This window comes from Globicephala melas, chromosome 4 (assembly GCF_963455315.2).
Source record: "Globicephala melas chromosome 4, mGloMel1.2, whole genome shotgun sequence".
NCBI classification, from domain to species: domain Eukaryota; kingdom Metazoa; phylum Chordata; class Mammalia; order Artiodactyla; family Delphinidae; genus Globicephala; species Globicephala melas.
Window position 1 is genome coordinate 41,847,782 of NC_083317.1, and position 288,358 is coordinate 42,136,139.

A 288,358-nucleotide genomic window follows, 5' to 3' on the forward strand; every position below is an offset into this window, starting at 1 on the left:
CATCTCTAATGAAATAGTTAGTATTCCAACTTCCTTCAGACTCTTCAAGACTCTTGAACACTTAGCTCCAGTTGACACTTTGCTCATCCCCATAAATTTCAGAGGAGTATCCATCTGGCTGTACAGCAAATATTAAGGCAATTTAATGGTGATCCTTCAAATTTCCTTCTTTCTACCACAAAAAAATCTCAATATTATCACTTGTACTGTTTCATATGCAAAAGAAGAGTCTTTACATCAAGGACAAAACATCAAACTATATTCTTGATTCCATCACCTCCTACCCTTTTCACAACCTTACTGAAACCACTATCAAATTTTCGATTGCATTTTCAACCTTATAAATTTTGCTGACTCCTACCTACCTGTTTGGGAATACATTTATGTCTTTCCTTCCAGAAAGGGAACACACAGTCAAATTAATTGGAAGCATTAAATTTCTTTGTTACTTTTTCCTATTACAGAATTTATTGATCCCATTTTTCCCTCAATCTTCATACAATGAACATAAACATTCTCTTCATGTCGTCAAAATTTCTGCAGGTCTCAGATTTTAAAGATTTTTACTTCAAAAAATTTTTGTTAGTTTCATGTCACTATCTCACAGGCCTTATTTCCTAATCCCATGTCACAACCTTGTATCGAGATCACAGAGGATATTTTATTGAATTATTAAAAATAAAATCCATATGAAGTAGATACTATTATCTTCTAATTTTATAATTTAATATGTCAAAGATAAGTAAATTGTCCAACACAACCCTCCTGGTAGTTGAGCAAAGATTTATTCCCAATTTGTCTTGCTCAAGATCCTAAACACATCATTAGTCCTTAAACTCCACCAAAAAATAAACAACCTACTAATTGTAATTCACTGCAAAATAAATCTGAGCTAACAATATATTACAATGAAAAAATATTTATTTAATCTTAAATTACAATAATCAAAGTGCAATGTCACTCTCAAGGGATTAAAAATATATTAAGCTCTGTACTTTTAATTGGTCAAAAAATTATGGCAGATTTTTAAGATGACGCTAGTAAACAGGAGCTAAATTAGTGATAGTGAGAATGATGTAAGAGACTTAAAAATCATATCATATGAAGACTGTCTTGAGGGACTGAGAACATAGACCTAAGAAATATAGATTTATGGAGATAGAAAGGTATTTTACAAATGCCCAAAGGAAAGAAGTTAAATTTGATTTAGATAGTTTTAGGAGGGAGAAGAGGACGAAGGATTAACAGATATAGGAAACCAAATTTTTCTCAAAAAATATTAAAATTATAAATTTGGAAAGATCTAAATCATCATTAGTTAATTCTTATCACTGGAAGCATGTAAAAGTTGGGTGTAAAATTATAGCACGTTGTAGAAAAACTCCTTTCCTAAAATAAAAGCTTGCAATATAATTTAAAATAATTTACTTCTCACTGATAAAGCATGGCTACAGTAACAAACCATATTAGTTACAAAAAGATACATAATCTATAGAACTCTACTTTCCACTCTGTCCCTCCCCAGACCCTAGACCTGTTCCCTACAGAGTTACCTCTGTTCCAGTTTCTTGCATATTGCTCCAGAGATATTCTACTTCTATGCAAACTTTTTACATAATTGGTAGAACGCTTCACAGACTTTTCTGAACTTTCTCTTTTCCTTTACAGACAATTCCATACCAGTACTTAAGACACTTATTCTTCTAGTAGGTTCATAGAGGTCCCTTTAATACATGCAGAATAATGTCTAGGAGTGGTATTCTATTGTAATCATGTAGGTGTTTTCAGTCTTGCTCTGTAATAAACACAAAGCATCTCTTGCTTATATCTGAGTTTCTATCAGAATATCTATAGGATAAATTCCTAAACATGAAATTCTCTAGTTAAAGGGAATGTACGTTTAAAATTTTGATAGCTATTTGTCCCACATAGAAATTTACATTGTTCCACACAAAAAAAGAGCTGTTTAAACTTTCATAAACCTGTAGTTTTTATTTCATTTATCTTAACATGAAGTTGAGCATCTTTTCATGTTTTGAAAATCCATTCTTATTTTATTTTATGGTAACTTCTGTTTTCATGCCCCATACCATCTTTTTAATGTGTTGTTGATCTTTTTCTTATCTCTTTGCAAGAACATTTTATACACTAAGTAAATAATAATTGAACTGTCATAATTTTTGCAAGTATATTTCCAAAATTTTTCTTTGTCTTTTGACTTTGTTCATGCAATTTATAGGAGTTTTTAAATTAATTTACATTCATGAATTGTCTCTCATGATTTCTGGGTTTGATATTATATGAAATAATTCTACCTCTATATCTTAATTGTATAAAATACTTTCCCATGTTTTCTTCTAGTGCATTTGGGTTGGTTTTTATATTAGTACATGAGAAAATTTTTTGAGGAGTCAGATATAGATCTAAATATTTCTCAGATAGCTGCTTAGTTGTTAAAATATTATCAATTAATCTATATTTTCCTCTTTGATACGTAGTGACACCTTTACTATGTAATATATTCCCTTATACATGTTGGTCTAGCCATTCATGTGTCAGTATCTATGTTGGCATTTCAAATACATTTTCATAATTGTTCAGGCTAGTTTTGCACAATTACTTTTATTTTTTAGATTTCTTGTTACTATGATTACACATTTTCCCCATATGAGCTACAGAACCAACTTAAGCTAGTTGTGAATTTGTCGGAATCATACTAAAGTTTCAGATCAAGCATCAGCAAATTCCACCCCATAGACCAAACCTGGCCTTTCACCTGTCTTTGTAAATGAAATTTTATTAGAATACAGCCACATTTATTCACTTAGGTACTATCCAAAAATATTTAATATCTGGACCTACACAGAAAAAGTTTGTTGATCTCTGTTGTAGATTAATGTTTCAGTTTAATATATATCCAAATTTCCAATATAATCACCAATTCTCACTGGCTCAACATACTAAAATTGTATTTCTTGTGCTTACTTTTAATTCATAGCAATTTAGTGAATGTGGAAGGGGTTGTCAGTTCTTATAATAGCTACTCAGGGACCCCGGCTAACAGAAGCTACATCTTGAAACTTTCTACTATAAATCCTGTAGAAAAATATCATAATGGAAACATGTTAACTCATGTACTGGCATTTAAAACTCCTTCCTGGAAGTGACATATGTAACTTCTCATATTTTATTGGCCAAAGAAAATCACATGGCCATATTTCACTTCAAGGTAACATGAACATCAACTCTACATGCCCAGAAGAAAAAAAAAATGACAAACAATTTTTGGTGTACAGTGTTAATGTCTACCATAATTAATATAAGAAGAACTGTCATTTCTTGAATATTGAGGCATCCTATTAAAAAATATTATATGATTGGAAAATATATTAAAATGCTATATCAGATCTTTTCATAGTGTATTAATTTCCTTCAAACAGATCTTGAACAATTTTTGATATGTTGACTGCTCAGTCCCATCATTTTTGTTACTAATATAAATGGGATTTCTAATTGCTTATTGTTTACATGTTAAAAACTATTGACTTTATGTATTGCTTTTTTATTCCTAGCCATATTATTAAAGACTATAACTGTTCTTAGTGAGTTTTTAGATATTTCCCTTGGGTTTTCTCAGTACACAATAATTTCTTGAGAAAATAATTTTGCTTTTGACTTAGCTTACATTTCATTTGCTTTCAAAGGCCAAATTTCCATACTGTGCTTGACCTGAACTGATATCCTATAGTTCATTGATTCATTCATTTATTCAATCACTCATTTAACATTCAATTAATACTTAACATAAAAATAGTGTCTTATTATGCACTACAGATTGAAAGATGAGTAAAACAGAGTAAGTACCTGCTTTGAGGAACTCAGTTTACATAGCCAGAAATATACATAGATAATCGTACAATATGAAAATCCTATATGGGAGATTAAAAAAAGGTCGTGTGGAAAAACCTAGTAAAGTATGTCAAATTTGGTATTGAGATTTAGGAATGACTAAATGAGTAAGTCTGATGAGTAACTGATACTGTCCCAAGATCAGTTAGTGTCATTGTAAAACAATTACAGACTCAAAAATTCTTGAAAATAAACATGCTTGTAACTTGAAAGTTTTGTGTCATTTTTCAATGTACATATTTACCTTTTGAAAACTATTCATCTCAAAATATCAGGGGCTGTGTAAGTTCTTTTTAAATGTTTTGCTGCAGCACCTATTATTATTGCACCTTCAATAAACTCTTGATGAATTGTGACTAAATTCATTATTAGCAGCCTGGTTTGTACTCGATTGAGCTCAGGATATTTCTAAGACAAAGGAGAGGCTTTTGAGAGCTAACAAACATAAAAAGAAAAATATTAAAGAAATATCTTCACGGATATGAATAGGTTTTCAAATGATCAGTATCATGGTTAGAGACAATAATCATGATAATAACCATGGGAGAGATCATTTTATTGTGATCCAGTTGCCTAAGCCTCCTATGTTATGAATTTTATTTTTTAGGTTCATGACTGAAGTAGTTGACATGACAAAATTCAAGGACATTTCGAAATATTTACTTTGCCAGGACCAGTTTTGAAATATCTTCACTTGGGAGGAAGTGGCCTTTGCCAGTTACAGGGGACTCACAATTCTCCTGCTTCTGTTTCAGAGGCCTGCGGGTGATTTGATGACTGATTTCTTTTCAGTTCCCTAGAGAATCTAGTTAAATTGAGAATTAAACAATCATCATAAATCATACACAATGTCTCAAGACTTAACATTTCTTGTAGAACTCAGAGACTACTCTGATCATGACACTTCAATGGCATATAATAATAAGGTATTTGGACCTCCAATTATCAAATCAGGGTGGTCTCAGAAGAGGGTAGGGATTTTATAAATTGCAATATATTGCTAACAAATTGTGATTAAACACTGGATCAGGTTAGCAGGGAAACTATCTCATCTTGGCCATTTTCCATTTCATTAAGTTGAGATTCCAGCAAAATGTAACAGAATTACAGAAGAAATCACACAAACTGATTAATTAATGGAAAACACATACTGCATCAGATCTCTGCTTGAAGATTTTTTTTCTTTTTTCTCCATTATTTGTAACTTTATTATGGAGACACACATTATTGCAGAGGACCTGGTGGTACATTCAAAAGTAATAGCTCAAAATACACACAATTTTCTTTAGTTATTTAGGTCTCATAGACCAAATATTTTCTTCAACTGTGAAGAATTTATACATGTTGAAGCTGTATACATACATGCATTCCAAAAAATCCATTCTTGGATTTTGGTTACATTCCTACAATTAGATTTTTAGTAATAATATCATTAAAAATAAAAATATTCCTTCAATTCTTTGTTCCAAGTTAAAACTAGGGGAGGTAGCATCAATTGATAAATGTGATTTTATGGCCATTATCTGATAATTTGTGAAGGAAATGTAACTCAAAATTCAACCAGAGATTGAATCTCCAATGCCTTCTCTTTATGTACTCTCACCTGTCATTCCTGGATCTCCCAAAGTTTTCCTAAACTTACTCTCCAAACTTATCTCCACTGTTCTTTTATATTAACATTTTTGCTAAAGTCAAACTGATTTACTGTATATGCCTTAAGCTTTCTCATCTCTTTTCTCCAACAGTTTGCACAAATACAATAAAAACTATATAAAAACTATGCTCATATTTTATGATCCCTTTTAAGTATCTTTTTGTTTATGTAGTTTCACAAATTCATTCCAATCCATAGTGATCTCTCCTTAAACTCAGAACTTAGTAGACAATTCTTCTCATGGAATGGCTGTTCATGCCATGATAGCACAGAGAATCAATAAAATCATACAACACACTGTAGTAAACCAGCATGCCTTTTCACAGTATTGGAAGCAAACTTAACAGAGTGTCCAAAAGCCCCAGATCCAACAAGGTCAGTCAAGATTAAGAGTGTGGCACAGCTGAAATCTGGTGCACCTATAGGAAAGAGCTGAGTTGAGTTGTAAATCAATTTGTTAACAATATGTCAGATGCTGTCTTATATCATGACTTGCATCATTCTTCATTATTGGACTCCTGTTGCCTTGTTTCAAAAATACCACACACTTTTCGAAAGTAGGAATGATGTCTTCTAGTTGGTATTTATTCATTGGTAGGTTGATAGATTGATTGGCTTAATATAAATTTTGGTAAAATATATATAACATAAAATTTACTGTTTTGAATATTTTTAAGTGCAATTGACACTTTGGGCAATCATCACCACTCTCCATTTTCAGAACTTTATTCATCTTTCAAAACTGAAATTCTGTATGCCTCCCTCCACTAGTCTCTGGCACACAGGACTCTACTTTCTCTTTCTATGAATTTGACTACTATTTATTTGTACCTCATATAAGTGGAATCATACAGTATTTCCCTCTTGTGACTAGCTTATTTCATTAGCTTAATATCTTCAAGGTTCATTTATAATTGCTTTTAAACATGATAGTGATTAGCATCTTCACCCAGAAAAATATATATTATTTGTTTATTACTCATGTTTCTCTCTAAGCAGCTTACATTTAGTAGCACAGTTATGTATTAGAATAGTTTCTGATTACATTAGAAATTGTAAATCATCTCTAAGCTTTATTACATCTGATATCTTTGATTTCCTATTAAACTCTTTTAATGAGAATCAATATAGTCATTTGTTTGAAGGGAGTTATGACTGACTTAGTTACTAACTGACTTTGATGTATGGATTACAGTTTATCATACAAAATCACAGTCTTCACTTGACCCTAATAATTCAATTATTTTAAATTAGAGTATAATGTCATGGTCATTAATAAGACCATGTCTGTTGATATTTCTTGTTCTTTGAAAGATTTCTAATAAACTTGTTAAAATGCTTGTTTCTAAAATCTATCATTTTCCTCTAAATAATTGTTAGTGATTTACTGGTTTATATAATCAAGTTTAGTACAATAAATTTCTTTGTTATTGGTTATGATCTTTAGTCAAACTAATGGCCTCATGCCCTGAACAGGATTCTGCCTGTAACCTATGACATACTGACAAAAACCAACCAACAAAAAATGTATTAATATTAAAATAAAATAATTTTTATAACAAAGTAGATTTTTAAAACTCATGTGAGACAATTCCAAATTCCTACTTTTCACCTATGGCCTACATTGTTCCATATTTTATGATTTTTGTTGCTCTATTTTATTTTATAGCACAAGTCCTAAAAAATATTGTAAATGAGTTTGCTCATGAGTCCTGTGAACAATCTGGTTGAAGTATGTTAATTCAGAATGCTTTTTCATCCTGAGGTTTTTACTCCCTTCTTTCATATTTATTTTGAATATTTGTTGGCTATTGTACCTAAGCATCATAACTTTCAAAGCCATGATCTGATTTCATTTTAAAAAGAAAAAGAAAATCTAATATTGATTGTGCTAATTCATTGCAAAATATAGAAATCTTCAGATTTATAAACAAGAATAACTTCTCTAACAATTATGTGGATGAAAGCATTCTCTTCCTGGTAAACTTCGGGATTTTCTTTCATAAGTAATAATACAAAAAATAACTGCATATGTAATTTAAACATTGTAAGTGCATATAAAACACTGATGAAGGAAATCAAAGATGAAATAAATAGATGGAGAAATACACCATGTTCTTGGACTGGAAGAATTAATATTGTGAAAATGACTATACTACCCAAAGCAATCTACAGATTCAATGCAATCCCTAACAAACTACCAATGGCATTTTTCACAGAACTAGAACAAAAAAATTCACAATTTGTATGGAAACACATAAGACCCCGAATAGCCAAATCAATCTTGAGAAAGAAAAATGGAGCTGGAGGAACCAGGCTCTACAACTTCAAACTATACTACAAAACGCCAGTAATCAAGATAGTATGGTACTGCACAAAAACAGAAATATAGATCAATGGTACAGGAGAGAATGCCCAGAGATAAACCCATGCACATATGGTCACCTAATTTATTACAAAGGAGTCAAGAACATACCATGGAGAAAAGACATCCTCTTCAATAAGTTGTGCTGGGAAAACTGGACAGCTACATGTAAAAGAATGAAATTAGAACACTATCTTACACCAAACACAAAAATACATTCCAAATGGATTAAAGACCTAAATGTAAGACCAGACACTATAAACCTATTAGAGGAAAACATAGGAAAAACATTCTTTGACATAAACCACAGCAAGATCTTTTTTGACCCACCTCCTAGAGAAATGGAAATAAAAACAAAAATAAACAAATGGGACTTAATTAAACTTAAAAGCTTCTGCACAGCAAAGGAAACCATAAACAAGATGAAAAGACAACCCTCAGAATGGGAGAAAATATTTGCCAATGAAACAACGGACAAAGGATTAATCTCCAAAGTATGCAAACAGCTCATGGAGCCCAATATAAAAAAAAACAAACAACCCAATCCAAAAATGGACAGAAGACCTAAACAGACAGTTTTCCAAAGAAGACATACAGATTGCCAACAAACACATGAAAAGATGCTCAGCATCACTAATCATTAGAGAAATGCAAATAAAATCTACAATGGGGCATCACCTCACACCGGTCAGAATTGCCGTCATCAAAAAATTTAGAAACCGTAAATGCTGGAGAGGGTGTGGAGAAAAAGGGACCCTCTTGTACTGTTGGTGGGAATGTAAATTGATATAACCACTATGGAGAATAGTATGGAGGTTCCTTAAAAAACTAAAAATAGAGCTACCATATAACCCAGCAATCCCACTACTGAGCATATACCCTGAGAAAACCATAATTCAAAAAGAGACATGTACCACAATGTTCATTGCAGCTCTATTTACAATAGCCAGGACATGGAAGAAACCTAAGTGTCCATCATTGGATGAATAGATCAAGAAGATGTGGCACATATATACAATGGAATATTACTCAGCCATATAAAGAAACGAAATTGAGTCATTTGTAGTGAGGTGGATGGAACTAGAGTCTGTCATATAGAGTGAAGTAACTCAGAAAGAGAAAAACAAATATGGTATGCTAATGCATATATATGGAATCCAAAAAAAAAAATGGTACTGATGAACCTAGTTGCAGGGCAGGAATAAAGATGTAGACATAGAGCATAGAGAATGGACTTGAAGACACAGGGTGGGAGGGGAAAGCTGGGGAGAAGTGAGAGTAGCATCAACATATATACACTACAGAATGTAAAATAGTTAGCTAGTGGGAAGCACCAGCATAGCACAGGGAGATCAGCTTGGTGTTTTGTGATGACCTAGAGGGGTGGGATAGGGAGGATGGAAGGGAGGCTCAAGAGGGAGGAGGTATAGGGACATATGTATGCATATTGCTGATTCACTTTGGTGTACAACATAAACTAACATAGTATTGTGAAGCAATTATATTCCAATAAACATCTATTAAAAAAATTGGGGCTTCCCTGGTGGCGCAGTGGTTGAGAGTCCACCTGCTGATGCAGGGGACACGGGTTTGTGCCCCGGTGCAGGAAGATCCCACATGCCGCGGAGCGGCTGGGCCCGTGAGCCATGGTTGCTGAGCTTGCGTGTCCGGAGCCTGTGCTCTGCAACAGGAGAGACCACAACAGTGAGAGGCCCGCGTACAGGAAAAAAAAAAAAAAAATTGACGGTGAAATAAAGACATTCCCAGATAAACAAAATATGATAGAATGCATTGCTAGTAGATATGTTTTAAAAAGATATGCACAAGTCCTTCATGCTGAGAGGAAATGTCACCAGGCAGTAATGCTTATCCATACACACAAAAATAAAGAGCACTAGAAAAAGTAATTAGATAGGTAAATATAAAAGATACTGGAAATACATATTTTCTCTCTTCTTAACGAATTTATAAGAAAATTACATACAACAATAATTATAAAACTGTACGATTGAACTTATATAATATAAAGATGTAATATATATATAATCTGACAAATAATAACAAGAAGGTGGGCAATGAAGCTCCACGGGAAAAAAATTCCTATATTTGTTGAAATTAAATAGTATTAATCTGAAGAAATTATTATAAATTAAGATATATATTGTAATACCTAGTGTAACTACTAAGAAAATAACTCATGTACATTTGTTCATGTAAATGAACAAAGATAGTGAACTATACAATATGTATTTAACACAAAAGAACACAATAATGCAGGTACAGAGGGAAAAAGTGAAACAAAAACAAATAATAAAATGTGAACTGTAAGTCCAACCATAACAATAATTGCATTAAACATAAATTGATTTTAAAAATACAAACACAGGGATTTCCCTGGCACTCCAGTGGTTAAGACTCTGTGCTTCCATGCAGGGGGCACAGGTTCAATCCCTGGTCAGAGAACTAAGATCCCACAAGCTGCGTGGTACAGCCAAAAAAAAAAACAACAACAACAGCAAAAAAAATTAGAGACTTTTAATTCAATTAAAAACAAAACAAAGTCATGCTCTACATAGTTTGTAAGAAGAAAGCTTTAGATTCAAAGGTATAAATAGATTAAAAGTAAAAGTACAGAAAAATACACCATACAAACTAACCATAAGAGAGCTAGAATGGCTACATTAATACCAGACAAAATATTCTGAGACAAAAAAAGTTACAGGAGACAAAGATGAAGATTTTATAATGATAAAAGCTGAATTCTTCAGGAAGAGATGATGATTTTTGGGAACAGATCAACAGGATTGTTCCAAACAGATCAACAGATCCAAACAGGATTGATCCAAACAGATCAACCGATCAAAGGATTAAAATGGAATACTAGGAACCACTGCATGGGTATTCAATTTTGTATGCAGAAGGATGCAAAGCAAAATGGAATTTTTTTAATGGAAATATACTTGACATATAAGAGGCAACACTGCAGAAAATACATTTAAGATTTTGGGGGTAGTAGTTTTAAGTTTACAACAAAATTGAGAAGAAGGTACAGAGATTTCCCATATACTCCGTCTCCTCACACATGCATATCTTCCCCCATTACCAACATCACTCACGAGAATGGTACTTTTTTTTCTTTTGCCAAGAATGAACCTACATTGACACATCATAATCATCCCAAGTCCATAGTTTACCCTAGTGTTCACTCTTGGTGTTGTACATTCTATAGGTTTGGACAAACATATGATGACATCCATCCACGATTATCATATAATACAGACTATTTTCACTGCCCTAAAAATCCTCTGGGCCAGCATATATTTTTAAAACTTTAAAAATTACTTTTTGAAATGTATTTCCTCTCAGCTGACCAACACTAACATGGGGGAAATACGCTGTCATTTATAAAGCAGGATGCAGGTTGGAAGATGATATAATTGAGCCAAAGTGACATAGATTCAAACCCTGCCCAATCCCTTTTTATAATGGGTTGTTGAACTCTATGACATAAATCACACCAAGATCCTTTTTGTCACACCTCCTAGAAAAATGGAAATAAAAACAAAAATTAAAAAATGGGACCTAATGAAACTTAAAATCTTTGACACAGCAAAGGAAACCATAAACAAGATGAAAAGACAACCCTCAGAATGGGAGAAAATATTTGCCAATGAAGCAACTGAAAAAGGATTAGTCTCCAAAATATACAAACAGCTAATGCAGCTCAATATCAAAAAAAAAAACAAACAAACAAACAACAACCCAATGAAACAATCAATGTTGGAGAGGGTGTGGAGAAAAGGGAACCCTCTTGCACTGTTGGTGGGAATGTATATTGATAGAGCCACTATGGAGAACAGTATGGAGGTTCCTTAAAAAACTAAAAATAGAGCTACCATGTGACCCAGCAATCCCACTACTGGGCATATACCCTGAGAAAACCATAATTCAAAAAGAGTCATGTACCACAATGTTCATTGCAGCTTTATTTACAATAGCAAGGACACGGAAGCAACCTAAGTGTCTATTGACAGATGAATGGATAAAGAAGATGCGCCTGGAGGGGTGGGATAGGGAGGGTGGGAGGGAGGGAGACGCAAGCGGGAAGAGATATGGGGACATATGTATATATATAACTGATTCATTTTGTTGTGAAGCTGAAACTAACATACCATTGTAAAGCAATTATACTCCAATAAAGATGTTAAAAAAAAAAAGAAGATGTGGCACATATATACAATGCAATATTACTCAGCCATAAAAAGATACGAAATTGAGTTATTTGTAGTGAGGTGGATGGACCTAGAGTCTGTCATACAGAGTGAAGTAAGTTAGAAAGAGTAAAACAAATACCGTATGCTAACACATATATGTGGTATCTAAAAAAACTAGGTTCTAAAGAACCTAGGGGCAGGACAGGAATAAAGACGCAGATGCAGAGAATGGACTTAAGGACACGGGGAGGGGGAAGGGTAAGCTGGGACGAAGTGAGAGAGTGGCATTCACATATATAGACTACCAAATGTAAAATAGCTAGTGGGAAGCAGCTTCATCGCACGGGGAGATGAGCTTGGTTCTTTGTGACCACCTAGAGAGGTGGGAGAGGGAGGGTGGGAGGCAGACGCAAGAGGGGGCGGATATGGGGATATAAGTATATGTGTAGCTTATTCACTTTGTTGTGCAGCACAAACTAACACAACAATGTAAAGCAATTATACTCTAATAAAGACGTTATTTTTTTAATTTAATAAAATGATCTGTTAAAAATAAAAAAGAAATGGGTTGTTGAAAATATATTTTAGTTTTTCCTGAGTCTCAGTCTCTTTATCAGTAAAATGAGGATAGTAATATGAAATAAATATTAGAATTAAGAGGTGATATGTCTAAAGTGCTTAGCATTGTGCCTGACACCTAAATAGTCAATAAATAATTTTGGTACTGTTATGTGCTGTTAGAATTTGTTTTTAGGAGAAAAAAATCATTTATTTCTAAGAAAACTTGAATATCTAAGAAATTTCAGTTAGAATAAAATCCTATGTAATTATTTCATTTATATGACTTGTAAATGTAGTTTACTAGCAGATAGATTTCTAGGCAGAAAGCATTGCTTTAGAAAAATGTTGAAAATTGACTGTAACCACTACAGGTGAAACAAGAAACAATATATAATGACATTGTTCTAACTTCTAAAATTCTGTTGTGCAAAAGGTAATAGTTTCTATTAAAATAACCCTTGAGAATGTGAATGAGTTGGTAGTTGACATGTTATCTCACCTATTCAAAAGATCCTCCGGCCCTCATTTAGTTCCTCCCATGCTTAAGAATTTTCTGAAAAGAAATATCAATATTCTGAAAAGCTGAGAGGACGGTGAGTGCCAATTACAGTCCCAGTTGAGACACATACAATTCCATTCATCAGTAAGCAAGAACGTGAACCGTTCCAGGAGCTCCTTATATTAATGCTGCAGTAAATGTGGCAAGTCGGTCATGGAATATTTCAGTACATCGCGCATGTCATTAAAATTTACAAGCAACCCACTGAGAATGTGGAGACCATATTCATTACTTTCCTCTGCTACGATTTCAGTGCATTTTAAGAAACATTCCTAAATTGTATCTTTTCCCACAAATATTTGGTTCTGTATACTTTTCCGAGGTAATAGGAAGCATGCTTTCTCCCCCAAATTTAAAGGAAGGTATGTATTTCCTAAAATCATTAACAGGTTCAAGCTAAAGTTTACTGATTTTGCATTCACAAAAAATCAATCCTATAGTCTTCTACAATAAATAAACACACACACATAAAACAGAAGAAAAGAAAGACAGTCAAATATATAAGTATACATCCAAAAATGAAAGAATCTAAGTAAGCATTAAATGAAAACACTTAGGACAAGTGATAAATTTAATGTTCTTATTGTAAATTCAAACCACGATCCGTCGATAGTCCACCATAGATTTATGCAATCAATATAGCAGCATATTTTTCAGAAATAATGTAACTCTCACAAAGTAGCATTTTTGGAGGAGATATTAAACACCACTGATTGAGTTAATACTCTATTATAGTCAAATCCTCTTATAATATGTACCTGTTATGTGTATTAATGTTTTTTAATAATTTAAAATTATATAGTGTATCTGTGAGCTGAAGTGGAACTCTGATTGATTCTTTGTGGAAAAATAAAGTTGAAAAACAACCTAGCAGAGTTTTAATCAGGAAAGAAAATATACAGACATATCATTAAAATGATGTACAATTTTTGAAGAGAAGATATATTTTGTATCCCAGTTTGGGCTGTATCTGTCAAATGTGTTCAATACTTTCCAGAGCGGGTCTGTTGGAAGTGTATACTACTTTCATATGAAAGGTATCCCTGAGCAGAGAAATAGCACAATTTATTTCAGAGCATAATAGACATATAGTAAATTAAAGGAAAGAATATCTTCAACTTAACTTACCTTGCTGACACAAGTACATGGGCTTGTGTTTTGCCTGTAGTACATTAGCCTTTACTTGAAATATTAAGTGCATTTTATTCCTGGAGAATTAACAAGGCATAAGGATAAAGATTACGGTCAGTGGAGTCAAATTATGTGGATTTAAATACTAACAGACAAGACCAGTTATGAGGCAACTTAGTCTCTGTGTTTCATGTTCCTTATGTAGAAAGTAAAGATTCCCTACCCTAGAGACTTGTTTTGGGGCTACATATACAATCCATATAAAATTCTTATTACTGAACCTGGTCCATAATGAATGATCAAAAAGTATATATGTATTTTAAAATACATTCTTAGTTATTTTTTGCCTATTATTATCTATAGTTCTATTTATTCCGTCTATTAGTACATCTATAGGAAAGGTATAGACTATCACCTTTTTAAAGTATTCATTAATCAATATATTAAATCATTCAACAAGTACTTATGGAACATCTACTCTGTTTAAAGCACTGTTAGTCACTAATGAAATAATGGTTACAAAATAGATTTGTTCTCTGTTTATGTGAATTCCATAGTACATTTTAGAAAGATTTATATAAACATAAGAGCAAGATTTTCTATTTTATTGTAATAAGAAAATCAGGGACTTCCCTGGCTTTCCAGTGGTTAAGACTCCGCCTTTCCACTGCAGGGGGCACAGTTTCCATCCCTGGTCGGGGAAATAAGATCCCCATGATGACTGGCGAACCTCCCCCAAAACAGAAAAAAGAAAAGTAATATCCTACTTTTAACTGAAAGCATGATATATATAAGGATATATATACTTTAAGTCCAGCTACAGGCTAATTATTTAATATAAAGCTAAATATGGGTCAGATATAGATGTTGGCATTTTCTGTCTAGCAACTAAGTGCTGCCTTACACGAAAGCACTACATTTAGTCTTACAGCCATTCACCCACTGAACCAAATAGTTGTTGAGTCCTCTGTGCTGGGCTCTGAGAGGCACTCTGAACCAAAACACTGATAAGAAATTCTCATCCTTGATTTCTGAGAGTGGTGGGAAAGTAGAAATGTAAACAGAATGTGAATTTATTTACAGTTAAAGGTGTGAGCAAAGAGCTGTGGAAAAAAGAGAAGCAGAAAGAAGAAACATTTTAGATTTTAAATTTAAAAGTTGACAAATTAAATTTAAATATAAAAGTTGACAAATGCACGTACATGTATAAAAAGCAAAAGTTATAAATATAAAGAGTCCTTGTAAGAATGTTATAGTTCTTCATATAAAGTAATAGTAATAATAATTAATATACAACTAATATATTACTAAATATATAAGTAACAGAAGATATACTTGAGTGAAAGTAGAATTGAAATTGCAAAGATAAAAGAAGAAAATATGAAACAATAACTGACTTGTGGCTTGGAAAAGAATGTTATGAGAAAACAGTGAGTAGAAATTTTTTTTTATATTGAAGACAGTGCAAGGAGAATCTAGGTTAAGGCTCCAAGAATTCCCTCATAGCACTGGAATGTATTTCAGGAAGGTTATGGAATTGCTATTGGTGAGTATTCAAGAGTTACAATGTAGACATTTTTCTTTTTTTTTTTAATTTTTGTATTTTTATATTTTTATTGGAGTATAATTGCTTTACAATGTTCTGTTAGTTTCTATTGTACAACAAAGTGAATAAGCTATAAGTATACATATATCCCTATATCCCCTCCTTCTGGAGCCTTCCTCCCATCCTCTCTATCCCACACCTCTAGGTTGTCACAAAACATTGGGCTGATCTCCCTGTGCTATGCAGCAATTTCCCACTAGTCATCCATTTTCCACTTGGTAGTATATATATGTCAATGCTATTCTCTCACTTTGTCCCAGCTTCCCCTTACCACCCTGTGTCCTCAAGTCCATTCTCTATGTCTGCATCATTATTCCTGCCCTGCCACTTGGTTCATGAGTACCAATTTTTAAGATTCCATATATGTGCGTTAGCATATGGTATTTTCCTCTTTCTGATTTACTTCACTCTGTATGAAAGACTCTAGGTCCATGCACCTCATTAAAAATAATTCAATTTCATTCCTTTTTATGGCTAATATTCCATTGTATAAGTGTGCCACATCTTCTTTATCCATTCATCTGTCGATGGACACTTAGGTTGCTTCCATATTCTGGCTATTGTAAATAGAGCTGCAATGAACATTGTGGTACATGACTCTTTTTGAATTTTGATTTTCTCAGGGTATATGCCCAGTAGTGAGAGTGCTGGGTCATATGGTAGTTCTATTTTTAGTTTTTTAAGGAACCTCCATACTGTTCTCCGTAGTGGTTGTATCAATTTACATTCCCACCAACAGTGCAGTAGGGTTTCCTTTTCTCCACACCCTCTCTAGCATTTATTGTTTCTAGATTTTTTGATGATGGCCATTCTGACCAGTGTGAGATGATATCTCATTGTAGTTTTGATTTGCATTTCTCTAATGATTAATGATGTTGAGCATTCTTTCATGTGTTTGTTGGCAATCTGTATATCTTTTTTGGAGAAATGTCTATTCTGGTCTTCTGCCCATTTTTGGATTGGGTTGTTTGTTTTTTTAATATTGAGCTGCATGAGCAGCTTGTATATTTTGGAGGTTAATCCTTTTTCAGTTGCTTCATTTGCAAATATTTTCTCCCATTCTGAGGGTTGCCTTTTTCATCTTGTTTATGGTTTCCTTAGCTGTGCAAAAGCTTTTAAGTTTCATTAGGTCCTATTAGTTTATTTTTGTTTTTATTTCTATTACTCTAGGAGGTGGGTCAAAAAGATCTTGCTGTGATTTATGTCAAAGAGTGTTCTGCCTATGTTTTCCTCTACAAGTTTTATAGTGTCTGGCCTTATATTTAGGTCTTTAATCCCTTTGGAGTTTTTTTTTGTGTGTGGTGTTAGGGAGTGTTCTAATTTCATTCTTTTACATGTAGCTGTCCAGTTTTCCCAACTCCCCTTATTGAAGAGGCTGTCTTTCTCCTTTGTATATTCTTGCCTCCTTTGTCAAAGATAAGGTGACCATACACATGTGGGTTTATCTCTGGGCTTTCTATCCTGTTCCATTGATCTATCTTTCTGTTTTTGTGCCAGTACCATACTGTCTTGATTACTGTAGCTTTGTAGTATAGTCTGAAGTCAGAGAGCCTTGTTGCTCTAGCTCCGTATTTCTCTCTCAAGATTGCTTTGGCGATTCGGGGTCTTTTGTGTTTCCACAGAAATTTTAAAAATTTTTGTTCTAGTTCTTGGAAAAATGTCATTGGCAATTTGATAGGGATTGCATTGAATCTGTAGATTGCTTTGGGTAGAACAGTCATTTTCACAATATTGATTCTTCCAATCCAAGAAGATGATATATCTTTCCATCTGTTTGTATTGTCTTTGATTTCTTTCATGAATGTCCTACAGTTTCCTGAGCACAGGTTTTAGCCTCCTTAGGTAAGTTTATTCTTAGGTATTTTATTCTTTTTGTTGCAATGGTAAATGGGAGTGTTTCCTTTATTTCCTTTTCTGAGTTTTCGTTGTTAGTGTATAGGAATGCAAGAGATTTCTGTGCATTAATTTTGTATCCTGCTACTTTACCAAATTCATTGTTAGTTCTAGTAGTTTTCTGGTGGCATCTTTAGGATTTTCTATGTATAGTATCATGTCATCTGCAAACAGTGACAGTTTTACTTCTTCTTTTGAAATTTGTGTTACTTTTATTTCTTTTTCTTCTCTGATTGCCATGGTTAAAACTTCCAAAACTCTGTTGAATAATAATGGGGAGAGTGGGCACCCTTGTTTTGTTCCTGATATTAGAGGAAATGCTTTCAGTTTTTCCCCATTGAGAACAATGTTGACTGTGGGTTTGTCATATACGGCTTTTATTATGTTGAGGTAGGTTCCCTGTATGCCCACTTTTGGGAGAGTTTTATCATAAATGGGTGTTGAATTTTGTCAAAAGCTTTTTCTGTATCTATTGAGATTATCATATGGTTTTTATTCTTCAGTTTGTTAATATGGTGTATCACATTGATTGAGTTGCCTATATAGAAGAAACCTTGCATTCCTGGAATAAACCCCACTTGATCATGGTGTATGATCCTTTTAATGTGTTGTTGGATTCTGTTTGCTAGTATTTTGTTGAGGATTTTTGCATCTATGTTCATCAGTGATATTGGCCTGTAGTTTTCTTTCTTTGTGACATCCTTGTCTGGTTTTGGTATCAAGGTGATGGTGGCCTCGTAGAATTAGTTTGGGAGTGTTCCTCCCTCTGCTATATTTTGGAAGAGTTTAAGACGGATAGATGTTAGCTCTTCTCTAAATGTTGGATAGAATTCGCCTGTGAAGTCATCTGGTCCTGGACTTTTGTTTGTTGGAAGAATTTTAATCACAGTTTCAATTTCAGTGTTTGTGATTGGTCTGTTCATGTTTTCGATTCCTTCCTGGTTCAGTCTTAGAAGGTTGTACTTTTCTAAGAATTTGTCCATTTATTCCAGGTTGTCCATTTTATTGGCATATAGTTGCTTGTTGTAGTCTCTCAGGATCCTTTGTATTTCTGTAGTGTCAGTTGTTACTTCTCCTTTTTCATTTCTAATTCTGTTGATTTGAGTCTTTCCCTTTTTCTCTTGATGGGTCTGGCTAAGGGTTTGTCAATTTTGTTTATTTTCTCAAACAACCAGCTTTTAGTTTTATTAATCTTTGCTATCATTTCCTTCATTTCTTTTTCATTTATTTCTTATCTGATCTTTATGATTTCTTTCCTTTGCTAACTTTGGTTTTTGTGTTCTTCTTTCTCTAATTGCTTTAGATGTAAGGTTAGGTTGTTTATTTGAAATTTTTCATGTTTCTTGAGGTAGGACTGTATTGCTATAAACTTCCCTCTTAGAACTGCTTTTGCTGCATCCCATAGGTTTTGGGTCATCGTGTTTTCATTGTGATTTGTTTCTAGGTATTTTTTTCATTTCCTCTTTGATTTCATCAGTGATCTCTTCATTATTTAGTAGCGTATTGTTTAGCCTCCATGTGTTTGTGTTTTTTACAGTTTTTTTCCACAACTGATTTCTAATCTCTTAGCACTGTGGTCAGAAAAGATGCTTGATATTATTTCAATTTTCTTAAATTTATTGAGGCTTGATTTGTCACCCAGGATGTGATCTATCCTTGAGAATGTTCCATGTGAACTTGAGAAGAAAGTGTATTCTGTTGTTTTTGCATGGAATGTCCTTAAATACCAATTAAGTCCATCTGGTCTAATGTGTCATTTAAGCTTGTATTTCCTTATTTATTTTCTCTTTGGATGATGTGTCCATTGGTGTAAGTGAGGTGTTAAAATCACCTACTATTATTGTGTTACTCTTGACTTCCCATTTTATGGCTGTTAGCATTTGCCTTATGTATTTAAGTGCTCCTATGTTGGGTGCATAGATATTTACAATTGTTATATCTTCTTCTTGGATTGATCCCTTGATCATTATATAGCATCCTTCCTTGTCTCTTTCAATAGTCTTTATTCTAAAGTCTATTTTGTCTTATATGAGTATTGCTACTCCAGCTTTCTTTTGATTTCCATTTTCATGGAATAGCTTTTTCCATTCTCTCACTTTCAGTCTGTATGTGTCCCTAGGTCTCAAGTGGGTCTCTTGTAGACAGCATGTATACAGGTCTTGTTTTTGTATCCATTCAGCCCATCTGTGTTTTGGTTGGGGCATTTAATCCATTTACATTTAAGGTAATTGTAGATATGTATGTTCCTATTATCATTTTCTTAATTGTTTTGGGTGTGTTTTTGTCTTTTCCTCTCTTGTGTTTCCTGCCTAGAGAAGTTCCTTTAGCTTTTTCTGTAAAGCTGGTTTGGTGGTGCTGAATTCTCTTAACTTTTGCTTGTCTGTAAAGCTTTTGTTTTCTCCATCAAATCTGAATGAGATCCTTGCTGGATAGAGTAATCTTCATTGTAGGTTTTTCCCTTTCATCACTTTAAATATGTCCTGTCACTTCCTTCTGGCCTGTAGAGTTTCTGCTGAAAGATCAGCTGTTAACCTTATGGGGATTCCCTTGTATGTTATTTGTTGCTTTTCCCTTGCTGCTTTTAATATTTTTTCTTTGTGTTTAATTTTTGCTTGTTTGATTAACACATGTCTCAGTGTGTTTCACCTTGGTTTTATCCTGTGTACACTTTTATCCTCTCTACACTTCCTGGATTTGATTGATTATTTCCTTTCCAATGTTGTGGAAGTTTTCAACTATAATCTCTTCAAATATTTTCTCAGATCCTTTCTTTTTTTCTTCTTCTGGGAACCCTATAATTCGAATGTTGATGCACTTTATGTTGTCCCAGTGGTCTCTGAGATTGTCCTCCACTCTCTTCATTCCTTTTCCTTTATGCTGCTCCATGGCAGTTATTTTCACCATTCTATTGTCCAGCTCACTTATCCGTTCTTGTGCCTCCATTATTCTGCTCTTGATTCCTTCTAGAGCATTTTTAATTTCAGTTATTGTGTTGTTCATTACTGTTTGTTTGCTCTTTAATTCTTCTAGGTCCTTGTTAAATATTTCTTGTATTTTCTCTCTTCTATTTGCAAGATTTTTAATCATCTTTACTATCATTATTCTGAATTCTTTTTCAGGTAGTTTGCCTATTTCTTCTTCATTTATTTGGTTTTGTGGGGTTTTGTCTTACAGGCTCCTTTGCCTATATTTCTCTGTCTCCTTATTTTGTCTAATTTACAGTATTTGAGGTCTCCTTTCCCTAGGCTGCAGTGTTGTAGTTCCTCTTGCTTCTGTTCTCTGTCCCCAGTGGTGGGGTTGGTCCAGTGTCTTGTGTAGGCTTCCTGATGGGAGGGACTGGTACCTGCATTCTGGTGGGTGGAGCTGAGTGTTTTCCCTCTGATGAGCATGGCTGTTTTAGGTGGTGTGTTTTGAGGTGTATGTGAGCTTAGTATGACTTTAGGTAGTATGTGTGCACATGGGTAGGTTTGTGTTCCTGTCTTGTTTATTGTTTGGTGTGAGGCATCCAGCGCTGGGAGCTTCTGGCACTTGGGTAAAGCCAGATCTTGGATTCAGATAGAGGTCTCCAACAGAGCTCTTGGTGATTAATCTTCCCTGGGGCTGGGAATTTTCTAGGGGTCCAGCATCCTGGACTTGGTCTTCCCAATCCAGAGATTCAGACCCAACTTCTGGTTGAAGGAACAAGACCCTGCAAGTCACTCATCCCAGCAATAAAGGGGATTAAAAAAAAAAAAGGCTAACGAAACCCCAGACAAATGTTAAAAATTAAAATCTAACAAACAGGGACTTCCCTGGTGGCGCAGTGGTTGGGAGTCTGCCTGCCGGTGCGGGGGACATGGGTTCGATCCCTGGTCTGGGAGGATCCCACATGCCGGGGAGCATCTAAGCCTGTGCACCACAACTACTGAAGCCGGCACACCTGGAGTCCATGCTCCGCAACAAGAAGCCTGCACACCACAAGGAAGAGTGGCCCCGGCTCACAACTAGAGAAAACCCATGTGCAGCAACGAGGACCCAGCCAAAAATAAATAAGTAAATAAATTTTAAAAAGCAAAAAAAAAAAAAAAAAATCTAACAAACAGAAACAAGGAAATAGGCATACACCCAAAAGAAACAAAAACAGAACCAAATAAATCAAATAGTAAGGGAACAACCAGACAAACAAAAGAACCCAAGAATGAAATCAAACAATTAAGAAAAAAGTTGACAAAAATCCAAAAACAAAAAACAAACTAAAGCAGTGTGCCAACTGAAGAATGAAGCAAAGAAACAAAGCCAACTGACAAAAATGATATAAGAAAAAGAAAGAAAAAGAGAAAGGGTACAGACAGATCAACAGAAAAGCAATGTAGAAACAGAAAAAAAAAAAAAACCAGAAAATATATTAGAGAAAAAAAAAAATCCAGAGAAATGATAAAAACAAATCAAATGAACAAAAACAGAAACAAGGAAACACACAGACATGTAAAAGAAACAAAAACAGAGCCAAATAAAACAAAATGCAAGAGAATACCCAGACAAATAAAAGCACTCAAAAATGAAATCAAACAAGTAGGATTAAAACTAACAAAAACACATAACCTAAAAACAAAACCAAAGCAGTGTGCCAACTGAAGAATAAACCAAGGAAAGAAAACTAACTGATAAAAATGATTAAAAGTAATAATAATAAAATAAAATGAAGTAAAATAAAAAGGGAAAAAACACAGGACAACAGAAAAGCAAAGTAAAAATAGAAATGTATAAAAAAATAAAAACAAAAAATAAAAATTGTTATCAATGATGGAGATCCCAAAACACTAAAAAAAACCAACAAAAAACCCTAAAATAACAATAACAAACAAAAAAAGAAAGAAAAAGAAACCTCCCCCCCCCAAAAAAAGCTAGAATCAACAACACAATGAATCAAAACATAATAAAATTAATAGTAATAATTATGATTCCCTGGGGTCTCTGCTGTAAGTATCCTTGCACATGCAGTGACCCACAGCTCATCTCCTTCTCCCCAAGAGGCTCTACTCTGCCTCCGGGCTGCTCTCTGGACCTGCTGTGGGCCCTGTGGGGACAATTCAGACTGATCTGCCCCAGTTCCTGCGTGTGCTGCCCCCAAAGTCCACAGGTGCCAGAGCTAGACTGTTTTCATTTGTGGGAACACTCATTGTCTACTCAGATATTCCATAGACACAGGGTCTACCTAGGGATTTACTCTGCAGCTTGTACAGCTGATGGAAAGATTTTCAATCTTCTTCCTTAGTCACCCCATCCCTGGGGTTCAGCTTTGGTTTTATCCCCACTTCTGAGTGTGGTGCACACACAAGAGTCTGGTCCTGAGGCTGCCTTGGAGCTCTTGGGTCTGCCCCTGTAAGGACCAGGCACAGAGGTGGTATGACTGCTTGGATGGCAGGAGCCCTGGCAGCACCAAATGCACAGGGAAGCAGGTGGCCATGGGTGCAAGAGATATGGCCCTAGTGAGGGCTTTTCCTGGTGCCTGGCATACGGCATATGAGCGCCAGCCCTGGCTGGGGTTTTTCTGGCACCCGGCAGCAGGCATACAAAGGACAGCCCTGGGGGGCATTTTTTTTATTGCCCTGCAGCCGGTGGCACATGAGGGCCAGCTCTGAAGGGGCTATTTTTATTGCTCAGTAGCTGGCGCACAAGAGCCAGCCCTGAGCAGGCTTCTTTTATTGTCATCTGCCGGCACCAGCATGTGGGGAGAGAGAGGTTACAATAGTGGCTCCTCCCCCTGCGTGTGACTCAGCAGTAGCGCCCTGCTTTCATGGCAGTCCAGTCTTCCTCCATAGGCATTCCCTGTGGCAGATTTCCTCCCTCCCATCCCATCAGTCCGTCTCCCCACAGCCAATAGCAGTTCTCTCTCTGGGCCTGTTCTCCAATCCCCACACACCAGCTCCCAGCCCTGTTGCACACCTGTCGCAGTCTGGTGCACGTAGGACAAAAGTATGGACCGTCTGTGTATTTCTCACTCTGTCCCATCTGCCACAGATCTGCAGCTTCATCCTCTTCCAACAGCCTCAAATGCTTCCCTTCTGTCCTAGTCGATTTCCCTGTCAGAGAGGGGTTTTCCTTATTGGAGAGGGGTTTTCCCCGAATTTGGGAATCTCTCCTCTGCTTCAGCTCCCATGCCCTGGGGTGCAGGTCCCATCCCACTTCCTCTCCTCCTCCATCTTCCTTCATTTTTTCCATCCTACCCAGTTATGCAGGGATCTTTATAGTCCTTTCCAGTGTCCAAGGTCTTCTGCTAGTTTTCAGCTGGTGTTCTGTGAGAATTGTTGCATCTATAGACATATTCCTGATGCATCCATAGAGAGAGATGAACTCCATGTCCACCTACTCCTCTGCCATCTTGAATCTCAAAGATTGTTTCTTGAAGAGAGAAGGCAAATGTATGCATTTACATAAAACAAGTTAAGTCTTGCAGTTTAAGGTTACCAGCTACAGGATGCCTCTGAGGCTGGGCACTAACACTTGAATTTTACTCTTACCAACGGCCACATACAGCAGTCACGGCCACATAAGCTTAAAAAAGACATATTCCAAGTTCGACATTTTACATTCTGACTCACATGATAGCAAGGCCACCTTCAAATTTCTGACATAAGGAAATCTTGTTAAGAAGGGGAAAAGCCTTGATTGTTAGTCAAAAGAGATAAAAGAAAATTGTTTTAACGACAGATAAAAGGCAGATACCCTGTTGTTCTGAAGACAGGGCTATGCCCATTCTCTGTTTCCAAAGGTTCTTACCCCACAGACAAGGCCACAATGAGAGCACCTACCTGAGACTTTCAACTAAGGGTTTTAAAAGTAATCTATTCTTTGTTAGCCATTGACTGAAAGAATATCACATATCTGGACTTAGTTATGGCCATTTGAATGCCAGGATACCTAAAAAATGACCCAAATAGTCACTTATGTTAGTATGTCATCTAACCAATAGAGGATGAGCTCTGAATTCTCTCTCTTGACTGAAATTTTTAGGTTGGAATTTAGACTCTCAAGGACTTGGAAAACAGTAGAGGTGGATGTACTTGTGGAGGCCCTTCATATGTATTCAGGAACTGGTAGGAATTTTGTCTTTGGTTGAGTGGTGTACATTCCTGTTTTAACAGTTTTTCCGCCTGGTTAAAAGTAATAAATCTTATATTTATATGAGTTGGTTGGGATCATTATCTTTGCTTTCTACAAACCCATACTGAATAAAAGTGAAATTACATTGAGAAAGAAAGAAGGAGTCAAATATTTAGACTGAGACCTAGTCCCTCAGTAGCCTGACAAATGTTAAGAAATGAGCACTTAAGGCCAGAAATTAGGGAGGCCTGGCTGGTTCATACAGGCTAGTCTCTAAGTACTTCTGTTGGTTCATAAACTCACCCTGGAAGTGACTGGAAGAGGCAAGTCCCTCCAGATTGGTAGGTGGCAGGTTTAATAAGCAAGGAACTTACCTATGAGGCTTATCTTGTGCAGCCACAGGACAAGTAGATTCCCACACCCGCCCACCAGAATCTCAAGCGTGTATACAGAGACCTTAACGGGGTTCAGTTATATATACCATGCAGATGGTCTCAATGACACCTTACTTACTCAAAGTTATGTCCTTGGAACAGCTCCCACTGTGGGAATGGAGAACAGAATGCACATTCCAAGAACAGGGGAGGTGTGAGGAGCCTCTGATTATCTAGGTCTGGCTTACTGGTGAACCAGAGGTCATGTCCTCTTGCTGACCTGCTCCAACAGCACACAGCAGGTAGCAAAGCATGGAGAGTGGACCTGGAGATGGAGTGGAGCACATGGAGATTATTAAGTATATTCTACCCCTTTGCCAATCTTAATCCATTCCAGAGATTTGCTCAGAGGAAAAAATTCTCAGTCCAGGGGAGACACACTATCACTGACGAATAATCTCAATTCAATTATACTCCCCCATGAAAGCACAATTATAGCATAGCCATCACCTTTACTTTTCAGATAAGGTAGCAGAGAATGATCAAATAAGTTAGAACGGCCACGATGTTCAGGTGTATACCTGGTCACTAGGCCTAAAAACTGATAATTATAGCTTTTTTCTTAAGCCAATCATTCCATGTGCTATTCTCTGACAACATCTCTTACCCTTTGACAGCATCTCTACTTGGTAGAGTGATTCAAATATTTATTATTATCAGACCCAAGCCCTCACTGGACCAGTCTTTATTGGATGGTTACAGTTTCCCGTTGATGATTATGACTGGACATGGGAATAATAAGAGGCACCGTAGTGAATCTTCTGTATTCACTGAATCTGCCCCTGTGGTAGAGTAGCGGACCAATTCTCCCTTCATAATTGGGAATAAACACTGTGACCAGTGGACTGATCTTAATCACTATCCTGTTTCAGCAGCATGACGAGCCCCAAATGGTCAGCGAGTAGTCTCAGCTATCTAACTAACAGCACCATGACTATATATACACAACTCCTTCAGCTACTAGTACCTCCACATCCACCAAGGTCAAGGCTGTAGAGACAAGCAGCAAATGTTCAACAAATGGGTTCTTAAATATATCAGTGAAGGGGGCCTATCTTCACCTTGGTTCCTAAACTTACACATTCTAGTGGAAGAGAAATTGGAAGCATAAATTGGACTACATTGTAACTGGAGGACATAAGTGGATCTTCAATAGACCATAAAACTATCCCCTCAAACCCCTTTTTTCTGGGTGAGTAGGTCATGGTAAGACCAATGAAACCCTTGTACATGAGCTCATTGTTACATTTCTTTCACCATAAAATGAGTTCTTTGTTTGGAGACAATTATGTGTGAGATAGCAAGGCCATAAATAAGGCATTCTGTAAATCCGCTAATGGATGTTCTGGCAGAAGTATTTCAGACAGGGAAGGCAAGTTCTTATTTGGAATATGTACTTATTCTCATAAAAACAAATCACTGCCTCATACCTGAGGGAAAGAGTCAAAGCAGTTTAACTGTAACATCTATTGATAGGTTGGGCAGGTGGTAACCAGATCATCCTTGATGAGAAAAGTTCAGTGACTTTTCAGTCCATATCTCTAGGTGCCTATGTTCTTTGTACACAGTCACTGAGGTGACAGAGAGGTGTTTGGAGAATGAGGTTGAACTGACATCAACAGGATGGCTCATCTTGTCCATCTGATTATTGAACGTCTCTTCTGCAGTGATGTCTCTGGAAGGTATCTATTTAAAACATGAATTCATTCTCTTTTTGCTCATTCTGTGATGCCCATCCATATCTTCCCAATCCTCCTTGTCATAAATATTCCAATTTTATTTTTATTTTTCCAGTCTTTCCACAAGACTTAGCCACTACCCATGAATAAATATAGATCTATACCACACATGATTTTTTAAAAAAATATATTATATATAATATTATATATATATATTTATTAATAAGATATAAATTTACACATATAAATATTATATTATTTATATATATAAATAGGTACATTATAACATAATAATAATAAATATATCAATATAATTATTATAATAACATATATACACTGACAGTTGGTCAAGAAAACATTTATCTTTACCATTGTCTTCTACAACCTCCCCAAGTTGAGCTGTAATGTAGCAACTATGCATTTCCAAATGGAACATGCTACTTTGTAAACCCATCTGAAAACCAGGCAGGCCCATGCTTTTCCCCTTCCATTAATTGGTCCTAATAAGCTCTCCATGAATCCCAGTGTGTGGACTGAGTAAGAAATGGTGAAATTGTTAAGAGCAGGTATTTGTGAGTTGCCATCTGCTTATGCTTATTATTCTAGAGCATTTAGAGCTTGGCCTCACATATACCATTTCCACTTACAATGAAATGCTTTTGTTAATATCCAACATTATGATTTTATGAATAAGATAGGCCTAGTATGTGATGGAAGGAAGAGGTATGGCCTCTGCTCTTGATGTCAGCAGCCCCATCTAGCATCCCTATCAGCCACACAGATTTTCTTCATTATTAACTGTGCTGTGTCATTGGGTAGAAGCTTGCATCTCAGACTGAGTCTGTGGAAAAGTTTTCTTTTGCTCTAGATTCTACTCAAAACTGATGATGTCATCATGGATTTCTCAGTATATGAGACAGAGCAGAACAATCTAAAATTCAACAAACCCCTAAAGCTTTTTTTTTTTAAAAATAAAATTTTAGTGGAGAAAAGTAGAACCACCACATGCACAGGGAAAAGAGCACAAAAATTCAACTGATACAGAACTGAAAGTCACAATTATCCAATGTTGTTTGCGATTACTTTTCAATTTCTTAAACAGCTCCCCTCAATTTGTTTAATAGTCTCACCAATTTTTTCAGCTGAAATAGAATCAAGTTTTCAAAAAATTAAGAGCCTCAGGGAAGGCACCAGCTTTCAAGATAACAAAGGTGACACCAAGAGTCTCCTAATAGTACCAATTCTACCTAAAAATTCCTTAAGTCTGTTGGAACAGTCTACATATCTCACAGACCATCAGGGATGAGTTAGAACACTGACTTAGATGGTCCAGTATGGAGAGAGGGCAAACAAAACAGCTGCATTTCCTTGTCAGATAAGCTCATGTAAGGAAACCCGGGAGGCGCTAAGAAAATGCAGGCAATGACTGCTCAAAAATAGTTAGGCAGGCATTCTAAATACCACATACTGTTGGACAACAGTCAAACCCCCAAAGCTTTAAAATGTGGCTTATTTCTTCCGAATGGCAATATGTGTATTAAGTTGTCTTCCACCTTAAAGGAATAGCCCCACCATTCCCCACACACTAGAGAAAACCACTAATGTGGCAGCCTCTGAGGCTTCTCAGGGCTTCCTGTCTACACTCTGGTGTACATATATCCCATTAAAGCAGGGGTCCCCAACCCACGGACTGCTGATCGGTCCGTGGCCTGTTAGGAATCTGGCCGCCCAGCAGAAGGTGAACGGCGAGCCAGTGAAGTTCCATCTGCCGCACCCCATCTCTCCCCATCGTTCACATTACTGCCTGAACCACCACCACCACCCCCACCCCGTCCATGGAAAAATGGTCTTCCACAAAAACCAGTCCCTGGTGCCAAAAAGGTTGGGGACAGCTGCATTAAAGCATATGGAGAGCTTGCTAATTCCTCTTCACCAGCTCAGTTAGTAAAATGTTCATATGGTTAGAAATGGCTGATCAAGGTGAACATAATACATTTTCTCCAACATTCCCATTTCTTAACCCTTTGGATCCCTTTCTCTATATATCAATAGTATACCAGGAAAGTTATGGTATCTTAACCATATTAACTCTAGGCCATTAATGAGTCCAAGATTTCCTTCATCAGCACATCAAACTGTTGAGGTTCCTCCTAGGGGCTGGAGCTAACATGTTAAATGCTGAACTCCAAGTAATTGCACACATATCAATACATTTAGCCTAAAACAGCTTTATATTCCATCACCCTTTTTCTCACACAATTAAGATACTTCTTCATAAAGGATGGGAGGAGATACCTCAATGATAAGAAATTTAAAGGTTTTTTTTTTTTTTAAATTAAAATGTAGTTTCCTCAGATTGGGGGGAAGGTCTGATTTTGTTGCTAAGGGAAGTTCAGGGCAAATTTAGGGTGCAAGTTTCTCAGCGCTGCTGAAATCTTCATCTAACATTTTTCAATTTACTATAATTTGGCTTCAGTCTTAACAAGGTCATTCACATTTTCAATGAATATTTACTGACACCTCATGTCTATAACTACATTATTGAATAAAACAAACAGAAAGCTCTATATTCACAGTTACATTATTCTAGGAGATACAAATAACGTGGTAAATAAAATGTAAGTCTGTTAGTGATTAGTTCTAAGAAGAAAAATAATACAGGAAAGGGACCTGACGGAACATGTCAGTGACAGAGGAGTTGTAAGTTAGATAGGTGTCCAGGTTGGGTGCTCACTAAGAAGATGACATGAAACGTATGACCTTTCATGTAACTGAAATAACCTTATTTACAAATAAGGTCACTTTCTAAGGTACTGGAGGTTAAGACGTCAACATATCTTTACACGGGAGGCACAATTCAACCCAAGATATGGTTTTATTGAAATGCATTTATGGGCATGATGTATACCTAAAGATTGTTCTAAGAAACCAAATTAGACTGGAACTCGTTCTTTTCTCACAGAGCAGCTGATATTGTCTCTCTATGATTTTTAACTATTCTGCTTTTACCATCAGAGTTCAACAAGGAGCCAAAGGCTTAAGCAAATATTTCAGTTACAGGATTAGGGACATATTCTTTGAGACTAAAGATATTGCAATTAATGTAGCCCAGGCTTCCTCCACAGGCACTCTTTTATTATAGGTAAATAAAGTTAATTCAATGATCTTAACAAAGATATATCAAGTTTGTCCTTGCTTATAACATGGAAATCTTAACGGTGTACCAAGTTTTTACTCACCTCACCATCACTAGATTTCCCACCAGAGGTCCACTTTAAATCCAACTCCCCAGTGTTCAATAGTTTAAAACAGGTGGGCTTCTTATGTGTCTTGTGGGATAGATAGAAGGAGGCTGGCTTCCTATGTGTCTTGTGGACAGAAGGAGGCTACAGGATTCCATATGCATTAACATTACTGTCTTATGAAGCAGCATGTTCTAACGGTAAAAGTGTGGGCTCTGAAATCAACCCAGAGTTTCTCCAGTTCTTAATTTTGTCATCATGTGTAAGATGGAGAGAAGCTCCCATACCTTAAAGAATTCTGGAAAAACCAACATAATGCCATCGTATAGTTGGCACTGATACATATTGATTTCTATTTCCTTGCTTTCAGACTATGTGTAGTTGCTATTTCATTGAATTGCACATCAGGAAACCAACCTTCTCCTCTGATCTCCTTAACACTGTGGAAAGTGCCACAATATACCTTGTCAATAGACTCAAACAATAGTGTTTAAGAGTCTCATGAAAAAATACTGCTACGAACATCTAGGAAATGGCCAGGATAAATGTACATTATGTGGTGCTGACAGAACGGAGGGGGATTATGGAGCTCGGAAATGTGGATTCCATTACTCAAGTGTAGAGCTTCAAAAATTTACTTAAGAGATCCCAAGTGACCCCAAGTAGCCCCTATTTCACTGGGATCCCTGAGACAAGTTTTGAGAATACCTCTCACTCTCATTTTGAACACAGGCGTGTGATCAAACTAGAGATGTTCTCCTGGTCTTGCCCACTTATAAAGCTGTGCTCCAGGAAGGATAGGGGATATTTAAATAGAGGAACTATTATTGTTATATATTCAAAAGTTTCAAAACAAATATTCCTTGGGGATCAGTAAGGGCTTCCTGGAGGATGTGGGGGTCTCAGATAAATACTAAGGGAGGAAGAGTATTTAACTATTAAAATGAGATTGAGATTGAAGAGAAGATAAGCTTTATAAACTGAGGGAATAACAAAAGCTAATCTAGAGAGTAATGGATTGATTCAAGGCACAGGCACAGGATGTATTTAATTAGAACTGGATCATGGGGTGCAAGAAAGCCACACTTAAAAAATAAAGCTAGAGAGGCAAGAAGGGACCTATATTGTAGGGTCCTATAAAATGGAAGGATGTAGATTTTATTCTGAATAAAATTAAGGAGACAGGGAGAGAACAGACATGCTCAGTTTTGTGCTTTAGAGCAATTTGAGAATGGCTTACATATGGTCCAAACTGGAAGCTGGAAGACCCATTAGGATGCTGATTCAGTGAACAGAGTGCAGATCATAATGGATTTAACTATGGCAGTGATAGTGTAAGCAAAGTGAAAAAATAAAGATCCTCTAACACTACATAGGAAGTCAAAAAACATAGGACCCAGGGATCAATTTGATATGAGAGCAAAGAAAGAGTGGTATTTAAGATGATCCAAGGATTTCTGGATAGAGTGAAAGAGCAGGTGGTGTTTCTATCTTCAGCTCAGAAAGCACAGGAAGGGGAAATGGTGTGTTGGTGAGTGAGATGATTACGACTGATTCTGTGCCACTTTTGTGCATGAAGGTGATTATGATATTTCAGTACAAATGCTTAGAACTATACCCATTTTTGTATCACTATGAGTGGGTCAAAGGCAGTGCCTTGCATACCAATGTATCACTAATGCTATTATAGAGCTCACATTTAAAGGGCATTCAATAAATACCTTATTTATATGTTTGTTCATGTATTCACAAATATTTACTGAACGTCAACTATGTACTAGACATTAGTCTAGGTCCAGCAATCTCAATCATTGCTGCAACTGGAAATGTTTAAAAACCTCTGAGGCCTGAGCCCCTATGTAGACCCCTTATATCAAACTACCTGGGCCCAGCAAGCAGGTGATTATAAATGGAAGCCAAGTGGCCTCTAGAAAATTCCATCGAGTAACCAGGGTTAAAAATTATTATTTTAAGAGCTGGAGATACTACACACACACACACACACACACACACACACAGACACACACACACACACGAGAACCAGAGTCTCATTATTTGCAGCTTATGTGCAAAGATTTATCGAAGGCAGAAAGAAATAAAGGCAAGAAGTCAGAAATAGCTGCTATGCTAATTGAAACATTCCAGTATTTAAGTAAATACTAGTTAATAACAAATTATGAAATAATTTAAAACAATACAACCAAATCATGTAATGAAAAAATCACATCTTTTTTGTGGAGGTCACTACTAGAGACAACATCATCTTAGAATAGTCTTAAGCTTATAAGTAAATAACTAGATCATAAAGTTACTTCTTCCAAATTAAAATTCTTAACCCTCAGCCCTGTGTATCATCTGTGACACAGAATATATTTAATTCACTTTAAAACAGCCTCGGTTTCTGGGTATTCTCTGGTTAGAGAGTATACACTAGAACCTACAGAGGACAGTGATGGGTGTATGGGTACATATTAACTGCTGCAAAAAGGGACCTCAGGACTACCTGAAGGACTGTAGTAAAACTGCAAAAATAAGACAAAAAGAATCTGGGCTTGGGCTTCCCTGGTGGCGCAGTGGTTGAGAGTCTGCCTGCCAATGCGGGGGACACGGGTTCAAGCCCTGGTCTGGGAGGATCCAACATGCCGCGGAGCAACTAGGCCCGTGAGCCACAATTACTGAGCCCGCGCGTCTGGAGCCTGTGCTCCGCAACAAGAGAGGCCGCGATAGTGAGAGGCCCGCGCACTGTGATGAAGAGTGGCCCCCACTTGCCACAATTAGAGAAAGCCCTAGCACAGAAACGAAGACCCAACACAGCCATAAATAAATAAATAATTAATTAAAACTATGAATACCAAAAAAACCCCAGAATCTGGGCTTATTTTGAGTTAAACCAGTTATTTCTCTTATTCCAGATTTCAGTTATTGGATAAGGAGGTAGAATAACAAAATAAACTATGGGAAAATGAATAAAGGGAGTGTTAAGTCCAATTTGCCTTAAAGGCCCCTACAGGTTTCATGATGTTAGAGCATAGTACAACACCATTGTGCCTAATGTGACTTCTGAATAATCATTTTGAAAAATTGGAATAAAAAACTTAAAAGGTAAGAAATTATATATCTCAGAGCATTTACAAAACAATGATAAAAAGTAAATATTTTATTTCAGGGTTTAAGCATTAATTATCTGGAAATTTTACTTACCCTGAACATCTAATTTCCCAGAGGGTGCAGTATAAATGAAACATTACTAGCCTATTACAAAAGGTGATCCATTGTTGCCTATTACACAGAGCAAACTACTATTAATTTCATTTACCATTTGCCTTCAAGTAAAGCATGAGAGTCATTTCTCAAGAGATAATTAAAACATGGCTTCAGAATATTCATACAGAGTCAATAAGCACAAAATATCATAGAGCTCTTATGTATATATTTGCTGCCATAGGTAAAAATTATATACACAAATAATTTAATTCAAGATTAGTAGATAAAAATGTACATTTATTATTGCATTAGAATATTACATATTATAGCTTTTTATACATTTCCATTGGCTTTTCATTATTTATAGTTCAATTAATTTAATTGATTACTCAAAACATATTAGAATAAAAACAAGTACTGTGTATTCACATTTATCAAGTACAAGGCAATGTACTAGGGATTTTCTCATGAAATTTCACAATAATATCTACAAAGTTATTCAAGGTAAACAGAAACATCCTCATTCCAAAAAAAGATGAATTAATTAATAATTGATGAATTTTAATATCTGAATAGATAAATCTCTGAACATCAGAGGAATTGGGAGAATTACTCATGGTTCAAGGCTAGTTCAAGCAAAGTCAGGATTCTAAATCTAGTTATTCTGGTTCTGTAGTTCAGTGGTTCTCAAATTTTGTTCCTCAGTAGCATCAACGACATCTGGGAATTTGTTAGAAATGCACATTGTAACAGGGAGAGGTCCCACTCTAGACCAACTGGCCAGAAACTCTGGAAGGGGGTCCAGTTATCTATGTTTTTAGTCTTCTAGCTGATTCTTATTCCAGCTAACAATTGTCAACTAAAAAAATGTACAATGTGAGAGTTGTGAGTTAAGTTTCATTTGGGGCAAAATGAGGACTATAGCCCAGGAGACAAAATCTCAGGTAGTTTTGAGAAACTGCTCCAAAGAGGTGGAGGGGTGGGGAGAGGTCAGCATTATATATGACTTTAGTGAAGGAGGGTACATGCAGTCAAGCACACGTTTTGGCAGAGGCTTGCTGCTAGTGACGAGGAGCAGATGTCACTGTTAATGATTTTAGTGCTTTTCTAGATATGAGGAGATGGAAGAATTGGGCTTATAAAATCTTTTCCTGAAAATATCTATCTGAAGACCTCTTCTGCCAGTTTTTCCCAGAGCACAGAGTGCCTCATTCCTGATCTCTATCCTGAACTCCTTTCAGAGTGTGTTGAAGGTCAGTGACTGCAGCAGCTTATGACTTAATTCTTGTAGAGGCAGAGGGCAAGTACCAATTTTTAGTTGGCACAATTGTGAATCACTATAATAGTGAATGCTTCCTTCAACTCCCATACATACAAGGGAGTGCCATACGACTCCCCTGATCTCATGAAATTTTGGTCACAAAAACTTTGTAGGCTGTAGTATTTTCATGTACTTTTCCAGGTCCATGCTCACTCTTCTGCACCCAACTCTGCACCCAGAGAAGATGATCCATATAGATGACTGCAAAAATATCCCTTGACCTTGGACTTCTAGTTGGATTCTGTCAATAGATGGCACTGGTGGGAGATTTGATGAAGGGGAGAGAGGGCTTTCAGTGTGCTTATTACCCAAGTATTTTTCACGTCAGGGTGCTGTGGCCTGGCTTCACCTCTTGATTAATTTTAACAATTCCATTTGGGCAACACTCTCCAGACAATTTCTCTCTGTTCTATAAATGTCTCATCCTCTTGTGCCTTCATTAATAGAGGTAGAAATGCACCCCCCCTTCACTAATCCAGGGTACTGTTTTCCGGTTTATTGTTGAATAATAACACATTGTATGGATGTACCACATTTTGTTCATCAGTTGATAGACATTTGGGTTGTTTCCACTTTTGAGCTCTTAATAATGTTGCTATGAACATATACAAGTTTTCATGAGAACATATATTTTCATTATACACACACACACACACACATATGACTGTGAGTCATGTGATAACCCTATGCTTATCCTTTTGAGAAACTGCCACAGTGTTTTCCAAAGTGGCTACATCATTTTACATCCCCACCAGCATTATATGAGGATTCTGATTTCTTCACATGCCCACACTTTGTATTATAGCCATCCAAGTGGATGTGAAGTGATATCTTACTGTGGTTTTGATTTGCATTTCCCTAATGACTAATGATATTGAGCAACTCTTCATATATTTATTGGCTATTTGTATATCTGCCCTTGAGAAATGTCTACTTATACCCCCCCCCTTTTTTTTTTTTTTTTTGCGGTACGCGGGCCTCTCACTGTCGTGGCCTCTCTCGTTGTGGAGCAAAGGCTCCGGACGCGCAGGCTCAGCAGCCATGGCTCACGGGCCCAGCCGCTCCGCGGCATGTGGGATCTTCCCGGACCGGGGCATGAACCCGCGTCCCCTGCATCGGCAGGCGGGCTCAACCACTGCGCCACCAGGGAAGCCCCCTACTTATACCCTTTATCCAATTTTTAATTGGGTTGTTTGTCTTTTAGTATTGAATTGTAGGATCCTGTGTGTATCCTGAGTACAGCTCTCTTATCAGAGACATGAGTTGTGAATATTTTCTCCCATTCTGTAATTATTTTCTCCCATTCTGTGGGTTGTCTTTTTACTTTCTTTATGGTATCTTTAGAAACACAAAAGTTTTTCATTTTAAATTCAATTTATCTATTTTTACTTTTGTCACTTGTGTTTTTGTGTCATATATGAGGTTATTCCTAATCCAAGGTCATAATGATTTACTCCTATATTTGCTTCAAAGAGTTTTTATAACTTTTGCTCTTGCATTTAGGTCTATGAACTATTTTGAGTTAGTTTGTACTTATGGTACAAGGAAGGGACTCAACTTCATTCTTTTGTATGTGGATATCGAGTTGTCCTTAGCACCATTTGTTGAAAAGACTATTCTTTCCTTGTTGAATTTTCTTGACACTTTTGTTGAAAATCAATTGATCATAAGTGTGACAGTCTTTTCATGGAATTTAAATTCTATTCTATTGAAAATACATGTTGATCCTGTGCCAGTACCACATTGTTCTGATTCTGTAGTTTTGCAATAAACTTTGTTATAGTAAGGTGTGAGTCTTCCAAACTTTTTATTCTGTTTCAAAATGTTTGGGGCTTGCCTGCTTCACTTGAATTTCCATATGAATTTTAGGATCAGCTTGTCAATTTCTGCAAAGACTACAGCTGGTATTTATACAAGGATTTTATTAATCTGTAGATCAGTTTAGGGAGTATTGCTATCATAATAATATTGTCTTCCAATACATGGATATGGGACGTCTTTCCATTTGTTTGGGTATTCCTTAATTACTTTCAATAATATTTTCTAATTTTCACACTATATTTTTTTTAAACTTATTCTGTTAAATGTATTCCTAAGTATTTTATTATTTCTGCTGCTATTGTAAATGGAATTGTTTCCTTAACTTTATTTTTGGATTTTTTTATTGCAGTTATATGAAAATAAAATTGGTTTTTGTATATTGACCTTGTCCTTTGCAAACTTGAACTTTTTTTTTAGTTTCCATAGCTTTTTAAAGGATTTCAAAGGATTTTCTATATACAAGATTATGTCATATGCAAATAGATGCCTTTTATTTCTTTTCTTTCCTAATTGTACTGGCTGAAGTGTCCAGGAAAAATGTTAATAGAAGTGACAAGAGTGGACATCCTTGCTTGGGCAAGAGTGGAAATCCTTGCCTGGTGCCTGATTTTAGATGAAAATAATTCAGTCTTTCACAGTTAAGTATAATGTTAGATGTGGGGTTTTTTACAGATGTTCTTTATCAGATTGATGAAGTCCCCTTCTATTTCTAGGTTTTGTTTCATCTATTTTGGAGCTCTGTTTTAACGTATATACACTTATAACTATTGTATCTTCCTGATGAACTAACCCTTTGAGAGTTTTGAGCTCCTTGATTATGTAGATTAATATTTTGCATCAAATTTAGGAAGTTTTCAACCATTATTTCAGCAAATATTTTTTTCTGCTCCTTTCTCTCTCTCTTCTCATTCTGGTACTCCTATTATGCATCTTTTCATGTGTTTAATGATGTCCCACATTTCTCTAGCTTTGTTCATTCTTCTCATTTTTTTACCTCTCTGTTCTTTGGACTGCATGATGTCTTTAAATCTGTCTTCACATTTGCTGATTTCTTCATACATTAGTTTAAATAGACTAGTACATTTTTTTATATTGTTTATTGTGCTTTTCAACCTATGTTTTTGTGGCCTGCCTCACCTCCTTGGCAAATCTCTGACCTGCTGCTCTGGAGAGGGGTAAGGACAGTGGCCTTCTTCTCTCAGAATGACACCATTGGTTTACAAGACGGGCATTCAGCAGGAATGGCAACCTCTGGTCTTCTTGGCTTGCTTTTTCTGGCATGGAACCTTCACTCTATGAGGAAACTAGAGTGAAAGTAATGAGAGCCCCAGTATTCTTGGCTTGCCATGCCTGAGGTATAGCCTCTATATTATAAGTTATGGCTAGGTGGATGAAGGGAGACTGAACCTCTTGGCTGCACTCTCCTGGAGTTACATTCTGCAACACAGAGCTGAAGGAGGGTGAGAAAAGCTGGCAGCCTACCCCTCCCATGGAGATACCTTAGCCCTTGACTGGGAGCTGGGGAGAGAGGGGTCCCCACCTTCTTGGTAACACCCATCAGGAATGGAGCTTCTGTCATGCTGAGCTGAGGAATGGGAGGGAAGGAGCAGGTCCTTTCTGAAATGCCACAGAGTCTCATTCTCACCTAATTTGGTAGTTTTCTTGAATAAAGTGTCTTCATGTACAGTTTGTTCTTACAAAAAAATTTCAAAGACTTAACTGGTTGTGTTTTATAATTTTTATCCATTTATTATTGTTTTCCCAGGGAGTGGGTCTATGAAATTCCCCATGTAGCCATACTAGAAGTGTCTAAGGGTTGTTCTCACTGTTTAAAACTCCAATTAATTTCTCAAGAACTCGCATTTCTGATGAGTCAGAAAATCAAAATCTCTCTGGTACCCCATTATTCCATGAAACCCAGGAGTTTACTCAGTACAGGGGGCCATTCTTATTGCCAAGTTCAGATGGAGAAACAGGCAAAATCTGGAAAGTTCCTAGTAGCTATGGACTGAATTGTGTCCCTTTCAAAATCCATATGTTGAAGCTTTAACTTCCAATATGGTGGGATTTGGACATGGACCCTTTGGGAGACAACTAGGTTTAGATGAGGTCATGAATGTGGGGCCCTCCCATGATGGAATTAGTGCTCTTGTCAGAAGAGATACCAGAGAGCTTGTGGTCTCTCTCTCTGCCATGTGAGGACACAAGCAGAAGGCAACCATCTATAAGCAGTTGGCCATCTATAAGCAGGAGGCCATCTGCAAGCCAGGAAGGGAGCTCTCACCAAACCCAACCCTGCAGGCACTCTGATCTCTGACTTCCAGCCACCAGAAATGTGAGAAAATAAGTTTCTATTGTTCAAGTCATCCCATCTATGGTATTTTGTTATGGTAGCCCAAGCCGACAAGACACTGGTGCTTTTGGTCTTAGAATATGATATTGCTATTGGACACTATTCCCATGTATTCCAATATATATCAGTTCACAGCAAGGGTTCTATCTATGGTGACCCAGATCCCTCTACCAATCCTAGCATTGGATTTCAATGTTATAGCTCATCCTGTTCACTCTCATATGTCTAACTCATACTCCCATACCAGTGAGATTGACTCTAGAAAAGACCACTGCAAGTTGTAGCCATATATTTTCTGGAACCAGACCTTCCATTTAAAACATCCAGTCTTGATGGTGAGCCTGGATTAGCAATATAGATTTCTTCTTCTTCATGGTGAGTTTTTTGGATGTCCTTAATAAATTTCCTTCCAGTCAATATCAGTTAGGTCAGGGACATTCCAACAGACAAATTATTAAACTTCAAAAGAAAATGGTTATGGTCTCAATCTCTTTCCTTTCAGAAGGTTTATTTGCCCCAATTCAAATATGTCCACCTTCTAACTACTGATCAGCTCTGCATTCCAAGTAGCTTTGGGAGATATTCAAGGCCACAGATGTCTTATTTCACAATTCTCCAACCATAGTGACTTCCTCTATGTAAATATGTAGGGATCATTCCAATGATTCTTCTCTGAATAAACAAGTTCTCTTCTAAGATGATATGCTTTGTTCAGTGTCATTTTATAGAATTTTAAAGGCTTTTTAAAAATTTGCTTAGAAATCCCATGACACATTTAAGAACATTTTAGTTGAAAGGTTAGCAAACTTAAAAACATTGACAAATCATTGAATTCATTCTTAAACTATAATACATTCATATTTCCACTACATTTTATTTATTATCTCTATCAGTTCTGCAAAATGAGCAATACATTTAGCTCTTGCCCTCATGTGTACACATGTATTTTACAAGGACACTGGTGATATATTTGCTATACAAGTCACATGATATAGTTTACACACAGAGCTCAGGTTTTTATACATTTCTCCCCAAAGGGTATTCATATTTGATAAATCACTGATTGAAATCTGAGGCAATTAAGTTGTGATGACCTTGGCATACTAGTGGATGTATTTTCCATTAAGACAATGTCAGTCCTTTATCACAGTCTGCCTGAGTTTAAAAAAAAAAAAAAGCCACATCACATTTAATTTCTTATCCCTCAAATACATACAATATTTTAATTCACACTGATCAAAGCTACCTGGCAGCTCTTGCTTTATTAGGCCAAGCTGAATGCCTTGCTTAGAATTTCCACTTTTTAATTGAAATAAAAGCCGTTAATCTTCGTAAGGCAAAACAAATGTCTGACACTGCATTGATTTTTATCTCTTGTATTCTTATGTTGAAATCATGAATAGAAAATTCTACTATAGTCTACATTGTTATAAAACAGTATTTTAAAATATTTTTGTTATAAAATATTCTAGCAATATCCAAGTTTATAGGCCAAGTTTATGGCTCTTCACTTTCATGTTTTATTCCCACTCTCTCTTCTCCTCAGAGTTAACTTTTTCATTAGCTCTTATGTTTTTATATAGGCCTTTCCATTCATTTCTATACACAACTTATAGAATATTGAATGAGACTTTTTCTGTTATCTTTTATCTAGGGTAATCTTAGACATAGCACATAGTATTTAATCCTAACAATCTGGGCTTCCTGGAAATTCTGTGACCCATCTAATGCCCTTTATTAAATTCTTTTCCTGCTTATAAATTCAGAATATACTGTTATTGTTAATAAGAAATCTGAATGACACAGGCTTTTCTTGACTCTTTTCCTCTGAAGATGGACTGGATAATAAGTCCCTGAATTTCTGATTATCATTAAATAAATTTGCCAAATGATAACTGAGTACATTGCTTAGATGCTATTCTACTTTCTTCTATATTCAGGGTTACAGATAAGGCTGATGATAACACAGTTTCTTTCCCTTGTAGGCACTTAATTCTTTCTGCCTTGAATCTTACATGAAGGTCTTTTCTTGATTGTTAGAGTTCACAGATTTTACCAAGAAATCCCTAGTTCAGTGTGCCTTTTCTCATCAGCAGTCTTTTTTGTTTGTTTGTTTTTGGTTTTTTGCGGTACGCGGGCCTCTCACTGCTGTGGCCTCTCCCGTTGCGGAGCACAGGCTCCGGATGCGCAGGCTCAGCGGCCATGGCTTACGGGCCCAGCCACTCCGCAGCATGTGGGATCTTCCTGGATCGGGGCACGAACTCGTGTTCCCTGCATCGGCAGGTGGACTCTCAACCACTGCACCACCAGGGAAGCCCATCATCAGCATAGTCTTTAAATCAGTGATCTTTTTCTAGGTAACTTTTTAGTTTTTCAGTTCAGGAAAAATTCTTCTAATTGCTAAACTCCTGTCTTTCCATCATCAGTTTATATTTCATTTTATAAAACTTCTATTTTTCACACAATTCCACATGACCATATTCCCCAGTTTCCAACTTTGTCTTCATGATCTTGTACTTTTGCCCTTTGTTCTGAGGTATTTCTTGCATTTCTCCTTTCAACCACTAATTTGCATTGGAGTATTTATTATTTTTTCCTTTAATAGAGCTACTGGGTTGTTGTTGTTAGGAGGATAATTTTTTGCTGTTGTTTTGAGCTCTAGAAACCTTTTTTTGGGGCTTCACCTCAATTTCCTTAAGAACTCATCTATATTTTCTTGTTCAGATTGTTATCTGTCTCCTCCTCCACCTCTATTTGTCTGAACATGTGTTTGTTCTAACTGAACTTTTTTGTTTGGCTGCTGGACCCTTCAGATGGGATGTCAACTTTCCTTGTTATCTAACACAGCTAGTTGTTGGTACTGGAACAACTGTCTGCCATGCTAGTGGATGTGTGTGGTTATGTAGAAACAGGCAAGTTGCCACACCATTAATAAAGGAACTAGAGAAAGTCTCATTGCTTGTACTTGTATAGTTTCAGTGTGAGGGAAGATTTGCTTTACCGCTTCAGTTCCCACTTGACCATTTGGGGGACAAAGAAACCCAGCACGGGTCTCTCTAAATTGGATTTTTTAAAATGTAATGTTGTTAAAGATTTTACTAAATTTAATCAGAATCAATCAGAATTAATCAAATCATACCACATGGATCATGGGCTTGCCAGACTAATGGTATTTTAGCAGCATTTTAAAATATCTATAAATATATTAAATATTTCATTCTAATATTTTTGGTTTTTACATTGAAGCCTTTAATCAATCTGGAATTTATTTTTGTAGTTTTATGACTAGTGTGAGGAAGAGATCCAATTTCGTGTTTTTTATACAGTGAGACAATTAATCCCTCATGATTTATTTTTAAAATATCTATCCCTTTTGTACTGATTCTTATAACATTTTGAAAGCATGACTTTATATTTAGAACTATTTATTTTCATGTCAATTCTTGTTAACTGTTTCTAACATATTGGCTTTATAAGGTAAATGTTAGACTCAAGGAATTTTAAATCTAATGGTGACTTCTAGATATTAAAACAAATGAGGAATATTGTCCAAATCAAAAAGAGATCATCATTTTTTGGACTAAGTTATTTTTGTTAAAATAATCATTTCACTCACTTTAAATCAAATGGAAAATTTTCTTCCAGATAGATTTAAGAACTTGACAATGATTTTATACTTTGACTAGTCTCATGGAATTTCTGTCTGGTATGACTGAGTTCCACTAGGTAAAAATACCATGTATAGTACCAGCAAAATCTGAGAGATGAAAAGAAGGGATAATAACATGATATACACAAATATTTTTAAAATAGAAGAAATTGAAATTTGGAAAGTGATATTTGCATTTGGAGAAAAAGATTTATTTTTTACTCAGAACCAAAAAGCTGTCAATCACAAATCTGAACTTATTGTCTTGTTTAGATGCTGTGTTTTATTTTTAATTTTAGTACTGTTCTAGAAGCACTTTTTAGACTGGACATATTACTTTTAGACAGTTTACTGTCTGGTGCTAATTACAGCAAGGTATTGGAAAAAGCAGTCACATCTAATTATACAGACTGAAAGTGAAAAAATAACCTCTATTTGGAGGTCTACTTTCTTACATTAATTAATAAATAATTTAAGTTCTATAGACACTGGTAATTAGAGAAAGCTTTTAATGTCTCTGACAAATTAAAACATATATTTCAGAGAAGTAAGAAATTCTATATGAAATCAAGAATTTGCAAACTTCCATCCGTCAAGAATCTTCACTTACAGACTAGTGGAGGAAAAATAAGCAGATCTTACTTAGAAACTGATGAAATGATGTAATTTTCCTTAGAGTAGAAATGAGAATGTCCTTGATATTTTGCCTCAGGTAGTAGAGTATATTAACCCTTACATATGCAAGTATAACTTGAATTTGAACTTCTTATATTTTATTCCCCTTTAGTTTGAGATCCTAAAGATAAATGGAGACAGAACAGCTGCTTCATCCCTGTTGTAGCAAGTAATATTGTCTACTAGGGATTTGGCTCTCTATGATTACACTGGCAAATATATATTTCTCCAAGGAACCAGTCAATTGAGACCATATTTCAGACACATATCTCAGGTTTAAACTTAATTAACCAACTAGGTGAAGACAGGTCTAGCCATTAACTACAATTGTCGAGAGTTCCCATCTGCCAGGTGGTTTAGACCAGATCTCCAATAAAGGAAGAAATACATATCAGAAAGTTCCATTTGAAATCTAACTGTCCCCTTATCACATCTGTGAATACAAATGTATTATTTTTTTAATGCATTGTGTTATAAATCTCAAAGCCCTAAGCTTTCACTTGCATGATTAACAAAAAAAAAATCCAATATTTTTCTGGCATCTCCATCAATTACCCAGGTATCTGGAGAAGCATGTATTTGTGGGTAGGTAAGGGTTTTTGGTTACCATTTGATATTTTGTAATGCTTCCAACATTCTAAGTCCTTGGCCCTAGTTTCATTTATTCATTTATTTAACAATTATTGATTGAGCATCTACTATGAGAAAGATATGATTCTAGATACTGGACATAATTAATTAACAAGATTGTGAAGGTACCTGATCTCCTGGAGGTAGCTTTCTAGTATCACAGCCTTCACTGTTTTTCTGGGCCGTTGATACTGTTGATCTTCTGTCCCATTGCTACCCAAGTCCTTAGGCCCCACCTCCATGCTGCCCATCAGCTGCTTCTCTGTAGCTGCAGACCTCTTCTGGACTGTTCACTTAGGTGCTCTTTCTCTACTCAGGTCAGTGTAAAACTTCTTATGCTTCCTGGAACAAGCTCTTTCAAAGGAATTTATCACAGCAGAGCGTTTGCGCCCTTTAGGACATAATTCTTTCATTTATGCCAGTGGTTCTTAACCTTGGCTGTGGATCAGAATCATTTAGCGAGATGTTTAAAAGATAAAGATTTTCTGGTTCACTTCACATTTACTGAATTAGAATAGCTGAGAGCAAAACCCAACAATCTATATTCATTTTTGATTTTTTTTTTTTTTTGGTCACACCAGGAAGCTTGTAGGATCTTAGTTCCCCAGCCAGGGATCGAACCCAGGCCCGGGGAAGTGAAAGCGCCAAGTCCTAACCAGTGGACAGCCAGGGAATTCCCAACAATCTATATTCTTTAAAAAAAAACCCTCACATGATTCTGATGAAGGCTGAAGCTCAGCCTCATATTTCACCTGGTCTCATGAACCCCTTCAAATCTGAACCCTACTACTCAATTTCACTTGCTCTAGCAAATTCAATTCATGTGTTTGGTTTTGGCTCGTTTGTTTGCTTGTTTCAAGACCCTGATTTTCCTTTCCATCTTTCTGGCCCCACATGAGGATTCTCAGTTCATCAAGTGTTTGAATATGCCCAAACCCTAATTGTGGGTAAGTTCAAGTTCATTCTCACAGGGCTCTATAAAATTCAAAGCTGTGGTTTACATGTTTATGTCCCTGGGCTGGGACTAACATTCCACAATAGTTACAAGATTCAATATTTACTAAAAATACAAAGGCTGGTGTGCATGGAGAGCATAGAGAGACCCCAAGGGTGGTGGTGTCTAAAACCCAGGAAACTAAATGTCATCTTAAACTCAGCCAAATTACAGTTACTCATAAAATTTCTGTGGGAAAGAACATTATGAGAGATAAAGATGAATATTAGAACATTAACTTAACAAAAATGTGTTTGTTTTTGACTAACCTCTGCTTCTGGAAATACGAAGTTATCTCTGCAGAAGACGAAACGAGGATGGTGCTCAGGAGCTCATGCTGATGCGGAGCCACTTAGATTCAAGTCCTGGCAATGACGCCTTCTATCAGGGTGGTCAAGATAAAACGTTTAGTCTCTAAGGTCTAGTTTCCCATCACTGAGGCAGAAATGTTAGTAGTGCCTACCTACATTATAGGGTTACCCTAAGTTCTGGTTAAGACAAGGCACATTAAGTACTTAATATATATAAGGGTTCAAGAAACTAATGACTGATACTGATATCATTATTATTGATATTGTTATCATTATCATGAGTAAATTTATGAAGTTGGGAGTCTTAGGTAGGACTTCTCACTGGATAAGTTCTATAACCAAAGTTCTTATGGCATGTCCTGATAAGCATTTTCTTTCAGTGGTCATTACGCAAGAGTTATCATAAAATTTTTTTTCTCTTTTTTTGGAGCGAGCAAGAGTAACTGTCTCATTGTCTCTCAGGCCAAAATGAAGAAGCCTAATTCCTTTCTAAAGTAAAAAATTATCACTCTTTTTGGTTTAAATGTCAATCATGTTTATATTTTTAAAAATGTGTGATGAAACTACATCTGACAAGCTGTTTCCAGTTCAATTGGGAGATCTCAAGAGTTAACTGATTTTTTTTCTGGGATTCAGGCAGATAAAATTTTTTGACAAGTTCTGTTATCAAAAGGTACTTTCTAAATAAATTATATACAAATCAATATAAGGGATAATTTTATAAAAATCACATAAATTTCTGCTATGAAAACACATTTTTGAAAACAAAATATTTGAGGATTCTTTAAGTTATAAATCAATTGAGAATAACAGTAGAAATAAAAAAAATTATATGTGTATAAATATATGTATAATATACAATATAATGATCTGACTTCATTTGTGAAGATCATAAGGGAACTAGCCTATTTGACCCCTACCTATACCTAATTATAAAACTATTTTGCAAGTTATCATTGGTCCATTTCCCAATATCTAATTTAAAGTTTTCTTTATAAAACATAGGCATTGGGCTGAAAGAACATGCAATATAAATTAATGGAATCTAGTATACTTGCCTTCTTTCTTTTCACTTTGAATCAATTTTTTCATGAGAATAAATGTTTGTGATAAAATTCTGAGTATATTTGCTACAGGTGGCTATTTGCTTCATTCAAAAAATCTCAAAAAGATATGTTGATGTCACAAAGAAAAAAATAATATTATAAAACTATAGGTAAAAATTAAAACTTGAAAATTTAGTTATTTTATTTTTTGTTTCTTTTGGGGGTTTTTTGGAATTTTATTTTATTTTTTATACAGCAAATTCTTATTAGTCATCAATTTTACACACATCAGTGTACACATGTCAGGCCCAATCTCCCAATTCTTCACACCAACGCCCCCATCCCCCACGGCTTTCCCCCCTTGGTGTCCATACATTTGTTCTCTACATTTGTGTCTCAATTTCTGCCCTGAAAACCAGTTCATCTGTACCATTTTTCTAGGTTCCACATATATGCGTTAATATATGATAATTGTTTTTCTCTTTCTGACTTACTTCACTCTGTATGACAGTCTCTAGATCCATCCACGTCTCAACAAAGGCCACAATATCGTTCCTTTTTATGGCTGAGTAATATTCCATTGTATATATGTACCACATCTTCTTTATCCATTCATCTGTTGATGGACATTTAGGTTGCTTCCACGACCTGACTATTGTAAATATTGCTGCAATGAACATTGGGGTGCATGTGTCTTTTTGAATTATGGTTTTCCCTGGGTATATGCCCAGTAGTAGGAATGCTGGGTCATGTGGTAGTTTTATTTTTAGTATTTTTTGTTTTGTTTTGTTTTGTTTTATTTCTTGTGGTACATGGGCCTCTCACTGTTGTGGCCTCTCCCGTTGCAGAGCACAGGCTCCGGACACACAGGCTCAGTGACAGTGGCTCAGAGGCCCAGCCGATCCACGGCATGTGGGATCTTCCCGGACTGGGGCACTAACCCGTGTCCCCTGCATCAGCAGGCAGACTCTCAACCACTGTGCCACCAGGGAAGCCCTACTTTCAGTTTTATAAGGAACCTCCATACTGTTCTCCATAGTGGCTGTATCAATTTACATTCTCATCAACAGTGCAAGAGGGTTCCCTTTTCCTCACACCCTCTCCAGCATTTGTTGTTTGTAGATTTTCTGATGATGCCCTTTCTAACTGGTGTGAGGTGATACCTCATTGTAGTTTTGATTTACATTTCTCTAATAATCAGTGATGTTGAGCAGCTTTTCATGTGCTTCTTGGCCATCTGTATGTCTTCTTTGGAGAAATGTCTATTTAGGTCTTCTGTCCATTTTTGGATTAGGTTGTTTTTTTAATATTGAGCTGTTTGAGCTGTTTATATATTTTGGAGATTAATCCTTTGTCCGTTGATTCATTTGGAAATATTTTTTCCCATTCTGAGGGTTGTCTTTTCGTCTTGTTTATGGTTTCCTTTGCTGTGCAAAAGCTTTGAAGTTTCATTAGGTCTCATTGGCTTATTTTTGTTTTTATTTCCATTTCTCTAGGAGGTGGATCAAAGAAGATCTTGCTATGGTTTATGTCAAAGAGTGTTCTTCCTATGTTTTCCTCTGAGAGTTTTACACTGTCCGATCTTACATTTAGGTCTCTAATCCATTTTGAGTTTATTTTTGTGTATGGTGTTAGGGAGTGTTCTAATATCATTATTTTACATGTAGTTATCCAGTTTTCCCAGCACCACTTATTGAAGAGGCTGTCTTTTCGCCATTGTATATTCTTGCCTCCTTTATCATAGATTAGTTGACCATAAGTATGTGGGTTTATTTATGGGCTTTCTACCTTCTTCCATTGATCTATATTTCTGTTTTTGTGCGAGAACCATATTGTCTTGATTACTGTAGCTTTGTAGTATAGTCTGAAGTCAGGGAGTCTGATTCCTCCAGCTCCATTTTTTCCCCTCAAGACTGCTTTTGCTATTTGGGGTCTTTTGTGTCTCCACACAAATTTTAAGATTTTTTATTCTAGTTCTGTAAAAAATGTCATTGGTAATTTGAAAGGGATTGCACTGAATCTGTAGATTGCTTTGGGTAGTATAGTCATTTTCACAATATTGATTCTTCCAATCCAAGAACCTGGTATACCTCTCCATCTGTTGGTATCATTTTTAATTTCTTTCATCAGTGTCTTATAGTTTTCTGCATACAGGTCTTTTGTCTCCCTAGGTAGGTTTATTCCTAGGTATTTTATTCTTTTTGATGCAGTGGTAACTGGGAGTGTTTCCTTAATTTCTCTTTCAGACTTTTCATCAATAATGTATAGGAATGCAAGAGATTTCTGTGCATTAATTTTGTATCCTGCAACTTTATCAAATTCATTGATTAGCTCTAGTAGTCTTCTGGTGGCATCTTTAGGGTTCTCTATGTATAGTATCGTCATCTGCAAACAGTGACAGTTTTACTTCTTTTCCAATTTGTATTCCTTTTATTTCTTTTTCTTCTCTGATTGCCTTGGACTTCCAAAACTATGTTGAATAATAGTAGTGAGAGTGGACATCCTTGCCTCCTTCCTGAACTTAGAGGAAATGCTTTCAGTTTTTCACGACTGAGAATGATGTATGCTGTGGGTTTGTCATATATGGCCTTTATTATGTTGAGGTAGGTTCCCTCTATGCCCCCTTTCTGGAGAATTATTTTCATAGATGGTGTGGAATTTTGTCAAGACGTTTTTCTGCATCTATTGAGGTGACCATATGGTTTTTATTCTTCATTTTGTTAATATTGATTGGTGTATATTGAAGAATACTTGCATCCCTGGGATAAATCCCACTTGATCATGGTGTATGATCCTTTTAATGTGTTGTTGGATTCTGTTTGCTAGTATTTTGTTGAGGATTTTTGCATCTATATTCATCAGTGATATTGGTCTGTAATTTTCTTTTTTTGTAGTATCTTTGCCTGGTTTTGGTATCAGGGTGATGGTGGCCTCATAAAATAAGTTTGGGAGTGTTCCTTCTCTGCAGTGTTTTGGAAGAGTTTGAGAAGGATGGGTGTTAGCTCTTCTCCAAATGTTTGAAAGAATTCACCTGTGAAGCCATCTGGTCCTGGACTTTTGTTTGTTGGAAGATTTTTTTTTTTTTTTTTCTGTGCGTGGGCTTCTCACTGTTGTGGCCTCTCCCGTTGCGGAGCACAGGGTCCAGACACGCAGGCTCAGCGGCCATGGATCACAGGCCTAGCCACTCCGTGGCATGTGGGATCTTCCCAGACCGGGGCACAAACCCATGTCCCCTGCATCGGCAGGCAGACTCCCAACCAGTGTGCCACCAGGGAAGCCCTGTTGGAAGATTTTTAATCACAGTTTCAATTTCATTACTTGTGATTTGGTCTGTTCATATTTTCTATTTCTTCCTGGTTCAGTTGTAGAAGATTATAACTTTCTAAGAATTTGTCCATTTCTTCCAGGTTGTCCATTTTATTGGCATACAGTTGCTTGTAGTAGTCTCTTAGAATGCTGTGTATTTCTGCGGTGTCTGTTGTAACTTCTCCTTTTTCATTTCTAATTTTATTGATTTGAGTCCTTTCCTTCTTTTTCTTGATGACTTTGACTATTGGTTTTTCAATTTTGTTTATCTTCTTAAAGAACCAACTTTTAGTTTTATTGATCTTTGCTCTTGTTTTCTTTGTTTCTATTTCATTTATTTCTGCTCTGATCTTTATGATTTCTTACCTTCTGCTAACTTTGGGTTTTGTTTGTTCTCCTTTCTCTAGTTCCTTTAGGTGTAAGGTTAGATTGTTTATTTGAGATTTCTCTTGTTTCTTGAGGTAGGCTTGTATAGCTATAAACTTCCCTCTCAGAACTGCTTTTGCTGCATTGCATAGGCTTTGGACCATCCTGTTTTCATTGTCATTTGTCTCTAGGTATTTTCTGATTTCCTCTTTGATTTCTTCAGTGATCTCTTGGTTATTTAGTAATGTACTGTTTAGCCTCCATTGTGTTTGTGTTTTTTACGGTTTTTTCCCTGTAATTCATTTCTAATCTCATAGCGTTGTGGTCAGAAAAGATTCTTGATATGATTTCAATTTTCTTAAATTTACTGAGGCTTGATTTGTGACCCAAGATGTGATCTATCCTGGAGAATGTTCCATGCACACTTGAGAAGAAAGTGTAATCTGCAGTTTTTGGATGGAATTTCCTATAAGCATCAATTAAATCTATCTGGTCTACTGTGTCATTTAAAGCTTCTGTTTCCTTATTTAATTTCATTTTGGATGATGTGTCCATTGGTGTAAGTGAGGTGTTAAAGTCCCCCACTATTATTGTGTTACTGTCGATTTCCTGTTTTATAGCTGTTAGCAGTTGCCTTATGTATTGAGGTGCTCTTATGTTGGGTGCATATATATTTATAATTGTTATATCTTCTTCTTGGATTGATTCCTTGATCATTATGTAGTGTCCTTCCTTGTCTCTTGTAACATTCTTTATTTTAAAGTCTACTTTATCTGATATGAGTATTGCAACTCCAGCTTTCTTTTGGTTTCCATTTGCATGGAATGTCTTTTTCCATCCCCTCACTTTCAGTCTGTATGTTTCCCTAGGTCTGAAGTGGGTCTCTTGTAGACAGCATATATATGGATCTTGTTTCTGTATCCATTCAGCAAGCCTGTGTCTTTTGGTTGGAGCATTTAATCCTCTCACGTTTCAGGTAATTATCGATATGTATGTACCTATGACCATTTTCTTAATTGTTTGGGTTTTGTTTTTGTAGGTCCTTTTCTTCTCTTGTGTTTCCCACTTAGAGAAGTTCCTTTAGCATTTGTTGTAGAACTGGTTTTGTTGTACTGAATTCTCTTAGCGTTTGCTTTTCTGTAAAACTTTTGATTTCTCCATCAAATCTGAATGAGATCCTTGTCAGGTAGAGTAATCTTGGTTGTAGGTTCTTCCCTTTCATCACTTTTAGTATACCATGCCACTGCCTTCTGGCTTGTAGAGTTTCTGCTGAGAAATCAGCTCTGAACCTTATGTGAGTTCCCTTGTATGTTATTTGTCATTTTTCCCTTGCTGCTTTCAATAATTTTTCTTTGTCTTTAATTTTTGCCAGTTTGATTACTATGTGTCTCAGCGTATTTCTCCTTGAGTTTATCCTGTATGGGATCGCTGCACTTCCTGAACTTGGGTGGCTATTTCCTTTCCCATGTTAAGGAAGTTTTCGATTATAATCTCTTCAAATATTTTCTCTGGTCCTTTCTCTCTCTCTCCTCCTTCTGGGATCCCTGTAATGTGAATGTTGTTGCGTTTAATGTTGTCCCAGAGGTCTCTTAGGCTGTCTTCATTTCTTTTCATTCTTTTTTCTTTATTCTGTTCCACAGCCTTGAATTCCACCATTCTGTCTTCCAGGTCACTTATCCATTCTTCTGCCTCAGTTATTCTGTTATTGATTCCTTCTAGTGTAGTTTTATTTTCAATTATTGTATTGTTCATCTCTGTTTGTTTGTTCTTTAATTCTTCTAAGTCTTTGTTAAACATTTCTTGCATATTCTTGATCTTTGCCTCCTTTCTTTTTCTGAGGTCCTGGATCATCTTCACTATCATTGTTCTGAATTCTTTTCCTGGAAGGTTGCCTATCTCCACTTCATTTAGTTGTTTTTCTGGGGTTTTATCTTGTTCCTTCATCTGGTACATAGCCCTGTGCCTTTTCATCTTGTCTATCTTTCTGTGAATGTGGTTTTTGTTCCACAGCCTGCTGGATTGTAGTTCTTCTTGCTTCTGCTGTCTGCCCTCTGGTGGATGAGGCTATCTAGGAGGCTTGTGCAAGTTTCCTGATGGGTGGCACTGGTGGTGAGTAGAGCTGACTGTTGGGCAGAGCCCAGTAAAACTTTAATCCGTTTGACTGCTGATGGGTGGGGATGGGTACCCTCCCTGTTGGTTGTTTGGCTTGAAGCAACCCAACACTGGAGCCTACCTGGGCTCTTTGGTGGAGCTAATGGCAGATTCTGGGAGGGCTCACGCCAAGGAGTACTTCCCAGAACTTCTGCTGCCAGTGTTCTTGTCCCCACGGTGAGCCGCAGCCACCCCTGCCTCTGCAGGAGACCCTCCAACACTAGCAGGTAGGTCTGGTTCAGTCTCCCTTGGGGTCACTGCTCCTCCCCCTGGGTCCCGATGTGCACACTATTTTGTGTGTGCCCTCCAATAGTGGAGTCTGTGTTTCCCCCAGTCCTGTTTAAGTCCTGCAATCAAATCCCACTAGCCTTCAAAGTCTGATTCTCTAGGAATTCCTCCTTCCATTGCCAGACCCCCAGGTTGGGAACCCTGATGTGGGGCTCAGAACCTTCACTCCAGTGGGTGGACTTCTGTGGTATAAGTGTTCTCCAGTCTGTGAGTCACACACCCAGCAGTTATGGGATTTGATTTTACTGTGATTGTGCCCCTCCTACTGTCTCATTGTGGCTTCTCCTTTGTCTTTGGATGTGGGGTATCTTTTTTGGTCAGTTCCTGTGTCTTCCTGTTGATGATTGTCCAGCAGCTAGTTGTGATTCTGGTGTTCGTGCAAGAGGGAGTGAGAGCATGTCTTTCTACTCTGCCATCTTGGTTCCGATCTGCCCCAAAATTTTAAATGTACACTTTCCTTCTGGCTATTAGGAATTGTATGTTAAGAAGTCCAAGACTGGCCTTCAGAAGAAGCTGTATCAAGCACTCTGGGCCCCTCAGTCAGAGTTTGGGACTAGAGCTGTGTCCCAACCACCTTCTGCTACTAACTGGTTGTTAGCAGTGACTGTGGGCAAGTTGCCTCTCTGGGCTTCTCTGTCCTCATCAGAAAAATAAAGGGGTTGGATTCAAAAATTTAGTTATTTTAAATAAAACTATTTACATTTCATACTATAATGTTAGTTTCCAAAAGAAAATTTACTTATAAATTTCTACATAGGAAAATCCTAAGACTTGTTATCTGTCTGGAAAGAAAGACAAAGACATGGCTTGTTAAGGTGGTAATACAGAAAACCTATCATTGTGCCATACAGTGTTTCTTTTTTGGATGGCTTGGGCAAACAGATGGTTATGTGATTATGTTGGCAGAGGTGGCATTGAGGGGATATCTCCCTTGTGTCACCATGGCTCCCTTCTCTCATCAGCTATTATAACAATAAAATTGGTCACAGTTACTCCAACTATAAAAGCAGGGGAAGAATTAAGAGACTACAATCTCTCACATCTCAAGTTGCAATACTCTCCAATAATCAAATAATCAAAACTTAAGATATCAAATGCAATAATAAAACTTTTATCTTACAATTGATTCTAACAATCTGAGATGATCTTATATTGTACTTCATTATTATTATTATTATTATTATTATTATTTTGCAGTACGCGGGCCTCTCACTGTTGTGGCCTCTCCCATTGCGGAGCACAGGCTCCGGACGCGCAGGCTCAGTGGCCATGGCTCACAGGCCCAGCCGCTCCGCAGCATGTGGGACGTTCCCGGACCGCGGCACAAACCCGCGTCCCCTGCATCGGCAGGCGGACTCTCAACCACTGCACCACCAGGGAAGCCCTTATATTGTACTTTTGATTCTATGCTGGAATTGTACATTTTGTAGATAGCTATGACTTCCAAGTATGTTTCAATATGGGAAATAATAATTCTAATGTGAGACATAAAAAAATTAAAGTCTTTTTAGTTAATGAACTTATGCAGATTCAACCTCGGGGTAATGATGATAACGAAAAGGATAATATATTATGAGAATTACTATTCTTTTGAATGACAAGGTCTATTTTTTCCTTTTCACACAGAGAAACACACTAAAGAATAAAAATGAACCTATCTTTAATTCTTTTCTATATTTTGTCTGAAGTTTGAGGAGTTAATTTTTACCTGAGTAAAAAACATGCAACAGAGAATTCCATGCTGGCACTAAAACTCTTTCCCCAGCTTTTTCTTTTCTGAAAGCTTAATGAAGGAGATACTAGTTCCATTCTCTAACATCTTGGCATAGGACTTTAGGGATATAAACAATTAACTTCATCCAGCATAAAGCTGAGCTTCCTGGCTCAGGAAGCAAATGTATACACAGTTTGATTCTACTTATGCCATTCTATGCCATGAATTTCTAGGTTAGTTGGACATACTTGTCACTTTCCTTTACTTCCTAGTGTGAAAATCTAATTGGCTGGCTGTCTTATAGTTTACCCCCAAAATAAGACTGTATTACAAAGCAGGCATCTAATGAGGGAGAAAATCAGGATGGAAGTATACAATTCTTCCTTTATCCCATAAATCTCCAAAGACAATATGAATAAATTTGAAAGAAAAATAATATTATAAAAGGAAAACCAGCCTTACAATCTCATCCTAACGGGATATGCGGAAGTATGAATTGTACTTTACACAGCTAAGTTGGTAAGATGTTAGGTTGACGGATGTTTAGAGAAAATGTGTGTGCTTCCTCATAGGGAAATGTACATACTAGCTTTCATAGCTTCCCAGTATACTTGAATGATGTTTCCTTTGCTAGCTATATAATCATACAAAGTGGGCAAGTATATAATGATGACGCCTAAATTTTTGCTTGTTAGATTCATTCAAAATATTCAGATGCTGTTTTGTGAGTTACTCTCTAGTGAATGACAAGAGTAAATACAATTGACATTAGTACTATTTTATCTTTATTGCTGCCATGTTAAGGTACATACCATTTTTATTTACCTGTACTAACCCAACTTACAAATAAATTGCACATTGTTCAACTGCCCCAACATTCTACTCAAATTTTTTAGACTTGGCCCATTTTCTACTTTTGACATAGTAGAATAAAAATGAAGAGATTGGTTCTGGTACAGATCAGGTTCTTATCAAAGTGAACTGAGTTCTTTAATCAACAACATATTTTTAAAAAGAAATTAAAACCAATGTTTGGAGATTTCCTGATTTTCTAATGGTTTGCTTTTCTCATTTTTAAAGTAGCCTTAAGCCAAAGTAAAGTTGAAGTTGGGGGGTGGGGGAGGTTTAGTTATGCAATCCAGAAGTTTGTTGACAAAACTTTTTTGATGTCTTCCAATTTATTATAGAAAGTGAATTTCCAGAATAGTATGAAAAGCAAGTGAATCACATTATTCTCAGTCAAAAAATTTAAATGCAAAACAGTTCTGAAAATGTTTAAATTTTGTGCCTCTGTAGCAAATTCTTACTTCCGAGCAGTTTATTCTGTACAAAAAACAAATATCTAAACACCTACCTATGAAACTACTAAATAGAGTTGGTAAAACTAATTTCCATAGTAAGAAAAACTCAAGTTTCAACTTAGTGAATTGATCTTTTGTGTATGCTTCTGTACTTGAAATAAATTGAGGTCTTTAGACAGAACCAAGCGTAGAAGTAAACCATGTAAACTTTCCAAATTGTTTCTCTTTCAAAATCTTGTTTTCCATAATTAAAGGATCCACAGAAGAAGACTAAAATCTAAGACTAGACCGATTTTGTTTTTCCCCCTTGGAAAGAGAGTATTGGCGGTTATTTGACTCATTTCAGTTCACTCTATTTATTTTTAATCTGTTCTTTCATCTTATGGCAAATACTCCTTCTGTTTTACTGCAATATTGTAATTTTTCATTATTTTGATAAGTTTTAAAAATATTTTCTTGTAAAAAGTATTGTTTAAATTTCATTAAATTTAAAACTTTGGTTCTGCAAAAGACAATGTCAAGAGAATGAAGAGACAAACCACAGACTGGGAGAAAAATATTTCCAAAAAATACATCTGAGAAAGGACTGCTATCCAAAATATATAAAGAACTCATAAAATGCAACAGTAAGAAAACAAGCTCAAAAACATAATATAAAACAAATATTTTACAGTTTGGTATTAGCAGATATGAACTACTACATATAAAATAGATGAATAATAAGGTCCTACTGTATAGCACAGGAAACTATATTTGATATCTTGCAATAAACCATAATGGAAAAGAAAAAAAAAACAACAGAAAACAAGTAACTTGCTTAAAAAATGGACCAAAGATCTGAACAGACACACAAGTAAGGAAGATATACAAATGGCAAATAAAGTTATGAAAATTTGCTCTACATATATGTCATTAGAGAAATGCAAATTAAAACATTGAGATACCACTACACACCTATTGGACTGGCCAATAAATCCAGAACACTGACAGCACTTAAAATACTAGAGAGGACATGGAGTAACCGGAAGTCCAATTCATTGCTGCTGGAAATGCAAAAAGGTTTAGCCACTGTGAAAGACAGTTTTGTGGTTTCTTATAAAACTAAGCATACTCTTGCCATACTCTCCAATGTTGCACTCCTTGGTATTTACCCAAATGAATTGAAAATATATACCTACATATTGTGCATGTGTATGAATTTGGGGTATATAGGAACTCTCTGTATTTTCCATTCAATTTAGTTGTGAACCTAAAACTGTTCTAAAAAATAAAGTTTATTAATTAACAAAGCATTGTATGAAATATGTTTTTCCTTGAGCGTTCAAGGTGAGGCATCTTCTCCATTATGTTCCAATATTTTTAAATAGTTTTTTTTTCCCTCTTTCTCTTTCTTAACATTTTATGGGGAGAGATTTATTCAAATCTTCTTTTTGCACAAAAACATAAGAAGTAGGAAAGTTCTATAGCTCTTTTCACTGTTTGTTTGGATGTTTATAGATTTTCCCTTTCAGACCTTAACAATATATCAAGTTACTATTCTGTATAGCACCTACCTCCATCTGTGAGAGTACTCTGACATTTACTTAGGGCATATCTGCTCAAGATTCTTCTGCTCTCTTTCTGGCCATTTTAGATAGCCATATAAACAACCTGGACATGTCTAGAATTTTGAGGTTAGCTACTGTAGTCAGATACCCTTTTTTTACTCAGCAATCAATAGTCATATTATAGCATAAAGTATAATCCAAAATTAAATAAAAGTAAATTGGTATTAAGATTATAATAATCACTATTAATATACTTGTATAAATTATTATAAGAAAATGCTATAATTAGAAATCTTATTTATGAACTTGTCTTACATATTTAGTAAATTTAATTAAAACGTAATTTTGAATTTTCACGTATAATAAATTTATGAATACTTTGGTGTCAATATAAATTGAAAATATTGCTTCTCACAAACCACACATGTCCAAAAGTATAAAGTTATTGTTAAGAAAGCCTTTCAAAATCTTTGAACTCTATTTTTATTATATACTCGTGTAAGTCTCCTTTATTCTTAGAATTTGAGTGATGGCATTATCCAGTTATGGAATGTGTAAACAAAAATAAAAAATAATTTTCAATAATTAAAGTATGTTATAGAAATGTTTATACATAGTCAATTATTTTAAGTATAAAGAAAGGGATATATGTTTTTATTTACATAGAAACAGCTTATCTCCACTGTCATTTAATAAGTATCTAATAAAGTTGACAAACAGCTGTTTCAACTTCTGTTTCAAGACGGTAGGCTGGGCAGAAACTGCAGCCTCCCCTGGTCTCAAATCCTTAAACATGACTTTTTAAAACATATTTTTAAATTATCCAACAAATGAGAAAATCTGTAAGAACAATTTCATGAAATCAGAGACAATGAGAAATCCTGGGAAGACAGAGATCATGTCAGGTTTGTATTGAAAATGGAAATCACAACCCCAAATAAAAGAGAGTTCTTAAACCAATTTGAGACTGCTGTAAAAGAATTTCGCAGGCAGAGGTGAAAGATAAAAGAACATGCAGACTAAGGAGCAAACAATAAGGTAATCAATTGGGAAAGGGATTGGTGCAGCCAAGTGCAAGGATTTTTGCACCTCTTTGCTCCCACACCCCATTGGACAGGATAGCAACTCCAGGCAGGAACAGTCTATGTGGCTCCAAGGGTGGGGAAGTGACTAGAGACTTTCAGCAGACCTGGGAAACTTCCATATCTAGGAAAATAGGTCTTCCACATTCTCTAAGGTCAATGAAAACCACCTCCACTAAGTCCACAGCAACTGCTCCTGACCTTCCCTCAATCACTGAGCGGAAAAATATAGTGCAAAAAAATACAACATGGAATGAACAAAAAACACAACTTAGGAAGAAAATCTCATGATTAAGGATCATCAAAAAGCATATAGAAGAACTTATCTCTGAGGAAGTAGAGTAACCAGAGCAAAAAAATATGACTTTAGAATAATTTTAATTTTAATCCTCTGAAAGATGTTGACAGAGTGATATATAGCCTTGAAAAATAATTACAATAATTAGAATTTTGATAACCTAAGTTAAAATCTTAGCAAACAAAACTAAAAGAATTTTCAGAGAGAAAGAGCCAATCAGTGAGCTGCAAATTTGAGCAAAGGTATTCTCCCAGAAAGCAAAACAAGTTTGGAAGGTAAAACACTAAACATAAACCAAGCAGTGCCAACACCTAATTAGATCTTAAGAATATGAAAATCAAAAAGGAATAAAACATATTCACAATGATTTTCAGAACAGAAAACAGGATTATTCTATATGTAATATTGATCAGCATATAGATATTCAGGTGTAAATAGTATAGTCCAATTTAAACAAAATAATTTTAGAAAAAAATATGTTCAATATACTTGTGGTAAAATTGATTTTGTAAGAACAAAATATTTTGGTTTTGTACATATAGTATGTTCTATGCTGGAACTGAGTAGAAAACTCACAAGTTCTGAGTAACAGTAATAGCCCATTGGTCTTGAAACAGTCTAAAACTACAGATCTAGAAAGAAATTTGTTACCAGAAAATATTGATATACAGAAGATTAAACTAGAAATACATTTAACTGTAAAGTATAAAAGAAATAACTCCAAATTGTATTTTTAATTATTTTCCCATGACTTTTTTCTTAAGAAAATGACCAGTGAAGTATAAAATTTGAATCTCTTCTGATAGTTTATTGCCACCTTTTGTCATTAGGGGGTCTCTTTGGCGCACACTTTTTGTACATAAAATAAAAATATGACACAATATAATTTTGGGGGAATAGAAAGTACTGTGAGTTCATATAGCACATGGTCAAATACAGAAAAATTCCAGTGATGTCAACATATAAGATGGGATGGTAGGGAACAGAGCAGCTGTAAGTAAAAACATGCTTTATTCCACATTTAGTAGGAGGATAATAGATAGTGATAACTCTATCATTTGTTATTAAAATAGGTTTAAATAGGTACAATAAAAGTATGAGGGGAACTATTACGATAGAAGTAGATACATAACTTTAAAGCAGTAGAATAAAATGAACCAGACAAAAAATATTTATCGAAATCACAAAGGGTAAGAAGGGCAGGGAACTTGAAATATAGTAAAGAGAAAAGAAACTAACAGAGAAACTATAGGGTCACACAAATCAATAGCTACAATTAATGTAAATAAAAACTTACTTGAAATTTATTTAAAGACAAAGAATCGAGAATAGGCTCAAAAATAATTCACAATACACTATTTGCAGGGACAAGCTTGAAACAAAAAAGAAAAAAATAGATATTTAAAGTAAAGAGTTATAATTGCATTTGTCAGGATTCTCCAGAAAAACAGAGTCAGCTGGCTTTACCAGATATCAAAACCCAAAGCAATTGGAATTTAAAGGTATAGCTCTGGTGCCAGCAGAGAAGACTATACCAAGCCATGGGTATGAAATGTACAGTGTGGGGAATAGAGTCAATAATAATGTAACATCTTTGTATGGTGACACATGGTAACTAGACTTACTGTGGTTATCATTTTGTAATGTATAGAAATATCAAATCACTATGTTATGTACCAGGAACTAACACAGTGTTATTCCTCAAAAAACAAACAAAGAAACATACTCTTAGAAAAAGAGATAAGATCTGTGGTTACTGGAAGTGGGGGGGTGGGGGAGGGGAAATAGCATAAAGGTGGTCAAAAAGTACAAACATCCAGTTATAAGATAAGTAAGTACTAGGGATGTAATATACAACACGAGTAATATAATTAACTCTGTTGTATGTTATATATGAAAGGTGTTAAGAGAGTAAATCCTAAGAGTTCTCATTACAAGGAAAACATTTTTTCCTTTTTCTTTTTTTACTTTAGATGATGGGATGTTCACTAAACTTACTTTGGCAATAATTCCATGATGTATGTAAGTCAAATAATTACGCTGTGTACCTTAAACTTAAAACTTGTATGTCAATTATATCTCAATAAAACTAGAAGGAAAAAAATTAAGTGATAACAAAAATAAATAAATAAACATTTTCAATGAGTGATATGTGTCATTCTAAAACTAATAAATGAATTTTTCAAAATGATGATAAATAAATTTCCAGAATCCTTCCAAGTAATGTACAAAGAACAACACATAGACTGAGTCAGATACTGTTAAAACAGAGTATGCAATCAGGTATTCACTGTAAAATAAACCCTTATTAAATGCTAGTTCTCCTCTACAAAATTTTTTTTTAAAAAAGAAGAGATGAATATACCAATGAAACAAAAATGATGTAGGTGTATTTCAAACAAATGTTGGAAGGATGTACTATTAAATAAATCATCCCCAGAAATCTGCAAATCCATTAAAAAAATTAATTCTTATTTCACACAATTGGATAAAGTCTAAATAAGTTCCTAAATATATTGTTTTCAGAAAACATGAAATATGTTCATAAATTTGGTATTTGTGGAGCCTTCTTAAACAAGACACAAAAGAAAAAACAGTAAATTAAAAATCTGTACACACCTAATTGTAAAATATCTTTATGGCAAAAGACAATGTAAATAAGGCTGAAAGACTGTGAAAGTATTTACTACATATCAGTAAAGGATTTATATTTAGACTACATTAAGAATTATGAATGCAAATCATTAGAAAAAATATGAAAATGTAATAGAAGTCTAGGCATTTTGAAGGGAAAAAGAGATGCAATCAATAAATGAAAGAGGTCCAGTCTCACCAGTCATCAGGAAAAGGCAAATTAAAGCAACAAAAAACATAATGTTTACCTTCTGATGGGTACATACAGAAAAAAAAAATATTGTAGATATGTGTGGACGTATACATAAGTAATTTAATATAATACGGACATTTGGGGAGTCATTGTGGCAGTAAAAATTATAATTTTATACAATTCATCAAGTTTGCAAGATTTACCAGGAGAAACAGCTGCACACAAGGACTTTTAAATATTTAAAGAATATTCATTGATTTCAGTAGCAGAAATTAGGACAAGCTAAATATCCTTCCATATAGAGAATAACTGGATAAACTTTTACACACCCATACTATGCAATATTATACTGTAGTTAAAATAAATGATGCAAACAAATACTGATCTGGAAGGAAAGCAAATAAATAAATAAATTGCTAAACAGTATATATTCACAGTTGTATAATCACAGTATATATTCACAGTTGTATAATCACACTGTAGGTACTGTGTGTAGATATGTGTGTGTCTGTGTGTGGATAAACAACCAAAAATATGTTATATATTTTATGGCCACATATGCTTAAGTATTTACTCTGAAAAGCCTAAAGTTATACATTGAACTCATAAATATGCCTATTTCTAATTAAGGGAGCAGAATTAAGGTTAATCTTTAAAAGAAATTTTAGTCTTATTAATAATATTTAATGTTTTATAATGAGGATATTCATGTGTTACTTGTATAATTAAAATTTAATTTGAAATATAAAAAAATATGAGTGAAGAAGAGGACCAAATTATTAGTCATTAGCTGGCCTGGGGCATGTGTATTTTTCATACTCTGTCCCTATAGTAGCATTCTTATGAGCACTATATAACAAAATGCATGATAAAACATTGTGAAATGTAAACCATAATAGAGATTCTAGATTTTATTCAAGGATTTCTTTTAACTTCAGGCAAAATGGTTTTATCACTATCAGAGTATAATGAAATCTTTGCCAACAAGAATGTTAATGACCATTATGCTATTGGTAAATGCCTGGAGCTAAGAAAAAGAAATTAATTTCCTCTCAATTGCTTTTCTTTTCAGAACTGTGTGAATGCGAATCTTCTGATAGACAGAATAGACCTATGAAGAAATGGTTTGTCAGTGTATGGAATGGAAATAGGAGTGCAGGTAGGTGGGGAAAACAAATAACAATGATATAAATTAGGATTCCATTAGTAGAAGGAAAAAATGTTTTAAATAGGCATTTTTTTTCAGAGGAGAACAAAAAGAAAAATTGTAAAGGAAAGTCAAAGCTCAGTGGAAGACATCGCTTGTTGAATTAATGAAGGAATTGGCTATAGGTGTATTGTTAGTAGTGAGACAAGTTGAAATGCATGAGAATTACAGGTTTCAAACCTAGAAAGGATTATACACAAAATCTGATCAAATCCACCTATTCCACAGAGAAAGATTATTTATCTAAAAATAAACATGTTATATGGCTTTATCAAAATTACAGTTTATGAGGCAAAGGTAATATGAGAAACCACAATTTCATGCTACATTCCAATAAGATTTCTCCCCATACTTTAGGGAAAACTCCCACTGGTAAATATTTTTCTATTTATTTTGACCACCGACAATGACTTTTTTCAATGATATACTCAAATACATTTCTATCCAGTGGAATCTAACATTTCCTTCTAGAAGAGTTAAAGATATTAGCCCAACTTTCTAGTCAAGACAAATCTAGTTTTTTTTTTCTCCATGCTTTGTAACTCAGCAAAAGTTTCTACTAGCAACCTGGTTGTCCAAGATGGACACAGGGGATATACTAATAATACTTCTTTCAAACTCACTGACTTGCAGTCAGTAATATAGTCTAGTATATTTTCCCCTAAATATTTTTCAGGTTTGCTATACCTTCCTCTCTTCATTCTGACACAATTTAGGTTCCCATCGTTTGCAAGATACAGGAAAAAATAGACAAATCACAAGTATATAACTTGATGAATTTTCACATCATGTTGAACACACAAGACACTAGGAGTAGATAAACCGAATCTTAACAGCATCACAGCAGTCACTTCATCCACTTCATCACTACTTTCCCCACCCAAGGGTTAAAACTATTATAATTTATAACACTATTATTTTTGCCTGCTTTTGAACTTTCTGTAAATAAGACCACACAGTATTTACCCTTTTATGTCTGACTTCTTTGGCTTGGCATTAGATTTTTGAGATACATAGGCATACTATCACAGACATAGTTGTTCATTCTCATTGCTGTGTTGTATTCCTTTGTATGGGTATATCATAATGTATTTACCCTTCCTATTCTTAATTGATATTTCAATTGCATCCAGTTTGGAGCTGTAACAAATAATGATGTGAACATTCTTATACATTTCCTTTAATGAATATATGCTTGCATTCCTATTGGGTATATGTCTAAGAGTGGAATTGCTGGGCAATATAGAAGCCAAAACAGCAAATTAGGCAAAAAGAAGCAACAGAGGAACATGTATCAAATGAAGAAACAAGATAAAACTTCAGAAAAAGAACTAAGTGAAGTGGAAATAAGCAATCTATCTGTAAAGAGTTCAAGGTAATGACAATAAAGATGCTCAAAGAACTCAGAAGAATGGAAGTACACAGTGAGAATTTTAATGAAGAGTTAGAAAATATGAAGAACAAAACAGAGCTGAAGAATACAATAACTGAAATTTAAAAAACAAAATGCTAGAAGAAATCAACAGCAGACTAGATGATACAGAAGAGCCAATCAGTGAACTGGAAGACAGAGTAATGGAAATCACTCAAGCTGAATGAAAAAAAAAGAAAAAGAATGTAAAAAAAATGAGAACAGTTTAAGAGGCCTCTGAGACAACATCAAGCATACTAACATTCATATTATAGGGATTCCAGAAGGAGAAGAGAGAGAGAAAGGGGCAGAAAGCTTATATGAAAACATAATAGCTGAAAACTTCCCTAGCCTAGAAAAGGAAACAGACATCCAGGTCCAGGAAACACAGAGTCCCAAACAGGCTCAACCCAAAGGGGACCACACCAAGACACAGTGTAATTAAAACGGCAAAAATTAAAGATAGAGAGAATATTAAAAGCAGCAAGAGAAAAGCAACAAGTTCTGTACAAGGGAACTCCCTTAAGGCTATCAGCTGACTTTTCAGCAGAAACTCTGCAGGCCAGAAGTGATTGGCACAATATATTTAAATTAATGAAAGGGAAAAAACTACAACCAAGAATATTTTACTCCACAAGCCTATCATTCAGATTTGATGGAGAGACAAAAAGTTTCTAAAAGTTAAAATTATAAAGATCAGAGCAGAAATAGAGACTAAAAGAATAAATAAAAATAAATAAGACCAATGAAGCTAACAGCTGGTTCTTTGAAAAGATAAACAAAATTGATAAACCTTTAGCCAGACTTATCAAGAAAAGGGATCCCAAATATATAAAATCAGAAATGAGAAAAGAGAAGTTAAAACTAATACCACAGAAATACCAAGGATCATAGAGATTACTATGAACAATTATAAGCCAATGAAATGGACAACCTAAAAGAAATGGTCAAATTCCTAGAAATGTACAGTCTCCAAGACTGAACCAGGAAGAAACAGAAAGCATGAACAGACCAATTACCAGTATTGAAATTAAATCAGTAATTTAAAAGAAACTCCCAACAAACAAAGTCTGGAACCAGATGGCTTCACAGGTGAGTTCTACCAAACACTTAGAGAAAAGTTAACACCTATCTTTCTCAAACTATTCCAAAAAATTGCAGAGGAAAGAATGCTTCTGAATTCATTCTACCAGCCCAGGGTCATGCTGACACCAAAACTAGACAAAGATATCATTAAAAAAAAAAAAAAGAAAATTTTAGGCCAATATCACAGATGAAAATAGATGCAAAACTCCTTAACAAAATATTAACAAATCAATTCAATAATACATTAAAAAGATCATACACCATGATCAAGTGGGATTTATCCCAGGAATGAAAGGATAGTTCAATATCCACATCAATCAATGTGATACACCACAATAAGAATAAAAATCATATTATCACTTCAATAGATGCAAAAAAGAGCTCTTGAAAAAATTCAACATTCATTTACAATAAAAACTCTCAACAAAATGGGTATAGAGGAAACATGACTCAACATAATAAAGGTCATATCTGACATGCCCATAACTAACACCACACTTAATGGTGAAAAGCTGAAAGCATTTCCTTGAAGATCAGGAACAAGATGAGGATACCCACTCTTGCCACTTTTATTCAAGGTAATATTGGAAGTCTTAGCCACAGCAATCAGAAAAAATTAATTAATAAGTAAAAAGATCCCAAATAGGAAAGGAAGAGGTAAACTAAATGTTTGAAGAAACTACTAGAACTCATCAATGAATTTGGTAATGTTAGAGGATACAAAATTAATATACAAAAATCTGTTGTATTTCAATACATTAACAACAAACTATCAGGAAGAGAACTTAAGAAAACAATCCCATCTATAATCATATCAAAAGGAATAAATATACCTAAGAATAAATCTAACTATGGAGGTAAAAGATCTGTACTTTGAAAACTTTAAGACACTGATGTAAGGAATTGAAGACAACACAAATAGATGGAAAGATATACAGGGCTCATAGATTGGAAGAATTTATATTGTTAAAATGACCATATGATCCAAGGCAATCTATAGATTCAGTGCAATCCCTATCAAAATACCAATGGCATTTTTCACAAAACTAGGACAGATAATTCTAAAATTTGTATGGAAACACAAAAGATCCTGAATAGCCAAAACATGTTGAGAAAGAAGAACAAAGCTGGAGGTATCATGCTCCCTGATTTCTAACTATATTACAAAGCTATAGTAATCAAAATAGTATGCTACTGTCACAATAACAGACACAATGGAACAGAATAGAAAACCCAGAAATAAACCTATGCTTATATGGACAACTAGTCTATGGAGGCAAGAATATACAATGGGGAAAAAACAGCCTCCTTAATAAATGATGTTGGGAAAACTGGACAGCTACATGCAAAAGAATCAGACTGGATTACTTTCTATCATCATGCACAAAAATGAACTCAAAATGGATTAAAGACTTAAATGTAAGACCTGAAACCATAAAACCTCCAGAATATAGGCAAGTAAGCTCTTTGACATCTGTCTTAGCAATATTTTTTTGGATATGTCTCCTCAGGTAAGGGAAACAAAAGCAAAAATAAACAAATGAGACTATATCAAATTTAAAAGCTTTTCACAGTGAAGGGAACTATCAAAAATATGCAAAGGCCACTGACTGAATGGGACAAGATATTTTCAAATGACATATCTGATGAGGTTTAATATCCAAAATATACAAAGGACTCATACAACTCAACATCAAAATATCAAATAACATGATTAAAAATTGGGCAGAGGACCTGAATAGACATTTTTCTGAAGAAGACATACAGATGGCCAATAGGCACGTGAAAAGTTACTCAACGTCACTAATCATCAAGAAAATGCAAATCTAAACCACAACAAAGTATCACCTCACCACTGTCAGAATGGCTATTATCAATAAGAAAACAAATAAGAAATATTGGTGAAGATGTGGAGAAAAGGGGACCCACCTGCATTGTTGGTGGGATGTAAATTGGTGCAGCCATTATGGAAAACAGTATGGAAAGTTCTGAAAAAAATTAAAAATAGAACTACCATAGTATCCAGCAATTCCACTCCTCAGTATTTATCCACAGGAAATAAAAACACTAATTTGAAAAGATATTTGCACCCCCATGTTCATTGCAGCATTATTTACAGTAGCCAAGATATAGAAGCAACCTAAGTGTCCATCAGTAGCTGAACAGATAAAGAAGATGTGGTATATTACTCAGCCATAAAAATGAACAAAATCTTGTCATTTGAGACAACATGGATGGACCTAGAGGGTATTGTGCTAAGTGAAATAAGTTGGACAGAGAAAGAAAGAAAAATACTGTATGATTTCGCTTATATGTGGAATCTAAAAAACAAAACTAATTAATAAACATAACAAAACAGAAAAAGAGTCACAGATACAGAGAACAAACAGCCAGAGGGAAGGGGTACAGAGGGAAGAGAGAAATAGGTAAGCGAGATTAAGAGATACAAACTTCCAAATAAATGAAACATGTGTATGAAATGTATAGTGTAGAATATAGAGTTGATAATTATGTAATATCTTTGTATGGTGACAGATGGTAACTAGACTTATTATGGTGATCATTTTAAAATGTACAGAAATATTGAATCATTACGTTGTGTAACAGGAACTAACATAGTGCTATAGGTAAATTATACTTCCAAACAAACACACAAATATACAAACCAGCAGAAAAATAGATCAGATTTGGGGTTGCTAGAGGCAAGGGGTGGGGGGGCAGGAGAACTGGATGAAGGCAGTCAAAAGATACAAACTTTTACTTATAGGATAAGGACTAAGGATGTAACATACAATATGATAAATTTAAGTAACTGCTGTGCGTTATGTACGAAAGTTGTTAAGAGAGTAAATCCTAAGAGTTCTCATAACAAGGAAAAAATTTTTTTTATTTCTTTAATTTTGTATCTATATGAGATGACGGATGTTCACTAAACTTAATGTGTTAGTCATTTCAAGATGTATGTAGGTCAAACCAGTGTTTTATGTCAATTATATCTCAGTGAAACTGGAAGGAAAAAGTCAGTTATCAATATTTTGTTACTTCTTTGAGGAATATAATGTGTATTTTTTCTCAGACTACTTGCAAAATCTAGTTTGTCTACTTTTTTTTCTTTTTGATTTGAGCAAATTATCTGCGATGTGCCTCTGCATGTATAATGGTAGCTTTATATTTATATTGTTTGAGGAAGTTCAATGAGTTTCTTATTCTGTGGGTTATCTCTAACTTTTAAAAATAATCCCAAATATTAAATCTTGCAATGTTGCTTTTATCCTATTATCTCCTTGCTCTCTCCCACTGGGACTCCAATTACATGTATGCTATATTACATGACTGTGTATGTACTCGAGGTCTATAATAATTAGCTTTGATCATTTCTCTGTTTTTTCTGTCTGTGCTTGAGTTTGAATGTTTTCTATTGCTCTAGCTTCAAGTTTATTAATCTTGTCTTTTACCGTATCCATTCTGCTGTTAAATCCATACAATGAGGTCTTAATTTCAAATATTGTAATTTTAAAAATTTCTGAAATACCGTTTTAATTATATAGACTGTAATTCTATAGAAATTTCTCATTATTTATTTGCTTTGTCTTTTTTCTTTATTTTCTTTAATATATGCATAATAGTTTATTAAAGTTCTTGCCTGATAATTTGAATATCAGATTATTTCAGGTCTTTTTCTATCATCTGTTTTTCTTCTCTCAATTATCCATCACATTTTCTCTTTATTCACATGTCTTTTAATTTTTTAATGTAAGCCTAATGTAAGTCTTGTAGTGTCTAGAAGAATTATAGAGACTATGGTTATTATTCCCCTTCGTTCCTGTCTAGAAAGAATTCTACTTTTCCTCTGTTCAGCAGATTAGGTGATCAACTGATCACCTCAATCCAATCAAGGAATGATTTGGGTGGTTGGTAGAGGTTGCAACTTAGTAAACCTTTGTCAATTCTGGTTTATCCTTGCTCCTCTTACATGGCCCTCCCAGGTCTTTGATTGACTGGTGAACGACTATACATATACTGGAAGGTTCTGGTTTTTGATTTGCTTCGTTTTACCTCTATTAATTCTCTGCTGCTTCAATATCTGGCAAATATCTTGACCTGGAGACTACCCATTTATTTGAAGCAAGCCCCTGTCTCTAGTGGGATTTTATCTCCTAAGTGTCCACACATGGCAGAAGATTTTATTCTGCATTTTAGAAGTTAAGAAACTAAGCCTCTAGCCACCACCACCACCATCAATACCACAGACACAAACAAGTCACTCGACAAATGTCCGATCAGGAAGCTGTACTTGGGCTCCACTAGGTTATCCTCCAGCATACCAGCCTATGTAACAGTCAAAAGCTCTTCTGGATTCCTTTTGCCTCAGGAGAGTCCATGCCCCTTGTTTAAGCCCAATTTTCTGCTTGTGCTCAGAATCAGCAAATGATTCTAAGGCATGGCAGTAATTGTCAGATCATTTAAAAAGGGTTCTTCCCACTATGTAATTTTAGCTTCTCTAGTCTTTGTTGATATCACACTTTTTGACATCTTAAAAAATAGATTTGTGAATATTCTTTTATTTTTTAAATATTTTATCACAAGCATTGACCTGATAAAATACTGGCTAACTTTCAAACTTTTCAACAGAGGGATAAATTCTGCTGTGCTCTCCCCCTTCTCCTCTCCTTTCCTACTATTATTTATTGTTTATTATGTGTCAAACACAATCTAAATGCTTTACTGTTAGTAACTCCCATTAGATACAATAACTATTCTAACTTTCCCTATTTATTTTAGAGTAATTCAGGCTCATGGAGGTTTATACAGCTAGGAAGTAAGGGCATTTGGATTTTGTCACCGGCCATAGGACTGCAAAATGCATATTTTTTACATAATGCCATATACTATTGATTTCTCTCTGTCTCTCTTTGTCTCTCTCTATATATACACACCCACACAACAATATTTTTTGCATACTATGTATATTCTAAATTATAAATATTCAATATCTAATATATTCTATAAAATTCAATATCTATTATGGGCATATATATACATGTACATATATATATATTTCAATATCTTTCCCAAGAAATGGTCCATACACAGGTTTTCCATCAGAAAAATGGGTTTGTCCTCCAGCTCTTGCACTTTAAAGTGTGACCTTGGGCTCAATACTCAACTTCCCGAATCTCACTTTCCTCATCTATAGGTAGTAAGAATAATACCCCATTGAGCAGTTCTATGACAGCGGTTAATGATAAGGAACCAATTTTTAAACCATAAATCACTATAAATATTTCAGTTACCATTTCCATTAATGGACACGCACATTCACTTGACAAGCTTTTGGTTGTTCATATCTTTTTTGTAGTTACCTTCATCACATGCCAATTATAGTTACACCAAACAATCAACTTGTTATTCAATTGTGCAGGATAACCAGCTAATCTCATTATTGAACTTGGTACATTATGTTGAGTTATATACCTTAAGTGTCAAGGGAAGGTCCCTAAATAACCCGTCAGCAGTAATAGGATTTTAACCTATTGGCTTGCCAAAGACATTTTAATTGACTGCACTGTTAAGTCTGCTGAAACTACTAACAGAGGCCATAAGAAAACTGAGCTGCCAGTTGTTTAAAAAAAATAACAGGATGAAGGGAGAGAAAGTTAGACAGAACAATTTTTAAAACAAAGACAGATATTATGTTGAAAATCATTCAGGAATAAATAATGTCTGCACAATATATTCAGCCTCTATTTGGCCAAAATGCCTATAACAGAAAAGCATGAAGTAAGATTTTTGTTTTCCCTTTAAACAGCACCAAATACTGAGAAATTAGTTCTCATCATGATGGACTCTGATACACTGTCATCAATTTCCACACCATCTGTCAACTGAAATTATGTTCCACATAATTATGGTGTAATTACAGTATGATGTTTATTTGTCAAACAGTAGAGTCTTAGCACACACCCATTTAGTTTACACAAATATAACTACATACTCTGTAAAGATCATTGAAACTGGGAAAGGGAGAGAGAGAAAAAAGGGAAGGGAAATTGAGGAAAAAGAAAGAAAGAAAGCCTGGAATGAGAGAAACATCTCTGTGTTTAATTTTGTAGCCTTGGCTTTTCAAATTATTTTTCCAGAATTAACATGCTGAAAGCAAACAAGCAAAAACAAACTGTTGCGATTTTTCAAGAGTAATTTTGATTATATGAGCTTTTGTAATCTGACCCCTTTTTAAGATGTTATTCCACTCTGTTTTGAAATGGATAATTAATTAATGTGTTGTGCTTTTGAAAAAACTCCCTCCTCTTCTTATTATTTGAAACTAATTTACCTTATGAATAAATCATGGCAGATATTTCTCTCTCATAAAATCAATCTCAGAAGTTCAGAAGATTTATCTAACATCACACAGCAGTTATTTCCATATATGCAAGAGTACAGTCCTTATTCTCCACGTTTCTGCTCTTTTTATGATTTTATATTTCTTGTACACTACGCTTACACATGCAAGTATACATGTGCACACAAGCCACACACAGTTGGGTATGTCACAACACACACAAAAATTTTAAAAGAACGTAAGAAAAGTAGAATTTTTTAAAAAAGGGAAATGAAGTTTCCCCAAGGTTTTCTGTAACTCTTTAATTTTCAATAAACTGAAATTACTATTTTCATTTATTTTGTCAGTTGCCATGCTTTACTGTAGATTGTTCAAATTATATTAATTTTTAATTTATTAAAGGACTAGTGCTAAAAGCTACAGTTTATGTTTTCCATTTTCTCAATTTTTTTGACAATTTATTCCTAAATTTTTACAGGCTAATTAATGGACCTCTCCTTAAAAGGTAAAGTACTATGTGGAATGTGTTATAACACTTCATAGATGGCACTTAACCTCCTTTGTTGGCCTAATCTTTTCTAATTTTAGTCTTTGCCATTGGAAGGCAATGTCAGAGAAATCAAATCTATTGTCTACATAAAATGCAGGTATACCTAATAGAAAGCCTCACAATTTGACAGGTTTTTAATTAACCAGATGTTCACATACACTAAACACAGAATCAGACCAAGGAATGCATTACACATCCAGGTCCTGATTAGTGTCCGCATTTAGACTTCAGATGGATTATACAACTTACTAGCTTATTGACTGAGAGAAACCAACTTGATTAAAATATACCAGTAATAAGAAACATAAGTACTTCAAAAGAAAATGCACTTTAGAATAAGAAAATAACTTAAGCTATTATGGGATATGGACAATATTATGAAACAAAATATAAGATAATTTTTTAAATGACTATAAAATGAACTCTGAAAAAATAACTGAACTTTTTTTCTCAAAGAATATAGTATCTAGTTTTAAATTGACCTCTCTATGCTATGCCTTCCTGTGATTTGATTTTTAGCATCTTACCAATAAATGATTATAAAAATGAGTCATATCATGAAACTTTTGAAACACTTGATCTTAGCTGAAAAGTTGAGAAGCAGTTAAAACTTTTATATCTAGCACAGTTTAAAACATAAACAAGTCTAATGCAAACAAAGATAGTATATATCAAATTTCTTTATGAATTTAATGCCACCTTGGAAATTTAAGACTTTTAAAATTTCTTCAATTTGTACTTATAAACTTGGTAATAATTTTCACCTATTGCCCCTTTAACAAACTTTAAAAACCTTTTCTGTGCTAGGGGTTGTACTAAGCACTAAGTAAATAATTCTGAGGCATAACAAACAAGGTCCTCATGTCAAGGACCTTATCTCAAAGTGAGTAATTAATTATGGAGTGTTCCTGAACCTCCTACAAGAAACAGTAAAAAATTAAGGAAACTGGAGGGAAAAAAAATTGTAGCATATTCTCTGTGTGGTCTATTCCAGTCCTCAAATTATTTATAAAATCAAGATTGAAGTGGAAATATCCACTTCAAACTAGAGATGACTGGTTCAACCTGAATTTGGTCGATCTATGTTGAGTTAATAAAGAAAAAATAAAAAGATTTAATGGGGAATTCTTCTTGAAAAGAATCATAGCACCTTTTAAGCACATAGTTATGGGCATTTACAAAACCTCCTCTCCATTGCTATTAAAATAAGCATTGGTCATGCACAATTGGTTCTTACTCATGTTATTTAGGTTTTTCTTTCATTCTTTAATATATTTAGTCATTCAAAAAATAATGACTTTGGATATAACAGGTACCTAGATAAAGCCCTTACCTATGAAGACATTAATTTGTAATGGTGTGTGAGAGGTTGTCTTTTTAAAAATTGACCACAGCATATTTCTGGTCCCAACTACTCTTGTAGACCCTTCCCACATGAGCATCAGGAGCTGGAGTTTCTCTCCCTTCCACTGAAACTGGGTAGGCCTCTGTGACTCACTCAATGAATAAAACTTAGCAAGAGTTGTGTGCTGCATAAGGTCTAAGACAATGTCACAAAGGGCAAAATAACTTTTCTCTCTCTCCACTGGCTTTGGAATCCTGAGTCTCCATGCAAGATTCCTAGTTATCCTAACACTGCCACGCTGGGGAGAGAGCACAAAGATATATAGAGAGATGACTGAGGAGCCCCAGTTTTTCCAGCCCCCAAATATTCAAGTCTGCAGGTGTGGAAAATGTGAGGAGGTGAGTGTGCTTCTGAGCTCCAGCCATGTGTAACTGTGTAACTGCATGGAAGGCTCTGATAGAGAACCCAGTACTGTAGCTAATCCCACCCAACCTCCAGATTCATGAGCAAAATAAGTGATTCTTATTGCTTTTAAGCCATGGTTTTGGAGTGGTATGTTATCCAATAGATAAGTAGAATGTGGGAAGAGAGAGAAAATAAACAAATAAGTCAATGAATATAGAGTCCGTCACAAAGGCAAAGAAATCAAATAAAGCAGTATAAGAGAAATCAGGAGGACCAGGTAGGGAAAGGAGGTGTTCACTATTTTATACAGAGTTCTAGGGAAATCTTGGCCAATATGTTGACATTTGAGCAGAGACCTGAAGTGAGCTGACCCCGTGAGTGTTTAGGGAGAAACATTCTGTCAGAGAGAACAGCAGTGCAAAGGCACTGGGGTGAGAGTGTCCACGGTCTTTTGTGAACAATAAGGGACAAGGTGACTAAAGCAGAATAAAGGAGGGTGAGAATAGTAGGAAATTGGGTCTTTGAGTATAAATGGGCCAAAGGGATATAAAGGTATAATTGTTTGCATTACCTATAATTAAGGGAAAGGATAAAAACAAAGTATGGCATTAAAAGTCCTTACTGTACCAAGAATAACTCCATCTTCAAGGTCTTTGCCAAATTTTCACAATCTACTTTGATTAATGAGCATAGCCTCATTTTGCTTGGCTAAATTCAGCTCATATCCTATTTGCATACCAATGATTTTTAAACCACACAGAAAACAATTTGCCCCTGGTGTGGTTCATAAGCACTGGAAGGCAAATAAATCATAAACGACAACTATTTAAAGCACATATTGCGAAACATTCATCTTGTAGATATATGTTTTACTAGGATGCCCTAAATTTTACTGCCTATTCCAGAAAAAATGATTAATCCAATTTGTAATTTTGTTTGTGAGATAAATGCTATCTCAAAAACATAGCCATTGAGCAGGAAAGCATCTTTTATCCGTGGCTCAGATTGTCTCAAAGTGTTTTACCGTTGGCAGAAAGTATGCTTTTGTCTGTCGCTAGTGGAGTAATATAAACTCACATAAGCTGTGCTTAAGGGATTGTGTTAGTTGACATGAAGCACTGATTGAATCTGGATTTACGTACAGCTATCACATGGGCTGCTGGAAAATATGATGAGGTTTCGGAATTGGGAAATGATAGATTACCTAGATAAACTTTATGTGGTTCCACCTCCCTTTCCCGCCATCATCATGCAAACTTTCATGAAAGAGGATACTAGTGACATTTAACCGGTTTATGTTCAGTAGTCATAAAAAAAGGAAAAAAAATATGAAAAACTTAAATACAAGTAAAAGAAAGTTAAACCTTGGAAAAATTCTGCTAGGGTAATTTAAAAATGACTGAGTGACTGCTATTCAGTAGAATCACACACCAAACCCCAGGAGGTTATATGTAAAACAATGTTTATTTGCTGAGGCTTATGGGCCCTTACGGTTACCTTTTTTTTTTTTTTTAACATCTTTATTGGAGTATAATTGCTTTACAATGGTGTGTTAGTTTTCTTATGGTTACTTTTTGAAACCGATAGTAAATGGTTCATTCATTATGTTACCTTTCTGGATGCTTTTTATTCTCTCCTTGGAGCCATTACACTGTTTATGCTATAGTTGTTATTTTGTTTCCCAATGATTCTGGGGTTCTGTTTGTTTGTTTACTTTTCAGAAAATAGCAGAGAACTTTTTCACCAGGCAAGCTCCTGTGGTTCAGTGGCTGGCCCATTATCCCAAATTTGAGTTTTAAAGGATAATTGTGCACAATCATGGATCTTTCTTTCTTTTCATTCTCTCTGTGAGAAGCAGCTTGGCACAGAAGAAGGAACATAAACTTTGCAGTTAGACAAAGATTTGAACTCTGCTTCACCACTTACCAACCCTGTGGCCTGGGTCAAATTATTGAACCTTGCTAAACCTTTGTTTCCTGAATCTTTAAAATGGAGATATATAATACCACTTTAGAAGGTTTAATTGAGAAAATGTATAAAATGCACAATGTATAAATAGCACATGTATAAGTAGCACAATACCCAGTACACTTTCTTCATTCATTCAACAATTATTTGTTGAACTTTTAGCATGTTCCAGGAACTATAATGGGTTCTGGACATTCAGGGTTAAGTATTTGACTTCACCGAGGTTATATTTTTATAGATGCTTTTTTAATGAATTAATATTTTATAAGCTGTTGCTGTAAAAACATAACCCAAGAGGGAGAAAAAGACACTTGGTATCTATTTCTAGCTCTGATATTAACTTAGCAATGATATGTCCTTGGGCTTAAATATGATATGAGGGCAAACATGCAGGTGTGTCTGTATAAAATAAATTTTTTTTTCTAATTTTAGAGTTCAGTGTTTCTGAATTAGCAAATATTTAGAGTGGAGTACGTCTCAAGTTTGTATTAAAATATTATTAAAGATTTCTGATTCTAGGAACTTGGATTAAATGTAGTTTTTCCTATTTGTAGAATTATGTAGATTTAAAAGGTAGGGGACATATATATATATATATATATGTAAAATAAGAAGTCTGAAAGTTGGAGAGAAGAAGGCAGACCAGCTAGGAACCTAAGAACTTGGGAGACAGTGGTGGGTTTTCTGCATTTTCTTTGTGTCCCGTATATCCCAGAGTTGAAAATGGAGGACTCAGCAACTTGGAAATGCCAAAGGAAGTGGGGGGAAAAAAAAGTAACAAACGCCTGATCCCTTTAGCCAAAGGGCCAGGGAAGGAACAACACAGCAAGAGAGAAACTTTTAGATAACTGCTCCACTTCAGATGAACACCACAGAAAAAAATGTGGCTTCATTCCCACTCATGCCAGCAAAGGTCAAGTGGGCAACCTAGATATCACCTCTTGCTAGTCTGTAGTGAGGCACCCCAAGCCCTTTCATAGGCTCATGCAAGAAAAGGCTGCATTCTGAGTAAGAAACTGAGTACCAATCCATCATATGGTAACAAGACTCTTCCCCACCTTCCATCAGTATCAGTAGAGACGATGTGGGAAGGGAGGCTGCCTGTATTTCTACCCCTACCCAGTAGTAACACTCCACATTCCCACTGAAGTATTTTCAAAGGAGACCTAGTAGAGAGTCAGGACTTTCACAGTGCCCTCTGTGGCATCAGTGGAGGCCACACGATGAGCAGTAACAAGGCATTCCTACCCCTTCCCAGCCAGTGAAATACCAGTGATGACTTGTTGAGGAGTGAAAACTCTCATCCCCATCCATCATAAGGAGAAGCACCCCCTATTTCTCCAGGGTCAATGGAGGCAAAGAGGGGAAATTGGACATCTACCACCATCTGACAGTAATGAAGCTCCAGTCTCTCATTCCTTGCTGGAGCAGTGTCAAAAGAAGCCAGCTAAAACAGAAGGTTTAAATAAGATCCAGAGTCCTATAACAAAATACACAAAGTGTCCATGTTTTAATAAAAAATCACTTAGCATACCAAGAACCAGGAAGACCTCAGACTGAATCAAAAGAGACAATCAAAAGATGTCAACACCAAAATGACAGAGATGTTAGAATTCTGGCAAATATTTTAAAACATCTATCATAAAAGGCTTTAATAAGTAATTACAAACACATTGAAATAGAAATGAAAAAATAGGGTCTCAGCAAAAAAATAGAAGATATAAAGAAAAATCAAATACTACTTTTGGAACTAAAAAATAAAATAACTGAGTGGGAACAAGAAAGAATCAGTGAATTGGAAAATAGAATGGGAATTACTCAATCTGAATAACAGAGAGAAAATGGACTGAAAAAACACAATGAATAGAGCTTCAGCAACCTGTGTGAATACAACAAAAATCTAACATCGGTGTCATTAGAGTCCTAGAAGGGGAGGTGAAAGAGAATGGGGCTGAAAAAGTACTTATCAAATTTGGCAAGAGATTCAAGAAGTTGAGCAAACTCCTTACAGAATAAATTCAAGGAAATCAACACCAAAACAAGTAGAATCAAGCTCCTATAACTAAAGACAAAGAATATATCTTAATAACAGAGAAAGAAAAACAATCTGCCTATAGGGGAAATATAATTTAAATGGCAGTGGGTTTCTCACCCCAAACCCTGGAGTGCAGAAGGAAGTGACACACGTTTTTCAAGCGCTGAAAGAAAACAAATGTAAACCCAGAATCCCGTATCCAGTGAAAATATCCTCCAGGAATGAAAGGGAAATCAAGACATTCTCAGATAAAAGAAAACAAAGAGAATTTGTCACCAGCAGAACTACCTAAAGATTGGCTACAGGAAGTTCTTAAAATAGAAAGGAGTGTTAAAAGAAGGAATCTTGAATATAAGAAGGAAGAAAGAACACAGTAAGCAAAAATATAGGTAAATACAATAGATCTTCCTTTCCCTCATGTTGTCTAACTGATGTATGATAGTGGAAGCAAAAATTTTAACAATATGATTTGGTTCTAAATTTTAGTAGAGCAAATAGTTCAGGCAACTATATTATAAAAGGGGGAAGGTAAAGGAACATAAAGAGAAGTTAAGTTTTTTAAACTTCATTCAAATTGGCAAATGATGACACTGGTACATATGACTATTCAACACTCTTCTTTCAACAACTGATAGAAAAACTGGACAGAATATCAGAGAGTATAGAAAAACTAACTCCGTCAACCAACAGGATATAACTGACATTTATAGAAAACTCCACCCAAGGACAGCAGAATGCACAGATTTTTCAACTGCCCATGAAACTTATACCATGGTAAACTATATCTTGGAACATAAAACAAATCTCAAGAGATTTAAAAGGTTTGAAATCATACAGAGTGTACTTTCTGCCACAATAGTATCACATAGAAATTGATTTTAAAAAATAAGAAAATATCCAAACGCTTGGAAACTAAACAAAACACTTCCACATCACACATGGGGCAAAGAGGAAGTCTCAAGGGAAATTTTTAAAAATGCACTGAACTGAGTGAACAGTATTTCAAAATTTGTAAGACGCAGCTAAAAAAGTGCTGAGAGGGCAAATTATACCCTTAAGCGCAAACATTTGAAAAGAATAAAAGTCTCAAATCAATTTAAGCTCCCATGACAAGAAATTAGAAAAAGAAGGATAAAATAAACCAAATCAGGCAAATAAAGGAAATAATGAAGATAAGAGCAGAAATCAATGACAGTGAAAACAGACAATAGAGAAAAATCAGTGAAACAAAGAGATGGCTCTTTGAAAAGGTCAATGAAATAGACAAACCTCTAGTGAAACAGATAAAAAAGAGAGAAGACACAAATTACCAATATTAGAAGTGAAACCAGAGATATCATTACAGAACCTGCAGACATCAAAAAGGGTTTTTAACCTTAAAAAATGTATAAGGACACACACTGATCTTCTTTGTTCAAAAATAGGACCATTACACATGTATGGTTCTACAACTTGCTCTTTTTTATGTATTGGGCTGGCCAAAAAGTTTGTTTGGGTTTTTCTGCAACGTCTTACAGAAAAACCCAAATGAACTTTTTGGCCAACCTAATAACAATATGTTAGTCCATTCATTAACCAATACTTACCGAGATCTTAGTGAGTACCAGTTCCATTAAATGAATATATCAGTATTTAAATTATATTTGTTATTGCTAGTTTTTCACTATTACAAATTAAGTTAAGGGAACATTATAGTCAAAAAGAAATACTACACACAACTCCTAACCCATAGATTTGATTACTTAGATGAAATGGACCAATTCCTTGAAAAACCCAAACTAATACAACTCACCCAATTTGAAATAATTTCAATAACCATAAAGTATTTGTAATTTACAAACTCACAATAAAGTGATTGCCAGGTCCAGATTATTTTATTGGATAATTCTACCAAATTTTAAAGAAAAATTAACAACAATTCTACATAATGTTTTCCAGAAAATAGAGGAGGAAAGACTATTTCTCAATTTTGGCTTAAAACAGAACTAAAATGAGTAACACTACAGATGATATCCATCATAAATATTAATACAAAAATTCTTAAAACATTAGCAAATAGAATTCAGCAGTATATAGAAAGTGTTATATACTATGATCAGTGGTATTTATTCCAAGAATGAAAGGCCCATTTCAATATTTGAAGCTTAATCAATAGAATCCAATATAACACATTAAAAAAAAATCACATTATCAATTGGTGTAGAAAAAGAATTTTACACAGTTCAACTCCTATTCATGATAAACACTATCAGGAAAAAATACAAGTAGAGTAGAACTTCCTCAAACCTACAACATTATACTCAATGTGAAAGAATGAATGACTTACCCCTGGAATAAGGTGGAAATGTTGTCTACTATTACCACTCTTAGCATAATACTGGGAGCTCTAGCTAGTGCAATAAGTCAAGACTGAGGTTAATGATATACAGATAGGAAGGGAAATAATAAAACTGTCCATATACACAAATGGTATGATTACTTAGACTATCCCACAGAATGTACCAAAAAACTTTAGAGGTAAGGAGTGAGTTCAACACGGTCACAAGATACAAAATAATCACAAAAATCAACTATATTTTCATATATAAAAATGAAAATGAGGACACTGACATTTACAATACAATTTACAGTTGCTTGGGCTTCCCTGGTGGCGCAGTGGTTGAGAGTCCGTCTGCCGATGCAGGGGACACGGGTTCGTGCCCCGGTCCGGGAAGATCCCACATGCCACGGAGTGGCTGGGCCCGTGAGCCATGGCCACTGAGCCTGCGCATCCAGAACCTGTGCTCTGCAATGGGAGAGGCCACAACAGTGAGAGTCCCGCGTACCGCCAAAAAACAAAACAAAACAAAACAAAAAACAATTTACAGTTGCTCAAAAAAATTAAATACTTTAGTGTATATCTAACACAAACATGTATAGTACTTTTATATGAAAAAGACTAAATACTGATTAAGGTAATTGAAGAAGATAATAGATTGCAAGATTCAACATAGTAAATATGTCAGTTTTCCTCCAATTTACACAGAGGTTTTATACAATCCCTATCAAAGTCCCAGTAAGAATTTTTATAGATATAGGCCAGATTATCCTAATATTTATATGAAAAGGCAAAAGAATTGGAAACTGAAACAATTTTTATATATACATATATATATAAAACATATATGTATATAAAACATATTTACAGTAAACAAATGGTCCAGTATCAGTGTGTGAATAAACACATAGATAAGTGGAACAAAGTCAAGAATCCAGAAGTAGACCCATTCAATATTGCCAACTGATTTTTGACAAAGGCACAAAAACAACTCAACAGAGGAAATGTAGACCTTTCAACAAATAGTGCTGGAGTAATTGAACATTCATGGGTATAAAAATGGACCTCAACCTAAGAGTCATATCTCATACAAAAATTAGCTCAAAATGGATCATGGAATTAATGTAAAATGTAAAAATACAAGACTTAAAAAAAAACAGGAGAAAATCTTTGGGACTTAAGGATAGGAAAGAATTCTTAGATTGGCACCCAAAGTATGATCCATAGGGGAAAAAAAATGATAAATTGGACTTCATCAAGATTTAAAAATTTTGTTCTATAAAAGACTGTTATGAGGATAAAATAACTACAAGTCAGAGAAAATATTTCAAACCACATACCTGACAAAAAAACTAATATCTAGAATACATAAAGAACTATCAAAACTCAACAGTAAAAATCCCAAACATTCCAATTAGAAAATGAGCAAAAGAAAGAAAGAAAAAAAAAACCCCACACATTTCACTGAATAGGATACAAGAAGGCAAAGAAACACATGAAAAGATGTTCGATATCATTAGCCATTAGGGAAATGCAAAAGACATCACTCTGCACCTCCCAATGGCTAGAATAACTATGACAAAACCAAATGCTGTTGAGGACACAGAGAGTCTAGATTACTAACATTTTGCTAGTAGGAATGTAAAATGAAACAACTACGTTAGAAAGCAGCTTGACAGTTTCTTTAAAAAAGTATGCAACTACCTATATCACTTACCAATTGCATTCTTGGGCATTTATCCCAGAGAAAGGAAAACATGTTCACACAAAAAATAGTACAGGAATATTTATAGCAATTTTACTGAAAATAGCCAAAAACTAGAAACAATCCAGATGTCCTTCAAGAGTGAATGGTTAAATAAATTGTGGTACATCTATACCATGAAACACTATTCAGCAATAAAAAGGAACACAAGATTGATGCATTCAATAACCTAGATGAATCTCCAGAGAATTATGCTGAGTGAAAAAAGCAAATCCCAAAAGATTATGGACTATGTGATTCCATTTACAGAACATTTTTGAAATGCTAAAATTATAGAAATAAAGGGTATATAAACAGAAGCAGGAGTTAAGGAGAGGGAGGAGTTGAGGGTGGGTATAGCTATAAGGGGGCAACATGAGGGATCCATGTGGTGATGTAAATGTTCTGTACTGACTTTATTGCTGTCTAAATTCTGTTTGTGACACTGTACTACAGATTTCAAGGTGTCATCATTGGAAACTGGGTAAAAGGTGTACAAGATTCTTCTGTAGTATTTATTACAACTGCATGTGCACTTACAATTATTTCAAAATTAAAAGATAAAAAAGATTTAAAAAAATTCTAAGTGTCAGCCTGAACAACAGAAAAAAACTAGAGTAATGAATGAGAATGACAGACATATTTGTCCAAAATATTTTCTAAAGTGATACAAATCAGGGACAGTGATTCAAAATCATGGAATTCTTAAAGGATAGAGGCAATAAAACAATTTGTGTTTTGCATCACTTTGTTCTCATCACATAATCAATATGTGATTTTAATGATCTGTGTCATTTTTGAAGAAATAAAACATTTATATGTCTTTTCTTATAGAAAAAGTAATGTATCAAAATTACAACAGTGTATTTCTTTCTCTATTTTAAATGAGAATTACAGTTAAATATATGGACAAAAGTCAATTATTATTTCAAAAAGTACATAAAGACTTTTTAAAATGAATTTATTTAATTAATTAATTTATTTTTGGCTGTGTTGGGTCTTTGTTGCTGTGCGTGGGCTTTCTCTAGTTGCGATGAGCGGGGGCTACTCTTGGTTGAGGTACGCAGGCTTCTCATTGTGGTGGCACCTCTCATTGTGGTGGCTTCTCTCATTGCGGAGCACGGGCTCTAGGCTCACAGGCTTCAGTAGTTGTGGTTTGCGGGCTCTAGAGCACAGGCTCAGTAGTTGTGGTGCATGGGCTTACTTGTTCCACAGCATGTGGAATCTTCCCAGACCAGGGATTGAACTCGTGTCCCCTGCATTGGCAGGCAGATTCTTAACCAGTGTGCCACCAGGGAAGTCCCAAGACTTCCTTTTTAACATGAGATATTTAAGCACTATTAGGATAACCCCCAACTGAAAAATTTGTTTAAAAAAATTACTATTAATATCAATGTGAAAATACAATACGGACATATATTTATTGAAACTATTGCCAAAGTTTTTTTCTTTGAAAGTTTATATACATACATATAAATACATATCTTAATGTATATGTATTATGTATATATATACACATATATACACACACACAAACATAGAGAGAGAGAGAGAGAAATTGCAAAAGAATGGTTAGAAACTAAGAATGTAAAATATGTGTTAAGCAAGTGCAAAGTTATGGGCCAGGTTTACTGACAATATTACTGATCTACAACTTTAAATGTTACCTTCAAAGTTTCTGATGATTTTACAGCAAGCATAAAAAAGTGAGTATTAAAGTCCATACTTCAGGGGGAAAAGCATTTTTACATAGAAAGAAAATCTTCCTTTTTCATATATTAGAGGTAAAATTTCTTTTTTAAATAGCTCTTTATTGGAGTATAATTGCTTCACAATACCGTGGTAGTTTCTGTGGCACAACAAAGCGAATCAGCCAGATGCATACATATGACCTCATATCCCCTCCCTCTTTCACCTCCCTCCCACCCTCCCTATCCCACACCTCTAGGTCATCGCAAAGCACCCAGCTGATCTCCCTGTGCTATGTGGCTGCTTCCCACCAGTTAGAGGCAAAATTTTTAAGCTTGATGCAAATGGAGATGGTAACAGATATGTAAGGTATTTTAAAATACAGTTTTATTGATTTTATTTTGCCTACACCATCTGTTTATACTTAATCCTCATTCAACAGTGAAAATTTCATGATTTTCTAAGTTTCAGATACTGTACAATGAACTAAATATGCAAAAGTAAAGAAAACAATGTTTCAAGTATTTGTGAATTGGAACAATTAATAACTATTAAAGAATTTTAATAATTAAATTTAATTCTGAGGATGATGTAGTAATTTTTGCAATTCTTAAACAGCTCAACAGCTTGCAGGAATAGTATAGCAGTGGAGTATGAATGGAATAATAAGAATAAAGAGATACATTGATTATTAAATATTTATCAGCATATTTGAGTTTGGAGGTACCTCAAAAATTGATGAAATTCCCTCCTTATATCCTTGAGAAAACTAACACTCAAATCTCACAATTAGTGTGTCATAGAAGAAGGACAAATATATCTAAGTCCTAAGCCAAATAAGAAATTTTTCCACCTAGCAAAATGTAATGATATGTGAGACAACGCTATTTGCTTAACACTGTACAATTCCTTAGGTTTTGCACAGCAATAGGTAACAAAATTAAGTGCTACCTAATGCTATTATTTCTCCTATACTTTAGCAAGCCCATGAAACTTAGAGAATATGATCACACAGCATCTACTACAATGCTTAAAAGATAGATGTTTCTCATTATTTGCTGAACTTCCTCCTCTTTACTATGTTTTTGTCTCATTAATACTTTATTGCACTCATCACAGCTTACTGTTCCCCTAGTGGATATTGAATTCCTTGAAGTCAAAGACTTCATCTTACATAGATTTTCAACCTTAGCATTTTCACAGTATTTGGTTCTTAGCAAGTCCTCAAAATAGGAGTATTAATAGAACTTACTGGGCTTAACAAGAGGCACAGAGAATAATATGAATTACTAATTGAACTGTGCCTTATCGAGTTAAGATTCTTTTCTTTTAATGTGCTTGCCAATAGCCTGAAATACCTATAATACATCAGGAAATGGCCAAGCCACCATTCTGGCACCACATCTTAACTGAAATATCTCCATAAAGATTGGGAGAAATTAGATGATCAATAGTTCTCTAATGCTTACAAAGAAGGTGAAAGACAGGACAAAAATTAGAACATAAGTTGCAAATGGCCAGGATTAGAGTGTTGAACAGTAATAGGTCTTTTTAATAAAGTATTTATTATGTCATTAAATTATTTTCATTTTCATCAGAATTATAATTATCTCACTATCCATTTCTTCTGTAACTGCTGATAAGAACAAGTTTTGTTTTTATTTATTTATTTTAACATCTTGATTGGAGTATAATTGCTTTACAATGGTGTGTTAGTTTCTGCTTTATAACAAAGTGAATCAGCTCCCCATATCTCCTCCCTCTTGCATCTCCCTCTCACCCTCCCTATCCCACCCCTGTAGGTGGTCACAAAGCACGGAGCTGATCTCCCTGTGCTATGAGGCTGCTTCCCACTAGTTATTTTACATTTGGTAGTATATATAAGTCCATGCCAGTCTCTCACCTCGTCCCAGCTTACACTTCCCCCTCCCCATGCCCTTAAGTCCATTCTCTATGTCTGCCTCTTTATTCCTGTCATGCCCCTAGGTTCTTCATAACCATTTTTTTTTTTAGATTCCATATATATGTGTTAGCATATCGTATTTGTTTTCCTCTTTCTGACTTACTTCACTCTGTATGACAGACTCTAGGTCCATCCACCTCACTAAAAATAACTCAATTTCGTTTCTTTTATGGCTGAGTAATATTCCATTGTACATATATGCCACATCTTCTTTATCCATTCATCTGTTGATGGACGCTTAGGTTGCTTCCATAACCTGGCTATTGTAAATAGAGCTGCAATGAGCATTGTGGTACATGACTCTTTTTGAATTATGGTTTTCTCAGGGTATATGCCCAGTAGTGGGATTGCTGGGTTATATGGTAGCTCTATTTTTAGTTTTTTAAGGAACCTCCATACTGTTCTCCGTAGTGGCTGTATCAATTTACATTCCCACCAACAATGTAAGAGGGTTCTCCACACCCTCTCCAGCAGTTATTGTTTCTAGATTTTTTGATTATGGCCATTCTGACCAGAGTGAGGTGATACCTCATTGTAGTTTTGACTTCCATTTCTCTAATGATTAGTGATGCTGAGCATCTTTTCATGTGTTTGTTGGCAATCTGTATATCTTCTTTGGAGAAATGTCTATTTAGGTCTTCTGACCATTTTTGAATTGGGTTGTTTGTTTTTTTGATATTGAGTTGCATGAGCTGCTTGTAAATTTTGGAGATTAATCCTCTGTCAGTTGCTTCATTTGAAAATATTTTCTCCCATTCTGAGGGTTGTCTTTTCATCTTGTTTATGGTTTCCTTTGCTGTGCCAAAGCTTTTAAGTTTCATTAGGTCCCATTTGTTTATTTTTGTTTTTATTTCCATTTTTCTAGGAGGTGGGTCAAAAGGATCTTGCTGTGATTTATGTCAAAGAGTGCTCTGCCTATGTTTTCCTCTAAGAGTTTTATAGTGTCTGGCCTTACATTTAGGTCTTTAATCCATTTTGAGTTTATTTTTGTGTATGGTGCTAAGGAGTGTTCTAATTTCATTCTTTTACATTTAGCTGTCCAGTTTTCCCAGCATCACTTATTCAAGAGGCTGTCTTTTCTCCACTGTATATTCTTGCCTCCTTTATCAAAAATAAGGTGACCATATATGCATGGGTTTATCTCTGGGCTTTCTATCCTGTTCCATTGATCTATATTTCTGTTTTTGTGCCAATACCATACTGTCTTGATTACTGTAGCTTTGTAGTATAGTCTGAAGTAGGGAGTGTGATTCCTCCAGCTTCGTTTTTCTTTCTCAAGATTGCTTTGGCTATTCGTGATCTTTTTTGTTTCCATACAAACTGTGAAATTTTTTGTTCTAGTTCTGTGAAAAATGCCATTGGTAGTTTGAAGGGATTGCATTGAATCTGTAGATTGCTTTGGGTAGTAGAGTCATTTTCACAATGTTGATTCTTCCAATCCAAGAACGTGGTGTATCTCTCCATCTGTTTGTATCATCTTTAATTTCTTTCATCAGTGTCTTATAGTTTTCTGCATACAGGTGTTTTGTCCCCTTAGGTATGTTTATTTCTAGGTATTTTATTCTTTTTGTTGCAATGGTAAATGTGAGTGCTTCCTTAATTTCTCTTTCAGATTTTTCATCATTAGTGTATAGAAATGCAAGACATTTCTGTGCATTAATTTTGTATCCTGCTACTTTACCAAATTCATTGATCTGATTCCTTGATTAACCCAGATAAAAACATGTTTCTAAGCTGGGGGATATTACTGCTGAAGGTTGCTTCTGTTCCAAGGTGATGTGAAGGAGCAAGAAGAGTAGGGAGGAGGAAAGGAATGCAAACCAAAAAGGAATGCATGTACACTTTTTCCTCTTTTAATATGCATGTATCTGTGGAGGAGCTACAGTATTTGAAGATGTCAACGTGAATGCCTGCAAATAAACCATAAATGCTGGCAATTATAATCTTGAAAGAAGGCAATTATAATCTTGAAAGAAGGTAGTTTTACTGTTCAAAGCATTGAACATTCTTTAGCTACACTGGGACAAGGAATGGACAGGTCCACACAGACTAATAATAGTTCATATACCATGAAACATAGGAATAACAACACCTTTATTTGGGCTGAGGTGATGGGATTCTGGTCTTTTGCTAGCTACAAGAAATTTACAGTAAAAACAAAAATACATGACCTTTTCAAGGATATGGAATTTTTGAAAAGGAAGACGATCATTAAGACAAATAGAAAATATATGAACAGATATGTTCTGAAATTCATTTATCTGTATGGAATACCAAAACTTCCTTAAAACTAAGCATTGTTGTAAATGTGTATAATCTTTTGAGGAATAATCACCTACAACTGAATTTGCATTACTGTGAATCACCCTAGTTATTGGTTATATTTCTCTATGAATCAAAGCAATAATACAATGCCAGTTGTTTTAAAACACTGTAACTGATACTAAGAGTTCTCCTGTTCTGGGAGGCTACAACTAAAGCTTAAAAATCTACTTATATTTTCATGCATTAAATTGATAATTTAAGTCTTGTTTCCAAGACTGTTGTATCTTGGAAACTGGCTGTATCTCCAGGAAGCAGTCAGAGATATACCACAGAGAAAAAATTATAAACTATAGGGTATCAAAAGGTCTAAATTATTAGATGGTAGATAAGACAAAACATTTTTCACACATTATTAAAAAAATAAACATAAACCAGTATTGAAAGACTTTTACAGTGAATACCTTGCTGTTATGTACATTTTTAAAACTTCTGCCTTTAATGTGGGTGAAGGTCTATTAATATTTAATGTAATTCTTGATGTTTGGATTTAAGATTACCATTCTACTAGTTGTCTATTACCCTTGTTGACCTTTTCTCATTTTCTTCTTTCCTGCCTTCCCTTGAATTCAACAGTTTTTAAAATTGCATTTTAGTTTACCAATAGACCTTTTTAGCTAAACCCTTCTGCATTAATTTTTAGTGTTCATTTTATGTTTACAATGTGCATTCTTAATATTTCACAGGTCTGCTTTCACATAATGTTGTAACACTTGCAATTATATAGGTCTGTTCATTCCACCCTCTTTCTTTCTACGGTAGAGTTTTCATGTGTATTATATCATATTTTCTAAACCTAAAATATAATGTTATAGTGTTTAGTCAATAGTACGCATTTAAAAGAAATTATCATATCCAACTTTTTCATTTACTCCTTAAAATTCAAGGGTCCATACTGTATCATCCCCTACAACCTGAAGAACTCCTTTAGCATTTTCTGTAGTATAGGTCTGTTGAGATTGAATATTGAATTCTAGTGAATTAGTTTTCTTTTTAAATCTAAAATATATATAGTTTCCCATTATTCTGGAATGATATTTGTCCCAAATGTCATATTTAGGTTAATAGATTTTATTTTTTTAGCACTTTAAAGATGTTATTTCATTGTCTTCTGACCCCTATTATTCTTGGTGCGGTCAGGGATCATTAGAATTTTTGCATAGCTATATATAATGTGTCTTTTCTTCTGTTTGCTTTACAAATATACTTATTTCATTTTATTTTGTCAAATTGATTATTATGTACTTAGGCATGATTTTTATTATCTTACTTGGGTTTCATTTAACTTTTTGCATTTGTAAATGTATGTACTTATATTTAAGACATTTTCAGCCATTATTTCTCTAAACATTTAAATTTTATTATCAATTTTCTCTTTTCTCTTCTTATTTGGTAGGTCTATTGATATTGTCTCACAGGTCTTGAAGCTCTGCCAATTTTTCTAATCTTCCTTTTTGTTTCCTTCTATTTTCTAGATTGATATAATTCAATTGTCTTATATTTGCTACCTCTTTCCTTTGTTATTTCTAGTCTTCCGTGAAATGCACCCAGTGAATTATTTTTCATATATTGTATTTTTTCAGTTCTAAAATTTTTATTTAGTTGTTTTTATGGTTTCTATTTCTTTGCCAAGATTTTCCATGCCTTCATTTATTATAAGTTTATTTTCTTTCATGTCCTTTATTGGCTAATTCTAATATTTGGTTCATATCAAATGCACTTATATTTATTATATTTTTCTTTGGGAATGGTTCACATTTTTCTATTTCTTCCTATGTCAAATAATTTGGGATTCCATCATGCACATTGTGGTACATTCTGTTGTACTTTTCCCAAGCAGATTGTTTTATGAGACATTTAAATTAGTTGGGATCAAACTATAATTCCATACCTTAGGCACATGTCAAAATCTCAGTTCAGTCCTTTTACCTTTGCCTGAGCTATTCAGAGTTTATTCTACAAATGTGTAGTTTAGGGGACAGGCCAGAAATGTTGGCAGAGTTTATAGGAGAATTGAGACTCTTTGTCTCTGTTCTCTTGTTTCTAGGACTCCTCCTTCATTTTCCAGTTGTTGTTTACCTCAAACTAAAGCATTTGAGTAGGGGAGCTACATGACACCTGATGGGCCTCTCCTTAGCAAAAGTTGTAAAATAAGTACACAGGTGCACACATACTTACATACATAAAGAATAAAGCCACCTACCACATTCCCTATTCTAAATTATGTATTCCCCCTGCTGTCAGATTATGGTTGCTTTCCACTGCTTTTGATGTTTTGTAAATGGTTTATACTTGGCAACTGGAGGAGGGTCAGTTAAATATGAGTTTTCTTGACCATTGCCTAAAGCAGAACCTAGAGATAAGTCATTTTAATATTAAAATGAACTAGAAATGGGCCAAAAGAAGTAGGTTTAGGGTCTTATTGGTAAAGTTGGACTGTAGAGTTGGTCCGCTATTAACCCAGATAACAAAGCTCCAACCTAGCTAACTAAATCTTGATGTTGATCTAAACAAGCCTGTCTCTGACATTCTCATAATGCACTTGGATTTTTTTCTTTAAGTGTTAGTTGGTTTTGCTTTTTTATCATTTATTTGTTTATTTATTTATTTGGCCACACCATGCTGCTTGTGGGATCTTAGCTCCCCGACCAGGATTGAACCCTGGGCCCTCGGCAATGAAAGCATGGAGTCCTAACCACTGGACCGCCAGGGAATTCCCTGCACTTGGATTTTTATGTGAACCTCAAAAGCTGATAGAAACTTGTTTTGCAAAGTTTCAGGAATATGAATTTACTATCTATTTAAGAGGGAAAAAAATTACGCCCATGGAAAAGACTAAAAGTTTTTGAAAAACAAACTTCTCATCCCGATGGTAAGACACGATTTTCCATTCCATATTTCTTAATAATACCTCTCTGAATTTCTCTGCATTGAGTAGCATGTTTGCAAATTGTTTCTGAAAAGAATAGCTTTAGGGGAGAGATCACAAGTTTTATTTTGTTTTTTAACAAATACTGTGACATGACATATGAAAAAGCTAATGGCTTCCATTTTTATGTTTTAAATAATAAGCAATTTATATTAAAAGTGATTGGGAAAGCATACATTTTGTTGATTTTCTGAAGGTTTTCTGTTTGGGGCAGTTTTAATAATTCTTCTTGAAATTTTGCATGTGATTTTAAGTCAAGATTCCATCATCTGCCTTAGGTAGACTTTTCAAGGGAGCTTCATTCGTAGAAAAGAAGGTCTTTAAAGTGATGAGATAAAAGAGGGAGGGAAGCTTTCATTTCTTTGTGTTACTTATTTGAAAAGTAGTGCAGACAGCTTTCAATCAATCATGCAATTTTGTGTGTTCTCACTCAGAATAAGTTACAGTTTCTGTATCCCTTTGAGAAGACAATGTTTGACCTTGGATTAGCAAAGCCAACAGAATTATATACAATGTGTTTTATTTTCAATTCCCACTGAGGGTTTCACCTATCAAGTCTTTCTGACCTGCAGGTTGCACCTGCTACAACAATCATTTACTCTTTGTTCTCTAAATTCTACCAGAAGGGATTTTTTTTTCTTCTTTAATTTAATTGGATGGCTTCTTTCCTTAAAGACTATGATTAACTCAGGTAAAAATACTAAATTACTGAGAAAAATTGAAATAAAAATCAAGACAATATTTCTGTAATTCACTTATTTGGCATCATCTTGAGTGAACTCACCATGGAGCAGGCATCATTACCCTGTGACTACTTTGATGAATAAGAATTGTCCTGGGCTTCCCTGGTGGCGCAGTGGTTGAGAGTCCGCCTGACGATGCAGGGGACGCAGCATGTTCGTGTCCCGGTCCGGGAAGACACCACATGCCGCGGAGCGGCTGGGCCCGTGAGCCATGGCTGCTGAGCTGTGCGTCCGGAGCCTGTGCTCCACAACAGGAGAGGCCACAACAGTGAGAGGCCCGCGTATCACAAAAAAAAAAAAAAATTGTCCTTACCTTGAGGAACTTGTATAAATTATGTGGCCATATATATTCTATCTACTATTCTGTTAATGTTTTCATCAACTTTGGATTGGCCTCAAATATTCTTTTAGTATAGTTATCTCTATACTTTTTCTTTAGTATTTAAGTTCTTTTGTAATAGATTTGTCCATTGGAATTCCCCCACACAAGATTTTTAAACACTTTGATGATAATAATCACTAAAAAAGAACAAAACTTTTCATCTTTATTAAAGTAAATAAATTTCCTTAAAATAAGTAAAAATGCAAAATAAAATGTATCTTAGCTCTCATTTCCTTAAAGAGTTTTTTTCTCTTAAGGTAGGAAAAAAGTGAGTTTAGAATGAGCATCATTTAAAATGTATTTGAGAGTCAAAGCCAACACTTTACTTTCCTAAAATGTGCAGTTATATTAGAACAATTCCTCAGTTATCTGGCACTCTTTGCTGGGAATGAGTCTTGCAGATATTTTGATATTTATTTATTCACAAGGCCAAGCAATGTATTTGTAATCATTATTGGCAAATACAGATTAACTTTTAAGCATTTTTAAACAGCCTTTCAAACATTTTATCATTAAATCAGGTTCACTCTCATAAACATCCATGAAAGTACTGTTATACCTATCTTCTCACTTTCCATAGTCACGCTGTCTCATGTCAATGATCACTTCAGTGACTGTGTGCGCCTCTAGCAGACTTTGCAGCTTCTATTCTTTAAAGGGATAGAAAACTAGACAATCAACTGTATACTGAGTCAAGAGTAATTGTGGAAGATTAAAAGAAAAACAAAAAACAAAACGAAGATCCCTAGATTTCACCTAACAAAGGAAAAGAGCATGATTTAAGAGTGGAAGAGAGAGAACAATCATTTAGTACAGATACTGATGAGACATAAGGTCCTTTTTTCATAGTATGTTTGTCTTGATTCTAAAGGTAGTAGAATCATAACATTTATAACATTTACATAATACACTCAGAGACAGAAAAACTTTTTAAAAATATTATTTTATTGCCAGGCTGAGTTAATGTTTTGAAATATTTGCTTCTAGTATAGCATAAAGAAATTCATATCATATTATTTTTACTAAACATTAACATAAAACATTAAGGTTCTTTTCCTTTTACAGCTTTAAGGATATATAATTAACATACAGTAAACTGCAAATATTTAAAGTGTATACTTTGATGAGCTTTGACTCACAATACAACAGCAAAACCATAAATACAGTGAAGATAGGACACACCTCTCATCACCAAAGTTTCTCTTATGCTCATTTGTCCTCTTGGGTCCCAGTCCAGATGTCATGCCCCACATCCATCCTCAAATTACTGATAAACTTTCAGTGACTATAAATTAGTTCTCACTTCTATAATTTTTATATAAGTGAAATTGTGCAATATGAACCCTTTGCTGTGTGGCTTTAAATTTTTTGACATTTTAATAGGTATGTAATGTTATTTCATAATAGCTTTCCTTTCCCTAACAACTAATGATGCTGAACAACTTTCCACATTCATTTGCCATCCATTTAACTCCTTTGGAAGTGTTCATTCAAATGTTCTGTGCATTTTTATTATATTGCCTGTTTTCTTCTTATTGTATCTGGTGAGTTTCTTATATATTCTGAATACAAATTCGTTATGAGATATATAATTTGAAAATATCTTCTGCCATACTATGTCTTGTCTTTTTATTATCTTAACCATTTCTTTTGAGGAGCAGGAATTCTTAATTTTGATGAAGTCCAATTTATCAATTTTTTGTCCGTATTGTGCTTTCAGTGAGGTACCTAAGAAATCTATGTCTAACCCAAAATCATGATATTTCTCCTACATTTTCTGTTAAAAATTTATTAGTTCTAGGTCTTTCACTTTGGTCTATGATTGATTTTGAATTAACCTGTATGTGCTGTGAGAAAAAGATTGAAGTTCATTTATTTTTTGCATACAGATATCCAATTATTCCAGCACCATTTGTTGAAAAAAACTATTCTTTATCCATTGAACCACATCTGTACTTTTGTTGAAATCAACTGACCATATTTGTGAGTCTATTTCTGAACTCTTCATTCTTTTTTGTTGACCCATTTATCTATCTAGAAACCAACATCACAATGCCTTGATTGCTGTGCCTTTGTATTAAGTCCAGAAGTCGAGTAGTGTAAATCTTCCAAATTTGTTTTTCATTTTCAATATTATTTGGCTCTTCTAGCTTTTTTGACTTTCCATATGAATTTTGGAATCAGCTTGTCAATCTCAAAATAAGTCTGTTAGAATTTTGGAATCAACTTGTCAATCTCAAAATAAGTCTGTTAGAATTTTGGAATCAGCTTGTCAATCTCAAAATAAGTCTGTTAGGATTTTCACTGAGATTGCATTAAACCTATATATCCATATGGGGAGAAGTAACATCTAACAATAATTATCTAATACATGGATACTGTATGTATCTCCATTTATTTAAGTCATAAAATTTAGTTCAGCAATGTTTTGCCTTTTTCAAAGTACAGATCTTGCACATCTTTTGTCAAATTTATTGCTATTTAATATTTTCTTATTAGTGTAAATGGTAATGTATTTGTAATTTTAATTTCTAATTGTTGCTACTACACAAAAATTACGACCGATTTTAAAAAATTGATCATGTGTTCTGCAAACTTTGCCAAATTGACTTACTAGTTCTAGTAGCTTTTTCAAATATACTGTAACATTTGCTACACAAACATGAATGAAGACAGTTGTATTTCTTTTTTTCCTATCTTGATATCTTGTATTTCCTCACTCAACTGCTAAAAATTGCAGAAGAGTTTTAAATAGAAGTAATGAGGGCAGATTTTTTTTTTTTTTGATGTCCTGGGGAAAGCATTTGGTCTTTAGCTATAGATATAAGGTTAACTGCAGGTTTTCCACTGGTTCCCTTATCAAGTTGAGGAAGTTCCTTACTCCTGGTTTTCTGAGAGTTTTAAACAGTAGTGGATTTTGGATTTCTCAAATGATTTTTTTTTTATAACTGTGGAGACAATCATATGATTTTCATTATATAGTCTGTCAATATGATGAATTACATTGACTTTCAAATAAATCAGCATTCTTAGGATGAACTCTAAATAGAAATGAATTATGATCATTATATAGTGTTCCATTTGACTTGCTAAATTTTTTTAATGGGCATTTGCCTCTATGTTTATGAGAAATATTTTTCTGTAGTTATCTTTCCTTGTAATGTGTTTGGCTGGTTTTGGTATTGGGTGATGCTGATCTCATAGAATTAATTGGGAAGAATCCCCTCTTTTTATATCGTCTACAAGAGTTAAGGTAGTTAATGTCCAACATATTCAGTGTTTCATAGAATATGTCAGTAAAACCATCCAAGCCTGCAGTTTTCTTATAGTAAGATTTTTAGCTACAAATTCATTTTTAAATAAATATAGGGAGTTTTACATTATTTCTTCTTGAGTCATCTTTCATAGTTGCGTATTTCAAGGAACTTTCTTTTTCCTCTAAGTTGTCAAACTTACTGGCATAAATTTGTTCATAATATTCCCATATTATTCTTTTAATATCTGCAGAATATTTAGTTATGTCACCTCTCTCATTCCAGATGTTGGGAATTTGCATGTCTTTTTTTTCTTCGTAAGTTTGGCTAGAATTTTTCAATTTTAATGACCTTCACAAAAGAAATGGGTTAGGTTGCAGTGATTTCAATATTGATTTTTTCTGTATTCTATGATTTTTGCTTTTATTTTTATCATTTCCTTTTCCTGCTTTCATTGTATTAAATTAGATCTTTTTATAGTTCTTTAAGTGGATGTTGAAGTCATTGATATGAAACTTTTCTTTTGTTCTATTATGCTATAATCTCTCCTCTAAGCACTACTTAAACTGCAACTGAAAAATTTTGATGTGCTGTGTTTTTTGTTTTCATTCCATTTAAAATACTAATTTCCTTTTTGACTTCTTCTACAACACAGATTATTTAAAAGTCTGCTGGTCAGCTTTCAAATATTTGGGTAATCTCCAGATATTTTCTAGTTTTGATTTCTAATTTAGTTCCATTATTATCTGAGGGCATACTTGCATGATCTTAATTGTTTCAAAATACCAAGACTTGTTTTATGGCTCATAATATGGCCTATATTGGTAAATTTTTTAAACACTTAAATAGGATATATTTTCTGCTGCTGTTGTGTGAAGTGTTCTAAAACTGTTAATGAGGTCAATTTGGTTGGTAGTGTTTTTCTAATCTTCTAAACCTTTACTGATTTTGTCTACTTATTCTATCAACTATTGTGAAAGGAGTGTTGAAAGGTGTATTATGTTGTGAAAAAGTGTTGAAATCTTGAACTGTAATTATGGATTTATCTATTTCTCTTTACAGTTCTATCAGTTTCTGTTTTATGTATTTTGAAGTTGTATATTTATTTAAATAATTATTTTGGATTGTCAGATAACTTTATGAAATGCTGTTCTTTATCCCTAGTAATATTCTTTGATCAGAAATCTGTGTTGTCTGATATTAGTATAGTCACTCCTACTTTCTTTGGATTATATATATATATACATATATATATATACACAACACAAAACACACACACATATAAAATCTTCCATCCTTTTACTTTTCACATATCTGTATCTTTATATTCGAAGTAGGTTTTCATGTAGATAGCATACACTTGGATGTTGCTTTTTAAATACCATCTCTATCTTTTAATTGAGGTATATAGACCATTTATTTTTAATGTGATTACTGAAAAGAATGGGCTTGTATCTATGGTTTTGTTTTTAATTTGCCCCACCTGTTGTTTGTTACTTTTTCCCTCTTTTTCTATTCTTTTTAGGATGGGGAACTTTTATAATTCATGTTATCTCCTTTGTTTTCTTATTAGCTGTAACTTTTCTTTTGATTGAGTGTATTGAATGCCAGTCCTATCTCAAACAGTAACAAGACTCTTGTGAGTAAAACAAAGACATATAGTCTTCCAAAAGCATACAGCCTAGCTGGAGAGAGAAGACTCAAATGGCTAGGCTGAACTTAGATACCCTTACAAGAGATAATCATCAGAATCTGACAACAATTTAAGAGCTTACACTTATTCTCACTTTGCAGATGAGTGGCCTGGTCAATAAGCAGTATGAGTTCAGTGGCTGTAACATTAAAGGAAAGTGGGAGGAAAAAAAAAGTAATTCAATGCTTTTTGTTCCAATAAGGGTGAGTTTGCAGGTTTGATTCTTCTGAGAAGAAGAGCAGTTTGTTCCTGCAGCTCACCACTTCCCAGGGAGTCCATGCTTTGCCAGCCTGTGGTTTCAAGGGTGCCTCCTCTGGAGATGGGGATCAGGCCAACTGGAGCAGCCTGCAGAAATCAGGCAAGCTGGTAATGCTTTTAAAGATGTTTTCTGCTTGTCCTTTCCCCCTGTCTTCCCAAATACACAGCACTTGCCCAGGTCAATGTCAGAGGAGTTTATATTCCTTTTAAGCAATAAGACTCAGCAGGATTAGGAGAACTCAGAGTGGATTTGCCTGTCAAAGACGTGGGCCTCTTCTTCCATGCCAGTATCCAGTACAAGGTTGTTTGAAAGCCTTGCTTAAAAGATCTCAAGTTAGGGCCAATTTGGAGCTCTGGGCTCTGATGATGATCTCTCTGATGAAGAGATCAGATGAAGTTCCTTAGAGATAAAAGCTAAGAAGTAGGGTGGAAGGGGAAGGAATTTGAGAGTCCTGATAGTACTTTTTCCCAGGGTGTTCTTGGATGAGACAAACTCCCTTTGGGAGCTTGGTTTCACTGTGTGCTTAACAGATGTTTAATATCTAGGCTGAAAAATCCAAATTGCTAGTGAACTCACCAGCAAAGATAAACTAGGATTCATCCTCCAGTGGTTTCTGGACTGGGAGTAGATACAGCTGGGTTCTGATTCAAGTTTTGCCTCTAAATAGATGGCTTCCTTTGGACAAGTCCCTTAGAATTGTAGAACCTTTGTGATTGAATGAAATTAGGGGTCATCTAGTCCAACCTTCTTTTGACAAAGACACTCCATCTACAATATCCCTGACTGATGAGTATCTAGTCTTTCTATTTTCTGGGCCACAGTTTGTCCAACTACATGATGAAGAGAGTTGATCTTCAATTTGAATCAGGGCCCATGGTGGGAGTGGGAGGGTTGAGAAAGTAGAAGCCAGGCATCTGAAGTTTAAATGTAATGACATCATAGTCTAGCAGAAGCCAAGCTCTAGATATAGGGTGTAAATAGGAACCCTTAGGGAATTAAACTTTATAAATTCTTTCCCTCTTCTGGTTAATAATGAGAAAAAGTTATAATTTTTATTTTAATAATATGTATAATAAAACATATAATTATTTTATTTTAATTATTAGTGGTTGCTTTAGGGTTTGTTCATTTTAGTACTTAAAAAAATATTTTTCTACTGCCTACTGTCCAGAAGTTTTCTCCTGCATTGTTTGCTGTTATTCTTTTTCTTTTTCCTCTTACATAACGGTTTCCCAACACTCCAGCTAAACGTAAGCAGTATGAGTATGGTATGCCTTGGTGTAGTTTTCTTCATGTGCTTTTTTGAGTTCATTGAACTTAGCTATCCTCTCTTATTCTTCTTCAGAGACTCCAATTACACTTACATTAGGCTGCCTGAAGTCATCTCATAGCTCACTGATGCTATTTTCACTTTTTTTTCCCCAGTCTGTTTTGTGTCTATATTTCATTTTGGATAGGTTCTATTCTCCTGTTTTAAAGTTCACTAATTGTTTTTTTTTCTGAAATGTCTAATGAAGTGTTAATTATATTAATTTGATTTTTTAACTTCAGACATTATAATTTTCTTCCTTAGAATTTTCATTTGGTCTGTTTTAGTATTTACCATCCTGTGTCTTCCATCTACCTTCCTGAATATGGAGATTATAGTTACATTAACTGTTTTAATATCCATGCCAATTTATTCTCCTATTTATTTCATTCTTAATTATGGGTTGTATTTTTCTGCTTATTTTCATGCCTGGTAAATTTTTATTGTAAATTTTACCTAGTTAAGTGAATATACTCATAAACAAGTATTTCTTGTAAATATTCTTTAGCTTTTTTTTGAGATGAAGTTGAGTTCCTTGGAAGCAATTTGACACTTTTGAGGCCTTTTTCTTGGAAAGATTTTTTTGGGAGTGGGATCATAACAGTCATTAGCCTAAGGCTAATTTTGTCCTGCTACCAAGGCAATATCTTTTTGAGTACTGTACCTGGCGTCTTATGAATTTTGAATATTTTCTACTCTGGCTGATGGAAGACAAACAATTTTCAGTCCTGTGAGAGTTTCAACAATCATTCTTTCCAGTTCTTTCACATAATTCTTTCCCCAGACTCATATATTTTCCTCACACACATGTGCTTATCATTATTCAGTTGACGTCTCTGAAGATACCTGGGGCTCTATCTTTTTGCAACTCTCCCCTCTAATGTATGCTGCCTAGGGAACTGTAGCTACCTTGGTCTCCTTGGACTCTCAACTCTGTCTTTTCAACTCAGGAAGATTGCCAGTCTCTGCCTGGATTTCCCTTCCTTGTCTTGTAACCTGGAATTCTTTTCAGATAGTAGGCTGAGATAGCTGTAGGGCTCACTATTTTGTTTTCTGTCTTTTAGGAATTACTGTTCTTTGCTGTGTGATATCTAAAACCTGGGTTTTTTCACATATGGTGCCTGGCTTTAAATTGTTTCCTGCAAGAGGATAAATCCAATCCTTGTTACTCCATCTTGGCCAGAAGTGCAAGGCCTTCAAGTCATTTAAAAGATTACTTTTAGAGGACGTGCTCTCACTCCCTCTTGTGAGAGCATCAGGATCACAACTGCTGAACAATTACCAACAGGAAGACACTGGAACTCACCAAAAAGATACCCCACATGCAAAGACAAAGGAGAAGCCTCAATGAGATGGTAGGAGGGGTGCAATCAAAATAAAATCAAATCCCATAACTGCTGGGTGGGTGACTCACAAATTGGAGAACACTTATACCACAGAAGTCGATCCACTGGAGTGAAGGTTCTGAGCCCCATGTCAGGCTTCCCAACCCAGCGGTCCAGCAACGGGAGGGAGAATTCCTAGAGAATCAGACTTTGAAGGCTAGAGTGATTTGATTGCAGGACTTCAACAGGACTGGGGGAAACAGTTTTAAAACCCCAGAAAAACAACTAAATGAAGTGGAGATAGGCAACCTTCCAGAAAAAGAATTCAGAATAATGATAGTGAAGAGATCCAGGACCTCAGAAAAAGAATGGAGGCAGAGATCAAGAAGATGCAAGAAATGTTTAACAAAGAACTAGAAGAGTTAAAGAACAAACAAACAGATATGAACAATACAATAACTGAAATGAAAATACACTAGAAGGAATCAGTAGCAGAATAACTGAGGCAGAAGAACGGATAAGTGAGCTGGAAGACAGAATGGTGGAATTTGCTGCTGTGGAATAGAATAAAGAAAAAAGAATGAAAAGAAATTAAGACAGCCTAAGAGACCTCTGGGACAACATTAAACGTAACAACATTTGCATTATGGGGTCCCAGAAGAAGAACAGAGAGAGAAAGGACCTGAGAAAATATCTGAAGAGATTATAGTCGAAAACTTCCCTAACATGGGAAAGGAAATAGCCACCCAAGTCCAGGAAGCTCAGAGAGTCCCATACAGGATAAACCCAAGGAGAAACATGCCGAGACACATAGTAATAAAATTGGCAAAAATTAAAGACAAAGAAAAATTATTGAAAGCAGCAAGGGAAAAATGACAATATACAAGGGAACTCCCATAAGGTTAACAGTTGATTTCTCAGCAGAAACGCTACAAGCCAGAAGGGAATGGCATGACATAGTTAAAGTGATGAAAGGGAAGAATCTACAACCAAGATTACTCTACCCAACAAGGATCTCATTCAGATTCGATGGAGAAAACAAAAGCTTTACAGACAAGCAAATGCTAAGAGAATTCAGCACCACCAAACCAGCTCTACAACAAATGCTAAAGGAACTTCTCTAAGTGGGAAACACAAGAGAAGAAAAGGACCTACAAAAACAAACCCCAAACAATTAAGAAAATGGTAACAGGAACATACATACTGATAATTACCTTAAACGTGAATGGATTAAATGCTCCAACCAAAAGACACAAGCTCGCTGAATGAATACAAAAAAAGGCCCATATATATGCTGTCTACAAGAGATCCACTTCAGACCTAGGGACACATACAAACTGAAAGTGAGGGGATGGAAAAAGGTATTCCAAGCAAAAGGAAATCAAAAGAAAGCTGGAGTAGCAATACTCATATCAGATAAAGTAGACTTTAAAATAAAGAATGTTACAAGAGACAAGGAAGGACACTACATAATGATCAAGGGATCAATCTAAGAAGAAGATATAACAATTATAAATTATATGCTCCCAACATAGGAGCACCTCAATATATAAGGCAACTGCTAACAGCGATAAAAGAGGAAATTGACAGCAACAAAATAATAATGGGGGACTTTAACACCTCACTTACACCAATAGGCAGATCATCCAAACAGAAGATTACTAAAGAAACACAAGCTTGGAATGACACAATAGATTAGATAGATTTAATTGATATTTATGAGACATTCCATCCCAAAACAGCAGATTACACTTTCTTCTCAAGTGCACACAGAACATTCTCCAGGATGGATCACATTTTGGGTCACAAATCAAGCCTCGCTAAATTTAAGAAAATTGAAATCATATCAAGCATCTTTTCTGACCACAATGCTATGAGATTAGAAATCAATAACAGGGAAAAAATGTAAAAAACACAAACACATGGAGGCTAAACAAGATGATACTAAATAACCAAGAGATCACTGAAGAAATCAAAGAGGAAATCAGAAAATACCTAGAGACAAATGACAATGTAAACATGACGATCCAAAGCCATGTGATGCAGCAAAAGCAGTTCTAAGAGGGAAATTTATAGCAATACAAGCCTACCTCAAGAAACAAGAAAAATCTCAAATAAACAACCTAACCTTACACCTAAAGGAACTAGAGAAAGAACAAACAAAACCCAAAGTTAGCAGAAGGAAAGAAATCATAAAGATCAGAGCAGAAACAAGTGAAATAGAAACAAAGAAAACAATAGCAAAGATCAATAAAACTAAAAGCTGATTCTTTGAGAGGATAAACAAAATTGATAAACCATTAGCCAGATTCATCAAGCGAAAGAGGGAGAGGACTCAAATCAATAAAATTAGAAATGAAAAAGGAGAAGTAACCACAGACAATGCAGAAATATAAAACATCCTAAGAGACTACTACAAGCAACTCTATGCCAATAAAATGGACAACCTGGAAGAAATGGACAAATTCTTAGAAAGGTATAAGCTTCCAAGACTGAACCAGGAAGAAATAGAAAATAAAAACAGACCAATCACAAGTAATGAAGTTGAAATTGTGATTAAAAATCTTCCAACAAACAAAAGTCCAGGACCAGATGGCTTCACAGGTGAATTCTATCAAACACTTAGTGAAAAGCTAACACCCATCCTTCTCAAACTCTTCCAAATAATTGCAGAGGAAGGAACACTCCCAAACTCATTTTATTAGGCCATCATCACCCTGATACCAAGACAAGACAAAGATACTACAAAAAAAGAAAATTACAGACCAATATCACTGATGAATATAGATGCCAAAATCCTCAACAAAATACTAGCAAACAGAATCCAACAATACATTAAAAGGGTCATACACCATGATCAGGTGGGACTTATCCCAGGGATGCAAGGATTCTTCAATATAGGCAAATCAATATTAACAAAATGAAGAATAAAAACCAATTGATCATCTCAATAGATGCAGAAAAAGGTTTTGACAAAATTCAACACCCGTTTATGAGAAAAACTCTCCAGAAAGTGGGCATAGAGGGAACCTACCTCAACCTAATAAAGGCCATATACGACACCCCATAGCAAACATCATTCTCAATGGTGAAAAACTGAAAGCATTTCCTCTAAGATCAGGAATGTGACAAGGATGGACACTCTCACCACTATTATTCAACATAGTTTTGGAAGTCATAGCCACGACAATCAGCGAAGAAAAAGAAATAAAAGGAATACAAATTGGAAAAGAAGAAGTAAAACTGTCACTGTTTGTAGATGACATGATACTATACATAGAGTATGCTAAAGATGTCACCAGAAAACTACTAGAGCTAATCAATGAATTTGATAAAGTTACAGGATACAAAATTAATGCACAGAAATCTCTTGCATTCCTATACTCTAATGATGAAAAATCTGAAAGAGATTAAGGAAACACTTCCAGTTACCATTGCAACAAAAAGAATAAAATACCTAGGAATAAACCTACCCCGGGAGACAAAAGACCTGTATGCAGAAACTATATATAAGACACTGATGAAAGAAATTAAAGATGATACAAAGAGATGGAGAGATATACCATGTTCTTGGATTGGAAGAATCAATATTCTGAAAATGACTATACTACTCAAAGCAATCTACAGATTCAATGCAATCCCTATCAAATTACCACTGTCATTTTTTACAGAACTAGAAGAAAAAAATCTTAAAATTTGTATGGAGACACAAATGACCCTGAATAGCCAAAGCAGTCTTGAGGGAAAAAAAAAAAACGGAGCTGGAGGAATCAGACTCCCTGACTTCAGACTATATAACAAAACTACAGCAATCAAGACAATATGGTATGGACACAAAAACAGAGATATAGTTCAATGGAACAGGACAGAAAGCCCAGAGATAAACCCAGGCACCGATGGTCAACTAACCTATGACAAAGGAGGCAAGGATATATAATGGAGAAAAGACAGTCTCTTCAATAAGTGGTGCTGGGAAAACTGGACAGCTACATGTAAAAGAATGAAATTAGAACACTCCCTAACACAATACACAAAAATAGATTCAAAATGGATTAGAGACCAAAATGTAAGACCGGACACTATAAAACTCTTAGAGGAAAACACAGGAAGAACATTCTTTGACATAAATCACAGCAAGATCTTTTTTGATCCACCTCCTAGAGTAATGGAAATAAAAATAAAAGTAAACAAATGGGATCTACTGAAACTTAATAGCTTTTGCAAAGTAAAGGAAACTACAAAGAAGAAGAAAAGACAACCCTCAGAATGGGAGAAAATATTTGCAAACGAATCAATGGACAAAGGATTAATATCCAAAATATATAAACAGCTCATGCAGCTTAATATTAAAAAAACAAACAACCCAATCCAAAAATCGGCAGAAGACCTAAATAGACACTTCTCCAAAGAAGACATACAGATGGCCAAGAAGCACATGAAAAGCTGCTCAACATCACAAATTATTAGAGAAATGCAAATCAAAACTATAATGAGGTATCACCTCATACCAGTTGGAATGGGCATCATCATAAAATCTACAAACAACAAATGCTGGAGAGGGTGTGGAGAAAAGGGAACCCTCTTGCACTGTTGGTGGGAATGTAAACTGATACAGCCACTATGGAGAACAGTATGGTCCCTTAAAAAACTAAAAATAGAACTATCATATGATCCAGCAATCCCACTGCTGGGCACATACCTAGAGAAAACTATAATTCAAAAAGACATATGCACCCCAATGCTCATTGCAGCACTATTTACAATAGCCAGGTCAAAGAAGCAACCTAAATGCTCATCAACAGATGAATGGATAAAGAAGATGTGGTACATATATAAAATAGAATATTACCCAGCCATAAAAAGGAATGAAATTGGTTCATTTGTAGAGATGTGGATGAACCTAGAGACTGTCAAACAGAGTGAAGTAAGTCAGAAAGAGAAAAACAAATATTGTATATTAACTCATATATGTGGAACCTAGAAAAATGGTACAGATGAACCAGTTTGCAGGGCAGAAATGGAGACACAGATGTAGAGAACAAACGTATGGACACCAAGGAGGGAAAGCGGCGGGGCGGGGGGTGTGCTGTGATGAACTGGGAGATTGGGATTGACATATATACACTAATATGTGTAAAATTGATAACTAATAAGAACTTACTGTATAAAAATAAATTAAATTAAATTTAAAAATAAAAGATTACTTTTAATGGTTAAATGCATTTAATATAAATAAACCTTTTAGATGTGCCTTGATTTAATCATTCTTCATTTTTGTACTTTCAATCTCATAAATATTCTTTTTGGTTATATAACATTATAACCAATATTTTTGTATATAAATGTTATTATTTTTCTTATTCTGCCAGTTAATTATTAAAAGTAACTACTACTGGTCAAAATATATAAACATTTTAAGTTGCTTGATAGCTTTTACTTCTATTTTGAATAATGTTTTAAAATACTGATTTTCCAGATAGCAAGGGAAATATATTTCTAGATTGGCATCGAAATGGAATATTAACACCATAAAACTTCTAAAACATAAATAATTGCTATTTCATATTTTAAAACACCTGGAAAAAATTTTAAAGACTTCTAAATGGGAAGAAGAAACCACCTTTTTTACTTAAGGAACTATTTCAGGTAAAAACATTTTGTCTTGCATGTGTACATGAGCAGGGAAAATAGAAAATAAACAAGAAAATTTAGAACATATGATATTTGTAATAACAAATATTGTTTTGAAAATATTGAGAAAATTGATTTATGAAGCCTATATATTCCAGAACACTATTCAGAGAGAATTCTTGCTGTGTGAAAAAATAAGCCTCTATTTCTTGAAACTACTGAAGCTTCAGTTTTTTTATTTCTTTCAGTAAACACTTCCAACAGTCCAGAAATTGATTTCTGACACGCGAATGAATATTGGAGAGGCAAATAACAGTATCTGTTATAATTATATTCCAAACTGCTTTCAGTAATGTAAAATTAAAATCTGTTGTAATTGCTATCAGCAAAGGAAAAAATTACCTGAAGCAAAGAACGAACTAATTTGTTTCAACATTTTTAAGTGAAAAATTGCAGTTCATATAATGTCACTAATTAAGGTAGAGAATGAATATAACTATTGGAAATGATACTGTAATTAGTGGTAACAGTGGAAGAGTAAAATGAATGTCTTCCTTCTTGGAAGAAGTACAGCTACCATAGCTTTTTTTTAACAGGTAGGTAATCAGATGATTTTTGAGAGCAGTAGGAAACTGTATTTTTGAACTTTAAAGCTGTAAAAAGTAGAGAATTTATTACTGGAAGAAAATAATATTTTATTCCTTCAGCTCAGAGAACTACCTTGTTTGTTTACAAGAGATATTAACTAATAATCAATCATTTATTTAATCAGTCACCCCTTCATTTTTTCAATCAGTTAACAAATTTTGTGTTCACAGCCTTCCCTCTGTTTTCCAGGAGCCATGTCTCCATGCTGCTGTTGAGAAGACACCATCTCTAATCTCCCCACTCTGTGCCCTGGCCCAGCATACGATTACTCTTCCAGAAAAAGAGAGGCACTAACTGAGCCTCAGCCTCCAGGTCACCTAAGGAAGAAGGTCTCTGAGGAAGTTTCAGCACCTTTGCTCATCAAAAAATAAGAGCTGCAGTAATGAAAATAGGTGGCAACCCTGTGTTTTCCAGCTTGAACTGTTTACCCACATTCTCTCAAGAAGCTATCAGGGTTAATCCCATCATTCCTCACTTTCTGCTTCTCCTTAGTCACTCAGAGAGGCCCAAGACACCTCTGCCATCCGTCATCAAGTGAACTCGCATTCCCACGCTCCGCTGTATGCCCATTAATCTCCATTAATCTCTTAACTCCCAAACCCTTCAAGTGTGCCCTTTGCAAAGCACCCCATGTCAACAGCAAAGCACTGAGTTGCTCTAACTTGGCTCTAAATGTTCTCTTCAGCCTCTCCCTCTAACTGAAACCTGGCTATTCTGTGAACTACATCACTTCCCTACAGATCTTTCAAGACTCTTTTGTCCTCTCAAGGGGTTGACTACTAGTAATTCCCCTCCATTTCCTTCATCTAGCTTCTCAATTATTATGAATCATTTCCATCTGCCTTTCTAAAAACAAAAATAAAATTTGACCACCACCTCCCACCTCCATCCCATCCTACCCTAGCTACAGTCCCATATCTCTGCTCCCTCTGTGGAAAAACGTATTGAAAAATCTTCGGTAGATAATAATGCTGCTTTCTTTTTTTGTTTGTTTTTTTTGTTTTTGTTTTTATTTCTTGCGGTACGCGGGCCTCTCACTGCTGTGTCCTACTCCCGTTGCGGAGCACAGGCTCCGGACGCGCAGGCTCAGCGGCCATGGCTCACGGGCCCAGCCGCTCCGCGGCACGTGGGATCCTCCCGGACCGGGGCACGAACCCACGTCCCCTGCATCGACAGGCGGACTCTCAACCGCTGCGCCACCAGGGAAGCCCAATGCTGTTTTCTTGCCTATAGTTCTTCTTCACACCACTCAGATGGAGCTTCCAGCCCTACCAGTCTACCGAGTCTATTCTTTGCAAGGTTGCCAATGACCTACATGTTGTCAAAATCCATAATTATCTCATTGAAACACTTTCTTCCTTTGAATCCCTAGTTTTCCTCTCACCTCACCTCTGTCTCCTTTGATAGCCCCCCTTCACTCTTCAATCACAAATGTCGACATGTTCCAGGACTTGGTCCTGAAGCCCCTGTTTTCTCCATCTAGACTTTAGTCACTATCCTATGTTGATCTCATCTAATCCTGTGACTTTATATACTATAACTATGTGAGCCATCCTCCAAAAGACCAAATTAATTTTTCTTCATTACTACATGTTTCCACTTGGATTTCCAACAGACATCTTGTACAATTTGGCTAAAACTTTGCTTTTTATCCCCAAACATGCTCCTGTTGACTTTGTTTTCAGTTTTAGTAAACATCTGTTGAGTTCCTCAAGTCAGAAATTCAGATATTACCTTTGATTCATATCCTTTTCTCAATCTTATAACCAATCAAATAGCAATACTTTCATTCTATTTTCAAAATATATTCTGAATCCATTCACTTCACAACTTTTCAACTATTACCCATGTCCACAGAGTGTGGTTATGTGGATTGTTCAGTTGACAATGGCATCAAGCCAAGGGGTAAGTCTGTGTGAAAATTTAGCCCATACTCTACCTGTTTTCTTGGTGTTGGGTTATATCTTTTTGGCAGAAGGGATTTTTGTTGTTGTTGGTACAAGAGTCTTGGCAAGACTTGCACCAAAAAGATCACCCTTTTCAAATTTCACAAAGAAGACTGGCTAGCTAACCCCTAATATCACTTTAGTAAAGTCACCATCATTCTTTCCCAAACAACTGTAATAGCCCTCTAATTGTCTTCTTTCTCTCTATTCTTTTCTCTGCACAGTTGCCCCAGTATCACAATACATTTAGCAGCCAAAATGAAATGATAAACCAGAACATGTTGTTCCCTGGCTTAAAAATCCTTGCCTGACTTACCAACTCCTACACAGTCCATGCCCTGTTTACTTATCCAAGCTTATCTGGTATCAATTTAGAGATAATTGGTGAATCACTCTACAAAGGAAATTTTGAGCTTTCAGAGTATTTTGGGGGTGGGGTGGGGGACATGTTTTCATCTGATTCTCTTGTGGTTGGATGCTTGTCACCATTTAGAGCTTATCATGTCTTTAAGAATTTCTCTGAGTATCAAAACTAAGTTGCTCATATTTTAATATTTTGATAGTCTTTATTATTCATTCTTCACTTATTACATTCATTTATTGTTTACTCTACATCTAACTTCTCTAAAATATAAGTTCCTTATTTGTCATGTTCACTGCCATTTCCCAGCCTTTTAGATTGTGCATGGCACATAGTAGGTCTTTGATAAATACTTGTTCAATGACTTTCTGACTATTTTAAGTGCCTGCTCAGCAAGTTACACAATGAGTGATTGTGGGATATCATTGTGTGTTTACTGGAAGAATGAAAAAAGCAAAAACAAACAAATACTTATCCTTTAAGGCATAGCTAAAAAGCAATTTCAATAAAGTCATCTTTCACCCAAAACCCATTTCAGTATACACACAAGAATTAGAAACTTGTTAGAGGAGCATTAATTTTTAAGGGAATAACATGATCAGTTAGTGTTTGGTTCTGTTTAAGATTAAGGCCTAGCTGGGAGATACAGATTTGAGACTTACACAACTCAATAATCTTTGAAACACAGATAATATAGAATAAAGTTCTAAAGAAAGGAGAGGAACTAACATAGAATACAAACTAGTGACATTAAAAAGGAAGCCTGAAAGTCAGAATAGTGTAGACCCTCATAGTGGAGGAAATGATAAATTAATTTTGCAATTTCTATGTGAATGGCCATGGCATTTATAAGATTTTTTTTTTTTAAATAACTGCTGAGACTTAAGACAAAGTGAGGTATTGATTTGTTGACACCCTTATTCCGGTTTTTTTAAAACCTTGAAAATTTTTTTTTGTTAAGTGATATATTAGTAAAATGATGAAACTTGAACACAACACATCAAGGAAAATTTACCTATTCAGCAACTGTTTTCATGTCTGTCACACTTGATATAATCCCAGTTCACATTTTGCAGTTCTTTTTTTATTAAAGTAAAATTTTAATAGTATTCTCCTCCTAGGTTTTAGAGGCACACAAAAGATATTGTAATTTCATGACTGTATATCTTACACTATATAAATAAATAAAAGGGGTTTAGAGAAACTGGGTTCAAAATCCTGACTGTATTGTGTATTAACTGAGTGACACTGGAAAGGTTATAAAACCTTCTTAAGTCCAAACTTTCTCACTTATAAATGGATCTATGATATTTTACATTCTTGTACAAATAAATGATGTAATATGTCTAAAGCTGTTGAAACATTGCCTAGCATCACATAGCCATGCTCCATATATAAAAGCTTTATTTATTTGAAAGGTAAATTATTTCCAGGTGAAAAGACATTATTTTACCCACTTAAAAAATATGCTCAACACTGTTTTTAAAACGTCTGTCTGTGATATAGGCTTTCTACTTCATATACCATGTTAGTATTTTCTTCCATGATTAAAAACAATAATTATACGGAAAAATATATATTCCTTTAAATTCATAAGAATTATCAACATAAGTAAATGCACAAAGTGAGAAAAGTTTGGTAATAGATTCAAGTTTACACATGGAGGTAGAATCTATTATTTTGTCCTACATTATTTTGGACAAGTGTCCCTCTCCTTCCACCATCCCCATCACTCCTTCAACCTTATGGTTTTAGTAAAAGCTAACAAGTCCCACCCTGGCCATCATTAATCAGAAAGAGTTGTGTATGTACTCAAAGATGTGCCACTCAGACATTTTCTCCAGGAATTTTAAAATTGGAATTTAAGAAAAAGAGCTAATTCTTCTCAGTTGGTGAGGGGAGGATGATGACCATGGAAGCAGCTGGTAGACATGACATCTACAAGGTGGATAAAGTGCATCTGCACAAAGAAGGACTACATTTGACTATGTGAGAGGGACAGCCCGGGAAATATTCCTTTTCTTGTTTACAGTTGTCCATAAAGGCAGCTGTGCGTGTGACTTTTGGTGGTATGTTTCTGTGAAAAAATGTATTTCCCTTTTGGCCTAAGTTTGTTCAAGCTGGGTTTCCTTTAGTTCAAAACAAAAGTGTCCTGAGAAATGTTTATTGTCAAATGTTACTGTGTATAATTAGCTCATTTGGAGTGCAAAGCACAACATGGCAAAACAAAACTGTCTTCATATATTATTTATATTTGAGAAAATTTGGATGGAAAGTCAAATTTTGGGAAATTGTGAATATTTTTAGACAGCAAGACATTGATCTTCAGAGATATTTGCATCTGCCCTTCCTGTATTGATAATTTCCCCTTTTAGGAGGAAGTATCAATGAGGTTTCTGTTTTCCTCAAAGAGTATAGAACAGTTTGGCTGGATTGGAATTCATCCTCTTAGCCCCAAAGTGCTCTGTTCTAGCAGCTGCATAAACAAAGGATTTACTGCTCTATATTGAGGATGCAATTCTTATTGGTGTTTGTATTATCCTTGGGTTCATCTCGTTGGTTGTTTAATTTTCTAGGAAATGTAAGAAGCCTGCAATAGGACTCTGGTTTTAAAAATTGGCAGATATCTTAACCTCTTAAAATAGGAAAATACTTTTCCCATTAAATATTTAGTAGTTACATATAATCATGTGTAGAGATTTTCAGAATATAATTTCCCAATAATTTTACAACACAGTGTTATTATTGAGAAAATTTTTAACTTGCTACTACTAAACATGAAATACTGTCACCAAATGAAATCAAAAGTGAAAAAAAAAATACTACCACTCAGGATTTAAGCAGTAATGTACTAGTATTTGCTAGCTATTCTGTTACTAAAGAGATGGGAGAGTAGTGGTTTCTAAAAGAAACATCAGGAAAATTGCATAATTTTATTATTGATTCTAATGTGGCATTAGCAGATTTACTCAGAAAAGACAATGTAGCCATTCCTCTTTAGGGGGCTGTGTAGAATATTTTAAAAAAAGTATTTCCCCCACCCCCTCTTTATTTTTTAAGCACGAAGCTACAAAAGCAGGGCTTTTCCTTCTGGAAAAGACTGAGAAGCTTCCATCAACAACTATAAAAACTGGACTGCATATACACATTGAACACACTGAACAAGAGAACACATGCTCTTTGATGGCCCTGAGGTCATCTTTTGCACAGTTCCTGTTTACAGTCCTTAACGCTCCAGCACCTTCCACCCTCCCCAACTCTTCTGAACATTCAAACTGTTTCTCCACTTAGCCTTTAGTTTTGTGCTGCCTCATGGTACCTTCTTTACCACATGCAGTTTCTGAAGGAGTTATTTCTGTCTTAGGCTCCCAAGACTGGCTTGAGCCTGAGATAGTAAAGTGTTTGACTGAATGGAACAAATACTAAAAATACCAGAATAATTAAAATATCTAGAAAATATCTCCTAATACAGTTCAGTACAAGGTGCCATTTCTCTAGTTTTATCAAGTCAGGCATCAGAATACCACTGTCAGACAGGATTTACTCAGCCCAGATACCTACCCATGACCACATCACAAAGGACCCTTGACTATGCATTTATAAAGAGAAAAAAACAAACAAAAATTACATATATAAGTTTACTTAAAATGACTAAACTCACACTCTGCAATGAAGATAATATACATTTTGCTATAAATGTCACAGAGACCATTTAATAGATAAACAATAAGTGAGACAATAGATTTGGATATAATTTTACAGCTTCTATAGAACGAGCTTCTTAGTATATAACATTGTACAATTGTTCTGTATATATGAGTCTATACATAATGCTCTAGACAAAGAATCTAGCTGAAAACAAAAAGAAATCATCATTCATGTTTGACTAAGAGAATTGCCTTTGTATTTGTCTACCTTGCATTTTCTAAATTCTATCGACACTGCTGCTGCTGTTGTTCTGGTTTATCGACCACAGGCAACCATTTTCATCTAATTAACCTCATACCACTCTTTGCAGGATATAACTTGATTTGTTAAGAAGGCATTACTCCATATACTTGGTCTAATATCTGTGTTTTCTTTGTATTAGTTCAAGAATGGCTTCTCTCCCTCTGTTTCACAACCTTGAGTTTCTCTGCCTCTTGTGTACCACCTATTGATATAAGACAATCTATACAAACTCATGGAATAAATGTATGAAGAGTTGTTATGATAGAAATAGCAACTTTCAGATGAAGATCCAATCTGAAAAAAAGGCAAATCTGCTCCTTAATTAGAAGGAAATAGAGATATTGTGAAACTTCCAGTGTGCCCTTCATAAGAGAGCTCCCAGGAAGCATAGTTCAGTGGTCTAGACATTATACAATATTATGGTGGCTACATCAGAAATAAAAGCATCTGCACTTTGAAATGCTTTTAAAAATTTACTGCACATGATGTAAAATTAAATTAGAGTATATAAAATACTATATAAACAGTAAATTACCAATAAATAGTAAAAGCATCATTAGTCATCATTAGATGGAACCTATTCCTCTATTATTTGGGCTTGAGAGATGATTCCTAGTTCTGGCTGCTGAAATAGAGTTTTGCAATCCTCTCCTTTCCCTCTCCACCTCCAATATATCTGAAATAAATTACCTAGTAAATGAGAGTATGCCTATGATTATCTTAAGGATAAGAGCAGAAGTCTTCAGAATACTTACAGGCTGTTTAATGATATCCTACTACTCTTAAACTGTTTTGTTGGTGGGATTTGCATCTAATTACTTTACATGATATACAGTAGAGCACTTCTTAATGCAATATTACACAAAGAGATTTATTTGGATGGTGACATACATGGTCCCGTCTGCAATCATTTATTTTCAGCCTACACAGTTTTCAGTGTTTGTAGAAATATCCCCCAAATATAATCATACAATTTCATGATTGATTTTTTGATAACTTCTCTCTAAAATCCTGAAAAATAATATGAGGTATGACTGACTTCTTTTCAGTTTCCTATCCAAATATATTTTTGTATATTTTGGGGGGGAAAAAACACAATAGTATTTTTTGGAATTGTTTTGCTGTACTCTGGGTGGGATGTGGTTTATAATGACAGAAATTGAATTCCAAGGCACCCATTGAAATAATGAAAATATTCTTCTTACTATAAAATTTCTGGGTTTGGTTCTTTCTCATTTCTTTGACTAGCTAATTTAGAAACTGGAAACTGCATCTGGTGGGCAGTGTGGGAGAAGGGGGTTACAATCAACAGAGTAAATATAGTGCAATGTTTTTAAAAAGTGACCTGATACTGAGTTTGGAAACATTAGCATATTGTGACACTGTACAGTGATAGGAGTGAAACATCTGGTCCAGTTGTAAGTGGATTACTTGGGGTAACAGCCTCACCTGGGTAGGAAGCATGCAAATGAAAAGAAGCCTCGTGAGAAGTCAGTTGGTGGGAAGAAACAGCAGAGCAAGGCTACTTAAAAGAACAGACAAAATAATACCAAAAGGCTGAATGCACATTTAAGGTTTCATAGGCAAAGTGGGGGTAGGTCACAAGGAGAGAAAAAAATGATGAGAAACATATAAGCGAAGCTTTCTGAATAGAAATGCCATATGCAGGAGTTTCCCAGCCATCAGCACTGTCCCTGAAGACCATTTATACTTCACAGCATTAATATTCATTAGGTGTAACGCCATATGTTGCACAGCAGGATGCATTGCCAGCAGACTGTTTGTCATAAAGCCAGATTTAATAAAGCATTGTAAAACAAACATTATGATGATAAATACAAAATGACAAGCTAATTAAGAGAATCTTAATTGCCATTTTTCCATAATAACATTTGTTTAGCTGTGTCTGTCTTTGTGCTAGCATCCTTCTTATTCAGCTTGCATTCCATGCACCTTCCTCAACACTCCCCACCAAGGGAAAATTATGCCACATATCATTTAAAGTACTTAATGCCTCCTTTTCCCCTCCCACAAATCGACTATAAGGTAATGAATAGCTGCATGCCATTGATGGTCACAAACATTAACCTTTAATCCTAAAAGCATGGAAAGCAACTCTAATGGAAGTTGTGTATTCACATGCCAGGTGAAATAATAAGTTGCAGAAATCAATACAAACTCTAAATCCAAATATCACCTAAAATCTTTTGTGAAATATTAGAAGTTAACTTTTTTCAGCCTGAAGAAATCCAATTTGGATTTCAGCAGTCTCTATTACTGTTTTAAAAGAACTCCTGAAACCCATCAAATTTCATTGAGCAGTTCTCTAGCGAAGCAAAGAGAGGTGATTTACATACCTTACATCATATTAGTGAATAGAAGGTCTCTAATCTTCACTCAAAATTTCTGTATCATATTTCACAAGCTCCCCAACTGGCCCAGTCCATAAAATATCTTATATTTTTCTCCCCTTCCTTTATAAGATACCATTTAAAATGTATACATTCTTCTTTTTTTTTTTTTTTTCGGTACACGCGCCTCCCACCGCTGTGGCCTCTCCCGTTGCGGAGCGCAGGCTCAGCGGCCATGGCTCACGGACCCAGCCGCTCCGCGGCATGTGGGATCTTCCCGGACCGGAGCACGAACCCGTGTCTGCTGCATCAGCAGGCGGACTCTCAACCACTGCGCCACCAGGGAAGCCCCTAAAACGTGTACATTCTTGCTGCAGTTTAGAAATAGGGGCTTACTAAGAAGTCCGAATATTGCCTAGGAAAAGGATGAATAACCATCTCCCAAGAGTCTCTACCGTATTTCCTTGGTACTTTCACTAAAGCGCAAGTTCTAGTCCTCAGCTTTGCTGTATCATGGGATGACTAGACTGAAGCAGATTCAAAATCAGAGGTGCGCTGGTAAATATTTAATAGCTGGCTCTAAGATTGGGAGAAAAAAAGCTCTGATCTGTGGGATTTGTGGATCTCAAGTTAACAATGAGAAGTCACTTAAGAAGTTGGAAAGAGATGCACATGATTGGCTATCAGGAGTGTTGATGTAACGTATAAATGTACAATGAATTAATTATCAGTAGAGAGTCAACCCAATTAGGTTTTCTATTTTGAGAGAGAAAATTTTCTGAATTTTTTTGTATCCATGGTTCAGAGAAAAATCTTGGAGCTCGGAAACTGGAAACATCAGATAGGTATCTACGTAGTTTGAATAATAATAAATCTATTGACAAATTTTTGGCTAACAAATAACAATTTCATAGGCAGTTAATTGGTACAAATATCTACTCCAACTAGAAGTGTAATAATGTTAAATAAGGTAGAAAAAAATCACAATGGCCTCTGAAATACAATGTTAAAATTTTCCTAGATATGTCTAAGAAGATGTCAATACAAATACTTGAAGTGATTCTGCCTAAAAAAATTTTTTCAGAAAAATTGATGACATTTTCAGTATTATTTTATATCTTGTAAAAAACATCTTTCTGATTTAAGGTATGGTTTGTTCAATTATTAAGTTCAATTTTGATGGGATGGAGGACGGAGGGAGGCTGAACACATCTCCTGTTAAGATGTGTGGAAAGTCAAATGATAACTATTAGTTTTAACAAAATAATCTGAAAACTTCTCAACACTCTTCAAAACTACCTACTAATTCTGCAGTCCATTATATAGTAGACTGAAAAGTAAGCTTGAACATGGATAGTTCTGCTTCAGTTTATTAGATGTTTCTCTGGTCAATTATTTTGTGAAACACCACAATTATATAACTTTATTCACCACTTGCTAATTCTTTGACTTTTGAAAAAATCTTAACTTTTCTGAGCATAGCTTCATTATTGGTAAAATAATGGTACTTGGTATATATTGAGTAGGTGAAGTGTTCAAAAATGTAACTGGTTTCAAAAATATATTATTATTATTTACACTATTTAAATTGCTGCAAGTACTTTGGCCAGTGAAAAGTAAGAATACAACATTTCTCTTTTTTTCCTAGGCTTTATTTGATAGAATCATCTTTCTATTTTCACTAACATACTTTCAGGTTGAATTGTATCCATCACAATGTGGCATTTATATCTTTACAGTTCTATTTATTGCCATAAGACCAGTTAAGTAAAGACACGATATGGGTGTTATTCAGGTTAGATCTTGGATAGAGTGTATTTCTGATAAAACTGTGCATAAAGATGTAATCTAATGCCAATTTCTTTGTTGTAACTCACTGCTATATACCATATTCCTTATATGGGCCAATCAACATAAAAATAATAATTGGAAGATTAAGGAAATATTTTGAACTTGTAAAAATCTATGATTTCTGCTAACTACTCAATGAGTGTAACCGTCTCACAAATTAATCCACATTTTAAAAATGAATATTATTTTTTAGACTCAATAATTATCAAAGTGTAGACATTTACAAGACTATAACAGAGATTCTAACAATTATATCTTAATTATTTGTATGTCTTATATAGTTTTGTTTTCCTAATGCCTCTGCCCATGTTATAAAGCTCCCTTAAGTTTTTAATAATCCTTTTCTTCTTATAAGTATTGAGAATGTTTGAAAAAATAATACTCACTTTCATCATTTTAATCTTCATTATTAGAATGATTTTTAAGCATTCAAAAATATATTTGAACATGTGTAGTAAAGTGCCAAAAAATAAAAAGACATAAATTCTTAGAATTAATCAGTACTAAATCTTGTTATTGCTTTTTATTAATATAATAGTGCTCATAAATGCCAAAAAAGTAAAAGAGTATGTGAGAGCATTACACAAAAAACAAAAATTTGAGGGGAGAATCCACATGGATTATATGCCAACTGCCCTAAACTTCAGATTACTATCTTTTTAAACATACTCATGAAACTAAAAAAGTGCACAGGTAATTCACAGTAAAATCAGCATGTTCAGGTGTCTCTTTTATTTTTGAAATAGTGGAAAAAATAATGAAAAAATAAAAAGAATTTTATTTATTAGGACAAAAGAATCATGTCCCACCCCCAGCAAAAAAAAGGTTTTTAATTGCAATTGTTCTATCAAAGTTAGAACCTTCTTTTATTGAATAAGTTTCATAAACGTTGGTCCTTTCTCAGTACTATACTTTTGTGATTTAGGTCAGAAATTTATTTTTATTTTTAATTTAAACTCAATATTTAGCATACATTTATGAAACTATAGGCTTAAGTGATTTAAATGCAATAATATCTTGGTTATGAAAATAATTTCATTAAACAGTTATATCACTAGGCTAAACATCTTGACTCATAGTTAAAACAAAAAGACAAGTATCTAAACTTCATTATAAGGGGGGAAAGAATCATTAAGCAAAGTGGTCATACAAATTAAGAAATAATCTTATTTGCAGAAAATTCCTATCCTGGAATTGTATTGTCCTAATCTAATTATCATCTTAATGAAAACTCTAAAGTTTACTCACAGGTAGTAGAGGATATATCTATTAATTCAATCATTTTGGCAAAATTTTTTTAATCAGTTAAATTCAGAGGGAAGTATCCACTTACCCTGCCTGTATGTGATTCAGCATTACTTTACATTTTTTTAGGGTTTGCCAGATGTTTGGTTATAAAGATGAATTGCTTTTGGTATAGAAACTGTGAATCCATTTTCTAGGTATTAGGTTTAGTCAGAGAATAAACATAGTATTTCTATTTTTTAAAAGCTTATATCATCAGTCTAATCTCAGAAACACCCACCTGAAATTGATTTCAAAAGAATGGACCTACACACTGAGGCAGAGTATAGACGTTTAGTTTGGTATAAGACAAGCCAGACCCCTTACTTTTTGGCAGCTTTTACTGCTAGACGTGCTGTGAGCTCATTTTTAACAATGAAAGCAGGGCAGTCTCTAGGCTTGGCTTTGACTCCATGTGGCGCATCAGGTTTCCACTCTGCCTCATCCTCTGTCTGGGTACTTCTGCTCTTGGAATCAAGTAAACTGGGTGACTCAGTGAACCAAGTACTGCATAGACTTAAGTGATTCCTTGGCAACAAGCAAAAGAGTAGCTAACTCTGTGGGTTCACTAAAATTTAGTATCCCAGAACCACAGATTATTAAATGGCACTTGGTTGAACACCAAAAAAGAAAAAAGAAAAATTACAAGTTTCTATATGTTCCCTACAGATGGGCAAGAGATTTTGCACTTTTACATTTTATATCCATTCTATCCATTGTTTTTGCTGTTGCTGCTGATATAATGTGATTGCAGTTATGTTTTAGATCATTAATATTTGGAAGAGCCTAAATAATATCAGTTTATATTAAATATATACAGAATAATATATAAAGGACAACTAAAATTGATGTTGAGAAAATCTACAGTAATATTTAAGAATTATGAAAGAGAAGCAGATATTAAAATGTATTAGAGCAATAATAAGGTAAATAGCATGGGATTTGTGCAAATAAAAATGATCAGTAAAAAAGAATAGGTCATAAACCAATGTGAAGTGAATGTATGTCCAATAAATTATGCTGAAAAAGTTGGTTGAGGGAAAAAAAATTACGTAACTTTTTCACGACTAGCACTGTTACTGCTCATACTTCATAAGTTTCACAGAAGTAAAGTAACATATATCATTTTACTGTAATATTTGTTATTTCACAGTAGAGAATACATATATATTAATAATGACTAAGAAAACAAGTATATTTCTTGTGGGTAAGTCCCATGTGTTATACAGTTGATAATTCCAAGGTTTCTTGTGTAGTGCTGAACCCATAAGTTAGTGCCATCCAGTATTTGTCTAACTGATTATCAGGCATTGAGATTATCTATCCAAAGTTTCCAAGTACTACTGCAAAACAGAAGGTTTCTTGCAACCTACATGAGAGTTTGGGCAGATTATAAAAACAATGAATGAAAACTTAAGACTACTTGAAAAAATATAAAAGGAATCTAGTATTCCTCAGACCACCATTAAACAGTCTTTGCAAAAAGACAGTTAGAAAATGATAACTGTCAGCCTTTTTCTACATTTGTTTGGTTTGGTTTGGTTTCATGTTCTATTGCCTTTTCTTTTCTTGTCTTTTTTTTTTTTTTTGGCTTCCAGTAAGTATCTATTTATAATACATGTAGCATATAGTTTTCCATAAGAAGTCTTCCTTGTGTTAATTTCTCTAATTTGGTTCAAATCCCATATCTAAATTTTGTTTTTGAATTTGCACTTTTATCATTATCACATTATGCTGACTTATCTTAGTGCATATGTCTTTCAAATTGTCATGAATTTACATATGTATCCCTAGAATGAACAAACTGGCCAGAGTAGTTATATATGTAGGAAGAGAGAGACAAGAACTACAGTCCATAAAAGCAGCAAACGATAAATATTTACCTCAGGGGTAACATGCTTAAATTCAGGTGTACAGAAATATAACTTTATTTTGCTATAACTAATTCCACATACTTTGAGCCCTAATCCTGTTGAACTGCTAGGAAACTTTTACCTTCGTCTCCTCAGTAAAATTTCTGGTGGACATGCATAAGACAAAAGGGCAAAGAGGAGCTGAGGAAAGAAGGTTATGGAATGCTCGGGCTTCCTGAGGCAGGAGAGCATCTTTCTCAGTCAGTCATCCACACAGCTCTTCCCCAAGATGTCTTTTTCTTCCTGTGCCCTATCTGTGACAACTTTAGGGATCCTGGAATCCAGTCAGTATTTCACAATGTGCCAGAGGACCCAGAAGATTATGAGAGGCTCTCTGTCATCACACTTAAGAAGCACAAAACCATTCCTTCTCTGGAGTGTTTCCACCTTCTCAGTGCATATGGCCCCTTTTGGGGAGATCCACTTACTTGTTAATTTTCGCTGCCTCCTATCTGTTTCTCTTCACACAAAATCCCAGACTCTTCTAACTAGACAAAGTGGATTTGATAAAATAGGAAAATACTTCTCCTGATAATATCTTCCAAAGTTATCTCATCCCTAATCTCTGTTTCTCCAAAACCAAAAATAATGTGGCAAATTCACAACAATGGGAAAAAAGTCAACCCCAAATATCTTCACTGTTTGACATGTGAAGTATTTTCTTACACAGATTTACTAAAACAAATACATTTAAATTAGTTGCCAAAACTTTAAAATCTGGATTTCTAGCTTCTCCTAGAAATTTTAAAAGTTGGGATTCAGGAGACCCCCATTCCTGAATCACAAAAAAATTAGTGCTGAGTTACAGCTGCTCACCTAAGAAGAAACTCACGTTCTCTATTTCACGTTCTCTAGTTGCCAGCACTCCTGAAAACTGAGGCGAGTTTTAGTTGCCCTTCATCAGGGAGCTTTCACTGCTGTTTCTCTTACACCTGATCATTTCACTCTTTCATAGGACCTGTCTTGGCCCTTGTATGCATTTGCTTTTGCATATAAGACAAAGGACTTAAGTTTGGGGAGAAAAAACAGTAATTCTGGAAGGTTTTTTTCTGTCTTGTCATGTCCCTCCCTGGGAGCAATGAGTACAGAACAATTAGTTGTTTCTGAAACACCAGGGAAAAGATGGCATACTGGAGAAATAAAGGACATAGACTGATATCTCAAAAATATTATTCCATTACTGACTTGTCAAATTATTTTAATTATATCATAAACTTTAAAACCATTAATTCTGAATAAACCCCCCAAATGTAACACCAGCTTATCAAATCCATCAATATGTACATATGTATATAAGGTGTTAGATTTATGGATGGTGTTAAAGAGCCATCCATGAAATTCAACACCTTTAGAGATTTTATTTTAATGAAACTCAAATATAATTAACTCAAAAGAAAACCAAATGACTTAAAATATGCATGTAAAATTTGAAATGGACAGTTTACCAGAAAGATTTTTGCAAGAGATGGCTTACAGAGAGTTTCAGCTATTATATCATGCTAGTTAAAGCAGTATTAAAACAAAACCAGAAGCATTTGTCTTTCAAAGAACCAGATCTAGTAGGTAAAAAATTGATTTCCTTGCAGGTGGATACCATAAACATTCTGAGGTTGCACTAATGCCTCTCAGCGTGCTATATGCATAGTAGGGCCTTGATATAGTTGGGGAAAAAAATGACTGCATGATAAATAAAAAAAAAACACATTAAAAGTATTTCATTTTCTACAGTAAATATAATATGTCACATATATTGAATAAAAAATATGACTTACACAGATTATCTGTGGAAACAGAATTCATATTATTCAGACATAAAACAGAAGTTCTTCTACTTATAAAGACATTCATATATATTTAATATTAGGAGATGGATTTCTAAACATGTTTCTAGACTGATACATGCTTCCTGAGTTGTCTTTGCACACGATAGTCTGCTTAGTGGAGAACTGGCTTACATCATATTCTTATTTCATTTTTTCCTCCTAGATGTTAATATTCCAATTGTACATATGAAGAAATTGGGTCTGAGTGGTTGAGAACATGACCCCAAACTCAGACTGAGTAAGTAACAGAGGTAGAAACTGAATTAGCATTTGTGCTTGAGACTGTACTCTGTGTTGGATAATCACACAGTTTGAATCTGGAGTACCATTATTTCTGATGTATGCATTTTTTTGTGGCTCACCCGTTCTTTATATACATGTGGAAGAAATAGAAATGTTTTCTATTTCATATCCTTATTCCTTTCTTTCCTCAATCTTAGAGAAAAAGCAGTTTCTGTTCAGATAATATAAAGACAGAGACCTTTTTTAAAACTAAATGATCTATCAAAATTATGCTAAGAAATAGGTGGGCAGACAGTGATCTCTACCCTTCAGTTTATAAATGAGTCCCAGAGAGAGTATGTGCTAATTCATTTGAATTTATTATTGTTTGTTTATAGCTCTTTCAAAAACAAATTAGACAGTTCATTGAAAGGGTAAATGTGGCAATATAGACAAAACACAAGGAAAAAGGGAGAACTTGAATAAGATAAAATAAATAAAACAACATCACTAAACCATTGTTTTTAACATTACATTGTATAAGAAGAAATGCAAGTAGATGGACAATTACAGTGGTATGTGATAAATCCAACAAAAATATTTATGGTGTAATGTGGTAGACATCAAGAAATGTTTAATTCCATATGGGGGAATAAGTAGGTCTCCACAAGGAACATCTACATGAACAGGAATTAGAATGTCATAGTATAGGCTGTTACACATAGAGAATAAATATGTGTCAAAGACTTTACTCGCATTATTTATTGATGAGGAAAGCAGTAAAATGGTCAACCTATTTCCAAGGACACTCAAGAAACAGGGTTTCCTACAGGCTATCAGAAATGACATTTTTATTTTTTAAAAGTGTCAAAATAAGATTATGAGCAGAGATGCAAAGTCAGAGATTCATTTCCACGATGGTGGTATGAGGAGTTCTGTGGACCTACTTGTTTTCCAGTCAAACAACCACAGCTTGCAAAATTTGTTTAAAAAAATAAACAAAGTAAAAAATCCATTTAAAGTCTCTGAAATTGTTCTACGGGCATTTATGAAGAAAATTTATTCAAGAAAATTATTTATTCAAGAAAATCTACTAAATCTTATTAAGAACAGTGAGAATCTATGGCACTTGGGTCATGACTCCCTCCCTCTTCCACTCCACACACACAGCTCAATGTGATGGAAACTCCATTCTGGGCAGTTAACACCAAAACAATGGGATTCTTCTACCACCAGCCCTCAGTCAAGGGCTACAATATCGCCCTGGAGGGGCAAGCTTCCAGTATTTCTCATACCTCCCCATACACAGCTCCATGTTGCAGAAGTTAAATTTCAGGTAAGTATAGCTGAGAGACTGGGGTCTCCATTTACTTATCCAGCCCTCACTGGTAGATGGACGCTTGAGGCTAGGAATAGCAGGCAGAGAATATTGGTCCTCCAATCACCTTCACTCCAGAAAACTCACGGTGCAGAGGTTCCATGCCAGATGAGGCAAGCCAAGAAGACCAGAGGCTACTGTCCCTGTCTAGCACCCTACTCATAAACCAGGGATGTTACTCCAAAAGAAGTAAGCCTCTGTCTTTGCCCCCAACTCCAGAACCATGGCTTAAAGATTTTACACAAGAAGAAAGGCAAGCCATAAGAACAAGAGATCCAAAGCTCTTCCCAAAGGAAATGACTTTATTTAGAACAGAGCATAGGGAAATTTACAACTAAAACTTGAAGACAATGGAGAGTCTGGCAGTATGCAATTAAAAGAAGGCTTGTAGCTCCCTTAAAACAACAAGCTAAACCATAGGTCAGCTAGTTATAAGTGAGAACTAAGCAAATAGCTGAAAAGAATCCTCATGAAGTCAGAACAAGCCTAAAAATCTGGCCTCAAGATGTTTTCCTACAAAGGGCCTTGTATTTAATTGAATCAGACTGTGGAACAATTTCTGCTCTGGGTCATTGTCAAAGACAATAGAGCAATCAGCTAACAGTTTGTGGAGCCTAACATCTGGGTGTGATACCAATAGAGGCAGACAGCTGAACAGAGAAACCAGGAAAGAGATAGTTAAAGAAAGCCCTGCTAAAACCACTTTCAAACCAGGGTGACTATGTACATGCCCTCTTAGGAGTAATATCAGACTTTACATGGAGAGAGAAATAGACTTCACTAAATTAGTCTAGCCAAGTCACTAAACAATTAAGCAAACAGCAATAAGTCTTGGAAAGGAGAGGGAATCAGTATTCAGAGTTGCTACAACTCATGATCTAAAATATTCCGTTTTTAACAACAAAAAAATGAGATATACAAAGAAACAGCAGTGTGACCTACACACAGGGAAAAATAGCACTGAGAAGGCCCAAATGGTGGACTTAGTCAAAAACGTGAAAACACTTATTGCAAATGTGTTCAAGGAATGAAAGGAAACCATGTTTTAAAAATAATAGGAAGTTAGGATGAAAATATCTCATTAAATAAAAAATATCAATAAACACAATGTTAATGTTCTTCATGGCAATAAAGTATATCATTTTGGGTTATCTTTTCTAGGAGATAAAGATCATTTGCATATTTACCAGGTACAATATGCAGGTTAACATGGAACTTCAGAGAGTCTGAGCAATTGATTGTTAGGGAATAGCACAAACAATGGTCTTCTAGGAAAAAACCTCAAGAATCCTTGGGTGGCTCTAATAACTGATTCTTTGATACGATAATGAAAGGACTTGCAGGCACCCTCTTTGCCTTATTTAAAAGTTTTGGATAATATATCTTAACAAGAAATATGTCCCCATGTGACTAGGAAGAGAAAGATATTCAAGGCAGAAGAAACAACATGTACAAAAACAAGAAGCAGAAAATAGCAGAATATGTCTGGAGAACAAGTAATTCACTAATGACTATACGTAAGTTATTAGATAAAGAAGAGGAGGTTGGAGAGTTAATACCAAGAAGCCACTTGTGTGCCTGGCTAAGTAAGAAATTTTTACTTTATGAGAATATTAACCTGTATCTTTTACAGATTTTAAATAAGGTTGAAGATAGTTTTAAAGAAAATAGTAGTGAGAAAGGTAGAATTAAAGGGAATTGACTGCAAAAAATAATCTTACATAGTTGTCTAGGTCCATGCTTCACTACATTTAATGTGCATACACATCACTTGCGGAACTTCTGAAAATTCAGATTTGTTTTAGGAAACCTAGGATGGAGCCTGAGATTCTGCATTTCTGAAAAGCTCCTACATAATGCCAGTGCTTCTGGTCTGTGTATTACAAACTAAGTAGCAAGCATCAAGATCAGCACTATCTCATAGTGAGGCAGGAGATAGATAGGCTTCTGGCCGGACACTTACAACTGGCCCCCTGTTTGCATTTCCTGAGACAAGAGATAGGTGGCTCCAGGTTAGGCATGTACAATCAGCCTCTTGTTTGCCTTCTGAAATGGAAGTAACAACAGAAACAGGATAAATAGCCAGGTTTTGTCTCTCGTGAACACCTTAAGATAACAGTCATGGCAAGAAAAAAGAGGGGCAAAACTTGTTTGAGTAAAGGATCAAGAGAACATCGCTCCCCCCCCCCACCTTTCTTTGGGCAAGGGAGACACTACATATGTACAGAAAGGCTCCTTGGGGGTCAAAAGTCAGGGGACAATGCCAGGCCATAATGAATCTTGCTTCTCCCAGACGCCTTTGCATCGAGATCCATCTTGGCTGAGAGGTGTGTGCGCACCTAGGAGGAGGGTCCTGAAACAAATTAGCCAGGGGGAACAAAACAAGACAATTGGCCAGAAGGAAGACAAAGACCTGGAAGAACTGCCCTCTATAAATGGCTTAACTGCCTCTTTACTGCGCTCCTCCTCCTTAGTGAGTAAGTCCACACCCTTTCTCTCTGGGTGTGCATCTCTGCCTTTCTTCTGCCTTTCTCTGTGTGCTCTCCCACTTGTTGTGCTGTCTCTAATAATAAACTTTGTACCTGTTTTCACAGTTTTTGCCTCCATGAGAAATGCATTTTTCACTGGGGATAAGAGCCAGGGAAAAATAGCTTGCTGGTCTGGTGGCTAGGATTCCTGGTTTTCATCCAGGCTATCCAGGTTCAATTCCCGGGCAGGGAATTAAGATTTTGCTTCACGTCACCGCTCACTGCTGCCTCTCTGAGATCAATAGAAATATAATGCAACTGAAATATTTAATTTTATTTTTTAGTAGCCACATTAGATAAAAGTAAAAAGAAACCATTGAAATTAATATTAAAAATAGATTTTATGCAACCCAATAGATCCAAAATTATCAATAACATTATCAATGTTATTGATTTAAAATATTGATAATCAATATTTTACATTCTTTTGTTCATACTCAGTGTTAGATATTCAGTTTGTCTTTTACACTTACAACACATTTCAATTCAGACTCTAAGTTTTCACTGGAAATACCTGATCTGCATTTAGATTTCATGAAACTTACAATTGAAAAAGATTTACACACCCAAGTTGTTCCAAACATACTCAAAAATTTTACAATAACAGTTAAATTTAATTTTCATAATTGAAATTAAAATTAATTAAAAATAAACAAAATTAAATATTCAGTTGCACTAGTCATATTTCAAGTGCTACCATATTGGAGAGTTCAGGTCTAGATGAGGGTCAGATCAAAGGAGAACAATCAGTACTAGGCTGTGGCATGTAAGTAATATATTAAGGTAAAGAAGTGTACGAAGAGGTAAAAAAAATACCCAAAGAGGTACTGAAAAAACCAGGAGACAGAATCATTCATCCCTTCAGCTCAAGAGGACAGCCAATTGCGCATATCTCTTCCCAATTCTGCATTGAGTGATGTCACATCAGTAGCATGGTTTTGGCCATCCTGGGCATATTAACACCATAGATAGTAGCAAATGCCCTCCTTCTTTGCCAAGAACTAGTTGTTAAATATTTACCAGAACATCACATCAGAGTTAAACATCAGAGTTAAAAAATTTTAGGAATCACATCAGTTGATTTTAATTTTCTAAAACTTTTAATATCTTTTCATCCAAACGAAATCTAAAATCCTGTATGACCCTACATACTCTGACTTTAGTTGACCTCTCCAAAATCATTTACATTCCATTAGATTACTCTGTTCTTCCTTCAACATGTCAACCTTGTTCCAACTTAGAATCTTCTTTGCTTGTTGAACATTTTCCCCACAGATCTGTGAATTTCATCCTTTTGCATATTTGCTCAAAGCTTTATTTCTCAGAAAAGCTTTCAGGAACCAGTTTCTCCCTAACCCGTGGAGCTATCTATCTGCATCCTTGCTTTATTTTTCTTCCTAGAATTAAACACAACTTAAAATTATATACTTTTTGCTTGTTTATTTAGTTCTTGCCTGTCTCTGGAAATTAAATGTAAGTTCCTTGAGGACTGTGTTGGTTTTTTTCCAGTGCCTCAAACTGCTAGAGCACTACATGATAGTGACATTCAGTAATAATTTGATGCATGTGGGAATAATTGAATGAATGAGCAAATGAATTTAAATGGAATCTCTAATACATGGATTTGGTCAATAATTGCATATAGGGGATGAAAGAGTCTAGAGAGCTAAGAGGTCACTCAGATGATCAGGAAGACATTCACTAGATAAGATAATAAACACAAGAGGAAGAACTAATGTGAGGATAAATATTACAAGTTCCATTTTGACCATGCCGAGTGTAAGTGACTGTGGAAACTATGAATCAAGAAGTCCAACAGGATATTAGATATACAAGTCTGGATTTAGGGAAAGAAAAGGGCTCTAGTTAAAGACTGGATTACTATTGCTTACAGGTAACAGTTCAAGTCATGGAAGTGAATTTGGTCACTTAGGAAGATGTTGATAAAGGAGAAGACAAAAAAGTTCAGTATGGAATCCTGGAGAATGCCAAAATTTAAGTGGTAATTAGAGACAAAAATGTGTAGGAAGAAGTAAAAGAAAAAAAAGACAGAGAGATACTAAAGAAACCAGGAGTCAGTCTTCATTTATTGTCACAACAAAAAATGCCAAGTATTCTGCTAAAATATTTGGTAATCAAGCAGGAATAAGATATGATTCCTATTAGATTTCAGGAAGATGAACACATGGCAGGAAACATCCTAAATGAGTCTGAAAGGCTTAATTGTTGAGTGATGGTTTAGAGTACACAGTAAAGCTGTGCATGACTCTTTTGACTCAATTGTCTCTTTCCCACAATCATTCACAGTGCTTCTCAGTTCCACCCACCTGTGAGTCCTGATTCTGAGAAGGAGAAGCCAGTGGTAAAGTAAGAGAACTAGGGTCCCCAAATATCTGCTGCAGAATCTTCCCCTGAAAGGCTGGATACTAGAAAACAACAGTGTTGAAACAGTATAGGCCTTGAGAAACAACAGCGACTGCAATAGGAAGCAAGGTGACTCCCCAGGGAGTCCCAATGTCCAGTCATGGCCAGCACTTCTGATTAGGCACCCTGAGGCCCACTGAAGCAGGATGTGAAGGGCCTCAGGAGACCTCGGGGAAGTGTATCAGAGCCATGCAACAAGCAGGTTATATGAAATATGGTCCACAGAGCAGTTCTCATGCAGGGAGCTGTGTTGGGGCCCTGCCACTTGACAAGTGGATTCTCAGTTCTACTCATCTCTGCAGCTCAGGACCAGCTCAAGTGTTAAAATAATTTCCCAGTTACATATATTTCATGGGAATTAAAGTGGATATTTAGGTTACTATTTGGAAACATTTTTAAAAAGTAAAAATCTTCTCATATTTGTAAGAAATATGGAGTCATATCTTTGTTTGCAGACACCCTAATCAGTCTTATTTGTATTACGTTGTCTATTTGTTGGTAATATAAGGTCACGACTTACTCTATTTTATCACATGCGTTATTCTTACATACTTTGCTTTATTTGTTTTTATAACTTTCAGTACCTGAAAATAGTAGATGCTTACTGTATAGTCTCTAAATTATTTAAAAACTTTTGCTCTGTTCCTATTTGTGGGAAATAGCCAAGAGTATCCAAAATGGCATTCCACTTAGTGATTGACTGGAAACACACTGAGAAACATTCCACTAAGATGCTGGGGAGAGAGCTGATATAAATTCAAACCTGAAATGGTATTATTCAACTGAAAATCAGAGCAGAATGAAATGAAAAATAATTCAGAATAACTGAATTGCTGACTTTAATCACTAAGCTAATTTTTACTTTTTAATGTCTACAGGTACACATTCACTAGGGAGTATTCTGGTTATTCTCAAAAAGTCTGTCAGCGAGAGATCAATATACAAATTGTAACACATAGGAACATTATGTGAATTTGTGTCACTCCCTGGAGAACTTTAGGTTTATAAAAAGCAATGAATGAATTACACAGATACATAAATATGCTCCTGCATTTTCATCTGCGACAGATATACTCTTACTGCAATGTAGTCTTAAAACTAAACCACCTTGGGTTATGAGCTCATTAGAGCTCTCAAGCTCAGCAGGGTCAAATCTGGCTAATGTTTGGGAGGATGACCTCCAAGGAAAATCCAGGTGCAAGAGGATATAATGTTAGTAATTCAATAGATGATATGGTTCCCTTTAAGTCACTAATGAGCAATTTCCCCTCAAGGCCGTTATCAGACACCATGCTACCGGATGTTTCTTCTTAAAGATTTAATATATGTGGACATTTAAGATCTCATGCATTTTTTCCTATCTTCTTTATTATCATGATAATTATTCTGTGTTAAACACTTTTTCAATATTTTTATTGAGATAAAATACACATAACATACAATTTACTATCTTAACCTTTTAAAGTATTATAGTGATATTAAATGCATTTATATTGTTATGCAACCATCAACACCAACCACCTTCAGAACTTTTCATCTTGCAAAACTGAAACTCTATGCCCATTAAGCAATAACTCCCCATTCTCCCTCCTCCCAGCCCCTGGCAACCAACATTCGACAATGATGGTTGCCAGTCTCTATGATTTTGATTACTCTAGGTATCTCATATTAGTTGAATTACACAGTATTTACCTTTTTATGATTAGCTTACTTCACATAGCATACTGTCCTCAAGTTTCATCCATGTTGTAGCATATGTCAGAATTTTGGATTATTTTCTTGATCTTTCAAAAAAACCTAACAGAGTGGGATTGAGTGAAGAAGGCTGATTAGTCATCATCGTTAATTTTATGTGTCAACTTGACTGGACCATGTGAAGTCAAGATATTTGGTTAAACACTATCCTGAGTGTGTCTGTGTGAGGGTGTTTCTGGATGAGATTAACATTTGAATCAGTAGACTGAGTAAATCAGATGGCCCTTCCCAATGTGGGTGGGAGGGCCTCATCCAATCCTGTGAAGGCCTGAATAGAACTAAAAGGCTGAGTAAGGGATAATTCGCTTTCTCTGCTTGATTGTTTGTTAGCTGAGACATTGGTCATTTCCTGCCTTTGGACTCAGAGTTGGAATGGAATTTATACCATCAGCTCTGCTGGTTCTCAGGTCTTCGTACTCAGACTAAAACCTACCACTGACTCTCCTGGGTCTCTGGGTCTCCAGCCTGATGACTGTAGATCTTGGGACTTCTCAGTCTCCATAGTTGTGTGAGCCAATTCATTCATTATATGAAATATTGGTTACAATATTGGTTCTGTTTCTCTGGAGTACCCTGACTAGTACACATAGTATATCTACCTTTGCATGCCCAATTCTATGAGTTCTTTTATTCCTTTTTATACTATCTGCCTCATAATTTTGACATTTCTACTTGATTTGCTGTGGGCCATTACTTTCTACAAGTTTCTGAAAGCCATCTTAGCAGCATGTTAGCAGTGTCTCCCACAATAATTACCAGGGAGCTTACTATTTCTTAGGAGAAAATACCTTAAGATAAATATTCCCTTATTAAACCATATGTTCTACCCCATCAATCCTGCAACCTTAGAATCCAGTCCCATGAATATTTCCCTAATTTTGCTTATGCATATTGGCTAGGTCTGACAGTTTTTTGGGGTTTAGCCCCTTTTTCTCTTAGTAGGTTCACATTTCCTTGGTCTGTTTATGCTATGATTTGATCTACTTATTGATATGGTATCAGGAAGGTAAGGCAGGTATAGGTCTTGAAGAGGAAACATGGTGCATATTTTCCTTAAGCGAGAGGCATACTAGTCTTTAACAAGGAGGACTGGGCCCTGTTTGCAGAGTTTTGAGGGATATGGAATATAAAACACACAGTTTTTGTTTTTGGCCTCCTTTGAATTGGATGTTCCCTGAGTATCCTTAGGATGTCAACTCTTCCCAATCAAAGCCTTGACCGTGGCAAAACAGACTTGAGAAGTTGTGAATTCAAATCTCTCTGTGTGCATCTCTATTACTTTTATTATTAATTCTTAAGCCTGGATCTCAGTTTTTTCTGCCCTCTAGGTGCATGCAAGAGATAAAGGACTTTTTAAAAATGCTGCTAAGGAAGCCCGCTCAGATTCGCACTTCACCTTCATTTGGTGATCAGGCACCCTCAGCTTTTCATTCACTGTATTTTTCCAATACAGCAATGGTATTCAGCAAAGCCCATCTGATTCCACTGTTGTTATAATTAACACTTTCCCCCAAACCCTCACTTTCCTGAAATACTGTGCCTACCATTGAATTCTTTTATAGTGGTAGTCCATCCTTATGGACTATCAGTAAAACTTTAACAATTGCTTTGGTACAAACTACAGAGGATATTAGTGTTTCATCTACTACCAGTGAAAAGGTGCTCATTACCAACTTACCAGTGAGTGGCCCAAATCCAGAGTCTCATTTTTGAGTTTGCTTCTGTAGACCAATCTAGCACTGATTGCCTTGGGTCAGGTTTCCTGGGAAATAGATTCTGAAACAAACATATGCAAGCAAAGCCTTTAATGGGAGTATCATTGGTATCAACAATTCAGGAGGAGCGAAGAAAGGAACTGGTATATGGTCACAAAAAAAGGCCTCAGTCAATCTTGTGGATGTCCCTTCAGAGTTGTACCCCTACAGACAAATAAGTCAGGGCTTTAAATCCCTACATCAACTAGTTCAGGGGTCAGCAAACTTCTTCTTTAAAGACCAGGTAATAAATATTTTTGGCTTTCTGGGTAACATTCATTCTCTGTCACATCTTCTATTTCTCCTCCTCCTTCTCCTTATCTTCTTCTTCCTCTTGCTCCTTTATTAAGACCCATTAAAAATATAAAAACCACTTTTATCTTCTGCACCCTATAAAAATGGACTGCAGGCCAGATTTGGTCTGCAGGCCATACTTTGCTGACCCCTAAAGAGTTAACAAATGTGTGCTTCCTTTATGAAGGGGATGTGAGCTTAGGCTAGGTGGTTCTCTTGGACCTGAAGGAATTCCTAGAGAAAGATCCATCTTCGTGTGTCAACATGCAACACGTGTAGAAACTAAGGGTAATAAGTGACTCATTCCCAAGAGGGGAATCTTGGTGGCACACCACTACATATACTATTATTTTAGTATGCTATTATTTTAGTTATATTTTAGCAGGTGACTCAGCCAGTAAACATAAACATAATAAATAAGCAAGTAAATCAATAAATAGTATATTATAAAGTTATAAGTGCTCTGGAAAAAAAGTAGAGTAAGATAAGGAGGATCAGAGAGGGGAGATGCATTTCACTTAAAGTAGTTGGGTAAGCCTCATTAGGATGTTTAAATATGCCTTTTTATGGAGATACAATAAAATCAACACTTCACATCCATAGGTTGATGTGTTTTGACAAATATATGCAGTTGTATAAATGTCGTCACAATTAAGATATAGAGCACATCCATTACTCACCCCCAAATCCCCTTATGTTTCTTTGTAGTCCGTCCCCTTTGCTATCTAAACTCTTGGCAAACACTGTTCTGTTTTCTATCCCTACAGTTTTCTTTTCCAGAATGTCATATAAATGGAATCATGCAGTACTTATGTTTTCTCTTCTTCCACTTAATATATGCTTTTGAGATTCATCCATGCTGTTGCATGTATTAAAGATCCATTCTTTTTTTTTTTTTTTGTCTGCACTGAGTCTTCGTTGCTGCAGGCGGGCTTTCTCTAGTTGCAGCGAGTGGGGGTTACTCTTCATTGTGGTGCATGGGCTTCTCATTGCGGTGGCTTCTCTTGTTGTGGAGCACGGGCTCTAGGCATGCGGGCTTCAGCAGTTGCAGCACGCGGGCTCAGTAGTGTGGTGTGCAGGCTCAGTAGTTGTGGCGCACGGGCTTAGTTGCTCTGCGGCATGTGAGATCTTCCCAGACCAGGGCTCGAACCCATGTCCCCTGAATTGGCAGGCAGATTCTCAACCACTGTGCCACCAGGGAAGCCCAAGATCCATTCTTTTTTAATAGCTGAAGAATATCTCATTAAATGGATATAGCACAATTTGTTTATCCATTCACCAGTTGATGGATATTTGGGTTGTATCCAGTTTTTTCTTTCTCCTTATTTTTTTTTTCTATAAAGAATAAAGCTGATATGACTATTTACATGCAGGTCTTTATGTGAACACATGTTTCCATTTCTTTGGGCAAATTAATTAGGGATGGCATGAAAGAGTTATAAGACAAATGTTTACAGTTACAGAAAACTGCCAAAATATTTTCCAGAGTGACTATCCAATTTTGCATTCCCAGCAACGACATATTAGATTTCCAGTTGCTCCAAATTCTGAGCATCTTTAGGTATTGTCAATTTTATCTTAGCCATTTGAGTACTTGCATAGAGATATCTCAGTTATTGCTTTGTTTGCATTTTTCTGATGACTAAAGAGGTTGAGCATATTCTTATATGTTTTTTAACCACTTGCATATCTTCCTTGGTAAAGTATTCAAATACTTTGCCCATTTAATAATTGTCTTCCTGTCTTTTTATTATCGGGCTGTAAAAGTATTTTATATATTCAAGGTGCAAATCTGGCATCAGATATGTGTTCTGCAAATATTTTTCCAGTCTGTGACTTGTATTTTTCCTCTACCTGACAGTGACTTTTGAAAGAGAGAAGTTTTAACATTGATAAAGACCAATTTATATATGTTTTTCTTTTATGGTTCATGCTTCTTTTTTGTCTTATCTAGGAAATTTTTGCTTAATGCAAATTCACAAAGATTTTCATCTATTTTTTTTTCCTTTAGAAGTTTTACAGGTATAGCTCTTCCATTTCTGTCCTCAGTTAATATCAAGTTAGTTTTACATGTGAACATCTAATTTTTCCAGTGCCATTTATTGAAGAGACTAGCCTATTTTAGAGCCTTTATAAGATAAAACTTTGGTTCTATGACTACTTTTCTCTTTAATTGATCTATACACCCTTATGTCTTGATTACTGTTTCTAACCATGTGAGTTTAGAGCATTTGAATGTGTGGGATTGGGAGGATAGTATGGATACTAATAAGAAGATACAGTATTTTATTTTAAAGCAACATGATAGGATTTACTTCTTGTGAGATATCATCTGCTAAATATAAAGCAATGAAATATAGTTAATAAAGGTTCCAGGTAACATCAAGGATTTTAAACATGTACCTGACTATTATTAGCAAACTATCTTTGCCTCAATCAAAAATGAAAGCACATTATTTCTAAGTAATAGAAAATCTAAACCCAAGTAAACTTGGCGTGATGAATAAAAAAAAAAAAAGAAAGAAAGCATTGCATATTGATGCTTTCTTACATCCATGCCTCAATTGCTTACTAAAATCCAGACATTCACTTTATCATGTTTGAAGAGAGAACTCTAAAGATCACCTTTGTCCTCAAGGTTTTCAAGATGGTGAAGAAATATATATATATATACATAATCACAGAATTCTGTGGTGAGTACTATGAGCGTGTAATCTTTGCATTAATTCAGGAGGGTTTTCCAGAGAAAAAATGCTAGCACTAAATTTTGGAGATTGAGTAGAATTTTTCCGATAAATTATTAGATTGAATTCTATTTGGTGAGAATGAAGAATTTATGTGAATTGGGTTTTTTTTTCTTTTCTGATGCCTTGAAAAGTCTTCTTTTAATTCCTGTCACTCCCAAAATACATACTGAAGACAAATCAAATGTTTTTCTCAATAATTTCTTAAAAATATAATGTTCTTTTCCCTTTAAATGTATGAACCACTTGCCAAGCAATTATTTATCTTCATTTTAGAGATAAGAAATAGAAGAATGATACCTACTCACCCTGGTGTCTAATAAATATTCAAACCAGGTTCTATCTGGTTAATTATTTTATCAGAGGGTATTTCAGAAGCTCAAAAATGTGAATGCATTCTCCAGTGTGGGTAACCACCTCTTGAGCCGTAATTTATACTTTGGTAGGTTCTGAATGCCTTTGGATGACAATGATGATGATATAGTGCAAGGGAGCTATGATTTATCACAAATGATACACACAACAAACTACTGAAGAAGCACAGAGTAAGTAGTAAAAGATCTCTGGATCCCTCGCTCATTACATTGAGTCTTAAATATTGTTTCTGTTTTCCCTCCTAGTCTATCACTGCCACTTGATAAATTATTTAAATGGAAGGGATTTGATATAATATTAAAAATCTAGTTCTTTAAGTTATTAAATTAAATGAACTATAAGTTAATTTTAACTATTAAGTCTTTTTTGCAAAATAACCATTGCTTTAACTATAGGATTAAAGCACTATAGTCTTTATAAAAGAAAGAACTTTTTCTTTCTGCAAAAGTTTAAATATGAGATTTAGAAAAAAACTCATTTGTTGTTATCACTGTGTCCAAAAATTAATATGGGTAATAGAAAAGTATTTTTAATATTTAATAAACATTTTAAAAGCTAGCATTTATTTGTACTAAAGCTGCAGGTGATGTGAATTATCTAATTTCCATATATTTAATGAATTGTTTCCATTTACATCAACAACTGATGTTCCAATTCAGAAGTTTTGGTTTGAAATTATAATTACTTAAAATGGTGAGACATTCTTAGGAAGACAAATGACAAAAGAATACCCTGGGAATAACAGTTTGTAGATCACTGACACAAGGCACTGCAACACCTTAACTGGGGCTGAAACATCTATAATATTGGATAGTATCTAGTTCCTTATATTTTGAATCACATGTATGTGCAAGAATATTTATTTGTCTTGCCTAAACAAGTATTGAAATTTCCACATCTACTTTCCAAAAGAAAACTGAAATTCCCATGAGAATTTAAAGGTTTAATAAGCTATATGATACAGTTATTTTTCAACTTAGAGTTAGTTATTTTTCAACTTTTTAATTTCAAAGCCCAAGCATATTCTTAGTGGTACAAGACTCTAGAAGTGATGTAAGAAGAAAATCCTAGAAGACTTTGAAGCTGGTATCTGGCCAATAGCTACATTACATCAACATTTATACTAGAGTTTATTTTCTTCTCTCAAAAAGCTTCCATATACAGTCCTCTGAACAATACATGTTGGTAATATAGGGTATGTAGACTAAAAGAGCTCCAGAATAAGAGCAGAAAGAATTAATTTTGAGTACCCACTATATGCCCACAACTTTACACATAAACCTCACAATAACCCTAGGGATGGGCGTTATTTTATACTACAGACATAAAAAGCACACGGAGATTAAATCACTTGTCTAGTTTCATATAGCTGGTATACGGCAGAATCAAGACTCACACCTAGATACATATAAACCAAAATCTTATGTTCTTTTCTCTATAATGTAAACACTCAAAAGAACCTAAAAATATAGTAAACTCCATTTCTTTTTAGGATACAGGCATACCTCATTTTATTGCACTTTGCTTTATTATGCTTCAAGATATTGTGATGCAGGTTTAGCAACCCTGCACTGAGCAAGTCTATTGGTGTCATTTTTCCAACAGCATTTGCTCACTTCATGTCTCTGTGTCACGTTTTGGTAATTCTTGCAATATTCAAATTTTTTCATTATTATATTTGTTATGGTGACCTGTGATTAGTGATCTTTGACGCTAGTACTGTAATTGTGTTGGGGTGCCACATACCATACTCCTATAAGATAGTGAGCTTAAGCAGTAAATGTGCATGTTCTGACTGCTCCACCAAGACCGTTTCCCATCTCTCTCCCTCTCTTCAGGCCTCCCTATTCCCCAAGACACAAAAATATTGACATTAGGCCAATTAATAACCCAACAATAACTCCTAAATGTTCAAGTGAAAGGAAGAGTCAATCAATATGGTAAACTTCCTTGTTGTCTTATTTTAAGAAATTTCCACAGCCATCCCAACCTTCAACAACCACCACTCTGAACAGTCAGCAGCATCAACATGGAGGCAAGACCCTCCACCTGCAAAAAGATTACTACTCACTGAAGGCTCAGATGATGGTCAACATTGCTTAGTGATAAAGTATCTTTTAATTAAGGTATGCACACTGTTTTTTAAGACATAATGCTATTGCACATTTAATAAACTACAGGATAGTGTAAACATAACTCTTATATGCACTGGGAACCAAAACAATTGTGTGACTCGCTTTATTGTGATATTCACTTTACTATGGTGGTCTGGAACCAAACCCACAATATCTCCAAGGTACCCCCTGTATATAAGAGCATAGAAGCCCTAAGAGGGAAGTAACTTTTAAAAATATGATCCTAAACAAAGATGGAGTAAATGCACTTCTTCCTATTTCTCCCCCTAAGTGCAGCTAAAATGCTGTACATGATACATTAACTACACTAGACATAAGAAGTCTCTGAAAGGTAGAGAGAAGAAAGCAGACCATCAAGGGAAGTTAGGGCCCAAGGAAAGACATGGCAGTGAGTTCCCTGGGTTTTCCTTTTGCTTTATATATCACAAACTGAGCACTGAAGAAGTTGGCGATTTGAAAACACCAACGAGCATAGGGGGGAAAAAAAGCCAGAGTGAAAGCCTGTTCTCTATAGCCAAAGGACCAGGAAAAGGGCAGGAAGGCAAGACAGAATATGTTCGGATTGTAACTGCTCTACTTTAGGCAACCATGGCTCCAGGCACAGTGGCTCCACCCCTACCCTCATCAGCAAAGGCTGAGTGGGGAGCCTAAACTTCCAACCTTATCTAACCATAGAAAGGTATTTTGTTTTTCCCACAGAGAGGTGGTGTCAGAAGACGCTAGTGAGAGTTCAGGATTCCCATCACTACTCAGCAGTATTGTGCGCCCCTGCCCCTCTCAGTAAAAATATCACAGAAGCAGTAGTGGGAAGCTGCAAATTTCATCACATTCCAGCAGTAACAAAACTTTCTTGTCAAGTGAGGGAAAGTAACAAGGTGCTCCTCACCCTCACAGCCAGGGTGGATGCCTAGTAAAGATCCTGAACTCCCACCCATGTCTAGCAGTAATGAGGCATCCTTCCCCTCTATTCTAGGGTATCAACAAAACTTGAGTGGGGAACCTAGACTTCTACCACTACCTGGCAGTAACAAGGCAGCTTTTCTTCTCCCACAACCATCTTGGAGGAGACTTGATAAAAGAGAGGATTTAAAATAGATCCAGAGTGTCCTAATATGACATATAAAATGCACCAGATAATAGGGAAAATCACCCATTGTACCAAGAATCAGAAAAATCTCAAGTTGAATCAGAAAAGACAATCAACAGACACCAAAACTGAAGTGATACTAATGTTGGAATTATCTAACAAAGTTTTCAAAGCATCTTTATAAAAACACTTCAGCCAGAAATTACAAACATGCTTGAAACAAATTTTTTTTAAGTCTTAACAAAGAAATAAAGATACAAAGAAGAACTGCATGGAAATTTTAGAACTGAACATAAAATAACAGAAATAAAAATTCAATGTATATGCTCAACAATAGAATGGAAAGAACAGAATAAAGAATCAGTGAAGTTAAAGATTAAACAATAGAAATTACCAAGTCTGAACAAAAGAGAAAAAAATGAAAGGATCCTCAGGGGGACTATTATAGTCCTATGGGACTATAATAAAAGATTTAAAATACATGTCATCAGAATCTCAGGAAAAAAGAAAGAAGGTGGTGCTGAAAAAGTATTTAAAGAAATAATGGGGGCTTCGCTGGTGGTGCAGTGGTTAAGAATCTGCCTGCCAATGCAGGAGACATGGGTTCAAGCCCTGGTCTGGGAAGATCCCACATGCCGCAGAGCAACTAAGTCCGTGCACCACAACTACTGAGCCTGCACTCTGGAGCCCACGAGCCACAACTACTGAGTCCATGTGTCACAACTACTGAAGCCCACATGCCTAGAGCCCATGCTCTGCAACAAGAGAAGCCACTGCAATGAGAAGCCCGTGCACTGCAATGAAGAGTAGCCCCCGCTCACCACAACTAGAGAAAGCCCACGCACAGCAATGAAGACTCAATGCGGCCAAAAATAAATAAATTAAACTTTAAAAAAGAAATAATGGCTAAAAATCTCCCAAATTTGGCAAACAAATCATAAACCTATAGATTTAAAAAGCTAAGCAAACCTGAAATAAGATAAACCCAAATATATCTATGCCAAGACCCATAAGAATCAAACTTGTGAAAATGAAAGAACAGGAAAACAAAGCCTTGAAAGGAACAAGAGAGCAATTAAACCTCACTATGAAGAAAAGTGATCCAAATAACAGTGGATTTCTGATCAAAACCCAAAAAGAAGTGGCGTATCATTTTTCAGGTGATGAAAGCAAAAAACAGTCATCCCAGAATCGTATACCTTGCAAAATTATCCATTAGGAATGAAGTAGAAATTAAAACATTCAGACAAAGGAAAACTAAAAGGAGTTTGTCACTGGAAGACCTATCCTAAGAGAATGGCTTAAGGAAATTCCTAAAACAGAAAGAAAATGATAAAAGAAGGAACCTTGGAATATTAGGAATGAAAAAATAACAATAAAAAGAGTAAAAATATGGGTAAATACAATGGACTTTCATCTCTTGAATTTCTTAAATTATGTTTGATAAATTGAAGGAAAAGTTATAACATTTTTCTGATGTGCTTCTCAAGGTATAGAAAGGAAGTATTTAAGAAAATTTATATTATAAATGGGCAAAGAAAAAGATTTTTAAAGGAAGTAAGTTTTATATAGCTCACTCTAATTGGTAAAATGTCTACATCAAAATATCTACCCTATGATAAATTATATATGTAAATGTAATACCTAGAATAACCACTAAAAATCAATACAAAGAAATATGCTCAGAAACACTAAAGATCAATCAAAGGGAATTCTAAAAAATGTTCAAGGCACTAATTATACACACATCTCCTTGGGTTGATTTCAAGGATGTAGAATGAAAAAAGTCAGTCTCAAAGGTCACATGCTATTTGATTTGACTTGATTTGATTTATACAGCATTTCTGAAATGACAAAATTATACAACTGGATAACAAATTAGTATTTTCTAGGAGCTAGGAATGGTGGGGGAGAAAGTGTGGGTACTCCTATGTAACATGAAAGGAATCTTCCTCATCATGCAATAATTCTGTATCTCGATTGTAGTGGCAGTTATATGATTCTACACATGATAAAATGACACAGAACTATAAGTACACATTTTTTCAATATCACTTTCATTGTTTTGATACTACATTATAGCTGCGTAAGATAAAACCTTTGGAGAAAACTGGGTGAAAGATACATGATATCCATCCATAATATCTTGGCAATTTCTTGGAATTTATATTTCAATAAACATTAAAAAATACATAGATAATGGCTGAACTTGTTTGAGTGTAGGTTAAAAAAATTCCTTGATAGTAACAATAAAATGCAGAGGTTAAGAGTCAGAATACTGGGAACCAGGGTAGCCATATTTTCTTGGAGATTCCTCATCCATTCGATTAATGTATGTCTAATAGATAATATAGATAACAAGGAAACTTAATTAGGCCATCAGGATATGAACTCTATATTGAGATACTAGCCAGTCTAGGACGAAGAACACATTTATTACATGGCAAATATTTTTGAGAAAGTTGTAGACTTTGTTTTCATTCTTGAAAAGTAAACATCAATTCTTATTTTATGAACTTTTCAACAGAAATACTTGGTAAAGTGACACTTATAAAATTTATGGGGCTTCCCTGGTGGCACAGTGGCTGAGAGTCCACCTGCCAGTGCAGGGGACAAAGGATCATGCCCCAGTCCGGGAAGATCCCACATGCCGCGGAGCAGCTGGGCCCGTGAGCCATGGCCGCTGAGCCTGTGCGTCCGAAGCCTGTGCTCCACAATGGGAGAGGCCACAGCAGTGAGAGGCGCATGTACCACAAAAAAAAAAAAAAAAAAAAAAATTATGACTTTCACTACATTGTCTCCTCAGTAGTGTGACCAATCTCAAAAGGAATACACTGGACAATTTTTAGGCTCTTCTGACTTGCTATTACATCTAATGATGATTCACATGAATCATCAGAGTGTCTACGTTTGGGAGGTGAACATTTCAGACACCTTTTTAATAATACAAGACAAAAAATAGTAAAAAAAAAAAAAAGAAAGAAAGAAAGAAAGAAAGATAGTATTCTGTAAAAAGGCAGCTAAGGCTATGGAATGCACTTGAAATTCTTTAAAAATATTTTTGTCTTCTGGGAACCCTCCTACACTGTTGATGGGAATGTAAATTGGTACAGCCATGATGGAGTATGGAGGTTCCTTAAAAAACTAAAAATAGAGCTACCATATGATCTAGCAATCCCACTCCCAGGCATATATCCAGAGAAAACCATAATTTGAAAAGATATATGTACCCCAATGTTCACTGCAGCACAACATACAATAGACAGGACATGGAAGCAACCTTAATGTCCATAGATGGAGGAACGGATAAAGAAGATGTGGTACAATGGAATATTACTCAGCCATAAAAAGAACAAAGAGGGGGGACCTTCAACATGGAGGAGGAGTAAGACGTGGAGATCACCTTCCTCCCCACAAATACATCAAAAATATATCTACATGTGGAACAGCTCCTACAAAACACCTACTGAACGCTGGCAGAAGACCTCAGACTTCCCAAAAGGCAAGAAACTCCTCACATACCTGGGTGGGGCAAAAGAAAAAGGAAAAACAGAGACAAAGAATAGGGATGGGACCTGTACCTCTGAGAGGGAGCTGTGAAGGAGGAAAAGTTTCCACACACTAGGAAGCCCCTTCACTGGTGGAGACGGGGGATGGGGGGGGGAAGCTTCGGAGCCACAGAGGAGAGTGCAGCCACAGAGGTGCAGAGGGCAAAGCAGAGAGATTCCTGCAAGAGGATCAGTGTCAACAGCACTCACCAGCCTGAGAGGCGTGTCTACTAACCCGCTGGGGCGGGTGGGGGCTGGGAGCTGAGGCTCTGGCTTCAGAGGTCAGATCCCAGGGAGAGGACTGGGGTTGGCTCTGTGAACACACCCTGAAGGAAGCTAGTGTGCCACAGCTAGCCAGGAGGGAGTCCAAGAAAAAGTCTGGAACTGCCTAAGAGGGAAGAGACCATTGTTTTGGGGTGCACAAGGAGAGGGGATTCAGAGCACTGCCTAAATGAGCTCCAGAGAGAGATGCGAGCTGTGGCTATCAGCATGGACACTAGAGATGGGCATGAAATGCTAATGCTGTTGCTGCAGCCATCAAGAAGCCTGTGCGCAAGCACAGGTCACTATCCACACCTCCCCTCCCAGGGCCTGTGCAGCCTGCCACTGCCAGGGTCCCGTGATCCAGGGACAACTTCCCCGAGAGAACATATGGTGCACCTCAGGCTGTTGCAACATCACGCCGGCCTCTGCCACCATAGGCTGGCCGCACATTCTGTACCCCTCCCTCCCCCAGGCCTGAGTGAGCCAGAGTCCCCTAATCAGCTGCTACTTTAACCCCATCCTCTCTGGCTGGGGAACAGATGCCCTCAGGTGACCTACATGCAGAGGCAGGGCCAAATCCAAAGCTGAACCCCAGGAGCTGTGCTAACAAAGAAGAGAAAGGGAGATTTCTACCAGCGGCCTCAGGAGCAGTGGATTAAATCCCCACAATCAACTTCATGTACCCTGCAACTGTGGAATACCTGAAAAGACAACAAGTCACCCCAAAATTGAGGCGGTGGACTTTGGGAGCAACTGTAGAGTTGGGGTGTGCTTTCTGCATCTAATTTGTTTCTGGTTTTATGTTTATCTTAGTTTAGTATTTAGAGCTTATTATCATTGGTAGATTTGTTCATTGATTTGGTAGCTCTCTTAGTTTTTTTTTTATATATACATAATTTTTTTCCCTTTTTTTCTTTTTTGAGTGTATATGTGTATGCTACTTTAAGTGATTTTGTCTGTATAGCTTTGCTTTTACTATCTGTCCTAGGGTTCTGTCTGTCGGTTTTTTGCTTTTGTTTTTTTTATATAGTTTTTAGGGCTTGTTATAATTGGTGGATTTGTTTTTTGGTTTGGTTGGTCTCTTCCTTTTTCTTCGTTTTTAAAATTTTTTTTATTTTTAATAATTTTATTTTTCATTTTAATACATTATTTTATTTTATTCTGTCTTTCTTTTTTTTCTCCCTTTTCTTCTGAGCCATGTGGCTGACAGGGTCTTGGTGCTCTGGCTGGGTGTCAGGCCTGAGGCTCTGATGTGGGACAGCCGAGTTCAGGACACTGCTCTACCAGGGACCCCTGGCCCCATGTAATATCAAATGGTAAAAGCTCTCACAGAGATCTCCACCTCAAAGCAAAGACCCAGCACCACTCAACAACCAGCAAGCTACAGTGCTGGAAACCCTATGCCAAACAAAGAGCAAGAGAGGAACACAACCCCACCAATTAGCAGAGTGGCTGCCTAAAATCATAATAGGTTCACAGACACTCCAAAACATGCCACCAGACACAGCCCTGCCCACCGGAAAGACAAGATCCAGCCTCATCCACCAGGAGTACACAGGCACCAATCCCCTCCACCAGAAAGCCTAAACAACCCACTGAACCAACCTTATCCATGGGGGGCAGACACCGAAAACAACAGGAACTATGAACCTGCAGCCTGCGAAAAGGACACCCCAAACACAGTAAGTTAAGCAAAATGAAAAGACAGAGAAATACATAGCAGATAAGGAGCAAGGTAAAAACCCACCAGGCCAAACAAATGAAGAGGAAATAGGAAGTCTACCTGAAAAAGAATTCGGAGTATGAGAGTAAAGATGATCCAAAATCTTGGAAATAGAATGGAGAAAATACGAGAAATGTTTAACAAGGACCTAGAAGAACTAAAGAGCAAACAAAGAATGATGAACAACACAATAAATGAAATTTAAAATTCTCTAAAGGAATCAATAGCAGAATAACTGAGGCAGAAGAACGTATAAGTGACCTGGAAGATAAAATAGTGGAAATAACTACCAGAGAGCAGAACAAAGAAACAAGAATACAAAGAATTGAGGACAGTCTCAGAGACCTCTGGAACAACATTAAATGTACCAACATTCGAATTATTGGGGTCCCAGAAGAAGAGGAGAAAAAAAAAGGGACTGAGAAAATATTTGAAGAAATTATAGTTGAAAATTTCCCTAATATGGGAAAGGAAATAGTTAATCAAGTCCAGGAAGCACAGAGATTCCCATACAGGATAAATCCAAGGAGAAACACACCAAGACACATATTAATCAAACTATCAAAAACTAAATTCAAAGAAAAAATATTAAAAGCAACAAGGGAAAAACAACAAATAACATACAAGGGAATCCCCATAAGGTAAACAGCTTATCTTTCAGCAGAAACTCTGCAATCCAGAAGGGAGTGGCAGGACATATTTAAAGTGATGAAAGGGAAAAACCTACAACCAAGATTACTCTACCCAGCAAGGATCTCATTCAGATTCAATGGAGAAATCAAAACCTTTACAGACAAGCAAAAGCTAAGAGAACTCAGTACCACCAAACCAGGTTTACAACAAATGCTAAAGGAACTTCTCTAGGCACGACACACAAGAGAAGGAAAAGACCAACAATAAGAAACCCCAAACAATTAAGAAAATGGTAATAGGAACATACATATCAATAACTACCTTAAATGTAAATGGATTGATTGCTCCAACCAAAAGACATAGACTAGCTGAATGGATACAAAAACAAGACCCATATATATGCTGTCTACAAGAGACCTACTTCAGACGTAGGGACACAAACAGACTGAAAGGGAGGGGATGGAAAAAGATGGATGAAGCAAAAGCAGTTCTATGAGGGAAGTTCATAGTAATATAATCCTACCTCAAGAAACAAGAAGGATCTCAAATAAACAACGTACCCTTACACCTAAAGCAATTAGAGAAAGAAGAACAACAAATACCCAAAGTTAGCAGAAAGAAAGAAATCATAAAAATCAGATCAGAAATAAATGAAAAAGAAATGAAGGAAACAATAGCAGAGATCAATAAAACTAAAAGCTGGTTCTTTGAGAAGATAAACAAAATTGATAAACCATTAGCCAGACTCATCAAAAAAAAAAGGGAGAAGACTCAAATCAATAGAATTAGAAATGAAAAAGGAGAGGTAACAACTGACACCACAGAAATACAAAGGATCATGAGAGATTACTACAAGTAACTATATGCCAATGAAATGGACAACCTGGAAGAAATGGACAAATTCTTACAAAAGCACAACCTTCCAAGACTGAACCAGGAAGAAACAGAAAATTTAAACAGACCAATCACATGCACTGAAATCGCAACTGTGATTAAAAATCTTCCAACAAACAAAAGCCCAGGACCAGATCGCTTCACAGGCGAATTCTATCAAACATTCAGAGAAGAGCTAACACCTATTCTTCTCAAACTCTTCCAAAATATAGCAGGGGGGTGAACACTCTCAAACTCATTCTATGAGGCTATCATCACCCTGATACCAAAACCAGACAAACATGTCACAAAAAAAGAAGACTACAGGCCAATATCACTGATGAACACAGTTGCAAAAATCCTCAACAAAATACTAGCAAACAGAATCCAACAGCACATTGAAAGGATCATATACCACGATCAAGTGGGGTTTATCCCACGAATGCAAGGATTCTTCAATATACACAAATCAATCGATGTGATAAACCATATTAACAAACTGAAGGAGAAAAACCATATGATTTTCTCAACAGATGTAGAAAAAGCTTTTGACAAAATTGAACAGCCATTTATGATAAAACCCTCCAGAAAGTAGTCACTGAGGGAACTTACCTCAACATAATAAAGGCCATATATGACAAACCCACAACCAACATCATTCTCAATGGTGAAAAACTGAAACCATTTCCACTAAGATCAGGAATAAGACAAGGTTGCCCACTCTCACCACTATTATTCAACATAGTTTTGGAAGTTTTAGCCACAGCAATCAGAGAAGAAAAAGAAATAAAAGGAATCCAAATTGGAAAAGAAGAAGTAAAACTGTCACTGTTGTAGATGACATGATACTAGACGTAGAGGATCCTAAAGATACTACCAGAAAATTACTAGAGCAAATCAATGAATTTGGTAAAGTAGCAGGATACAAAATTTATGCAGAGAAATCTCTTGCATTCCTACACACTAATGATGAAAAACATGAAAGAGAAATTTAGGAAACACTCCCATTTACCATTGCAACAAAAAGAATAAAATACCTAGGAATAAACCTACCTAAGGAGAAAAAGCACTGTATGTAGAAAACTATAAGACACTGATGAAAGAAAGTAAAGATGATATAAACAGATGGCGAGATATACCATGTTCTTGGATTGGAAGAATCAACGTTGTGAAAATGACTATTCTCCCCAAAGCAATCTACAGATTCAGTGCAATCCCTATCAAACTATCACTGGCATTTTTCACAGAACTAGAACAAAAAATTTCACAGTTTGTATGGAAACAAAAAAGACCCTGAATAGTCAAAACAATCAAAACAGTCAAAACAATAGTCAAAACAAAGAAAGAAAAATGGAGCTGGAGGAATCAGGCTCCCTGACTTTAGACTATACTACAAAGTTACAGTAGTCAAGATAGTATGGTACTGGCACAAAAACAGAAATATAGATCAATGGAACAGGATAGAAAGCCCAGAGATAAACCCACACACATATGGTCACCTTATCTTTGATAAAGGAGGCAAGAATATACAATGGAGAAAAGACAGCCTCTTCAATAAGTGGTGCTGGGAAAACTGGGCAGCTACACGTAAAAGAATGAAATTAGAACACTCCCTAGCACCATACACAAAAATAAACTCAAAATGGATTAAAGACCTAAATGTAAGGCCAGACACTATAAAACTCTTAGAGGAAAACATAGGCAGAACACTCTATGACATAAATCACAGCAAGATCCTTTTTGACCCACCTCCTAGAAAAATGGAAATAAAAACAAAAATAAACAAATGGGACCTAACGAAACTTAAAAACTTTCACACAGTGAAGGAAACCATAAATAAGATGAAAAGACAACCCTCAGAATGGGAGAAAATATTTGCAAATGAAGCAACTGACAAAGGATTAGTCTCCAAAATATACAAGCAGCTCACGTAGCTCAGTATCAAAAAACAAACAACACAGTCCAAAAATGGGCAGAAGACCTAAATATACATTTCTCCAAAGAAGATATACAGATTGCCAACAAACACATGAAAGGATGCTCAACATTACTAATGATTAGAGAAATGCAAATCAAAACTACAATGTGGTATAAGCTCACACCAGTCAGAATGGTCATCATCAAAATATCTACAAACAATAAATGCTGGAGAGGGTGTGGAGAAAAGGGAACCGTCCTGCACTGTTGGTGGGAATGTAAATTGATATGGCCACTATGGAGAACAGTATGGAGGTTCCTTAAAAAACTAAAAATAGATATTGGGATACATGTATATGATTCACTTTGTTATATAGCAGAAACTAACACACCATTGTAAAGCGATTATACTCCAATAAAGATGTTTAAAGAAAAAAGGAAAGGATGAAATAATACCATTTGCAGCAACATGGATGGAACTAGAGATTGTCATACTGAGTGAAGTAAGTCAGACAATATTATATGATACCCCTTATATGTGGAATCTAAGAAATTGTACAAATGAACTTGTTTGCAAAATAAACTGGAAGATTGGGATTGACATATACACACTACTATATATAAAATAGATAACTAATAAGGACCTATTACTGTATAGCACAGGGAAGTCTACTCAATACTCTGTTAATGGCCTATATGGGAATGGAGTCTAAAAAAGAATCGATATATATATATATATATATATATATATATGTATAACTGATTCACTATGCTGTACAGCAGAAACTAACAACATTGTAAATCAACTATAGTGCAATAAAAATTAATTTTAAAAAGTAAAAAATAATAAAGTTATAGTATCAAAGAAAAAAATACTTTTGTCTTTTCATGTGAGATTAAGTAAGTGGTTGTAGTGGTCTCAAACATGAAAAGAGGAAATAAAAAACATGAGTTAATATAATGATTATTTTTTAGTATTTATAAGGCCACCTAGTTGTCTAACTGATTTTATATGATCAAATGTGAAAATCTTCCTGCTAAGTTTTCCAAGTCAACTGATTCTTTTACAAGAAAGTCTTCATTTTCCATAAATGTTAATATTTTAAATTTTTGTTTGATGTAAACTTTATAATGTTTTATATCAAATGAACACAGAATACTTTTGTATTTTGCTTTAGTTTAGATTAATTAGTGTGTACCCCAGAGTGATGATTCTTTAGTACTCAATAATAATACAAGTAGTAAATTTTAGGATGGACATATTCACCTATTACTAAAATTTTATCAATGTTTAGTTTTATATATGCTGAGTACCAATAGTCATTGTTACTTAATAATTTTATAGCTTAGTTCCCCTCTTCATAAAATTATTCTTTCATATTATTTTTGTGTGATAGATACATTTATATTACTTACATATTAATTTAAGACATGTTTGAATGAATAATATAAAACAGAATTTAATATTTTGATCGACTACTCAGTCATATTTTCTAAGAAATACATTAATAGATAACTTTAGTTTTATTGGGACCATGCAATTCTACAAAACTAAAAAAATTGACCCAAGCTATCTTAATCTTAGCATAGCACATAGCTAAAATATAGTAGATACTTAATAGCACTCATATTAATAAATAAATGTCTTCATGAGAAAAATAAACAAGAGTAAATACCTTCAAAAATGAAATAACTGTTTATAGCCATGTAGCCATGCTCTGATTTTAAGGTGAATATACATTGCCTATATGTATGCATAGGCATGTGTGTGTCTGAAAAATCTACCAAGGTTTTATTATTTAGTGAGACACTACCAGGTGTATTATCATAAAATTAGCTTCTGGAAGGAAATAAAAAGCAGAGTGTGTCCATAATCTTTCTAAAACTCAAAGGAAAATAGCTCTTATAGAAAATATTCAATAAATTGAAAACAGACTTAATACACAATATCTCCTTTTTGTGTGTGAAATTATTGAACAGATTTCACTACTTCTTTATGTTAGTAATGTAAGAGATAATGAGTGTATCAACATGTAGAAGAAAATAAATAATATTTCTCACTAAAATTTCTATTGTTAAAGCATAATAGGGGCTTCCCTGGTGGCAGAGTGGTTGAGAGTCTGCCTGCCTATGCAGGGGACACGGGTTCATGCCCCGGTCCGGGAGGATCCCACATGCCGTGGAGCAGCTGGGCCCGTGAGCCATGGCTGCTGAGCCTGCGCGTCCAGAGCCTGTGCTCCGCAACGGGAGAGGCCATAACAGTGAGAGACCCACGTACCGAAAAAAAAAAAAGAAAAAAAGATAAATTGAATTAAAGAATAATCCAACTTTGTGCAGCTTACAAGAGTTATATCTAGGACTTCCCTGGTTGTGCAGTGGTAAAGAATCCACATGCCAACGCAGGGAACATGGGTTCAGGCCCTGGTCCAGGAAGATCCCACATGCCGTGGAGCAAAATATAGTGAATAGGATAATGGGTAGTTTATGTTGATAAAATGTGTTATTACAGATTATGCTATAATAGTTTGAGTCATTATATTTCATATATTATTATAAAATGATATAAAGAAAAATATTAAAAATAAACTAAGAAATTTTATTTTATTTTATTCTTTTTTAAATTTTTATTGGAGTACAGTTGATTTACAATGTTGTGTTAGTTTCTGCTGTACAGCAAAGTGAATCTGTTATACATATAAATATATCCATTCTTTTTTAGATTCTTTTCCCATATAGGTCATTACAGAGTATTGAGCAGAGTTCCCTCTGCTATACAGTAGGTCCTTATTAGTTATTTTATATATAGTAGTATGTATACGTCAATCCCAATCTTCCAGTTTATCCCTTCCCCCCCTTACCCCTGATAACCATAAGTTTGGTTGCTACATCTGTAACTCTATTTCTGTTTTGTAGATAAGTTCATTTGTACTTTTTTAGATTCCACATATAAGCGATATCATATATTTGTCTTTCTCTGTCTGATTCACTTCACTCAGTATGACAATCTCTAGTTCCATCCATGTTGCTGCAAATGTTATTATTTCATTCTTTTTTATGGCTAATTAATTTGCCATTTTTTTAAGGTAAAGTTCTAAAGACATCCTCTAACATCGAAGCGCTATTAGTGCATCTGAAATGATTATAGTGAATCTGACATCATCATAACATCTAATAATGCAATTTGTGTCTAAATGTAAAGTAAGTTCTCTAGATTTTTGCCTAGCAACACTGACTTTTTTCTTTTTTTTTTTTCTTTTGGCCACACAACATGTCATGTGGGATCTTAGTTCCCTGACCAGGGATCAAACCCGTGCCCCCTGCAGTGGAAGTGAAGAGTCTTAACCACTGTACCTTCAGGGAAGTCCCTTTTTATTGGCTTTTTTTTTTTTTTTTTTTGGCAACATTGAAATAGAAGACATGCATCCCAAATGACACAGCAATTCCATCTCTAATTATTCCACTCTGGAGAACCTCTCACAGGAGTGTACGAGAAGACATGCGTATATATATATATACATATATATATATATATGACTATTTATGGTAATATTTATTAATAACAAAAATAGAACCTAAGTATTAATAAGAGAATAAATTGTAGTATGTTCAGAAAATGGAATATAGCAGTAAAAATTAATAAACTAGAACGTCCTATATTAATTCTTTTTTCATTCAACAAATATTCTTTCAGCATTTTCCTCACTCATTCCACCCTGAGTCAGATGCCTTCCACAGCCTTTTTCCATCGAGCTAGCATATTTGCATTATTTTTTTCTTGCTACTGTGCTTACAATTCTAACAGTTGTTACTAGGTGAAAAGTGACAGTCATTAAGGAAAGCAATTTCTCTTGCAAAATTAATAAGTTGATAAGCATTTTATCTGTCAATATGTTTTCTTTTTTGCTTATGAGAAAATATAACAAAAACAAATACTTTACTTAAAATCAAGTAAGGAACAACTCACTTCATGCACTCCTTATCCACTATTTTTCTCAGCATGAAAAACACATTTGCCATTTTCTTTCTCCATAATGGAAATCCAAAACCAAATCCCATGTAATCTTCTCATATGTAATGAGTCAAACTTTAAAAAATCTAAACAAATATCTTTTTAAAATTTCATAATATCTTAAAATGTGCTTAGTAGAAACAAAATTTCCCTTTAGAAGTATTAGCTATTATTAGGTTATCTGCTGAGATAATATGAACAAAAGAGGGGGAAATAGTTATTATTTCTAGAGGCGATTTTTACTTCATTTGTTGAATCCAGAAATGAAACCTCTAACACCACCCTTTCTTTTGCTTCTTCCCTCATTTTTTCATGATAATCCATCATAGTCATATATAGAAGAAAGTCATAATATTGTCATCAATGCCATTTTGAATGACAGCTTATCCTAAAAGCATGTATCTACTGCTTCCTGATTTCCTGTTAGACTTTCGGTTCTAACTTAAACCTGTGTTTCTTAGACCTGTGCTTGCATTCAATGTATCAACTGACATTATTTGAAGTGTAATGTTCTTCAATTCCGTCTATAGGTTTTTCACATTTAATGGATAGTACATGCCTGAGAGTAGAGGTTTTGCTTTATTTAATTCTGTAACTTGCCATAGAAATTGGCATTGTATCTGACAACTAGAAAGTAGCTCCTAATGATTTTTCAAAGAAATAAATAGAAAATGTTCAAACTTTTTGATCTCATTTGACTGCCTTTGCTTAATGAAATTACATTTCTATTGTAGTTTTGCAGATTTTATTCATTAGGCTAAGATAGATAGACGTCTGTTCTGGTGGCATTCTTTTATTTTTAATTAGTCATAACACACTTATATTGATATTTTAATTTCTCTGAACTTTTTAAACCAACAGAAATCAAAACATGTTGATAGTTATGTTTATAAAGAGCAGCATAGATTATATTTTGAGTTACATAAATAACTTGGAACTATATTCCAATAATTTAAATATGACTTTCATCTATTTATATACTCTTTATATCATTAGCTGCCGGTTTTACTTAGTTCGTGACATTTTCCATTTTTAATATTTGATTCATATGCACGATAATACTTTACTTATGGAGGGCTTCTTCTTACCGATTTATCCTTTAAAATATATTTCTTATGGACTCCAAGCAGCAACATCTGCATAATAGACCACATAATCAATTCTCTAAATGTATCAGGTTTAAAATTGTTTTTCAATTTTAAACCTAACTTCAGATGTGTTCAAACATTTCTCAAGATGAAATACTTTATCTTTTCTCCAGTTTTATTGAGATATAATTGCCATATAACATTGTGTAAGTTTATTTTGTACAATGTGATGATTTGATACACTTGTATATTACAAAATAATTACCACAATAGGGTTAGTTAACACCTCAATCACCTCACATAATTAAAATTTCTTTTTTGTGGCGAGTAAACTTAAGATCTACTCTCTTAGCAACTTTCAAGTATATATATAATTACAATTATATATATTATAATGTAATACTGTATAAAATGCAGTATTATTAACTATAGTCACTATGTTGTACATTAGATACCCACAACTTATTCATCTTATAACTGAAAGTTTGTATCCTTTGACCAACATCTCCCCATTTCCCCCATTCCCTAGCCCCCGACAACCACCAATCTACTCTCTGTTTCTATGAATTCATCATTTTAGTGATACCATTTGTAAGTGATATCAGAATATTTGTCTTTCTCTGTATAACTTCACTTAACATAATGCTCTCACAGTCCCTCCATGTTGTCACAAATGGCAAGATTTCTATACTTCTCATGTTTGAATAATATTCCATTCAAACTTAAGATCTACTCTCTTAGCAACTTTCAAGTATATAATAATAATATACATAATTACAATTATATATATTATAATACTGTATAAAATGCAGTATTATGAACTAATAATACTGATGTTACCGCATCTTCTGTATCCATTCATATGTAGATAGACATTTAGGTTGTTTCTATAACTTGGCTATTGTGAATAATGTTGCAATGAATGTGGGAGTGAAGGTAACTCTTAGAGGACCTAATTTTATTTTCCTTGGATATATACCCAGAAGTGGATTGCCAAATCTTATGGTATATCTGTTTTTAATTTTTTGAAGAACCTCCATACTGTTTACATAGCAGCTGTACCAATTTACATTCCCACGAACAGTGCACAGGGGTTTCTTTTCTCCACATCTTGGCTGAATTATCTCTGTATTTTTGATAACAGCATTCTCACAGGTGTGAGGTGATATCTCAATGTGATTTTGATTTGTATTTCCCAGGTGGTCAGTGATGTTGAGCATCTTTTCCTGTACTTGTTGGCCATTTGAATGTCTTCTTTGGAGAAATTTCTATTCAGCTCCCCTGCCATAGTTAAATTAGTTTTGCTTTTTGCTTTTGATTTTTGCTATTGAATTGTGTGAGTTCCTTACGTATTTTGGGTATTAACCCTTTATCAGTTGGTTTGCAATTATTTTTCTTCATTCCATAGGATGCCTTTTCATTTTGCTAAGTTTGTTTGTTAGTTTTTGGTTTTCGTTTTTGGGTTTTTGTTTATTCTAGGCAGAATCTTTTTAATTTGATGTAGTCCTATTTATTAATTTTCACTTTTGTTGCTGTGCTTTTTGGTGTCATACCCCAAAAATCTTTGTTAGGACCAATGTCAAGGAGATTTTTTTCTACCTTTTTTTCTAGGAGTTTCATGGTTTAATGTTTTATGCTTAAATCTTAATCCATTTCTAGTTAATTTTTGTGTGTGTGGTGTAAATCAGGGGTTCATTCTTATGCATGTGATTATCCATTTGCCCCAACCTAAGTTATTAAAGAGACTACCATTTCCCCACTGAGTCTTCTTGACTCTCTTGTCAAAGGGTAGTTTATAGTATGAGCAAGGGTTTATTTCTGGGCTCTTAATTCTGTTCCATTTGTCTATGGTTCTATTTGTATGCCAATAGCATGCTGCTTCTATTACTATTGTTTTGACATTTACTTTGAAATCAGGAAGTGTGATGTCTCCAGCTTTGTTCCTCTTTCTCTGAATTTCTTTGGTTATTTGGGGGTCTTTTGTGGTTCCATACAAATTCTAGGGTTGTTTCTTCTATATCTATGAAAAATGCCACTGGAATTTTGATAGGGATTTTATTAAATCTATAGATGGGTTTGGGTTGTATGGACATTTTAACAGTATTACTTCTTCTGATCCATAAACAAGGGTATCTTTCCATTTATTTGTGCCTTCTTCCATTATTTTCATCAAAGTCTTATACTTTTCAGCATACAGATCCTTCACCTCTTTGTTTAAATTTATTCCCAAGTATTTTATTATTTTTGATGCTATTGTGACTAAGAATGTTTTATTTCCTTTTCAGATATGTCAATGTTAGTGTATAAAAACCCAAATGATTTCTATATGTTGATTTTTTATCCTGCAAACTTAATGAATTTGTTCATTACTTCTAATAGTTTTTTGGTGGTGTCTTTAAGATTTTCTCTATATAAGATCATATCATCAGCAGAGATAATTTTACATTTCCTTGATTTGGATGACTTTTGTTTCTTTTGTTTTGCCTGATTTCTCTGGCTAGAACATCCAGTAATATGTTAAATACAAGTGGTGAAAGCAGGCACATTTGTCATGTTCCTGATCTTAGAGAGTACAGCTTCAACTTTTCATATTAAGTATGATGTTAGCTGTGGGTTTGTCATTTATGACCTTTATTATGTTGAGTTACGTTCCTTCTATACCCAATTTGTTGAGAGTTTTTAATCATGAAAGAATGTTGTATCTTGTCAAATGCTTTTTCTCCAGCCATTGAGATTATCATATATTTTTAACTTTTTATTCTGTTACTGTGGTGTATCACATTTACTGAATTGTGTATGCTGAACCACCTACATATCACAGGGATAAATCTCACCTGATCATGCTGTATGATCCTTTTAATATGCTGTTGAATTGGGCTTCCTAATATTTTGTTGAGAACTTTTGCATCTATATTCATCAGGGATATTGGCTTATAGTTTTCTTTTCTTGTATTGTCCTGATCTGGCTTTGGTATCGGCATAATGCTGGTCTCATAAATGAGTTGAGAATACCCCTCCTCTTCAAGTTTTTGGCAGAGTTTGAGAAAGATTGACATTCATTCTTCTTTAAATGTTTGGTAGAATTCAGCAGGGAAATCACCTGGTCCTGAGCTTTTCTTTGTTGGGAATTTTTTAAATTACTAATTCAATCTCCCTACTCATCATTGATCTGTTCAGATTCTCCATTTCTTCAGTCTTGTAGGTTGTATGTTTCTAGGAATTTATCCATTTCTTCTAGGTTATTCAATGTGTTTGCATATAATTCTTTATAGTTGTCTCTTATGACTGGGACTTCTTTGCTAGACACCTGAACTTCCACAAAGTCTTTCACATCCTGATTTTCTAAGACAGTGCTGTCCAGGGACTCCCAGATTGTGGCTGAGAGGGGCTGCAGATGGTTCACAGGTCACTGTGGGGTCCACAGCTGGGAGTAAAGTCTGTAGACCTATTACTCCACACACAGTGGGCGGGACTCCTCCCATGTCCCTTGACATTTAGTTCTGGATCCCACAGCTCCCACAAAGGCACTTTTGTCTGTGGATGGATGCCAAATTGTTGTTGTTGAGGAGGGGATGGATACATGCAAGGGACGTTTTAGTTGGCCTTCTTGCTAATGTCACCCCTCCAAAATAACATTTTAAAACAATGCATTCTTTAATTTGAAAAAAGATTGGCATGTTTTCACTGAAAAAGATTGATAACCCCCAAATTTTTCTAAAGTTACTTTAAGCCAGTATTATGTAAGTGCTTTTCTATATGATATTTAAGATGATTTTTATAATAATTATGTGAGGTAGATGATAATATCCAATTGTACAAAAAAAAAACTGACTTTCAGAGATGTTAACTACTTGTCTAAAAGCACCTCTTTGTAAATGGAAAAGTCAAGAAATAAAAACACAAGGACAAGGAAATCAAGACCTATTTTCTTACAAACAAGGAAGAAATATGCATACATTTAAAAAATATCCCAAATAATGCATTCACTCCATTTGTTATATCATATGGCCTTGATGATAATTTACTAAAAATTTTTTTTTGCTGAATAGATAAAACATATCAAAGTGGTGAAACAAACTCTAGAAAGCAAAAGTCAGCTCAATTTATTCAAAAAATAATTAAAAGATTAACAGAACATTCATTTCCCTCAGGTTGGCATGATTTCATCTCTGCTTTTTTTTTTTCCTATTCTCATCCCAATGATCAATCATGTTATGCACAGCAACCTGTCAAAACGTGCTATATTAGCAAATCTGGGATGCTTTGCTCATCTTTCCCCTCAAAGTCCATGCATTTTAATAGGACAAGTGAACTCAAGTCGGTACTTGGAAGGGAGTAAAGGCAGAGAGTAAATCAATATCATCTTGCTTTAATATTCTCTATGATTTTTTTTTCTATTGGTTAAAAAATTGGTGATCCTGCTTTGTTCAATCAGAAATTTTTAGCATTCTGCATGGAAACATATGTTACAGTTTTAACCAAAATAGGAGAAAACATACATTTTTATTATATAAATCCTGTAATGACTCGCAGCATTCTGTAATAAACAACTGATGCAAACTGCTTTTTAGTTAGGAAGAAATAGTTTTGCTCATTTGACATTCCTGCTGTCTATAGTTAAACTCTTTCAAGTTAATTCCTTTCATACTCACAATTTATTTTGCTTCTTTAAGGATTAGTAACTTTTGTCAATGAAAGAATGACATATACTAATTCCCCAAATGGCAATAATTTATCAGACATCCAAAGGGAATAACACCAAAATATTTTCTGATCACTTAGAGTATACACTAAGATTGAGTACCTGTTAAGCAATTTTTTCTCTTTAAGAAAAAAGTTTTTTTTTATTGAGGTATAATTGACATACAACATTACAGTAGTTTCAAGTGTACGATGTAATGATTTGATATTTGTATATATTGCAAAATGAGCACCACAATAAGTCTAGTTAACAACTGTCACCATATAGTTAAACAGAACTTATTTTTCTTGTGGTGAAGTCTTTTAAGATCTACTCCCTGGGCAACTGTCAAATATGCAATATAGTATTACTAACTATAGTCATCATGCTGTACATTACATCCTCATGACAATTATTTTATAACTGAAAATTTGTACCTTATGACCCCTTTCACCCATTTCACTCACCCTCCCCCCAACCCCTACCTCTGGTAACCACCAATATGTTCTCTGTATCTTTGAGCTTGTTTTTTTTAAAAAAATTGTTGCTGTTGTTGTTTTTAATTCCACACGTAAGTGAGATCATATGGTATTTATATTTGTTAAGCTATTTATAGCAGTTAGACTGCATTCTGCTACAAGTAACAAAAGATCCAACCAAAAACAGCTTAAATAATAAGATTTATTCTTTCATATAATAAGATTTATTAGTTCATATTACAGGAATTCTGTGGAAAGAATGACTTCAAATTGGCTAATTTAGAAACTCAGTGGGTTTCCCTTCAAAGTCATACGATGGCTGCAGAAATTCTAGGCATCATCATTTTACTCAGCAACATAAAAAGGCACAAAAACTGGGAGAATCCCTAATTTCTATTCTGTTTTAAGATTGAGAAAACTTTCTGGGAATGCCTCGGCAGATGTTTCCTTACTTTGTATTCATTAGGTTTGCATCACGTGCTAACACCTGAAGCAATCAATGTCAAGGGGAATAGATCTTTCATGAGTGGCTTAGATTTTATTTATTCACTGGTCAAATCAATGCCAATAAATGAATAAAATCTGGTTTCTGTTATCAAAAAATAAGGAAGATGGCTATAGGGACAGCTTTGGATAAGCAAACAATAATGACTGCCAATACCTTTTATGATGCTAAAATCTCTAAAGCATTTTCTTATGTTTTGTGTAATATTTATTATCAAACTCCAAATAAGAATTTATTAGTTCTACAAATTTCACAAAGACAATTAGTTTGCACCCTCTGAGTGTTATTCTGGTATGTGATATCATGGAGATATATATAATGCATGTATAAAATGTATAAGCATATACAGAAAACAATCAGAAACATGGCAATGAGGTAGAGAATGGAGTGTTAAATTGTAAGGTTCATTTTAGTTTTTAGGTGAATAAAATACAGGCAGCATAAAACAAGGGAAAATAATGTAGCAATGGCATATCACAAAAGAGAGAGTAATCCAGGGCTCAGACTACAGTAGAATGTTCTGTTGATCAAGACATTTACCCCACTAGTGAAGCTTAGGTAGATTTCAAATAGAGGAACTGCAGAAGTGAAGTTTTGGTGTTCATGGAAACAGAATGAACAGGGATAAGCTAAGTAGATGGAATATGGTTTGAGGATAGTGGAGAGTTGGGGGAATATAGATCTTGGGTATAGACAACACTGAGTTGAAGATCAGTTTTTTAAACCTCACTCTTTCATACTGCTATTTCTGCAAATCAAACGTTCCTATGGAGAGGTGACTATGGGGAAAAAAAAGAGCTCTCAATTTCATTTCAATGACAGATTCATTATTTAACTTACTCATGTTGACTTTGGGTAAGCTACTTAACTTCTCTATGTCATCACCTGTAAAATGGAAATAATTTTGGCCTCTCACCTTCTGAGATGGCCCATACTCTGTGGAGTGTGTTTCTCTCAAAATAAATCCACTTCTTACCTATCACTTTGTCTCTCACTGAATTCTTTCTGTGACAAAATATCAAGAACTTGAGCTTCATTAATTCCTGAGACCAGGTGTGTGGTCTCAGTTAAAAGATGTGGGTTCAAGTCTTAATCTGGGTTTTGGCCAGATTCAAGTCCGGACATACGGGTTCAAGTCCAATTTGAGTTGCATGGTTTCAGCTGACAAGCTACGAAGGGATAGTGATAAGGTAAGAAAATGTTGAGAGTTAGGCCTTGGTCCTAGGCAGGCTTGTGGGACGAGGCCAGGTGTACCAGGGAGGATGCTATGCTGAGGTCTGCCCATTTTTGTCAGGCTGGTCAACCCTGAATGCTTTGGGACTGTGACTGGGAACCTAGGTCTGGACCAGAGGAATGATGGCAATCAGCATCGTTTGTTATAGAAAGATGGTATGGAATGGTTATGCTTAGGCACATCCAATAGCAGGTCTAGGACAGAATTGTTGCTGTAGGATTTGATAATCTATACTCTTCTCCTTGACTCTGAGGTTTTTTTTCCTACATTCTATGTTCATTCTTATTCCACTTCTCCCTTTTCCTCCCTCCCTCACTCCCTCCTTCCTTCCTTCCTTCCTTCCTTCCTTTTCTTAACCCCAGAAGACCTGTGTGGCTGCCAAGATGTACTTTCTATTGACAAGTGCTGACCCTTTGTTTCCAACTTATAGCTAGACCAACTCCTGCTCACCAGCGACACGGTGGGGGACACCTTCTGTACCATTCTTCTGCAAGAACTTTTTGGACACTAACACCTGGTTGGGGGACTACCTTGGAAGGGATAACACCTACTCGTAAGTGCAAATCTTGACCAAATTGTGGGGTGGATTTTGACATGAGAGTGAAATTTTGGATAGCATGGGAGTTACAGACATCACCTCAGGCTTGAGTCTGAAATGGGTCAGGCCACCCCAATCCTGGCTGATACCCCTCTGGGCCATATATTCAGGGACTGTGAAAAGGAGAAAAAAAAAAAACTTATTAGGTTATGTAATCAGGTTTGGCCACAATATGAGTTAGGAAATTTAAAATGGAGTAAGGTACTGAATGCTCAAATTTTCATGGCCTTGGAAAATCCAGGCAATGGAACACAAAAGGAATTTAATGCATGTGCAGCTTGGAGGGATAACTCTAGGAAAGACACAGAGGACATTTTAACTGACCCACCCTATGGGGCCATGCAGTACACTGGGTGAGGAACGATGCTATGCCTGAGGCAGAACCACAAAGGAATTACCAGGTGAATTCTATTGATAGAGATAGACGGGACCATATGATTACCTGTTTAACAGAGGGTATGAAGAAATTTATAGTAAAACCTGTTAATTATAGAAAGGCGAAAGAGGGCCAACAGGGACAGGACAGAAATCCTGCAGTCTTCCAAGGGAGACTAGTGGAAGCTTTTAGAAAGTATACAAGCGTGGATCCTTCCTCCCCACAAGGGACAGGCCCTTTTGGCTATGCATTTCATAGTCCAGGTAGCCCCAGACATGAGGCGCAAAATTCAGGAATGAACAACTCAGACTTCAATGAACGATTTGCTCCAATTGGCTTATTTGGTTTTCGATAATAGGGATATGCCCAAAAAGGCTGAACGCACTGAGAGAAATATGCAAAAGGCCCAGATGATGGCAGTGACTTTGACTGCTCAGAGACCACCAAAGTGAAGTTGGCTTTTCCAAGCCAGTCTGACTTTGGTGGACCACTAGGCCCACAGGTCCAGCATACCCTATGTGGACGAAAGAGACACTGGAGGGAAGATTGCGATCACTGTGCCCTTTGCAAACAGCGAAGGCACTGGAAGAGAGAATGTCCCAGATGCCAGAGAGCAAAGGAGGGGGGTCCCTCAGCCATTGATGGTTTTACAATCGGAAGACAGAAGGGGCCCGAGGCCGAAAGTGGCTCTGCCTAGAGATACCATCTACATAACTAATGTTGAGCCTCAGGTGGTCGTTGATATGGCACTTGATAGAATTTCTTACAGACACTGGTGCAACCTTCTCAGTCTTAACCCAAAGGACTGGAAACCTTAGCAATCACAAGGAGTATGTAATGGGGTTGTCAGGGAAGAGGTAGGGGCACACTTTCCTGGAACCCCTTTTGTGCAACATCAATAGCCAGCTGTTTTTACATTCCTTTCTGATTGTGCTTGACTGTACCATCCCTTTAATGGGAAGAGACTTACTATATTAGGGGCCACTCTGTTTCTTGAGGTGCAAGGGAACCACCCTCATCACCAAATGGTTCTAACAGAAAACAAAGAGGAACAGTTTGAATCTGGAGCTGAAACAGAAGCCTTAGTAGACCCTAGAGTGTGGAATATCAAGGTTCCAGGCTTGGCCAGAGATATCCAGCTGGTGATTATTAAATTAAGACCTGGACGGGGATATCCCTGTAAAAAAACAGTAACCAAAATGGGAGGCCACTAGTCTGACTAAGCTAACCATAGATGATATTTGGAGCCTGATAAGAATTTGGAGGGAAGCCTTCTCCTCTAAACTAAATGAGGGAAAGTAAATCCTTACAATATAGGTGAATGGGTGTGCCGGTCTTTTGATGTCATTTGGTGGCTACCCAATTCTTTGAGAAAAAAAAAGAAAACAATGTTTTTCTGGACTTAAGGGAACAAAGTCATCTTAGGAGGAGCTTGCCTGTGACTTTGAGATGCAAATGTTCTACCTGGTCTTCTCAGGACCCCTTATCTCTGCCATCTTTTTAAAATGAAAATTTTGAAAAAGGGGGTAAAGTAATTTAGAATTTGACTTCTCAAGGATAAATAGAAATCTGAAGTGTCTTTTCTGTAAACATTAGTAAAAAGGGTTTAGCCATCTAGACAGGTGACCTTGATTTGTTCCATCTGCCAGAAGCCCAATTTGAATCCAACCCCTTGTAACTGATGGGTTTTATGTTGTTGTACCTGACTCATGGCTGAAATTTTGAAACGGGAACTATGAGGTCTCTGTGTTTGTGTGTTCGTATATATCTATATGTGTATTGTAGATCTATAGTATTGCCAAAATCAGTTCATAAAAGAGCTCTATTTAATTGGCTTAAAGGAACTTAAGTGCTTATATAAATACTCATAAATATGAAAAAAAACCCAGCCAAAATGAATTTTGGGTTCACGTGATCTAGGAAATATTCAACATTAAATTAATATCTGGTATTAAAGCTGGCTTAAGCTTGTTGGTTTGATTAATATAGACATGTCTTTAAAGTCATCAATGTTAAGTATAATACTTCTGTAATACCTAGGTTTACTGAAGGTCAAGTTTATGTTATTCCTGTTTCAGAGTTTGTCAGCAGAAAGAAAAAAACTAAATTAACTAGGATTACTTGGTATGTTAAATGTAGTCATTCGTAATTCTGGTTATTGTAACCAAGTTTATCAATTACACTGTAATCAGATGTTTAACCGTGCCTTCTAAATCTTTTGTCATTTATAGATATTTTTGTACTCTGATGCTATTACAAAAAGTGCTTCATCAAGAAGATTCATAGAAAGGCTATGGAAACAGTTACAACAGTTCCACATCAAGATGACGGCTGTGTGAGGATTCCAGCCCATACCAACTTAAAACAAGGAGATGTCCTGCCCCTGGAGCCCCAAGATCAGGCATCCAGAGACTTTAACTCCCTGACAGGTAGGGTCGACGCCCCTACTCAGCCTTGAAGCAGTTACAGAAGACTGACCTTCGCCCCTCTGCTTCCCATTAAGAATATGGGAGTAAAATCTCTGAGAGAGAAATGAAACAAGAGGAAAGGGGGTCAGGGCACAACCTTTAAAGGAGTGGTATAGCCATAGGACATGACAAAAACTGGTTAGAACCAATTAGGTCCAAGATGGCAGAAGATTCGACTTCCAGTGGAATCTTGAGCGTCATTATATGCTCACTGTAATACATTAGCATGCTAAATGACACACCCACCAGCACCATGACAATTCTGAGGCCAACTATAAAAGGTCAAAAAGTGGGTAGTGGCCCAATCCCTGGAAATCTCCTCCCCTTCTCTGAAATAATTGGAATAACCCTCCCACTCATTAGCCTATGAAATTACCCAGCCCATAAAAACTAACCACCCCATATTTTGAGGACTCTCGCATTCTGAGATGGCCCACACTCTATCTGTGGAGAGTGTTTCTCTCTAAATAAATCCACTTCTTACCTATCAAAAAAAAAATAATAATTTTTACACCTATTGCCCAGAGTTGTCATGATGAAATAAGCAAAACATGTTAAAGAAGCTAGCATAAATCTTTAGCTATTAATAGGTGATTACTGTATACTAATATGTATTAGTAATACTACTACCAATTATTTCCTGTGACATGCAAGTTTAGATAGAGATATATAATCCTATTAATAGCTCTAGGTAAACACTTTGAATACTTCTTGGCACACGGAGTTAACAATGTATTCACAGTATTGAGATTCAAAATTCATAGTCTCAAATTGAAAATTAATGAGCAGAGGGACTTCCCTGGCGGTCCAGTGGTAAAGAATCCGCCTTCCAGTGCAGGGGAAGCATGTTCCATCCCTGGTCAGGTAACTAAGATCCTACATGCCGCAGGGCAAGGCAACTAAGCCCGCATGCCACAACTATTGAGCTTGTGAGCCTTAACGAGAGAGCCCGCATGCCGCAAACTACGGAGCCCACACACTCTGGAGCCTGCGTGCCACAACTCGAGAGAGAAAACCCACATGCCACAACTATAGAGAAGCCCAGAGCCACAACGAAGAGCCTGCGCATCGCAAGGAAAGATCCCGCATGCCTCAACAAAAGATGTAGCCAAAAAAAAAAAAGGAAAATAAATAATATATATTAAAAAAAAAATTAAGGAGCAGAGTTTTCCAATAAGAAATCCCTCTTTGTGTTAGTGTGATTTGTGAGTGACTATTCTGGGATAACTTTAGAGTTTACATCAAAACTCTATGTATTTTTTATGAAAATATGTGGACTAACACCATTTTAAAATTTGTAGTGTTAGTACAAAATCAATATTTTGTAAAGTCACAGTTGTACACGGGTGTTTGGAACTAAGAAGGTATTTATTATTGTAATGAATTTAATTCTGATGGGTTCTTTGAGCAGTACTCTCTGTTAAAATTGCACTTAAAGTATTAATTTAAGAATAATTGAAAATAGAGTCGATGAGTCATTTGAAAAGAATCCGCCAGATTATTGATATCAATGTGTGCCATAATACTTCAAAGTCTGAATCTAAAAGCACTGTGCAGTCTTTGAAATAGCTGAATCAAGAGCGAGTCTTTGCAGGGCTGCATGCTATTAAGTGATACCTGTTAATAAACAAGCAGCTCCATCTGTTCTGCGGTGATGTGTTCTCTCCAGACCTCACAGACTCATGTTTTACATGTCAGTGTTCAAGTGTAAATCAGAAAGGGCCACCCAAACACTTTGGAAACAGAAGAGCTGTTTACACCAAATAAAAGTGCATCCAACATGACAGTCTTGTGTGGATTACTTTTAAGTTTATTGCACTGTGTGGCATTACTTCACTAAATAAAACTGCACTGTTCTAATTTCAGGTTGCATATTTAAATTCAGAGGGTTTTTTTTTTCCCCCAGGGTACATGTATTTTAATTTCACTTACACATGTGTTAAGAGACTTAAAACCTCTACTTTATGTACACCTTATTATTTAAATTCCTCTTCGGGACAAAAAAGCCAACTGATTCTCGAATGGAGTTTGAGAACAACTACAATACCATTTTCTTTCTCAACGTCTCATTATTTTTCTATAATATAAGTAAATCAAAATGATTTTCTAGGTGGAAATATTTAGTATTTATTGTCTATAATAAAAACAAAAATCAACCCTTAACCTCACCAGAAAATGAGAAGAAATATCTAGATTTAAAAGGTCAAATTATCATGCTGTCTATTTACCTAAACAGATATCTGTTAGTCTATAGCGCATACCTTGTTATTTCCACTTAAGTACTTTTGTATCTCTGTTGTGGCATGTTTTAAATATGAACAGATTTAAAAATTTTTGTTCTATTCATTAAGTATATATTGAAGAGTTAAGTATCAGGGCACTGGGCTAAGCTCTAGACATGTAATAGGGTCCCAAATAATAATTGGTGCCGAAAGCTCAGCTTCTCTGTATACCTGGTGCCGAATCAAATCTCGAAGACAGAGTTTTGGGTGAAGTAGAAAAGAATAGCTTTATTGCTTTGCCAGGCAAAGGGGGACACATTGGCTCCTGCCCTCGAAAACTATGTGTCTCAACTGGGGAAGATTTCATGAGGAGTTTTATAACAATACTGCAAGGGTGGGATTGCTGACAAGATTAGGGTGTGTGCAGGGTCTCAGGTGGTTTCTTGGGTGCTCCTCCCTTGATTAGCAACTGTTCGATAATATGCCCTTTGGAACTGAGGGAAGGTCATGGAAGCTGGAGTCTTGCCTACAAGAAATGGGTGACAAAAAGAGGCCTCTGTGTCCAAGCCCCACTAGGTTTCATAATCACTCTTTTTACTCACAGAGGAAATATATTACCCATTTTGGAAACATAATTAATTAATTAATAATTAAGTATCGGGGCTTCCCTGGTGGCCAGTGGTTGACAATCTGCCTGCCAATGCAGGGGACATGGGTTCGAGCCCTGGTCCGGGAAGATCCCACATGCCGTGGAGCAACTAGGCCCGTGAGCCACAACTACTGAGCCTGCGCATCCGGAGCCTGTGCTCTGCAACAAGAGAGGCTGCGACAGTGAGAAGCCCGCACACCGCGATGAAGAGTGGCCCCCACTCGCCGCAACTAGAGAAAGCCTTCGCACAGAAACGAAGACCCAACACAGCCAAAAATAAATAAATAAATAATTTTTAAAAAAATTAAGTATCTATAGATTTGTGAAATGAAAAAAAGTACATTCAGGAAAACTGAAATGTATACACATATAAAATTGGGGGTTTTTTTTCCAGTATTTATCAGTGTTGGTAAAATGAGAACTACTTGGTGAAAGTTTTAGAGAACGTGTTGGTTTATGAAGGGCAAAGGGGAAAAAGTTGTAAGAAAAAATTCAAATACAGGGGATGGATGACTCCTAGGACAGACTTTTGGGTAGTTTGAAATAAAATTCATATTTTATGGCAAGACAAAAATTTAAACATAAAAAATTTTCTCTGCCCTTTGGCCCCCTTTCTCCCCACACTGTGCATTGAACCAAACCTCCCACATCAGCAGGAATACCTGCTCAACCATAAAGGGCAACATTGTCCTAGCACCAACAAGACAACTCCTTGAAAGATAACATTCCTTAATGTTGTTAAAGGGCTTAAATCTGGATTGTGTAACTTGTCAATAATACCTCATTCAATGTACAGCCCTCTGTCTCAAAAACTTACATAACTGTGCTTTGACCTCTCATGGGTAGAAGAGTTCTCAAGAGCTTTCTGAAAGCCTGTTCCCAGGTTATAATCCTCAATTCGGCTCGAATAAAATTTTCTTTCTTAGATCAACTAATTAATTTTTTCTTTGCCAGTAGAAAAATGCCTACATGTTGGTTCCACCTCCAAGATATCATTGCTCCCGAAATCAAGCAGAACCCTGTGGGGTCCTCCCAGGTACAAAAGCCTTTCCATATCCCCCATTTCTTGTTTATAGGAAAAAAGTTTCAGCCTCTTATACCTTCCCTGAGTTCCAAAGGGCAGATTCAGTCACTAGAGTAGTGAGGGAATGCAGAAACAAAGGAAAGGCATTCAAGAAACCATAGTGCAGTGATGCAGCAGGATCCTGGTTCCTCCCCAAGGGTTATACATAGCAATCTGATACACATCTCTGCGTTCTTCTACAGGAACTAAGGCCCCCAGCCAAGTAGAGGATGGCAACTTCAGGCTGAGCACAAGCACTTAGACCCTAGATTGGTTGGAACCAGGGGGCTGATGACTGAGATTCCTGGACCACCACCCTGTTACCTCACCACCAACCAATCAGGAGGTCACACACCCAGCAGACTTCCCCCCAAATTCTGCCTATAAAAACTCTTCCCTAAAAACCACCGAGGAGTTCAGGTTTTCTGAGCATAAACTGCCCCGCTCTCCTTGCTTAGCCCTACAATACACCTTTCTCTGCTCCAAACTCCAACTTTTCAGTTTGTTTGGCCTCACTGTGCAATGGGTACATGAACTTGGATTCAACAACACTCCGATATGTCTGGATTTTTTCCCTTTAATTTGTTAATCAGAAATTCCACCAAATACAGTAATTTGTATGAACACACATCTATTTTTAAATTATACATACTCCTCAGATAATTATTAATCCTATTAGTGTAAAAAGAATTAAACTACATTGCTTTCTTATTATAACCTGAGATCAGCAACATCAAAATGTGGAACATTGTGATGGGGAAGGAGAGGCAGATAATTCTGGAATAGTGTGAATTTTGCCAAGAATGGGTCAGATCAGAGTCGTAGTCCTTCAGGATGGTTTGGGCTTATGAGGTCTCTTGAGAAAGCATGGGAAAAGTAGGCTGGAAAGGGGCAAAGGCTGTGGGATCAAAACAAATGCCAGAAAAGGAAGAGGACATTTTCTCTTCAATCCTTCCTCCAGAGACACAGAAATAATAGGCAGATACTATCAGCCAAATAATGGGTTAAAGCAGCTATTTGTGGGTTTGCTTGGGAAACACTAACATTTATCCTAGTTTATATATAAAAATATGTTCTTAGTCCCAAACAAGTGGCTCACAAATGCACTTTTGGAATACAGTCCATTCATAAATTGTGGTGTCCTCCTATAATTACATTCAGACAAAAATCCTCTGACTCATAAACAAATTAAACAAATAATTTCCTTCCCAAACATCTGTTAGTATGAATTGCAATCTTGTAAACCAGCCACAAGATGCCTTATAATAACACATGTGGTACAACCTTAGCATATGAACAACATGAAGTCATGAGTTCCTGTGGACCTGGTTAGCCATGATTAACCATTTATTCATACCCTTTCCCCAAAGATTTTAGTCAGGACTTTTTTAGGGCAGTAGATGGTAACTTCATTTCTTTCTTGGGACAATCTAGAGGAAAAATTATTTTTGAAGATAATAAACTCTGGGACTACTACTAATGACCTTATCTTTTATAATATTCTCCCAAATTCAATTTACATTTTTATAGTTGAAATTGATTAAATCCATTTGACATCAATGTAAGTAGTGACTTTTCTGCAGAGAGAATAAACCCAATAACTGTCACAAGTTTAGGAGGTAGTTGATTCCAGATAACATAGGTATAAAGTAGATAAAGGATGTCCTTAGACAAAATGCTTAACTAAGTTGGTTAATAAGGAGCCAGCCCTCCTCTAAACTTATCTGCCAAACCTAATATTTTAAAGTGATAATGAGAAAAACAAGATATTACATCATATGATAATAATACTTGTTAATAGTTTACAGTGCTCACAATATTCTGGATCTTGTTTTATGGATATTTGGAAATATGACATCATTTAATCCCAACAAAGAGCTATAAGACAGGCACCAGATTTATAACAGTCTTAAAATGAAGAAAATGCAGTAGAAAAAGATTAAGCATCTTGTTCAAGGTTGCATGGCTAGGTGGTAGAGTATATGTATGCCATTCAGGTGAGTAAAAGAAATATTTTATACAACTGATTTTTTAAAACTTAGATGCTACATCAAGCATAAATCAGGCAGTTTAGAAGCTTTTTGAAGAATTTAGGATTTTATTTGTTAGTTTATGTCTAGGAGCTCCTAACTCCAAAGACTATACTGTACAGATTATTTTCCTATACTTGTATCTTTAAGATGGCCTTTATTATTTTAGATCAAAAATTATTTGGGTCTCTTCAATAAAATGTACTTTTGCAGATACTCTAAGAATTCTGTAGGAATTTAGGAAGAGAAAAAAAAAGGGAAGGAAGGAAGGAAGGAAAGAAGGTAGGAAGGAAGGAAAGAAGGTAGGAAGGAAGGGAGGGAGGGAGGAAGGAAGGAAGGAAAGAAGGGAGGAAGGAAGGAAAGTAGAACACGGGTAGGGAAACCAAGTGAAAGAAAATAACTCGAGTTGTTTCATAATAGACATGCTTCCTGCAGTGCCACACCCATTCAGGAAATTAAAACAACACAAATGTCTGTAATGCAGTGTAGTATACAACAACTGTCACAAGAAGAATCTAAATAAAGTGAGCAGCCAAAGGCAGTAAAAGTGCATGCAGATACCAGTCTGGGAAGAAAGGCCTTAAAAGATATGTTTAGCTAGTTGAGACATGGACATGATAAGTGCAAACTGCATTTAGTGCATGAACATTAGTTTATCTAACATAAACATTAAAACATATAGAGGAAAAGTGAAAGTAAGATTTTCAAAAAGGTGCTTACAGTCTCTACCAGTTATCAATTACTGTAAATAAGTTACCTCAAAAAATATTGACATACAATCAGTTATTCCTTATGTCTCATGAATGGTGGATTGCAGTTGGGCTTGGCTGGTCACTTCTGCTGCTGCTCAGGGCTGATGTCACTCATCCAGCTACAGTCGTCTGGATTTCTGACTAGGACTGGATTGTCCAATAGCCTCAAGCAAACATCTGATGGTTGGTGCCAACTATTTAATGAAGGGGGAGTGTTCTAAGAGGATGAAAGCAGAAGAAGCTGCAAGACTTCTTAAAGCCTAGCCTTAGAAGGCACCTTCTGCAATATCCTGTCACTTCTGCAGTATTCTGCTGGTCAGCATAAGTCACAGGGTCAGCCCAGATCCAAGAGTTGAGGAAAAAGACTCTACCTCTTGTTGGGAGCAAATTCATTGCCAAGAGGCCTAGAAACAGAGATGCATAATACATGAAGGGCCATTATTAAACCAATCCACTACAGGGCCATTAAGTGTTTTGGCTCATTACTGAATTTTTCCAACAACATACAAACGTGCTGCTGAATTCTTCCATCTTTCAAAAGAAAAAAACTTTATCTTGACCTCACTTCCCTCTCAGATAGCTCATCATTTCTTTTGTTTTTCTCTGTAACAAACCATCTTCAAAGAACAGTCTGTTCTCATAGTCTGATTTCTTTCCTCCCATCATTCACGGTTAAACCCAATCCAATCAGGCTTTAGTCCTCACCACTCCTCCAAAACTATTGTCAAATTAATCAACAAGCTCCACATTGTTAAACCCACTTGTCAGTCCTTAGCCCTCTTCTTCCACCTATCATTAGCATTTCACATAATTCAACACTCCTTCCTTCTTGGTCTTCACTTGCTTTCTAGGATACCATGGTGCCCATGAAAAAGCACCATTTGGACATCCTGCCGCAGGGAGTATAATTGACGATCTGAGAATGCCTGCCCCAGCATTCTTAGATGCACCCTGTGTTTAAGTGTTGAATCCATGCTTCCGATTGGCTGCTCCCAACCAATGGCTGAGCACAGCGTCAGCACTAACACAAGATCCTGAGAGATACAGAACTTAAATGGGGTCTTCGGCTTTAGGACTTGCCACCACCCGGCAGAAATGTTCTTAGAACTGCATTGCAGTCTAAGACTCATTCCCCTCAATCCTCCTTCCTCTTCCTCTTTTTTCGTGGTGCTCAGATCTCCATCAAGATCAGAAACTTCTCTTTACTCCCTTTGGCTCCCTCCTGTTTTTCCTTAAAAAAAAAATCCCCCCTAAAATCTCTTGTACATCTAACTTTTAGTTGGTATCTGCTTCTCTTTGGACTTGAATTAACGCACTCTCTGTTGGTTTTTCCCCTACCTCACTGGTTATTCCTTCTCAGCATATTTTGATGATTTCTCCTCTTTTGTACTACATTCTAAATGTAGAGTGACCCCAAAGCACAGTTTTTGATCCTGCACTCCTGCACTCTTCACAATCCATACTCACTCCCTAAGACTGATGACTTTAAATACCATCTCTCTACCAATGACTATCAAATATATATATATATCTATATATATACACATATATATATATACATATATCTAACCCATTACTAAATTCTGTTGGGTCTACCTTCAACACATTTTACATATACATGTGTATATATATAAAATTTTGTATATATATATAACTTTACATATATATATATGTAAAGTTATTCTGTTTTCTTTCCCTCTCACAGTCCATATCCAACCCATTACTAAATTCTATTGGGTCTACCTTCAAAACATTTTACTCTTGCAAAGTATCACCCCTCCATTGGTGCCATCCTGTACTGAGGCACTGTTATATCCTGTTTAGATTACTACAGTAGCATTCTAGCTTGTGTTCCCAATTGTAGAATTGCTTATCCACAGTCTATTCTCATTACAGTAGCCTAAGCAAGTATTTTAAAACTGAGGCGACTCCTCAAAACCCTGCTTTGGCTTCCCATTTCCCTCTGAGTAAAAGACAAAATCCTTAGAGCAGTCTTCCAGTCCCTACACAATCCAGGACCCTGTTATCTCTCTGAACTCTTCCACTCCTCTCACTCTCACTTTTAATACTCCAGCTTTACTGATGTTGCTGTTTCCAGAACATACCAAACCTACTCTATCTTAAGGTCTTTGTATCCACTGTTATCCTGCCTGAAATGATCTCCAATTATCCACGGAAATACCTAATTATCTGTGTGGCTAACTCTTTTCAAGACTTTGTTTTAATCCAACTTCTCACAAGTTTTAACCTGACCACCATATTTAATACTGAAATCTACACCTATGTGCAGTAACTATTCATCGACAGGACAGTCCTCATTCCCTTTAATCTGCTCAACTTTGAAATGTTTCTGCGCCCTAATCACCTTCATACCATATTGTATAAAAATAATTTATTAATATCTTGTGTCTTTTGTTTATTATGTCTCCATTCTCCAAGAATATAGGTTCTCTGCACAGGAATTTTATCAGTTTTGTTCACTGGTGTATCCCAAGCATATGAACATTGCCTAGCACATAGTTGTTTAATAAACATTGAATAATTAATGATTATTCATTATATGAATAATATACGGTTATATATGACAGCTTGTTATTATTAAAATGAAAGTTTTAAGGAGTCTTTGTCAAAGATAATTTTCTCAGCCCAACACTGTATCTTCTTCAAATAACGATCTTTAATTAAATACTAATGCTCTTATTACACAGCGTTGACTTATTAGAGTCTAATACAAATTATTACTTTAACAACTCCCTCAATAACACTAGAACTTTAGAACTCTTTAACTTTATTTGCATTTATCCTGCTTTTTAAATTATTTTTGTGATGTGTTTTAGCTCAACTATATTTTACATCCACGATATATTACTATTCAATATTTAGTCAATATTCAGTCAATCTTCACTTAAATATTTACCAAAATATTCATCCTTTTCAATACTCTTTATTCTTTCTTGGTATAGTCATATGATGGAATATAAAGTAACACTGAGAACGAACAGACCACAGGTACTCCCAACAACATGGACGAATCTCACAAACACAACGTTGACCATAAGAAACCTGACACAAAAGAGAACGTATTGGGCTTCCCTGGTGGCGCAGTGGTTGAGAGTCCACCTGCCGATGCAGGGGATATGGGTTCGGGCCCCGGTCCGGGAAGATTCCACATGCCGCGGAGTGGCTGGGCCCATGAGACACGGACGCTGAGCCTGGGCGTCCGGAGCCTGTGCTCCGCAACGCGAGAGACCACAACAGTGAGAGGCCCGCGTACCGCAAAAACAAACAAACAAACAAGCAAACTCCACCCCCCCCAAAAAAGAATGTATTGTGTTTCCATGTTCATAAAGTTAAAAAACAAGCTAAATTAAGCTAGTGTGTTAGAAGTTAGGATAGTGGTTGTTCTAGGCACAGGTAAGAAGGATTATGACTAGAATAGAACACGGGGATTTTGAGGTTGTAGGTACCTGGCTGGGTTCATTTTTTTAAATGTATGAAACTATACATTTATAATTTCACCACCTTTTTGTAAGTATACTTCAATAGAAAGTTCACATTTAAAGAAATTAAATGAAATTTGAAGTACAACATTTCTACTTGTGAAGTCTTGTCCTGATATGTAAAACATGGATGCTAATATTGTCCTTACAAAATTATTGTAAGGGGGTCTTCCCAGGTGGCGCAGGGGTTGAGGGTCCGCCTGCCGATGCAGGGGACACGGGTTCGTGCCCCAGTCCAGGAGGATCCCACGTGCCGTGGAGCGGCTGGGCCCGTGGGCCATGGTCGCTGGGCCTGTGCATCCGGAGCCTGTGCTCCGCGGCGGGAGGGGCCACAGCAGTGAGGGGACCGCGTACGGCAAAAAAAAAAAAATTATTGTAAGGAACTATTAAGATAGTGTATATGAGACACTTTAAAATGATAAACATTATGATTATAAAGTAGTTTTATATATAACAACAGGCTAATATCTAAAATGGATAAATTGGAAAATGGAAAAATGAATTATCGATTCATTCATATAAAATGGAAAAAATGAATTATCGATTCGCTTTAATGTGCTGCATTCTCTAAGAAAGCTTCAAATATTCAAATGTATTCTAGATTTTTGTAAGAGTCATAAATAAACAAAGGGAATAAATTAAACATTCTCTAACCCCAAATTACATTAAAAATACTGCATAATATACTAATGCTTACACAGTCAGAAAATGACTATTTCCTCAAAGCTTCTACTTACAAAGGAATAGAATGTTTACTCACAGCTAAATAAAACAAACCTAGTATAGATATAAAAAATTAAATAGTAGATAATTGTGTGTATGTTAAAATTTTCACATTGTGTTTTTATTAAAATATTGGCTTGAAATTATTTGAGAATTTTGTTTGTTTGCATAAAGCCATCTTAAAATGCCTCAGTAGGGACTTCCCTGGTGGTCCAGTGGCTGAGGCTCCACGCTCCCAATTTGGGGGGCCCGGGTCCGATCCCTGGTCAGGAAATTGGATCCCACATGCATGCTGCAACTAAGAAGTCTATGTGCCATGGCAAGGATCCTGTGTGCCGCAACTGAGACCCAGCACAGCCAAAATAAATAAATATTTTTTTAAAAAAGCCTTAATAATTACTTGGTAGCTATTTACTTAGGTTTATGATGGAAACTATCAGATATATTTGAATTAAAAAAGAAAGTGAATCAGTCAATAGATATTTCCTGAGTTCCAACTATGTTATGCTGTGAATAAGATTTTAGTGGTATGTTAAATGAGAAATTAGACTGAGACCCTACAGTGATAATTACAACATTCCAGTTACAACATTCCAAATACCAATAAAATTATTGAAAATTAAATATCTAAAACTAGTTTGGCGATATTTTCCACAGCTAGGAGATAAAGGCTGGAGATTTAAAGAATTTAGAAAGGTGCTATTTGTATTCTGAAGAGTTTTACCTCTTCTTCCACGGGGGTGGAGTAGGGGGTGCCTTTTCCTCCCCTCAGCCTCGAGACAGGAGTTTCAGCAGGGCCTTCCAGAGAGCTAGATATGGTCCCCTGCCACTGGAAGCATAGTGCACTGGTGTGTAACTCTCCCTGAAAAAATCTAAAGCAGCTTCACACTCACATTCTACAAGTTAGGGAGAAAGGATTCAAACATTGTATATGTACATGCACATTTGTATTTGTATGTTTTATTTATATGTGCCATTTTAAATAATCCAACTATTTTTGTCAGTGAGATACCTAAAAACTTGTGTTTTATTTAACTTCAGTGTAAGTATGTTATATAAAAGCAAAGAGCAAATGGGGGGAGGGTGTGGAGGGAGTTTTATTAGTGTTTTACTAACAGTGAATTTATTAATAAAGAGTGAATTTAAAGAAACAGTGAATTGGTCAGAGGATAAAGCAAATGAACTCTGCAGTCCTCGGAAAGACAAGAAATCACACTAAAGAGCCACTTTAGTCAAAGGAAATATTTTCCCCAGAATCCTTTGGAATTCTAATGCTGTTACTGAAATCAGCAGAAGGCAGCGGGGTCTGTATTAGCTATCAGCGGCTCAGGAAATCACCCACAATGATCAACCCCACAGAAGACAGAGGTACAAGGGTTAGTGGAATCTTAATTTTACTTAGTCCTATGCTCAGAAAAACCCAAAAGGGAAGAAATCAGGTATGCTCAGTTTTAAATACTACCTAGAAAAAAATATTCTCATACAACAGAAGGAGCTTGTGACAAGTGATGACTGCATTTCAAATATTTAGTGGGTTTTATTTCTTCCAATAAGAACAGAGTCTTCTGAGTTTCTCTGTGGTAGAAATATCATATTAGCAGTTTTTATTTTACATTATAGATACGTTTCCAATTCAATCCTGGTCTGCTGCAACTAAAACTGAGCAAAATAGCTGTCTTAAAATAAATAAATGCATACATACATATATGCATGTGTATGTACATACGTACCAATTATAAAAAGTGAACATATATTAAATAAGATTTTAAGATTCTTCAAAACATAGGGGCTAAAAAGAAACAACAGGAAGAATACTTAGGCTATTTCCATACACATTTATTTTAAGAAATTATCTAATTTGCATGCTGTGCCATGCTGAGGGACTTACACCCTCAGAATGTTTGAGCAAGAGGGAACCATGTCCAATCTCTAATTGTGCTCACATTACAGTGCAGGAAATGCAGCTGGTTGTGTTGGGTGTCTGATGTCACACAGTCAGTGGTAAGAAGAACTGTGTTATGTTGGCTCTGAGATAGTCCTTCTACTTCAAGTAAAGGGAAAAAAAAGGGACAACAATGGTACCAACCTAGGAGGAAATGAAGTTCCATTGGAGCAGCTGTAAGAGAATCTGCCTATTCCAGGACCTCAGCCTACCCTGTGTGAGAAGGCTAGCTTAAGAGATCCAGGGTACTCTGTATCTGCAAGAAGATAGATTTATGACAATAGTTCACAAGGGGCCTAAGATCAGCCCATGCAAGTAGGGTTGCCAGGTAAAATACAAGACACACAGTTACATTTTAATTTCAGATAAACAACATTTTCTTTTTAGTAGAAGTGTGCCTCATGAAATACTTGAAACATACTCTACTAAAAAAGTTATTATTATTTTTTTATCTGAAACCAAAATGTAACTGCATTTCCTATATTTTCATTTGTTAACTCTGGTGACCCTACATTCAGGGCATTTCCAGGAGAGCAGGAATGCAGGTGGGCCTAAACATACAAGCAGGCACCAAGGTCTCTATGAGATTTCTGAGAAAGGCTATGTCACCACTGATTAGGTGGGCCTGAAAGGATTTTTTTAAAGCCTGAAATGACTGAGGAATAATCTATGCCTATCTCTAGAAACTTCACAAAAATGTCTTAGTTCAACTCTGAAGGAAGAGTATCTTTATGCCTTTTTCCAGATATCTCTCAAGATTTCTGAGAAAAGAAGAATGTCAATAGAGCAATTTTCTATTAAAATAAATATCTGCAGAAAAAGAATTATGAGACAACAGTGTGGGAGTTACAAAAAAAAAGTCTTTCAATTTAAAATTAAGTAGTCTCGTCACTGTAATATGTGGCCATTTAGATTAATGTAACAAGTTTTAAATCAACAATCTGTAGGCTAACCTTCAATTCTTGCACTTTTTAAGCAGGGAAGGTTATATGCAAGAAATTACACGTTTTGTTTTGGGGGCTTTATTGCGTGCTTCACAGAGAAGGTGAAATAGATTAATTATTAGATTGAGGCAGTCCCAACACAATGATTTCTTGTCATATGGTCTATTCCAACCCACGTAGCTGCTTCATCATAACATAAACTTGCCTTAATTATTTGATTATTGATACAAAGTGATGACAAGACAAAATAGCAAACCAGTAATGTGTCACGTGTCATTACTCTTTTCCATTGACATTTTTGGTGCAGTTTAGTATCATGAGCTTTGTCTCCACAAGACAGTTCAGGTACTTTTGGAAGTTGTAGCAAAGGTGAGGAAGGGACAGTGTTGGGAATGTGCAGCATAAAAAGGACTTGCTCAGGCTCCAAGTTCAGACTGGATTAGTTCAAGTGGGTGGTAGTCTCAACTAACTTGACCTGCTACAATTAACCAACTCCCAGCAGTTTAGATTTTAAGTCACAGTTTTACATTCATCTTCACTTTGCACAATAACTCTGTAAGCTAGAATTAAAAGAAACAAACCATGGCTCAAAGTATTTAAGTAAATTTCCATGATTACCCAGTCAGGAATTGGCTTTGTAAGACTTGATTCCTGATCTTCCCATACCAGAAGCTAGGCTGTTTTAACCGTAATGTTCTCTAACCAGACTCTTAGGATGTGTGTGTGTGTGTGTGTGTGTGATCTTTACAACTGGCCTTTCATATATTCAATATGATATGTATTGCTATGGGTTGAATTGTGTCCCCAAAAATGATATGTTGATGTTCTAACTCCTTGTACCTCTGAATGTGGCATAATTTGGAAGTAGGGTCTTTGCAGATGTAATCAAGTTAAGATGAGGTAATATTTCATTAGAATGGGCCCTAATTAACATGATTGGTTTCCATATCAGAAGAGGTGAGAAGACACAAAGATATAGAGGAAGAAGACCTGTGAGGACGTAGACAGAAGTTGGAGTGATTCATCTACAAGCCAAGGAACACCAGAGATTGATGGGCTACCACGCAAAGCTAGGAAGAGGAAAGGAAGAATTATTCCCTAGGGCTATCATAGAAGCATGATTATGCCTATCCCTTAATTTTGAACTTGTAGCCTTCAGAACTGTGTGTCAATAAATTTCTGTTGTTTTAAGTCACTCAGTTCATGGTAGTTTGTATGGCAGCCCTAAGAAATGGATATATACCAAGGTAGATAACCTTTCCCCAAAGTAACATATTACTCGGTATAGAAAGAATATTCATTATAGAGGAAATAAAAAAAGGAATAATATTAGTGGATTCTTAACCTATAGTAAAGCAAATATTTTAAAATACAGTTGTAAGAAGAGATTAAGCATAATTAATATGTGCCTTTTTCATATAGGGAAAAAAATGTGAAGTAGAAGCTGTATCTTTCATAACACTGTATATTTCAGGATACCTTTTTTAGCTGGGTTTACATTTTTTCTAATATAATGCAAATAATTTTTAAAACCGGAAATCATTTGTTTAGTTATAAGATGCTAGTTTTTCAATCAGGACCTCTAACTGAATATTTTCTCCTTCCACAAAACAAAAAAAAAAGCATCTGTAACAATAAAATCACAGCAATTTGTTATATTATGAGAACATGTTTATTAATCAAAGAAAACATCAAGTTAATGTATTGTATTAATGTTTAGCTAGTGGACACATTTTTTATTGTGTGACCATCTGCTGTGAGGCTTTTGTTAAAGGACTTTTACCAAAACTTGCTGATTAAAATTGAAGCCACTAGATTTGCTAGATTCATGCAAATCTCTTAAAGGAAAAGATAAACTCACTAAAATCTAAATCCTTTCTTTGATTGGTTCAATAAAAGTAATGACTTTTTGACAAAGCTCTGAGTCATACACATTTTGATAGGTATGTTTAAGCGCACATAAAAACTAGTTTTTAAGAAATGGTTACAATAAACGGTTTGATTCGTTTCATAAATATTCAAGATAATGTTGGGCTTTGGATGGTAAGAAATACCTCCTGGGGCTTCCCTGGTGGCGCAGTGGTTGAGAGTCCGCCTGCCGAGGCAGGGGACACGGGTTCGTGCCCCGGTCCAGGAAGATCCCACATGCCGCGGAGCGGCTGGGCCCGTGAGCCATGGCTGCTGAGCCTGCGCGTCCGGAGCCTGTGCTCCGCAACGGGAGAGGCCACAACAGTGAGAGGCCCACGTACAGCAAAAAATAAATAAATAAATAAATAAATACCTCCTGATAATCCCTTATATGTGTATGAGGTTTAACAGATTACCAAATGCTTTTGTGTAAATTATCTCTATTATTGTTCTGAATATGGGAATCAGTGGATATTCTTTTCTGTGACAGATGAAACTGCAGTAGAGGAGTAAAGACTTTTTCAAGATAACTGAACCAATGAAAGACAGAACTTGCACTTCATTGCTAGTGCTCTTTTAATTTCTGTATGGTTGGCTGTCAACCCATGACCGCCTTACACTCTAATATGCTGCTATCTGAACAAAATGTCCTCTTTCTCACTGTCTTTCTCCAATTACACTTGCTTTCCAGGGATATTTAAACCACACCTTTTGATCATTGTTCTAGTGTTAGCTATTCCACTGACCAAATCCCCTGCCAAATTACCCACAAATTCTTTAATCTGGAAAAATTGTTATACTCTACTCTATGACTCTAAGTAATCCCTGAAGGATAAAATTATACAACTTGGAAATGAGAATCATTACAAATTATGAATTACTAACTTCAGCTGTATCTATCATGCCACTTGTCAATTCTTTTTATTTTGAGTTGGCCCTCTCTCACACTTCCCTTCAGTTTCTCCATCTTAAGACTTATCTGTACATATTGTGCTTTTTTTGTTTGTTGGTTGGTGAGGAGTGGGGAACAGGGCTAGTTTACATTTTTCCTTTTTTGAGTTATAATTTACACATAGTAAAAAGCATAGATCTTAAACATTCAGTTTAATGAGTTTTGACAATTGTATATATACAAGTAACACAAAACAAGAGATAGAGCCTTTCTATCCCTCTAGAAATGTACGTTATATTATTTTCTAGTAAACATTGGCCTTCTAGAATTTGATTGAAATGAGTTCAAGAAAGAATGGAAGAAATGTTGTTTGAGACAGCAAGTTTGCACAACTATTTCATTATGACTTTATGCTTTCAAGCAGGTGGTCAATGGAGAAGAATGGATATTCAAGAGAATTTATTTTAAGATGGACCAAATAACTGTGTATTTACCTGGCAATTATCACTAAAGAGGGAAATGTTGATACCAAATACAGTGGGAATAATTGAAAAGCTGGTATATTTTTGGAGGGCAAGAAGGATGGAATGTAGTGCACACATGGATAGACTAGCTTAGGCAGGAGTACACACATTAGCTTCATTGTGGCAAAATAGAAAACAGAGTATATGGATACAGATGGAATAAGTTGGTAGATCTGTTGGAAGAAGCATGTGGTAGTTTTTGGTTTTGCTTTTTCTGATTTTTAATAATGATTTTTAATAGTGAAATCAGAAGCATTGCCACCAGCTGAAAATGGGATGGAGAGGGAATTACTTGGCATTTGAGAACAAAAGAAAAGAGATGGAAGAGTCTTCTTATATAGGAGAGTAAATATAACAGAAACTTAACAGGTTACACTAAGGACCAGTTTTGTATAAGGAGTCATGAATTTAAAGGAAACAAATCAGCATGGATGTATGTTTCCTTCTAACATTGTTTATTCAGCTGGGCAAGATGATGGGGTAGTATATGCAGAGTTTTATGCAACTAGTATTGATATTTTCTAGGTGGGTATAATAAAGGGCAAAGAAGCCAGAGAGTGAAGACTCTGAGGCAAATGACTGATTACAATCGAAGACCATTGACCTAAATTAGATAAAAGGGAAGTGAGGTTACTACCTGAGTGAAGGAAAGTGAGATGATGATTAAATCAATATATGGTTACACCTTTTAAATCCTTTTAAATGATCACATTGTGTGTCTGTGTTTATTATAACTAAACACATCATTTTCCAAACATAAAAGGGTACCTGCTAAGTGACATAAATCCAGGAATTTAGGTAAATCCCATAAATTTTATTCTTTCTATGTCATATCTACAAATATGTTAGACTTTTTTGTCTTCATCTTTTTAGGCTAAGATAGTCTAATCTTAACCTACTGTAAACTGTCTTGATCATTTAGTTGTCTTTCTCCAAATTTTCGCTGCTTCAATTATATTTTTCATTAATAGAATAACAGCTGTGCTTTGATTTCTTAATGTTAAGATTTTGGTTTTGCTTTGTTTCTACCAACAACATAGGCAAAAGATAATTTCTTAAAATATACATCCTCAGGTAAACAGAAAGAAAAATAGTTCAACCCTATAATACAAAAATCTTAATCTTTTATCTGAACTAAAATAAGATTGTGTCAAGGTCAAAACTGACTTTCACTTTGCTAAATGCAATGGCCAATTCTCAGGTGAATATGTTGAATCATCCTGAGGATTTAATACAGCTGATGATTTGTCATTCCTGAAATGCTTTCTTTCCAAAGCTTATTAATTCTTCCCTTACTTTGCAGACCATCATTTTCTCAGAGTACAGCTCCTTTACTTGAGAGTTTATGCAGGACTTTTCTCATTATTTATTCTCACTTTATAGGTGATTCATCCATTCTCATGGTTTTAAATGCAATTCATATGATGATGATTCTCAAATTTACTTCTCTGGGCAGACCACTTCCCATGAACTCCTGATTCATATATCTAACATCTTGTTCAACAATCTCCATTTAGATATCCAATAAATTTTTCAAACTTAACATGTCTAAACAAAATTTCTGATTTTCACTCTCAGAACGTTTTATGCCACTCTTCATTTTATCTCTGTTAATGAGAACTCCACTGTTCCAGTATTCACTCCAACATCTTGGAGGTGTCCATGGTGTCTCTCTAAGCTACCAGCATTGTCTATTAGTTCCACCATCAAAGTACAATCATAGGGCTTCCCTGGTGGCGCAGTGGTTGAGAGTTCGCCTGCCGATGCAGGGAACACGGGTTCGTGCCCAGGTCCGGGAGGATCCCACATGCCACGGAGCAGCTGGGCCCGTAAGCCATGGCGACTGAGCCTGCGCATCCGGAGCCTGTGCTCCGCAATGGGAGAGGCCACAAAGGTGAGAGGCCCGCGTACCGCAAAAAAAAAAAAAAAAAAAGTACAATCATAGGGAGCGCTTCAAGATGGCAGAAGAGTAAGACGCGGAGATAACCTTGCTCCCCACAGATACATCAGAAATACATCTACAGGTGGAACTGCTCCTATAGAACACCTACTGAACACTGCCAGAAGACCTCACACCTCCCAAAAGGCAAGAAACTCCCCACGTACCTGGGTAGAGTAAAAGAAAAAAGAAAAAACAGAGACAAAGAATAGGGATGGGACCTGCACCAGTGGTAGGGAGCTGTGAAGGAGGAAAGGTTTCCACAAACTAGGAAGCCCCTTTGCGGGCGGAGACTGCGGGTGGCGGAGGGGGGAGCTTTGGAGCCATGGAGGAGAGCGCAGCAACAGGGTTGCGGAGGGCAAAGCGGAGAGACTCCCCCACAGAAGATCGGTGCCGACCAGCACTCACCAGCCCGAGGCTTGTCTGCTCACCTGCCGGAATTGGCGGGGGCTGGGAGCTGAGGCTCAGGCTTCAGAGGTCAGACTGCAGGGAAGGGACTGGGGTTGGCTGCGTGATCACAGCCTGAAGGGAGCTAGTGCGCCATAGCTAGCCAGGAGGGAGTCCGGGAAAAGGTCTGGAACTGCCAAAGAGGCAAGAGACTTTTTCTTCCCTCTTTGTTTCCTGGTGGAGAGGAAAGGGGTTTCAGAGCGCCGCTTAAAGGAGCTCCAGAGACGGGCACGAGCCACGGCTATTGGCGCGGACCCCAGAAACCAGCATGAAACTCTGAGGCTGCTGCTGCCGCCACCAAGAAGCCTGTGTGCAAGCACAGGTCACTCTCCACACCTCCGCTCCCGGGAGCCTGTGCAGCCCGCCACTGCCAGGGTCCCATGATCCAGGGACAACTCCCCCCAGAGAACGCACGGTGCGCCTCAGGCTGATGCAACATCACGCCGGCCTCTGCCACCGCAGGCTCGCCCCACACTCCGTGCCCCTCCCTCCCCCTGGCCTGAGTGAGCCGGAGCCCCCGAATCAGCTGCTCCTTTAACCCTGTCCAGTCTGAGCGAAGAACAGATGCCCTCAGGAGACCTACATGCAGAGGTGGGTCCAAATCCAAAGCTGAACCCCGGGAGATGTGCAAACAAAGAAGAGAAACGGAAATCTCTCCCAGCAGCCTCAGGAGCAGCAGATTAAATCTCCACAATCAACGTGATGTACCCCGCATTTGTGGAATACCTGAATAGACAACGAATCATCCCAAATTGAGGAGGTGGACTTTGGGAGCAAAGATATATTATTTGTTCCCATTTTTGTATTTTTGTGAGTGTGTATCTCTATGCTTCTGTGTGTGATTTTGTCTGTATAGCTTTGCTTTCACCATTTGTCCTAGGGTTCTGTCTGCCCTTTTTTTTTTTTTTTTTACTTAAAAATTTTTTTTCTTAATAATTATTTTTATTTTAATAACTTTATTTTATTTTACTCTATTTTATTTTATTTTATCCTCTTTCTTTCTTTCTTTCTTTCTTTCTTTCTATTTTCTCTCCCTTTTATTCTGAGCTGTGTGGATGAAAGGCTCTTGGTGCTCCAGCCAGGAGTCAGTGCTGTGCCTCTGAGGTGGGAGAGCCAACTTCAGGACACTGGTCCACAAGAGACCTCCCAGCTCCAAGTAATAGCAAACGTTGAAAATCTCCCAGAGATCTCCATTTCAACACCAACACCCAGCTTCACTCAACGACCAGCAAGCTACAGTGCTGGACACCCTGTGCCAAACAACTACCAAAACAGTAACACAACCCCATCCATTAGCTGAGAGGCTGCCTAATATCATCATAAGGCAACAGACACCCCAAAACACACCACCAGACGTGGACCTGCCCACCAGAAAGACAAGATCCAGCCTCATCCACCAGAACACAGGTATAGTCCCCTCCACCAGGAAGCCTACACAACCCACTGAACCAACCTTAGCCACTGGGGACAGACACCAAAAACAATGGGAACTATGAACCTGCAGCCTGCGAAAAGGAGACCCCCAAACACAGTAAGTTAAGCAAAATGAGAAGACAGAAAAACACACAGCAGATGAAGGAGCAAGGTAAAAACCCACCAGACCTAATAAATCAAGAGGAAATAGGCAGTCTACCTGAAAAAGAATTCAGAATAATGATAGTAAAGATGATCCAAAATCTTGGAAATAGAAGAGACAAAATACAAGAAACGTTTAACAAGGACCTAGAAGAACTAAAGAGCAAACAAACAATGATGAACAACACAATAAATGAAATTAAAAATTCTCTAGAAGGGATCAATAGCAGAATAACTGAGGTAGAAGAACGGATAAGTGACCTGGAAGATAAAATAGTGGAAATAACTACTGCACAGCAGAATAAAGAAAAAAGAATGAAAAGAACTGAGGACAGTCTCAGAGACCTCTGGGACAACATTAAACACACCAACATTCAAATTATAGGAGTCCCAGAAGAAGAAGAGAAAAAGAAAGGAACTGAGAAAATATTTGAAGAGATAATAGTTGAAAATTTCTCTAATATGGGACAGGAAATAATCAAGTCCAGGAAGCACAGAGAGTCCCATACAGGATAAATCCAAGGAGAAATACACCAAGACACATATTAACCAAACTATCAAAAATTAAATACAAAGAAAACATTAAAAGCAGCAAGGGAAAACAACAAATAACACACAAGGGAATCCCCATAAGGTTAACAGCTGATCTTTCAGCAGGAACTCTGCAAGCCAGAAGGGAGTAGGACATATTTAAAGTGATGAAGTAGAAAAACCTACAACCAAGATTACTCTACCCAGCAAGGATCTCATTCAGATTTAATGGAGAAATTAAAACCTTTACAGACAAGCAAAAGCTGAGGGAGTTCAGCACCACCAAACCAGCTTTACAACAAATGCTAAAGGAGCTTCTCTAGGCAGGAAACACAAGAGAAGGAAAAGACTAAAGGAACTTCTCTAGGCAGGAAACACAAGAGAAGGAAAAGACCTACAATAAAAAACCCAAAACAATTAATAAAATGGGAATAAGAACATACATATAATAACCTTAACTGTAAATGGATTAAATGCTCCCACCAGAAGACACAGACTCGCTGAATGGTTATAAAAACAAGACCCATATATATGCTGTCTACAAGAGACCCACTTCAGAACTAGGGACACATGCAGACTGAAAGTGACGGAATGGAAAAAGATATTCCATGCAAATGGAAATTAAAGAAAGCTGGAGTAGCAAAACTCATGTCAGACAAAATAGACTTTAAAATAAAGACTATTACAAGAGACAAAGAAGGACACTACATAATGATCAAGGGATCGATCCAAGAAGAAGATATAACAATTGTAAATATTTATGCACCCAACACAAGAGCACCTCAATACATAAGGCAAATACTAACAGCCATAAAAGGGAAGATCGACAGTAACACAATTATAGTAGGGGACTTTAACACCCCACTTTCACCAATGGACAGATCATCCAAAATGAAAATAAATAAGGAAACACAAGCTTTAAATGATACATTAAACAAGATGGACTTAATTGATATTTATAGGACATTCCATCCAAAAACAACAGATACACATTCTTTTCAAGTGCTCATGGAACATTCTCCAGGATAGATCATATCTTGGCTCATAAGTCAGGCCTTGGTAAATTTAAGAAAACTGAAATCATATCAAGTATCTTTTCTGACCACAACGCTATGAGACTAGATATCAATTACAGGAAAAAAACCTGTAAAAAATACAGACACATGGAGGCTAAACAATACACTACTTAATAACCAAGAGATCACTGAAGAAATCAAAGAGGAAAGCAAAAAATACCTAGAAACAAATGACAATGAAAACACAACGACCCAAAACCTATGGGATGCAGCAAAAGCAGTTCTAAGAGGGAAGTTTATAGCAATACAATCCTACCTTAAGAAAGAAGAAACATCACAAATAAACAACATAAACTTACACCTAAAGCAATTAGAGAAAGAAGAACAGAAAGACCCCAAAGTTAGCAGAAGGAAAGAAATCATAAAGATCAGATCAGAAATAAATGAAAAAGAAATGAAGGAAATGATAGCAAAGATCAATAAAACTAAAATCTGGTTCTTTGAGAAGATAAACAAAATTGATAAACCATTACCCAGACTCATCAAGAAAAAAAGGGAGAAGACTTAAAAATCAGTAGACTTAGAAATGAAAAAGGAGAAGTAACAACTGACACTGTGGAAATACAAAGGATCATGAGAGATTACTACAAGCAACTCTATGCCAATAAAATGGACAATTTGGAAGAAATGGACAAATTGTTAGAAATGAACAACATTCCAGACTGAATGAGGAAGAAATAGAAAATATGAACAGACGAATCACAAGCACTGAAATTAAAACTGTGGTTTAAAATCTTCCAACAAACAAAAGCTCAGGACCAGATGGCTTCACAGGCAAATTCTATCAGACATTTAGAGAAGAGGTAACACCTTTCCTTTTCAAACTCTTCCAAAATATAGCAGAGGGAGGAACACTCCCAAACTCATTCTACGAGGCCACCATCACTCTGATACCAAAACCAGACAAAGATGTCACAAAAAAAGAAAACTACAGACAAATATCACTGATGAACAAAGATGCAAAAATCCTCAACAAAATACTAGCAAACAGAATCCAACAGCACGTTAAAAGGATCATACACCATGATCAAGTGTGGTTTATCCCAGGAATGCAAGGATTCTTCAATATACGCAAATCAATCAATCTGATAAACCATATTAACAAATTGAAGGAGAAAATTCATATGATCATCTCAATCGATGCAGAGAAAGTTTTCAACAAAATTCAACACCCATTTATGATAAAAACCCTCCAGAAAGTAGGCATAGAGGGAACTTTCCTCAACATAATAAAGGCCATATATGACAAACTCACAGCCAACATCGTCCTCAATGGTGAAAAACTGAAACCATTTCCACTAAGATCCAGAACAAGATAAGGCTACCCACTCTCACCACTGTTATTCAACATAGTTTTGGAAGTTTTAGTCACAGCAATCAGAGAAGAAAAAAAAATAAAAGGAATCTAAATTGGAAAAGAAGAAGTAAAGCTGTCACTGTTTGCAGATGACATGATACTATACACAGAGAATCTTAAAGATGCTACGAGAAAACTACCAGAGCTAATCAATGAACTTGGTAAAGTAGCAGGATACAAAATTAATGCACAGAAATCTCTTGCATTCCTATATACAAATGATGAAAAATCTCAAAGAGAAATTAAGTAAACACTCCCATTTACCATTGCAACAAAAAGAATAATATCTAGGAATAAAGCTATATAAGGAGACAAAAGACCTGTATGCAGAAAATTATTAGACACTGATGAAAGAAATTAAAGATGATACAAATAGATGGAGAGATATACCATGTTCTTGGATTGCAAGAATCAACATTGTGAAAATGACTCTACTACCCAAAGCAATCTACAGATTTAATGCAATCCCTATCAAACTACCACTGGCATTTTTCACAGAACTAGAACAAAAAATCTCACAATTTGTATGGAAACACAAAAGACCCCGAATAGCCAAAGCAATCTTGAGAACGAAAAATGGAGCTTGAGGAATCAGGTTCCCTGACTTCAGACTATAGTACAAAGCTACAGTAATCAAGACAGTATGGGACTGGCACAAAAACAGAAATATAGATCAATGGAACAGGATAGAAAGCCCAGAGATAAACCCATGCACATATGGTCACCTTATCTTTGATAAAGGAGGCAAGAATATACAGTGGAGAAAAGACAGCCTCTTCAATAAGTGTTGCTGGCAAAACTGGACAGGTACATGTAAAAGTATGAGATTAGAACACTCCCTAACACCATACACAAAAATAAGCTCAAAATGGATTAAAGACCAAAATGTAAGACCAGAAACTATAAAACTCTTAGAGGAAAACATAGGCAGAACACTCTATGACATAAATCACAGCTAGATCCTTTTTGACCCACCTCCTAGAGAAATGGAAATAAAAACAAAAATAAACAAATGGGACCTAATGAAACTCAAAAACTTTTGCACAGCAAAGGTAGCCATAAAAAAGGCCAAAAGACAACCCTCAGAATGGGAGAAAATATTTGCAAATAAAGAAACTGACAAAGGATTAACCTCCAAAATTTACAAGCAGCTCATGCAGCTCAATAACAAAACAAAACAAAAAAAACCCAATCCAAAAATGGGCAGAAGACCTAAATAGACATTTCTCCAAAGCAGATATACAGATTGCCAACAAACACATGAAAGAATGCTCAACATCACTAATCATTAGAGAAATGCAAATCAAAACTACAATTAGATATCATCTCACACTGGTCAGAATGGCCATCATCAAAAAATCTAGAAACAATAAATGCTGGAGAGGGTGTGGAGAAAAGGGAACCCTCTTGCATTGTTGGTGGGAATGTAAATTGATACAGCCACTATGGAGAACAGTATGGAGGTTCCTTATAAAACTAAAAATAGAACTATGATATGACCCAGCAATCCCACTACTGGGCATATACCCTGAGAAAACCATCATTCAAAAAGAGTCATGTACCAAAATATTCATTGCAGCTCTATCTACAATAGCCAGGACATGGAAGCAACCTAAGTGTCCATTAACAGATGAATGGATGAAGAAGATGTGGCACATATATACAATGGAATATTATTCAGCCATAAAAATAAACGAAATTGAGTTATTTGTAGTGAGATGGATGGACTTAGAGACTGTCATTCAGAGTGAAGTAAGTCAGAAAGAGAAAAAGAAATACCATATGCTAACTCATATATATGGAATATAAGAAAAAAAATACCAACAAAGGTCATGAAGAACCCAGGGGCAAGACAGGAATGAGAATGGACTTGAGGATATAGTGAGGGGGAAGAGTAAGCTGTGACAACGTGAGCGAGTGGCATGGACATATATACACTACCAAACGTAAAATAGATAGCTAGTGGGAAGCAGCCGCATAGCACAGGGAGATCAGCTCTAGAATTTCTTTTGACAAAATTTTCAAAAGATTTAAATATGTTTGTAATATTTGAATTAACAATTGTGCTTATAATAATTTAACCTAGAAAATAGAAGAGCCTTAAATTATGTATTTATAGTGGTAGCATTGTTATTTGCAGTAGGGAAAATTTATAATAGAGAAATCCAAGAATTTTGGAGATTTTAAATAAAATAAAATTTTTCTCATATATTCTGTATAGTCATTAAATAGCATACCTTTGAATAACAGCTAATAACAATGTATAATGCTAATAACTAATAATAATTTTGAAATTATACAGGCCATATTATAGAAAAAGGCAAAGTTATAAAACTTTATAGTATATTAAATTTTTTGAAAAATAATTTAGACACATAGAAAACATAACACAAAAATAAACTAAATTGTGAATGGTGGTTAAACTTTTACATGGTATGGATATTGTGTGTTTTTGTCATACTTTTCTCAATTTTGTATCTTCCTATAATGAAGTTATACTACTCTACCAAGAAAATATTTTGTATAATAAATGTTTGGAAAAATGAGGCTTGCAGAACAGAGAAAAAAACAAATATCATGTGTCCTACCAAACATCTCCCATTGTCATGCACAGAAAAAAAAATCAGATGGGGATCAGCTGTCAATATGAGCCACATTGTTGATTCAAAGCCTAACTTAATTTTTTAACAAAAAGATTACTCTGAAAAACCTCAAGACCCATAAAATACTAGTTAGAAGTAAGCAGTACTCTTTTATTTTTGATATATAAAACTTGAGGAACAGTACAGAATTTGTTTAAAATTGAATTTATAACTCCATATTCATAATTACCGATTCTGCTTTTTCTCAAATATCAGGCTTCATAGATTGGATAAAGGGTATGAATTAGATTTTGGTCAGTAAATTAAACATTTTTTCTATAAAATTATCATGCTCTGCATAATTGCTATTGGTCTTTAATCAACCACATGACCATTGACTTATGCAGCAAATACAGAATCGATTCACTTAGTACAAGTTTAGGGGATTTGTATGCACAATTATCTTCTAAACAGAAATGTGAAGTTTGCATTATCCTCCCTCTGAGCACTGTCAAGTTCACTGCTTTCCTATTGAAAAAGAATGAGACAGCTCTATTGCTTCATACTTAATTTGAACTTGCCCATAGTCTCTTATGCATATGCATCTCTTATGACATAATTTGAATAAACATTCAAAGAGGTAAAATACAATGATTTTTAGGTTTTATGTGACATCATTAGTCCATAGATTTTATTGACCTTCCATTTAATCAACCTAAATATCTGAATAAACTTTTAAAAAAATCCCCCAAAGAAATGACATGCAGTCCAGGAGTTTAAAACTTAAAAGAGACCAAGATGAACTAAACAACAGGAATAATGTCTTCATCATTTTTGTATTTTTTTTTTTTTTGCGATACGCGGGCCTCTCCCGGTTGTGACCTCTCCCGTTGCGGAGCACAGGCTCCGGACGTGCAGGCTCAGCGGCATGGCTCACGGGCCCAGTCACTCCACAGCATGTGGGATCCTCCCGGACCGGGGCACGAACCCGCGTCCCCTGCATCGGCAGGCAGACTCCCAACCACCGCTCCACCAGGGAAGCCCCATTTTTGTATTTTTTAAATGTTGCCAAAACATAAGTTGTTAAACATTGTGGAACTGATTTTACTTCATTGTGTATCTAATTTGCTTTAAATCTATATATAAGAATCCATACTATAAAAAGGAGAATACAGTTCTTAAAGGAGATTTTTCTTGACAAAAGAATTCTTAATAAAATTGTATTAAATAAAAATTACTTTAGTATAGTTACAAATATGGAAATTAAATATGATTCCACTTACAAAAATATTTGTGTAAATTTTCTCAGTTGTGTGTCAAACTGAGTATATATATTGCACTATTTAAAGACCTCTGTTACAAATTCATCCTTTAAACGTGACCAAATTAATCTTGCTAATGGATATCTCTAAATAATCACTTTACACCTTAAGTTCCTTTACTGGTTTTCCATTACTTCTATATTCCTTACCAAGAACATCCTAGGGAATCCGTCTTGTTCAACTATACATCTTCTCGCTAACATTTCCAATCTTCTTTTCCAAAACTTTTTTTTTTCATTTTTTCCTCCCACCAACATAGGCTACTCATTTTACCTAGAACATGTCCCAAGTTCCCTTGCCTTTGTTGTTTTGTCTATAGTATTCCTTCTATTTTTATATCATAATTGCCCCCACTTCTGTTACTGACATATTGCCCATCCTTCAAAAGTTCAAAAGTCTTTTCACATACTTTTAAACTTGATCTCATTTTTCTCACTATGAATTCCCTTGATTATCCTCTTATGTCATTTGCACATTCTGCAATTTACTTTGGTTACCTAGGTGTTTGTACTAGGCCTCTCATTTTTCCATAATCGGCAGAACTAGCAGAGTACTCTGCTCAATAAATATTTGTTGAATTGACAGGCAAGGATACATTAAATGGATAGTGAAAGGGAAGGAATGACAGATATAAATACAGCATAAATATCCCTAAATGAAATAGAGAGGAACACTCAGCTGGGCTACAGAGAACGTGGTCACTATGTAAGCTAGGAAAATCACATCCAATTTTGGATATGTTTGTAACTATTTACACTTACTGGTGAATTTATCTCGAACTTCCCAAAAATATTCAGGCATATGGTAACCAATTCATTGGCTTTTGATCAGAATTTAGAAGTTATGATTTTAAATGTCAAAGCCATATAAGTTATACTATTTTGAGAACTAAATTGCCTTTCTTTTGTACTTGAAGACTTTTTTAGAGTAGTTTTAGGTTCACAGCAATATGAGTGGAAGGTACAGAGATTTCCCATATATCCCCAGACTCCACACATGCATAGCTTCCATCATCATCAACATCTTCCATCAGAGTGGTACATTTGTTACAACCAATGAACCTATATTGACACATCACAATCATCCAAAGTCTAGAGTTTACATTACTGTCCACTATGGTGTTGTCCATTCTACGAGTTTGGAAAAACTTAAGATGACATGTGTATATCAACTTAGTATCATATAAAATAGTTTAACTGCCCTAAAAATTCTCTGTGCTCTGCCTATTCATTCCTCCACCACCCTCCTCCCCCCACCCCCACCTCTCCCCATCCCCTGACAATCATTGACCTTTTTACTGTCTTCACAGTTTTGCCTTTTCCAGAATGCCATATAGTTGAAACCATACAGTACGCAGCATTTTCAGATCAGCTTCTTACAATTAGTAGTATGTATTTAGGTTTCTCCATGTTTTTCATGGCTTGGTAGCTCATTTTTTTTTTAATGGTTTAAGAATATTCCATTGTCTGGGTGTACTGCAGTTTATTTGGTCGACTCATCTTGAAGGGCACCTTAGTTGCATCTGAGTTTTGGGAATTATGAATTCCCACTCAGAGATAATCACTGTGACATGTTTTGGTGTGTATATTTCTGACCATTCTACGCATATTTGTCATTTTTTTTTTTACAAAATCAGTAACTTAATATACACCATCTTTCACTGAAATTTACATTGGAAATATCTTTCAACACAAACAAATATACTTCTACAATATGTTATTTGATGGTAAAATAAATTTGGCTTATTTTGATATTTTACTTCTTTAGATAATTAATTCTTAGGGTTAAATCTTTGTGTGTTTGGTTATTTCCTTAAGATAAATTTTTAAAATGAACTGTTGGTTCAGATGTCCCAATTTCTCCATATCTTCATACTTGAGGATTTACTTGTGTCTAGCTTTTTTCCTGAATCTCCAGATCTGGATCATGACAGAACTGGAAAACCTTTGGTGTCATACTGGTTAAGGCATAGAAGACAGTAAGAAAAGATGCCTCTGAAAATTATGCCATCAGGCCACTTATCTATGAGGCTGAAAGCCACTGCTTAAGTAATCACCAATGTGATTTAAAATAAGAACAACAACAAAAACCCCCGCACTGTATTATTTCACTAGTACCAACAAAGTACCATAGACTGGGTGGCTAAACAACAAAAATTTATTCCCTTGCAGCTCTTGAGGCTAGAAGTCCAAGATGAAGGTGTCAGCAGGGTTGGTTTCTTCTGGGAGCCTCTTTCCTTGCTATACAGATTCTTCCAGTGTCTTCACATGGTCTTCCCTCTGTGTGTGTTTCCAAATTTCCTTTTCTTATAAAGTTATCAGTCATATTGGATTAGAGTCCACCCTAATGATCTCATTTAAACTTAACTACTTCTCTAAAGACTCTGTCTCCAATACAGTGACACCTTAATGTACTGAGGGCTAGAACTTAAACACATGAATTATGAGAAGATACAATTCAGCTCATCATATTTACTTATTTTAATATATTTCCTTCTGGGAAGAGGCTAGTAACCCTTTTATTTTCCTAAGTTATATAGCAGAGGATTTAAGATAGCCACGTTTTATCAATCAGTAAACAAATCCTTCCTCACTTAACCATCAAGATTTATGAGAGTGGGTTCTGGAACTGTCTTGTACATCCTTATCCTTATTGACTAGTATGTTATCTAAAACAGAATAGATGCATAGTAAAGATTCGTGGATTAGATGAATATATGAAAGAAACGTCCATTTATTTAAGAGACTGTGATAATTGGTGCTAGGAAATCAAGGAAAACACTGTGTTGCTTTCAAAGTGTGTGCAATATCAAGGGAAGGATTATAACATTTGAAGTCTTGATAATAAAGCCATATTGCAAACTCTAATGCCCTCAAGGGTTAGGCAACTAATTTAAATGTGTGAAGAAGCTATGAGTAAGAAAATAGGCAATGACAGGGCCTTCCATAAACTAGAAAATCAATGCTAAGCCTAATCAAATTACACTTCCTTAAAACAACCATAACAATACTGAGCTACCAAACAAAATATGTCTGAGGGTTTATTTAGGACCACAGGGTACCAGTTCTTGATTCTTGTTTAGGATATGCAGTTTCACTGTTTTATAGACTTATAAAAGATAATTAAAATCAAACAACCAATGACTAGCACAGATTCTGCAATATAAGTGGTAAATCTTGGATCTGAGAAAGCACTGTAAGCCGAATAGTTCATTCTATACATCTATTGCCAGACAGCAATATGATCTCGGCAATCTCTAAATGTCTTCACTGGTTTAAAATATGTAAGTAATACCATGTAGAAATCTTTACCAGTTTATAGACTATATTAACTAATAATAGTAAACCTAATTTTTCCCAATGATAATAATCTGTGAGTCCTTGAATTTATATGATAGACTCACTTTAGTCTTTACCCAGATAATTTTTAAATGTGTTTCTGTTATTCTGGAGGGGCTTACAGATTATTTACTGAGATTCTATGTGGTTAAAAAGAAATCACTTTGGATCCATTCCCATAAACTGATGTTATGTCTTTGTTTTTTCATAACCACTATCAATTCCCTCCCTACTGTACTATTCATATGTCCCAGCTAAAGGATTATATGTAGCAAATATTGAATGAATTCCTCTACTGAAACATATTCTCTTACAAAAGAAAAAGTAAATGATGAGTATTTTATATTCTACCTTAGGCCCAGTGATTGATTTAACCTAGGGCTATATGTATATATAAATTTTCATAGACACAGTTAATATGTTCCATTTTTATAGCCCTCTCAAACTTTTTAGATATAGGTGAAGGGCTGTTTAATCCCTTCTTTTGGATAGATTTATGAATAGAATATATGTGTACATCGTCTGACCTCCTGGCTCTACAGTTGGCTTCTTTTTGTATCAGATATTAATTTAAGAAGACATTCTAAGATTTTCAATAAATATTACATGCTGCTGTTTCACACACACGCAAAAAAGGATTTTTCCTCTCGGAATGAATTTAGTATGTCTGAAAGGTTTCAGATGGTAGAATATTCATTGAGATGCAAAATTACAAGATGCAGCCAGAAGCAATGGAAACTTCTCTAAAACGCTCAGTGAGGACCCTACTGAGCTCAAACGTCCCCACACATTTTCCTTCTCATATTTAGGAGAACTGTAAATCGCTGGAAACAGCTACTTCATTTCTGTTCTCTAGCCAGAGCTTGAATCCCAGGAGACATTCCAGGGGATATGGGTTTGATGGCGTCAGCACATACTCCAGAGGTCTGCAAACCACAGCTGAACTGGCCGCCTTTGGGAAGAAAGGGCATGTTTCCAGCCAGCAATAAGACTGCATTATCTCTTCTCCCTAGAGAGAAAGATCCCTTTTGATCAAGTTTGCAGTCACCTCAGGGTCAGAAGGGAGCACCTTGCATTAGTCTTGCTGGCTCTTCCCCAGCTCATGAGTGGAGTCCATGTGCTTCCCTGCCAGCACTTGTTTAAACCTGAGCAGCCGCATTAAGAAGGGAGGAGTCAGGAGAAGGATGAGGCATAAAGAAATCCAGGTATGAATTGGTGACCAGATATTTCCGTTGGAGGGGGCAATCCCCCAATCTATTGCTGGAAAGTCCTATTTTTGTGTTGCTGAACTCCAGTTTTCAGCACCCCAATTTTTTGTGCTCTCTCAGATTTAGGGTTCATTAACCTCCCCACTGCACAGTTGCAGGATAACAGGTGAATGAAGAAGGTTTCCTGCCTGACCAGAGTGTCCTTCTTCCAGGAAAATTCCATCTATGTATTAAAACAAATTTTAAAACTAAAACTTTGAATTCAATTATCTTTAAAGGGAAATAAACACACAGGGTTTTATTTTATAGTTATCTTTCTAATAGATAGTATGAAACCATATTCTATGAAGCAGTTACTTTACCTTTGGAAATTTGTTACATGTATATTTCCAAAGGTTTTAATGAACTACCACATACACAGTATCATGGATGATTAGCAAAATATTAGATCTTCATTTTTTAATTAGAAACAAAGCCCCCTAAATTAGCAAATATGGACCTCATCACCTTCTTTTGGGAGACTTTTCCTTTAGTGAGCGGCAGAAGGTTTCTCTAGATTCCAAAATGAGATACAAACATTACCAGTGTTTGAAGATCTACTCAAGGTAAATATTGTTGATTATGGCAGAAAAGACAGTGGAGTGAGAGTCAGGGAAGTTGGTTCTTCTAATCCAGAGACTGTCACTAACTTAATATGTAAGCAACACCAAACACACTGCCTTGCATTAAATAAATGCCTGTGACTTCTTTTCTTCACCTGTACTCTGAGGAAATTGCCTAAACTAGAACTTTGCTTCTCAAAGCATGTGCTACAGATTACTCTGAACCTTGTTAGAAATGCGGGCTCAAAGCCCTGCTCCCTGGAATCACTGATTCAGAAATCACCTTTTAACAAGACTCCCTGTGATTCTCACACATGTTAGTTTGAGAAGCAATGTATAGTTGAGCTTCAAGGACCCCTTCTTCAGTAATCCATGATTGCATGGCATAAAAAGCCCATAAGATGCTGATACTTTAACAAGGTGTCCTAATTTAGCTCAAAGGAAGATTTGTGTTCTTGCTTTCTGCAGAACTGGAAAGCAGGTGACCCCTATGGACATTTGTCTTTTCGCATGAACACACGTGCATGGTGTTTTTGTGTTTTAGTCTGGGAAGAAGGAAAGTCAAAGTGACCAGGAGAAGAGATGAAGATGGCAAGGGAAATGGAGGGAGTGAGATGACTTTTGGTCTCGGTCTATCTTCAAGAACTAGTTTTGAAATTCTAACAAAGAGGACATGTAACCAGATGTTGAATGCCATAATTATAACCCATGATGATTTGGTTTGGGGCAATAATTTAGAGCAGAGGCACCTTTCCCAATTTCTTCACCAAGAGCTAGCAGCAGCACCCATGGGCATTGTGGAGCAGCAGAAGTAGCTGCTGTGCCCAGAAGACAATCAGAAAGTCAGCACGGTTGGGGAGCACAGCACTGGCCGTCAGCCTCCCTCAGACTGGCTTTGATTATTGCACCTACGGAATGTTGCTGGAACAGAAGAAAATGCAATGACCATGGACAGGTTTGAGAACACATATACACATTGAGGATGCCTAGAAATAACTGTTCTATAGTCAAGTGCTAGGAGTGAATCTATCTTTCCCTTCATACCTGCAAATGTTTTAGTGAATGGTATTCCCATCCAACCAATTGCTCAAGCCAGGAACTAGAAATAATCTTTGACTTTCCTTCTCCATCATTCCCACATATGGTCAATGAGCAAGTCTGATCAATTAAAACTCTTGAATATTCTTTATCTCCATCAGCTTACCTCTAATTCTCACTATCACTCCTCCACTCAGGGTAACATCTTGTTCCAAGAACAACCTTGCAACTGGCTACACTGAAACTGGTTTTGTTTTCCTCTAACCCATTTATTATGGTCTGGGGGCCCACTTTTGTCCTTCCCTACAGAACTCACTAGTTGCATCTTTTTCCATTTCCTTACAATCTATGCGATATTTGTGTGTATAAATTTTATTTTTCAAATACTTTTGTTTCAACTCTGAGTCTTTCTACACATTTCCCCAGTTTGGTGGGCTATTTCTTCTCAGTTTAGCCAGAGTCTGACTCATCCTTCAAGTCTTAACTTAGATGAAGTTGGAAAAAACTAGATAATTCAGATCCCACTAAAAAGTTATATAGCACATATAACAAGTAGAAGTTGCCTCCTCTCAGAGATCAAGGGGAGGTTCCTAGAGGTTTACTAGGACCTCAATTAACAGTCCCATCTTTAACAATAAACCAGCTAATGGATATTAAAGACAACAACGTCCTACCAGAACTTTAATAGGTGTATGATACACTTCCTTCACAGTGCAATTTCTCAGTGGAAGCATCTCAAACTCTTTTCTTTTGTCAAGCATATGAAACATAAGCTGTGACTAATTATGAGTAAATTTGAGTTACTAAACAGATGGACTACACTACTATTTCTAGTTAATCATACGCCCTGTGTTCATTGTTTCTACATGGCTTTGAGCATACAATATCAGAAAAAAATAATTCAGTTGAGGGTTATCAGAATGGCTTTGTAGTAGCTCACTATTCCTGGTTCTTAGCAGACAGTTTTGTTACACAGAAAAGCCCTGGAGAATTACAGCAGCCTTCTTCTCTAAGCTCATCCTCTTTACCACCAGTTACATAAACAAGTCTAGCAAGGGGATTAGTAACCTTCTCTCTCCCTCATATTTTGGACTCTGTTTGAATAGTGAAACTTTTGACCCCCGGAACTAGAGCACAGCACAGCTCCGTGGTTTCACTTCACGCGCGTCTCATGTGACCTGTTCTCTCTGATGTTTATCACATGATTTTGCACATAGACTTTTCTCAAGATCCAAAACACCATCAAAATCAAGGAAATTAATCTATGACAGCTTTAAATCTCAGATCTCCACATTCAAGGAAAATGTTTGTTAATTTTGCTCTTTTCAGAAACAAAATTTTACTATGTGGTATGTAGTCAATTTAAAAGAAAAAAAGACCTAGAGCCCTTCTGCAAAATTCTCTCCCTCAGTTGGACTCACAATTTAAATTACTTTAAGAAAGACAGAAAAATGAAAAAGGCGGTGAAGAAATTTAGAGTCCTGCATCTGTGTCTTTTGGTAGGGGATGGGGAGAAGTCCTTATTGACTCCCAGGTGTGTTTTTACTATAAATGGGTATTATTTCTAACTCCTCTAACATTCACACAGTTTTCAGTATACAGAGGAACCTGAAGCCAGGTGAACTTTTTCTTGGTTCCTCTTTTTCCTGGTGAACATTTTACATAGCTATTGTGAGATGGTGTCTTCAGAAATTCCTCTCTTCGAGACTCCTTTTATTGGACATAATATCCCTCCCAACTTGGAAATGCAAGCAGGCCTATATATTTCCCATTTCTTGACTGTTCTGGCAATTTTCCCCAAAAGGGAGGAAAAACCCTATAAAACTTCTTTTGGTCCCCCAAAGCAGAAACATCTGCTGGAGTCATGAGTAGCTTGTTGGCGCTGCTTCGAAGTCCCAGCCTGGAGTTGATTATCTCCCCGCTTCGCCAATGTCCATGCACTCAGCAAGAAACACACTGAAAGGTTTCTGGGAAGACTCATTATAAATAATGAGACCATGGAAGAGAAGAAAGAGGGAAAAGGTTCAAGCTACTTTGGCCCATGCATTTTATGAGTTTCACAAACTAAAATCATTAGACCACCAAACTGCTCAATTAGAAATCAAGATTTCAAAAATTAGGCCATTGCTTTCTGTAAATACAGCTGCTTGGCAAATGCAAATGCAAAACGTGACAGATTGCTGGTTGATTTTTTTTCCTGATAGGAAAAAAAAAAGTTAGTTATTTTAAGTGACACTGGGGAAAGGATTGGTTGCTGATCTGTCTGTAAGTTGCCAATTGCATCTTACCTCACAGTGGAGTGAGTAGAATTTTCTGACTTGAGTGCACAGGCAGTTTTTATTCTTTGAAATAGTTTAACAGGTGCAAGTCAAGTCTTGCTAGGAATGCTTACATATGACAATGTACTGAACTCTTTTGTAAATTAATTCATTCCACCCAATGTACAATACAACGTGTTGCAAAATTTTTGGTGTGCTGTCAATTCAATCAGTTACTTAACAGATGAAAATAACCCTAGTTCTTTATATCCTCCAACAACTCTGACAACTTTATTATTTTTCTACCATAAGTTTTTCTAATGTTAACAACTGACAGGGTGAAAATGTTCTTTGTCATTTTGATAGGATTTGCAGGGAAAAAATATGAACAGATTGGATTTTAAAAGTCCTGATGTAAAGATTTAGATTAAAATTTCAGTGTAGACCTAATAGGTACATAAGAAAAGGTTAAAAACTAGTGAGCTGTGAGTGAGTGTCTACAGAATAAAGTTCACTGGTGTAAGTGGAGGTGACTTATTCTGAGACAGGAGTTCTCAAACTTGACTGCATCATAGACCCCTGGACGGCTTGTTAAACACATATTGCTGGGCCACACCACAAAGTTTCTGATCCAGTAAGACTGGGGTGGTGCATTTCTTTTAAGTTCCCAGGCACAGGTTAAGGAGATGGCCTAGTGACCACATTTTTCTAACCAGTGCTCTAAGAGATAGTGAGAGGAACCAAGTCAAAATCCCAGAGTGTCCATCTCTATAGGCTCCTCAGATTTCCAGGCAAATGGACTACTAACTGGTTTTCAATGAGATCACAGGCTTGCTTTCTTCTAACCCTGGATGCCAAGTGCATCTTCACCTACTGTCCACCAACCAAGGGCCATACTTTCATGCTGGGATAGTCTAAGGTGATTATTTGACCCAAGTGTTCTTTTCACATCTGTATGTCTATATTGCTGTATATGTTGTTTTATTCAAATGTCAATTTTTTTTGACAATTGATTGCTCTGATGATTTAATGACTTTTAATTCTTTTCAAATTAAAGTCAATTCTACCCCAGGACCACCCCAATAAACACTTAGAGACATAAACACCACAGGCAAAATTCGCCTTACAAATTAGTTTGTTTTTCCATCATACACTGAAATGAAATTCTCACTTGTAAATTCCTAGACCAAATCTCAGCCTCCCTCTTATCTTTCAGCTGAGATTCATGCCCTACAGAGTGTCCTCTGCCAATGCTCACCTACCTCTGAAACTTGTCCTTACTAACTCCCCATGTTTCTACAGTACTTCTTAAACTCCAGTAAACCTCCACCAACAACTCTGTTCAACAAACATGTACACAAGCACCCGATTTCCCTGGGGTCTTTTTTGATGTTCCTCTGGTAAATTCCCCACTGAAGCCGACCTTGTAAAATAATTTTTATAACAACTTTTGTGCTAATATGAAAGTATTATTTCTTGATAACTCAGACTTTCTTGATAAACATCCTAATAAACCTATATTTTAGTAGTTTATTGTATTCCTATGCTTTATTGTAGGGACTATAAAGACCATTGAGATTTTTAAAATACTATACTAAATAACTCCAAGCCAAGATTGATTTCTGACTACTTGTGTCTTTTAATTTTTAACATTTTATTCTGAACTAATTTTAGACCTACAAGAAAACTGCAAAATAGTATAAAGTCTCCTTATGTCCCTTGCCCTGTTTTCCCTAATTTAATGTCTTACATAAGCAAATCATTAAATATAGTGATTATATTATAATGTAAAAACAAAGAAAGGTCAATACAGAACTTTTATACTGACACTGATCTCTCTTCCTACTGCAGAAGTCACTTCGGATGAAACTGAATGATGAATTCAGAGATCTTACATTTTTCATAGGTGCCAGGAGTAAATTTCACTCCACATGGATTTTTCTCAACCGATATAAAGATAACTCCCAACTCCCACTCTTCAAGGTGTGAGAATTATTATCTCAGGTATGTTTTAAGCCTATTTCTCTCTTCCTTCCTATTAGAGTGGCCTAAAAGTATAAATAAACATCTGTGGTATTACAAGAAATGAGGGAAGGAACTTTACCATTCAGTGCAGCCTCAGAGCCCCTACAATGCCCATCACCCTCGCCTAAGGGGTCCATTGAGGACAGGCAGCTCTGCTCTGCAATGCAAAGCTTGGGCACAGCAGTCTTTGCAGAGGCTGGAGCATCCGCACCTTATGTTCAGACTCCCTATATGCATGTTACAGCTATTGCCCTCCAAAGTCCTGTCACTCTCACCTGAGTGCCACGAGGTGCTGCAGTGCTAATCCTGACGGGGGCTGACTAAACTCCTGTGCCCTTACCACACAGAGGGATCTCCCCTCCCTCAGAGCCAGCCACTCTCACCCGTAATTCTCCTTATCCCCTTTTATCCTTTCTTCTTCACAACTCCCATCTTAAATATCCACTGAGAGCTCTCCTCTCAATAAACTGAAACATAAAGCTCTACTCTCATTCCCTGGGTGGGTTGAGTATGATGTGCTAAACTCAACACATTTTTCTCCTCATAATATTCCCTGCAATACATGTATCTTCAAAGTCTACATTACATTATTAAGAATGTTAAATATGTTAAATTATAGTAGTCCTTGATAGATTCCATAGTTTGTTTTTTAAAAAAAAAGTTCTAAGCTTCAATCTTCCAAAACTATACAGAAGAAAAAGAGGATTCATGTTAAATTTTCAAACTTTTGGTTTGAGGGAAAGAATGGAGGGAAGAAAGAAACCATGATATTATAGGAAAGGAAGTTAATAGGCATATCATTATTGTGGAAAACATTAAATATTAAAAAAACTGATGCTTCCAAATCTCTAAAGACAAAGCTGTCCTATATTTCATGTTGTGTGTGTTAATACTTAATAATGTTTTAATTTTACAGACAAGACAGTCACTAATGTATTTAATTCAGTTTTGGCAAATATGTGAAACACTTGTAACCATTCTATATTCACTTGTCATGACAGCTGTGCTGACTGATCACAGCAGTCTGTAGGGCTGCAGCCTAAGGAATTCTCAAAATCATCTCAGCATAATGCTCAAAACATCCACCATTTGTGGACTTGAGTTAATAATTGGCCCTGCTGGGTCTCTATGTTTGCCTTGATTTTAGTCTATGTTTCATACCTTGGCATCGTATCATTTGGCTTAAATTAAAATGCTGTAACAAATATATAACAGTATATGTTATATAGTAGAATAAATATACTCAGAAATGTATATTGGGGGAATTTATTATAATAGATGTTTCTTTTCTTTTTAGGTAACAGTCCATGGTATTTATTTCTGGTCAACAAGAGCTGCATTAATATTCAATGACCCAGCCTCTTTACATCTGTGGCTCCCCCCAATTGCTACTGCCTCACTGTCATCTTCATCCAGCCAGCAAAAGAGGAGAGAGAAAATGGAGGAGGCAACTATCCATCTTAAAAGCTTTGTTTCAAAGATTACTCACATCACTTCCTCTCCCATTTTATTGATGAGATCTAGTCACGTGGACTCACTTAACTACAAGAAAGCCTAGAAAATGTTTAGCCACAATCCGACTACTAGAGAAGGGGAGGATGGCTTGGGTGGAGGACTCGTAATCTCTCCAACAGGTGTCAAGACAACAGGACACTGATGTCCTCTGAAGGCAATTGCTCAAACTGCAAGTGCTAATTTCAGAAGACACCAGTACAGCTCCATCTTCTTGCATATCTTACTGGAGTATAGTTGTGATGAAAGGGTTTGGACAGTTAGGAAGCAAGCACAGAGACTTACTTGGAGAAAGGCGAAAAGATAAAGATGATTTAACCTTTTTTATACAAGCAAATATATCAATGTTTCACTATGCCCTGGGGTCAAAATTTAACACTTTTGAATATATGGGAGCAACAATTATTTATTTTCTAAAAATTTTACTGAAATTAAACTTCCAAATTTGCATTAAACTATTTAGACATTTGAAAAAAAACCTAGAAAAGGTGATGGTTTCTATAACTTGTATTAGATTTTATACTTTTATACATTTTAATATATTGTTGAATGACATTCCATCACTGCAAACAATAGGAGTAGGTCCAAAAGAAAAAAATTGCGTTATATTTATGTTAAAGTCCGAACACATAGAATGTTGATTATTTTCCATTTTTAATTCAGTGTGTTCTAATATTTGCATCTCAGGATGTTAAAAGGAGACAGATGTAGTGACATTTTCAAAGTCAAGAAAGCCATTATTTGAGAAACAGCCACATGGAAGTCCAGAAATAATTATAAATACATGAATTACCTGGCCTATACTGGTAGAAAGGGCTAGAAAGGAATACAGGAATAGCATATTTATTCAAGTTCATCAGAATCTCCACAACAGTAGGCTACAAGTGTGTGCTCATTACATACAATACAAATAACATCTCACAATGTTCCCCCATCCTGTTTTCCTCTCCTAGGCTTTCTATTGATTTTGTAAAATACAAAAACATATGCAAATACACACATAATCAAATGCAGTTTAAGTTTTATATCAGAATCACAATGTACACTGGAAAATTCAGCCACTAATATATTATTGCACATAGAACTAGAAAACTACCAAAATTTCCAAAATTGAACCCTGTGCTCTATATCTTCTATTTGCCTATAACTATAAAAGGTTTTCCTCATCCAGTAGGATGCTATAATTAAACTTTTAAGTCTCTCAAGATGGAAAAGGCAAACAATTTTAGCCTGTTATTCTTCAATACTTGATTACAATTATAGCCAATGATACTATTGCTTATAATTATATAATAATCTACACAAAAGAATTCTTCTAAAACTATACATATATAAAAGCCTAAATAAGTATCTGGTTGATACACAGAAGGCAACTGATAAATGTCAGCAACATTTATAAATATTTATATGGGAAAATATTTATAAAAATAGGATGAATGTATAATTTTATTTTCAAGCACATATTAAAAATATAAAGGTAAATGCTAATATCTGCTCGCAGAAGAGCAACATGAATGATAACTCACTCACAAGTGGTTCCCTCTCACTGTTGTGGCCTCTCCCGTTGCGGAGCACAGGCTCCGGACGCGCAGGCTCAGCGGCCATGGCTCAATGGCCCAGCCGCTCCGCGGCATGTGTGATCTTCCCGGATCGGGGCATGAACCCGCGTCCCCTGCATCGGCAGGCGGACTCTCAACCACTGCGCCACCAGGGAAGCCCCCCCCCCCCCGTATCTGTTTGATACACCAGTGTTTCATTAGGAAATGAAACACACACACCCAACACTTAGCACATGAGAATTCTGCCAGCATGGAACCCATTAAGCTTCATCAAAATGCTTTTGGAGTCCATGAAATACAGTGCTATAAGGAAGCCACACAAGAAGCAATTATTAAGTGACTGGGGAGATAAATGTAGCTATTAATACTGCACACCTGCTGTTCTTCTCTCTGCACTTTGATCTAACAGACGATGATTTGTAATGGCACAACCTCAACACCCGCCCACGTGTAGTTTATTAGGAAATCAGCCAAGTAACAGTATTACTTAGTTACCAGCAGGAGGGAAGTAGACATGCAAAGAGTCAATTTTTGTCACTTCATGGGTGACACCTTCATCCAGAAATCACCCTTGGCACCTGTGCTGCACTTGGCCAGTGATATGCAAATTTAGCATCCCAGTGGGCAAAAGCCTATTCTTATTCAAAGACTCTGAGTTTGTGGAATATTGTATTGTTTTTAAAAGAGATGTACGCATGTATTATTTTTGCACAGTATGTGTTCTCCCAGTTTATACCTCAGGAGGGAAAACCACATTTTGTGTTTTCCCTTTGTTAGTGTTTTTTACAGACTATTTAAACTTCATCTAAAGGTGGAGCCTTTGGAGATATTTTAAAAACATGAGAATAACCACATAATAATAACCACTCAGCTACAGGAAAGAAGCTATTAGGTTGTTTCTGCACTGAACAATGTGGAAAAAAATCATTGTAGGACAAAAATCCCAGTTGTAGTGAAGCCTTTGCATTGACTTGGTAGTTTCATTTACTGGATTGTAATCAGGCTTCATTTGCCTCAAAATACCTTCACCATAAACTAGCATTGTAGAACAGAGACATTTCTTACGGTTCTAAGAGTAAGAATAAGAGTAAGTAACACCTGGAGTAGCAGAAAAATCACTCCAAACCAAAACTAGATGTCAAAGTCCAGTATGCGTGTTAATATTTTGTGAAAATTTAACATATACTTAGTGTCTCCAGAGCAAACAAAATAGATACAAACCAAGTGATTTTTTAAGCATCTACGATAGTGTATGATTAAATTCTCTTTTTGAAATTTGTTTCCATTTGTAAACAATACTCTCCTCATTATCATGAGGTAAGTTAAGTTGTATGTTTATGTGTGTGTCTGTATGTGTGTGTATGTATGTATGTGTGTATGTATGTGTGTGAAAGACATCCAGATTCAATGCCAGTGTCACTTGGAAACTTTTAATACTTCTATATTTTTTTCCCTTCTAGAACTGTTTTCCTTTTCTCATAAGGAAAAACAGAATTATTCTTTAACTCACTTTACAATGATTTATCTAGTCATTTCACTTTTAACTGTGAAATCACTAAAGTGGTAAGGTCTTTGCCCAAACTTGGACAATAATTACATTTCTTAGGAAGAGACTTTACAGATCATATAGTGCCAGTATTAGCATTTAAACATTAAACTATATATTGATACATGAAACTATAAATTGGTACATTTAAATCATAATATACTAGATTTCACTTTGATTATGCTGTCCAACAAATCATTCCAATACTTACTAGCTTTAACAGCCACTATTTCCTTGCTCACAGATTTGTGGGTAAAGAACTATGGCAGGGCTCAGTAGGACACTTTTCTCCATTCAACCTGCTATTGGCTCTTATGGCTCAATTAGAGATTGAAGATTCAAGGCCTTATTCACTTGCCTAGAGTATTGATGTTGGTTGTCAGCCAAGATCCTTTGTTGTTTCTCCATGTGATCTCTCTTTTTATGTTCTCTCTTATTCTCCAGGGCCTCTTCCTCTAAGAGGTTTGCCTGGACTTCTCTATATGGAAGCTCAGAGTAGCAAGTAAGCATAAGTGGAAACCACTAGGTGTCTTAGCTGAAACTCGCACAATGTTACTTCCACCAAATTTTACTGGCCAAAGCAAGTCAAAAGTCCAGCTCAGAAGAGAGTGGAGGGGAAATAGTCCTCTTAATAGGGAAAGAGGCATGTATATACAGGGAAAGAAGAAATTGTTAACAACCATTGCATATGACAGAGTCATCATACAGTTGGATTTTAGATTCTCTTTGCTTTACCTTGACTCCTGACCTTAGCTGAGATAAGGATGAGGTGACCTAGCTAGCTAGTGATTTACAGTATGCTGCTTAAAGTTTGAAATTCTTCAGGCAGTATGTGGGTCTCATTTGTCTATATTGTTTAGGAATCTATGGATAGATAGATTAAACCCAGTTAAACCTGTGGCACAACCTGATGCAGCTTCGTGACTGGTGGGGTGTAAGAGACCCTGCTGGAAACCTTTGCCCAAACTATTCAGAAACCAAGATTCCTCACACATATCTCCATGGCTCACAGTTCAGAGACAAAGTACATCCTGTGTGACCAAGAAAGGAACTGGAGAGCTGCACCTGTAAGTTTCTAGGGCCCTTGATGTTTGCCTGTGTTTTCTTTCTCTTTCTTTACCATATTGTTCATTTTTATTAAAGCCTTATGTTTGTTCACTCAGCAGAGTCTTGTGAGTACCTTCGATTATCTAACCCTGTGTAGTCATTTTAGACAATCTATTATAACTCATTACCAAAAAATGAAACAATATAATCCCTTCATTTATAAAACACATACATGAAAAGTGAGACCCTACTGAACCACTTATAATCTAACAATAAATTTTTGGTTTAAAACTTTACATTTTCTATTAGATGAAAAGGGTCAGAAGTACCTGTTTTTTTTATGAATACTAATTTTACTACTACTGATACTATTTCTAATAATTATAATAGCAAATTTATTCAGTGTTTACCATAAGCCCAGAATTTAAATCCATAATGTCATTTGTCACAGAAATATTATGATATAAACAATATCATTATTTATAAAATTATTAACATTATATATGAACTTTCCAAACACATCAATAGTCTGCAAATACATTACAGTTTACATATTTTTGCTAAGTTTAGTACCTCTCCACTGTCTTTGATAGCATTTGTATTTATCAGCCTAATAGACTTTGTAAACTTTTCTTTTCCAAATTATGTCAGCATGGGATATTTCAGAAGCACGTTTCCTTCTAGACAGCTTGATAAGAATGATTAAATTGTTCCTTCTGAATATTCTTCTACGTAGTTAATTTTGCTTTTCCAAGATATATTTTACCCAAAGTATCTTCTTCTACATCTGTCATTAGAGAGTATTCATTAAAATATTAATATTAAGTTATTATCTGATTTGGAGCCCTAATTTTATGAACACAAGGAAGGATCCACACCTCTAGAAAACTGAACTGCCTTAGTCACCATCCTTCCTTTATCCAATGGCTCTCTTTTGTACAGTGCCCTTACACTAAAATCTTATTTTCTTTATACTCGTCTGAAAAGAAATACTTTTACCCCATTTCTCAACACAGTTTGCATTGAATCTATGAAAAAGTTTCACTTTGGGCTAAATTTCTGTCTCCCCTTGATTTTTCAGGCACTCTGCTTTTCAGGAGAAGAGCCCCTTTTAGATATGAGGGTTTCTTCTACATTCCTGGGAGACATTTGTCTATCCTGGAATTGACAACTAAAGTCCTCACTCAGAAGGATATCAAGCAAAGCAGATCAGGTCACATATCGCAAACATTACCCAGAAAATGCATAAAACTGAGGAGTAAACCCATTGGTTTATTAACAATAAGCCTAAGCTGATAAAGGGAACTAGGGTCTTTGAAGAAATAGCTGATTCTGGGACTAGAGCAAGAAATATACAGAACGAACCTGGAGAAGTTTGTAGCACCATAAAATAAGGAAGTTTTCAACACACACACACACACACACACACATATTGATGAGAGTATGTCAGACACAAGAGCAAACTGAAAGTGCTCTCAATGGCCAAAGCTAGAACAATGTGAGCAAAAAATCAATTAAAACATATGAATGAGTCTGAATTGGTATAAATAAATAATGAAAAGTACATAAGTGTAGAAGATACAAATCTCCAATGCAGAAAAATTCCAAATAATGTTATGTAATACTCCACCCTCAAGGAAGTTGAGCACACTCCTCATGTCTAAAGTGTGGGCTGTGCATAGTGATATCTTTCCAAAGAGTATGTTATGGAAGTGGGGGAGGAGGAAAAGAATAACTTTATAGTGACAAACACTACCTCAGCCAGTGACAAAGCTCGACATTAAAGAAAATGTCATGCTGATAATATGTACCCTTGACAAAATGTGATAAAATGGCATTTTGTCTTTTTGGTCTTATTTCCTAAAACCCATAACCTCAAACTAAACATGAGAAAACATCAGGCAAATCTCAATAGAGGGATATTTTACAAAGTACCTGAACAATATGCCTCAAAACTGTTAATGTCGTGAAAATCAAGGAAAGTATGAGAAATTGTCACAGCTAAGAGGAGTCTAGGAAGACATAATGACTTCATGTAATGCAGTATCCTGGATGAGATCCTGAGACAGAAAAAGACACTGGGTTAAAAACTGAAGAAATCTGAATAAAATATGGACTTTGGTTAACTATATCAGTATTGGTTTGTTAATTGTAACATGTAAGATGTTAATAATGTAAGATGTTAATAATAGGGACAATTGGGTATAGGGATTATGGGAACACTGTACTAACCATAATTTTTCTGTAAATTTAAAAATATTCTAAAAATTTGGCTTTTTTAGAATCAAAAGCCTAGATATGGATTGAAGTGCTTAAAACAGGGGAGAAAATCAATGTATATTCCTAAAGACAGATTGAACAAAGAATAAAAAAAAAAATCATGAGATCAATTCAAAATTAAGAAGATCCAAAAAATCTAATTATCTATGTCTGTAACAGTTTGCAGATATTTCAACTGTTATAGTTCATGGCTTTGTGAATGAACTTTGCAAGTCAAAACCCGACTGATAATAATAGAGTTATAAAATATCAATGAATTGATAAAGAATTGTATAGTGGGCATTATAAAACCAGGGATGTCAAAAGGACCTAGAAGCTTGGTTGAAGTGCCTTTTACTGGACACATCTGCAAAAATTTTGATTGTTAAAAAAGAAGTTAGTAGCACAAAAGAAAGTATAAAGAAAAAACTTAAACCATAATCTCACCAACCAGAGGTAAGCATTGTAAACATTTGGAATAACTGGCCTGCAGTGAAAAAATGTAATTCTTTACTAATCTTTAAAAATGTCCTCTATTTCTTAATAAAAACTTCTTTCTTCAATTAAAAAAAAAATTGGTGGTTTGAAAAAATCAGTAGTTTGAAAACATTGCATAAATAAAAATCCTCAAACCCACAGTAGTATTCAGAGGGAAAGATAAAGGGAAAGAAAAGGAAGGCAAAAGAGAAGGAAGAAAGAAAAGCAAAGCAAAAGATATTGACAGCAGATTGAACCCTATTATATTAACTGTGAAGCAATAAAAGAAAAATCTGTAAACTTAAATATGGTAAAACAGAACAAAACCCATTAGGCAAAAATGATTAGAAATATAAGGATACATTACAAGAACAAATAATAATGAAAAATGTTAAAAATCAGTATCAGTTTATAGTAAAACATGCAGAAAAAAATAAGAACACAAAAGACCTAAATGGAAAAGCAATAATTAATAAAATGTTATATGCAAAAGTAGAAAAATATATTTGAAATTATTAGCTAATATTCACAAAAATTGATCATGTGCTCAGTCATAAAAAGACAAAATCACAAATAGGAAATTCTAAAACCTTCATTCAATGGTAACAGCACAATAAATATGAACAATAAAAGTGTAAACAAGAAATTCACAACTATTTAAAAATTTTAGAATAAAGTTTGAAGAGCTTATTGAATCATGATGAAAATTTTAAAAGCACAAATCACTGTACTTTGAAAATAACAAGCTGTGGAAACTTATACAATCAAATTTGGCCAAAGATAAAAAGCATACTAAAAAAGTCTGGGTGCAAGTTATTTTACATTTGCATTTTTACAAGTACTCAAGAAAAAAATCAATTTCTATAATAACAAAGATGGAAAGTTTGTTAAATTATCTCATGAAATCTATTTAAATCTGAGATTATTTCATGCAAAAACAGTACTATACAACAATATCTATAATATTCATGGTAAAATCCAAAAGAAAAATTCTATTCAGCAATATATAATTTTGTATCCAAAATACAAACATAATTTTTGTTAGGAAATTGATAATATTAACATGTAAGTTAGAAAGGAAAATTACCTGATCTTTCTAAATAAAAAATAAAAATCACATCATTGTTTCATTGAATGATGAAAAGTTGTCATAAATATAACCCATAGGGTTTAAAGTATTTTTTTTAAGAATTAAAATAAATGTTAACATGAATTCCCTATAATCATTGAATTCCCTATAATATCATGAATTATATGGGAATTATAGGGAATCATGAATTCCCTATAATATCATTCTTAGTATTGATCTTCATAACAAGACAAGATGACTGCAGTTAACATTGTTCTATTAATTTTGATCAATGAATTAAACACTCTAAATAGGTATAATGAGTATTGGACAAGTAGAAGAAAAGTTACCATTGTTTGCAGAAGTAGAATTCTTAATGGTCATCTAGAACTTAGTATCTCCAAAATTAAATTCTCTCCCAGAACACATACAAAATAGTGTTTCTCATGTCAATAAATGATACCACATCCAGCCACTAGTTCAACCAAAACCCAAGGAGACATTTTTGATCCTTCATTTCCCTTATCACCCCATTCAATCCATGAGCAAGTTTTGGTGGACCTGATAATCTCCAAGGTTGGCCTATGCACTTCTACTCTATAATTCTTCCCTTACTTAGCAACTCTAGTGATTTTTAAATCAATTATAAGTCACTTCCTAACAACTTAAAATTATCAATATGATATAATATATTTTTATAAATATAACATATAATAGTATAGAAATTATTTAAGTGACTTGCTCTAAAAAGCAATAAATTTAAAGAAAAGAAAATGCTAAATTGAACCAATCAAATCAAAGAGATATTCTTCTAATTAGGAGAATTCTTTTGGTCTTTTTTTTTTTTTCTCACATAAAACATGAAAATATGATGTCAGATCCTGGGTAAAAAAAACTACAAAGTTTCAGAAGCACAAAATTGAGAATACATTTCTATTCTCCAAGTCATACTCCAAAGAAAAGAAAAGAATGGTGAAACAGACATTGACCAATGAATAAGGAATAATCCGGACTGGCATTATTTCAATATCCTGATAGAAAACAAGACTCATAAGAGATTACTGTTTTGAGTGAGGATGCACCTGAAAACACTTTTCAGGACAAATGTGTAATGGGAATCAATTAATAAGGATATGTGTTTTCTAAGAATCATTTATAACTTGTCAAATACTCAGCCAAAGAATCAATATATGTACAAAGAAGGCAGTATGAGCAAATTACCATTACTCCTAAAAGATCATGCATATGGATGGATGGATGGATGAATGAATGAAGGGGTGGAAGGAGGTATGAAGAGATGGAGAAATAAATAATTGGGATAAAAAGAAAATATATTCATGGAAATGAACAAGGGTTTCTTTTGAGAAAACAACTTAAAACAATCATCTTAAGAACTACAAAGATACATCCATTAAACCATGTAAAGAGCTATAAATAAATAACATTTTTCTTTAAGTAAAATATAGGAAGGATGAGGGTTACAGATATAGAAATAAAATTATGTTTTTTTCCTTGAGAAGGAATGTGTAATAAGTTTTTCTTTTAAAACACTAACATTTCTGCAAATTGCAGTGTATATAATAATGTTAATGCAATAAGAAGTCCTACAGAAAGTTTATGTAGAAAATGCAATTAGAGCCAAATAGTAAAAGTGATAACGTGATGTTGTACTAATAAGAATACATGAAGCCGGACTTGTACACCTAATGGTAATTACATCACTAACACCTGAGGAAATGAAAATTGATTAATGAGAAACAGATGCTAATTTTGAAGACTGCAAATTCAAATATGTTCAATAATGTGAAGATGTGGTATGCAAATGAAGTATGGAATGCATCATATACCAGGAATTATGAGAAAAGAAAAAAACAAAGATGTTTTAAGAATTGTGTAAAATATAATGGATAGAAAAATAGATCAAAACTAACATGAACTAAAAATAGATCTAAACATAGGAGGCTTTATTTTTTAGCTATTTGACTGTTACTTGATAATCAAAACTAACAATTTCATAGCTACAAGAAATGTGAATGTGGTTCTGTTTGTTATGCCAATTTTATTAATTACATATTTGTTCAAAAATTAATCTGAATCTTAGCTTATAAGCAGAAGTTGAGATAAAATATGAAATTAACATTTTTAGAAAGTGTATGTTCTTCATGTGACTGAAGTTCCAGTACACAACATCAACACTGATGGAAAAAACATGTCATACTAATTAAATATTAGTATAGTGAAAAATTCCCTTTGCATTAACAAAGACATAATAAACTCTGATTTTCCTAATTTTTTTTTTCTTTTGGCCACGCCACGAGGCTTGCAGGATCTTAGTTCTCCGACCAGGTATTGAACCCGGGCCATGGCAGTGAAAGCGCCGAGTCCTATCCACTGGACTGCCAGGGAATTCCAGTGATTTTCCTAATTTCTCAGTCACTCAACAAAGTTACTTTTTCTTAGTTTCAGCAAAGTCCTTCCACTTCTCTAAGATCTTAAGGTAGATGACACTGACCTACTTTTCAACCTCAGAATAACACCTGCAATTAAGATGTTACTCTGCATCATTTACATCATTACATTATGCAGATGAGCTTTCAGAATGCTAACTAGGATATTTTACTCCTTGGCACCTGCAGTACAATTTTATTCTTTGTATCAGGAATAGAAACAGCTGCACTTCAGCAAACCAACAGTACTAGAAAGAAACAAACCATCAAAGTTTAATAATCCAGAAAAATCTCTAAAACTGTGTCATTGGGGAAATTTAACTCACTAGAGATAGGAAGTGTTGCTTCATAATTCAGTCGAATAAAGGGAAAAAACAGTATTGAAAATTGTTCAATTCTTCCAGTGCCCTGAATGGTCAACATCTATTAAAGAGCCAGAAAATGTCCTTCAAATCAAGGTCCCTGCTTTCCTGGAGGCAATAAAATGCATGACACACAAGGAGTGATGAATTTCTGAGGCTCCTGAAGAATACCAAGTCCTTGTCTTTTCACATTTTGTCCTTTAAAACCTATATCTACATTTATGGCAATTTCCTTGAGAGTTTAGTGAGGTTATTAAAAAAAAAATCTTAAGTATTTAACATAAGACTAAAATCATAAAATATGTTTCCTTGGGAGACAACTTAAGTGACAACAAGAGAGCCTATATCTTTAAGCATCTTTCATTCCAATGATGTTATTAGGAAAAAAGCATGCTATTTATTTGGAAGAAACACGTTTTCAAGAAAATAAAAAGAATTGCTGTATCAATAAAAATAACTGCTTTATCGGTTTCATATACCTTTGCCTACAGCAGTAATATATCAAGGATTTTTTAAATTGAATCAAAATACAACACACCAACTCAATTCATTTCTATCAAAAGCAGTAAATCTGAAAGGCAGTATAGATTCTCTTTTTTCCCGGCATCAACAAAAATAATGCCATACTTATTTGCACTGGCTTCTATAATAGCAGACATAATTCTAAATGAACTCCCATTTTCAAAGAAGACGATTTTTTAAATTAAATGTATCATGTACAATTAGGGTAGAAGAAAAGTTTTTTGCATTTCCAACCACTTAAGATACTAAATATAAAACCTGTAAGAATTTTAAGCGCTTATAGAATACTGTCAGAATTATAATTGGAGGTGAAACATCAAGGGATTTTGCTGTATTTCTTAAGAAAACGTGGATATCAGAAGATAGCTAATTTTAGGTGTCTATACTTACCTCCTTTGAAGAGATTTTCTATTTTGCCAGAAATACACACACACACACACACACACACACACACACAAACAGTTGAGGTAAATGCAATTTAACAAGACCTTGATGGTTTTGTACCTGACCAATTCTTCTCTTGTAAATGATTAGGAAAGGCTTATTTTAGACATTTTTTTCCAACAAAGGCAGAAACGTTTACCTCTAAAAATTGGAACCAACATTTTAAGTAAATGCTAAAACAAAATATACCTAGTGCACACCAATAGGGAGAGTTGACAATCTCAAAACAAAAAATGCACAAATCCACCAATCATACTAACATTAACTTATACAACTCAGTGTTACTCTAACAAAAGATGCAGTTCTACACGGTAGCCAATGTACAATAAAACACAGAATTCCTCCAGGGCTTAATTAAAATTAACTGCCTGCATATAAAGACTGGATTCTGGGAAATAAAGTTGCTGAATAGAAGGCAATGGGAAATGTCATTTATTACATGCAAAGAAAGTAAAACACTGGAAAACAGCACAGATCCCTTGGGTACACATCAGCAGAACTAGAAATAGAGGAACTTGATAAGGATTGGGGATTAATTTCAGCTTCCCTAAAAAAATCCAACCTTCGAAATATTCTCTAAAATCTCCTTTTTGTTTTATTTTCCAATTAATATGTACATATTAAACAAGTGTCTTATTCCTAGGGCAATTTAATTCTCAAGATTAATGCTGATGCATTGATTCTTGGACTCAGCCCTGGGCCATCTTGAATTCAGTTCTTCATTTTCAGCTGCTATTAATTGTGTTCAAGGTTTAATTCAGTACAACTGGCAAGATGGTCTTAATGTTCCCCTTGGCTTGATTAATTTTTTTTAGCTTCCGAGACTTTCTTTTTTAAAATTTTTATATAATATTGGAGTATACTTGATTAACAATGTTGTGTTAGTTTCAGGTGTACAGCAAAGTGATTCAGTTATACATATACATGCATCTATTCTTTTTCAAATTCTTTTCCCATTTACATGGTTTGAAAGGATACATGTACCCCAACGTTCATTGCAGCACTGTTTACAATAGCCAAGACGTGGAAGCAACCTAAATGTCCATCGACAGATGAATGGATAAAGTTTTGGTACATATATACAAAGGAATGTTATTCAGCCAGTGATTAAATTTTAAACAGATTTCTTCCTAACTATAGGCTCCTGACCTCCCTTTCTGTTAGAACATTTACTTTAGAAAACTTGCAATTGTAAATTCTTTCTCTGTCCCTTTGAGATGTAAATTTTTTCCCAGACTCCTGTCAGTTTTACAAGCCAAGATCTTTCCCCTCAAAGACCTGAGAAACATCCCTTTGAAATGTAATTATAAAATCAAAAGAAAAGGAAAGCATCACATTGACCAACCTCATCCTAATGTACTCCAATACTTTTCCACTAGCTCATCTCAGTGCTTAAAACTCCTTATTGGTTAAAACTTTTCTGCCTGTCATTTCCATGGAGTTGAGTCCAATCCCTGTTGACTATGTCAATAGTCTTGACCTCTACTGCAATAGTCTTGAATAAAGTTTTCCTTGCCTGTTTAACTCCATCTGGTTGGTATAATGTTTCTCTGACAGACTGAGAGGGTAAAAAAGGTACTGGTAGCTGTTCTTAGTTAGAAATAAGAGTGATTTTATCTAAAGATCAGGTGATACAGAATTAAAACAAGCAGTCATTGAATGTAAAACATTGAGTTCAGCAATGAAGTGCTATGTTATCTGCTACTACACTTCCTTAAGGTAAGAACTAATATCTACCTATGCTTTTAATAGAGTATGGCAAATAGAAGGTAAAAATAAATATTTTTGAATTGCAGCATGAATGAATGAAGGAATCAAGGGGTCAAAATATATAAAGTGCCCCTCCAAAAAAATTCATGTAGGCAATATTTTTCTAAGCACCTCTTTTTTTTTCTTATATTTGCTCTGCCTTTTGTCTTCTCAGTTTCCAAAACTAAGTTGACTCTCTTGAACATTCCCTTAGCTTCTACAACTAATTTAAGCAAGAGTAGATTTGAAGCCACTAACAATGGCAAGTTTGAAATGCAAGTTGTAGGTACATCTTTTTAGAAAAACTTCAAATATATGTTTTCATACAAAGATTTTCTCAACTTTTACATATGTACTCTTAAACAAGAATTCTTTTAAAATATTATTTAACTCATCAGATAATTATTAGTGGAAATTTAAAATATAAATATGTAATAAGATAATGAGATATTCTATTCCAAAAGAACAATATTTGAAGACAAATCTGTACCTGTAAGATAAGGCACAAGAATTCAAAAAAGAACTCAAATATCATTTTCTTTACAAAGGAACTGACTATATTTCTGTTTGAAATATTTTAATTTGTCTGAATTGTGGACATGTGCTTTAAGCTAATTCACATATAATGCCAATAAACCATATTTGTACAAAATGACATATCAGGAGAGGGATTATCTATAAGCACTTCCAAAGATTTGTAATGACTCTGCATATTTCTCATATTAAGAATAATTTGCATTTGCTATCTAGTCAATAAAACATCAAGCCTTAAATATAACTATAAATGTAAAAAACAAACAAAAAAACATTTAAATTCCATGTAGTAAAAAGCAATGTTATATGTGTATCTGAACCCACTGTCTTCTTTTTAGAAGGGAGATCTGAGAGGTTTAATACCCTGAACACCACACTAGGTACATGCATTTTAAATACTGTTTTATTTCTACTTAACCACATATTACAATGTTCATAATGCTTGAACTGTACTTATAAGTTAAAATATATATAAATATTGAGTCTTCAAAGAACATAGCTAAATACATGCACATTCACAGATTTTGCAGATGTAAACGACTATAATATTCTACTAAAGACCCACTTAGAAAAAAACAGGTTTATGTGTATATTTTCTATGCAATAATGATGCATACCAAATAAAAATATAGTCTACTCTTTTTTCCAAATGCCTGCATACTATTTAAAATCCAATTTTAGACCTGAGATATCATGGAATTGTAGATATGGCTGTACAATGATATTGGCAAAGTTTATATTATAGTTTATGAAATAAGCAATGAAATGTTCAAAAGTATAAAACACAGACAAGTTTGTGTATGGTTTGAGTGGTGCTTTCAGGAAATAATCTTTTGAGGAGGTTTAAACTTGGATATAGTTTCATCAAATAAAGTATTGAACTAATTAATTAGTGCCATGAAGCTCAGGTACAGAAAAACACATCTATCATCTCATCTAGCAAGCACATCTATGAAAATCAAAACTAGTATCTCTCTACTTGATTTCCCTATTTTATTTACATAACTTAGCTGCTTGAACAAAATCTTATGCTTTAATCCACTTTTGTATTCCACATGGTTTTTACCATCGCATTTAAAAAATTTTTTCTTCTCTCTGGTTGATTTCTACTCTATACATAATAAATCAATAAGGTAGCAACAGGTCAATGAAAATATAATGGCTAGTAAGTTTCAGAACTGTTAAAAAAAATGTGTTTCCTTATTTATTTTCATTTTGGATGATCTGTCCATTGGTGAAAGTGGGGTATTAAAGTCGCCTACTATGAATGTGTTACTGTCGATTTCCCCTTTTATGGCTCTTAGTATTTGCCTTATGTATTGAGGTGCTCCTATGTTGGGTGCATAAATATTTACAATTGTTATATCTTCTTCTTGGATCAATCCCTTGATCATTATGTAGTGTCCTTCTTTGTCTCTTGTAATAGTCTTTATTTTAAAGACTATTTTGTCTGATATGAGAATTGCTACTCCGGCTATCTTTTGATTTCCATTTGCATGGAATACCTTTTTCCATCCCCTCACTTTCAGTCTGTATGTGTCCCTAGGTCTGAAGTGGGTCTCTTGTAGACAGCATATATATGGGTCTTGTTTTTGTATCCATTCAGCCAGTCTGTGTCTCATGGTGGGAGCATTTAATCCATTTACGTTTAAGGTAATTATCGATATGTATGTTCCTATTCCCATTTTCTTAATTGTTTTGGGTTTGTTATTGCAGGCTTTTTCCTTCTCTTGTGTTTCTTGCCTAGAGAAGTTCCTTTAGCATTTGTTGTAAAGCTGGTTTGGTGGTGCTGAACTGATGAAAGAAATTAAAGACGATACAAATAGATGGAGAGATATACCATGTTCTTGGATTGGAAGAATCAACATTGTAAAAATGACTCTACTACCCAAAGCAACCTATAGATTTAATGCAATCCCTATCAAACAACCACTGGCATTTTTCACAGATCTAGAACAAAAAATTTCACAGTTTGTATGGAAACACAAAAGACCCCGAATAGCCAAAGCAATCTTGAGAACGAAAAATGGAGCTGGTGGAATCAGGCTCCCTGACTTCAGACTATACTACAAAGCTACAGTAATCAAGACAGTATGGTACTGGCACAAAAACAGAAATATAGATCTATGGAACAGGATAGAAAGCCCAGAGATAAACCCACACACATATGGTCACCTTATGTTTGATAAAGGAGGCAAGAATATACAGTGGAGAAAAGACAGCCTCTTCAATAAGTGGTGCTGGCAAAACTAGACAGGTACATGTAAAAGTATGAGATTAGAACACTCCCTAACACCATACACAAAAATAAGCTCAAAATGGATTAAAGCCCAAAATGTAAGACCAGAAACTATCAAACTCTTAGAGGAAAACATAGGCAGAACACTCTATGACATAAACCACAGCAAGATCCTTTTTGACCCACCTCCTAGAGAAATGGAAATAAAAACAAAAATAAACAAATGGGATCTAAGGAAACTTAAAAGCTTTTGCACAGCAAAGGAAACCATAAACAAGACCAAAAGACAACCCTCAGAATGGGAGAAAATATTTGGAAAAGAAGCAACTGACAAAGGATTAATATCCAAAATTTATAAGCAGCTCAATAACAAAAAAACAAACAACCCAATCCAAAAATGGGCAGAAGACCTAAATAGACATTTCTCCAAAGAAGATATACAGATCGCCAACAAACACATGAAAGAATGCTCAACCTCATTAATCATTAGAGAAATGCAAATCAAAACTACAATTAGATATCATCTCACACTGGTCAGAATGGCCATCATCAAAAAATCTAGAAACAATAAATGCTGGAGAGGGTGTGGAGAAACGGGAACACTCTTGCACTGCTGGTGGGAATGTAAATTGATACAGCCACTATGGAGAACAGTATGGAGGTTCCTTAAAAAACTACAAATAGAACTACCATACAATCCAGAAATCCCCCTACGGGGCATATACCCTGAGAAAACCATAATTCAAAAAGAGTCATGTACCACAATGTTCATTGCAGCTCTATTTACAATAGCCAGGACATGGAAGCAACCTAAGTGTCCATCATTGGATGAATGGATCAAGAAGATGTGGCACATATATACAATGGAATATTACTCAGCCATAAAAAGAAATGAAATTGAGTTATTTGTAGTGAGGTGGATGGACCTAGAGTCTGTCATACAGAGTGAAGTAAGTCAGAAAGATAAGAACGAATACCGTATGCTAACACATATATATGGAATCTAAGAAAAAAAAAAAGTCATGAAGAACCTAGGGGTAAGACAGGAATAAAGACACAGACCTACTAGAGAATGGACTTGAGGATATGGGGAGGGGGAAGGGTAAGCTGTGACAAAGTGAGAGAGTGGCATGGACATATATACAGTACCAAACGTAAAACAGATAGCTAGTGGGAAGCAGCTGCATAGCACAAGGAGATCAGTTCGGTGCTTTGTGACCACCTGGTGGGGGGGATAGGGAGGGTGAGAGGGAGGGAGACGCAAGAGGGAAGAGATGTGGGAACATATGTATATGTATAACTGATTCACTTTGTTATAAAGCAGAAACTAACACACCATTGTAAAGCAATTATACTCCAATAAAGATGTTAAAAAAATGTGAATCTTCAGATTCAGGAAATCCAAATAATCTCAGTTAGAATAAATAAAAAAGAAATATACTTCTAAATACATGAAAATGAAATAGCTTATTACCAAAAATAAAAGGGAGATCTTGAATGTAGCCAGAGAGAAAAACAAATGCTTTGCAACACTGCAGCAGTAAGCCTGATTGTCAACAACGAAAGACAAAAGAAAGTAAAACTATATCTTGAGTGCACTGAGAAAAAATAACTGTCTGTCTAGAACATATGCACAAGGAAACTGCCTTTCAGGAATAAGCATGAAATAGACCTATTTTCAGACCAAAAAACCCAGAGTGTTACTAGCAATAAGCCCTCACTAAGCAAAATTTTAAAGGATATCCTTAAAACAGAAGGAAAATGATCAAGAGGAAAGGGCTAGATGCTAAAAGAAATGATAGGCAAAGAAACTGTTAAATGTATGGGCAAATTCAAGCAAATAGTAGATATAATTGACAATATCTAAATTATAGAATGGTATACACATTGGGAAGAAAGTCATCATAGTTGTATTGTTCCAAAGAAGAGAAAGGAAACTGATTAATTTTAGCATTTAATTAAACTTTGTTAAAATTAGTATGAACATTAGAATTTCTATTTCCTAAGGTATTATAAATATAATGTCCAAACTACTAAAGGAAAAATATTGAAGTAAGAATAAAGGAAATAATACAATTAATCCAAAAATGTAAAAAATAGAAGAAAAAATATAGAATAAATAGTACAAAAGGAAAGTGTAAAATAAAATAGCCATGAATCAAATATTTATTTGATTACGATAAATATAATATTATGATAAATATAAATGAGTTACATCTTCAGTAAAACACAGAATTTAAGACTGTAATTGGTAAATCACAAATATGTTCATTACCTGAAACATGCCTACAATATAAGGACACAAAAAGCCTTTTTAAGATGTGGGAGAACATATACAATAATTTCAAACAGAAAAAATGCTGGTGCAATAATCTTAATATCATACCATATTGTCTTTGCCAGAGGTGAAATCACTTCAGAAAATGAACAAATAAAATGAGTTTCTTCCCCACACCATAAAAATTCTACATGGATTAAGGACTTATGTATAAAACCCAAATCCATTAATCTTTCTAACCAATACAGGAATATAGCTGTAAACTTTGGGGTAAAGGAAGATTTTCTACATAAAAAGTACAAAATACAGAGAAAAGACTTATGAATTTGAATATATTGAAACTATAAAGTTCTGTTGAGAACATGAAAAGATAATCTGCAAAATAAGAAAATATTTGCAATACGTAAAACTTACAAAGGAATAAGTATCCAGAATATATATGTTTTTAAACTCATAAATATCTATAAGAGACTTTAAAAAATCAAAAGAGAGAAGGCAAATGAATTTAGTAGGCACTTCATGAAAAAGGAAAAAATAATCTACAATAACCATACCAAAAGGTATTCAAATTCAATAGATATAAGGCAAAGCAAAATGACTACAATACAATTTTACTTCCACCAGACCAGCAAAAATTAAAGTCTCTTAAAATGAAATATTTGCAAAGATGAAAAAAATCACAACTCATTCACTGTTGACAGTGAGAGGACACTGGCATGACTGTTTTGAAAAACAAGTTGACAGTATCGAACGAAGTCAAAGATCTGAAGCCTCAGGGTTAAATGTGCTTATGTGAGAAAATAAAACAATGATGGGGGCTCATAAAAGAGTATGCCATAAGACAGAGTCATGTAAAACAGCAAAATTTTAGACGCAGGCCAAGAAAGATAGTATATAAAAGTATAGGTCAGAGAAAAAAGTTATGCCATTAAAGCAAAAGAGGTAAATATCACTAGGTGTGACAAGTGGTCTAGCTGAAAGAGATTGACCATAAATCATTAAGCATGAAATAGCATGATATAACCAATAAATAAAATCAGAACTCACAAGAGGAAAAAATCATGGCAAGGTAATATAGGCAACAATGGCTTAATTAAAACCTAGAACATGGCTTGAACTTTAAAGTTTGGGAATATAGCCAGGTAAAAAAATCAAGAGGACATGTTTGATGAGATAAACAATATATGACAAAGAACAGAAGTGGGGGTGAGCATGGGACTTGAAATACAGGGAATACTACAGGTTTTCACTAGATGAAAGTATTGGGTAGTTATGGGTTAGATTAGAAGAAATACTATGACCGGACAGAGAAAGTTTAGATTTAGCATAGTAGAACAGAAGAGAACAGAGGCTTTAGGGTAGGGAAGTAATGTATAAAACTGGCATCCAATCATGGATTTTGCCAGAAGCAGTGAATGAATCTAGCTGAATTAAAAAAGCAAACTAGGGACTTCCCTGGTGGCGCAGTGGTTAAGAGTCCACCTGCCAATGCAGGGGACACGAGTTCGAGCCCTGGTCTGGGAAGATCCCACATGCCGCGGAGCAACTGAGCCCGTGCGCCACAATTACTGAGCCTGCACTCTAGAGCCCGCGAGCCACAACTACTGAAGTCCGCACGCCTAGAGCCCGTGCTCCACAACAAGAGAAGCCACCACAATGAGAAGCTCGCAAACCTCAATGAAGAGTAGCCCCCGCTTGTAGCAACTAGAGAAAAACCTACACGCAGCATCGAAGACCCAACGCAGCCAAAAAATTTTAAAAAAAATGTCATGAAGAACCTAGGGATAAAACAGGAATAAAGACACAGACCTACTAGAGAATGGACTTGAGGATATGGGGAGGGGGAAGGGTAAGCTGTGACAAAGCGAGAGAGAGGCATGGACATATATGCACTACCAAACTTAAGGTAGATAGCTAGTGGGAAGCAGCCGCATAGCACAGGGAGATCAGCTCGGTGCTTTGTGACGGCCTGGAGGGGTGCGATAGGGAGGGTGGGAGGGAGGGAGACGCAAGAGGGAAGAGGTATGGGAACATATGTATATATATAACTGATTCATTTTGTTGTAAAGCAGAAACTAACACACCATTGTAAAGCAATTATACTCCAATAAAAAAATAAAAAATAAAATAAAAAATAAATAAATTAAAAAAAAAAAGGAGATGGCTTCAGGACTGGAAAAACAAAACAAAAAAGCAAACTAGGGAATTACTCTTGTAAACCAGGAATAAGTGGTAATTAATTTGACTTGGGTGGTAGGAAAAGAAGACAGGCAGAGAGAGAAAGAGAGAGAGAGAGATTCTGAAAGAAAAAGTAAATGAATTTAAGTGCCTGCTGTTCATGCCCCAAAAATTAACTGAAAGAAATGAGTAAGTCAAAAATGACTCCAAGATTTAACCCTTAAGTGACTGAGAACTTAATAGAAATAAAATATCTGAAAAGAAACACTAATTTAGGATGTGAAGCGAATGTTTGATATCTGTTTATTGTGGTGGAATCCATTCAAGGAGATATGTTCATTGGGCAACCGGTGAAGGAGCTGGAACTTAGGTAAATGGACTTGAATTATGCTTTTAGGTGTAAAATATATGACAATTGATGATAAGCTGCTATAAATTATTCATAGCCATTTAATCATTTTATATATTTCAAACATTTCAAAAATAGTATCAGGTAGGTATTAAAATATTCTAGGGAATGTTTTCATCTCTTTATGTGTCTTTAATCCTTACCACAAACCCTCAATCCAAGTACTATTGCTATTAACCATATTGTAAACATGAAAACACGTGCGACACAGAGAGGTTAAGTGACTTGGCCAAGGTCACGCAGCTACAGACAGAGTGGGATACCACGTAGGTACTCTGAATCCCAAGCCTGAACTGTAGCCACCGTGCAATACTTATTACAGGTGCTAAGGGTAAATTGGCTCCAAACGTTCATAGAATGAAAATTAGTTGATTCTGCTAAAATTGAAAGACTGAACTATTTCTTTAAAGGTTACTGAAAACATCATGAAATAAAATCTGTAACAGAACTGGCAAATAATATAATCATAAAACTGATTTTCTTGTTCCAGAAAGAAAAAACACTTCAGTTACTCAAAGTGTATATTTCATCACAGAAAGCATACCTTAAGCAATGTGTGTAGATATTATCTATATGTATGTAAATTTAATTTTTATAAGTTTTTGTAACCTCCAAGGCTTCATATGTTTTAAAAGACTACAACAATGCTTTTAACTTTTGTACTGAACTGTATGCAAATTTTTCCAGTTACTGCTTTAGAATTAGTTTTGAAGATTTTATAGATCACCTAGAAATTTTGAATATAATAATTTTCTCTTCATAAATAATGGCTATTATTATAAGACAACATAACTGAAGATAAGGCTGCATAGTAATAATACATACCTGAAACTGGAACAGTGTGTTTTCTCAAGATGAACTTTTCAATGCACTCCTACAATTCTGAAAGTAACTATGGGGCATGTGCTATAATTATGTGTTATAGAAAATGATTAAAAGAAGATGTTCTTCAGAAACAAATATAAAGCGATAGTAGAACTCTCTCTTTGCTCTGATTTGCAACAATGCTACCACACATTTTATCCAAAATAAATTTCACTTTAAAACTTTCAGGGTCACATATACACTAATATTAATACACAAATATATTACACACACACACACAATAAAATATGGCATCTATTGTTCTTTTTCTCTTTTACAAGTAAAGTTAAACCATCAACATTTTCTTTATTTTTTCTACTATGGAAACTCAAGTCTCATTTTAAATATTTATATCCCATAAGCTACATATTAGGAAATTCTCAAAAATGCAAGACAAATTGTGCCTAGTAGTGAATTCCAACTAGGCAAATCATATATTTCTTAAGATAGCTCCAATAAACTACAATTGGATACATAGTAAACATGCTTTAAAAATAAGTATCTTTATTTCTTAGATTAGCATGAATCTGTCCATGGGATTTAGCAAAAACTATAGATCAAAGATAAGATTCAGTTAGAAAATTAAAATGAGTTTCTGAGCATTGATAAATGTAATACTTTAGGGTAGTTGGTAGAAGTGTGCATGTTGCCTACTGAAATCACTTTATTACTGCCTAGTATAACTGTGTCCTGCTTTTTCTTAAGTAATCAAAATAGAGACACTAAGAGGTAAACACATACCTGTGTGAGACACTAGGCATCTTTACTGGATATGATATTGACTAAATACTGTTGGTCTTACCCCATGAACTTCTGACTATAATCCTGGAATGTAGGGCAGGTTAAAAAAAGAAAGAAAAAAAAATCCACTGTTAGGCAATCAGAAATTCTTTTTACCCTAGCATTCCAGTGGAACTTCTAGATTAAAAATAACAGACTCACAAAAATTATTTCTGAAATAATTTGAGCTAATGCCAGTTTCTCTTGTCAAAAAAAAAAGTGTTCACCTTTAGGCCACTGTACATTTTCTTGGATTAAACAAGAGGGCATTACATAGTGTTAAATTATTAACTTTTACCCAAAGCCTGTTTGTTCAAGGTGAAAGATACTCTCTGACCAGGAAACTGAGTTATGTCATGAAGCAAATCTTCTTTACCCATCTTGTCAATATTGTCATTTCACCCTGCCAAGTCCACTTCCTAAATATTAAAATCAACTAAATTTGTTTCTTCCTCTCACCAATCTATATAAAACACTACTCTAATTTAGATCCTTATAAGTTTTTTACTTATAATAACTTGATTTTAAAAGTTATTTTTACTATTACATTTCTTTAGACTTATGTTTACTATGCCTATTATTAAATATAAGGTGTAAAGGAAAAAGGAAAAAACCTCTTCCTCTTATTCTCCAGAAGATGTAACCAAATACTTTATAGTTTTACAGACATTCAATATAAGGAAAAATATATATGTATGTGTATTTAATTTTAACAGAAATGAATTCATTCTTCACTCACTGTTTTCTGATGTGCTCAGCTATTATATACATGCATGCATGGGCATGTGTGTGTACATGTGTGTGTTGTTAATACTGGGCTGTAATTTTATTAAGGACTTTGGATAAATCCTTGTATTCAGTACCTCAGTGTTATATAGGCTATTTGTTTAACTTTTCAAAAATTAATTTTAAATGTTAGAAGATAAAAACAAAGTAATATCGATAACACATAATCAAAATTTTTAAAATTTTATACAAAATTTTTGAGTGAACAATTTCTGTAGGTCCATTTTTTCTCTATACAATATGGGTTTCTAAGAATCAGCTGATAAAGGACACCGTTTTACTTAGCATTAAATAAGTGTCTCTACAAAGCACTTTCAAATATGTGTATTTTCACCCTTTCACAATCACAGTGATCTCAGCAGTCCTATCTATTTGCCAAACAATTTCTTTATTCCCTGATAAATTTCTAGAAAAAGTGGTCCATTCCTACTGTTTCTACTTCCTTCGCCAACCCTTTTTAGAATTGTCTCTAGTGAAAATCTACCCTACACAACTGACATAATACTTTGAAACATAATCAGAGATTCTCTAAATTCTCCAAATGGTTGTCCACATCATTTCTTTCATTTGTTTCCTTGTTTTTTATAGCACTGCGTTAGCCTGGTCCTCCTAGTACCTTCACCATCAGTTTTGCTTACTCAGCTTCCTCCTGTGCTGAACAATTTAACCTTTATCCTTCTATTTTCTATACACTTCTTTTCGTAGGTTCCTTAATCCCATGGAAATCCACATTCTACACCTAGTGTTCAGATCTACATTTTACTTTCTTCCAGAGTTCCCATCACCATTTCTAATTACTTACTTACTGAATATTTCTGCTTGGGTATCTTACTATCCAAGAAAACCAAGCTTATGTTTAAATATTTAAGTAACATTCCCTTCATCAACTATTCTCCAATAAAAAATTTTTTTTAAATAAAACTTCGTAAAATATGTTATTCCCTTAATCATACTTTCTTCCTCCATTCCAACTTCCTTAGCCTTCTTACTGCTTATACCATAAAGTCAAAACTCTTCAGCCTGTCAAGTACCCACCAATCCTTATTGCAACTACTCATCTTTTCAATAGTTATGCTTCAATATAACTTAGGCACTCACTGAGTGCCCCCAAGAAACCTTGAAATTTTGTTTCTCTTTTCTGTCTATCATTTCAATTACTCATAATCTTCTCCCACTGTCTAAACCCTATCCATTCTCAAAGAACATCTTAAATCTCCAAAATTGTTTCTCTATTTTTTTTAATCAAACTCTTAGTTTATTTCTTTAGTATCATTTATCACCATTTTTAATTGCCAAATTTATATATGTGTTTATTTATGATTATATATAATCTGTCTATAGGAAGATCAGAAAGACCAGTCGATTGTAAGCTTCTCTTTATCAAGGTGTATGTCTGTTGGAAGGTAATTCCATATTAGCCTCTCATTTTTATGAATTTATGATCTTCTGATCACCCTTAAGTGATCCCCCAATGAGTCACACTCTTATATAATCCCCTCCCCTTGAGGACAAGAAAAAACTATGACTTGCTTCTAACCAATAGAATATGGCAAAAGTAATGGAATAATCACCCGTTAGGTTATGCTATATGGCGAAGATGATGGAATAGTCACTCCCATGATTATGTATAAAACTCCATTTTAGCAGACTGGAAAGACAGAGTCTCCTGCTGGCCTTAAAAAAGTAAGCCACCATGATATATATATATTAAAAAAAAAAACTGTAATAGGGCAATATGCTAAGCAACTGTGGGTGACCTCTAGAATTTGACCTCAAGAGGCTAGATGCCCGACAGTAAGAAGATGGAGACCTCAGTCCTACAACTGTAAGAACCTGAATTCTGACAACAACCAAGTGATCCTGGAAGAAGACCCTGAGCTCCAGAAAAGAACTCAATCTGGCTGACACCTTGAATTCAGCCAATGAGACTTTGAGCAAAGGACCTTGTTACCATGCCCAGACTTCCGACCATGGGAACAAGATTATAAATAAGTTCTGACCCACTAAATGTGTGGTAATTTGTTGCACAGCAATAGAAAACTAATACAGGCCCTGATGGCTGTAATTTGTTCTGGATTGTCTTTTTTAGAATGTTTGTTTGGTAAGCAGCCTTGGAATATTAGTATCTCCTAATAACCTTGTAGGGAAGTGTTGCTTACTGACCAGTATAATGAATGTCTCCTTCCAGAGCAGAAGGCAGATGGATTTGCTCACTGCCCATAACAAATGATTCGGCATGCCCAAGCCCAGGGTTCCTCAGCTATGATATAAACTCATTACCTATGCAGCATCTATCTGGGCCCCTTCATGTCACCCCAGTGGGACTTGGAGTACAAGGGAAACTCACCCAAGAGTGAAGCTCCTTCTTATTGGTGTGCCATAAGTATAAAGACTTTCACCTAGACCAGGAGTTTCATACCCATTGTCCATGAAACTGTGGCAGGATGACTCACTAGTTCCCAAATAAGGTAAAATCTCAGAAAATTCTCAGTTCTTGACAACCTCTGTCTTATTTACCTTTTTATTCCCAACATCTAACATAAGACCGAGCATAATGCCTAACATTATAGCAGGCACTTAACTAAAAAATTTTAAAGAAATGAATTTACTAATGAATCCAGTATAACTACTATAACCCAGAGGAAATTCTCCTAATGGAATATTATGTCTTGTACACTCTGTGTAATTAAGGTAAAATACGATTTCCTATAATGTCTTTATTAATAAATTTTAAACAAGTAAATTTTATATTTGACTTTTTATACCCAAGTAAATCACATGCTTGTTGAGAACATGGATTTTTTTTCAGTCTATATCTCTGATAGTGTTTACAGGGATAGCAGTTAATAAATTAAGTATCTAATAAACGTATCCATTGACTTATTAAATTTGATTTTTAATGCAGTCTCACACAATTTCAGAAGCAGTAGATTTTCCACATCATTTACAACTGATTTGCTAACTAATCTGCCAACTTTAAAATAATGAATAATGAATAAAACAAAATCACTAGCTATTTGACCAATGTTCAACCTTTTTAACATAAAGGCTTCTAGTGGTAAATAAGGTGATTTCTTTAGAAATATTGGATTTTCAATATGAGTATCATTTACAATATTCTCATACTTTGGCATACAGGCCCAAGATGGCATACAGGCATACAGGCCTATGGCATACGGCATACACGCCCTATGGCATACAGGCTCAAGATGCTATGTTTACCTATGGCGTACAGGCCCAAGATGCTATGTTCTCAAGAAGGCCAATTTGACAAAGTGATTATGGTAGAATAAATTATATAACATTATTGTTCTGCTTTTGATAGTATTCTATGTGTGCTGAATGAACATTCACATTATCTCTTTCACACTCACTAGGTAGGATAGGTAATCTGTTATGAATGAGGAAACAAACATATGAGTTGCCTACATCACACACATATGCATAAACACACACACACACACACACACACACACACACACACACAATAAAAGACACAGTATTAAAAAGTAGGTGATAGCCCAGAACATCTTTAGGTGAGTTGCCTCCTTTACAAGCCACAAGAGGTAGAGGAGGACCATGGAAATTTTAACTAAGAAGTAAGATAAATATATACCTTGGGCTTGAAATATAAAGCTGCCAAGTCTCTTTAGTTGGGCAAAATAAACCTTGGATTTGTTAGTGGCCTTAGTATTTTCTAGCTTCATTTTAAGAGTTCAGTTTAATTTGGAATCCTCTGAGAGGGAACTGAGAAGGAAAATCTATTTCAGCATGCCCTTGCCTCTAAGAATTCTCATCAGGTAAAAGATGGCTTAAATACAGCAATTTAACTATTTCGAAGGTTTCTACCACTAAAGTGCCTTTGCCATCTTACATCTAATGCTTAAAATTCAAAATGGCAGGTTCAGATGCAGTTAGAAGCTACTAGAAAAGTGTGATCCTGAAAACCTGTACCCTAACACCCTAATACTTTCACCCTAAGGGATCCAATGATAAACTTCAGAAGGCATTTGAATCTCCTGAAATTTTGTGTATGTGCTTATTTTGTATATAAGCATTCTTTAGGGAAAGTTTATATGGGTTTGATGAGATTCTCATGGCCTAAGGGAAGGAATTGAAGAGATTACAAGCACAGACTGGATACTCTAAAATCTAGATTAGTAAATAACTAAATTTAAGGGCATTTAAAAATTTTAAGGAATAATTTTCATTCTTGTTATAAAATAGCACATAATTTATTATATCATTTCTTATAGAAGAAAAATTTTTTATAAATTATTTAACCAATAAGAATGTGTTCATTCATCAATCCTGTCCTATGATTATACAGTAGACCTCACTAATAATAACTGCACTATCTTCAAAATCTCGATTTCAAGCATCCAATTCTTTGATTTTATCATCTAATTCTTTGACTCTTATCCTCTGAGTACACCAACTGTACTGCTCATACTCTTAAAATTCTTCAGTTCTGGGCTTCCCTGGTGGCGCAGTGGTTGAGAGTCCACCTGCCGATGCAGGGGACGCGGGTTCGTGCCCCGGTCCGGGAAGATTCCACATACCGCGGAGCGGCTAGGCCCGTGAGCCATGGCCGCTGACCCTGTGCGTCCGGAGCCTGTGCTCCGCAATGGGAGAGGCCACAACAGTGAGAGGCCCGCATACCGCAAAAAAAAAAAAAAAAAAAAAAAAAAAAAATTCTTCAGTTCTTCTGGATCTCCAATCCACATATTCACTCTCACCTGGTGTTCTCATTTACCTCCTTAATCAATTTAAGTTTCACGGCCCATTATTATAACTATTTCTGCATATACCCACAACTCCTCTGCTCATTTTCCTCAAGTTGTATTTGCTTGACCAAAGCCCTATCCTTAGCTAAAGATGCCTGTTTTGATGGATGGACAGTTTATAAACTAGTGCAGGCCAACTGTTCCACTTCTGCACTTGGTCCTACTATCCATTACCTCTCACCTAATCTAAGAATTTGTTCTTTAAAATTTCACTTTCTCTCCCGGATCACGATTTTCCATAGTTACTAGACAATGCCTGTAACTATATAGACATGCTGTAATGTAAGACTGGGAGTTTTTCAGTAGAAAGATACAGAGGATGGGGTGAAAGAAGGGAAGAGCACAGCCTTAAGGGATGTTTTCAACAGAGATGCTTTAATAGCATATCACAGACTACAGCTGGATAAGAAGAGGAACACAAAGGAGGTGGCTGTACAGTGAAAAAGTGACAAAAATCAATGGATCTGCACTCGTGATGTTGGTCAAGGAACAGCTTGATGCTGTAAAAATATGGATGGACTGGAAGTTGGTGGCCAGAGAGCAGAATGTCTAAAATTGAGATACAAGCTGTGATATAATTATTATTAATGGAAATATCTCGAGTTTGTCCATGGGAGTGGTAAAAAAGTAGGGTGGAAGAAAAGCAACTGAGGGGTCAAGGTCTTGGTGGATAATTAACATAATTATAAAAAAAGACACTAAAAATCAAGGCAAGAGTAGTGATGGAAAGGAAGGCAGAGATCTAGATGTTAAAGCCATGCATAAATGTTCTGTGAAGGTGAGAATCAACATAGAAATAGATAGATGACATCAATAAGAAGAGTGCAGTCTGATGGCATACACTTTAGAGAAATTGAGGCTATGTGGGACAGACAGAATTAGTTTGATAAACAGCAAATGGAAGCACACATGGTACCACTCACCCCCGCACCTGAGGTCACATGTGAAAAAGAGAAGAAAAAAATCTCCACTTCAGAGAGCCATAGGGGAAGTGTACTCAGTGAACAGTTAAATTTCCAGAAAAACAAGAAATGGAGGAGACATTCAAAAGTAGGTTGATGAAGACAAGGTTACTAGTCCTTCACAGATCTCAAGGTGCTGTGGGGTATAAAGCCATGAAATCCTTGGGGCATCTGTTCAAGTGGATGTTAAAATTATCCCTGACATATATTCACTATGCTTAGGAATACACTCTAGTCTATTTAGTACATTTATAAATCATTTAATAAGTTACCTGATTAAATATATTTATGCTTAAGTCCCAGACAAGAGAGTGAATCAGAACTTACTCATTTGAGTGGTAACACACTTATAGGGAAAATAGAGCTGGACCTTATGTTCAAATGAATTTATCCTTTATAGATTCAACAGGAGGTAATCAATTTTTTAGCCAGATCTTAATGGCAAATTCAAAATAAAATGATCAAAAATAAAGTTTTTGAAAGGTGCCTCTTGTCTTGAATTATTTATTACTAGTTGCTTAATGATAAAATTGAATCAAAAACAAATTTTTCATTGTTGTATTCAGAAAAGAAACTACTTAGTGTTTTATCTACCAAAAACTATTTTATAAAAAACGATTACTGAGCAAGGGTAACCAAGAGTATATAAGGAAATGCATGATCGCCAGTTAACATTCTTTTTTACAGCTGAAAAGTCAGTTGTGAAATTGATTAATGTCAGAAAGTGCAGGATGAATACAGACCTGGAATAAAGGGAACTGTATTTTCTTATAGAGTTGTGTCACTGTACTCTGGTAAGTAACCTTATATCCATTTTCCCACAATAGTGTGCCTCCGTCAAGCAACTGTAAGTATAAAAGCATCAGCTGGTCAAGCTGCCTTCTGATAATTTTATAGTTGAAGAAAAATAGCAAAACAATGTCACCATACAAAAAGTTATCCTTAATTTAGTTTTGGTGGAAAAAAAAGAACAAAACCTATTAATTTTATGTTTATTTTCAGTTAGAACATTTCCTGTAGCCTATGCCAATTTTTTACTTGGTCTAGAGAATGAGCATATTAAAAACTAAGAATAATTAGTAATATTCTTGATAATAAATTACTATTGATAGTAATAATAGTTGGAAAAATGTACTTATATATCTCTAAGGGAGGCATTATTATCTCCACACATGAGGATAAGGAGGGTTAAAGAAGTTAAATTATTTGTTCAAAACTTTAGTAACCATTAAAAATCCTTTCTGATGCTATGCCTTTTCATATCACAAAACAGAATTTTTGTACATCTCACCCTGGGGTGTACAAACACCCTGGGTGTTTCAAAAGCGACTTATTTAAAATATTCATATGGTACTTGAACATAGGAGGTTAAATTTTATAGATAAACAAAGAAATTAATTACCAAAAAAAAACAGTATGCGAAATGTTTGTCAACAAGAGAGAAGCTTGAAGAAATGTATGCCTGAGAAAACAGATTGGTTCAGTTTGAAAGATATGCAAAGAGAAGGGGTGTTTCAAAGGATTTAGTGGCATAAAGAAATTGTTTAGCAGAATGATCTGGAAAGGAAACTTGAGAAATGGCCCTAGGAAGCCAAAAACTAGCTGTATTTTGTCAGCTCTTATTTTTGACTGTGTAAAATTAAGGATACATGTATGCTGACTCATCTTGCATGTGGGCTGACTTTTGTTTGGTATGTCCAGAAGCGACCTTCTGACTTCAGGCATTTAGTCCTGGAAGCGCAATTTAAAACCTAGTAACTGGAGTTTTCCATTTTTGACTGGTCATTTCATATCTTTAATGGATTGAGCTGGAATAAAGCTAAATAATTTCCAAGCGACAAGTTATTTCCCTAGAAAAGAAAAAGTTTACTCTGAGGATAGGGCATGGCAGCTATGAATCAACAATAAAACCAGTCTGTTTTTTTAAACTTGTTTATCAAAACAAGGTTTAGGGCGAAGAAGTAACCTTTCAGATTTTTTAAAAGTAACTCAAGTAGAAAAAAATAATTTATATTGCTGATTAGAAAAAAAATAACAAATATATAGCTATCTGCCCTAGTTTAGCTCAATTTAAATTAAAAATAATTAAAGCACAAATAGAAAGCTTTTTAGAAACAATATTTTGTGTCTATCTTGATATTAAGGGAAATTTGTATTTTAAAAGACACATTTAGAATCTGAAAAGTATCAGATTTGGGGTTAAATTATGAACAATAAATTTTTTAGCTGTCTTGGACTATGGAAGAAGTAATATGCAAATTACTAGCAAATAAAAATGTGGCAGGGCTTCCCTGGTGGCGCAGTGCTTGAGGGTCCACCTGCCGATGCAGGCGACACGGGTTCGTGCCCCAGTCCGGGAAGATCCCACATGCCGCGGAGCGGCTGGGCCCATGAGCCATGGCCGCTGAGCCTGCGCGTCTGGAGCCTGTGCTCCGCAACGGGAGAGGCCCCAACAGTGAGAGGCCCGTGCACCGCAAAAAAAAAAAAAAAAAAAAAAATGTGGCAAAGGAGGAGAGGATCCATGGTAAAGTATAAAGTATTATTCAGGTAAATGTTACTAAAATCAACTCCAAGAAAACAAAGACAGACCATGGTTCACTTATATTTATTTTTCATTCTTAATATTTGACAGCATGGTAATTTTTCTGGTTTATTGTCTTGATGCAGCAAGGACACTTCTCAAAGGTCTATTTTGCATAACAATTTTTGTCTTGCCATTTTAGATTTATAATAGAAAAAGAATATTTTTACAACCCTTAATGTCTTACCACCCAGGTAAACTCTTTAACAAAGGTCTATTGGAATGATTTGTATTTTTGTTACTGCAAACTTGTACATGAAAAATTAGTAGAGTATAATATTCTGTACTGAAAAGATGCAAATAGCTCAAAATTATTAGTTTGTTTCACCTTCTACACAAATGACACATGATGAATTAACCAAATATGTTATTGAATGCAAACCAGTAGTTAATTAATATTCTTTTAAACAATTAAGCTACCACACATTCAGAATTGGAGCAGTGTTTTTCTTCTTTTATAACCTACCAAGGATCCACAACTTTACTTTGTATAGTACTTTCCACTCTAATTAGATTTTTTTGACCATTGTTTAGGAAACAGGCAGAAATCTGTTTAACATTATCTTCATGCCATAAAGCTTTTATGTTTCATTTTGTTGCTACACAAGAGATAACAAGGAAGCTCATGTATGCATACATTTTCAGAAACCATTTCAGAAATTCAGCACAATTGCTTTGCACAGAAATGCATTTACTAAATGGTTTGTTTTCATTGTTGTCTGAAAACCAGTTTTATTTTTTTCCCTACACAACTTATAGATCCAAAATAACCACAAAAATCTCCTTTGAAGTTGGTCAGAGATCTGAGCTGAAATAAATTCTCCTGGGAAAAGAAATAAAAGCTCCAAGATGATTTTTAGAATTGCTTTACTTGACTATGTGTCCAGTACTCCAAATTTTATTAAATTTCTAATGATATTGTTGATACAGAGATAATTTTGAAAGTTTACCAATTTACATACTCATTATACTAGCTACTCAGACCAAGCATTCATTAAAATATCTAGGAGGCCCAAATTTTGAAGATTATTAATATTTTGAGTACACTTGTTCTGCCATTTACACAGTAAACCACAGTCTCTGATAATCTTTGATATATAGTCAACAATTATGTACTCTGTAAATTACTTCAATATGTTCACTTAAAATATCTATTTAACTGAGAATGTCTTAATACAGACAATATTTAGTACTATGCAAAGTGAAAATGAGCTTTTTTCTTTACTGTTTATTATGTAGAGCCATTAATTCACGTTATTGGATGTTAGAGTCATATTGGTTGAATATACAAAATGTATATTCTCTCTTGTATTTCCTTCCATTGTGAATCTTGAGCTATTATATTAAATGTGCATTTAAATGGAAGTAGTGATTGGTTTCCCATTTTATTGTGATGCCTCTTTTTTTCCACTTGGTCCTTTCATCATTTTGACCTTAGGTTAATAAAAACAAGAAACAATCTAAATGTTAAGATTAATTTAATGTTAATGTTTGCTAGTTATTAGGTCTTTCTGCTCTATTGGAGAGGAAGTAAACATTAAAGGAAAATGAACACTTAAAAATACTGTTTCATCACTCTGTTTGAACTCTCAAGGTACTAAAGGTAATAAACAAAAGGAAAAAGAGATGGAATCAAAATGTACAAGTAATGTAGTATATTTTATGTCACTTTGTTCTTTGGAGGTTCTGCTTATTGTCAGATAAAACAAATTCTTCCAAAGCATGAAAACTGAGTTTTGCTATTTTGTGAATATTGTTTTAATGGGATTCTTTTAATAAAGTACCCAAGACTTTCATACGATCAAAGTTGCTTTAAAAAGCAATGGGGTTTATCCTACAGCCAACAGGTAAAAATCTATAAAGACAGGCTAAAAAAGACTAAGTGCTCTCTTGGGAAGAACATAATTAAGAAAGATTTTACTGAAATACACAGAACTGAACATGATAGAAATAATGTCAAGCAGACTATTTTCCACTTAAAGAAGATAGCAAGATGAGGGTTCAGGAATGGAACTGGGGGAAAAAGGAAATTCAAGGCAGATGTAAGGAAGTACTTTTTCATGAAATAGATCACAAATACTTGGGAAAGGACTCTGAACAGAAAAACTAAAGGTGAAGTGAAATCACTCGCTGTAGGGATTAAAGAAACTTTCATACACATTTTAAATATAGAATATAAAATCAGAGAATACATGATTTATTTTGTAGTTTAACATGCTTTTTTAAACTTTTAATTAAACAAAACCAAAATAAACAATGTAATGCAAATCAAACTAATTTTAAATTATGAAAAAGCAAAGGAAAGGTAGTACTAGTTTTACTAAATAAACTCTTTGATCTACTACATGTAAATCACTTATTCAACCAAGTGACTGGAATTACCAAGGTCCTTTTTATTCTGAGCGATTATGCCAGTGGCTCTAATCAGGCACCAGTGTTCTATCTCATAGTTTTCTTACATATAGTCACTTTACGTAAAGTCATAGAATCATACACTTTTGAGAACTGCCAGTATTCTAAAGATCATTAGACTTGATTCTTTAAATTTTATAGAAATTGAATAAATACATATAAAATTGCAGAGCCAGAGCCCTAAATCAGAACTTCTAATATCTCCTTATATTTTCATGTCCTAGAAGAACTCAGAACCAACATGTCCAAGACTCTTTTCTTCCCTCCTCTCCCAAAGTCTTGGCCCCCTATTTTGCACATTTCTAGTCCTGGTTCTGAAATCAGTTATTCTTGGAAGCCTTGTTCTCTGTAGTGGAGAATAGTTTTTACAGAAAATAATTTTGAGCTTTTTCAGTAGACAGAATTATAAACTATTTAATTTAAAAAAATTATGAGATCATACTATTATTTCCACTTCACGTTAAACACCATAGAGGCAATCATTTAAAAATTATATTTCTTCTTTTGTACATCAAAAATCTTGGTTTCTATCAATATTAGCATAATTATCTATTTGCTTTATTCTCAACACACATAACAATTGTCAAAATAAAAAATCAATATTACAACTAACAAGTCTTATGAATGCATTTGAAAGTTGGTTTTTTTCTTAGAATACACTCCATTAAGTATGCAACTCTAAATCTATGATCTGAAGTAGTTATTTTCTCCATACATTATGCCAGTAACTCGGAAAATAGACACATTTTTTTCAGCTGGCTTCCCACTTTTAGGAAATTTATTTTCATTGGATTTTCCTTTTCGATTCCATTTATTTTTGATTATCTAAAATATTTTATTATTTCAAAGTCAATATTGAATAGCAAGTAATATTCAAAGAAATATTATTCCCATCCTGTCCTCTCCCTCATCCACTCTCTCCAAAAAGATAATGATTTATTAATGCTTTTCCTTATACTTAAATGCTAGTATTTGCAAATCTGTAGAAATATATATACTATTGCAGTAACTCTATCCAACCAGTTGTCAAAACCAGAAACCTGAGAATCATTTGTCTGCTGTTTGATTTCTTTTAGATTTCTTGAATCTTGTCTCTCCACAACTTACTTTTCCTGTTTACATCTAACAGGCATCAAACTATTCCCCTGCCAACAATCATTTCTCTTTCAAAAATATCAACCACAGAACATAGAAAGTTATTTTTTATAAACATTATTCACTAATATAACTTCTATTGATTCCACATTGCCTCCAGAGCCAAGACTCAAATTCAAGTCTTCAAACTAAAAATTAAATACTTTTTTTATTACAAATATTTGCCTCCCTAAGTTTAAGATGTCTTCATGCCCAAAACATTTCTCAATCACCTTTCCTTTAATTTACCTATGTTCAAAGAAGGTAAAACATGTTAAATAAGATTTATATAACTATATATTACATAGGAAGAAAATATTGATGCAAAACAACAGAAATAAGCTTTTATGATCTTTAATAAACTGATATATTTTGATTTCAGTTACATAATACATATTTGATGATAAAATTATCAAGCATAGCCCAAAAAGATCAAGCATCATTTTCCAGCTACTGGTCTACAGAGTTGTCTATATCTATAATGTATCACATTTGGGATGGATACTTGAATTCAGATGCTTTGGGCCCTAGATTTAAAACCTTAAGTGAAAACTGAGGTCTCGCATAGATGTGGAGAGTATAACAGGATGCATGGAACTCAGTAAGAAAACACTTTTTCTTACAAACTTCCTACATACTTCTTTGACGTATTTCATACCTTGTCACTGAAGTCTTGAACAAGGGGTTCTTAGTTAGCAGAACTATCATTTATTTCACAAAATTCTTGTGATCCATGAAACACAAATATTTGTGGGTCTTTGATTTAAAGCCAAGGTGTAAAGCCATGTCTTTAACAGGGTATAATTTAGTTTGATTATTTGTGTGGTGTGTTTATATTCTTCATACTTATTTTATTATTCATGGAACTTTTCAAATAAAGAAACTCAATATATATACTTAGCCTAATAATAAAGGCCTAATGATATTTTAATATTTAACTGTTCTAATTAGGCAAATAAAACCCTTAGACAAAAAACTAATTAAGTAACAATTTTTCTCCAAGTACAAACCATGTTTACTAATGTATTTTTGACTTATAAAAATAATAAAATTTGGTGTAGCCACTATGGAAAACAGCATGGAGTTTCCTCAGAAAATTAAAAATAGAACTACCACATGACCCAGCAATTCCACTTCTGGGTATTTATCTGAAGAAAATAAAAACACTAACTCAAAAAGATATATGAACCCCCATGTTCATTTCAGCATTACTTACAGTAGCCAAGACATGGAAGCACCCTAAGGGTCCATCAATGGATGAATGGATAAAGAAAATGTGGTGTGTGTGTATATATATATATATATATATATATATATATATATGTATATATATACAATGGAATATTAGTCTTCCATAAAAAGGAAGAAAATCCTGCCGTTTGCCATGTCATGGATGAACCTTGAGGTCATTATGCTAAGTGAAATAAGTCAGACAGAGAAAGATAAATGCCATGTGATCTCATAATCTCACACATATGTGGAATGTAAACAAACAAAACAAAAGAACAAAAACAGAAACAACAAACTCTTAGAACAAACAATGGATTGGTGTTTGCCAGAGGAGGGGCAGGGAGGCAAGGGTGAAATGGGTGAAAGGGATCAAAAAGTTCGAACTTCCAGTTATGAAATAAGTAAGTCATGGTGATGTAGTATACAGCATGGTGACCATAGTTAATAATACTGCATTGTATATTTGAAAGTTGCTAAGAGAGTAGATCTTGAAAGTTCTTATCACAGGAAAAAAGAATTTGTTACTATGTATAGTAATGGATGTTAATTAGACTTATTGTGGTGATCATTTCGCAATATATACAAATATCAAATCATGTTGTACACATAAAACTAATGTTATATTTCAATTACATATCAATAAAAATAAATAAATATTTTTTAAAAACATTTAAGTAGGGCTTCCCTGGTGGCGCAGTGGTTGGGAGTTCGCCTGCCGATGCAGGGGACACAGGTTCATGTCCCGGTCCGGAAAGATCCCACATGCCATGGAGCGGCTGGGCCCGTGAGCCATGGCCGCCGAGCCTGCCCGTCTGGAGCCTGTGCTCCGCAACGGGAGAGGCCACAACAGTGAGAGGCCCGCGTACCGGGAAAAAAAAAAAAAAAAAAAAAAATTAACTAATAAAGTGCCTATCTTGAAATAATATTACACACTTGACAATGTGGTAAATGTGGAAAAAATATATGCTAATTACATACTTACAATTCATTCATTCAAAAAGGGTTTTACTAACCATTAAATTCAAATTACTATGCCAGGCTATTAGGGGTAGAGGACATTAAAATTAGTAAAATCACATTACTATTCTTAAGGACTTGACAATATAAAAAGGGAGAAAGCATAATAGTAACTGTTCCGTAAAGCAGTGTAAAATAAGTGCTATATTTCATACTTGCCTTGCACCTCCCCTGAGAAGAACCAAAACAGATGAGGAGAAAAGCAAAATAGTCAGAAGTTTTGTGGTGGAATTTTAGTTATTAGAAGGAAGTGCTTGAGAGAAGAAGCATAGTAAACGGTGTCCAAGGGAAGAAGATAAAGGATGGAAGAGAAGCTAGAGTTGCACAATAATTTTATGAGAAAGGACTGCAGGTCAGAGAGACTTCTGCCAAAGATAATGACTGTAGATGTCAGAGATTGAATGATAGATACACTTAATAGGATGGCAGATGTTCTTGAGGAAAATATTAACTTAGAAACTGAACTAATTATGAATCAGCCAGTCTTTATATTCCAAATGAAATCTCAATATGTTGTTTCAGGTCTTGTTAAAATTCTAATAAAATGTGAATGTTTGTTGTTTGCTGATGAGCCTCGTTGGGAAAAAAAGTGTGTCAATAACTGTGAATGGTCTGAAATTTACCCTACTTGCAGTTAACAAGTTAGCCTGCTACAGTTTCATGGATTCTGGCAGAAAACATAAGACTCTTGGGCCAGAGACAAAAAACGTTATGGTTCACAGTAATAGCAGTAGCAAAAGTGTTAGTATTTTCTTTAGCTGGTTCCTCAAGCCTTAATTCCTGCAGAAAGATCAGGTTTTTCTTAATTGAGTGCTTGGATCAAAGATGATAACTACCAATGAAGATCTTGGCATTAAATCCAATTATGTGTATTATGAAAATTTTCCACAGATCATTTTGATTTATATTTTTACTAAAACCACTTAATAAAGGGTGAATTTGAAAAAAAATTCAGTAAGCTTAAATCATACTGGAAATTTACCAATTACTGGTCAAATCTTAATTTTAAGTAAACTTTGTATGTGTCCAGCACCATGCCAGAAGTAGAAGGGACAAAAGAAATCTTAGATGAAATCTGTTTTCTAAAAATTTACATTCTAACAGAATGCAACAAAAATTAAGCACTTACAATACAGATTAAAAGTCGGTATGTAAATAGAAAATTTTCAAAATAATAGCTCTTATAATAATACACCAGGTTATGGTTATTAGTTAGGAATTGTTTATCATATGTGCAAAAGAACCTTTTCAAGATTTCAACATTTATATATGGCACTCTACATGTAATGAGAGGCAGTGTACATAGTCATTACAAGTATGCGTGCTGGAGCCAGCTCCGCGGTTGAAATCCAGCTGTTTGTCTTAGAACAAGTATTTTACCCTTGCTAGACCTCCTAATCCTCATCTGTAAAATAAGCATAATAACTGAACGGACTCCATGGATTGTATAAAGATTAAAAAGTTAATATATGTAAAATTCTTATAAAAGTATCTGTGACATAGTAACTACTATATTTTAACTTTCACTGTTATTTTTAGGTACCAAATAGTTGTCCTCTATCAAGGCACACATATGTAATTGTTTATTTAACTGACTCTATTTCTTACAAGATAGTAAATATTACGAGATTGGGTACCATACTGAATTTATCATACCTGCAATACCTGCACAATGTCAGATCTATTATAGCCATTTTATACTTACTTTTAAAAGGGTGGGCAGGGGACGGGGGCTAAGAGAGGGAAAGAAGGAAGGGAAGAAAGCAAGAGAATTGCAAAAATAGTGAATGAAAACAGCCCCTCACATTTTCAGATATATATGCATTTAATTAAAATATAGTTGCAACATTTCGTTGAGGAGTAAGTAAGGGGCAGGAATAGAGATGGCTAACTGATAAAGGAGAGATTTACAGGGGATTAGGAAGGTCATGGATGGGAGGGTATTCTGTGCAAAAAAACAGCAGAAACATAGATATGCAGATGTTAAAAGGCATAGAATCTGTAAGGAAAAATGAGTTTTCTGTGGCCTCAGTATTTCATTCGTGGGGAAAATTGAACAAAACGAAGCTGTAGTGGTAAATCAGATCCAGACTTAGTAAGACATGGTATGTCATTACTTTTTTTATATTGAACAAGATGAACTCAAGTGTTTTTTTTCTGTTTTTGATTTGTTTTTATTAATTTATGTATATATTTTATATTTTAGGTATTTTTATAGTTTGTTTTTTTTCAAAGAAAGGTAAAAGGCTTCGCTTTAATTTTGCTAGCTGTGGGTAATTTTGTATCGTGGTTATTTATGTAGAAATAAGTATGTGTGACATGTTTTATCACTCTGCTATTGGAAATCTGAGCCAGTCCTCAAGCTGCAAGACCCTCTGAATAATTAAGACATAGGGCTGGGATCCAGTAAATCACAGTGTTAGCCCGTGGGTTGGAACGGGCCTTGGATTTTCAGCCCCACTCCCCCAACTGCTGAATCGCCTCTACGACATTGCCACCAAGTGGTCACAGGACCCCTGCGGGAGAAGCTGGCCTGGATTTACTCCACAAATAAAACTATAGAGCTAAAATTTAAATATAATTAATAAAAAGTGGTGTGTTTAAGTTAAAATATGTATAATACTGATCTTTAATGTCCCCAATTCTTAAAGAAGACTCATCTCTTTTTCAAATAGAGTTTGAGGTTTAGATTTGAAACAACTACTTTTTAACTTTAAAAGTATTCATTGTTAAATATTTCTTTCCATATACAGTATTTTTGACAGAAGTCAGGGAAAGAAGAAGCCAGGAATTAAGGAACATGAATATAAGTACAGCAAGAGCAAGCAAGAAAGAAGGAAAAGAAATGACAACACACTAAAAACAGCAGTGTGCTTCTGCTATATGCTTTTGCATTTTATTTTTATTTAAAGGGATTCGCACAACTTTATTGTAAAAGATTTATTAGTGTCACAAATAATGTTAGATAAGCTAGTGTTTTTATCAACCCAAGCAATGAACACTTAGATGTTTAAAACACTTGGCTAGACATAGGCAGAATTTGAAATGAGTTGAAAGGAATGATCACAAATAATGAGGTATGTGCTGCTTGTTCCTAAATATACACAGAATTCTGGCTTCTTATGCCAACTTAGTTCAGGAAGTAATTCTATTAAGTAATTCTATTAAGCTGATGCTACAAATCCTTAATGGTCACATAAAGCAACTACAATAACAAAAACAAAACTAAATAAAATACTGATCCAACTCTGAACCAAACAAAACTTTCTGTGGTGAAGGGAACACAAATTCTTTACCCTATGAGAACAGCAGGTAACAGTATTCATTCCTTATCTCAATAAAGACAGAACTGTTTATGGATAAAAATAATATCCCTTCTGGAGTTTGCAGCTCTAGGTGTCTCTTTTCTAAATTAGTTTCACTATTACAGGGGAAACCACCAAATGACAGGTATCATAGACGTGGCAACAAGATATGTCACGTCCGGATACCACTGCCAAAATTTTTGTCCTTCACACACCCCAGCACTATTTTTGTTCATTTATACATTTCTATACCCCGCTTTGTTTCAAGGTCACACATACATGCACATGCGCACACACACGTACACACGCACCACTACCCCCCCCCCAAAATGCAGCGTGTAGTTGAATGACTTAGAATGAAGAGAAAATAAGGGAAGGAAAATTATAAAACCAGGTCCAATAAGCCATACCAGGTGGCCCAGTGAAGTTGCTAAAAGCAAGAAATGACCGTTAGATGAACCTTAAAAGTAGGCTCTAAAGGCTTTCTTCTCAGACTCATTGGACCATAATTATTGTCATTTCAAAACTGCTCATTGCACTGAGTGTGTCTCCACTCTCCATGGCTGCCATCCAATGTCATTTGAGTCTTTTTCTGCAGTTTGTCAGAACGATTGGATGTTGCTCTTTGGTAGCCCTGCTGATGAGGAAAGTCAGTATAGTTTTTAGGACTGGGTGTGGGAGAGTGCCCTGAAATGACTGACTCATTTTTTCCCTTTGAAACTGTGTAAAGAATATATCTCCTGTCACAGGCTTCCCTCCTAGAACCTACTCTTTACATGTCTGAAGTTAGTGGGCTCAGCACCCCAAGTTTTTACAACTGAGCCCAAAAGCAAGCATTCCTTTTTCCTTTGGTGAGGGGTTAGATCTTTGTTTTTAAATTTCAGTAAGGATTCATTCCTTACGAAGCAAGTTGGATGGTTTGTTCGTTTTTTTCTTTTTGGGGGAGGAAGAGGGCAGATGATAACCAAATAGAACCAAAGCCTCTATATTTTGAGAAATAAATCCCTATTATGCAATTTTCAACTCATTTGGTTAAATGGAAAGATATTTTAAATGCAATCTGTAACCAAATACAACTGAAGGCTTGATAAAATTTACTGAGAACCAAAAATGCCATCTCCTTCATGTAACTTGAATCAAAGTATTACTTCCAAATATAGTCTCTACAAACACCTATGACTATTTGTCAAATAGTAGAAGTCAACTATACAACATTTATAACCACAGAGCACTTACATTATATCATTCACTGTTCTAGGAGTTTACACATAATAATACGGTTACCCTTTCAAAAACCTTATGAGATAGGAATGCAAGACAAATAAAGAAACTGAGGCAGAGAAAGATTAAGTAACTTGTCTAGAGTCACACAGCTGGCTGGTGGCAGAGCCAGGATTCACATACACTGTGGTCTGGTTCCCAAGCCCATGATCTCACTTACTAGGCTATTCATACCTTGAGAGGTATAAAGTTTCTATGCTGACTTATCTTCTAGTATTAGGTTCTTAGTTTTAACATCATTTATTTTGATGCCAGAACCAGTGATTGTAACTTGATTTGGACAGTACTTAGATAATCTGAGATTATTTAGGTAGACTCAAAAAACAATACATCAAAATTAATCCTGGGTGTGATATGTCTCTTTTATAGAATTATGGAAGCCATTTTAATATTCTGTGGCTTGGTCTCTTCATTTATAAATTTGGGATTTTGATATAATTTGTTTCCCAATTACAAAAAGAAACTGAACATGATATGATTGTATAAACCAAGATAGTTAAACTCCCTGTTTAACAGTGTCTATGACAGTTTAACTATTAAAATCAGTGTCATATAAAGTAGTACTCAAATTGGTAGGACATCTCCCTAAGGATACTACTTTATTTTTTCTCAACTGATAAAGTACATAGACCGTGGGTATAGGATTCCCTCGGATGTTGCAAAAATGTGATTATGAGGCCACTACTTAGACCTACTCCATCAAAATCTCTGGAAGTTTGGAATCAGAATATGCATTTTATTAAGCTCCCATGTGATTTTTATATACTAGAATTTGATAATCATTACTCTTGAACAAGCCTTGGTTCTCCAACCTGCTGACACATTCAATTCACCTGGGAGCTTTGAAAAAGTTAAACAGAATGAATCAGAATCTTGGATGGGCATGGGGCCTGAGCATCTGATATTGTTAAAGTTTGCCAGCTGCCTCATGTTATCTGTGCACTTAAGCCTGAGGACCACTACCTGTCTTCAAGTTCATAGAAAACCATGGAAAGGGAAGTACACCCTTTCTGATTTCAACAATCTAGGAATTATTATTATATCACTAATTATTTAAATGATCATCTTTGCCAGGCTATTCTTTTCAACCTATGAAAATATTAAAGTTAAATGCATGTTCCATCCTTACTGTCACAAGAATAAGTGCCCTGGAAGCTACTGTATTGATTTCCTTTTTACCATTACAATGCGAATGTCCACGGTCCAAATAGATCCTGTAATGGTGGGCTTGATTACATCGCTTTTGGGGTTGTTTATAATTGTGTTTGTGGGGTTTCTTGCTCTGAAAGTATATGAATATACTAGGGAGTGAAATGCTTTTATATACCCTAATCTTCAAGCTCCAGTTATCCTCTTGAGACTTAAATACTATTCATGAGTGATGCTATACAGCCCGTTAAATCTCCTCACTCTTTCCATATGGAAATGCTTTGCTTGAAACTGTTCCCTAAGGACAGAGAAAAAAAGAGGAAATTATTTTTAAAATATGTTGGGATTTTTACAGGGACATGCTATATACTGTATACTCAAGTGACAATTCTGAATGGACCATGATGACCCAAGATTTTAATTTTGTGATTTAGTCTGACATTAACATCTTAACTTCCCAATTCAACAAATTCAAGTTCAACAGTGTAATGAAGCTGGATGCCACACTTGATGCTGCTTTTAGAATGTACTTTGGGGAAATTGATTTAGGCCCTTTTTATCCTTGGGAAATATGCTTTTATGCTCTTAACTGTGAAAATGAAAACAATGTGTAATAAGATGAACAGAGAAATGCACAACAAATATGAGTGGGACTTAAGAGCCAGTTGGCTAGAGACATGTTCCTAAATCACTCTGGTTAGCAAAAGCAATAGATATTTGGAGAGAAAAGTTAACAATCAATAAAGAAAAGTAAATGTGGCATTGCATAAAGAAATATTACTGCAGTTCCTGATACTGATCTCAGCTTAAAAGCTTTCAAACATGTCACACTTCAAGATAATCCAGGGAAAGAAGTTGTGTTGCCTTGCACACAACTGAGGACAAATCAAATTTTCTTAGCCCACAGAGACACCCATGGATTTGAAAAGGCTTGCAGATGGTCTTCACAAATGATACCTTGGAGATAATGACATCAACTTTACAGGCCAGGTAAAAATCCAGTGGCTGGTTGGGGTTTTGACAGCATGTGTTCCATTTAATGACAATAAAAATAACTTTATATATTGTATCGCAAATTGTATTTACTATTCTGCAGGAAAACTGCAATAAACAGAGGCAAAACAGATTCATGTACAGTTAGGCAGTGGTATGTTTCCAAACATTTTGATGTCCCTTCTTCTCCATTTCAGTTACATCATGTTGCTCTATGCCACCAGGTACCTGGTACCTGCCTACCTAGGACTAAAAAATTAGTGAGTTTTGCGATGACCAGGTATCTTATGTAACTACCTCATTCCCAACCAGCAGAATCTTTCTACAGTGACCAAATTAGACTCATACTCCAATAAGACTACATGCGACACACTAAGTCACGTCAATTTGGACATTATATTTTAAAACTATACAACTTAAAAAGCACAGGTCCATGATGAAATAAGGAGCTTACTCTAGAAAATAAATCAATGTACCATTGTCTTCATCAAGAAAATCTTTCAAAAAAAGAGCGTCAGCCGACTCTAACAGTGTGGTGTAATGAAATGGCTTTACATCTTGGTGCAATTCCTTATCTTGTTGCAGACCAGTAGCAAATAATTCACAAACTTGGCAGCCATCTTAGGACTAAATTTGGGGTAGCACTGCTTAAAATATTTATTTACATCTATAATGTCTGAGTTGAATAGTAGCCCCCTAAAAGTTACACCCTCTCCTAATTCACACAACCTGTGAATATGACCTGAGTTGGAAAAAGGATCTTTGCAGACGTAATTAAGTTAAATACCTTGAGAGGAGATCATGCTGGATTATCTAGGTGGGCCCTAAATTCAATGTCAAGTGTCCTTACAAGAGACACAAGAGGAGAAAACAAAGAGAGAAATTGGAGAAGACCACGTGAAGACAGAGGCAGATATTGGAATTATGCAGCCACAAACCAAGGAACACCTGGAGTCACCAGAAGCCGGAAGAAGCATGGAAGGATTCTCCCCTAGAGCCCTTGGAGGGAGTGTGGCCTCCAGAACTGTGAGAATAAATTTCTGTTGTTGTTTGTTTTGGTTTGGTTTTTTTTGCAGTACGCGGGCCTCTCACTGTTGTGGCCTCTCCCGTTGCAGAGCACAGGCTCTGGACGCGCAGGCTCAGCGGCCATGGCTCACAGGCCCAGCCACTCCGCGGCATGTGGGATCTTCCCGGACCGGGGCACGAACCCGTGTCCCCCGCATCGGCAGGCGGACTCTCAACCACTGCGCCACCAGGGAAGCCCTTCTGTTGTTTTAAGCCACAGTTCGTGGTGATTTTTTTACAGTAGCCCTAGGAAGTTTATACAATGCTGTAGTTTTCTGTTAATTTCTAAAAACATCATCACATACACTCTTTAGGAATATATTTTTGGGAATATAGCTATTTTATATATATATATATATATATATATATACACACACATAAATATATACAAACACATACATACTAATGTATAAATGTATGTATTTGTCAAGGACAGTGATTCAATAAGAAATTAAATGGTTGCAATTTGTAGTTTACATAGTTCTTACAATTAGTCAAGCAAAGGACTCTCTCATTTAGCTCAAGTACATTTAAGTCTGCTGAACACTAAGAATGAAATGATCCATTTGTCACAAATATCTCTACCATTTTTTTGTTAGTGGAAGAAACTTTTTCTCTTCCACAGAAATATCATGCCATGAATTGTAATAATAAGAAATTGAACAAGGAATTTATGGTATGATTTCTGTACACACATAAAAATATACCTAAATATATAGAAATACAAATATCACTGTTATCACTAGAATCATAAACTGAGAAGATATTAATATGTGAGCTCACGATTTAAGTGTAAGAAAATTCCCTCAGTATTCTACTTCCAAGTGCAAATTAATTTGGAAAATGACTGTGAGAATGCCCTATAATTAGCCCAAATTATTTTTTGTTCTCTTCTTTCAAAAGGGAAGGAATAGTTTGAATCTCATCACAGTGAACCACAGTGTACAGGCTCTGGATTTCTAAATCTATCAAGAATAAAACCCTTTCAAGGATCTCTCACCAATATCACTTTTCCCTTTCTGAAAGCATTTATCCTACAGTTCACTATGTACAGTTGCACCTGCATGGTATATTCACATTCACTGCTGGAACTGCCAAAAAGTGACTTGCAGTTACCATGTTTCTGTTAAAATTAGCTAGGCTCTTTCTGTCTGTGAAACATCTGCTTTGAGTGATACTGTAGCAGCTGTGATGATCTAATAGTAAGCTAAGCACTTCAGTATTCAATTGTACAAAAGGGGCTTTGAGGAGAATGATAAATGGCCTAAATTAGATGACGATTTTTAAGTACCTAATTTTAACCTTGCCCATAATGAATGCTTTTTTCTCAAGCTTCTTTGCACCTGTCGCTCTTGGAAAGCAAGTAAAACGCGCCTGCTTGTTGTTTGGTTCAAGTTGCGTTCTCAACAGATTGTTAAGCAATGCCTGAAATGGTGGAACGAACACACATTGTGCCTTTTAAGTCCTTTCTCTTCATTTTGGTTTCCTCTAATTTCTTTTGGTCTTAAAAGGCAGAACTTCCTCCAGAGATGCACATGTACTGTAAAAATAATATTATATAAACCTACATATCATCCTTAAGAAATTCTTTCATATTTTTAACATATTTCATTTTTAGACTAATCAATATTTTTTCACTAAAAGCTTTTCCATACAGAGAGAACATTATTTTGACTTAATTTTATATTTAGGTAAATAGATGCACTAGATAATACATGATTATTAAGAAGGTACATATTCATCCCTTTAAAATTATAAAGGTAATTGGGTTCTAGTTGCCAAAAGCAATCGCTTCTATCTCACCCATTCCCACCCTTTTTCATACATACATTGAAAACAGAATCATGAAGTTATTCTTACCATCTTGGAAACAATGGAATATTAATATCCAGTTTACAAAATACTTCCACAACAACAAAGTATCTCTTTTGTTCTGACAATAGGGTCATTGAGGTAAGCTTCCTCTGTGATAAATAAACGATATAAAATTCAGATAGTTTAACTGCATATACAGGTGAAGTCTAAACAGATGTCCAAGTTTGGTTTAATTATATTTTTATTTGTTTCATTACATACTCTTTTCCACTATATAAAATTGATACAGGAAAGGGAGTCCTTTAAGCATACTTTGAACCATTGGTCAAAATGCTGTGCCTTCTATGTGTGAAAAGGCATAAAATGCACCAACCTTTTATTATTTTCTTTATTAAATTACTTTTCCAAAATTATCAAAGTAATATTTGCACACAAGAACTGGTAAAGTAACACAACAGTGTGTGAAGAAAGCTAATATATGCTCTCCCTAAACCTTTTCCATTTAAATCCCTGTCTCCAATAAATAATCACTATTGTCTTTGCCCTACTCTAAAAATATGCAAACATCTACACACATGTAGAGAATTTTATTGTAAATGTATCTCTTTAGGAAAACGTATTACTCCTATAGACATTACTTTTCAAATTTTCTCTCTTAATACGTCATTGGCATATCTCGGGTGAATAAAGAATTTACCTAAGACATGCTCTCAATTTAGGCCACAGCTGGCATTTATAACAACCTATGGTGAAGGACACCCTCTGGCCTACTGACCCCTTGACCGCTTCCTTCTGAAGGTATTTTTGTGCTTCAACCTGTGTTATCAACCCAAGTCAAAACACCTAGAGATCCTTGGTAGTATATGCCACGTATAACTTTACTTTTTCCTATCTTCTTGCTTTTCATGGTTACCCATTCAAAAGCATATTCTCCTCCTTTACCTCACCTGTTATGGATGTTAGAGGACATCCTGTCTTAGAGAATGTCTCAGCCCTGGGTACATGTCTACCCATTGATGGACATTCACATCGTTTCCAGATTTTTGCAAAAATAATTACTACAAGAGACATTACATTAACGTTATATCATGAAAAATATGGGTATACATACTACTTCTTTAAATTTTATAGGATAGTTTCCTAGGAGTGAGATTGTAAAATTTACGACTGTTTACAAGTATACCCTTTCGATTTAGTCCTACCAAATAAGTGCTACTTCTTTTTACAATTTTTGCCAGTCTTACAGAAAATTTTTATCTCATTTTTACTTTGATTTGTATTATTCTGACGTCTATTATTTACTATTTAGATTTGCTATTCTGTAATTTTTCTACTCATCATTTCTCCATTTTCTTCCTTCTTGTATTTTGATAATCTGTCAGTTCAGAATTAAAGATATTAATCCTCTCTGCTTCAAAAATATATCTATGTGGCTCGTTTATCTGTTGACCCTATTTATGACATTAATTTTTTTTTCTATAGTTAAACAATTCTATCTTTTTCTGGCTTCCAAGTTTATGGTCTTGTTTTAGAATTTTCTCCTGCCATATTTTTAGTCTCTTAGATCTGTTGAAATATTTCAATAACTTTAATGTATACATAACTTATTAGTAGATGCAGTATAATAGAGTCTGGTTTTATTTTCTCCTAGGAGACAGTTTCTTAATATTCTTAATGAGTTTGTTAAAATCTGCAATGTAGTTGTTAAGAGAGTCAATCCACCATGGGCCTTGAGCGTCCTTGTGTATTCTTGCTGAGTATACCAAGAATGAAAGACCCTCACTACTCTGTATCCAGACAATTTCTCAGGGTTCCATTTGCAGCAAAACCCTAGAGGGATAAAGCCCTCTCTCAGAAACAAAGAACAACTTTACTTGTCCCTCATTATAAAAGTGGTAGATTCCCCAAACTCAGGTCTTCCTGTTCTGTAATAGAACCCATTGCAAGGACAGACATGCACCCAAACCATCTACTTCACCTGCATAAGATGTGAAAGGTAAAGGGAAATGATGCAAACATACTCATATTGTTGCTGTGACATCAAAAATGAATCCTTTTTCTCTCATCTGAGAGTCTAATGACTTTTGTCAGTATCCATTAAACAGTAAAAGGTTAACCTAGCTTGTAACTAGAGTAAAATCCCATATCTAACAGCAAAGATTTAGATAAATGTATATACACATACACAACCATACATATACAAACATATAAGCTCAGTGAGTATATTTTCAAGATCTTACATTCTTGGTTATTTCTATCACTTGATCTAATTTTGAAAGTATATATAAAATGTATGTTTATAACTGTGCTTAATTACATTCTCCTTGGATTTTGCTTTATACATTTGATTCCTGGATTATTTCATTCACAATGGTCTATGACTCCAGCATCACTTTTGTGAATCCATGTTTCAATATGAAATAACAATGCATATTTTCTTACTCAATAACTTTGATGTCAATTTTCTTTTTGTCATTAATCCATCACTTTATATTCCTTTTTGTTTCCATTTTTCTATTTATGATTTTCCCATTCCTTAATTTTGAAATTATTGTTTTCACTCTGATTTAGGTGTGTCTCATAACAATTACCTCACTGTCTTTTTTTAAAATCAAAACTGATAATCTCTACTTATTGCCCCCATTATAGTGAACAAATTATTTATTAGTTTTATTTTTAATTAATACTATCCTAATCTACTTACTACTTTTACCAATGTCTATTGTTATTTTGGTTTTTCTTTCCTTATATGTTATGGTTTGATTAAATTTATTTTTTTACATAGATTATTTATTTTTCAAAGCAATACTCCAAAATGGACACCATTATCCACACTTTATGGAAGAAAAAACAAAGGCTCCAAACGATGGAATGACTTACTCAAGATCACAAAGCTAAGATGTGGTAGATGTAGGATTTAAATCCAGGTTTGTAATCTCCAAAGAACATTCTCTTTCCATTATACACTTGTCCTTCTTGCCAATAAAAACTAATAAAAATATTTTAAAGATTTTCCAATGCCATTTGAAATTTGCTGCCGAATATGAAACTTTTATCACTGAGAGGATATATTGTGCTTTTGATGATAGGGCACCTCATTCTAAAGCTTCCTTCACATTGGAGAGGGAAAGCCAGCAACGGCACTCCCAGGATCTCCTTCCTCAGCTGGTTCTGAGTTACAGCGGCCAGTGTGGAGTCTTTGGTGTGAAAGCTGTAAAGTGGAAGATGGGCAGAAGCCATTACTCTCTGGGGGCAGCTACAAGCAGACACATGTAAGTCCATAGCAGTTTCCAGGCTGAGGAAGGCAGCTGAGAGAGTGGCAACAGTCCCTGGAGACTACCTGCTTCAGTAGTAAAGGCTGAGATGCTGGCAGGATATTTCTAGAGTCCTTAAGAGTTCTGGAAGCTTCTCGGGATATCTGGAGAACCACTGGTTTTGAAACTACATTATTATTATTTTTTTCCCTTTTGACCCCTTCATCCATTTCTCTCACCCCACAATGCCCACCTCTGGCAACCACTAATCTATTTGCCGTATCTATGAGCTTGGTTTTTTGGTTTTTACTGTTTCGTGGGAGTTTTTTTTAGATTCCACACATAAGAGAGATCATATAGTATTGGTGTTTCTCTGTCTGACTCATTTCACTTAGCACAGTGTCCTCAGGGTCTATCCATGTTGTCACAAATGGCAAGATTTCATTATTTTTTGTGGATGAAGAATATTCCATTGTATACATATACCACAATTTCTTTATCCATTCATCCACTGATGGACACTAAGGTTGCTTCCATGGTTTGGCTATTGTAAATCATGCTGCAATAAACATGGGGGTGCAGATATCTTTCCAAGTTAGTGTTTTCATTTTCTTTGGATAAATACCCAAAAGTAGAAATGGTGGATCATATGGTAGTTCTATTTTTAATTTTTTGGGGAGCATCCATACTGTTTTCCATAGTGGCCACACCAATTTACATTCTCACTAATAGTGCACTAGGAGTCCCTTTTCTCCACATCCTTGCCAACACTTGTTATTTCTTGTCTTTCTGATGATAGCCATTCTAACAGGTGTGACGTGATATTGAAACTGAGCAGGACTCTGTGGGGCCTTCCCAAGCTCAGACATCCCTTGGCTCCCCTCACCCTTATTGGTGGAAAAACTTTAGCTTCCTAGGCCTTTCCTAACTTTCAAAGAGCAAATTTAATCAGAAAAGCGAGAAAATGCAGAAACAAAGGAAAGCAGTCAAGCAAGACAAAATAATAATAGTTTAGCCATAAAACAAAGTCAAGGACCTTTAGTTCCTCCTCAAGGGCTCTAGATAATATCCCAAACCACATCCTTGAGTTGTTTTGCAGATACTAAAACCCCCACCAGGTGGAAGAAGTTAACTGCATGTTGATCACCAGCACCTAGACCCCAAGCTGGTTGGCATCAGAAGGTTGATGATTGAGATTCCTCAAACATCACCCTGTTATCTCTCTATCAACCAATTAGAAAACTGTGCACTAGCTGATCACCCGCCCTGTGACCCTCTCCCTCACACTGTCTTTAAAAACTCTTCCTTGAAAGCCATTAAGAGTTTGGGTCATTTCACCATAAGCTGCCATGCTTGGCACCCTGTGGTAAACGCTGTACTTTCCTTTAACACAACCCAGTGTCAGTAGACTGGCTTTCTGCAAAACAGGTGAGTGGACCCAAGTTTGGTTTGGTAATAATATCTCACTGTGATGTTGATTTGCATTTTCCTGATGATTAACCACGTTAAGCATCTTTTCATGTCCCTGTTGGCCATCTGCATATCTTCTTTGGAAAAATGTTTGTTCAGATCTTCTGTCCATTTTTAATCAGATTGCTTATTATTAAATTTATTTTTATTGCTTTTTTTCCTTGTTAATTGGGAAATTTCTGCTATGATTTTTATTTCTACAAATGGTTATGCAGTAGTCTGCTCAGGCTGCCATAACAAAATATAGACTGAGTGGCTTAAACAACAAAAAATTTATTGTCTCACAGTTCTGAACGCTGGAAATCCCAGATCAAGATGCTAGCCAATCTGGTTCCTGGTGAGAGCTCTCTTCCTGGCTTGTAGATGGCTACCTTCTTGCTGTGTCCTCACGCAGTGAAGAGAGAGAAAGCAAGATCTCTGGTGTTTCTTCTTATACGGGCTTTGATTGCATCATGAGGACCCCACCTTCATGACCTCATCTAACCCTAATTACCTCCCAAGGCCCCATCTCCAAATACTCTCACACTGGAGATTAGGTCTTCAACATATGAATTTGGGGACACACACACATTCAGCCCACAGCAACTTACTTTTCCATTTCTTGTAATCGTATCTAAATTTTTCTAATAACTATATGGAAATAAAATTAAAAACCATCTCAATTAAAATGCTTTATTTATCCACTTCTTTCCAAACCCACTAGTAAAAAACTTTTAGAATATTTTCCATTATCTCCATCTTCTCTGCTCAAATATTCAATCTTAATGACTTTTGCTGAGGTAATTCTTAATTCTAAGCTCTTAAGATTTACATTTACAATGCGCCTCTTCTGTCTCAAAATCTTTACCCTTAAAATAATAAAATTTTAGTCACACTGTCATTCGTTTAAACTTAACTACACATAAAATAGCCAATGCTTATTATTGACTATTAGATTTACATTTGTTTACAATATCCTTCTGTTTTCCATAGATGAGGTGGTGTTTTCTATTAATTTGTGTTCATCTTCCCTTTGCACTGTTCTATAAGTGATTTTCGAATAAAGATGTCAATATGGTTGGGTTTTTTTAACATCTTTATTGGAGTATAATTGCTTTACAATGTTGTGTTAGTTTCTACTGTATAACAAAGTGAAACAACTATACGTATACATATATCCCCATATCCCCTCCCTCTTGCATCTCATTCCCACCCTCTCTATCTCACCCCTCTAAGTGGTCATAAAGCACGGAGCTGATCTACCTGTGCTATGCAGCTGCTTCCCATTAGCTATCTATTTTACATTTGGTAGTGTATATATGTCAATACCACTCTCTCACTTCGTCCCAGCTTACCCTTCCCCCTCCCCATGTCCTCAAGTGCAAAGAAGTCAATATATTTAATGGTGAATCTGGAACCAGATTCTGCAGCTTCCTGTCTGAGACACTTTGGAGTGTACCTCAGTTTCTTCATGTGTAAACTGAGGATAATAAAATAATCTATCTCAAAAGACTGATATATATTACATAAAACACATAAAATGATTCTTAGCATACTGAGCACAGTATAAGTGTTAGTTTAACTTAAATGGGTATAGAATTGTTGATGATAAACATTTTCTAGCAGTAATATGCATATATTATTCTACCACCATATAGTTTTCAGAGTCACAGAAGAGAAATTTGATGATAAACTGATGCTTTTTTGCATTGTATTGTTTAAAACTTTCTATTTATACTTAGAATTTAAGAATAACCATGGATTTCTTTTTCATAAATCTTCCCTTGGCTTTGGAAAATCTTTAAAACTTCAGACCTATGTCTCCAATTGAGAAAAGCTGTCTTCTGTTATTTGTTTAATTATATGAAACAAATAAAAATTTGTTTTTAAATTTCCAAATATATTTGGTATAAATTTTAACCATCTTTTTATAATTGATTTGTAGTTTCATTGTGTATTGATCAGAAGAAAACAATCTATATTACATTGATTGTTTGAAACATTAAAGTTTCCCTGTGGATTAGTATGGGATCAATGTCTATGAAAAGTTGATGTATATATAGCCTATATTCCTGTGGAGAGGGCAAGTTTCTATATATTTATCAGATTAAACTTGTCAAAATTTTGCTATTTTATGTTACTGAGTATTCTTTTTTAATTTTTTGCTTAATCAGTTTGTAAAGAAGTATATTAAATCTCCCAAGATTACATTGGATTTGGCTAGGTTTTCCCTGTAATTTTTTTCCTCTTTTTCTGTATATTTAACAAATATATGATTTTTAGTTTTCAATATTACATTTTGGGTTATTTATTATTTTTTCCATCATATAGTATCTCCTTTTAGCCTAAATAATTTTCACTTCAAATTCTATCAAATATTGATGTTGCAGTACTAACTTTATTTTTTAGCAGTCTTCCATGCCAATGGAAATCAAAAGAAAGCTGGAGTACCATACTCATATCAGATAAAAGAGACTTTAAAATAAAGAACGTTACAAGAGACAAGGAAGGACACTACATAATGATCAAGGGATCAATCCAAGAAGAAGATGTAACAATTATAAATATATATGCATCCAACATAAGAGCACCTCAATACATAATGCAACCGCTAACAGCTATAAAAGAGGAAATTGACAGTAACACAATAATAGTGGGGGACTTTAACACCTCACTTACACCAATGGACACATCATCAAAATGAAAATAAATAAGGAAACAGAAGCTTTAAATGACACAATAGACCAGATAGATTTAATTGATATTTATAGGACATTCCATCCAAAAACAGCAGATTACACTTTCGTCTCAAGTGTGCACGGAACATTCTTCAGGATAGATCACATCTTGGGTCACAAATCAAGCCTCAGTAAATTTAACAAAATTGAAATCATATCAAGCATCTTTTCTGACCACAACATTATGAGATTAGAAATAAGATTAGAAATGAATTACAGGGAAAAAACCATAAAAAACACAAACACATGGAGGCTAAACAATACATTACTAAATAACCAAGAGATCACTGAAGAAATCAAAGAGGAAATCAGAAAATACCTAGAGACAAATGACAATGAAAACACAACGATCCAAAACCTATTGGATGCAGCAAAATCAGTTTTAAAAGGGAAATTTATAGCTATACAAGCCTACCTCAAGAAACAAGAAAAATCTCAAATAAACAATCTAACCTTACACCTAAAGGAACTAGAGAAGAAGAACAAACAAAACCCAAAGTTAGCAGAAGGAAAGAAATCAAAAAGATCAGAGCAGAAATAAATGAAATAGAAACAAATAAAATAATAGCAAAGATCAATAAAACTAAAAGCTGGTTCTCTGAGATGATAAACAAAACTGATAAACCATTAGGCAGACTCATCAAGAAAAAGAGGGGGAGGACTCAAATCAATAAAATTAGAAATGAAAAAGGAGAAGTTACAAAAGACACTGCAGAAATACAAACCATGCTAAGAGATTACTACAAGCAACTCTATGCCAATAAAACGGACAACCTGGAAGAAATGGACAAATTCTTAGAAAGGTATAACCTTCCAAGACTGATCCAGGAAGAAACAGAAAATATGAACAGACCAATCACAAGTAATGAAATTGAAACTGTGATTAAAAATCTTCCAACAAACAAAAGTCTAGGACCAGATGGCTTCACAGGTGAATTCTATCAAACATTTGGAGAAGAGCTAACACCCATCCTTCTCAAATGCTTCCAAAAAATTGCAGAGGGAGGAACACTCCCAAACTCATTCTATGAGGCCACCATCACCCGGATACCAAAACCAGACAAAGATACTACAAAAAAAGAAAATTACAGACCAATATCACTGATGAATATAGATGCAAAAATCCTCAACAAAATACTAGCAAACAGAATCCAACAACACATTAAAAGGATCATACACCACGATCAAGTGGGACTTATCCCAGGGATGCAACGATTCTTCAATATATGCAAATCAATCAATGTGATGCACCATGTTAACAGACTGAAGAATAGAAACCATATGATCATCTCAATAGATGCAGAAAAAGCTCTTGATAAAATTCAACACCCATTTATGATAACTCTCCAGAAAGTGGACATAGAGGGAACGTACCTCAACATAATAAAGGCCATATATGACAAACCCCCAGAAAACATCATTCTCAATGGTGAAAAACTGAAAGCATTTCCTCTAAGATCATGAACGAGACAAGGATGGATACTCTTGCCACTATTATTCAACATAGTTTTGGAAGTCCTAGCCGTGGCAATCAGAGAAGAAAAAGAAATAAAAGGAATACAAATTGGAAAAGAAGAAGTAAAACTGTCACTGTTTGCTGATGACATGACACTATACATAGAGAATCCTAAAAATGCCACCAGAAAACTACTAGAGCTAATCAATGAATTTGGTAAAGTAGCAGGATACAAAATTAATGCACAGAAATCTCTTGCATTCCTATACACTAATGAAGAAAAATCTGAAAGAGAAATTATGGTAACATTGCCATTTACCATTGCAACAAAAAGAATAAAATACCTAGGAATAAACCTACCTAGGGAGACAAAAGACCTGTATGCAGAAAACTATAAGACACTGATGAAAGAAATTAAAGATGATACCAACAGATGGAGAGATATACCATGCTCTTGGATTGGAAGAATCAATATTGTGAAAATGACTATACTACCAAAAGCAATCTACAGATTCAATGCAATCCCTATCAAATTACCAATGGCAATTTTTACGGAACTAGAACAAATCACCTTAAAATTTGTATGGAGACACAGAAGATCCCAAATAGCCAAAGCAGTCTTGAGGGAAAAAAAAAGGAGCTGGAGGAATCAGACTCCCTGACTTCAGACTACACTACAAAGCTACAGTAATCAAGACAATATGGTACTGGCACAAAAACAGAAAAATAGATCAATGGAACAAGATAGAAAGCCCAGAGATAAACCCACGCACCTATGGTCAACTAATCTATGACAAAGGAGGCAAAGATATACAATTGAGAAAACACAGTCTCTTCAATAAGTGGTGCTGGGAAAACTGGACAGCTACATGTAAAAGAATGAAATTAGAACACTCCCTAACACCATACACACAAATAAACTCAAAATGGATTTGAGACCTAAATGTAAGACTGGACACTATAAAAGTCTTAGAGGAAAACATAGGAAGAACACTCTTTGACATAAATCACAGCAAGATCTTTTTTGATCCACCTCCTAGAGAAATGGAAATAAAAACAAAAATAAACAAATGGGACCTAATGAAACTTAAAAGCTTCTGCACAGCAAAGGAAACCATAAACAAGACAACCCTCAGAATGGGAGAAAATATTTGCAAACGAATCAACGGACAAAGGATTAATCTCCAAAATATATAAACAGTTCATGCAGCTTAATATTAAAGAAACAAACAACCCAATATAAAAATGGGCAGAAGACCTAAATAGGCATTTCTCCAAAGAAGACATACAGATGGCCAAGAAGCACATGAAAAGCTGCTCAACATCACTAATTATTAGAGAAATGCAAATCAAAACTACAGTGAGGTATCACCTCACACCAGTTAGAATGGGCATCATCAGAAAATCTACAAGCAACAAATGCTGGAGAGGGTGTGGAGAAAAGGGAACCCTCTTGCACTGTTGGTGGGAATGTAAATTGATACAGCCACTATGGAGAACAATATGGAGGTTCCTTAAAAAACTAAAAATAGAATTACCATATGACCCAGCAATCCCACTACTGGGCATATACCCAGAGAAAACCATAATTCAAAAAGACACATGCACCCCAATGTTCATTGCAGCACTACTTACAATAGCCAGGTCATGGAAGCAACCTAAATGCCCATCTACAGACGAATGGATAAAGAAGATGTGGTACATATATTCAATGGAGTATTACTCAGTCATAAAAAGGAATGAAATTGAGTCATTTGTTGAGACGTGGATGGATCTAGAGACTGTCATACAGAGTGAAGTAAGTCAGAAAGAGAAAATTAATATCGTATATTAATGCATGTATGTGGAACCTAGAAAAATGGTACAGATGAACTGGTTTGCAGGGCAGAAGTTGAGACACAGATGTAGAGAACAAACGTACGCACACCAAGGGGGGAAAACCACAGTGAGGTGGGGATGGTGGTGTGCTGAATTGTGCGATTGGGATTGACATGTATACACTGATGTGTATAAAATTGATGACTAATAAGAACCTGCAGTATAAAAAAATAAACAAACAAACAAAACAACTAATACTAAACTTTCTTTGGGTTATTTGTATGGAAATATGTTAATACAAATGTTTCAGATATTACATGAAATTTCTAAAAATATTATATGTTCTGGGTAATGTTATAAGTCATAATTCTAGTTATTACTTTAAAATGTATATCTCAGAAGTAACTAAATTTCCTTGTCAATTGCATTATTATGAACGTTCATCAAATCTTTAACCAGGGTCATTTTTAAGTCTTTTGTCATTTACAGACAGTTCTGGGTGTACTCTGATGTTTTTGCAAAAATGTTCCTATAAAAGGGTTTCATCTTCAAGGAATTCATTGAAAAGACTCTGACAAGTACAGGTTTCTGGTAACTGACTATACTGCTAAACTGAATGAATAAGCATTTTCAGAACTCTAATGGAAAACTGATGAATTCGTAAAAGTGCTAACAAAAGATCAAGATGAAAAAAATTAATTACATGGGACTGAGTGAACTGATGAGGATGATTATAATTTTTGTGACTTTCTGTTTGAATAAAAAAAATTATAATTTCTGATTAAAATATGCTTTTACCACTTTAAAAAAAAACATATTTTCTGAGTCACTACATGGAAGAATTTTTCAAAGAAAAATGTCATATTGTTCTATAATGAGATGATAAAATACAAGGGTAATTGGTGAACAAGAATTTATTAACTCACAATTTGAAGAGATTTGCAGCAGAGTGTGTAAAGCAACACCTTGTGGTCCAGACTTCCAAGTAAAATTCTGACCCTCCTGCTTAACAGCAGTGTGACCTTGAGCAAGTTATTCCACTTTTCTCAGTTTGTTTCCTCATATTTAAATGGATAAAATAACAGTATGTACCTCATAAGGCTGTTGTTAGAAATAAAGGATTCAATATATTTAAAAAGCTTAGAACAATACTTTGCCCACAGTAAAGACTACATAATCATTAAGGTCTTCATGGAAACATAAAAACTCTTTAAATTTGCAAAATCAAGTCTGTTACTCACAATATAAATTTTCTTATCAAAGATGAGATCTTTAGTCAGTGATATCTGATTGCAACCTGAAATATCCATTTCTCACTGGTGTACATATTTTGACTTCTTTCTCATTTTGTTAGAGGAAGTTTGAAGCTTTTATACTTGTAAAGTGAAAAGTAGAAAATACCATTATAAATTCAATCATTTTGCCTGCTTCCTAAGGTAAAAATATATTTCTTTTTATCCAAAACATGAAATAATAGGGACTTGCCTGGCAGTCCAATGGTTAAGGCTTCTCCTTCCAATGCAGGGGGTGGGGGTTGATCCCACATGCCTCATGGCCAAAAAGCCAAAACATAAAACAGAAGCAATTTTGTAACAAATTCAATAAAGACTTTAAAAATGGTCCACATCAAAAAAAATCTTTAAAAAAAACATGAAATAATAAAGATAAGGTATATGCAATGGAATATTACTCCATCATTAAAAAAAAGAACGAAATATTGCCATTTGCAGCAACATGGATGGACCTAGAGAATATTATGCTTAGTGAAATAAGTCAGAGAAAGACACATACTATATGATATCACTATATGATACTATGTAGAATCTAAAAAATAATACAAATGAAAGTTTATACAAACCAGAAACAGACTCACAGATATAGAAAAACTTGTGGCTACCAAAGGGGAGAGGGAAGGGTGGAGGGATAAATTAGGGGTAAGGTATTAACAGATACAAACTACTATATATAAAACAGATAAGCAACAAGGATAATACCGTATAGCACAGGGTATTATACTCGTTATCTTGTAATAACCTATAATGGGATATAATCTGTAAAACTACTGAATCACTGTGCTGTATACCTGAAACTAACACAATACTGTAAATCCACTATACTTCAATTAAAAATAAAATAAATTCAATAAAATTCAAAAAAATAATTCAACAAAATATATAATCTCAAGCTATCTACCCACAAATTACTTATTAATAACAATGAAGAAAAGTAACAAATAAACAAAGTTACTCTATCCTGCAGAAACTTGGCAATCCCTTTCTAATTAAATTCTACACCCCTTGGTAGGATGCAGTGAAAAGAACACAGCATCAAATTCTATGCTATCCCTGCCCCAAATGGATAACCAGAAGCTACGCATCAGAAAACATTAGACAACTGTAAATTGAGGGATACTTCACTAAATGGCTCACATCTTCAGAAATGTCAGGGTCATGGAAGTCAAGGAAAGATGAGGAACTAGGAGACTAGAAACACATAACAAGTGGGAGCATTTCATGATCCAGGATTGATTCAAAGGGCAATTGACAAAACATGAGTGGAGCTCACTGGGTGAGTGGTATGCAGTACTTTGAGCTATACCTGCGGACATTCTGTAAATTGAAATTGTTCCAAATTACTTTTTTAACAAATGGATGGAAAAAAATTAAAAGTTAGCTATGGTTGTAAGATTGAGGGGAGAGGAGTATGTGGAGAAACAAAAAAGGAAGTGAATAGGAGCTGGAATTCTCTGCATACACTATGTACATAGATTTAACTTGGAATCTTAAACATATACAAAACAAAATCACATTTTTATGTTACCCATGAACATTAAAAGCAAAATGAAACAAATGAACCAAATTGTGTATAAAGTTGGTGGCAGAATCACACAATGACTTCAAAACACAGAGATCTGACCATAGATATACCCTAGAAAGAAAAAGAACTTCACAAATGGTAAACTCTGCTCTATAGTTTGTTTATTATGATAGTGATGTTAGTTTTATTCTGAATCTGGCATGTATGTATGTGTGTGTTGTGGAATAAACCAAATGAGTCATGTTAATGTCATTAAGAACAGGAGAAAAGGAGATATAAATGTAAGATGGATGAGTTTAATAACATCTCTTTAGTCCTTAATTTGAATTGGAAGTAATAGTAACACATGATACATTTTCTGTTAAAATATACATATTTTGCAGCTCAGGCTACTGAAAAGACTAGCTAGATACCATTTTCTACGAATAAGAATTGGGACCCTTGGAAAATTGTGTGATGCCAGATCTGAGTCAGGAAATGCCAAAAATGAGCCTGCAACATATTTTCATAGTGGAAAACAAGGAAACTATCAAGATTAGATTTCAAATGGATTCAAGAGCCAAAGCTTTAATTTTTTCTCTTATAATTTTTTGAACAAAATCACCTACTATACAGAAACCTAGATTTTTTTCAATTAATAAAATTATTTTCATAACTTTTTAGTATAAATCCAATATTTTTTCTGGATTAATCTTTACAGGATTTTTAAATTACATAATGTTTTCACGTCTAATGTTCACATAGTTTATCTCTAAAATATAATTATAGTTTAAAATAATTTATACAGGGCTTTCCTGTTGGCACAGTGGTTGAGAGTCCGCCTGCCGATGCAGGGGACACGGGTTCATGCCCCGGTCCGGGAAGATCCCACATGCCGCGGAGCGGCTAGGCCCGTGCGCCATGGCCGCTGAGCCTGCGCGTCCGGAGCCTATGCTCCACAACAGGAGAGGCCACAACAGTGAGAGGCCTGCGTACCACACACAAAAAAATAAAATAATAATAATAATTTATACAAATTTAAGAATAGACTATGTGTGCATGTGTGTACGTGTGTGTGTATATGTGTATGACACAAGATATGCCCCTGAATAGTGTTCAAAAGAGGAATATATGTAGTTGGGAGCCTACTTGCAATATCCATCAAGAAAAAGATTTCTTCTCAAACTCCAAGACCACGATGACTATAAGTAGGCAGGTGCCTTTTTAAAAGACAGCAGTGAGAGGCCGTGTGCATATAAACAGACAAGTAGTAAGGCTTCTATGAAAACCTCACAGATCCAAAACATATATTTAGGCCTTGCTAAGAATGAGAATTATTGAAAACTCTAGAGCCTAGCTGTGCCAAGGAAATTTATTCTCCTGAAAATAATAAAGCAGTATCTGAGACTATATGCAGATAATATTTGTTGCAAATGTGTCTAAACCACAACAAAATCATGCCCTTGAATAAAAATCTGCATTTTCATCTCATGCAGTGAAGCACTGGTACAGACCTCAAACAATTCATAGATACAAACTAAAAAAAATTATTTTCTTCTATGTGGCTGATTTGATCTTGTTTAAAAGTTTCTGCTCATACAACTCAGACCTGGATATCTGTATTACTGTAGAGATTAAGATTTGAAAAATTACCCAAACGTGCCTATAGTGCTACCTGTATAACTATTCAATGTGCCGCAAACATTTAAGAAATTGGCTCTAAGCATTTGGGTGCTTACTCCAATATTTACCAAATAATAAAATAATTAATGCTTGAAAAAAAGAAAAAAAATTCTGCTTATAATTTACTTCAGGGGAGGAAAAACTTTTAATCTTATGTTTTAAATTTAGCCCAACCTTTTAACTGAAAAATTTCTGAAGGCATTGTTCAGTGAGTTATGGAAAATAAATATTCAGACGCTTAGGATTTTACATAGCCTCCCTCGAACCTTGCTTGTCTCCCCTAAATGGGAGGTGGAAGTATGGAATAAAGGAGTTGATTCATCCTCATTGCTATGGCAGAGAAGGAGACTTCTACCTCCTGTTTCCTGCTGCTGTCCCTGGTCTACTTGAGTTGCTCTGTGCAACTGAATCTGCTGTAACTCTGATCTGGTTATCTTTGCCAATCAAAGCCAGGTGGGCTTCCTCAGGACCCAGCTGTTGCTAATGCTATAGACCTCTGGAATCTAGCCGTGACTCTCATTTGTCCCAGCTCACACAGTTAGTTCTGCAGCTGCAGGCACAGAGTCACCACACCCCCACCATCACATCCTCACTTGCAATGTTCTGAGTCAAAATGTCTACTATTTCTTCTCTGAGAACTAAGAAATGAAAGGAGGCAGGGGATTGACTGCTAACCCTCAGCGTTTCCCTCTGCCATCAACAATGTATCATTAAGTGGGCTTCTTCGGTGTGGTGCAGTGGTTAAGAATCCACCTGCCGATGCAGGGGACACAGGTTTGAGCCCTGGTCCGGGAAGATCCCACATGCCGCAGAGCAGCTAAGCCCATGTGCCACATCTACTAAGCCTGCGCTCTAGAGCCCACAAGCCACAACTACTGAGCCCACGCACCACAACTACTGAAGCCCATCAGCCTAGAGCCCGTGCTACGCAACAAGAGAAGCCACTGCAATAAGAAGCCCAAGCACTGCAGCAAAGAGTAGCCCCTGCTCGCCACAACTAGATAAAGCCCAGGCGCAGCAACAAAGACCCAACGCAGCCAAAAAAAAAAAAAAGAACACTACAGAAGTATTTGAAAGAAAAAAAAAAACAATGTATCATTGAGTGATCTCACATCCCAAACTGATACAGGGATCTTCTTTGAGACTATATCCTTTCAGAGTTATTAAAACTGAGTTAGGCACAAGCCTCTATCTTTTGCATCACTATCACTTGTCTAACACAATTCTTCTGTCTTAGATGGGGCAAAATTGTCTTCTGGCCTTTTTCTTCGCCCTTTCCCTTTCCACAATCCCACAGGTCAGCCTATTACCCTTGTAACAGATCTTTCAATTAGATACCTTAATCATGGACAGATGTCTCTTTACACTCAAATAGAGAGATACAAAAATTGGGGGAGACACTTCTTTAGATGATACCCTAGCTTGAAAGTCTCTTATTCAGTCTTACAAATCAAATTTGAATATGACAATCACACTTTACTAGTTATTTTTCTCTATTTATTTTACCAAGTCCTTGTTTCTGCTCTGGCAGATGAGTACCTCAAGTACACTAGGATGAAAGTCTGTTGAATAAGAAGGAAAAAAAGAGAAAAACACAGCAAAAATATAAAGCTATTACTCCTTTACTCTTATTTATTATAATAGTGTTTTGAACACTATTTGTTAGGTACAGCAAGGGGAGCAGTGATTCAGTATTTCATTGTGATAATTTGGAGTTTGTATCATTTTTTGCTGCAATGATTTATGAGTAGGAAATATAAGGTTGTTGCTTTCACTTGTCTTTTTTACTAGCACAATGTAACAGTCCTTTAATGGTTAAAATTCCTTTCCCATAACCAAATATCTTAAAAGATTATTTTCCTAAATTTTTATACTTAGCATATTGAAGAGAAATGACAAAAAACAGAGAACCATGGAAATTTTAGAGCTGACAGAGACCCAAGACAAAATCAAATTTAATCTCCCTCCCAAATATTTATTTGTTGTCATGTAAACAACACGGAAAAAGTTCAACTTTCTGGGTTGTTAGCCAGGATCTTTTTAATGTAAGCCTAGAGAATGCTAACAAATTTAGCTGATCAGCCAGCTATACTGAATTTGAGATTTCCTTTGACATTTTACCATAAATATAGACCGCATAGAGTGCATGACGGACACAGTAAGATTAACTGAGGAAGGAAAAAGGAAAATTAATATAAAGTTGTATTGAAAGGAATGCACTTGCCTGATTTAAGAATACCTTTACTTTGACTTTGTATTTACTAATGACAGTGAAAGAAAATTTTTAGTTGTACTGGTTCAGAATCTAAACAAAATGTCATTCTATAAAATATGTGATCACTAATAATTGTGGATGAGCAAAGGACAAAATTCTGGAGAGTTCTACTCATTGGAAAGGGAAGGAGAGCTAGAATAGTAAGCAAGAAAAGATAATCATACATCATAGGTTGATTATACCACATTTGCAATAAAAGAAATAACAAGTATGTTATTTCCCCTTTTCCTACAAAATGTAAAAGAAATACTTTAATTGAACTCTTTACAGCCTTGGCCAAAGTCAAAATTACAAATCACAAATATACAAAGAAATTTTCTTTTTAATTTATAGGGATTTTTTAAAAATTCTGTAATATTTCTTTCAAAGGAAAACAGTTAAAATATATGAAAATGTCACAATTACTACCTCTAGGCATATATCTATGTTATTTATTATGTTTTTAATATGTTCTGAATATGGATTATGTAATAACAACTAACAGAATTTGCCAATCTCATTGATCAGGTCAATAAAGCTAATCAATCTGTAAGTGAATCAATTTGTAAATGAAAAGCATTTGTCATAAATGGTACTAAAGGCTGGGTTTAGATCTATGCCCTCAGGGAGTTTACAAATAGTAGCATTGCAATGTAATAAGTGGATTGAGCAGTTAGTCATTTAAACTGAAAATCTACTTAAAATGTAGTCTTCAAAATCTTGGAGTTACATAGGTAAGAAAATAATTTAGATTAGCCTAAAACTTGGCCAAAACCAAATTGGCAACCAAGGCATTTTAAAAAAATAAAAGCAAGTATATCAAATCACCATGTTGTACACTTTAAATATATACCATTTTGTTTGTCAATTACATTCCAATAAAACTGGGGAAAAAATAATATTAAAGCAAGTATTAAGCTCTCTAAGGTGCCACATGAACAAACACCAGGTACAGGGAGCTGTAAGGCTCTCAGGAACATGTCCCGCATGCATTTCAACAAGATGCCATATTATATTATTTTCCTCCCTAAAGACATAAAATATTACATAAGAATACAAAAAACAGCACCTGCTTTCTGCTAGACTCCTACTTGCAATAAATCTGAATCTGACAGATGAAGACTAAGGACAAATGTAAAGTCTCCAGGAAATATGAATCACCAGATGTGCTGTTTGCCAACCCTTCCATCCCACGAACCTATTCTCTGACTGCTGAGACATCATCCTGTGAAAATAATGGCTCACTAAGCATCTGCTTGGAAATTAAAATTATGATCATACAACTATTACTTATTCAAGTCTTCTAAATTTTGAGAAATCAATGGCCATCTGACAACTGTTCAAATGTAACCATGTATTATCACCATAACAAAGTTCTGTAGATGTAAGGTAAAAAGAAAAGAAAAAAACAGATTTCTGCCATTGCAGACATGATCATGGACAGATTTAATTCTTGAATATTCCTGTTATTTAAATATCACTGATTGGATCTTAAATCCTAAATTTGTTGTTTTATTCCTAGTTTTCCATTTGCAAATCCATTTTCTGGTAAGAGAATTAAAAATTCTGATAGAGTAGTAATGTAGCCTGAAAGATGGTACTGTTTGGAATTTCTCAGGTAAACAAATACTACAAGGTTTGTTGATACTGCTATTCAGGCCTTTATTTTTTTCCTATGTTATGATGCAAATAAATGTAGAACCAAAGAAAAGTTGATGCTTCAGGGTCTTTATTAAGAATGTCTAAAATGGTGAGACATTCTGTATTGACTTCAGAAACACCATAATCAATTTGTATCTCTAAATTCATATTGAAAAAAATTCTTCCCCAATGTTACTCAATGGAGTGTTGAACATGAACCTCTCTTAGCAAGACATAACTACTTCCATATGCAACATACATCTGGTTAGGAAGTGGAATCTTTCTATGCACATTTATCAAGACCAAGGCCTTCTATCAACTAGCTACTGTATTTTTCCAAGCTCATCTCTCATTACCACCCAACATGCCCACTGCCTTCTACTTACCATCCAACTGAAGGGAATGAGTGGTTACTGAATGTGATTGACTGGGGCTTGGCCTATGGCATGTTATATTTGTGGTAATTTGCCTGCCCTCATTTACTCTTGGGAATAAATGATAGAGAATTAAATTAGCCTAAGGACCTTGTGCCTATATGTTTCAGACTATGGTTTTGCCTTTCATGAAACTTGTTTAGAAGTCCATTTTCCTAAAATGTTCACACCCTCCAATTTTAGTATTTTCAGCTGTTTTGGCAGCATACGACACTGAGAAGTAGTATTAACCACTGCTACATTAATGTAGGATAGACTACATTAGTTTAGTATCTGAAACAGGAAATAGCAATAATATTACCAACTAAATGATTCTGCATGATTAAAATGTCTAAGACCTTTAGATTTATTTTTTATAATGAATCTGTGCAATAGGTATTATTTCTATTTTAAATAGGAGGAAACAGGCATAACTGATTCAATAAGTATATTAATAATTTAATCAAGGATGTACTGTTCAAAAGCAAAAATACCCAGATACTACCTCAGATCTTTTCAACATCAAATCCAGGTTTTTAATCATTTTACTATACAGTCATCCCCACTTTTAACCTCCATCTCAAGTCCAGCTTTTTAGAATTGCATTTTCTTATGCTTATTTAAAAGTTGCTAGTTGCTAGTTAACATCACTTTAATATTTTAGCAAGTTTTAGTTTTTTAAGGATATTTTCATTTTTAATTGTATGAATTTTAATTTTTATTCCTTTCTATACCAGAATTCTATTGTGCCATTATTACTGTTACCTAGTAAATGTTTTCACTGATGCCTTTTATTTCTAGTTGCTTTTATTTAATTTATTTTATTTTATTTTTTTAGCTGCGTCGGCTCTTAGTTGCAGCACGTGGGATCTTCGTTGAGGCACGCGGGATGTTTCATTGAGGCACGCAGGCTTCTCTCTCATTGTGGCACGTGGGTTTTTCTCTTCTCTAGTTGTGGAATGTGGGCTCCAGGGCACGTGTGCTCTGCAGTTGTGGCGTGCGGGTTACAGAGCACGTGGGCTCTGCAGGCAGGCTCTCTCATTGAGGTGCACAAGCTCAGTAATTGTGGCCCATGATATTAGCTGCCCCGTGGCATGTGGGATCCCAGTTCCCTGACCAGGGATTGAATCCACGTCCCCAGCATTGTAAAGCAGATTCTTCACCACTGGACCACCAGGGAAGTCCCTCTAGTTGCTTTTATATTTTAATTATTTTTATATTTAATGACTCAATTTGGTTTCACTTTTTAGAATTATATTGTCTTTCCTGATGATTTTAGATAACTATTGTCTACCAAGTAATAGGCACACTGAAAAAGGCAATGACTTTATAAATGCATCTATTCAATCATTATCCACTAAACCTAAGCAATCTAATATTAATCATTTTAATTTTTTAAATTCTTTAACAAAAAAATGGCCATCATGTGTTGAATGCTTAACAGTATTAAGTATACCAAAGGGCTTTATTTGCATTGAGTCACTTGCTTATAATTATATAGCAATTAAGCATTAACAACCCATATTTCATGTAAGGAAAATAGGGATCATAGAGTTTAGATAACACATCCAAAGTCACTCAGCCAGTAAATACGCAACATGGAATTGAACCCTGATGTATTTGACTACAAAATGTGTATCCTCACCAATACATGAAATTGTCATTCTGGTATCACAATAGAAAATATTTTCTAAATGAAACTTCTAATCTTCAGACTAAGAAGTTTCAAAATTCCATAAAGCAGTGGGTCACTTCCTAGAAATCATTCTGAATACCCGCTATCATTGATGTCTTCAATTTAGTCCTGAGTATTTAAAAAATTATGATGTTATAAAATATGACCAAAAATATTCAGTGGTATTATAATGCATGAAATAATGCATTCCATTTCAGATGGTAACTCAAGCAAAATAGATCCTAACATATATCTGGATTAGGAAAAAGTGACAGCTTATTTGAAATTGATTTCAGCAGTCCAAAGGCTGGCTAAGGCTCCCTGGAAACTTTATTCTTCCTTTTGTTGTCTGAAACCATTTGAAGACCCAGGTCACAAAAGAATAACAACGTGGAAACCATCAAAAATGTCCTGGATTTCACAAACCACAAGGAAAATCTCAAGTAAGAGTAAAAATATTGGAAAAATAAATTTTGTTTTATATCCTATAAATATCAAACTCTTCTGATGTTCTTGTTGATGGTGTTGTCCTGGAACTTATAAATAAATGCTAAATATGAAAATGTTCATGCAATAGTTGTCCAGATAAACTTGAAAGCAACACTTCCATTTTTCTCCCTAAAAGAACATTTTTAAATGCTTCTTAATCTTACTTATCTCTCTGTCTATAACTATAAAAGGTAGTTAATTAAGAAGACAATAAAGAAATAGAAACAGTTGCTCATTTTAAAACATACATACTTGCTATACATCGTTAGAATGACTAAAATCCAAAACACTGACAACACCAAATGCTAATAACAGTGCTGAGTAACAGGAACTCTCATTCATTACTAGTGGGAATGCGAAATAGTACTGCTAGTTTGGAAGACAATTTGACAATTTCTTACAAAACTAAACACACTCCTAACATATAATCCAGCCATGTACCCCTTGATATTTACCCAAATTAGTTGAAAACTCATGTCTACACAAAAACCTGCACAGGAATGTTTAGAGCAGCTTTATTCATAATTGCCAACACTTAGAAGCAATCAGTATGTCCTCCTATAGATGAATGGCTAAATAAACTCTGCTACATCCATACAATGGATATGTTACTCAGAGCTAAAAAGAAAAGAGCTATCAAGCCAGGAAAAGACATAGAGGAACCTTAAATGCATATTACTAAGTAAAAGACACCAGTCCTAAAGACTGCATATTGCATGATTCCAACTATATAACATTCTGGAAAAGGCAAAACAACAGAGACAGTTAACAAATCAGTGGTTGCCGGGGGTTGGAGGGTGGGGGAGGGATGAATAAATTAAGCACAAGAGGTTTTTAGGGCAGTGAAACTATTTTGCACAATACTATAATTGTGGATCTATGTCATTAAACATTTGTCAATACTCATAGAAATGTACAATACATAGTGAACTCTACTGTAAACTAAGGTAAACTAAGGACTGGTTGATAATAATGTGTCAATATTGGCTCATCAGACTGTAACAAATATGACATCCTGTTGCAGAATGTTGAGGGTGGAGAAGGTTGTGTATGTGCCTGGGGGAGGGGTATGTGGGAAACCTCTCTACGCCCCACTCAGTTTTGCTATGAACCCAAAGCTGCTCTAGAATATAAAGTCTATTAATTTTAAAGAAAGCCTATGTACTGTATGTTCTTTTATATATAAAGTACAAAGCTGGGGGAATCTCAGAATTAACACATACTGTGTAGAACAAATCCTACAAATTTAGAAACCTGGGTCAAAATTTAATTACCTGTAAGTTTCTTTGATCAATTAAGAAAAAAGTGACAAACCAAGATATTTGAAAAGTCACATTTTTGGTAGAAACTCACTAATCTTTTTTTTAGGTGTCCCTGACTGATGAACAAGTTCACTCTCTGGATCAATATAGCCACAAAGCCATACTCAGCTGTTCCCTCTCCTGGATTTCCTTCCAAATATTAGATGGTTTGTTTTTTTTTTTAAACATCTTTACTGGAGTAAAATTGCTTTACAATGTTTTGTTAGTTTCTGCCGTATAACAAAGTGAATCAACTATATGTGTATATATATATCCCCATATCCCCTCCCTCTTGCATCTCATTCCCACCCTCCCTACCCCACCCCTCTAGGTGGTCACAAAGCACTGAGCTGATCTCCCTGTGCTATGAAGCTGCTTCCCACTAGCTATTTTACATTTGGTAGTGTATATATGTCAATGCTACTCTCTCACTTCATCCCAGCTTACCCTTGCTTGTTCCCATGTCCTCAAGTCCATGCTCTACATCTGCGTCTTTATTCCCATCTTGCCCCTAGGTTCTTCAAAACCATTTTTTTTTTTTTAGATTCCATATATATGTGTTAGCATATGGTATTTGTTTTTCTCTTTCTGACTTACTTCACTCCGTATGACAGTCTCTAGGTCCATCCATCTCACTACAAATAATTTCGTTTCTTTTTATGGCTGAGTAATATTCCATTGTATATATGTGCCACATCTTCTTTATTCATTCATCTGTTGATGGACACTTAGGTTGCTTCCATGTCCTGGCTATTGTAAATAGAGCTGCAATGAACAGTGTGGTACATGACTCTTTTTGAATTATGGTTTTCTCAGGGTATATGCCCAGTAGTGGGATTGCTGGGTCATATGGTAATTCTATTTGTAGTTTTTTAAGGAACCTCCATACTGTTCTCCATAGTGGCTGTATCAATTTACATTCCCACCAACAGTGCAAGAGGGTTCCCTATTCTCTACACCCTCTCCAGCAGTTACTGTTTGTAGATTTTTTGATGATGGCCATTCTGACCAGTGTGAGGTGATATCTCATTGTAGTTTTGATTTGCATTTCTCTAATGATTAGTGATGTTGAGCATCCTTTCATGTGTTTGTTGGCAATCTATATCTTCTTTGGAGAAATGTCTATTTAGGTCTTCTGCACATTTTTGGATTGGGTTTTTTGTTTTTTGGATATTGAGCTGCATGAGCTGCTTGTATATTTTGGAGATTAATCCTTTTTCAGTTGCTTCATTTGCAAATATTTTCTCCCATTCTGAGGGTTGTCTTTTTGTCTTCTTTATGTTTTTCTCTGCTGTGCAAAAGCTTTTAAGTTTCCTTAGGTCCCATTTGTTTATGTTTTGTTTTTATTTCCATTTCTCTAGGAGATGAGTCAAAAAGGATCTTGCTGAGATCCATGTCAAAGAGTGTTCTGCCTATGTTTTCCTCTAAGAGTTTTATACTGTCTGGCCTTTAGGTCTTTAATCCATTTTGAGTTTATTTTTGTGTATGGTGTTAGGAAGTGTTCTAATTTCATTCTTTTACATGTAGCTGCCCAGTTTTCCCAGCACCACTTATTGAAGAGGCTGTCTTTTCTCCACTGTATATTCTTGCCTCCTTTATCAAAGATGAGGTGACCATATGTGCATGGGTTTATCTCTGGGCTTTCTATCCTATTCCATTGATCTATATTTCTGTTTTTGTGCCAGTACCATACTGTCTTGATTACTGTAGCTTTGTAGTATAGTCTGAAGTCCAGGATTGGCTGATTCTTTAACAACATAACTTGTAAAAGCAAAATTACATAATCTCTCATCTTATAATCTATACCAAACAATCCCATTTTTAGTCAACAAATAAAAATATTTCAGGCACTAGCTGGAAATAAACACAATTTGCACAGAAAGTATGCCACTTATCAATTTATTGCTTCTCAATTTCAAATTCAGCCTGTTAGAGAGATCTGTGAAAATGGGTATGGACTCTTTAAACATTTTTTCCCTTTACCAACTAGCACCGAGTCCGAAAAGACACTGAAGGAAGAAAATAGGTATTTCCTTCCTGGCTCCAGTTGCTCAATTAGCAGGATCCTGTTACATGCAGGGTCTCTTCCTCACCAGGCTCCTGCAGCTCCCAGGGCATCTCCAGTGTCCAGGTCCTGCAGTGCATGGTGACCAGCAGCACTCAGCAGACAGCAGCTTCCCCTTGCATCCCTCTCAGGCAATACTGTAGCAGAGTGCCCTGGTAAACTGCCTCCCTGTAAACAGATTCCCCCAGCAAACTTGAGGGCAGACTTCTAGCAAGTTCTACCAGTGGGGTGCTATGGAGACTGCTGCTCAATGAACCAAAGCACTACCGTCTCTAACAGGGTCTAGATCTCATTCCTGGGAGCCTCTTCCTTGGGTGCATAATCCCAGCCCTAGAGTTAGAGACTGCTTCTTATATCTGATATTTATGTATAATTTAGAGTTCTCTTTACTTTTCACTGCCCTACATCTCATTACTCCAGTCCCCAGTTATAGTAAACAATTCATTTTAAACATTCTCTGTTCATATTATTGTGTGGTTTCTCTCACTTGATTGGGGCCAGTCCAATAAAGTTTTAAAGCACATGGGACATATACCCAGAGATACTATGCTCTGGGTCATAAAACAAGTCTTAGTAGATTTAAAAGGCTTCAATTATACGAAGTATTTTTTTCATGTAAAGTATATTTACTATGGAATTAAATTAGAAATCAATAATAGGTATCTTTCTGGAAAAGTTCCAAATATTTGAAAATTAAATAACACACTGAATGATCCATGGGTTGAAAAGAAACCAAAAATAAAATCAGAATGAAATCTGAGTGAAAATGAAAAGACAGCATATTAAAATTTGTTGGATACAACAGAAACAGAACTTAGAGGGCAATTTAACAACCTTAAATGCCTATATTAGAAAAGAAAGGTCTCAAATCAATGACCTCATCTTCCACCTTAAAAACTAGAATAAGAAGAGTAAATGAAGCCCAAACTCAGCTTCAAATATGACGGTAAGGGGAAAGATATGAAAGAAGAAGGGAAATGTGAAAGATGAAAGTAAAAATCAATGAAGTAGAAATCAGAAGAAAAATAGACAAAATGAATGAACCAAAATGAATGAATGAATAACCAAATTTATAGTTATTCATAAAATTGTATGAAACTGATGAACCCACAGTCTGACTAATCAGAAAGAAAAGTAATAAGACATAAATTCTACATCAGACATGAGAGAAGTGACATGACTACTGATTCTACAGATATTTAAATATAAATGATTATCATGAGCAACTTTATGCCAACAAATTTCACAATATAGGTGAAATGAACAAATTCCTTGAAGGACACATACTACTATTATATTTTTTAAAAATATATGACCTTAGTAGCTCAATCTAGATATTTAAAAAATTGAATTTATAGTTAAAAACCTTCCCACAAAGATATCTCCAGACCCACATGGCTTCATCATGAAATTCTACCAAACAATTAATGTAATAAGAGCACTTTTGTGGATAAAAGAAAAACAGACAAAAGAATCCTTTGATCTATAATCCATCAAACTTAACTCAAAATGTATCATAGGGCTTCCCTGGTGGCACGGTGGTTGAGAGTCCGCCTGCTGATGCAGGGAACACCGGTTCGTGCCCCATTCTGGGAAGATCCCACATGCCGTGGAGTGGCTGGGCCCGTGAGCCATGGCCGCTGAGCCTGTGCATCCAGAGCCTGTGCTCCGCAACAGGAGAGGCCACAACAGTGGGAGGCCCGCGTACCGCAAAAAAAAAAAAAAAAATGTATCATAGACTCAAATATAAAATCTAAAACTACAAAATTTCTAAGAGAAGATCTTTATAACTTTGGGTTCGGCAAAGATTTCTTAGATATAACACTAAAAGTATGATCCATAAAAGAAAAAAATTATAAATTGGTGTTCATGAAAATCAAGAACTTCTGCTCTTTCAAAGACACTATCAAGAGAATGAAAAGAGAAGCTACAGACTGAGAGAATATATTTGCTAGGTAATGTACCTGGTAAAGTACTTATATCCAAAATATATAAAGAACTTCCATAAATTAAAAATAAGAAAACAACCCAATTTAAAATTTGACAAAATATTTGAATATACATTTCACCAAAGAAAATATACAGATGGCAAGAAGCATATCAAAATGCTTAACATCATTAATCATTAGGGAAATGTATATTAAAACTACTTTAAACCTATTTACAATATCTAAAATTATAAAGACTGAACAAATCAAGTCTTTACGAGGATGAGTAGCAACTGGAAATCTCAAAATCTGCTGGTGGAAATATAAAATGGTACAACCACTTTAGAAAACCATTTTGTGTTTTCTTAAGAAGCTAGACATGTACCAACCACATAACTAGCCATTCCATCCATTTACCCAAGACATATAAAAGCATATGTCTGTACAGAGACTTATACAGAAATATTTATAGCAATGCTATTTGTAAAAGCTGAATTTAGAAACAGCTCAAATGTTCATCACCTGGAGAATCAATAGACAAATTGTTGTATATCTAAACAATGGAGTACTACTCTGCAATAAAAAGGGATGAATTACTGACACACCCAACAACATGGATGAATCTAAAAATATAAAACAAAACATTGAAAATAGAGGGATTGAGGCCAGTTCATGTAGAAACCTTCCAAGAATTTTGTTTTAAAAAGAACTGGGGCTTCCCTGGTGGCGCAGTGGTTGAGAGTCTGCCTGCCAGTGCAGGGGACACAGGTTCGTGCCCCGGTCCGGGAAGATACCACATGCCGCAGAGCGGCTGGGCCCGTTAGCCATGGCCGCTGAGCCTGCGCGTCCGGAGCCTGTGCTCCGCAACAAGAGAAGCCGCAACAGTGAGAGGCCCGCGTACCGCAAAAAAAAAAAAGAAAAGAAAAAAAAGAACTGGATAATGGAGAAGTTGGTGGAAAGGGCCTGAAAGTGAAAGTGAAAATCAAGAGATTTTATTTTTAAGGTGGGGGCAGGGATCCTAGATGGATGCATGACACCATGAAAGAATCTGCAGTGGGAGAAAATTTGTGGATGCAGAAGAAAGAGGGTGTCATTTCCAGAGCAAGTGAAGCAATTGGCCTTAAAAGAAACAAGGATTCCTCCATTTTAAAGGGAGATCAGACAAAGCAAATGGGTACTCTTGTTTGTAGATTGGTAGAAATAGTAGAGATTTTGAAAGGTCTCTTCTCACTTTGAGTTTTCTCACAAAAATAGGAAAGATGGTCATCTGAGAGTGAAGAATGAGAAGAAAGAAGAGAGGTGTTACATTTTGAGAAGAGAGGAAATAGTAGGGACTGGGAGAGAGTATGGACTAAATACAGTGATTGTCACGTAGCATTAAGAGTCCACTTAATGTTATTAATTTAAAGTGAAACAGCCATATCCTCCTACACAGGTGCTGGCACAGAGAAGAAGAAGAGTTGGATTTACCCCAAATTGTGGTCTAACCAATTGAGGAAAATGAAGTGAGAGATGGGCAAGAAAGTTGAAGGTGAATGCAAGGGAGTGAATTTAATGATTGGCTAAAAAGTGTAAGCTGGTGAAGAATGAAATGAGGGAAAGAGGGGAGTAAAAGAAAACAAGGACATGATAAGATCAGGTGAAGGGGCTAAAGAATTGTTGGATTTACCATCCAGACAGCGTGAGATGAAGAGACAAAAGTGGTTGTCAGAGGGATGCTTGAAATTGAGATTTTTGATGATGTTATTATAGATATTGGTCATGATCAATCTAGGGTATGCTCAAGGGAGTGAAAACCTAGGTGGGATGAACAAGGAGTTCAAGGAGCTGAGAAGCCAATGTTTTGGAAGTATCAGCCACGTGGACACTGAAACCACCAAATGTGGTTTTAGAGTGACAGTAACTCAGATACAAAAGCTTTCAAGATACAGGATGCAGTGGGAGTGGAGATTATGACCCAGTGGTAGGTAATTATTGCAACAATGAAGGTAATGCATACCATTGTCTGGTACATAAAATTCAAAGTTAAGGGATCTTAGAGAAAAGGGAGAGAGAACGGTCAAGAGACAGCAATTCAGATCAAGAAGGACACTCACTCCACTTTCAGGCTCAGTGGTATAAGAAAGGCCTATGGGGGAAGCAGTGTTCTTAGGGGAGATTTAACTTTATGTTAGAGCAGGAAATAAAGGGAACATTCTGAAAAAGCTTAAAAATATGGGGAGTTTTTTTTCTAGTAATGTACTGTGTGCTCCAGAATACTCAGTGGAAGGATATCAGAAGGTGGGGATGGCTAAGAGATGAAGAGAGATCTGGAAATGTATAGTCTTCAGTGACATTGAGCATAGAAGATGAGGATGACCTGAGAGTCTGGGCTTCTTGTGGTCACTTATGTGATCAGGACAGAGACCTGTCGATATTATTTCTTGTGGTTTCAGACAAAGAGAAATCATGGCAAGGTCATGATTCTTGGAGAAAAGTTTGGGATTAGTGTAGACCTGAGGCCTCAACTTCCTTCTTCTAATTGGAAAAGTAGTGACTGGGGAAGGGGTCCCTGTATTCTGTTATTTTATTTTTAAATTATAAGCATAGACATGAACAGTAGTAGACAGATGGACTCTGTTTTTCAATGCCTCTAGAAATTCATTTAAAAATCTCTGGAGTCCTGATTTGGTTCACCATAAAAATCTCTGCAGTACTGATTTGGTTCACATTACTGAAATCATAATGTTAGTCATACATGCCTCAGAGGGTGAATTTAATTTAGAAAACGTTGACATGGAATTTGAATATAGACTGTATTTGGATACTAAATATATTTAATTACATTCCATGAATATATTCCCATTTCACTTTACTTGTGGCAAGATTATGATTATTCTTGCACTTACTGAACACAAAATACCAGCTAGTCTCTTTTTATTTTGCATTACTACAAATGTTACAGAAATATATTTAAATATACTTATCCATGCATTATATAAAAAGTAAAATAAATTTTATGATAAAATTTCTTGGCTTTAACGTGATGTAAAAGTTTCTAATATATGACTACTATAAACTTTGAGAACATTGATGCCCTTATAAAAAGTTGAGTACCAGGAAGAGGTTTGTGGTAATAACCTGGAAAGAAAAGAACTACATTAAACAGGAGTGCCTCATCATGGCTTTTTTTTTCTCCATAAAACTGTACAACTAATTCATTTTCACTTAAGTAATGAGTAAGTTATTCATGAATAGGGACTTAAAACTCACTCCAAGCTTAATATCTGACAAATAAACTATAGGTAAACTACAGCTAAATCAGGGAGATGATTAGATTAGTTATGGAGGAATTTGGGTTCCAAAGGTTAGAAATATATGCAAAGTATACCACCTCTTGATGTTATTAATTTTATTCCAAATCCAATGGGGGTTCATAGTCCCAAGAGAATATTTACTGGGTTGTGAAAATGTATAGGATTTACACTTTCTCAAATATTTCATTTCTGGAGCAGTATCAGGGATCACAAGCATTACAAGTCTACCTGCTGGGAGAGCATTAAAGAATCTTTGCCAGCCTATCCATTTGGACATGTTATTCATATAGAAAAAATATTAACCTTTCTTCTTATTTGAGAATACTGTCATTTCTCCAATGCTTTTCTGACCTATTTTCCCACCACTTAACTTGGTCACCTTGAAATAAATCTAACAGAATGAGTTGTAATTCCTCCTGGGACAACGGGTTTACAATATATATGTAACCACCCACAAGAAGGGATATGATGTCTGCTATTTACCAACAAACCAATGATGATAATAAAATCATTAATTCTGTCAATATAAATGCTAATAGAAAAGGAAAATTGGATCCATGCCTGGTATCACATTTTCTCTGATAGGAAATTAGAGCAGAGAAATTGAATATGACAAATCTTAACATTTAAAGACTAACATCAAAATTGTAGTCTAGAGAACACAATAAATGGCAGAATGCTTAATTAAACTGTGCTTTTGTTAGGACAGGATGAATAGCTTCTGCCTGGCCAACAAAGTGATCCACAGTCTCCCAGAGGGATTCTTAAAAAATATAGCACAAAATAAAGGCCATAACGTTAGCAAAAATCAAGCTGACAATCCTGCACTAATTATCTTTGGTATCACAACACTGCTAATTGAGCTGCAGTCTGAAACATAATAGAGGTGAACTCATTAGCAGTGCCTTGAACTAATGTTTGTAAGGGGAGCATTTATTGTTTGCTAGTTCTTACATAGCTCAATATTTCACAGCAGCATATTAAACAGAACCTAACTTGATTTGTGAGCATTTTTTTAACCTCTTGGTATAAATGACTTCCTTTGAGGGAAAACAAATTTAAATAAATTGGAGAGTATTTGACTTTAGGGAAAAAATCAGGCAACTGATGAAAGGATGATGTTTAAAAGTTTTCACTTTTGAGAAAAAACTTTAAAGTACCTCTAAAGTCAGCCTTGGAAATCTTCCCATTAAACTTTACCTATACAAAATTTTTTAAAGTCTATAATAGATATTGGAATATATTTTAGCTTTCTCTACAGTTTGATTACTTTCAGTGAAAATTTAGTGAAAATTTACTTATTTTAATAACACTAATGGAAATGACTTCTACTGTTTTATAAAACAAAAAGTGTGTAACTTTTGTGTTTGGAAACTAACAATGGTATAATCGTATGATTGGGTTTTTGTTGGTTATTTTTAATTTAGTTTAGTTTACTTGCTTATTTGAGTGTAGGGGCATAATTGAATTACTTAGGGATATAATCTATTCTATTTTTATTTGGCAATATCTATTTCAGTTCCTTCTTCCTTCACTCTTCCCATCCTATGTAGGCACAGTGTATAAGATAAAGAATTCGTGTAAATGTCAACAAGAAGCTTCATCACCCTTGAATAGCCACCATTTGCAATGACTGTGTAATGATACTCTAATAATTTATTTCACAAATATTTAATGTGTAGTGCTCTTTATTTCCCTGTAATACATTCCTATAAAATTTTTTCTTTAGTAATTTCCTGTAGAAATTTTATTCGATTTTCATTTTATTCAAACTAGTTTTAACTGTGTGGTTAAATGAAGCTATGAATATTCTCTATCTGAAATTGCATTTCAATGCCCATTTTTCTATGGTAGATTTTTGTCAGAAACATTTAATTTTAAAGACCCTAATGCTATCAAGTGCCCTGCAAAGGAGAAACACATGTTTGTAACCTTTATCCTAAGCATGGTATTTCTTCTATTTCTATATATTTCTTACAAAGAAAATTAAAAGGTTTTTAACAAATAATACAATTCATACTATATGGGTATTAAAGGAAATTAGCTATAATAGTAATATGTATTATGCTTTCTTAAAATTGTCATCGAATCATATTGTTTAAATTAATCCATGCCCATTTCAAACATCATTCTCCACCTAGCCATTTAATATCTAAGACAAATGTTAACATTTATACACATCAGCAAATAGAACAAACATTATGAGTACATAGCTTTATAAAAAAAGATAATGCAGAAATTTAATAGCTGCATTTCAGAGCATTACCTGTGTATGTTTAAAATATGAGTACTGAATTCCTGTGTATGTTGTATCTATGTACAGATATACACATATATATGAACTTAAGAATTTTATAGCTTGGTAGTTATAAATTTAAGATCACAGAGTAGAATTAGTACATCTGAAGTTACACAAAGTCTGAGTTAAAAAAAAAAAACTGGAAAATGAAGCAAGAGAATTTACATAACTTCTCCTTAGTTGGTTAATAAAATTCTAATAATCTTGAATTGATGTAGGATGAAGATCTAGGAAAATTATGACCTTGAAAGAGTGCATTGCATTATCTATCCTACTCATTATCCAGTGGTCTCCAGGCTATGACCTTGAAGTGCTCTGAAAAGGACAGCTTGTCTTTTTTGTGCTGCCTGAGAAGATGTGTGCACCTATGATGACAAGTTTTAGAAGTCTCAATACTATCTTCTTTCACATAGATAAAAAGAAATTTTAATTGATTAATTTATTCTGTAAATGGATTGCTTTATTACAGTTCATTTAGTAGATTCTGTGCTTCTTAAAAAAATTCTTTCTAATATATTTTAAATTCCTTAGGTGTCCTCTCATGACCAGAGAAATTAGAAGTAGAAGCTATAACCAAACACTGAGGAATACTACCAATACATATAAGACACACACACACCTGCACACACTTGCAGAGCACTACCTCCAGCTTCTTCCAGAAAAAGGTATGTGTGGGGTACCTCTGTCTTAATCCACATCTAAGTACATTGGTAAAAATGAAACAATAAGAACAAAGGGCAGTAACTTCTTTCTAAAATAAAACAAAACTTGAATTTCTAGTCTTCGTTCGTAAAATATTTTATTTTGCCAGAGTACCTAAAGTTCCACTCTTAATTATCTCATGTTTTTGAAGGAAGGGAAACACTGAAACTATCTAATGAGGTTCCTGAATGGATTAATGCAAAGTAACTAAAGCATTTTTAAAACATGGAGAGGGCCAGATCAAGATGGGGAATAGAAAGACGTGGGGCTCACCTGCTCCCACAAATACCTCAAAAAATACATCTACATGTGGAACAGTTCTCTCAGAATACCTGCTGAAAGCTGGTAGAAGATCTCATGAAACCAAAATTGCAAAAAAGATCACCATGTAACCAGTTAGGATAAAAGAAAAAAAAAAAAAAAAGGAATCAAACCTTTCCTTGTGAAAGAGGAAAGGTTTCCTCACCCTGTGAAGCCCCTTCACCTGAGGGGAAATCAGCCCGGACAGAAAGGGAGCTTCAGAGGCTTAAAGGAGAGCACAGCAGCTGGACTGTGGCAGGCAGAACAGAGAAAGACCAGCACAGAGTTCCTGGCAACCTCCCCACATTCCCCGGCCTGAGACGTGCATCTGCTGGTACGTGTGGGGACTGGGTGCTGAAACTAGGGCTTCAGCAGATGGACCCAGGGAGAGGACTGAGATTGGCTGCGTGGAGACAGCCTGGAGGAGCTGGAGTGTGATCCAAGCTGCAACCAGGGATGCGTGCAGGAAGGAGCCCGGGTCCACCGCTGAAGCCTCATTGTTACACAGGGATGCTCCCACATAAAAGCAGCCCTTCAAGACCACAGTAGATAACTGTTTCTCCTAAACTTACAGAGTCAGAGGAATATAAGTAAAATGAAGAAACAGAGGATCCCAAGCATGATGAACCCAAACAGACCTACACCAAGACATATTAAAATTAAAAAGGCAAAAGTTAAAGGTAAAGAAAGATTTCTATAGGTATCAAGAGAAAAACAGAGTTAATTACAAGGGAACCCCTCATAAGGTTTTCAGCTGTATTTCTCTACAGCAACTTTTCAGGTCAGAAGGGCATGGCAAGATATATTCAAAGTCCTGAAAGGGAAAACCCTGCAACCTAGGACACTCTACCCAGCAAGATTATAATTTAGAATATAAGGACAGATTACGAATTTCTCAGACAAGCAAAAACTAAAAGAACACAGCAATACTAAATTTATCCTAAAAGAAATATTGAAAGGTCTTCTCTAAATAGAAAAGGAGCAAGAATCTATAGGAAAGAGAAAGTCACAATTGGAAATCACTTAAATAAGCCAATACACATATTTTTTAAAAAACCAAAACATTTTTTGTGAAAGTGATGATAACTACAATGAACAGCAAAGGGATATACATGAAGATGTAAAAGACAACATCAAAATCATAAAATGCGGGGAAGGAGTGTAAGAAAATGTAGATTTTTTTTTTAATGTGTCTGAGCCTATATGACTACCAGTCTAAAGCAAGTAGATATAGTAATGGGTTAACATACTTGAAAAACAGGGTAACCACAAATTAAAAACATACAATAGATTCACAAAAAACAAAATGAAGAGAACACGAACACAATACAAAATAAAACCATCAAACAACAAAAGGAAAAACTAAAAAGAAAAAGGAACAAAGAAGAAATACAAAATCAACTGGAAAACAAGGAGTAAAATGGCAAAAAATACATATCTATCAATAATTACTTTAAATGTCAATGGGCCATATGCTCTAATCAAAAACACAGAGTAGCAGATTGGATAATGAAACAAGAGCCTACAACATGTTGCCTACAAGAGATCCTCTTTAGGGCAAAGGATACACAAAGATTGAAAGTGAGAGGATGGAAAACAGTATCTCATGCAAATAGAAACAACAAGAAAGCAGGGGTAGCAATACTCATATCAGACTCAAATAGACTTTAAAACAAAGGTCATAAAGAAAGATAATGAGGGACACTATAAAATGATGAAAGGACCAATACAAGAAGAGGATATTACACTCATTAACATTTATGCACCCAATATAGGAGCACCTAAATGCACAAAACAAATACTAACAATCATAAAGGGAGAAATTGTCAGATATACAATGATAGTAGGAGACTTTAACACCCTACTCACATCAATGGTCAGATTTTCTAGAAAGAAAATCAGTAAGGCAACAGAGATACTAAATGATACAATAGAACAGTTAGACTTAATTGACATTTTCAGGACACTGCATCCAAAAAACAACCACCAGAATACACATTCTTTTCAAGTGCACATGGAATATTCTCCAGGATTGAGCACATACTAGTATACAAAACAAGCCTTAACAAATTTAAGAGGATAGAAATTATTTTAAGTATCTTTTCTGACCATAACGGCATGAAACTAGAAATAAACCGCAGAAAGAGAAATGAGAAAAAATAATCACATGGAGACTAAACGACATGCTACTAAAAAAACAATGGCTCAGTGATGAAATCAAAGAGTAAATTAAAAAATACCCTGAGACAAATGACAATGAAAACACAACCATAAAAAAATCTATGGGATGCAGCAAAAGCAGTTCATAGATGGAAGTTCATAGTGATATAGGCCTTTCACAGAAAAACACGAAAAATCTCAAATAAACAACCTAACCCACCACCTACAAGGATTAGAAAATGAAGAACAAACAAAACTTAAAGTTGGCAGAAGGAAGGAAATAATAAAGATCAGAAAGGAAGTAAATAAAACAGATATTTTAAAAACAACAGAAAAAAATTAATTAAACCAAGAGCTGATTCTTTGAAAAGGTAAACAAAATCGATAAACCTCTGGTCAAGCTCAGCAAGAAGAAAAGAGAGAGGACCCAAATAAACAAAATAAGAAATGAAAGAGGGGAGAAATAACAACTGACAACACAGAAATACAAAAAAAACAAAGTAAGAGAATACATGAACAATTATATGACAACAAATTGGACAACCTAGAAGAAATGGACAAGTTTCTAGAAACAGAGCCCACCAAAATTGAATCAAGAAGAAATAGATAATTTGAACAGCTGATCACTATAAGTGAAATGGAATCTGTTAAAAGAAAACAAACAAAAAACATCTCCCTGCAAACAAAAGTCCAGGACCAGATGGCTTCACTGGGAATTTTATCAAACATACAAAGAAGAACTTATATCAATCCTTATAAAACTCTTCCAAAAGTTTAAAGAAAAGGAAACACTACCAAAATCATTCTAGGAAGTCACCATCACCCTGATACCAAAACCAGACAAAGACATGACCAAAAAAGAAAATTACAGGCCAATATCTTTGAGAAATATAGATGCAAAAATTCTCAACAAAATATTAGCAAATCAAATCCAACAACACATAAAAAAAGATCATACACCATGGTCAAGTTAGATTCATTCCGGGGTCACAAGGATGGTTTAACATACACAAATCTATCAACATGATACACCACATCAACAAAAGAAAAGATAAAAACCACATGATCATCTCAATAGATGCAGAAAAAGCATTTGATAAAACTCAACAACAATTCATGATAAAAACTCTTACCAAAGCAGGTATCTAAGAAACATATCTCAATCTAATAAAAGCTATTTATGACAAACCCACAGTCAACATACTTTTCAATGATGAAAAGCTGAAAGCCTTCCCACTAAAATCTGGAACAGGGCAAGGATGTCCACTCTCACCACTTCTATTTAACATAGTATCAGAAATCCTAGCCACAGCAGTCAGACAACAAAAAGAAATAAAATGCATCCAAATTGGAAGGGAAGAGATGAAACTGTCATTATATGCAAATAACATGATACTATATACAGAAAACCCTAAAGACTCCACACAAAAACTACCAGAACTGATAAACGAATTCAGCAAGGTAGCAGGATACAAGATTAACATACAGAAGTCTATTGTAGCTCTTTACACTAACAATGAAATATCAGAAAGGGAAAGTAAAAACAAATCCATTTCAAAATCACATCAAAAAAATAAAATACTTAGAAATAAACCTGACCTAGTAGGTGAAAGACTTATATGCTGAGAACTATAAAACACTGATAAAGGAATTAAACATCAATTAAAGAAATGGAAAGATATCCCATGCTCTTGAATTGGAAGAATTAATATTGTTAAAATGACCACACTACCCAAAGTAATCTACAGATTTAATGTTATCCCTATCAAATTACCCATGACATTTTTCAGAGAACTAGAACAAATAATCCTAAAATTTATATGGAACCATAAGAGACTCCGAATTGCCAAAGCAATCCTGAGAAAAAAAGAACAAAGCTGGAAGAATAACTGTCCCAAACTTCAGACAATACCACAAAGCTACAGTAACCAAAATAGCGTGGTGTTGGCACAAAAACAGACATATGGATCAAAGGAACAGAACAGAGAGCCCAGAAATAAACCCACACACCTATGGTCAATTAATCTTTGGCAAAGGAGACAAGAATATACAATGGAAAAAATACAGTCTCTTCAGTAAGGTGTGTTGGGAAAGCTGGAGACACATGTAAATCAATGAAGTTAGACCATACCCTCATATCATACACAAAAATAAACTCAAAATGGCTTAAAGACTTAAATATAAGACATGACACCATAAAACTCCTAGAAGGGAACATAGGCAAAACATTCTCTGACATAAATCATACCAATGCTTTCTTAGGTCAATATCCCAGGTGATAGAAATAAAAGCAAAAGTAAACAAATGGGACCTAATCAAACTTCAAAGTTTTCACATAGCAAAGGAATCCATAAACAAAATGAAAAGACAATCTATGGAATGGGAGAAAATATTTGCAAATGATGCGACCAACAAGGGCTTAATTTCCAAAATATACAAACAGCTCATACAACTCAATATTGAAATAACAAACAACCCAATCAAAAAATGGGCAAAAGACATAAAAAGACATTTCTCCAAAGAAGACACACAGATGGCCGGTAGGCACATGAAAAGATGCTCAACATCGCCAATTATTAGAAAAATGCAAATCAAAACTACAATGAGGTACCATCTCATGCCAGTCAGAACAGCCATCATTAAAATGTCTACAAATAATAAATGCTGGAGAGGGAGTGGAGAAAAGGGAACCCTCCTACTCTGTTGGTGGGAGTGTAAATTGGTGCAGCCACTATGGAAAACATTATGAAGGTTCCTTAAAAAACTAAAAAAGGAGTTACCATATGTCCAGCAATCCCACTCCTGGGCATATATCTAGAAAAAATGAAAACACTAATTCGAAAAGATACATGCACCCCAACGTTCACAGCACCACTATTTACAATAGCCAAGACATGGAAGCAACCTAAGTACCCATCCACAGATGACTGAATTAGGAAGATGTGGTACATGGATACAATGGAATATTACTCAGCCATATGAAAGAATGAAATAATGTCATTTGCAGCAACATGGATGGAACTAGAGATTATCATACTAAGTGAAGTAAGTTAGAAAG